Source organism: Podarcis tiliguerta (assembly GCF_965153285.1).
Source record: "Podarcis tiliguerta genome assembly, chromosome: 4".
Lineage (NCBI taxonomy): Eukaryota > Metazoa > Chordata > Lepidosauria > Squamata > Lacertidae > Podarcis > Podarcis tiliguerta.
Genome location: NC_139537.1, coordinates 70,602,208 through 70,890,565, shown reverse-complemented (window position 1 = coordinate 70,890,565; position 288,358 = coordinate 70,602,208). Strand labels below are relative to the sequence as shown.

Sequence of the window (288,358 nt, the reverse complement as noted above, 5' to 3'; positions counted from 1 at the left end):
CTTCTCAAAGCAAAACCTTTGTTTGCCTTTGCCTTGTCAGACAGGAGTTCAAATCCATAATGAAACAAAAGATTCTCTATCTCTTTCCTTTAAAGAAGCCCTCGGATGCCTCCTGGAAAACTTCGAAGGGAAGTCTGCAATGGGGCCACAGCTGATTCAGAACATGTGTCGGCGATGCAACATATTGCTTTCGGAAACATTATCCAGGGGATATTCCTGAAGGTGGTTTCCCCCCCCCCCATTCCAGGACTTCCAGATGTTTTGAGCCATTCCAGGACTTCCAGATGTTTTGAGCCACAGCTCCCATAAACCATAGCCAACATGACTAATCATAAAACTTGGTTGTGATGCCAATTTGCATGGTGTAAATCGCTCTTCCAATTCTACTCTTTGTTACAAAAAAATGTGATAACCCCAGTAATTTAGAGTTGCTGATGAATTTGAGTAGCATGCGCTAGGTTCTTCTGTCTATAAATATCCCACCATAGAAAATGGCAGGAGAGTGACATTGCGCCCTTAATATTTCCAACACAGCTGGGGTTCATTAAAAAAACCACAACACTTTAAAAGGCAGTAATAAACAATTTGCCTTGAAACAATTCAACAGGAACACATATTGCTCCGGCCTAGAACATAATGATTGGGCTGAAGCCCTACTGTTAGTTCCTCTAGTGCCTCAGGGGTGCCAGTTGTTAGACCATGGTCTCTGGTGTCGACGCTTCCTGAACTGTTTGCTGTCAACTCCTTGTTCAAAATTGAGTAGCCAATTTGGGGGGTGAGATGGCTAGGACTGAGAGCATAGACCGGAATGTGCGTCCCAGAAATCGTTCCCGGGGGTTCTTCTTCTGTTGAGGTGTCCTCTAGTGCCGGCATAACCAAGTCAGCATTTGCGAGGCAAGATGACGGTTGATGTACTAAGATATTAACTTCTTGCAGATGGGCTGTGAGGCGTACTGTTAGTTGCACTTAGCTCCCATTGAATCAATTCAAGTCAATGTTTATTTACGGCAAACAGCCAGCATATTAAACCAGAATTTCTGCATAATTTGTTGCACTTAGTTCCCATTTAATCAAGTCATCATTAACTTGTCCCCAGTGCTTTTTTTTTTTTTTTTTTAAGATGCCAGTACTCACCATGAAGGGGACACGGGTGGCGCTGTGGGTTAAACCACAGAGCCTAGGACTTGCCGATCAGAAGGTTGGCAGTTCGAATCCCTGCGACGGGGTGAGCTCCCATTGCTCAGTCCCTGCTCCTGCCAACCTAGCAGTTTGAAACCGGTGGGAAGGTAAATGGTGTTTCCGTGTGCTGCTCTGGTTCGCCAGAAGCGGCTTAGTCATGCTGGCCACATGACCCAGAAGCTGTACGCCGGCTTCCTCAGCCAATAAAGCGAGATGAGAGCCGCAACCCCAGAGTCAGCCACGACTGGACCTAATGGTCAGGGGTCCCTTTACCTTTACTCACCATGAAATTGTTATAGTAAGTGCCACACATTTAACGTTTGAGGGGGGAAAGGTGCCAGTACTGTGTACCCTTGAGTGCCCCCTCAAAAGCACTGCTTGTTCCATTGATTGCAGTGGGACTTAAGTTCAACTCTACTGATTTGAATACAAAAAAAACCAACCCCTGTCAAAGTTACGTATAGCCAGGGGAAGCCTGCCACCTGAGGCAAAACAGGAATGTGCTGCCCTCTGCCCCCAACTTCTGCCATCCCACTTCACCTCAGCCAATCCACTTCTGCCACTTCCAGAACTCCCCCTCTCTCCAAAATTGTTGAGAGAGGGGTGTTCCACAAGGCCTTGATGTTCATTTATCAGTCCCAGAGGTGGGGAAGGTGAGTGGCAATGCCGTCCTCTGGAACATTCTTGGTGAGAGGGGTTGTTCTGGCAGTGTTGGCAGTGTTGGGGCAGGCAGGATGCCTCTCGCTCTTTTGTCACCTGAGGCAGCCACTTAACCCCACCTCTCATGGGCAGGCTGGCTCTGCATGTAGTCAATCTACATAGAGAATTAAATTGTGAACTATTAAATAATAATATAAAGGTAAAGGTAAAGGGGACCCCTGACCATTAGGTCCAGTTGTGACTGACTCTGGGGTTGTGGTGCTCATCTCGCTTTATTGGCCGAGGGAGCCGGCGTACAGCTTCCGGGTCATGTGGCCAGCATGACTAAGCTGTTTCTGGCGAACCAGAGGAGTGCACGGAAACGCTGTTTACCTTCCTGCCGGAGCGGTACCTATTTATCTAGTTGCACTTTGACGTGCTTTCGAACTGCTAGGTTGGCAGGAGCAGGGACCGAGCAATGGGAGCTCACCCCATCGCAGGGATTTGAACCGCCGACCTTCTGATCGGCAAGTCCTAGGCTCTGTGGTTTAACCCACAGCGCCACCCGCGTCCCAAATAATAATATATCATGGTGTAATCAGGAATTTTGGGAAATATAGATGGGGAATATGAGTTCATCCTGCATCTTCATTTGATCAGAAATCAAGAGAGGCAGGGACGTAGTAACCACATGGGCAGGTGATCCCTCTCTCTCTCTCTCTCTCTCTCTCTCTCTCTCTCTCTCTCACACACACACACACACACACATTTTCAAAGATCATGTTGACTGAGTAATAGGTAGCTGTGGCTCTCCAGATGTTGCTGGTCTACAACTCCCATCATCTCTGGTCATTCTGACAGGGGCTGCTGGGAGTTGAAATTCAGCAACCTCTGCAAGGCCACAGGTTCTCTGTCTCTGTGTCAAAGCTTTAGACAGATAGCAATTTTCTGTAGCCATCCACTGACATCTGCATTCTCTGTTTGAGCCAGTACACTCACCCTAATGAAAAACATTCACACTTAATCGATTCCATTTTCCTCAGGCCAGACATAGGAACTAGTTAGACATGGAATGGAAATGTGTTTGTTTAAATGATGCACATGTCAGGAAGAGATTCATTTATCTACCTCAACGGTAGGCAAATATTCTTCATCATTTGCAGAGTATCGTTCATTTGGCAAAGACGAAAACATTCCCTGTTCATTCATGCATCAGTATCACAGGAGACATTTTCCTTTACACTTTTGATGTTCATCCATACATTTGAATTTTATCATGGCCTTTTCTTTTGTGCAGTCTGACACAAAGCAATATAAAAAAAATAATTTAAATAACACCGGATAGGTTGTCATCAGCAAGTACTCTTGGAGAAGAGCTATTCTTAAGCGGAACTGAGCACATTCAACAACAGTGGCTCCACCCATTGATGTGGTCCCACTTGAGAAGGACTCATTGGAGTCCGTAGCGGGAGGGAAAGAAGGGCAGCCTCCCCCCAAATGGCCCATAATCTCAAAATTCCCAGCTTTTGTTGTCAAAAAAGAGATTTTGTTTCTAGCATTTGTGGAACCTGAAACAGGAGGCATTGTTTTGTTATTGTTGTTTTTGTTGTTGGCATTTGTCTGTCTCGGGAGATAATGAAGTTGTGCACCTTTGGGGTTCAAGTCAAACCATTGGGGAGTTACAGCGCCTGCTGTAGAGATCGATATGGGAGAGACATTTTTTGTTGCAGATGCGGCAGATGAAGGTGTCCAGTTGTGCTGTTGCAGATGCACTATGGCGTTTCTTCTCTGCACTCATCTCAGCAGTCATTCTTCCTCGGACCACTGCTGTGGATACATGACCTGACTGTCTACAGACACTATTAGTCACTTTTTTTCGTGTGAGAGACTTGCTTGCTACTCCATTCCATGTTGTACTTTGCTTCCCAGGCAGAGGGCCTTCTCGGTGGTGGCACCCGCCCTGTGGAACGCCCTCCCATCTGATGTCAAGGAAACAAAAAACTATCTGACTTTTCGAATACATCTGAATGCAGCCCTGTTTAGGGAAGTTTTAAATGTTTGATGTTTTATTCTGTTTTTAATCTGTTAGGAGCCACCCAGAGTGGCTGAGGAAACCCAGCCAGATGGGCGCGGTATAAATAATAAATTATTATTCTTGTTGTTATTCCCCTGGAAAAAATCCCACAGAACCCCATGACTGGACTCTGGAAACGGCTCTTCCTTCCTCCTCTTCCTTCCTCTTCCATCCCACCCCTCTGTGACGAGCTAAAGGCCACATGTATACGATACACTGAAAGTACAATTCACCACTTTAAACAGTCATGGTTTCCCTAGAATTCTGGGAACTGTAGTTTGTTAAGAGCACTGGGAGTTGTTGGAAGAGCCCTATTCCCCTCATAGAGCTACAAGTTCCAGAGGTCCCTGTGAAGAGGGGTTGATTGTTAAATCACTCCTCACCCAGGTAAACCCAGCATTTAAAACCAAAGCCGCCTTTTCTATTTAACCGGTGCACTTCCAAATCCTCAGGCAGCAAACTTCCATGAAACCACTTCACCCTGCAAAAAGGTACCTCGTGATACATTTCCATCTTAAACTGGTCCTGTGGTTCTTATCTACAGGTTATTTTCAAAAAGTGGAATAACTCTGTATAGTATATAAAAAGGGAATCAATTGCCCAGACAAGAACTTCTCGCCTGGCTTCTGTGTATTTAATGTGGGGATCTTCAAAGAGCCCTAGCAGGCAGCTTTAGTCATACCTCCTCAGATCTCTTTTGTCATGGATCTCATTGTGAAGATCATTACCATATCAAAAAATAAAATAAAAATCCCACTCAGCTCTGCTTTGAAAATCACTGGAGTGCTGCAGAAGGTTAATAAGCACCAACATCATAAATCTTCTGAATACTGTGAACATGCCTAGTCTTCTCCCCAAGCACAAAGTCTGATGGTATCCATCATTAAAAGATACCGAGGAATATAAATTCAAAAGTAATTGGATTAAAATAGCTCCCACCAATTAAGCCACCAACATTTTAGTTGATTAACCTGCTGTTGACCAAAGTTTGCAGTGTGATCAACAGCAGTCAACTCGCTACACCTCAAAGCGAATATTTATGTGCACTGTGAATTTTTCTCATTAGCGATCAGCAGACATCCCCCATCCTGTTCAATGTGACGGCATGTCAAAAAACCCCAAAATTAGCAGCCGGAGGGAGATTCAGTCATTTCCTTCTCTCCTGAATATACAATATACTTTGGCTACAGATTAAAAAGATGAAGACTTCATTGCAAAAAGAATTCCAGGCTACCTCAGGTAAAATCCAAGAAAATAGAAGTTGACACTTGCAAGAGAAGTAGCCTCACATAACCTTTATAGGCAGCACAATAGGAAATGGAAACCTGCTCCTATTGCTCCCTTGTGGGCTGCTTGGGCTGCCCCAGCCATCACAGATTGCTGATTGATGTCGAATGCATGGGATTTAGAGGGTTTCTTTTTGAAGTGCCTACTAACCAAACTAGCTTTGCAACAGATGCAAATGAATGGCTTGATGATGGCCACGATGCTCAAAAGAGGACAGGGCTTCAGCATCCTTAACAGCTGTGCGGATTAAGGGATTTCAGCATGTGCAGCTTGGTCTGCTTTGGCAGCAGGTTGGGGACCAGTATGACCTCAGCCCAACCTGATTGCTGACGGGGATGGCGCACCAGATCTCTGACACAAATCCCTATGTGAATACACTCTGAAGGACCTGTGTGCTCTTTTTCCATATGCATACCCCCCATGCAGAAAGGTTACAACATTTGGGACTTTTTCGTTCAGCAGAAAGGCACGTAAGAGGTGACATGATTGAGTGCATAAAATTATTTATGGTAAGGAGAGAGTTGTCAGGGACCATGCTGTGGAGGGCTGCACTGAGGAGGAATGGTGAGAGCGCCCCCCCCCCCCCCGTTGCCACTCCTGATCAGGATCCTGAATCTTCCCAGGAGCAGGAGGACAGTATAGATTTGGAACAGTGGTTTGCAGAGGGACATAGTTCAGAAGGCAGAAGCTGGGAAGTACTGGGTGGGGAGCAGCTAGGGGGAGGAGAACTAGGAGAGAGAGAGAGAGAGAGAGAGAGAGAGAGAGAGAGAGAATAGACTCGTTGTTGCTGGAAAGTATTCACCCGCTCAGCCCAAGAACAGCAGATAAGGTGGCAGCACAGAGAGCACAGTGGTTGCGAGATCAGGTTGCAAGACGCGGTAGTGACATGGATGACAAGGGAGGAAGTGGGTGGAGCCCTTAATTGGGAGCACCTTCATTTCTAGGAATGGATTCTTTGTTTTCTCGCTGTGATCTCTCGCTCTCAACTGGTAACAGACTCCTTTCTCTTTGTTCTGCTTATCTACTGCTAAAGGGGTGGGAAGAGGAAGCTGAGTCCCTGAAGTCTGACAAGAGTGAATACAGAAAAGCTTTTCCCCCTCTCTTGTAACACTGGAATTATTTCATATTTTGTAAGGGGCTGATCCTGTGCTGGACATGCACAAGATATCGTATGCAAGTATTTTGGATGTAGCACCAAAGATATTTTGGATGTCTTTGTTCGGTTTTGAAGAAAGTTCTGCAAGTAAAGTTTTAAATGACACTTACGGGCCCGGAAAACGTTTTATTCCAAAAGGCATCCGTTTTTATGCACCCAGTTGTTTTGTGCTGCACAATATTAATATCTGCAATAATCCCATGACGTGGAATGCTGGAACGTTCAGGATTGACCAAAAAAGGTCTTATTCACAGAGGATAAATTATGGTATTCTCTCTCGTAAGAGGCAGTGGTGCCCACTATTGGTAAAACCTAGTGGAGTTTTGCAACTTTCTGACAAGTTGCAGGACCTTAGCCAGACCTAGCAGAGTACAAGCAGAATCCACGGAAGCAATTGGTGACTTGGCTGCAGACAGGATAGACGAAGCAGGAACCAGGAACTTGTAGTTAGGTGTTTATTATATACAGTGGACTATTTACAGGAACAGAACATGGATCTTTTGCTAGCTCTCTCTTGACACGACTCACAACTCCTACACTGACACAGAACTACGAACTTACATTAAGTAGGCCATTAATTATCACTCCCTTGAGAGAGCTTGACCAATCAGGGAGTGGTCTCCATGTCTCTGTTATCTCCAGGCAGACTTACTCCTTCAGATTGCCTTCTGGCTGTCTGCCAAACCTTAATTGACTCTGTGTGAGTAGCTGCACGTACACAGTTTCCCAACACCCACTAACCCAGGATGGTGCGAAAAGAGGATTAAACAAATTCATGGAGGATGAGCTATCAAAGGCCACTAACCCTGATGGAACCAGTATGCTTCTGAATGCCAATTGCTGGAGACCCCGGGAATGCGGAGTGCTGCGGGGTGAAGACCTTCCCATAGGGATCTGGTTGACCACAGTGAGACTAGGATGCTGGACTAGATGGGTCACTGGGCTGACCTATCAGTCCCTTCTTAAGTTATTATGCTCTAAATGAAACAGAGCATGTGCATTTATGTTCCATCCCCATACAGGGTATCTGTTCATTTCCTTACGTTTTTTAATTCATATTTTCTTGAGACATTACACAGTGGTCCTCTCTAGTGCTAAAATGGACATCGCTCTTTCTCTCCCTCTTACTTTTAGAAAGGTCTGGGATAGGCTTTCCTCTCCTACAGCAAAGCCCCCACTTCCCTCAGTGAAGCCAGGCTCTTCTTCAGCCTTATAACTGCACAGTTATCAATCAAATCTGAACGCTTATCAATCTAGTAGGTTCAGGCCTGGATCTACGGCGTCAGTAAGGGGGAAGTCATTCCCATTCATCCATAGAAGTAAGCATTTGTTCATAGCCCATGGCAGCGCTTGACATGTGCAAAGCGAAAGGAACTCTGTGGCTTCATTTTTCTTCAGTAAGCAGAATGCAGCTTCAGTAGTTGCCGCATCAGCACAATACTTCAAATCAAACATGGGGAACCTGTGACTCTCCAGATCTTGTTGGACTAGAAGTTTCACCATTCCTGACCACGGGCCATACTGGGGGGAGGGGGGGGCAAACAGAAATTGGTGTCCAACATCATCTGAAGGGCCACAGGCTCCCCGACCTTGATTTAAATGAAAGTGCCAGCTTAAAGGCTTTCTCATTATGGTACCCCCCTTTCTTCATTTAAAAGAAGCATTGCCATCTTATTTTTTTTGCAAATCAAATTTTGCTTTGGTTATGTGAATAACCTCCCCACGCTTTGCATCTATGTGATAAATGCACATCTTTTGTCCCTGCTCATTTGTATCTTGCTGTTTTTATTGAAATAAAACCTCTCCATCCTGCTGAAAGGATAGGATTTATTCTGCAGCAGATCTGAGTGTGTCCCCAGCATCCTTTAGATCCAATGTGGTCTCTCGTTACAAACAAATGCTTAGCTGATGTCACTTGCGTAAATTAATTTGCAGGATATGGAGGAAATTAGGCCCCCCCCCCAATATTTTTTTTTATGGAGTGGTGGAGGTTTTTCACAATACAGTTAAAAGAACAAACTAATCTACAAGAAATAAAGAAAAGCATTTTCTACAAGAAATAAAGAAAACAAAGAAGAAACAGAAAAAGAAACTACAAAATGCTCTCTCACTGTGGTCTAAACCACTGAGCCGCTTGGACTTGCCATTCAGAAGGTCGGCAGTTCAAATCCCCACGATGAAGTGAGCTCCCATTGCTCTGTGCCAGCTCCTGCCACCCTAGCAGTTCAGAAGCATACAATGCAAGTAGATAAATAGGTACCGCTGTGGTGGGAAGGTAAATGGCATTTCCATGCACTCTAGCTTCTGTCAGGTGTTCTGTTGCTGGCCTCATGACCTGGAAAGCTGTCTGTGGACAAACGCTGGCTCCCTCAGCCTGAAAGCAAGATAAGCACCACACCCCATAGTTGCCTTTGACTGGACTTAACCATCCAGGGGTTCGTTACCTTTACCTTAACTTGCATCCCCTACATAGGAAGGTGTGCCCTCTCAGCTCTCACCTGGACTTATTCCTCCCCTGTGAGATCTCCCCTTAACTGCCTCTCACACGAGGTCCTCAAACTATCCTTCCCTTTCATCTGTATACAATTCTTACCAAAACACGAGAGAGAATATAAGGATAATAATAAACTACCAAAGAAGAAAGAAAGAGAAAGAGAGGGAGAGGGAGAGAGAGAACGGTCTCTTACCAATATGCACCTCAGTTTGAAGATACCAGCTTCAGCTTCGTAGCTCAAATTGGTTGCAAGATGAATAATGCTAAGAGTCTTATAGTACCAGTAAGTGTAGAAGAGAAGCCTCTCCCACCATCCCTCACCATTGGTTGAGATGCATGGAGCTGATGAGAGTTGGAGTCCACTAACATCTGTATTGGTACATAATCACAATCCTCTCTTTACTCAAAAGTAAGCCTGGTCGGTTATTGTGTGATCCTGAAGGGTACTGACTGACATGGCCCTTGGGATCCCTTCCAACTCTGCAATTCCATGATTCTGTGAGATACATCTCATCATCCCTCCAGAATGATACTCTTGCACTGAATGATAATAAAGGTTCACAAGGTCTGAGGCACTACCCACTGGGCAATTCTCCTCCATAAGCTCCAGCGAAATGGATAGGAGCACTCTCTGCGCAGTTCAATGGGATTTTTCATAGACAACTTCCTGGTTGCTAAATATCCAATTGTGTCTTTCCTCTCTCTCTCTTTAATTTTTTAAAAACCATAAAGCTCAGAATCTTTTGTTCTCTCAATTATAGCTTGCATAGCAGATACCAAGAATATCTTCATCTTTCCAAATAATCATCTGCTTTATATTATGCAGATATTATGTACATACCCATTTCCCCCCTCCACCCCAATCCTAGCTTTAAATTGTTGGGCAAATGGTGACTCATGAGCAATGCCTCATCGCCATCATCGCCACGTTCCTTTTCAAGGCACATAACATCAACCCCAGGCTCCTTCGGGATGCACCAGAGATGCAAGAATGTTACATCCTCTCACGGCGCATCATTTAATAACCAAGAAAATAACTGCCTGGTGTTGTCATGAATGTTCACAAATGGAGGAAAAGGGATGAGAAGTCATGTCACGTGACCACAAAAATGCTGGCATTTCATCCTTGCCTCTCTGAATAAACAAAAGACAAAAGACAGCAACAGTCCTGTACAAAGGTAAGTTCCATGGAGTTCAGCAGTCCATATTCCCAGTTAAGAAAGCATTGAATTACAGTCTAAGTGAATACAGTGGTACCTCAGGTTAAGTACTTAATTCGTTCCGGAGGTCTGTCTTAACCTGAAACTGTTCTTAACCTGAAGCACCACTTTAGCTAATGGGGCCTCCTGCTGCCGCTGCGCCGCCGGAGCACGATTTCTGTTCTCATCCTGAAGCAAAGTTCTTAACCTGAAGCACTATTTCTGGGTTAGCGGAGTCTGTAACCTGAAGCGTATGTAACCCGAGGTACCACTGTATGTAATCAAAGGGAGGAAATGGGCCTTGCTAACTCTGAAGATTTCCTTCCAGCATGAAAAGCATTTCCAGCTTATGCAAAAACTAAGGAAGTGTTTGCAAGCAAATCCCACACATTTTAGTTCCATATTTGTCTACTGAACTCTGAGTATTGTTCAGCAATAGAGACACCTGCCACATCAGACAGATGTAAGCTGAATGAAATTTCTTGCCATCCCTACGTCTCCTCCATATGATCCTAAAACAATATGGAATTGCCCCACATGTTTACATCCATCCATATGTAGCATACGGTTCCTTCACAATGATGCCAAAAGAAACGCCATAGGATTTTCCAGCAGGGACTCCTTGCTGTGGCTATTGTGCTGTTGGCATCTTTGGAATGGGATATTGTTCTTCCCTGCTGCTCTGTTTGTTGGTTTCTAAAGTATGTCCATGTCTGGGTTTGTGTGTGAGACAGCCACAACCATCTTCATCAATCAGCCACAGGTAGTGTAGACAATAGCTGGAGATGATGGGAGTTGTAGTCCAAGACATCTTTACTAGTTTGAGGAAGGCTATCAGTGCAACTTGGGGTCTAGCAACATCTGCACCTAACGCATGCATTAAACATTTTTCAGGTGGTGACCTAAAAACGGGCATTTTCTGCTGGTGCCTCTGTGCTATGGAGTGCCCTTCCCTGTGTCATATGTGAAGCAGCAGCTATCAAGGTATTTCAGATGTCTTTTAAAGACTTATCATTTTGCCCTGGCTTTCCCTTATCCATAAGACCATGGGTAGACAAACTAAGGCCCAGGGGCAGGATCTGGCCCAATCGCCTTCCCGACGGTCCGGGAATCAGAGTGTTTTTAAATAAGTAGGATGTGTCCTTTTATTTAAAGGGCATCTCTGGGTTATTTGTGGGGCCTGCCTGGTGTTTTTACATGAGCAGAATGTGTGCTTTTATTTAAAATGCATCTCTGGGTTATTTGTGAGGCATAGGAATTCGTTCATTTTCCCCCTTCAAAATATTGTCCGCCCCCCCCCCACAAGGTATGAGGGACAGTGGACCGGCCCCCTGCTAAAAAACTTTGCTGACCCCTGCATAAGACCAAGCCCTGTTTTATGTGTTTGAATGCCATGATTTCCCTGTTTTTACATGCTTTTATACTACTGTTTTACTTGTTGCATGCCATATTTCTGTTCCAGGGATACTGTTTATTGTTTGTATGTAGTACACAGTGCTATTTTTCTAGAAAAAGAGGTGCCGGAACTCACCGTGAATGTCTCCCTTTTTCTCTTATAATGGCAATGGTACCCACCTGAGAGGTGTTGAACTGAGTTCTGGCTGAAAAAAAAGCCCTGGTTGTACAGCATTTAAAGGGTTTTTTTGGGAGGAAATATATATTAAGAAGTCTAAAAGGAACAACCACACTTTGTGTCAGCATCAACTCAGGCCCTGCAACTGCCTTGCTGGATAAGGCTGACTGTGTTTCAGCAGCGATTTGATAACATCTTGCCCATCTGCGATGCCTTGCACAGCAAGAAGTTCCTTTTCATCATGCAAACTTTGCACCTTTAAGAAGGATGGGAAGCTTATTAGCAGAGATTAGAACGTCAAAAGTTGAAAGAAAAATATATAACCCCAGCAATTAGACACCTCTGGTATTAGATTTTGTCTAGCGAGAGAAAAATTAAATGATTTAGTGGTCTGCTTGGGGGGAAATGGATTTCAATAACCTCCATTTGTATTGCTGTCAGTTCGGGTTTGACAAATTTATACACAAAGAGCAGGGAATTGTATAAGTCTTTATGAGTTAATGTTGGTGTCATTATACCTTTTAAATCTCGGCTGCGAGAATCTCTCACTCATAGGAACAAGGCTTGAAATGCGGCGCCGTAATTATGTTCAGGTTTGCAAGTCATGTTGCAGCGTTGCATACCAGGAACATTCTGGCACATTCTGGAAGTAGCTTGGTCCAGTGGAAATGATGCATGGTCCACCAAAAATGAGGAAGCGGGGAGCATATATTCACTTGAAAGTATTCAGGAGGACATAGGGACACGGGTGGCGCTGTGGGTTAAACCAAAGTGCAAGTAGATAAATAGGTATCGCTCCAGCGGGAAGGTAATTGGCGTTTCCGTGCACTGCTCTGGTTCGCCAGAAGCGGCTTAGTCATGCTGGCCACATGACTTGGAACCTGGACGCCAGCTCCCTCGGTCAATAAAGCAAGATGAGCGCCGCAACCCCAGAGTCGGCCACGACTGGACCTAATGGTCAGGGGTCCCTTTGCCTTTACCTCACAATGAGAATCCACCTCCTCCGGCTGTAGTCAGTTAAGGAAACACAAGTTACTGAGCTGCCTGCTATGAATCTGAGTGTGGCCCTCAGAAATATCCATGCGCTTGAGATGCAGAATGCTGCCTGCCTGCTTGTCCTTATATTACTACATGTAAAAAAAAAAGGGGGGGGGATAGAAATTACAGATGCGAGAGAAATCTGGTTTTGTTTGCCTTGTAATGAGAAACTGCATAATTCACACTTCTCCAACCAGTAAACAACCAAAACACAGTGGTCCGCCAGACCTTGAATTTTGCAATAGAGTTCGCCAATGTAACAATGTTTGCACAAATTAGGTTGAAGTTTGCGTTAAAATGCACATATTAGTGAACAGGTACCCAAATACATTAGGGGAAAGTGCTCACAGATATATTTTTTGAAACTGCATATAAAAAATGTGCTCGTTAAGAAAAAGGCACATTAAAATGCTGACAAATTTTTGTTAGGAGTCCACCCCCCCCTTTTTAATGCATATTGCTGTAGAAATGTGAAAAACGAAACTTACGCTTGCAAAAAAAAAAAAAAAAAAAAAAAAAGGAGACGCTGAGAAGGATCAAAATGGACAGATTCATCCTTCCGTTCTAGAGACCTACTTTTAAAAATGAAATGTGGGTGAAAATTCTCAAAAGGGAAAAGAAGGGCCTGGGATGTTTGCTGAAGGGGCCCGGCTAAAGCAGCAACACACTCACTCACTCACTGTGACTATAGCCATGACATTAACTGGCTTGACTTTCCTGGTTCAGCTAAAGGCTGCATGAAAAGCGAGAGCCTCTATTTACAGGAGCAGGCAAAAGGAGCTCAAACGGGAGGATTTAACTCTGAGCTGCTGTTGGATCCGTTGCAAGAAAGCACCAGCAAACAGCAGAGAGGTCTCAGCCCTTTCATAATCCTCACAGCTGCTGCGAAACCTCCTCACAATGGAGCGATGTGCTGCACGGGGGAAACCAGCTCTTCTTATTAAAGGAATTTGTCAGTGGAGTGACAGGAAGTGTAGACGATGTCAAAAATCAGCTGTTAGTCACTTGTACAAAAAAAATATCAGAATAATTAGCCGGGATGGGAAGTAGATGCTGTGGCGCTCTCATTTCTAAAGAGCTGCCGTTGCTCCCAGGCAAGCAGAAACAGAGAGAGGGAGAGAGGGAGAGAAGCTTTTATGCTACATGGGCAACTTGGACCCAAATGAGCCTTGAGCCACACTAGCTAGCACAGAAGAAGCATTCCTGCCACAGCTCCAGCCATTGCTCCAGCAATTCAGTCCCCACCTCCCACCCACCCACCATTTTGAGGGAAGACGATGCCTCCATGGGAGGCGAGAGTCATCACCGAGTTCAAAGGTCAATTCTTGGAGATATTCAAAATTAAATGGCAAAATTAAAAACAACAACAATGAATGTTAAGAGCAAAGTGTACAGCTTGTGTTCATTTTTTTGGGGGGGGGGTGTTTCTTGAGGTTTGGAATAATCACATGTGGTCTCAAACATAGGGGAAGGGTAGGGAGGAGTGACCCCCCCATCCCTCTTAATGGTACTCCTGTACCCAACCATGTGCCCTGTGGGTGCTTAATTTCCACAACATGGATGCAAGCTTGTTGTGGCACCCACAACTCAAGTGCAAAGACTCCTATGAGTCCTTCTTTTGCCATTTCTGTCCCCCTCCACCTTTGCTCATGATATTTTGCTAGTTCTCTGATGACACCATTGTATGAAAACCTGATTCCATTGGTCAGTGCACCCCAGGCATGGGGGACCTGTGGCCTTGGGATGTTGCTGGACTACAACTCCCATAATCCTTGACCTTTGGCCATGATGGCTGGGGCTGGCAGGAGTGCAACAACATCTAAAGGACCTCATGTTCCCTATCTCTGGCAGAGCATCAAGTTCAGTTCATTCCTGCCTCTTGTACAGGGAATAAGGAATTGTGATCGGAAACTTTGGATTTTTCCTGCACTGTATATTGTCTCTCCTAGTAAATCCACTTTACCCAAATTCTGTGCTTTGGGCTTTGCTTTGAATAAGGTATGAATGAAATTAGTTTTACAGCCCTGGCCTCAATGATTCAAGGGGTTAAGTCAAAAGACCCAGGTTTGTAGTGGCACACAGTTTTGCAGAGAGAGTGCATTTCGTATCGCAAGTCAAACACCTGTGTGGTTTTATTTTGTTTTATTTTGTCTTTAATTTTTATTAAGTTTTCTATTTTACAATTTAAAATATTCATTAAACAACCTTAAAATGTCAACGACTTCCCTTCTTCTCTTTCCATGGTTCAATTTGCATATCATAAATCCCTGCATATTTTACATAAACTACACCATTGAGTATTCCATTAATACATCCATCAAAACTTGTTTACACTGTTGAATTTATCTTAATGCTGCCAACGTTTTCAAGTGTACAGCTTTCCCCCATATATTCATAAACATTTTCCAATCATCTTTAAACGGTTGCTCTTCTTGTTCTCTTATTCTATAAGTTAGGTCTGCAAGCCGCGCATATTTCATCAGTTTAAGTTGCCATTCTTCTTTAGTTGGGACCTCGCTCGCTTTCCATTTAATACCTGTGTGATTTTATAATCCATATATTGCTAATATGGAATTCGAAACACAGGTGGCTGCTGAGACAATTCACTAAACCACAGGGTGCCACAGGTTGGTGATTGGAGATGGGGCTATGCATTGTGGGTGATGATGGAGGCATAGGGAGTTAGAGCTGGCACACTGCAAGTCATCCTGTTGTGGACACAGGCTACTGATGTCATTGGGACAACCATCCAATCTGGCAACATGCTGGCTGCAATATCCCACACCTCTGCCTACGGGCATCTAAAGGTAATTACAGAAAGGCCCCTCCAACCTCTATAGTCATTCTGCAGCCGCCAGCAATTTCACCTAGCAAACTGCCTCACTGGCTACAGCTTACTCCGAGCCTCGCCAGCTCACATGACCCAAAGGGGCCGCTTTGTCATCTGCAGCTGAAAAAAAATAAATAGTGTTATGTTCAAGTGTCTAGTTGAAAGCCATTAGCTCATGTGATGAAAACCACTTGGAGTGAAGCTGTTAGATAATAGAGTTAACCCTGACAGATGGTCTACTCTTGCACTCCTGTGGGTATAATTTTAGGAGCAAGGAGGGCAATTATATCCCCAGTGGTCCACCAATGGGAAACATGGCATTTTGCCTCACTCCAGAGAGCCTCTTTTTGATTCAACGCAGATGCTGATGCTGTGTCACTCTTGACATGCAATGTGCCACTTCAAATAAATGTCCTTCTCAAGAGCTTCTCAGGTTCATGGAATACTGTGGAAAACATCAAATTAAGCTCTTTTCTAACATTAGCGTTGTAATTCTTAGCCACCTACCCTTCATGATTTCAGATCACGGGGATCATGGAGAGATGTAAGCAGGAAGGGGCTGTGGGTGCCATGCAGGTACTGAATTTTGTGGGTGCTCGGGCACCCAGGGCCCCAGGGACTTGGCACCTATGCTACTTGTGTAATAAGAGCAGAGAGGGCAAGAACCCTGGAGGCAGACACATTTTGGGGGCAAAGTCCTCTGCAGTGCACCAAGAAGCAGCATGAGGCTCCCATGATAGTCTTGCTCCACCATCCCTCTGTGCTGCTAGACCGGCCATCTAGTCAGGCAGTGTAGTGGTTAAGAGTGGTGGACTCGTAATCTGGTGAACCGGGTTCAATTCCCCGCTCCTCCACATGCAGCTGCTGGGTGACCTTGGGCCAGTCACACTTCTCTGAAGTCTCTCAGCCTCACTTACCTCACAGAGTGTTTGTTGTGAGGGAGGAAGGGAAAGGAGATTGTTAGTCGCTTTGAGACTCCTTAGGGTAGTGATAAAGCGGGATAGCAAATCCAAACTCTTCTTCTTCTTCTTTTGGAAACTATAACTCTGCAGAGCATGCAAGAATCTGCTGTAAGATTGAGAATTTAATTAATACATAGCCTTTGGAAACTGGTCCTTGGTCTCTGTGCACTCATGCACTGATTCCAGGTTGCATTCATGGAGCTGGTGACACTATGGTCTAAACCACTGAGCCTTTTGGGTTTGTTGGTTGGAAGGTTGGCGGTTTGAATCCCCATGACAATGTGAGCGCCCATTGCTCTGACCCAGTTCCTGCCAACCTAGCAGTTCAGAAGCATACCGGTGAAAGTAGATAAATAGGTACCGCTGTGGAGGGAAGGTAAACAGTGTTTCCATGCACTCTGGTTTCCGTCATGGTGTTCCATTGTGCCAGAAGCAGTTAAGTCATGCTGGTCACATAACCTGGAAAGCTGTCTGTGGATGAACACCGGCTCCCTCGGCCTGAAGTGAGATGAGCACCGCAACCCCGTTGACCGGACTTAACCATTCAGGGGTCCTTCACCTTTTTACCTACCTCTCCCCCTGTATTGCCCACCCCTTAATAAACCTGTGATTGCCAAAATCAAGGCAGCAGCAGGAGTTACTGCATATTTGCAAGGGACCCTTGGCACAAGTCTTAGAAATGACTACGGTGGTGCCTCGGGTTACATATGCTTCAGGTTACAGACTCCGCTAACCCAGAAATATTACCTCGGGTTAAGAACTTTGCTTCTGGATGGCAAAAGAAATTGTGCAGCGGCGGTGCAGCGGCAGCAGGAGGCCCCATTAGCTAAAATGGTGCTTCAGGTTAAGAACAGTTTCAGGTTAAGAACGGACCTCCAGAATGAATTAAGTTCTTAACCCAAGGTGTGTGTGTGTGTGTGTGTTTGTGTGTGTGTGTATATAATCAGCTCATAAGTCAGGGTGATTAGTGTGATTTGACACTTAACTCTTCATTCCTTGTTGATAGAATTAAAGTTTAGCTTCTACTGGCATTCTGGACAGGGTAATAAGCATCACAACGGAGGACTCTAATGCGCCGTAGGAGTCTGAAGCTTCAACTTCTGTGTCCATTCAATGCCTACATCTGAGCTCCATAGCTTTCTAAGTTACAGCCCTTCTGCTACCAGGCTCACAAGACCCCACCCCACCATGTTTGGCAATAATGAAAAGAGATTTACTTTTATTGAAAAAAATATTAATGGTATTTAGAGATCCCATTGGAGCAGTCATGCACTGTTTCTGGCAGAGTTCCCTCATCATCTAGTTAATCGCTTTAGTTTCATAAATTGTTGACCTGGAGATATCTTCAAGGGGAGGTAGATGGAATTAATTTCCCTTCTAATCTTTGATTAAACAGGCCAATAATTTACTTGGGTTGCCTCGTGATTTATAAGGGTTGTATCAGGGAAGCAGAAAGGGATAAAGATAGGTAATGAAACTGTTTTAGTGAAATTGTTTTATATATATATATATATCCAGATTATGATTGCTCGCCACCAAAATCATATTTGCAGTGCTGAGAATTTTGCAGCGTCGTGAGCCAATGATAGATAAATAGGCACATGCTTCTTAATCAGACATTAAGCCTAATGGTACACAATTTAGTTCGTCTGTGATGATGAAAGGTATAGTTTATCCCATTAACTAGGTTTTCGGAAATGCACAGAGATAAATGTTAATCCAGTTATTGGAATGCCATGACTTTTCCTCAAGACTGTCAATCTCTCTGTGTGCGTATACATGCACATACTGCATGTATCTGTGATTTTAAAGCAGTTTCCCCCCCTATAGAGCAGTCCAAAGAAACTAGTGAATCTAATAAATTCTGCTCCACTTTGAATGAAATAGTATAAACAGAGGTCCTAACAGCCTCATCTTAGAAATAAACAATGCAATATACTGGTTCTAGGAAAGAAACTGGTAGCTACAGAGAGTGTTTCTTCTTTACTCATGTGAAATATTTAGAGTCTAAGCTTTTACACCTCTGAATTCAATGGGACTTACTCTTTAAAAAACGTATATAGAACCCAAGACTTTACTGCTTAAATTCACTTACCGCCACATATGCTCAGGTCTGCAAGGTGACTGAAGGTGACGTCCGAATCAAATGGCTACATTAGCATTATTAAAAGCTTAAGGTAGCCATCATGTCCCCAAAGAAAAAAATCCCAAATCCAAATTAGGGCAATACCTTTATTAGGCCGACTAAAATAACACACAATAGCATGCAAGCTTTTGAGTTTGGTCAAGCATAAGTAATCCAGATTTTAGAATTTTCATTCTTGTATTTCTGAGAGTTGTAAAAAAAACACAATTGACTTAATAGAGTATTTAGTCACTCACACCCCCACTTTCCAGCAGCATTGGGCTTCTTGCAACAGAGAAAAACAGAACCCTGATTGAGAGTGTGCCGGTGAAGGGAGCTATACTTTGGTGACTGTAGTAGCTGTCAGAACAGAGAGCTGCCACAGTCATCTGGAGGCTTCTGGCTTTGAGAAGATTCATTCACAAGATCTCTTTCCCCTGTTTCCTTTTGTATATGCTAAATTTCATTTCCTCATCCAACTTTCAATCTCTTTTCTTTCTTTACATAATCACTAGTTAAGAGAATTTGGGAGAAAGCTTAAATGCGGCTTTGAAAAATCTCAATGTTTGTTTTAATTCTGGAGATAATTTGAGCAGTATTTGCAATATAGCATCAATTATTTAAGAAAGGGGCTTTGAAGATGTTTTGATCTTCAGTGCGTTGCACTTCAGCAGGGGAAAATTTACAGATTTCTTAAAAGTTTAAAAGAAAATGACCAAAAAAAACCCCCAAACCCAAACCCAAACAGAGGAGTTGCTTCCACTGTGGTATTTAAAACTCTGCTCTGGGCAGAACTAGCAACAGTACAGTAAAAAAAAGAAGAACACATTTTGTTCCTGTGAAGAAACTCACACAGAGAACACCTTTAGTTCTTGTGAAGGTGTTAAATGTTGTGTTTGCATGCACACACACTTGAAAACAAATGTGCTTTGCTAACCCTAACTAAATTTCACCAAACGTTTTCATGCTGAAATGCTTGCAATCAAACCTTCGTGAGTAACTGCAGGTCTCCCACTCTGACAGGGAGGAAAAATGTTGCCAGCCTCAAAGCAACACACACACTCTCTCTCTTATGTATTCTTGCAGTGGGTGTTTCTTAAATTGCCAATGCCGTTAGTTTTGAAGTCTCCTTTGCACATTGCACCAAGCTGAGCTTGGGAGGGATGCTTCCAGTAACTAAACGGCTCCTTGTCATCAATTAACTGCATGCATTCTGTCAGTTAATGGTCTTGTAGCACCATCATTTACTTTAGAATACTTCCCCCAGAGTCCCTCAGGGATGCATTCTGGTTTTGCCAGACAGGCAGCAAATGCACATAATTATTGATCGCTGCTGTGCTGATTGCTTAACTGAGAAATCTACGAAAAGCTACGTCAGTTTGAAGTGAGAAGTCTGACTGGAATTATTGAGAGGAATCAGTTTCGGCTAAGGGTGGTGTTGCCTGATCCCAGGTCTTTGCTATGGGTCTCTCATGAGCTAGTAAGATATGAATATGGGCACCTGCTGAGCATCTGTTTCTAGGAATGATGGGAGATCCAGTCTTTGTGTAAAAGACACCCAGAATCTGCAGTCATCATGACTTACAAGGCTTCTATTAACCCTGACCACTAGAGGTGATGATCATTTCCCCAATCCATGCACTTTTTCTTATTTAAGACAGAACTGACATTATCTGCTGGGAAGGCTTTTGGTTGACCTGGTATAGGACTGGGATACACAATGCTGGCCACTTACTTTCTTGTGAATGAAAGCTAGTTTTTAAAGAATGGAGGATGAGGGGCTCTTAACCTGACCTATCTATCTATCTATCTATCTATCTATCTATCTATCTATCTATCATCTATCTATCTTCTATCTATCATCTATCTATCTATCTATCTATCTATCTATCTATCATCTATCTATCTATCTATCTATCTATCTATCTATATCTATCATCTATCATCTATCTACACACACGCACGCACACATTTTATTGCAACATTTCAACAATCTCTGGAGAAAAAAACCCGATAACAGTTTGGGGCCTCAAGAATTTCTTGCAAAATTCCTCAGGCATATTTGAAGGTCAAATGCTGCATGTGGCTTGTTGCTTATAAGGCAATAGAGGCAATAGAGATGCTGAAATATGGCTGTGATGCTTCAGACTGCTGGCAGCTTCCCATGCCTTTCATGACCCTACCACAGACTTTGGTGTCCCTTGGAGGCGACCAGATGAAAACTGCATAGTCTGTACAATACATCCATCACATCAGGTATTTGTCATGCTGCAAAAGCTGCCATTTGGAGCAATGGTAGGTGCTACTGTACAGCTTAGTAAACAGGACAGATATCTGGCAAAGAAGAAGAGGGGGAAGAGTGAGATATGTCAAGACAACGAAACCACCTAAAGCCAACACCTAAAGCCAACAAACAATAGTAGGCACATATGACAGTATTATTTGTTGGATGCTTAGAGTTCACTCACTTGGGTATTGTGTAATACAGTGGTACCTCGGGTTACAGATACTTCAGGTTACAGACTCTGCTAACCCAGAAATAGTACTTTGGGTTAAGAACTTTGCTTCAGGATGAGAACAGAAAACATGCGACAGCAGCGGGAGGCCCCATTAGCTAAAGTGGTACCTCAGGTTAAGAACAGTTTCAGGTTAAGAATGGACCTCCAGAACAAATTAAATTCTTAACCCGAGGTACCACTGTAATGGTGCACCTAGATATACATACCCTCCAACACCTTGAAAGCAAAAACTGGGGTGCTAGCTTCCTGGATGCCATATTTCCATTTTCTCTTGTGAGAGATCGGTGGCCATTTTGGACACTGTGATGTCCCACAATTTTGTGCAGCAATTCCCTCCCCCAAGTGATTTTGGGGGTCATGGTGCCCCAAAATGTGTGTTTTGGAGCACAGTGCTTTTTGGGGGGGTGGGGAGGAATTGTGGTGCGGAGTCACGTGAGATCATGTCACACAAAATGGCTGCCATTCTCTCATGAGGTAAAACGGGATGTCCTGTTTCTTCCAGGTCACCTGTGGGGCCACTTGAATCCCCATTTGAGAGAAAGGTTGTGGGTTAAAAAAAATAAAATGTCAGGTTGTGGCGCACAGGTAATAGTCAGAAATGGAGAGAATCGATTTTCTCCTCAGCCACCATCTTGCTGCAATATCAGTTAGGAAAAACTCATTTGCATTGTGGGAATCAGTTTTGTTGACTTTCAAAAGGAAAGGAGATAGCATTTTATGGGAATGGTTGTTCCTTATTGGGATGGCGAGGTCAACAGGGAACAGGGATTCCTCACCACCTTGTTTGCTAGGTCCATCCTAATAAACCTGAGTGTGCAAACTTCTTAGCATAAATGGCACTAAATGTCTTCAGAAATGAAACGAATGACACGGCGAGGGCCCCAGCTGAAGCCTATTATGGGTTAAATTGTGATTTATGGTGCCCATGCGCCATCATTTTCTGCCCAGTGACAGCTTCCACATTTCAGTCATGGCACCTTAATGAAGGGCCCTGATAGTATCTCAGAGTCTGCAGCTCTGTAATAGGCCAATTTATACAGCAAATGACACTGGGAGAGTCAGAAGAATGTTTTGTGTAATATTTGATAATGTAATTGATATTCACTCAGGTTTATGAATGTAAATGTTGGGCCATTTGGTCTTCATCGGGGGTCATTTTTCTTCCAATTATCGGGTACCCATAAAAATGAAGGAGCTGAACTTTATCCATACCACAGCAGAGGTATTCCGAAGCATATTCTCCTAGGGAGGAAAACATTGCAAACCTTTACAGAGCTATTCTTCATTTTCTTCAAGATGTCATATTTTCACACTCACTCACTGGAAGGCTGCGAGTACCAAGTAACATAGGCAGCACCTCTGGAAGTTGGCAGGGAAATGGGCTTAAAGGTACCCCGTGTTGTAAATGGAAATATTGGCTTTGCCATTTTCTGATGAGTTGACTGGCTGTTTGGGGCAGAAAGAGTGTGACTGCACTGTTAATGCAACCTGCAGAGGTAGCTGTGGCCATGCAAGGGGCAGTGGTATTTAAAGCTGGGTTTCCCAAGCCTTTTCAGGCTTCCATAGTCAACTGAAGCCAGTGCTGGATTTATGTATAGGCTAAGTAGGCTGAAGCCTAGGGCCTCTAAATCTAGGGGGCCTCGCCAGCCCGCCCACTCCCCAGCGGGCAGTCTCCCCTCTCCCTGTGTGTGAAACAAACAAACAGAAGGTTCATGATGTTTGGGTTATTCCTTCCGAGAAGCTGAATACAGCTGGCTTAAACTGGTTCTCTTATCTTTTTCTGTCAAGGTCTTGCTGATTATAAATATAGGCCAGAAGGGGCCTGGGTTTCACTTTCTCTTTCTATCTCTTTTCCTTCTGGTGTGGTGTTCTGTACATAGTATGCTTAGTGTTTAAGTTTAGACTTATTATAAGTTATTGTAAGTTTAAGTTCAGTCTGCTGCAACTGGATTTCTTATGGACAGCGCCAATCCTGAATGTATTGGATTTGTGACCATTATACTCATTTGCCTTCAGTAGCAGTAAAGCTCTGCTGGATGAAATATTAATTGCCTCTGGTCTGTTCATTGGGAATCCTGCAATGTGATTTTACTCTGCTAGCTATATATTGGAGTTCTGCTCCGGGTCAACGTTGAGTAGAATTCCATGACATCCTATCACCCCTTATCCCTTAACTCATGGGACAAAGCCACTGTGTGGGTCAGGCTGGCAGCCGTGCCTCACGGTGGAAGGCTCTGAGAAGTGTGAACTTTGAAGGATAACGGTGCTTCAATTCTTGTATTGTTTCAGAAAGTAGGATTGCCTTTAAGTTAGAACGGAGCCCAATTTCTCCCCCATCTGTCTGGAAATAGCTTCCACTGAAATGCAACATAAGCACTGCAACTGACAATAAACCAATAAGCAGAGTGCTTATTGGTTCAAGCTCCCTTCTGTGCTTTTGACAATGAATGCTAACATAAGACTATTCAGGCAAATTCTCCCTATGGGTTCCCTAAATGTGACATTCCCCTCTTTTCCTTTTCAAATACCTGCAGATCATCCAGTAAGGGTTTTTTTTTTTCTGATGAGCTGCTCTGTCTTAAATGAAGGCACTAATGTGCATGTCACATGGTTTTTATTTACCAGAAGTCACTTTCTATGATTTACAAGTGATGGAAACACAGTGCCTAAAGACGGGAAGCAAATGAATACAAATTTTGCCCCAAAGCATCACTTGTTAAAAGTGTTTTCCTCTACCAGCCCTCCTAAAATGTACAGATGAGGAAGAGAAATGAAGTTAAAAAGGCAAGGTAACTAAAGAGAATTCTAAAGCACGAATTAAAGCAAAGGGAAACTTATTTTGAGTTTAATTCCCCCCCCCCTAGCTTTTCAAATGCACTCAAGAGACAGGGGGGAAAAAGGAGAAGTAACAGGAAAGGAGTGAATTAGGCCACAAAGTAAAGCATATTTTCAGTTTAAGTGCTCCCCCCATCTTTGGGGGTTTGGAAATAAATGCGGACTGGGCCTCCGAGCAAGATTTTAGGAGTGGGGAGGGGTACAAATACCTAAAGAAGGAGGAGGAGGAAGAGAGAATCCTGCTGTCCTGGCCAAATGGTTACATATTCACAACATCATATTATTATTATTATTATTATTATTATTATTATTATTATTATTATTTAAACCCTGCCCATCTGGCTGGGCTTCCCCAGCCACTCTGGGCGGCTCCCCCCCCCCCAATTAAAATACTGTAATACATCAAACATTAAAAGCTTCCCTAAACTGGGCTGCCTTCAGATGTCTTCTAAAAGTCTGGTAGTTGTTGTTCTCTTTGACATCTGGTGGGAGGGCATTCCACAGGGAGGGCGCCACTACTGAGAAGGTCCTCTGCCTGGTTCCCTGTAACTTGGCTTCTCACAGTGAGGGAACCACCAGAAGGCCCTTGGTGCTGGACTTCAGTGTCCGGGTAGAACGATGGGGGTGGAGATGCTCCTTCAGGTATACTGGACTGAGGCCATTTAGGGCTTTAAAGGTCAGCACCAACACTTTGAATTGTGCTCGGAAACGTACTGGGAGCCAATGTAGGTCTTTCAAGACCGGTGTTATGTGGTCTCGGCGGCCGCTCCCAGTCACCAGACTAGCTGGAACACCCAAACATTAGGGTTTGGGTGCGAAGCTGGTGCCAAATATATTGCTCTGCTTTCCTTTGGACCACATCAGGAAGGCAAAGAAAGAGGGTGTTTGAAGGGTAATGGCCTGGGCAACCCTGGACCTACATGCACACAGCCCAGGCTTGCACCCAGTGGTGGAGGAAGGGGGGACGGTGGGGCAGTCTGACCCGGGTGCCATCTCTGATGGGGGGTGATAAGTAGGCACCCTGCGGGGGGCTCACTCCACTGCCATCGGCCTGCCACAGCCGCTTGCGGAGGATCCTCTGCCCGTGGTTGCACCCTCTGCCATCATCTGTATGGTGCTTGAGCGGCGCCACTGGCAAACCGCCAGGTGGCACATGCGCAGCAGCACTACATACATTATACACACATGCGCCGTACATAGCGGCACGCATGCATGCTCTCTACATAGCGGTGCCATGCATGCGCAGTATGTACGGTGCACGCACATGCGCCACCGGCGGTTTGCCCCGTCCCCTCGCATCAGGTGCTGGTTCTCCTTTCTTCGCCCCTGTTTTCTCCCCAGGGAAGTCACTTCCATGCTGCAAACCCAGTGATTTGACTTCACGCCCAGAGGCATACTCCATTGTCTCTTGAGATACCAGACAGATACCAAGAGCAAGGTTTGAGTTCTTTGTTTTGTTCCAGGTTGAGAAATCATAGATATCAGAGTTGAAAAGGACCTCCGTGATCATCTAGGGCAAGAAATCTGGAGTGAGCTGTCACTTCCTCACAATTACATTTAAAGGACATTTGTGTCACTTTAACAGCCACACTTTCCCCCCAAATTATGCTGAGAGCTGCTGTTCCCAGAACCCTTAACAGTCTCTAGTTCTCAGGGTTCTTTGTGAGTTGGAATGCCATGGCTGCTGTTACGGAAATTACGGGGGGTGGGCACATCTTTAAAGTTAAATGTCACAGATATTATGCCGGAATGTATCCTTTCAACTTGACAGCTCAGGGAAGTTACCTAGCTTTAAAAATAATATAAAACCATCTCCTTTGCCAGATTCCTCCATTCCAAAGCTATTTTCCCCTTGAAAAGGGACTCCAGGAAGTTCCCAGAGGTGACAATTGCTGGGCTCATTGTTAGCCAAGGGAAGCCAAATCTCATCACCTGGTTTGCCTCAGGCTCCAGACATGCAAAAGAAGTTCTATTGTACCTTTGGGTGGTGGGTACTTAAGACATATTTGTCTATGCTAATCTTATACCTGAGTCTTCCCCTGCCATGTCTGCTTATGCTAATCTTGTACCAAGGACTTGTCTGGACATGTTTACCAAGGTTAACCCCTCCCCTTTTGTGACATGTCAGTGATGTAGCAATGATGCTGTACGAACTGTATTCTGGGATATGGTGGGAAAGTTTTAAAAGTCTTTGTCACCCCATCCTCGGGGTTCAAATTTCCTCTTTGAACCTATTGCGCAATAAACTTTGGTCTACAGCTATTTCTGTATTTCTGGTGGCTGGAATCCTTCCTTTATTCTGCAGGGAGCCGTGGGCTCTGCCCAAAGAGTTGGGTGACTGAGCAGCCTCACACCTAGATTTTTCCGTAACACTGCTGAAGTCTGAAGGAGCGTCTCCACCCCCATCGTTCTACCCGGACACTGAGGTTCAGCACTGAGAGCCTTCTGGCGGTTCCCTCACTGCGAGAAGCCAAGTTAAAGGGAACCAGGCAGAGGGCCTTCTCAGTAGTGGCACCCTCCCTGTGGAACGCCCTCCCACCAGATGTCAAAGAGAACAACTACTACCAGACTTTTAGAAGACATCTGAAGGCAGCCCTGTTTAGGGAAGCTTTTAATGTTTGATGTATTACAGTATTTTAATTTTTGGGGGGGGAAGCGGCCCAGAGTGGCTGGGGAAGCCCAGCCAGATGGGTGGGGTATAAATAAATCATCATCATCATCATTATTATTAGTGCTTTAAATTCATGTTGTAGATGTGGCCAGTATCCCTGAGAAGCGACTGAAAAACAAGTCCCTCATAATCTGAGGCAGTTTGTACCACTGTAAACAGCTCATAGTCAGTGCTGGATTTAGGCAGTTCCCCCGCACAGGGCACCAAGCTGAGTGGGGGCAAAATAATAATATTAAAAAAAAATGAATTATTGTGAAAATAAGAAATGAGGGAGACAAAAAAAATTGTCCTCACTCAGAGCACCATATTACCCAATCTGCCCTTGCTCATATCCCCAGCAAGTTCTTCCTAATGCTGTTCAGCCACAGAACAGATTGCCTCATAAGGGAGTTTGGGGATCAAATGCATAATGCTCTCATTATGAATGGATGGATAAACCTATTGATTCACTATCAAACAGCTCTCTGCCTGCTGCTCAGTACAACTAGAATCGTAGAATGGTAGAGTTGGAAAGGATCCCACGAGTCATCTAGTCCACCCCCCTGCAACACAGGAATCTCAACATGAAGTCCCCCATCCAATTTGAAACCAGGCTGGGCCCTGCTTAGCTTCGCAAATGTGCTGGCAGTTTTATCGCTGCACCACTAGGATGTTCTTGCAGCTGCCACTTTAAAGGGAGATTTGCACCATTGGGCAGATGAATAGCTTTGCCCTCCCATTTCTGCATAAGGAATCACTGTAAGAAGGATAGGAGCAGGTCAATTTATCTTTTTTTTGGAGGAGGTGGTCAGTTGGCAACTCTATCTTTCACATCCAACCAGATTTATAAATAAAAGCTGACATAATCACATTCCTTGAAACGTTAGATAAGAACAAGCACAGAGGAAAGTCAGCGTAAAAGGGATCATTGTGAAAAGGCCAAACTAGTAATTAAGATATGCCAATGAAACGGAAAAGGTTTTCTTAAAATAAACAAGTCCTCGGCTGCAATCCTATATTCATTTCCCTGGGGGGAAGTCCTGTCGAACTCAAGATATTTCTTATTCAATATATATAGGATTGCATTGTTAGCCTCCCTGTGAAAAACAGCGAGCGAGGGGACTCTGAGACTTTCTTACTCTGCTTTTCACTCTTCGCTCATTCCAAATTAATTTACAAGTGCAACTCAGGAGAATAAATGAGCTTGGAAATTGTGTTTATATACACACACACACACACACACACACACACACAAACGGAGCTGTTACTGGTTTGTTGAATTCTTATTGTGCCAGAATCAATTGTGTTAATTTTGAGAAACGGCAGCGACAACCAACATTTTGACAGAATCAAGGCTATCCCTTATCACCAATTTTGTTTGACAAGCTCACCGAAAGCTGGGCAGTAAGGAGGAGGTCAGATAGACAGATTAAAGCACCCAGGGTTTCTCAAACTAGGGTCACAGACCCATCATCCCTAGCTAGCAGGACCAGTGGTCAAGGATGATGGGAATTGTGGTCCAAAAACAGCAGGAGACCCAAGTTTGGGAAACACTGTAAGACAGTGCTGAACTAGATGGATCAATGATGGTTTGAGGCATCTTCCTATATACTCTGTTTCCCCCCATTCTCTGAAAAATCATGAAAAATGCCCCCGCCCCTGATTTTCAGCCTGAAAACAGGCTTCCAAAAGTGACAGAGGAGTTGTTGCAGCATCAGTGTCCTATTACATCTCCATTTTGTTTCTCCTGTCCACACTCCTTCCAATCAATAGGAAAAGCATTTTTCTTTTCTCAAACGCAACAATTGAATTTGCTGGGCCAGCTCATTCTGAATCTGTTTAAGCCTGTTTGTAAACTTCCCCAGTTGTGTAAGGAAAAATGCCCTTTAATAGACTCTTAGGTGTCGGCTCCAAGTGCACATGGTGTGTGTGTGTGTGTGTGTGTGTGGTGGGGGGAAAACACAAGCATTTAAAAAGCTGTCACTCAGTAAATTGAGCTTTGAGAAGATGTATGATTTTCCGGTTCCTCATCATTGCTTTTTAGCATCTGTGGAAGATTTAACTCGACATCTATCATCTTGTTATAGACAGACAATGCTGCACTTGACAACTAGTGGTTTCACTGAAATGTGCATGGCATTGCCTTTATCCAAGATGCCTTAATACGTTAATCCTCAAAGCCTCCTTTTGGATGGATGGGCCCTCAAACAACATTAGAAGGTGCTAAACTCCGGTCTGTTGAGTGTGTGGGGAGCAGTGCTGAGAAACTCCAGCACTTAATTTAAGCCTAACAGGTTCTTCTATAGGTAGATAATTGTAACCTGCCCTTTGACCTTAAGGTAAAAAATGAATGAGTAAGGAATCTAAATGTCATCACCACCATTTTAATGTCTTCTCTGCTCTTCTTGCTGGATTTGGACTGGGAAGGTGTGGGCAGGGACAACCAGATTGCATTGACCTTTTCTGCAGACTGAACCATACATAGGCGTACAGAGCAGGAGTCAGCAAACTTTTTCAGCAGGGGGCCGGTCCACTGTCCCTCAGACCTTGTGGGGGGGCGGACTATATATATATATATTTTTTGGGGGGGGGGAGAGAATGAATTCCTATGCCCCACAAATAACCCAGAGATGCATTTTAAATAAAAGCACATATTCTATTCATGTAAAAACACCAGGCAGGCCCCACAAATAACCCAGAGATGCATTTCAAATAAAAGGACACGTTCTACTCATGTAAAAACACGCTGATTCCCGGACCATCTGTGGGCCGGATTTAGAAGGCGATTGGCCTGGATCCGGCCCCTGGGTCTTAGTTTGCCTACCCATGGTACAGAGGCTCCCTTGCACCCTTGGCAAGAAGCTGTATTGCCCGCCCCCCAATTCCTTATGCCCTTGGGAAGGACCTGTGTCAGCGGCTCTGAAGCCAGGAGAGAACATGGACCAGAAACTCAAAATGTTTGCTTTTCGTCACCTTTCATGCTCCTGCAATGACTTATTCCACAGCCATCGGAGGCAGGTCAGCTCTGCTCAGCCTCTCTTTCTTCCTCCTCCTCCTTTGTTGGTTTATTTGCCTCCCTCCATCCATCCCTGCCACTCTCTCCATCTTTCTTTCCCCCAGCCCCGCTGGTCACTCAGCTCACACTTCTAATAGCACCTATGGATGACTGGGGAGGGGCTCCCAAAGGGCTGCTGTGATGGCCCACATCAGTCTTACACTCAGGATTGATGGAAAAACCCAGCCAGGGAGAGTAAGAAGCTTTGGTTAGCAGGGAAAGTTGAGTCAAACATGCCAGGTCTCTTAAGAGTAGTGGTTATGGCTGAACATATCTCCATCAGTTCTCCATCATATCTAGATCTGGTATATACAATTTTTGTGCATGAACAGCCGGTGTAGCTTGGGAATGTGTTATGCATAATGTGGCATTACGATATTATGATGTGTATTATGATGTTGCAGGCCACTGCCTTCTCTTCTCTGATAGGCTTTTTCACATGCCTTTGTCTGTTGCCATCAACACATGTTCAGGCATTTATGACCCTTTTAGACGACTGACTATAGCCAAGAAAATATTTCCAAGAAAAGAATAAGAATAAGAGTTTGGATTTGATATCCCGCCTTTCATTCCCCTTAAGGAGTCTCAAAGCAGCTAACAATCTCCTTTCCCTTCCTTCCCCACAATAAACACTCTGTGAGGTGAGTGGGGCTGAGAGACTTCAGAGAAGTGTGACTGGCCCAAGGTCACCCAGCAGCTGCATGTGGAGGCGCGGGGAAGCAAACCCAGTTCACCAGATTCTGAGTCCACCGCTCTTAACCACTACACCACACTGGCTGAAGTCTGAAGAGAAGACACATTTCAAACACACACCAAACATTAAAGGAAGAGTGATGCATGTATGTGCTGTGAGCTCAAAGCGAGTGGTTTTTACCACTATCCATTGCAGAGGATTCAATTGCAATTGAACAGTGAGTTCCGTGAACAAGCCTTCTCAACTAGAAATGCCTGAGGAATCTGATCTTTCTGAACTCCATAAAACTATATTTATCTGCACCTTCCAAATGTGCAGATTGGAACTTCACTATCTACCGTCTTTCATACTTGAAAATGTACTTGATTCAAAAGAAAATATCTCAATATACCGGTAAGTTCTTTAAGCACATGTTGAACGAAAATACATTAATAGATATGTATTCAAGACCAACAGAAGTGGAATAATACAGAAACTGGCAACCCAAACTGTGGGTGGACGCATCCAAGAGGCGACATGGAGCATAAAAGATTGATTTGCTCATTTCTGCTGTCAGTGTGTGATGGCACCATAGGATGATGAATGTACAGATTGTTTGGTTACCTGCTTGGTCCTCCATGCCCCTCCATGCAGAAGGTCTCAGGTTCAATCCCTGACATGTCCAGGTAGACCTGAGAGTCACTGCCTGCTAGCATAGACAATACTGAGCTAGGTAGACCCATGAGCTGGCTAAGGCAGAAGCTTACCTTCCTACAAGACTGATCTTTGTTTCAAGTCAGCCACTGTATCTTTTTGTGTCATGAAACTATGACCAAAGGACTCTTTGGATCATATTGCTGTGATTCAAGAGGAACAGAAAACCCAATAATTAGGGCTGGATCTACACTGACATGTTTAACGTTATTAGATCTATCATTCTAAAACAGCCTTTCTCAACCTGTGGGTCCCCAGATGTTGTTGAACTGCAACTCCCATCACCCCTAGCCAGCAAGGCCAGAGCTCAGGGATTATGGGAGTTGTAGTCCAACAACATCTGGAGACCCACAGGTTGAGAACCGCTGTTCTAAAACATCACAGGGCATATTTATAAATTAAACTGTATCTTACCTTTGTCCCCCCCCCCATCAAAACACTGTTGCTTGTTGCTCTGCAGCACCCCCTGGTGTCATATTTTAATAACACATTGTGAATGTTAAAAGTAGGGTGTCATGTGTCCAAATACACTATGAAAACCATTTCTTAACCATTCCTTAACGTTAAAAACCCCAAGTGTAGATTTGCCCTAGGAGAAGTAGATTTATAGAATTAGAGACAGAATTACAAGGCAGTCTGGTGATGGTGGTAAGGGGGAGGAGGCCAAATTCAAAATCTGGAAATGCATGTCTAACCCTGTGCGAAACCTCACAAACAGAATAGTGGCCTCTTGTGTTTAAAACCCTGTGCAAATCTGTTACATCAATGGGAGGCAGAGCTGGGTAAGGAAGACTTCCACCAGAAATTTGATCATACATGCTGACTGTCATGCACAACTTCATGTGGAAGAGTTTTGAACAAGCATGGACACTAGCCATGCATGCATGCAGTTATGTGGTACTCCCATGGGTTTATAGTTCCTGTCCCAATGTATTTCCTGTAATCGTGATGGGATTCCTTCCATGCAAATCTGCAAAATCTTATTCAGCTGCTATTCATTTTGGTCCCCATTTTTCTTCCCAAATAGTGATATTATAGAAGTGTTAGTGCCGGTGGTAGATGTTGTGAAAGCACTCAAAATCCTTGCCAGATAGAGCGTTGCAGCGTTACCTCATTTGTTTTGTTTTCATTACAGCAGAGTGTGATAAATGCCACTTGCCTTGTGGTCTTTAGTTCAGCAAATGCCATTGGAAACGAGCACAATTATTGAGGCCATATTGAGAAATTCTTCCTTGCCCCCCAAAACAAAACAGCATACATTGCTGTAGAACTATGCCTCGTGCAGCTACTGCAATGAAATTTGTATCTATAGCAAAGGGGAAACTGCAAAAGTGCTAATTAAATGGGTTCTGCCGGGTCTTGACTTTGTAGATTAGTGCAGATCACACAGGAAAAAGCAGACAGAGGCATCTGTCAGCTGGTGTAGTTATCTCAATCTGCAAAGATCGCTATTACATTTTGCAACACTTTTCATAGCACAACCTACTACCCACCCAAGGGAGGAATCATAAAATCATAGAATTGTAGAGTTGGAATTGTAGAGTTCTATGCTTCTATTGCACTAGTTGGAGCCTTTGCACTGGCTTCCTTTAGCATGCCGGGTTAGTTCAATTCGTCTCCAGGTTTTGAACCTTTGTCATAACCAAACAAATTCACATGCTGGATCTGTTGCTTGCCATCAGAAAACAAAGGTATACTGTCTTGCAGTATGGAGGTTTCACTTTACTAATGCTATTTTGGCTGATGGGTTAAAAAAGGCTGATCGCCGAAGAATTGATGCTTTTGAATTATGGTGCTGGAGGAGACTCTTGAGAGTCCCATGGACTGCAAGAAGATCAAACCTATTCATTCTAAAGGAAATCAGCCCTGAGTGCTCACTGGAAGGACAGATCCTGAAGCTGAGGCTCCAATACTTTGGCCACCTCATGAGAAGAGAAGACTCCCTGGAAAAGACCCTGATGTTGGGAAAGATGGAGGGCACAAGGAGAAGGGGACGATAGAGGACGAGATGGTTGGACAGTGTTCTCGAAGCTACCAACATGAGTTTGACCAAACTGCGGGAGGCAGTGGAAGACAGGAGTGCCTGGTGTGCTCTGGTCCATGGGGTCACGAAGAGTCAGACATGACTAAACGACTAAACAACAACAACTTAAAAAAGGAAAGACTGGACAATGCCATGGATTGCTACCACCCCTTTATGTGGCAGCAAATACCCTAGCGGCACAGCCCTATACACAGAATGTCTACCCAGAAGTCCCCTTGAGTTCAGCAGGACTTACAGCCCAGGATTGCTGTCATTGTGAATTCAATGCTGTAGAAAGGAAAGTTCTCTTTACTCAGTCCAGAGCAAGCATAGGCAAACTCGGCCCTCCAGATGTTTTGGGACTACAACTCCCATCATCCCTGACCACTGGTCCTGTTAGCTAGGCATGATGGGAGTTGTAGTCCCAAAACATCTGGAGGGCCGAGTTTGCCTATGCATGGTCCAGAGCCTATTGCCAGTGCCCTCTAGTTGCCTGGCATGACCCTGATTTTTAATGAGCATTTCAAAGACAGAGAGAGAAATTCCATTCACTTCACATTATTCATAATTTCATAAGCTTCCAAACTGTGTTGCTGTGTCAATTTCTTTCCATCTGTCATTTTTTTTTCTAAACAAAAAGGTCCAAATGTCTTTTCCACACTTTTGTCAAAACGCTCTCCTCGCTGAGGAGATGAGAATTCTTTCCTCAATGGGGAACATATTTATAGAGCAGCCTCAGCCCCGCCAAGGGAGCGAACAGCAGAACCCTCTTCTCTTTCTCTGTTCTTTTAAAAACTAAATTATTTTTCGGATGACTGTGGATCATGCGGCAAGTCTGTCTAATCTGATCTGATCCTTCTCTCCCTGATCCCATAAAGAAAATACTCTACTTGCAGCAGATCCATTCCCTCTCCCATATGGAGAATAGACGGGATGCAGACTGTAGCTTATTGCATGACTATTGCTTCAGAGCATCAATGGGGCATAAATTGCTTGATGAAAAGCGGTAAGCAGCTGAGTTACCCTTTCCTGCTCTTCTGTTTTGCTTTTGGATTTTAAGCACAAAAATGGGGAACTTGCAGCTGTTGGACATTGTTGAACTACAACTTCTGTCACCCCTAATTATTGACCTTGCTTGCTGGGACTGATGGGAGTTGAGTCCAGCAACATCTGGCAGGCCATTGGTTCACCTCTGTTTGAGCAGAACCTGCTGTGGTTTTCCTCCTCAGACATGTACACTAGAAACATGGATGCTTTAGCTGAGATTTCTGCATTGCAGGGGGTTGGACTAGATGACCCTCGAGACCCCTTCCAACTCTATGATTCTATCTGTTTTTAAAATGATGGCCAGGATTGATTTAAAAAAAAAAGGAATGCCAAAGTTTTATCATAATGCTTATCTCACCTATTTTGCAAGTTCAGAATAATGTCAAGCAAAATTATTGCCAAACTTTATTGTTGGAACTCATGTTTATTTATTCATTGGAAACATTTATACAATGTCCACTGGTTTATAAAACCACTCAAGAACCATAAAAACAATATCCACTGCAAAATATTGGGGGGGTTGATATCAGCAGTAAAGAAGCAAAAGGAAAACCAAGGGATAAAAATAGCAGATCAATTAAAACCTGTTTAGACGACTTGTTGGGAAGCTTAAGCAACAAAAAAGGGTCTTCCCTGAGACTGAAAAGTTATCAGGTTTGATGCCAGACTTATCTCTCTATTCCACAGAAAGGTGCCATGGCTGAAAAGGACCTCTTCTGGTGGGGTTGCCATACATCTGGATTTCCCCCAGACATAACCGGGACTTCAATGGTGGTCACCCCCCACTCATTGACACCCACATATGATATTTTTGTAATTTTTGTAAACACTTACATACTGCAGAGGTCGGTCATATCCAGGGATCAAATGTGGCCCCCAAGACTTCTCTCTTTGGCCCTTGAGACACTCTCAGGCTAAACAGGCTTCCTCAAGCCATACCCACTTTGAGTGCTTCTACTTAACTAGAATGTCTCATTGGAAGGATGGAAAGATGTGTTGGTAGAAACCTCTGACTTTTGCCTGGCTGGGATGTAACCAACTATACAAAATTAAGAGTTGCATCCATTGCCATACTCACTTTGGCCTGCTGGTCCTGCTGGTCCACCGGCATGTGGACCTCAAAAGGTTTCATTAAAAAGGGGAATATGGCTCTTTCCCCACTCCTGGCCTACCAGGCAAATATGAGACACACCTGTTGCTCTGCTTTGCTAACTGAGCAACAAAGTCTCACCAATTAGCCATTGATTAGCTATGGAGAGAACATGCAAACATCCACCGAGCCAATAACATAGTGACTGTTTTTCTGCTTTATGAAGCCATAAATGTGATGCTTTACTTGCTATTAGGTCTCCTGCTGTCTCTGTGACTTGTTAGGAAACTCGGGGTCCATTTATTTTCATTAGAGGTCCAACCTTAATTTATTGCTGAGGAAGTCAAGCAAAGAGGAAATTCGCCCTGCCAAGCCATAGTTAGGTTGCGGGGTGGTTTTGAATATCTCAGGGATGATGCTATTCCAACTGACACAGATGTGCAATGTTTTCCTGGCCTATGATGGATCACTAAGGTAAAAACAACAACTACACTTTAACAAGTGTTAAAATGGTTTTTTAGTGTTTTTTTTAATGCATTTTGAAAAGTATACTCTTGCCCCAGTGCTTTGATCTGCTGCATCACTATTTGTTTCACAGCCTTTGGTTTCTAGCTGCTAAATGATGACTGCACCAGCCATTTCCATGCCATTTTATCCATACATGACAGTTTGCCACTGATGCTTCAATGGTTCCTGATTAGGGTCGCCAGCCTTTAGTCTGGGCAAATGATGCATAGCCAGGGTTCTGCAAGAATTTTGGACCTGGGAGTCATTCAGAAATCCAATAAACCGTTGTGGGGCATGGCAGGAGAACACAATGGCAAGAACTCCATCCCCTCCCATGGCTAACCACCATAGTGCTGAGCAAACCATTTGATGCCCACCGCTGTCAGTGCAGGCACAACCCACTGCTGTGTGCAAGTACGCTTGGCTCGTGGCCAGTGACTAAAGGCATTCTGATGAGTCTACATTGTATACTCTGCATCACCCTACAGCAAGCAGTTCACTTACTGGTAAGCCTTTATGAACCGCCTGCATTTCAAAGAAGTCTCTGGTTTGTGTGATTCCAGGAGATTGCTCTATTTCCTGAAAGAGAACGCTCTCCGTACCAGCGCCTCTGTGTTCTAGAAAACCCTCTACCCTTGATCTTGAGCTGTTGTGACATCCTGCAAGGAACCAGGAGCTTGTATGGATCTATAAACATGCTCAGAGGGAGCAATTACTTCTAGAGTGTGAATGATGGAATCGATACATACACATTCTGAAAAGCCCTGGTTTGGCAGGCCGGCTGGGTAGAGGGGGAGAGATTCTCTTGAGAGAGACTGGTTGTCTGTCAAGGTGGATTTTTCCGACTCAACCACAGCTGGGAGAGCTGGCATGGAGGCAGGGGAAGGGGCAGGGGAGGGGCGGGCGCAGGAGGGCGAGGTCTTGCCTGGGGATAAAGCTCCTTGCTTCAAAGGGGGGAGGAAGACCGCGCATCGAGCCAGCAAGCCGAGGGATAGGTTAATTAAAATACTTCTTCCTGCCATTCTGATGTTCATGAAAGCAAAACAATGTACTTAAAAGGTGCCCCATAGGGTCAGCGCCTCTGCTTCTCCCAGCTGTCCTGATGCTCAGAACCCTGCTCACGGGAACACCCAAATTATCCCTAATGGCCTGGACCTTGACGTCACTATTATTTCCCTGAAGCGCCTTCTCCTTTAGTGGCTGGGTCATTCTTGGGCAGGCAACCATCGGTAACAGCAGCTGGCAAGAAAGAAATGAAAGGAAGACATTTCACTGTAAGGGACTAGGAAGCACCTCAGGGTTCCTGGGACTTCTGTTCAATCTCGGCAACGAAGCCCAGTTTGCCGTACCTGAAGCTTTTCCCTGCATACACTTCTTCTGCTTACTAGCTGCTTAAAGGCATGATCGGAACAGATCCTGCAGATTTCCTGTAGGCTACTTATTTCATTGCCCAACTACCCTTAGCATTAGGAGAATTTATTCTAATATTGAACTTTCCCCTCCTGCAATTTAAAAGCTCCTTCTTGCCTCTGGCGGTGCAAGACATTCTTAGCAGCTGATTACATGCAGCTGAGGAGGCCGCAGCTGGAGAAATCTGATTTTTTGGTGGCCGCACAGCTGTTTTGTCTATCACTGTTTGGCAAGCAAAATAATGTTTTAAAGAGGTGATGTGTCTTACGGAATCCCCTCGAGCTTTAACACCCTCTGTTTCTTTCCACTTTCCTTGTGGATTGGATAGGTGTCCCCTTGACTCTATGGTGTGTTCTAAATGGACACAAAGTCAAGACATAGAAGGGAGGAAGTTGCCTTAGACCAGGTCAGACCGTGGTTCCATCTAGCTCAGGGACTGGCAGTGATTGCTCAGGGTTGGTGGCAGGGATCATTCCCAGCCTTACCTGGAGATGTGAAGGATGGATCCTGGACTGCTTCCAGGTTGTCACTATTTTTGGGTGGGTGGCAAGGATTCCATCTCATGTTGTCAAATCCAATTATAGTGGATTGGGAGGTCTTGCGCAACAACCCCCATGCCTTTTTGCAATAAGGAAAATGATGAGAAGATGCACTGGAAAGTGAGGGATACTGCTTGTTTTGATGCTGCCCAGTGGCTGGGGCAACCCAGTCAGATGGGTGGTATACAACTAGATAATGATGATGCAACATCATCTAATCTCCCTGCAAATAAATCAGAATGATCAATAAACTGGTTGCCTGGAAGTTTTTGGGTACACAGCATGAACACTACCACTCAAGTATGGCCTCCAGCCAAAGATAATACCATCAGACTCATATTTGGCTTCACTTGACTGCGTGCTCTTTGCATGGGACATTTCTAATCCAATTAAGTTATTGGCACATATTTAGATGCATTTATAGCACCATCCTGAAAGTTTGGGTGGGTGGAGAACTCCACTGCAAAATTCAGAAAAGTGTGCATTTCAAATGATGGTTGTGTTCCAGTTCATGTGTTGCTTCGGAAAGTACAAATGAGGTAGGTCTGTCTTAAAATGTGAAATGAACCGATTATCTGCCTGGTTCCTGTCCTCTGGTTTGTCCCTCAGCCAACAGGAGCTGTTGGGGCAATGCATAGAAAACAAGTTGCCTATGGAAAAGACAAAGGTGTGTGCATTCTGACCCAAACCATGATTTCCTTCTTTGGGGTTCAGAACTGCTTCCTCGAGCCAGAATGTAGCCAACTTTTCCTTAAGCATATGGATTTGGGTGGTTTTTTCCTGGAGGTGAAACATGGTGACAGGTTGCACTCTGCAGGGGCTCAGCACTGGGGGGGAAAATCAATTAACTCCTGACTTTGTGCTGTTGTTTCTTATACACCTTCGGCTTGCAAGCTGTGCTGCCTCCATGAAATCTTGGCCTGTCTCCACTTTAGAATAGCAGGTTGGATACATTGACCCACCAGAAACTTATCCTTCCCCATGAATGGTAGTACTTGAATGGTGGTCATGTCAACAGGACTTTTGTTGGCATTTTGCTGCTGAGTAAAACTACTGTGTTTTTCGCTCCATAAGGCGCACCTACTTTTTTTTTGGGGGGGGGGGATTCAAGAAAAAAATATTATTTAAAGGGAGCGCTGAGCAGAGCCTGTATGCATCCCAGGCTCTGCTCAGCGCTCCCTTTCATGAGCTGCGTGTGTGCGGTGCTTGCAGGCTTTTCCCTGAGGAGGGAGAAGGGCAGTCTGTCACTGACGGGCTGCCCTTCTCCCTCCTCAGGGAAAGCCCCCAAGAGCCACACACACGCTCCACGCAGCTCTTTAAAGGGAGCGTGGCTCTTGGGGGCTTTTGTGGGAGGTGGGGGAAGTGAGAAAGCCTCGCTCTGTCCCTTCCCCCACCTCCTGCAAAAGTCAGGGATAGCCGCGCGAAGCCTACCCAGGGCAGTGGGATGAAGGCTCCCCGCTGCCCTGGGGAGGCTTCATGGGCTACCCCAGGGCTGCTCAGGAGCTTGTCGGGGCTGGCGGGGGAAGACCGGGTTTCCCCCTCCCCAGCCCCAAAAAGCAGCTTATGGGGCTGGCGGTGGGAGAAGCCCGGCTTTCTCCCAGCCCCAGAAAGCAGCTCAGGGAACAGCGGAAAGGCTACACGCAGCCTTCCCGCTGCTCCTCAAGCTTGTGAGGCTGGCGATGGGGAAAGCCCGGGTCCCCCCCCCCCAGCCCCACACATTCACTCCATAAGATGCACAGACACCCTTAGATTTTAAGAGGAAAAAAGTGTGTCTTATGGAGCAAAAAAATGGTATTTTGCAACATGCTTATCCAAATAGGAAACTGTAACATCAAGGCTACAGTCCTATACTATAGTGAACACACCAACCTATCATAGAATAATCATGTTGGAAGGTACACCAAGGGTCATCCAGTCCAACTTCCTCCAATGAAGGAATCATAACTAAAGAATCCCTGACAGATTACTATCCAACCTTTTTTTTTGAAAACCTCCAAGGAAGGAGAGTCCACCATCTTCTGAGATGGTCCATTCCACTGTCAAACAACTCTCACTGTTCATCCTAACCTTGACTTCTTCTAAGCCAAACCCATTGGATCAGGTCCTATCCTCTGGGGCTTGCTCCATCTTCCACGTGACAGCCCTTTAGATTTTTGAAGATGGCTATCCTATCACGTCTCAGTCTTGTGCTCTCCAGGCTAAATATACCTAATGCCGTCAACCATTCCTCAATAAAGCTTGGTTTCCAGGTCTATTGTTATCTTAATCACTCTCCTCCATACATATTCCTGGGAGTAAGTTCTACTCTAAGCAGTGGAGCTTACTTCTGATGATTATTTATCCATTTATATCCAGCCCTCCCTCCCAAAACAGCCCGGGGCAGCATCAACATAGGAATATAGACATAAGAACATTGGAAGCTACTTTATATAGAGTCAGTCCATTGGTCGATCAAGCTCACTGACTGGCGGTGGCTGTTCAGGATTCCAGAGTGGGGTCTCTGCCAGCCCTACCTGGAGATGCAGAGGAACGAACCTGGGACCTTCTGCATGCCAATCAAGTGCTCTAACACTGAACTATGGCCTTTCTGCTCGTAGAAGATAGCGGTGTTAGCAGTTCTCCTGTGCCACCAATGGTTCAAATGTTTCATTCTCAAACAAGTTTGTCTTTTAGAAGGGGAAAAAACCCCACTTTTATCTATGAATGAGAACCCAGCAATATATCATTAATGAAAAGAAACCTCAAAGGGATGGGTGAAGACTCATTTGACTTTAAAAATATATACATCACAGCAATCTTTTGCTCTATCCCTGCTCTCAGACAGCTCACTGCACGCTAGAATTTGCTGAGAAACGACTTGAGCATCCTATTGCCCTGACCATAAACTTCTCTGAATGTTTTGCTTAGCCCTGACTGGCCTCTGTCGGAGTACATAAAAGATAGTGTCTCTAAGGAAAATGAAGCACTTAAACTCAGTTACCTATAATTTAGCCCAACCCTCAAGGAATAGTGCTGTGTACGTGATTCTAAAATGTTTCGCTTTTCCCTCCATTAAATAAACAGCAAGACACGCACACTCACATTTGCACACAAATAGATACAGTATTATAGAGAGGTTTTTAATGCAACGAAGACTTATTTCAATTCCAGGGTATTTCTGGAGTCTATCTACATGGAAACAATATTGATAACAGTGTCACACAAAGTTAATAACAATCATCATCGTTTACATAGTTTTTTCCAGGCCTTCCAAAGCACATCACACACATGATTGAAGTAATCTTTACACGAACCCTGTCCTATCATCCTCATCCTGCAGATGTGATGTACCTATGACAACCTACCATGGAGTATGTCAGAGATGACATTTCAGTCTGGGAACCTTTTGTTTCATGGCACCACAGTGGTTAGTCATCCTTGAGACAGATGAAATAAGCAGTGAGATCAGGGGTGCCTGGTGCTTTGCTGAGTTGTGGCCATTGTATGCCGCACACTGCAATTAGGTCACCAGTGTTATTGTTTTACATAAAGGGAAGTGAAGATGAGAATTTGTGACTTGTCCTAGATCACAGTAAATAGGGGTACAGCTAGTTCATTTCCGACTCTGGACTTCGTGATCTTACACAAACACACTGCACCTACCTTTTTTTGATGTCAATGTATTGTTTAGGTTACAGGGGGTGTGAGGGTGTGTGTCTGTCTGGATAATGACCCGAGTCCCTCCCAATTATTGGAGCCCTATACCCAGTGAGGTTGGAATCTGGCAAGAGGAGGTTGCTGAACTAGTCAGACAGGTTTCAGTGTAAAACAATAGCTGGCCACTTACTTGTCCTCATCAGCATCCCAAAAGAACGAGTCGGATTGCAAGAGCTACCACCAAGTGATGGCATCATCTGAGGAAATGGGTGGGCCTTCTCCCACCTTCACCTAACTGGTAAGTAGAACATTGGGCAGTGTGAGAGCTGAGCAGAAAGCAAGCTGGAAGCTGGACACAGAGACATACTCTGTGCTGGATCCATACTGGTGATGAAGAAGCAAAACCTTTTGGAGTGTTGGTGCTGTGAGCACCTCCATCCTATACTCAGGTTGTATATATGTATATAAAACCATCTATTCTAAAGGAGTCCACAATCTCCAGTGACCTTCATTCTAAGGAAACGGAAGCACTTGGAACCTGTGGAGTCTCTCCCCATTTGGAGATTGGGGTGGTGTCTAACAGTACGCTACATTACTTATTTTGAATGGAGGGACCCCTCTTTAAATTGTAATGCACATTACTTTGCTTACTTCAAAATGTGTAAGACAGCTCTGTTGCATTTGGGACCCTATTGCTCCTTCTGCTGAGGCATCAATGGGTCAGTGTGTCTGGCTGTTAACCAGAAGGTTTGTGGTTTGAGCCTACCCAAGTATGGCTGTGGGCAGGATTCCTGCATTCCAGGGGGTTGGACTAGATGTCCCTCAGGTTCCCTTCCAGCCATGATTCTATGATGATGATGATGATGATAATAATAATAATAATAATAATAATAATAATAATAATAATAATAATAATTTATTATTTGTACGCCACCCATCTGGCTGGGTTTCCCCAGCCACTCTGGGCGGCTTCCAACAAAGATGAAAAATACACTAAAATGTCACATATTAAAAACTTCCCTGATATGATTTGATATGATCTGTGCCACTAACAACAAATGTTCAACAGCCTTGAACTTGCAGCAGGATCTCCTGGCTCTTTGCTGGGAGACTTCAAGGAGTCTGGCGAACTCTTCCAGCTTCCATTTTCTAGTTCTCCTCTTTCCTTCTACTTCCTTTTGGGACTCCCTGCTAGAAATGTTGCGTGGAGGCTCATGTATAATGAATCACAGCGCTATCATCGCAACTTAATGAGCAAGTCTTGTCCTCATCATTACAACACTTCAAGCATTTAACACCCCCCTGGAGATTTCTCCAGTTACCACATGTCGCTCATTAAAAATAACACGAGTTGTTCCAAGCAAACATTCTCAGGATAGATTAAGAAGTTCTCCTAACTGATTGTTATTTACACCTCTGGCTTATGCAGAAACGGACTGAGTCATTCCTTCATTAATAAAACAGCACAGCAGGTCCAGAAAAAGCAAACTGGGCAATGGCCACTTTTCTGAGAGCTGCCCTTCAGTTTTCCTGTAAAGGTATAAGATGGAAGAAAGGGGCAGGCGGGAGAATGCTTGCACCATCAGCGAACTTACAGGCTTGGACCAATAGGCTGATCACTCACTCTGACATACTGTTAATATTTCTTCTCTTTTGTAATCTGGTGTGTTCCTGATATGATGCCATGAAGAGTGCCACTCTGTAGAAGTTCCTGCCTGTGGAAAAAATCAAATTTCTAAAAATGCCGCATCGAAGAAAATGTGTGCCTATGGTCAGTGGATCTACTTTAGCATGGGCACAGAAATGAATAACTGGCTTTGATATGCCTCGTTTTTATTGTCACACTGCATACACTCTTCCAGTTAGGTGGACAGCAGAATTGGGCCTCTGCGCTACTAGTCATGATGACTGCATACTATTTCCACTCTTGGTTGCTGTACGTTTCTGAATGCCAGTTTCTGGGTATCACAATTGGGCTGAAGGCTGTTGCACTCAAATCCTGCTTGTAGGCTAGCCATAAGCATAAGTGGCTGGCCACTGTGAGAACAGAATGCTGGACTAGATCTTTCTAGCAGGACTCTTCTCATGTCCTTCTAATTCCTCCTACATGCTGCTACTGCTGTTCCCACCACAACTACTTGACTTCAGAACGTGTGAGCTGCCTCTACAGGCACACATGAAAATTAGTTCTTGCTTGGGTTGTGAGTGGGATCTGGGGAGATCATGCTGACATTCTCTTGTCTTCAAACCAATAGATCAGAGAACTCTCAGAGCAAGGAAAAGACGGATTTGTTCTTACTCAAAGTATGCTTGGACAAGCCATGTTCCCTTGCGCCAACTATGTTAAGATGTTTGTTTTGCCAATTTTTCTCAGAGGGCATGTAGTATAACAACAAGGCTTTGTCATAAACGTGGTAGAGCGCATTGCTCCCTTCCTCTTCTCACCTCCCTCTGGTAACAATAAACATAACATTTTATGAGCAATTTTCTTCTGTTTAGCTGAGCTGGTAAAACACAAAGTGCTAAAGGCAGCCACAAGGCAGATTACCACAAACGCTTGCGCTTGTTGAGCACTGGGGGTAGACAAAAAGGAAAATAAGAGTTTATAATTTGACAGCTTTCAGAAGTCATACAACTTTTATCCACCAACGGTTGGATTTACTGTATCCTAGCCATTATTTTCTTGGAGGGCCTAAAAGCAACCTGGGAGGAGGTCTCACACCAGTAACTCCTCACCCAGGGCTTCTCCGTCTCCTTTATTAAATTTCTAGAGCGCCCTTCATCCCTAGATCACAGGACAGTTTACAACATAAAAACACAAAAAACACACAACACAATAACAAACAAAATCAATACCCCTGCGAAGTTTAAAAGGCCATAAAGGTAAAGGTAAAGGGACCCCTGACCATTAGGTCCAGTCGCGGACGACTCTGGGGTTGCGGCGCTCATCTCGCTTTATTGGCCGAGGGAGCCGGCGTACAGCTTCCGGGTCATGTGGCCAGCATGACAAAGCCGCTTCTGGTGAACCAGAGCAGCGCACGGAAACGCCGCTTACCTTCCCACCGGAGTGGTACCTATTTATCTACTTGCACTTTGACGTGCTTTTGAACTGCTAGGTTGACAGGAGCAGAGACTGAGCAACAGGAGCTCACCCCGTTGCGGGGATTCGAACTGCCAACCTTCTGATCGGCAAGTCCTAGGCTCTGTGGTTTAACCCACAGCGCCACCCGCATCCCAAAAGGCCATAGATTGTCATTATTGTTAAGAGGACTTTAAAATGATGGTGTAGGTGCTGAAATATCTCCCACCTTCATTGAAGATGATCAGATCCTAGAAAGGTATGTTGTCAGAAACAGTGGCAATGCAGTCTCCAGCTGAGAAGCAAGAGTTTTCAAATGGTGCCGATCTGACTTTGGTGCTATGGCTGCTTCTGCATCCTGCCTTGTGCATGCATAACTGTAGTGATGGCAGGAGGGTAGCCGTTCATCTCACAGAGACTGCAACATTTTGGGCAGGGGGATCCCATCATTGATCCCTGCCCTATTTGTGAGCCCAAAGTGCATTGTCCTCGCACAGCCTTAGTTTGCACTGCTTGCAAATATACTTTAAAGTGCTTCCTGCAATAGATGTTGCCCTAATTGCATAATACGAATTGTTTTTACTTCATTACCTGTACGAATGAGTGGCAGCTTCCTCCTGTGTGTGTGCAGTTTGCTCCTGCTTAATCCTCCTGTTGAATACTCTGTGACTTCTGTGCGTAAGGAAATCTGTCACCGGGCATGAGGATTCGGTCCAATACATTTCTACTGGGCAATTCTCTCAGAAAACAATTTGAAAGATGACAGTAACGAAGAATTAAATTCAGCATAATGGGCTGGAAGAATTGGCATGTTAAGTCATCTAATAATTTATCATTTCTGGCCAAAAGAGAAACAGCATAAAGGATCAAGACCTTCCGGTTGTTCAATAAAGTTACTCCTTCTTTAAGTTGATTTTTTCAGTAAGCAATTTCCAAATCTGCATATAAAAGTCAAATATTTGGATGTTTAAGTCACCAAGCTGCCATTGTTCAGACATTGTAACAGCTGGGCCTGCATTCAGATTTTACTTCATCCAAGCCATTTCCCGCCCCCACGATGTCATGTACATTAGCCTCTATCAAACTTTGACGGCCAGCTTTGCACATGTAAAAGCAGATGGTTGGATGATGATCATCCTGACAGAATAATCATCATCTTCTGCTGCTGTATTATACCAACCAACATTAAATATGTGGACATCCATGCAAATGGGACTTACTACTACTACTAATAATAATAATTTATTATTTATACCCCGCCCATCTGGCTGACTTTCCCCGGCCACTCTGGGTGGCTTCCAATCAAGTGTTAAAAACAATACAGCATTAAATATTAAAAACGTCCCTAAACAGGGCTGTCTTCAGATGCCTTTTAAAGAGAAGATAGCTGCTTATTTCCTTCACATCTGAAGGGAGGGTGTTCCACAGGGTGGGCGCCACTACCGAGAAGGCCCTCTGTCTGGTTCCCTGTAACCTCACTTCTTGCAATGAGGGAACCGCCAGAAGGCCCTCGGCGCTGGATCTCAGTGTCCGGGCTGAACGATGTGGGTGAAGATGCTCCTTTAGGTATACAGGACCGAGGCCGTTTAGGGCTTTAAAGGTCAGCACCAACATGAGTAGACATGTTGCTGCAAATGAACAAAGTTCCCTCTTTGGCCCACAACTATATTATTATTATTATTATTATTATTATTATTACTATTATTATTATTATTATTATTATTATTATTATTAATTCAATTTATATACAACCCTTTAACAGAAGATCCCAGGGTGGTGTACAACACTAAAAATGCATCACAGAACATCAATGGTAAAAACATAATTAAAAAAAACATAATGACAGACAGCCTAATAGTAAAATAATCATCATGGTAACAGTCCACTCCCCCCACACTTTCACAGGCTGTAGATTATTTAATAGTCATAGGCCTGGGTAAAGAGGAATGTTTTTGCGTGGTGCCTAAAGACTTGTAGTGATGGCACCAAGCGGGCCTCTCTGAGGAGAACATTCCACAATTGGGGAGCCACCACAGAAAGGGCCTGTTGTCTTGTTACCACTGTCCAAACCTCTCTGGGATGTAGAGAAGGGCCTCAGATGACAAGCACACATACCCACACATACATAAGGTGTGGCGATGGCCACTAACCTGGATGCCTTTGAAACAGGATTAGAGAAATTCATGGAAGATAAGACTATTAATGGCTAGTAGTCATTTGCCTCCACCATCAGAAACAGTGTGTCTCTGAGGGATCATCCACACTTTTTCTCACCCTGCTGCTTTCACCAACAGAAAACCGCTCTTTAGTGTTCAATCAGATCAAACAGCAATTCTGGTTTTCTCCTAATTGGCATTTGCTCCTAAAGAGCAGGTTTTCCTTGGGAATGGGGTGGGGCGAGGAGGAAACCACTTGGACCCAGTGGAAAACCTACATTTTGAGGTCCTGAAGTGCAAACTGTTATGGGGCCCCATTCTCGTCCAGCAACAATATCTGGGTAACCACTGTTGTCTACTCAGTAAGGCTGTTCCATGACAGATCACCAAACCTTCACAACGGAAGAGATAGGACTAGCTTCCGTTTCCCACACTTTCCAAGCATGGAATGTAAACATAGACATGTGATGTAACAATCACACATCCAGCAACGGGAGAGAATGAAAATACTGACAGATCTGTGCTACTGACTCTCAAACTTTGGGGTTTGTTGAACTGTAAAAGGTAAAGGTAAAGGGACCCCTGACCATTAGGTCCAGTCGTGGCCGACTCTGGGGTTGCGGCGCTCATCTCGCTTTATTGGCCAAGGGAGCCAGCGTACAGCTTCTGGGTCATGTGGCCAGCATGACTAAGCCACTTCTGGTGAACCAAAGCAGCGCACGGAAATGCCATTTACCTTCCCATTGGAGCGGTACCTATCTATCTACTTGCGCTTTGATGTGCTTTCGAACTGCTAGGTTGGCAGGAGCAGGGACCAAGCAACGGGAGCTCACCCCATCGCAGGGATTCGAACCGCCAACCTTCTGCTCAGCAAGTCCTAGGCTCTGTGGTTTAACCCACAGTGCCACCCGCTGTGGGTTAAACCACGCCCCTTGAACTGTAGGCAACAACAAAAACTATTCAATTGGAGTCGTGCAACTCAAATTCGGTCTTCTAAACCCAAAGTTCACTTCTGGGGCCCCTGCAGGATGAGGGGCCTGAAGCTTAAGCTGCATTAGTTTCATAATAGATCCATCTGTGCTTGGACCAATGTCTAAAAAGCATGGGAAAACCACTCAGAGCCATGCTTTCTGGGCGCTGAACAAGTGGGAATGTGGACAAGTCCTGAATGCCAGTTTCTGTGATCTGCATGTGGGGAGAATGCTGCTGGGCTCAGCGTCTGCCAGGAGACTTCCCATGGGCATCTGACTGGCCTCTTGGAAAACAGGATGTTGAGCTACATGGGCCTTTGGTCTGATCAAGCTGGGATCTTTTTAGGTCCTTATGTTCATAGTAGGCCCCTTGGATTTTAGTCAAGCTACTCTCTTCCTTAAGTGCTGTGCAGGGTTAGAGGGCAGAAAGAAGCAGCATCAAATTGAGAAGAAAAACAAGTAACACACAACCCTCTTTATTTTGCTATGTGAAATAAAGTTACATTCATTTTTTTATATATATGAAAGGCCTTGGGGGGGGGGAATCATGTTAAAGCAAACAACATTTTATTTACTGAGTTTTGCTTGATGCCCGAAGGCAACAGTCTTTTTGAGTCTCCTGTTGTTTTCCTTTAATTCTCTTGATGGCATTGGTTATTCTTCTTCAGGCAATATGGAATTTGTTTTGAATACCTAACAAAAAGAATATTGCATCTGTAGGTTGAAATTCATATCCTCTACTTTTGCTTAACATTAGGAATGACTTGGAGAAAAAAGCTGTTGATTAAGCGACTGGTGAAAGCAGATTAGTCAGTCATTTAAAACAAGGTTTTACTTGCATGATGCTAATGCCTTTTTTTCCTTTTAAAAAAGAAACAATATATCCAATGCTATGCAAATCCATAATACTCTCTTTCCTTCTTAAAATATATTTTATTGTAATTTTTTCAAAACAATAAGCTCATTCCATACCATCATTTCCTCCTCCTCCTCCTCTCTGCCCCTTTACAGTTATTTCTAGAAAAAAAGAAAGAATGAAAATTCACAGTGATGTTTTTCCACCACTTTGTTTCATGCATGTTGTTAAATATTTGTCTTTTCGTTATTTGTGAAGGGTCCCAATTTGTTCATGTGTTGGTTGGGTAATATTCCACTGCACTCCTGAAAATGCCGAATGATAGTGTGTACACACACACACACACACACACACACACACAGTGGTACCTCGGGTTACATACGCTTCAGGTTACAGACTCCGCTTACCCAGAAATAGTGCTTCAGATTAAGAACTTTGCTTCAGGATGAGAACAGAAATAGTGCTCTATTGGCGTGGCAGCAGCAGGAGGCCCCATTAGCTAAAGTGGTGCTTCAGGTTAAGAACAGTTTCAGGTTAAGAATGGACCTCCGGAACGAATTGAGTACTTAGTCCGAGGTACCACTGTATATGAGAGAAACATGACAATTCCAATTACATGAATCATAGTTGCCTATCTACAGGTGCTCCTTTAACCACTATAAGTAAAGGTAAAGGTACCCCTGCCCATACAGGCCAGCCTAGACAGACTCTAGGGTTGTGCGCCCATCTCACTCAAAGAGGCCAAGGGCCAGCGCTGTCCGAAGACACTTCCGGGTCACGTGGCCAGCGTGACATTGCTGCTCTGGCGAGCCAGAGCCGCACATGGAAACGCTGTTTACCTTCCCGCTAGTAAGCGGTCCCTATTTATCTACTTTATCTAAATCTACTATTTATCTACCCAGGGGTGCTTTCGAACTGCTAGGTTGGCAGGCGCTGGGACCGAACAGCGGGAGCGCACCCCGCCGCGGGGATTCGAACCACCGACCTTTCGATCGGCAAGCCCTAGGCGCTGAGGCTTTTACCCACAGCGCCACCCGCGTCCTTAACCACTATAGGAAGGAAGAAATTCAGTAAACATGCCTTCTCCTGATACTGATGTAATAATGGAAGAAATGGCATCAGGGCCTTATCACATTTCTCTCTATCATACGGCAGTTATAACTAAGGGTAATGCTAACAATCCCTATGGAGCAGTATACACACACACACACGGCTTCTGCATGAAGTGGAGAGCAACAGCAGGGTACTTATTCAGAGCATCCAATCTTTGCAAATCACATGTGTCTTAAACTGAGCACACACTCATTTCCTGACCTGTCTGCGTACACTGTAAATAGGGTGGCACAGAGAGATGGTGTAGGACAACTGCTAAGAGAGGAAGCTGTGGGCCAGGGAGCCCAGATTCAAAACTCCAATTGGATCAAGGATGGGGAACCTCCAGCACTTCATATAATGCTGGACCAAAACTCCCATCATGCTTAACAATTGTCCATGCTGGTGGGGGCTGATGGGAGTTGGAGTCCAAGAATGTCTGAAGGACCCCAGGCTCCCCATCCCTGCATTAGGCCATGAACGTTCTTCCTGGCTTGAAGCAAGCCCTTAGCTTTCAGCCTCAGCCACCACACGGTTATGAAATCCTAAGTATCACACGAGGCCTAGTACTGTCCACACAATGGCTGCAGAGTGCCGTCAGCTTCTTTTACAAGGAGCATTGTGGGGATGTCAAAACGATAGGTGGTCTGAGAGCTGGGTCATGGACATGCTAGTGTGGTGGAGCCCACTGGGTGCACTTTGCCTGTGGGTTGCCCCTTATGCATTGCACCAACCTTGGGCAAAAAGCAGGCAGTTCATGGTAGGTGGAGCCAGGGGTGCCCAGAGCCTATCAGCGGAGGAAGAAAATAAGTACAAGGCTGCAAGTCCATGCATGGGAAGAAGGCCCACTGAACTGGTCTACATAGGATTGCTCTGCAGATCACACTGCTTTCTCTGGTGGTCACAGGCAAAAGATGGCAGAGATCCTGTACCTTAGTAACATAGAAGAGGACATTTCAGTAGACACAGCTGGTAGGACTCCTGTCCTTATTTGCACCCGACGGGCCTCCTCCCCGCTCTCATTCACATACCAATTCCTGCTTTGATCCATCACAACTCCCTTCCTAAGACTGCTATCCTATAAATCAGCGTTTCCCAAACTCGGGTCTCCAGCTGTTTTTGGACTACAGCTCCCATCACCCCTAGCTAGCAGGACCAGTGATCTGGCATGATGGGAACTTCTGGAGGCCCAAGTTTGGGAAACCCTTCTACAGTTGCTTACATGCAGGTATTATCTAATAAGTTTCCGAAAAGCAGCATCTTTGTAATTATTCAGTTCTTCAATGTCATTTTTTTTAAAAAAATAAATAAATAAGTTTATTCATAACAAAAACAGTCCCAGTCCGTATTGTTTGCTCAGGCAGCCTTGCCGTGTTGAGGATTTTTCAAAGACAAGTAACGTAATACTGCAATTTGCCTTAATATAGATCTTTTCCTAAGAAGACATGCCAAAGTTCACAAGTGCTAAAGTACTTCCCAGCATCTGCTGTGCTATCACCAAAGCCATTGCAAGGAGAAGCAGGGGATTGGAGTATTGTTGCGACTCTCAGTCCTGCTAGGCAATTTTCAGTGGGAATTGGTAAAAGATTTCTCTACGAGGAAAGGAACTGAATTGTTATATACTGAAGTTCTCACCCTGGGCCAGCAGGGGGGATACTGTAGATAGTTTTCACTCAGGTCCGCATATGCAAATAAGGGATTGAAAGTGACGTTCAGTGATTGGATAGTTACAGAAAGTGGTTACTGTTGCGTTGTAGTGGAGCTCTATATAAGCAGGTTGGCTGAACCCTTTAGTTCAGTTCTGTTCTGGCCTGTGAATAAACAAGAGCTGTTTGAAGAATTGCTGTGTTGTCTGATATGTTCACCCACAACTTAACATGAATGGAAAATGGGGGGGGGGGGCTTCTGTCTACAGACAGGGATGATACCAAGCAGGGGTGTCAACTTGAATAAAATATTGTTGGGGGGGGGTGCAAGTAAGCTCTGTCCCACATAATCAATCACAAGGCAGTGCATGCACACAATTTGAATGACAATGCCCATCAATGTCTGGCTCCCCTCAAATATTTTATTGGGAGGGCTGGAGGGATCTCAGCCCCTAGGAGATGGCTCCGACCGTAGTGAGCAACATAGAATGGTTGCTGATTTAAATGCATGTAAGTTTACACTTGATTGGCCAAGCTAGACAAAGATTGAAGATGAACCCTGGAAAAGGTGAGCGAGTGATCTGATTGTTATGACTAGTGGGCGTTCTTTTTTGGGGGGGGAGGCTCTGGTTCTGCAGTTTGGGAGGGACAGGGTGCTGCAGCCCCACCTGTCCAAGCTGAAAATGTACCTCTATTTCTATTGGCTTCATTTAACCAATTCCCAAATTGCCCATAAGAGCAACTCCTCCATTACAGTATCTTTCCAAGAAAATAAAAACTATCGATTCAAATCTGTTGCTCCAGCCTCCATCCAATCTTCTGCTTAATCTGGGGACGGGCAGGGGTTGGAAAATATTCATAACGTTTCCACTCCTCCTGCAAAGCACGACCTATTTGCTGAGTTTTCAACTCCCCTTAGTAAAAAGGAGGGAAGGACCAAAAGGGGTGTCAAGGAGAATTGGGGACAAGGCAACAAAGTTTTACGTACTTCACCCACCTTCAGTTCAGTCATGCACAGCTGACTAGCTGGAGCAGCATATGAATTAAAATACATGTGCATCCTGATACATTAAAAGTAGTGGAGTACATATGGAGGACACATTTATCTGTATGCACAGCTGAGTAAGAAAATGGCCCACTCGCACTGCCTTACTTTGTTTGTAAATCCTAAACTGCCTCTCCACCTACATCCTGGCCCAGACAGCCACACACAACTCGAACTGAAGAGGGATTTACCATGCAGTAGTGGCAGGAAGTGAAGTGGGAATATGATGTAGCAAGACCGGAAGTGTGTCCCCATTATCCTGGGCAATGGAGGCACATTCCATTCCCTGCTTCTCCTGTTCAGAGCACAGGCAACAGAAGGGCTTCGTTTGATGCCCTCAATGGCATCAATTTAATCTGATTAGTTATGTGTCACTGTCATGTTAACAGATTCACTGTGTAATCCCCAATTGGTTGAGATCACGGTGTAAAGGGGAAAGACAAAAACGACACTGAAGCTGCAGAGCTCAGTGGCTGCAAATAGGTATAGAATAATTAAGCAGCTGGAGGAATTCCCCTAGGAGGAAAGGTTACAATATTTTAGTCTTTTTTTTAAAAAAAGGCAAGTAAGTGGGAACATGATAGAGTATATAAAATTATGCATGGTGTGTAAGAAGTGCATAGAAATAAGATTTTCTCCTCATCTCATAATAGTTAGGCTGTCCAATGAAGCTGTATGCTGGAAGAGTCACGGGAGAGAATTCCCTGCCAGATCTGGTGTGTGCCAGATCTGGATGAACCCCAAACGGAGGTGTGATGCTTTGAATGGATTCGGTCTCAACCAATCTGAGGCAAAGTAAGATCTGTTCAAGACTGGACAGAAGAATTTTGTGGTGCTGCAGTGACTCAGACATTAAATAAATGGTGCAGGCCAGCTTCCACAAAATGCGAAGTTATGTCTCTAAGCTTCCTGAAGAAGGAAAATGCAAGGCGGAAGAGGGAGCAGCTTTGCCAAATCAAAACTTATGACTAGCTAAAAGCAAAGACCAGGATCAGGAGAGGGCAGGAAAGCTTTTTACTGACACTTCTAGCTTGTAATCAGAGAAATGGTTTTACCAGTGCTCCCCAATCCCAGTTTTCAGGGCCAGCCCAAGACATTTTGGCACCTGAGCTGAACCATAAAATGGCACCTCACTCCCCACCAGAAAGGAAGGGGAGAGAAAGAGCTAGACCAGGAACAAGAGGGGGATAAAGATCTGCATCAGGATCTGTTGACCCTGTGTATCTGCTGCCTGAGGTGGTTGCCTCATGTTGCCTCATGGGTGGGCTGGCCCAGCCAGGTTTTTTGGGAGAAAGGATCAGCTTTGCAAGCGCAACTTGTGTCTTGAAGTTTAAGGAATACCGTATTTTTTGCTCTATAAGACTCACTTTTTCCCTCCTAAAAAGTAAGGGGAAATGTGTGTGCGTCTTATGGAGTGAATGCAGGCTGCGCAGCTATCCCAGAAGCCAGAACAGCAAGAGGGATTGCTGCTTTCACTGCGCAGCGATCCCTCTTGCTGTTCTGGCTTCTGAGATTCAGAATATTTTTTTTCTTGTTTTCCTCCTCCAAAAACTAGGTGCGTCTTTTGGTCTGGTGCGTCTTATAGAGCGAAAAATACGGTAAATCAGGATATGAAGGAGAGGGGGCAGAGAGCTCCACTGTGACTGGCTGGTCAAGCTTGTAATCAGAGGGAATTATTTTATTTAGAAAGTGAATGCCATTTAGCTCTTTGTACTCCAAAACAACTTCAGTTGTGCCTAGCACAAGAGTCCCTTGAACTCTTTCTTAACCTGGGGCACCACTTTCATTTCTCCAATTTTCAGATCAGTTGACTAGAAATCAGCAGGGGAGATTAAGTTATTAAGTAGCAGTTGCCTTTACAAGAAGACCACTGCTGTTATCATTCTGAAATGTGTCAGGAATCAGGCCTTCAGAATGGTTTATTCTGCCTGCAAATTTCATCCAATTCTGTCCCCTAATAAAAAAAGTTCCTCTTCCTTTTTTAAACAAAACAAAACAAAAATCCAATGTGAAAAGTATATTGGACAGAGATGAGCTGTTACTCAAAAGTACTGAACCAGGGTCTGACCCAAATCTTCTGGTTGGTGAAGGACCTATTTAGATAGCTTTAAAGGATACTGCTATCAGTGACTAATTTCCAATATCAATGCGAATTGTTGGGATTCACAAGCAGGAGAGTACCATTGAGCTAGGCTTCCCATAGGCATATGGTTGGTCACTGTGGAAACACCATGCTATACAGTGGTACCTCAGGTTACATACGCTTCAGGTTACAGACGCTTCAGGTTACAGACGCTTCAGGTTACAGACTCCGCTAACCCAGAAATAGTACCTCGGGTAAAGAACTTTGCTTCAGGATGAGGACAGAAATCGTGCGGCGGCGGCATGGCAGCAGCGGGAGGCCCCATTAGCTAAAGTGGTGCTTCAGGTTAAGAACAGTTTCAGGTTAAGAACAGACCTCTGGAATGAATTAAGTACGTAACCAGAGGTACCACTGTACTAGATAGGCTTTTGGGTGATCCAACATTGCTCTTATACCAAATATGTGATAGATCAGTACTGCATGGATTTTTATTTTTAAAGACTGCTTATATCCCTTGAAAGACCACTTATGACATTGAAAATTGAACTAGGTGATCATTCAGCACAGCACTAAAAATGTAATCTGTAATCCTGGCCTTTATTACAAAGTGACATTAGAAAAATTAGTGGGGTGATGCATAGCTTTGAGCATTTAGAGAAAGTGCTAAATGCTGATGATACCCATCAATTTTCTGACCAGACCGTTCCGTTGTTTTTAAGAGTTTGCACTGTTTTGTTGTTTTAGGGTTTGTTGATTTGATGCTATTGTTCCTAGAGCTAGTGTCCCTGTGTTTGATTTTGGGTTTTTTGTTTTTTGTTTTTACTATGCACACTGTTTCAATGGCAATGATAAGGACCAACTTGAATGGCTCTGAAAGAGGATTAGAGAAATTTGTGGAGAATAAGGCTATCAATGGCTACCAGTCATCACGGCTACAATCCCTCTCCACTATTGGAGGAAGTAATGCTTTGAATACCAGCTGCTGGGAATCACAAATGGTAAGAGCCCTGTTCCTACTTTAGGGCTTTTCAGAGGCATGTGGTTGGCCAACATGAGAGCAAAATGATGGACTAGATGGGTGTTTGGCCGGATCCAGCATGATGTTTATTATGTTCTTTCCAGTGCCTTTCATAACAAACATGTTTTGTTGGCCTGCAAATAATGTACAACAATTTTATGTAAAAAGCTATAAAAGACATGGCTAAATTTGCTTGAGTAGCAGCCTGAGTTCAGGAACGGGAAAACCTTTCAAGAAATTTCACTAGTCCCATCCAAATTCTCCGCTGGGCTTCCCTAGAAAACCCTCAAATGTTTTGCTACATGTGAAGCTCTGTAGCATTGTATGAGCCTTGGGATTGCACTCTTGCTTCCTCGGCAGGCTTACTCTGGTAGCAGTTCCTCACCCACCAAAGCTGTTGCAGCTGTATTCCAATTTCCTTGATCTCACCAGAGTCGCTAAGGCTGCTAATTCCAGGCATAGCTAGGTGGAGACACCACAGCACATACAGCCCATAATGGCTAGGGTAGAAGAGCAAGAGAGGCATGTAGCTGCACCAACCTGGAGCTGGCATAACAATCAGGTCCAATTTGGGCCCATGGGATAGCAGTAGGATTTTCTTAGGATCCAGCAGATCCCAGGCTGGTTCTGCCTCCCCTGTCTACGGAACTCCCCATTTTGAGGGTTCCTACTTACTGTCTAGCTGGTGGAAGTAGAGCTCCACACTAGTGGAGGAAGGTGGTAGTCACTCTGCAGGCAGAGGCCACCAGGGTTGAGCAGTGGCGTAACTCCATCTAATATAAGTGCCCCTGCCCCTGCATGGTGCAAAGGGAGGGTTGGATTGCTTAGTAAGGCTGTACAGTGGTACCTCAGGTTACAAACGCTTTGGGTTACAAACGCTTCAGGTTACAGACTCCGCTAACCCGGAAGCAGTACCTTGGGTTAAGAACTTTACCTCAGGATGAGAACAGAAATTGCACGCCGGTGGCGCAGTGGCAGCGGGAGGCCCCATTAGCTAAAGTGGTACCTCAGGTTAAGGACAGTTTCAGGTTAAGAACGGACCTCCGGAACGAATTAAGTTCTTAACTCAAGGTACCACTGTAATCCTAACACACACAAACAATGTACCGTATTTTTCCGTGTATCACATGCCCCCATGTATAAGACGACCCCTACTTTTTGGGACCCCAAATTAAGGAAATAGGGGGAGATTGCCCAGCCTTCCCGCAGCCACCAATCACCTGCCCAATTGCTGCTGCAGCAGCCAATCGCCAGCAGACCTTGCCGCAGCCACCAATCACCCACCCAATTGCCACTGACAATCTCCTGCTCACGGATACCACCAATTGCCCATCCCCCCTCAGCACTATCCTTGTATAAGAGGACCCCCAAATTTTAACATTTTTAAATACTACAAAAACATCTTATACATGGAAAAATACGGTAGGTTCTACAGATCTGTTTCAGCTTAATATGTTTAGGATTCGAATTAAATGTTACAGATATATAGTTCATCTCAATTAGTTTGTGAATCACATTGTCTAAATTGTTGTTGAAGCCTGAAGTCATTACGGGTTGCTGTCATTCCTTGCTCGTTACTTTTGATCTCAGTGTTATAGACCAATCGAGATACCCTCACACAAAATTATCTTTATTTACATTCATAGCAAAAAACGAAAAAGACAACCCTTCCCATCTTTCATAAGTTTGTGAACTTCAATATAAGCCTCCATATTCTATTGTTATTATTATCATTATAATTATTTTAACACTACGGCTGTACTGAAATTTCGATTCCTATTTTGATTTAAAGGCTCATATTATAATTTCAATGGCAGCTTCCGTTAGGCAATAAAATGAACCAGTCCACTAAGAATAATTTTGGCATGATTTTAGTTAATACGTATTCTTCCAAGAAAGCCATGGTCTCTAGCAAGCTGCCCTGGATTCCTGGCATATATCCAGGGCTTTTTTCTAGCCAGAACTCACCGGAAGTCAATTCCGGCACCTCTCAGGTGGGCGCCATTGCCATTCTAAGAGAACAAGGTAGACATTCGCGGTGAGGTCCGGCACCTCTTTTTCTAGAAAAATAGCACTGCATGTTGTCTCAATAGCAGGTGTGGTATCAGCTGAGACTAAATATAATTCTGCAGGTTTCTGTTTTCAGAAAAACTTTCAGTAAAACTTTTTTTTCCCAAATCACTAAGCCAGTTATATGAAATACCATTGCTCCCCTCCCATATACGGTCTTCTCCAACATGTGAAAATGAAACCAGGTATGACTGGTTTTAGCTCAGTCTCAACATAAAACCCTTTTCTATAGTATATTATTTTATGTGGGAGTGACATGCAAAAAGCATTCCTGTAACATGGAAAGTGGCCCTTTAATGATATGGCAGGTGAATCAGAGGTTGCTTCCATATAATGAAAGCTACAAAATGTTTCCAGTGCAACCCAACTAGTGGAAGTTGCCATAATGAAATGAATGGGGAATACAACTGGCGATTTGCACCTACAACTTTACCTTCCAAATTCCTGCTCATCCAGTTTGTCTCTAAACTCCTTTTGATATTCATTCATCTCATGTATGCTAAGTTAACAGCACTGATATGAATGCATTCTAACTACAGGAAAACAAAAGTGGAACATTTTGCATAAGGAAAATGACTGAATGCATTTAATGCTGAAGCAAGACATTTGTTCTCCATTATTTATGGTTTGTGAATGTAGCATATCAGCTATACTAGCAGTTTTAGTGTGTATATACATATATATGTACAAAATAGATGTGAAAATGTTCTGTTATTGAATTTATACATTAGAAGTGCTATATTGGTTTAGTTCTAGAGAAGAGAAAGCTGTAACATCACAGAAACAAAAGTATGATATAGCATGCAGTCACAGTAGCAAGCACTAGAAAGAAAATTGGGTAAATTATTCATATATATATGCATATTATGCAAATATATCTTACATTAATCATGTTCTAAAAATGTTTGGTAATGTCAATGCATGGTTTTCCCTTTTTGTTTTTAACCTGAGGTGTCTTCTAGTTTACCATTGGAATACTTATAATTAAAGAAACAATGGGCTAAGATTATCATATCCTCCATTGCCTGGCATTCTGGAAATTTGAAAAGCTCTGTGGCACAGAGAAGCTTTTATATATATATATAAAAACCTTATCTATTCTTTTGTGGAACTGATTTGTTCTGCCTGGCTGCTCCACTGTAACATGGAGAAGATTTGCAAAGGGGAAGCAGGTACAGCAGAACATGGAGCAATGTATGTGCTAAAATTTTCCTCAGAAAGAATCTCCTCAGATTATAGTACCCCTGCAAAGGAGAAGATTTGATAACCCTGTATAGATCAGAATAGATCCTAAGTATGTTAGCAGCAGTTGCATTTCAAACAATGTTCCAGTAACAATATGCTGTAGGGATTCTCTCCTCAAAATAATCCTATATTGTAATCGGAATATTAAATTAAAACATTATATAATGCACTGTATCACATAAGAAGAGGCTGCTTTGCATCGTTCAATAGCTTCTTAAGGATTGTAAATCCTATGAACGCGAAGCAAACTGATCTCTTGATCGAGATTTAACTTGCTACATGAGAATAAACAAGTGATCGCTAAAAGGATGATGCCCATTTTTGAAAGGGAAACTGATGTTTGCTAGAATATAAAACACAAACCATTAGCAAAAACAAAAAATAAATAAAAATTGATTAGGTTCATTGGTTCAATGATTAGGAAATATAACTTAGAAAAAGCGTACCAGTGTTAATTCTACCAGTTAATGAGCAGTCAAGTTTCCACCAACAATATCACATAATTCTGATAAATATGGAATTGCAGAGGTCTGAAAAATATTTGGGTGGTCTTAAATGACTTTTAGATTTATCAAAACCTACAGTTTTCAGAGCACTTGCCTCTCCATACTTTTTATTTTATTTTTTAAAAATCACTTAATGCGCATTCTGCTAAACTGTCCGTTATCTTCCGAAAGTACAGAGTGTGTGTGTATATATATAGTACATATGTGTATGCACAATGGGTATAATACACATTCTTTCACAATATATGTACACACATAAACAGGATTTTAAATATATTTATATATATTTTATATTTATATATATATATAGTGTAAAAGTTCTTATGTACACATACAAAATAACAGGCAAATTAATATTTAACTTGTTGAAGTCTTTTTTTAAAAAAAGAAGAAGAAGTAAAGTCAATTTAGTTGACATAGTATAGCCAGTAGATTAAGTTGAAAAGAGAAAATGTGAAAGGAAACACCATTCTTGACCATCTGTCTATGGCGTTCACATCCGTTAGGTCAGGAATTTTTATCTTTAGCTGTGAAGACCTTCTCCGTAAATGACTCTTCTTTGTGTGTGCGCCAGTTCTGTCCAATGTACGCCTTCCAAGGTTTTCTCGATGCGAACTCTGTTTTCTGTACTGGATACCTGAGCTGTCAAAGGATATTGTTGAATTCTGAGGATCGGTGACGCTTGTGGTGACCTCATTGCTTGCAACTTCGTTGTGAATTTCGAGGGATGTTAGCAGAATATTCCCATGCATGTCCACCTAGTTGGAAACAAATTCATAATGATGGAGGTTCATAATTGTTTCCAGTAAATAAAAATATTTAATTCTATTTCAGAACAGAGGGCACCTTCTGTTCCAAGTTTTAAATGCCTGCTGAAAACTCTTCTGTTCCATCAGGCCTATGCAGGAGATTAACAATACATCTTTCCATAATAGTTAACTGATGTCTGATTTAAACTTTTTAATTTTTTTTATTGTATGGGTTTTTTTGTTCTATTGTTATAAACCACTTTGGGTTTTTTTCAATGAATAGCAGTATACAACTGCTTTTAAAACAAACACACAAACAAATAAATAAAATAATTAGCAAGGAAGGCTTAACTATTCCCCATGAAAATGGACATAATTACCATATTAAGTGGTAAGGATTAGGAATTGTGCCAATAACATAAATATAAAAAAAGTAGGGCCTGAAACAAAATGTTGCAATGCAGACTCATTCTGTAACTGGAGTGCTGTTTTCAGAGCTTTAGCCAGTCAGCCAGGTAGTCACACCTCAGGACCTCAGATGATGCAGATCAGAGAAGGTTCTCTCAAGAGGGTTCTCTCCTGAGGGCGTTTAACACAGATGGGTCTCTGCTGGTGGGATGAGGAATCCCCCTAGACCTTTGCACGCTCCTGTGAGCACAACAGTATATAAAAAGGCTAAAGAGCAAATCCACTTTCACTACTGAATTGTATTGTAAGTTCTGATCAATATTCAAAATTGCATTTGATATAGAAGCAGGCTACTCATCTGCTGTAGAACTCACAAAGTCGCTTTACCTACATAATGATCCTTCAGAAAAGCCATTAACACTATGGGCAAATTCCGGTCCCAAGTGAGTATTGCTGCTCATGCAAGGAATGACTGGTACAACACTCAAAGTATCACTTTCTCCTCTCCCTGGCACACATATGGGGGCAATCGCAGTGAACCACAATACACTGACCCATTGCTAGAAACAGGAGGTTCATTCCACCTTTTATCTCCCAATGCAGCTCTGTCTTGGGTAAAAGTTACTCAAGCACCGGACATGTAAATATGAAACATTTGGCCTACTTAAACAGGGTCAAATGTATAGTTCACAATCCTGCGATGGTGGTGAGATTACATAGCAGACGTACCACTACTTCCCAAGGGCTTCCTAAGTCCCCAGGGTAGGGAGGTCTTCTTCTTTGGCAGTTTTTATTCTATTATTAACCCCCCCCCCCAATTGTGGTAAATGGAAAGAAATTGGCTATTTCATTTGCAGCATAGCTGAAGGCATGTGAGGGGAACGAGGAGACTTAGGATCCTGCTAGTGCTTGGCTGCCCCCAACATTCCTCTGGAAAACCCCATTTCCCATACCCATTGGCAGAAGAACATGGTTGTACGTGTTTGTGTGAGTGTGTATAAAAGTCCTAGTAGCAGGCCTCTTTGGTGACTGTTATGTATTGAGTTGAATAGGATCCAAACTGAAGCTGTCTGATTGGTCCTAGAACAATAGGTTCCAAATTGCAGCAGTCTGATTGGTCCTAGAACAATAGGATTCAGAATGCAGCAGTCTGATTGGTCCTAGAACAATGCAGCAGTATGATTGGTTGGCAGGAACCACCCAATCATGCTCCAGATATAAGTGAATCCACAACCTGATTGGCTTACAGTAGAATTGCAGAATTAGCCAATCATGTGCAGCCCATTGTGTAAATAATGTATATAAAGCAGATACTTTGAGGGGACTTTCATTCATTCCTCCTCACCACTATGAGCTGAATAAAGAGCATGAAATCACTTTGCGACTCTGAGTATATTTCAGTGACAGAGCATACCACGCCTAAGAGCCCCTCAGATCACATTTGCCTGGCTTTAGGATTACTGAGTGTGCAAGTTCAACTAGGGAGAACAATCTACTTGCCCTTTTTTATTCCTAAAACGTAATGATAACCAGAGGTTCCTGAAGATACTAGTCACTCTGGTGCAACATATTTACTAGAAATTTATCTCGTTCTGCTTTGGAAAGCAAGTGTGTCACTGTACTGTCTGGGAAGTGTCATTTCATGGCAAAACTCCCATTTGTTTTATGGGTCTAGATCAATTAAAAAAAATGATTTAGCAAACTTGTATCAAAATGAGCAGGCTTCTCATTTCATTCTTAATGCCAATTTCAACATATTTTTATTGTGCAGAATTTTTGAAAGTGAATTTAATGGCAGGCAATTCATGGTCCCTGAATCATTTCAATCCAATTTAATTGTTTAATATTATATTAATTTTAAGGGTCCCGGAATTGAAGTGTATTTGATACCGTTCACAATTGCACAGTGTTATTTACTTTACATTTTACCATTCTCCCCTTTTTCCCCTCTTGAAGTGGCACAGGAACTTAAAACAAGGGCTCTGTGGTAGCAAAATGAGAATGTGTAGCACCCTTTATCTGATCTAGCTTTACTATCAGAAGATGTTATAATATAGTGATCCAAAAAAAGGTCAGATCCCAGAAATTAGCTATGGGATCCTTCTGCTTGGATTGAGAGCAATATAGAAGAAACTGACTGATTTCCTGGCCAGGGAATAAGACAAACATACAAGTCACTAGCAGACATAATATTCCATTTGCAGGTTCTCTTGTCTTTGCACGTTAGCTTTTTCATGCAGATATAACATCCCCACAAGGCTTGGGATAATATGAGTTTTGACACTGTACTTATACAACAGTCAATATACCTTCTCTAAATGCTTGCTTATGGAAGCAGGCGGTTTTAGAATCAGATCAAAACATTGTATATTAAGACAATGTTAGCCCATGGCAGCTGGGATTTTTCAACCAGACTATTTTAACCTTGTGCTATGTTGTTATGCTCTGGGCTCTGTGTGTTTTGAACTCCATATAGATTGGCCTTAGACATTCAGTTGTATCACCCCTTGAAACAGGATTGTGCTCCAAAAGTCAACCTATGCCAGTTCCAGTGTGTGCTAATATTGTGGACTCACTGTCACTTGGCCACTTTTAATATTGTCTTGAATGGATTCCCCTCCTTTTTTGGTTATATTAGTGAGAACATTTGAAAACTGCTTTGCAATCCACATACACTGTCTATGTTTTCTTTTCAGTGAAGGATAACCAGACCCCCTGAATGCTAAAAAGAGGGAAACTAGAATTTACACGGAAGCCGTTTTTAAATGTCTAGTTACTTAATTTTCTTGATTAGCCATTCTTGCCTTTCAAATAATTGTTTCTTTTATTGTAAATTGCTTTGTGACTTTCGTTGTTGGAAGCAATTCATAAATTCAATAAACCTAACTTAAAGGTAAAGGCACCCCAGACCATTAGGTCCAGTCGCGGACAACTCTGGGGTTACGGCGTTCATCTCGCTCTATAGGCCAGGGGAGCCGGCGTTTGTCCACAGACAGCTTCCGGGTCATGTGGCCAGCATGACTTAGCCGCTTCTGGCGAAACCAGAGCAGCGCACGGAAATGCCGTTTACCTCCCTGCCAGAGCGGTACCTATTTATCTACTTGCACTTTGACGTGCTTTCAAACTGCTAGGTGGGCAGGAGCAGGGACTGAGCAACGGGAGCTCACCCCATCACGGGGATTCAAACCGCCGACCTTCTGATCAGCAAGCCCTAGGCTCTGTGGTTTAGACCACAGCTCCACCCGCGTCCCAAATCTAACTTAACCTAACTTTAATGGACATCTTTAGCTCTAGCACATATTTTTAAAAACACTAAAGTCCAAATAAACATCCTGGAAACAGTGTAACAAATACTGCTAAAGATCTTAGTGAAGTGTATCAGAAAATTAAAAGGGGAAAGTTTTGTATTTCATTTCCACATACTACAGAAATTGCACTATTAAGTTCGTCCTTGCCACTGTGAATATTAAGAATTCTACTTGTAAAATTTTAGATGGGCTCATTGCCAATTTAAAAAGGTGCAAGCTGAATTATTAAAACTGGTGACATGTTTTCAGTAAATGGCTCTTATTAAGGGGCCGGTACGAAACATGTGCAGGTTTTCCTTTACCACTCAATTTTAGAGCTCACTAACATTGTTCTGTAGTATATATTCTCAGTCCAGAAGAAAGCCTGTAATTATTTAAATATATTTAATATTTTCCCAAGTACAAGAATGGCTGATGGTCATTCAACAGGCCAAATTCAAACTAACTTGAGGACCTAGTATCACACAGCCTGCACCATCGTATCTCCCTAACTCCCAAGATCCGAGGCTGGAGAAAGTGAGCAATGCTTTTTAATAATAATTGGTACAATGAATGTTCCTGGTTGGAACACTCTGTTTCCAGGGACAGGATTTTCAGCTAACCATGCAGGACGTACTTAACAGAGAAAGACTGGAAACCACATTTCTCTTTCAATTCTTTAATAACTGGGAGACAGGTATCTTCTAAGCATTGCTCATCCAACACCTCACTCTATAGTGATGCTTGCATGGGAATAACATAAGCAGACCAGCAATGAGGGTATAGATTTACACCCTGATAGTTACTGAGTGGAGAGTTATTACATCACCAAAATAGTGGAATGTGCAAACCAGCCTTCATGTTGATAAAGAGCAGGTGCAAAGCTTCAATAAAACACTTCCCTGAATTACTGCTGTAAAGTTTTGCATACGTTTCTAAATACAACTCTAGCAACAAAGCATGCACACATTTGGGTGGAAGTGCACAGGGGTGGGGTGGGGTACGGCAGCACACAGTTTCGGAGAAGTTTTTTGGTGAATTATTATAGGTTCCAGCAGAATTTCAGGGGCTTCATATGAAGAAACAATCTATAAATATCCCTGGTTATATCACAATTTAAGTGTTGTGCTTCTCAGCCAAGGAACCTTGTGAGTTGTAAAGGGCGATACAGATATAATGGGGCGGGGGGCGGAGGAGATAATGAACCTCACAATAGAAGTACAGTCCTATGAGGGCCTTTACACTTGCAAGGTGTGCTGTCTCTCCATTTGTGGTTTTAAATGGGGGGCTACAGAAAAATCCCCTTTGTCAAAAGGCTCTGCCCTTGTAATGGTGGAGAGAGAGTCCATAGACCATGTGCTTTTACATTGCCCCTATTATCTAGATGCTCATACAAATATTGTTGCCCCATTGCTTAGAAGAATGCCCAGAAGTCCTAGTTTGGATTTGCCCAGTTCACTTCTAGAAGACGGAAAACCAGAGATTGCAGAATTTGTCACAAAATTATTTGTGTGACAGCCTACAAAATAAGTCAGTTGTTCTTACCTGCTGGGTTTACATAGACCATTTACCGAAAAATATGGTATCTCTCCTTTTATTTTGCTTGATTTAATCCATACTAGTATTTGTTGTATTAGAGCACATTGGTATTTAACCCCCCCCCCCCCAACTTACAAAAACAAAACAATTCCCAGAAGCCATTGGGACAGTTAAACTAGTTTCAGATTGGGTCAAAAAAATTTACGTAGGGAGAAGAAATTATGTAAGCCTGGATGTGCTCCCCTGATCGCATGATAGATAACACATTTAGCCATTTAAGAAAAGTGGGTGACAAGAATACCACTTTCCTCCCTGGACATAGCAACAAAATATGCTGGGACACCATTTATAATATTGGCTTGAGAGGACCTATACAACTGTATAATGTTGCATGCGCCTTGAGGCACATGTCTCCTCTCTCTCACACACACTGCCCTTAGATAAACATCAATTAAAAATTCTCAATGTGGTGACTTGTAACAATAGAACTAGTAAAAAAACAAATCAGTACACTGAGGATAACAAACACCACACTTAAAGCCTTTCTTAAATGTCTAAACATTTATCTCATATTTAGCTTTCTCTCCTGCACAACACAAAAGGAGGCACTGCTCTAGCTATGCGCTTGCAGTTTCACATCCAAATATGTGGTTCTCGATCTCTTACTACGCCAGTTGCCATGATCTGCATCAACCAAATATAACTCCATTAATATCACATTGTAAAGGGCCCTTTGAATTCAGAGGAAAACCTCGTGAAGAAAAGCTGTCTTCTTGCACTCCTTTAACCATTTCCTGTACAAATGCATACAGCAGGAAATGAGCGGAGGTTTTGCTACTGAATAAATGCGCATATTGTTTTTTATATACTTAAAAACAACTGCCAAACAAACAAAAAAACTCTGCATCTTCCCTAGTCTGAAAAAAAGAATAGCTGACAGCATTTTAAGTCTGGACTCCATGACTTATTTCTCATTCTGTATAAGAACTAAAAGGAAATAATAAGCAGTGGTGGAAGCAGTAGTTTTTGTATGTAACAAAACACATTCAGTTGGCCAGTTCCCTTATCCTGGAGGCACGGCAAGGGTAATTGGGGCAAAATACATTGCATTAAGTGTTAGTGATGGGAAGAGAAGTTCCCAGGCCTGTGAATCCTGAACTAGCAATTTCGCTTATGGTAATAAACTATGTGAACCTGTAGCCTACCAGAACCATGTTTTGCTCACTCTTTCCCTTTCTGCACTCTCTGTGTACTGGGAGTGTTTTATGTGACTAGGGATCTATTCATACTGAGGGAGGGAGGGAGGTGGCTGCGGTTTCTACAGATGCCAATGATACAGTTTAGCATGGAGGGTAAGTACACTTAATCCTACTGATCCATGGTGGTGTTTTGGAACTGAAAACAACACAGGCTAGTAGATGATGTGAATAATCCTACCCGGTTGCTTTCGAACTTAGAGCGATCGTTGTTTGCTTTGGCCGTCTTTTCTGCAAGTTTCTTCTGCCTTTGAGGGCCTTTTCCAAAGAAGATGTAGTTGACGAAAGCATATTCAAGTAAGGCCAAGAAGACAAATACAAAGCAGCCCATGAGATACATGTCAATGGCTTTGACATAGGGAATCTTAGGCAAAGTCTCTCTGAGATGAGTGTTGATCGTTGTCATAGTCAGCACAGTTGTAATACCTAAAAACGGGAAGAAAGGCAAGTATATTAAGATCTTTCATGCATTTCCCCCTAAAACCCATTTCCAGGAGCTTGTTAATGTTGTGGAAGAGTCAGCAAAATAAAGAGAGGGAACGCTGTTGTTTTATTTGTTTGTTTATTACATTTATATTCTGCCTTTCCCTTCAAGGACCTCGTATTTTGTTTCATAGCTCTGTGAATTCCACAAAGAGATCTTATCCCACATTTATTGGTTGCCTGACCTATTACAATCATAGTGATTTGGAGTAAGACAGTTTCTTTACTGAAGAGTTTGCTTCTGAAATACCTATAAATGATTTGTTATATAACTACTTTCTCCGGACCTAAAAGAAAATTGTGATATGTGAAATTCCTTAAAAAGGATGAAAGGAGATATAAAGGAGAGCTGGAAAGGGGATATTCACTGAAATCAATTGAGCTTAGAGAACTGATGTAACCCAGTGCTTTTCAAAGGGTGGATCATGGGTTTCTCTATACAAAGGGTGGTAATGGCGAAAGTTGGCTGGCCCACCAATTCTATCTGAAATGTGTACCCTAACAAGAGTGCTCTGGGATGCACTTAGAGCAATGGTGAAACTCAAAAGCTCTAGCAAGAGTCCTGTGTGAATGGAATGTGTGCTTTAGAACCAGATGGACAGGGAATAAATAATAAAATTGTTGTTGTTAATAACCCACTTAAAAGCACAGGTGTTCTGTGGCAAGTGATATGGAAACAGTTCCTTGAACAGATAATAGCTGGAAAACTATTGATGTTTCAACAGCAGGCGTTTTGCACTTGAGAGTGGACAATGGGACTGCATGTAATTCAGTGCGGATCTTATTCTGGGTTACCCCATGTCTGTAAACATATGTAACAAGGGAGAATCCATGAGGAACTGGGAGGAAGAAGAGGAAGCAAAGCGGCCTATATATTCCTTTGCCCTCCTCATCCTGCCCCACAAAGCCAGCTTGATAATCAGAGACGGGCTTGGACTTCAGAAACCTTTTCTCAGCTCGGTCCCCCTTGCATCACCCAACTGCTTCGACAGCAAAGGGAATAGAGCCGCTACTGCTTACCAGGACGAGTGAAGCAGTGGCAGGATTGAGGCTGCGTACATACAGTGGTGTGAGCAGTGGATTGGCTCTGTTGGTTAGGCATCCCCAACTTTGTCACTGTCTTTTACCTCCTGCTACCAGTAATCAGCATTGCTTTGCTGCTGGGAGGCTACTGCTGTGGCTCCAACCCCACTGGACAAACCACTTCTGATCTGAGGCAAGCTCTAACACAGGATTGCAAAAAAGCCCAACCTGTGAAAAGTCTTTATTCGCCTGCTGGGGACTGTAGCTGTAGCAACTTACTGCATTTCTCTGCTGTTTGTCGAAATGGGGACTTCCCTCATCTGACAGCCTGTTTATTTTCTGGGAAGTGCTCCAACCCTCCTGCGCCAGTCCACTCACCCATCTGCATGCAATCCTTTGTCACCTGTGCTTAAATATGTGGCTGTTGTAACAACCTCCTACAAGGATATGACAGGGTAATGCCCCATTCATCCTCATTCCATACCGAGAGCAACTCTTGCTGCAGATGCATCATAATTGATCCAGAAGGACACCCACGATAAAATGGTAATCAGTATCGAGGGCATGTAGGTCTGAAGAATAAAGTATCCAATATTCCTCTTCAACTTAAAGCTCAGTGACAGTCTTGGATAGGCACCTATTAGAAAACAAGGGAAATAACAGTTAGTTATATATATTCTCCAATGTAACTATTGATGACGTTAGTAAAGGCAGAATATGCTCCTCCTCTACAGAAGCAAAAACACATTTGATGGGCTGTTTTGTTACCTATAAAACCTCAAATAAAAATCACTTTGTGAGTTCACATTGAAGCTAATGCATATTAGATAAAGTATGTCGTGATTCTTGAACCTTTTGAAATTTTGTGAAGAACAGAGATATAGTTAATTAACATTTACAAAGTAATTTTCACATATTACTGTAAATGTGTGTGTGATGTCATCTCCACAAGATGGTGGAATAGCCTTCCTCCCCTTGATCCCAGCTCATGGATGTTTAAATTAGATAACCCTAAATCTTAAAAATAATGATCAAAATAGTGAATTCTGTCAGGACTTGTTACAGTGCTCATAATTAGAACAAAAACCTGACATAAAAACCTAATAATTTTTAAAAAAGAAAGAAATATTTTTTATGGGGGGGTGGGATCAATACTTATTTCTCCATTACTATGTTTATCCATTAGCTTGGCTATACAATTGCCTATATAGGCAATTCTCCTAAAACAATTTAATCAGGAAAATTCAGACAGGTGGCTTGGTTCATGAAGCTGTTTCTGAGTGAATTATTTTTGCTGTACCATTTCAGTCAGTTTCTGACCTTTAAGTGTTGCCCCTGCTTTTGTTTACAGCCCCTTATTATTCTCAATTTTAATACAACTGTCTGTTCTGTATGGTTCATATTTTGCAGCATTAATGGTAGGTAGGATGCTGCAAAATGTTTTCATATCAAATCCCTAAAATCACCAGGTAAAAGGACTTTGCCTCTAAAGTGCTTGGTTGGCAGTCTTGCTTTGCCAAAGCATCCCACCCCCACCCCCGCAAGCCCTACAGTAGTTTGGGATGTTCATACTTATATCCTTTATTCTAGACCATCACAAAAACATGGAATGTCGCGGTTGTCTTTTATTCCAGTCCTTTATTTTCGACACTATGACCTGGCCACCCAGTTTTTGTCACCTCTATGGCCATATAGAGACATGGGCATGTGCAAGAGAGCTAATGATGCTGAGCATTCAAAGCATGAGAAATACTTGCCTGTGGCAAAGACAACATTCCTGGACACAAGTTTGTGTTCCACAATAGAGAACTGAGGAAGTTCAATTCTTTCCACTCCAGAGACTGCATTATTCCCACCTCGCCAGTAAAATTCTATGTCATCTGTTGTGTATCCATCTGTCAACAAAGCACAAATGCTTTAGAATCATGGGTGCTTAAATGTAAAACTGACCATTGTTAGAGGACAACAATACAGAACCACAAGATAACAACCATAAACAACAATTTCAAAAAATAAAGCAGCATTCCTCCAAGGCACAATTTTGTTTGAGTCTTCCTTGCCCCAGAAGAGCAACAAATTCACTCCCTCTCAAGAAGTAGAGCAGGGACAGCCAAGTGTCTATTTCTTACCAAGTTTTGTTGACTAATAAATGTGATGCAACTATCTGGCTACTACAGACGTCAATCCCTCAGAAACCAATAAGCTGGCCATGGGCCTATTAGACACTACTTCTGTCTCTTTTCGTTAGATCCAATTGAAACATCTGTCAGCTGCCAGGATGAGAACAACTGCCCATCAGATGTGTCATCTATCCTTATTTTCTTGTTTATATTTAAAGGGACAAAAATAAATAAATCCCATTCTTGGCTTCATGCTAAGAACTGATGCCATAGTAATACATGTTTATTATACGGTAGCTCCTGCACAACCTGAAGAACTGACCTCCAAAAATAATATGTCTTATGTAATAAGTTTAAAGTTACAGATAGTGAAAAAAAATAAGACTTAAAACTGGAGGTTCTTTTTAGGAACACTTCAGAGTAAGAACAGAAACCATTGTCCTAACTCTGAATTAGCCATGTGATGTTGTCATATATATGGTCAATCTTATTGGTTAAATACGGTCATTACGTCATCATGCAATCCTTGACTGGCTGGGATCATGTGGTCTGTGACCACATATACACCATACATTTAAAGCACATTTAAATCACCCCCCCCAATAATCATGGGAACTGTTCCTCACCTGTCACTGAACTACAATTTGCAGAAAATTAATATTCCCAGGATTCTTTTTGGAGGGCTGGCAAATGTGATTTAAATAAATGGCATATATGCTGCCTATGTGAAGAAGACACTATAAAAATGGGACCCACAGGACTAAAGACCGAACAATGAAGAAGCCACGAACAAGAGCGGATGACAACAGATGTTTATGGTTTGAGGGACTACTTTTGCAGCTCCCCCCCCCCCCCCGTAAATATTGAGCACAACCCTAGATATAGAGATGTTATTTCTATCAAGACCAATCTCCTTCGAACGGTGAGCCCAGGGAGTCTGTGCTTCAGATTTTTGTACTTGTGGTTCTATGTTGAAGCACAATTAGGAGCACTGGAAATGGACCATTAAAAAGCAGGGTTTTCCCCCTTCATTAGCACAATCTGCACTGAAAGCAAGATGAAAATAACCCAATCTTCATGCCAGCCTTACAATGTCAGCAATGTAACCACTGCCAGGGCCAGGGAAGGTAGAAGCAAGCTGGCATGCATGTTCTGAAGTGATTGGATGCACTAAAAAAGAATATTCAATCCTTTAAATAACAATGACATAGATGTATCCTGAAACACTACTATTTGAAGAACTAAAATTTTGTTTTTTGAAAAAAATGCTAGAGTTGTACTGTACTGAAAAATGTTGAGAAAGAGACTTTAGAAGTGCTGTGAGACAAATTTGAGGCAGATGGCCTAATTCTTCCTTTGAAATCCATGGCAAAACTCCCATAACTTCAACAGGAAAGTGGTAGCAGGCCAAGCGTAATTTACACAAAAGTGTTCATTAGCATGTATTGATATTTTAGGCGTGTAGAAATTCCCTATACCCTTTGCATTGTAGAAGAAAGCGATGGCTCTTGAAATACAAATTTAAATGATATGAGCACTCCAATTACGGAAAACAACTGGATGGGGGAGAGAGAGGTTCTACTTCTTACATGAAGTTGAACTTCTAATCATAAGTAGGTCTATCTGACAGCCCAAGAGGGGGGAGGGGGGCATAGCAAGATCACTCATCCATAATAAAGCACACTGAAAGCAAATTGAATCTCGGTGCTTGCTTTCCTCAAACTGAATCTGATTAAAACATGAACACTAGTTCTCTTGTGTTGTAGATAAGCATCCAGTCATTGCTCTTGCCTAATCAGAACGGCATTATATTTTCCATGCCTTTGGGGTTGGGTTTTGTTTTTTTATGCCCACAAATAATAGCAACTTAGCTACTGTATTTATGTACTTATTTATTTTTCTACATACGAAAATGAAAAAGATCCCTGCAAAAAAAAAAAAAAAACAACAACAAGGGAATACAGTGGCCATGATCCAAACAAAAACCAAACACTTTTAAGTTGCAGTGATTTCAATAGGGCGAACTTAAACACTTGCTTAACCTTCCGATTTGCATAAATAGAAGCTGAAAGGACATAGTTTTGCCTGCATCATATGCAACAGATTTAATATTAAGAAACTCATATTTTGTCCTAGGTTGTCCTATCCAGTGTCAGTTTCCGTGTGTGTGTGTGTTCAGGGGGCCTCCCTTTCACAGGAACTGTTCCTCTTCATCTCTGATGCTGTTGCCCTTTCATTTGCCTTGCCCTTCTGGGCCCAATCCATACCACCAACCAGAGAGAGAGAGGTCAGGTGACTGCCCCGTCACTGTTCACTTGCTTGGAGAGGGCAGCTGATGAGGCAGTGACATAGAAAAGGGCATAGGGATCTGAATTTTGCCAGCGGACCCCTGCTAAGGTGCAGCCTTCAATAAATGCCTAACAATGTCAGCCCTTTATGCCAGCCCTAGTACCATCCTGAGACTTCAGTATGTGGCATGAATGTGAATGGGAAACCAAACAAATAACTGAGCAGCAACATTAAAATTATTATAATTTGTGCTAAAATACTCAACACAACTGAATCTAGTAAAGCAAGTACTTTTATGTGTACGTACAGCTTTCTATTTCCAGTGTACAATTCTGCTCATCTAATGGGTATCTTCGCAAGTCCATCATGCAAGCTGCAGTGGTTGTAATTCTGAAACAAAATGCAACAATAGGAACTTTATAAGAGCAATAAATCAACAGTCCCTTAAATAAATATAACATTAAAAAGAAAAGAAAAACAGGAACTGATAAGTAATGTGAGAGAGGTACTGAATCGTTTGCTATTCCTTCACTAGGACTAAGCTCATGGGCGGGCAGCCTGTGGCCCACTGGGCTCCCCATTTGTCTCATCAGGCCATTTGGGCAAGGCCATGCTCACCTGTCCTGCACCTTTCATCCTATGTGGGGCGGGTAGATGTGGCTGGGACAAAAAGGAGTTTGTGGGCACCTATCAGCCAGTTCTTGTGACTTCCAAGCACAGAGCAGGGCTCCTTGAAAGCACCAACAGCGAATTGCTTATCTTTGCTTGAAGAGGACCCTGCACAGCTGAAGCCCCGATAATCAGCAAGTTATCAGTTACACAAGAGAGCTCCCCTTCAGAAACTCCTTGGTGCAGTTGAGGGGACCGGAAGCAGCAGCTAGGATTCAAAGCACTTCCTCCAGGACTTTGAATCCCATTTCCTTCTATTGAAAAGTGTTTTTCGTTTCTTTTCACAGAAAGCCACCCATATTCAAAGAACTGGAGGATGCACTTTGAACACAAGCTACTTTCTCTGCAGAGGAGCACCCCACCCCATTTAATTTTTAACAAGTGTCAATCTTCTGACATCACTGTGACTTCAGGAGCTTGATAAGGGGTGGTTGCACCCACCCGTCACAGTTGGACCATGAGGAGTGGAGAAGATAAGGATCTGGCTCACTGGTCGGATCCAGTACTGTACCCCAGTCTAATGCCTCTATTTTTGAACAGCCAAATGCAACACAGACAGATACATGGCAACTCTGTTTTTACTTATTCATTAAATATTTCTTTATTCTGCCATATCCAAAATGTTAACGGTAATTTTCAAAGGACAAGGTTCAATGCTAATAAAAGACTATCCTTGTTAGTTTAGGAACCTCGCCCCTCAAAACGTTGAGGTAAGCTCAAAACGATACACCCACTGAAATTCTATAATGTGGGGCAGAAAAATGGAAACCTCTTTTTCAGGGGAAGAACAGTTTTGAAAAATTGGAACACAGATTTGAACAAAGTACTAGGCCTGAAATTTTCTGCAAACCTTGATGTCAAGCTTATCTTACAACCATTTTCCTTTTCTAATCCCTTACTCCTTAATTTCAATGAGAAGCAAATTATTTTTTTACCAGTTCCACTAAAAACATGATTCCCCGCCCCCTTTTTGCATATCACATATATATCACACACATATATGCTCCAGGTTTCCTAAAGTAAATAAACAGATACATAAACAGATACATGCAACAATGTATATAACTCTATACAAATTACTTCTGTGTTGTTATTTATAAAATGATGATGAAGGAATAGAGTACCATATGGGGCATGACACTTATACCTACTATATATGGTGGGGTTGTGTATAATTTTGCATATAATTGAGCTTTTAAAATAATACGCAGATGGCTGAGATATAGAAGAAGAAGAAGAATTTGGATTTGATATCCTACTGTATCACTACCCGAAGGAGTCTCAAAGCGACTAACATTCTCCTTTCCCTTCCTCCCCCACAACAAACACTCTGTGAGATGAGTGGGGCTGAGAGACTTCAGAAGTGTGAGTAGCCCAAGGTCACCCAGCAGCTGCATGTGGAGGAGTGGAGACGAGAACCCAGTTCACCAGATTACGAGTCTATCGCTCTTAACCACTACACCACACAGGCTGACACTTGCTGCAAGAGGTGGTCCAATGTGGGCAAAGCTTGGTTGGATTAGAAAACTGCTACATTCCATGCTATCTCTATCACAACACAGTGCTACTTAGAACCAAAGACATTATTTGTTAATCTAACACATGCAGGTTGAGGATCAAACTGATTTGACACAGAAGACTATAACCAACAATCATGTGGAAGTTCAGCTAGCATGTCTACTCAGAGGCAAATCCCACTGAATTCAATGGCGCATCCTCCCAGGTAAGTGGGTGCACAGTTGCAACCTTAACGTGTGGTTTTTAAACAAGTGCTTCAACATAATGCTTTATGCATTGAGAGTGCTACTCTGTGGCTTGATCATGTGAGCTTGCTATGGAGTTTGTCAGCAAACTTGTCCAATGAAGTTCAAAGCAAACAGTTTCATTGAATGAGGGAAAACAGACTGATCAGCACTGGTGCGGCCAAATGGAAGATGAATTGGGGTGATGGAGGAAAAGCTGCAAAATATTTCTCAAGGGTTCACATTATAGCATGCAGGATAAAAAAAATTAACAAAACTCTTAAGGACTGAAACAGCTTCTGAAGAGTGCCTTTGCAGCTGGTCTGTGGCTTCAGGGATGAATTCCTTTTTACCAAACATCTGCTAGCACCCAGCTAATTCCCCAGGCAAGGTGCTCAAGACTATTTACTACAGGGAGACTGTATTTCTCCAGTATGACAGCAGCAGCTGTGACTTAACATGTACACCAAATGATCCCCCTTTTGAAAAGCATGCTACCTTAAGCTAAGGGGCAATCAAGCTTGTTTTAAAAAGCACCATTCTGGTAATTATATAATCCTATTTATTTGTTAAAGAAGTGGAATCGTTTTGCAAGCAGTTCCAGTTTAGTGCATCGGACAAATAAAAGACCTGAGCTTTTCTGCTTGCATCAAGTTCTTTAAGCAAACAAATATAAAATGATTTGCTTCAATAAATCAAGGGAGCTCCTAGCCTTTATCGTGCATTTGCATGCATTTTAAAATGAATATATGTGGCCAAACACACTTTAAATACTTATGGTACAATGCTTTTCTCTGTGGTTTTGAGTTATATGCCTGTATTCCTTATACTCCTATATTGTTGATATAAAATGTTGCACAGCTTGCACACTTGGAATAAGCAGCATATTCAAGGATTTTTTTTAAAAAAAATAGATAAGTATAACAAAATTTATCCCCAAGTTACACTTACATGACCACTGTAAACTTTATAATGCATTCCTGTTCTTGCGTACAGTGATACCTTGGTTTATGAACTTAATCTGTTCTGGAAGTCGGTTCTTAAACCAAAGTGTTCTTAAACCAAGGTGTGCTTTCCCATAGCAGCGCAGGACTCAATTTACAAATGTAACACACTCAACAGGAAGCAGAACATGTTCTGCGTCCAAGGCAAAGTTCACAAACCAAAACACCTACTTCTGGGTTTGCAGCGTTCTTAATCCAAGTTGTTCATAAACTAAGCTGTTCTTAAACCAAGGTACTCAGAACTAATTATAAGAAAGTTCAATGGGATTTACTTCCTGCTAAGTGAGTTTAGGGATTTCATCTTTACACATAAATCTTCACAAAGGAATGTTCTACCACTTGTTGATGGCACATTCAAGGACCTTTAAACGTTCCTTTCCCCTTGTTTACAGGAAGCTTGTGTTGATAAGGGCTACCTCAAGCATCTTTGCAATAAGCTAAACCAAGCAGCTCAAAACCTAGGCCAGTGTTTATGGAAGTTATGTATCAAAGAAAGGAAGGAGCAGTTATTCTTCTTTCTTTCAATGCATAACTATGTAGCAATACCTGACTACAATACAAGACCGATTCTTTATTGCAATATAACTAAAGTAGAAACCTTATCAAACAGTGGCTAATTATTGTTTTCAAATGTTGTAGACATTGCCTGCCTAAATGCATTTGGAAATATTGGGTTGGTTTTGATACTTATCTCTTCATAAATGTTATAAATAAACAAGTAAATACATTTAGCAGTCACTTTGTGTTTATCTCACATTTTGGCCACTTTGACCTTTCTCTTTGAAAATGTGCAAGCTGACTATACTTCGGGAAATCTAAGTGTTCTGTGGCTTGACATATTATTCACAATGCTCATGACCATGGTAACTACCTTAAAATGGGGTGAAGGGGAAGGTGGGAAAGAATAGGATTGTATAGACAATTATAGTTTTCAGAAAGCTATTTTTGTTATCTACACAAAGTTATTTTTGTTATCTACACTCCATATTTTTAAATATGTGTGTGGCTCCTACAATTATGTCTGAATTTGTCTTTCTGAGTTCTTTCTGTATGAACATAAAATCTGCAGTACAGTGGTACCTCTGTTTACAAACTTAATCTGTTCTGGAAGTCAGTTCTTAAACCGAAACCATTCTTAAACCAAGGTGCGCTTTCCCTAATGAGGCCTCCCGCTGCTGGTGCCCTTCCACTATTCGGATTCTGTTCTTAGACCAAGTTAAATGTCTCTAACCAAGACACTATTTCTGGTTTTGCAGAGTTTGTGCTCTGGTCCATGGGGTCACGAAGAGTCGGACACGACTAAACGACTAAACAACAACAAATCTCTTGCCCTGCATGCACCTAGAAGTAGGTAATCTCCATTAATTGCAATTGTTGAGACTGTCTTCAGAAATTGCTAAAGAAGTTCAGGCATCTGAATGCATTGTTATTTCACAATGTAGACTGCACTGCCAGTCGAGGAGGCAGGCCCCTTTAAATCCCAAAGAAGTGGACGCAAGCAGAAACAACACCAAGTTTCCACTTGGCTCTGCCCGCTCCCCCTGCTGATGCCTCCTAAAGCCTGCCCACAATTGGGCTGACATAGTGAGAGGGGTAAAATTTGATTTCCCCATGGCTGAGGGGAATGTATTCCATTGGCCGTTGGGAGGCTCTGAATCAGTGTGGCACCAGCAGCAAGCTGTGAAGTTCCACAACTGTCTTACACCAGCACAATGAGTGGAATATCCACACTCAAGTAACAAGACTTGCCATGTTTGAAGAACAACATGCATACAAGTAGTGTACTGGATGAATTTGTAGATAGCAGCAATGCTCAAAGCTGCTGCTGGTAAGGTTTTTATTATTATTTTAAACTCTGTACAACATGTCACAGTTTCATATCATTTAGATTAATATTATTAGTTATATAATTAGACATATACAACAAACTAGTGCTTGAAAATAGTTTGAAGTAAATACCCTTGAGCTGATTTAATTTCCACAGAAGTCTTTGTAATTTACATCTACTCGACATGTTTAATAAAATTCCAAGACTAAATTGCGGATAGAATGGAATTAGCTCTTACAATCTGAAGAGATAATGTAAGCATTTGTTTTCTTTAAGAGATTTGCTGCTTTCAGCAATTTGTCTTCAGATCTTGTGTTTATTTGTTGAACTGAATTAAAGGTTGGCATGACATGAGCAACTTAACATTGAGTCATTATTTACTGCTGCTGTTGGGCTTTGGTCTATATACAAAATGTTGCTATTGTATGGCATTGTTAAACTGGGTGCCAGAGCCCTCTTCTCCTTGGATCTAACAAATGTTAGAATTTAATCCAGGCTTCAGATTCTTGGAATAGCCAGGCTACCCTCCTGGTGAGGTGATAAACCTGGGTGATGAGACATTAAGGGGAATTTAGGGTGTTAAGGGAGATTAAGGGGCTTGGTAAAGGTAAAGGGATCCCTGACCATTAGGTCCAGTCATGACCGACTCTGGGGTTGCGGCGCTCATCTCGCTTTATTGGCCGAGGGTCATGTGGCCAGCATGACTAAGCCGCTTCTGGCAAACCAGAGCAGCGCACGGAAACGCCGTTTACCTTCCCGCCGGAGCGGTACCTATCTACTTGCACTTTGACGTGCTTTTGAACTGCTAGGTTGGCAGGAGCTGGGACCAAACAACAGGAGCTCACCCCATCGCGGGTATTCGAACCGCCAACCTTCTGATCGGCAAGTCCTAGGCTCTGTGGTTTAACCCACAGCGCCAGATGGCAGGGGCCCCTTCTCTCAATGGATAAAGCCATAATTGAAAGTAGAGTGTTTGGGGAGCAGTGATGTGACCTAGAAGTAAAGCAGCAAGCTGGAGAGAGAACCAGAGCAACATTTGAGAGCAATATTTGCTTTCTGTTTGAATTTAAGGCTGTAGCTATGGGAGTAACAAGACCCATTCTGGTGTGTTCATGCTGTGAACCCCTCCAGCATAAGCTCTTAAAGAGACCACAGTTTCTGCTGTGCCTCATTGCCAAAAGGAAACACTAATCCTGCGTAAGAACCCGGAACCCTTGGAATCTTGCAGCGCTTGGATATTGGGGTGGCATGCAACACTGTGGTATTATAGTACTGGCTACTGAGGCAGTAGTAGAGAGGCTCTGGGTTGCTCATATTTTTCTGGGAAATGAGCAGGATTGAAAACATAACGAATCCTGCTTTTGCTAAAACGGAATGTGTTTTCCATATATCTTGCTCCTTTCACAAACAAGACCATAGCAAGCAACACAGCTTCTTATTTCTGAGACTGGGTAGTTTCTCAGGCTTGATGCTTTTGGATTAATTCAGGGTTTGCATAGTTCTATCTTTTTTTGGGGGGGGGGAGCTCAGGAATTGTACAGATTCCTCTTTCAATGTTAGGGAAGTGGTGGATTTTATTGCTTCAAGGCTAGGAAGCTGTTAGGCCTCATAATCTCAAATAAAGGTGTGCATACCCCACCCCTTGCATCAGTATCTGTGACTTTAAAAACAAATTCCAATCTTTTTTCTGAGTCGCTCTGTCCACTTGGATCTGTGTTTTGAATTCTGAGCCACTCTGTACACAATGAAGCTCTGTGTTTCCCTGTGTAATTTCCATCCTCTTTGGCCAAAGTGAGCGAAGTTTACAGAGGAGACCCTCCAGCATGGATTCAATCTGTCCAGGGGTTTCTGGGAGAGTGTGGAGTGTAAAAATGTTTTGAAAATGAAGCATTTGATGTGAACTGAATCAATGAACACTTAGTACAAACAACTCTGATCTGACTTGGGAGGTGAATAAGGGCAGATTCTGACATGCTGCTTAGTCAATAAATTTGTGCCCTGATTTCACCCAGTTCGAGTTATTTCCACCATACTCACAAGTCACAGGCATGTGCTTTCCTGGGCACTGCTGCTTATCATATGAATCAGTTTGATCAACTGAAAGCTTCCCTGCTGGCACTGATATGGAGACTCTCTATATGACTGAACTGATTCATGAGATAGCAGCCCTAACTAGCAGCCTCCCACATGGTGACTTCAATAGGAGTTTCACTTTACCTTGTGATTCATTATCAGTGCTTTGGATATTCCACATTAAATATATTACACACTTTTCATTGTCCCACTAACACAATGGCATTAAGGTACCAGAAAGGCATGTTTGTCTGAGGGAACTGCCATGTAGAACCCCAGAGATAGGAGGGAATGTATGCTCTGTTGGGGTGGGAGGTAAAAGAGCAGGAAGGATGAGGAGTTAAGTTTCACACACGACTAGACCTTGGAGTGCAAGTCTCAACAGACCACATGCTTTTAAATGAATGTTTGATAGATACTTGGATATGAGTTGATAGCTTAAATTTTGAAGCAAAGAAAACCTGGCAAAATTAGGAAATACAGTGGTACCTTGGTTCTCGAACTTAATCTGTTCTGGGAGTCCGTTCGACTCCTGAAACTGTTTGAAAACCAAGGCGCAGCTTCTGATTGGCTGAAGGAGCTTCCTGCACTCAATTGGAAGCCGTGTCGGGAGCCGCGTTGAGAGCCAGTGTCTTATAGTGGTTAAGAGCGGTAGACTTGTAATATGGAGAACCGGGTTCGCATCTCCGCTCCTCCACATGCAGCTGCTGGGTGACCTTGGGCCAGTCACACTTCTCTGAAATCTCGCAGCCTCACTCACTTCACAGAGTGTTTGTTGTGGGGGAGGAAGGGAAAGGAGAATGCTAGCCACTTTGAGACTCCTTCGGGTAGTGATAAAGCGGGATATCAAATCCAAACTTTTCTTCTTCTTCTATTCTTCAATTTGTTCAGGAGCCAAGCCGTTCGAGTGACAAGGTACCACTGTATTAGCAATGTCATTTATTCTCTGGGGGAATCTTTTAGAGAAACGCTAGAGGATGCACAATAGGTGGCACAGGGTCTATGATAACTTAACACCAAGGGAACAAAGGTCAACAGCACAAAACCCATACTGGAAAAATCTTGATCACGCTGCTACATACCTGAGGCCATACAACACCGTACCATCTGGATGAAGGCGAATCATTCGATTCTTAACAGTAACACCGTGCACGAATGATTTCTTGTCGTTTAGGAAGTAAGTATCAGGCACCCATAGTTGATCCGCTACTCGGTTATCAAGCGTAAGGTTGAGAGGAATCCCAGCATAGGCTAGTCTTTTATCTCTCCAGTATTGTTGAAAATACATTGTCAGTGTGTAGTCCTGGTGGAGAGAAGAGAAGAAACTTAAGTCATATATACCGCACTTCTGAAATCAATTTTGTACATTTTCTTTGTCTGATACACTTCATTCTAAGCCTAGCTTGTGTTCAACATTTGAGTTCTGTGGCATATCACCGTGCGATTCTGTGTAATTAAAATGTCACTGGGTTGTTGCTTTTTTAAAAAGAAAATGTGTAGGGAAAGATTCAACTTTTTATTTTCTTCCTCAAATGTGCACCGATAAATTACTAATATTTTTTTGTGAGGGCTGCTGCCTTGTGTGGTGTAACATTTGCCTCTATGGGAACACTTTTGGAATTACTTGCATGGAAGGAAGCATGGGAGAGAAGCTACACTAGAATTGGGCATCCATCTGGATTTTTCAGAATCCCAAATCAGACATGAATTTCTCAGGGGATACGATACAATACTGCAAGATGAAAAACTGTCTTTGGTGGAGAATGATTGTCACTACTGTTCAGAGAAATAGCAGTTATATTCCGCTCTCAGTGCTCATGAACAATTTCTATTAGTGCATCGTCAGAAGGACAATATACCCCCTGGTGTTTTCTGCAATTTCTGATGTAGAGGATAGGAACAAATGCATTCTCTACCAGTTATAGCTTAATTAAAGCTTGGTTTTAGTAGTAATAAAATTGCAAAGTATTTTTATTGGCCTCTAATAAGTAATTTGGAACCAAAAACTAGATTACTAAAACCCACAGGTATATGTGTAGCACCAAAACCACATTATAGTGCAATATTAGTAATTTGATTAAACTAGAAGCCGTCTAAAAGAACTCTGTGTTGCTGGGGAAAAGAATAAATAGCAGGAAAGGCACGCCACAGCTATCTTGTACTCTCCCAAAAGTTCCATCATATTCCCATTTTTGAGAAAGAGGAGAGAAGAGCTTCCTGCTCAGTAATGGAAGATGAAGCTGCTTTCATGCTGGCTTCATAAACCAGCATAAACGAGTGGAAACAAGGTTTGTTCTCTTTGGAATAAGGATATTTCATTTCAACTTTCTTGAACTGAATACACCTTTTTAAAGAGGAAATGTTCCCATCAGCTTTTTTATCCCAAGACTTTGAAAGTCTCTGTGTTGCAGGACATGACCATCAAAGTTTCCCAGATTATTGCCTTGCTACCTATATAGTACGGGACACGGGTGGCGCTGTGGGTAAAAGCCTCAGCGCCTAGGGCTTGCTGATCAAAAGGTCGGCGGTTCGAATCCTCGCGGCGGGGTGCGCTCCTGTTGCTCGGTCCCAGCGCCTGCCAACCTAGCAGTTCGAAAGCACCCCCGGGGGCAAGTAGATAAATAGGGACCGCTTACTAGCGGGAAGGTAAACGGAGTTCCGTGTGCGGCTCTGGCTCGCCAGAGCAGTGATGTCATGCTGGCCACGTGACCCGGAAGTGTCTCTGGACAGCGCTGGCCCCCGGCCTCTTGAGTGAGATGGGCGCACAACCCTAGAGTCTGTCAAGACTGGCCCGTACGGGCAGGGGTACCTTTACCTTTTTTACCTATATAGTGGGCAGGAGGCTCTCTCTCTCTCTCTCTGTGTTTGCAGGTCCTTTAAGAACAGAAAGTTTATAACAGTTAAGGGCTTCTTATGAATAGTAATGTGGGTGGCGCTGTGGGTTAAACCACAGAGCCTAGGACTTGCCGATCAGAAGGTTGGCGGTTTGAATCCCCGCGACGGGGTGAGCTCCCGTTGTTTGGTCCCTGCTCCTGCCAACCTAGCAGTTTGAAAGCACGTCAAAGTGCAAGTAGATAAATAGGTACCGCTCCAGCGGAAAGGTAAACGGTATTTCCGTGTGCAGCTCTGGTTTGCCAGAAGCGGCTTAGTCATGCTGGCCACGTGACCTGGAAGCTGTATGCCGGCTCCCTCGGCCAGTAAAGCGAGATGAGCACTACAACCCCACAGTCAGCCACGGCTGGACCTAATGGTCAGGAGTCCCTTTACCTTTATGAATAGTAACAGGTCAGTGCCAAATCAATTACTTATCTCTGTTGTGCTTCTTTAAGTAAAGGAGCAGGACAGTTAATTTTGACTTCTTTTACCTACCTCAGAGCATATTTTTAGCTAGTGTTGGAAAATGTGTTGGCTCCAAATGAAGGCCAAGTGGCACGCCAACATTTTTGCAGGTCTCTAGCACAATGAAAGCTGCCTCCCAAAGAGCATGCCTTTTGGTGTGAATAAGTATGCCAACAACCTCTTTGGTGAGTATAAGTGTAATGAGAAAGGTTGCCATATCAACCAGTGTTAAGAGATACTGTACGCAATAGAAAGTTGGTTGGCATAGCAACAAAAGGCACAATATCTTCATTTTGGCATGGGGAAAAAAAACTAACCACAAAGTACTAGGCTTTCAGGCATGGAAAGAGAAGGCACAGAGCAATACCATGAGATTGTTTTTGTTGTGCCACAGTCTCTGGTTGCCCAAATGATATAAAAGCTTGTCCACTGAAGGAGCTATTCCTGCAGTTATAAATTGCATTCTGGAATATTGCTTTAGTGAGAAAATGTAAAATTGGTCATTAAAAAAAATGCTTACTATTTCTAATCAATAATTTGGCTTATTGGGGTTTCTGCACAGTTCTAATGACTGAATAATCTAAAAATAATCCTTTCAATTTCAGCAGGCATTCTAAATAAGTTGTTCTTTATGCTTATTGATTGCTGTGTAAAATGTTTTGTGAAAAGCTATTGGAAACAAATACAAAAAAAAAAAATCCATGTTCAAAGGAATGTTCTTGAGGTGGGCTTATAAGTAAGGAATTTTAGAAATTTATTTACTTATAATATGGTTTTATTATTTTAAAAGTAGTTTCTTTATATAATTTACAAAATTGTAATTTGATGTGAAAATTCCTGAGCGATGGATTTATTTATGGAATAAATACATAGATTGCCCTTCCTTAGTTGATGCCATGCAACGTCAGTGGCCTTCAACTTAGGAAATTAAGGTCATACACCTGGAGCTCAGAAGATATACAGAAGACAATACACAGAGATCTCATGATCTGAACACATTGTGTACTCAGGAAATCATCTGTTAGGCAAGCAGTCACATAACAAGTAAATGATTTCCATTGATTCCTATGGGGAAATTTCTTAGGTCTTACGCAGTTCAGATTCTCTCCCCCCACCAAATCATTGCAGCTTTTATTGTTGTAAGTTGTTTTGGATGGCCATTGCCTGGGGAAGTAGTATAAATATTTTAAAATAAACAAGAAATGAAAAAAGAAGACTCTTCATTCTCACAGCACAATGCTTTACATGTCTACTCAGAAGTCAGTCCCAATGAGTTCAATGGGGCTTCCTCCTAATTGATGCAAGATTGCAGTCCTAGTCTGAGTCCAGCACCCTAGCCACTACCTCTATGAACATAGCGATAGGACACCAACATTCCCTTCCTCATTAAAATGGTCCAAATGAATTTCAAAAGATTCATAGTGCATTTGTATACATAGAATCATAGAATCATAGAGTTGGAAGAGACCACAAGGGCCATCGAGTCCAACCCCCTGCCAAGCAGGAAACACCATCAGAGCACTCCTGACATATGGTTGTCAAGCCTCTGCTTAAAGACCTCCAAAGAAGGAGACTCCACCACACTCCTTGGCAGCAAATTCCACTGTCCACATGTTTACTCAGATGAAAGATCTACTACGGTTGATGGAGCTTACTTCCAGATAATTGTGCACATGACCGCAAACTCAGTGACTGAAGGGATATGCCCATTTCCTTTCCTCTTTCTTTCTCTTACACACCAAAGTGTGCAGTGAAAGGGGGCGTGATACTGTACTGGAAGTGGCAAGCAAAGGATAGCCAATGAAGAGTAGACTGGCCTACTCTCAACTAATCACAGAGCATTTAAAGATGCACCTCTGTCATTTATCCTTTACATGTTTGCTGCAGGAAGCTTTGCACAAGCAAGATTCCCACAGAAAACAGATACACAAAGATATCCCAAAGGTACTTGGATATTGCATTTAAAGACTCTGCATTGCAATGCAACCTAAAGGAGTTGAGATGTGTAGGTGGCATTTTTCAGGATCCAGCCATTCCAGGTTGGAAACATCAGGAGAAAGACACAACTAGTAGATTGAGACTGTTGACGACAGCTCTTTTTCAAAAAGGACCAGAAAGCTAAATACCCAAGAAAACTACCATTCAAAAGACAAATATCCTTAGGCTCAGCAAAGCACTGAAATTGCTTTATGCAGCACAAAGTTTATTTCCTTTTTAAGCTAACACTCTCGAGGGGATAGATTATTTAGAATCATTGTAACCACTTTAAAGAAAGGAACAAAATGTTCAAAGACGGTTGTGACTGAACCTGAAGTAGCAGTGGCCAGATGAGGGCCTTGCTTTGCTTTAGCAAGAGGAGGCAGGGGGGAAGGATTCCTTGAAGCTGTCATCTCATCTTTGAAGTAAACTCAAACCATATTTTTTTCAAGCTTTCCAGTGCCATCCAAATAAACTTCAAAAGAAGACAGGCATTTCTCAGCCAATCTTTGAATGCTGCAGTTTCAGGGAAAGAATCCTGTATCAAAATGGTCAAATGGGGACGCCCTCGCAGTCGACTTAGAAACTGCAAACTGCAGTGGCCAGAACGCTAGCCAGCAGTCCATTTAGATTCATATAACCTCTGTTTTAAAACAGCTGCATTGGTTGCCAGTTCATCTCCAGGGCCTTTCAAGGTGCTCACATTACTGTTTGAAGTCCTAAATGACTTAGGCCCCAAAGAGACTGTCTCCTTCCCTACAAGACCCTGATGGGTGTTTAGATTAGCAAAGAAGGTCCTCTCGGCTGTTTCACCACCCTCAGAAGTTTGGGCATTGGCAGTTGAAGAGAGTGCCTTGGGACCTCATGGCAAAGAGTGGTTAATAAGTATTAATAATAATAATCCTGCTGCAATCCTATGTGAAGAGTTTCAGGTTGCAGAGTGCCCCCCATAGGAGCCAAGTGGTACCATCTCCACCTCTACATACCACCACTGCACAGAATGAACCATTGCAACAAATTTCCCACAAGCAGGGGTGCTTTTCACACCACACATAGGACAACTGACCAGCCTGGTCAACCTCAATTCCCTGCTGTGAAGTCTGGGATCTGGGCTGTACCTGGGGTCTTGGGAGAGGTAGACTGCTAAATCATCTCTCTGTCTCTCTATGAACTCATGATTGCAGTCTAGGAGCATAATCCAAGTTTGCACCTAATTTTTAATTATAGAAGGCTCAAGAATGTGGAAATTTCAGCTGAAACTCTTGATGTTTTCATTTTTATCATAACAGCATATTAAATGTTTTGTAAGTAATTATATACATCTTTAAAAAAAGAAAGAGTACAACTGTACTAGTGAATAGCATGTAATTCATTGAACACCGAGGAATACTTATATGCCTTATTCCGAATTGATGCTGTAATTTGTTTAACATCTGCTTGTGGTAAATGTTAACAGATGTTCCTAATTATTATCTTTCGGTGCCTATGTATGCAGAATATGAACACACATATGATAAATTAGACTTGCATGAAACGAATGCGAAATGAGTTAACACACAAACAGTATACAGCTAATTAAAATGCCCATGCTTACATTTGAAAGCTAGATTAACAAACCATAACAAATGCCGCTATTTTAATCATACAAACAAGGCAGATGCTTTCATTTGCTGGGGAATTAGACCACCCAAAACACAATCTGATATATTTGTTGTATTTTAAAACCTTGCCCTCTTCTCCATCCATCGCAATGTAGTGTTGCCAATCCACTTCAATGGTGGCTTTTGTGACATGGTGGCTTTTCGTCCAAAAGAATGTTAGATGACAAATTACATGTAGTTACTATAGATGTACTATAGATAGGGACGCGGGTGGCGCTGTGGGTTAAAGCCTCAGCGCCTAGGGCTTGCCGATCAAAAGGTTGGTGGTTCGAATCCCCGTGGCGGGGTGCGCTCCCGTTGTTCGGTCCCAGCGCCTGCCAACCTAGCAGTTCGAAAGCACTCTCGGGTGCAAGTACATAAATAGGGACCGCTTATTAGCGGGAAGGTAAACGGCGTTTCCGTGTGCGGCTCTGGCTCGCCAGAGCAGCGATGTCATGCTGGCCACGTGACCCGGAAGTGTCTGCGGACAGCGCTGGCCCTTGGCCTCTTTGAGTGAGATGGGCGCACAACCCTAGAGTCTGTCAAGACTGGCCCGTACGGGCAGGGGTACCTTTACCTTTACCCTTACTATAGATTTAGTGTGTGCTATAACTACAATACACATGTTGATAGGTGGATACACATGAAAAGGGATTGAGATTGAGCTCAATTTCAGTTCCTTCCATTTGTACCACCACACTTCTCTCCTTCTTCCTCTTTAGCCATGCCCAAATCCCAGCACAACAGACTGAATACAGAATGGAAGGCTGGGCAATTCCTCTTGTACTGGTATCTTCCCATTTATCTACTCCCTATAGTTTGTCCTTTTAGTTATTATTGTTCTGGGCAGCTGTGCCTGGAGTCAAATTGACTATGCCAGTATTAGGTTTTAATTTACATTTCATGAAGCATTCCCCGCCCCCCTACTCCCGGGCCGCAAGAAGTGGGGAAAGAGACGCTGTTTTGATCCACATAAATACATTTAGGATCAAGGCTTAAATGCCGAAGTTTTGTGTGAGTCAGTCAAGCCTTTACATTATTTGAAGGCTTTACTCTCATAAGCACTTTATTCCTATGCTGCGAGATTTTTAGACTCTAATAGTTCACACTGTGTGCCAAGCAACTTTTAAGGTTTTTTCCTCCCCCTTTGAAAGAAAAAATGGTGAGACATCTCGTTTAAGATTCTGGTGTGGGGAGGAAGGTTTCTATCGCATTTCGAGCTCCGTTTGCTATGCTGTTCACATTTAAAAATATAGCCCGAGCATCGTATCTTTTTATGACTAAGACTCCAGTTGTCAAGCCACTTCCTTTGGTCCCCTGTCAGTGAAGCACTGAAACTGACAGCAGTGCTCCAGAACCATTCTGGCCTTAGTTGCTACAGCTTCAACATAAACAATGTCGTGCAATCTGGCTCCACAGCACAAGCTGCCTACTTTGGACTCATCCAAGCAACTGACATGAATCTGATTTAAGCATCTGCTTGTAGAATACTATATGGGGGAATGGACATCACCCTTAAGAACTATCTCATCTCACCTTCAAGAAGCTTATCTGAAGGTCATTCTTAGGTGGTATTGGACTCTGGTGATCTAGCCCAAATCAATAAATCCCTACACATACACACCCTTTGTTGGAGAGGCTATGGGAACCTTCGAACGTATTTTCATGCTTAGTGGGAATGCAAAATTATTTACGGTATATATTTTGGACCAGGGTCTTTGATATTATCTCAAAGATGCCAAACCCAGCCTTAGCCCTGCTTTAACTAAACCCAGATTCCAACCCTACTACCCAGCATAAAGATTTAATTATTTTTCCACTGGTAGCTTCACGTGTAGTGATGATAGTGTATCACTGGAAATCCTAGGTTCAGAATGACTAACTGGCCTTAGGAGAGTTTCAAGTGGGGTTATAAAGGAAAATACATTTCCTGAAACCTGCTGTCCCTTCTTTTCATATGTAAAGGAAAAAGAAAGTAAAGCTCTTCCAACAACGTCACAAACCTGTTTGTGGAGGACCTATACAGACTGCCAATGTTTTAAGACCATGCAGAATGACACCATAATCTTAATGCTATGTTCTTTTCTTTGTTGCGACTGTATTGTATAATATTAAAATCTATGTTTAATATATTTAGAAAGAAAGAAAAATAAGAATCTGGATTTGCATGAGGCTCCCACATGTCATGTTATTTTTTCTAGAAGAGCAAAATTCCAAACATTATACAACCAAGAAGAAACATGGAGGTCAGAAAATGTTTTCTATTTTTGTACAACTGAGAGGCATGTGACCAATAATTTTAAAAAATTAGTAAAGGAGACCTAGTTGTGGTGTGAATTGAATTGGTTCCTTATTAATCTTAAGATAAAGGTAAAGGTACCCCTGCCCGTACGGGCCAGTCTTGACAGACTCTAGGGTTGTGCGCCCATCTCACTCAAGAGGCCGGGGGCCAGCGCTGTCCGAAGACACTTCCGGGTCACGTGGCCAGTGTGACATCGCTGCTATGGCGAGCCAGAGCCGCACACGGAAACGCCGTTTACCTTCCCGCTAGTAAGCGGTCCCTATTTATCTACTTGCACCCGGGAGTGCTTTCAAACTGCTAGGTTGGCAGGCGCTGGGACCGAACAACGGGAGCGCACCCCACCGTGGGGATTCGAACTGCCGACCTTTCGATCGGCAAGCCCTAGGCGCTGAGGCTTTTACCCACAGCGCCACCCGCGTCCCACTAATCTTAAGATACTTCTTCAAAAAAAAAATCTGACTACCACGACAACATCATTTCTTTTGAATGTTTCCTTGATTTCATTCATCATCTCACGATCTCCCTGAACATTTTGATCAGGGGGACAATAGGACATCCCTAGGACAAAATAACACCAGGAGGCCAATATCATCACCCACAATGATTCTGTGGGGAAGTCTGCCATTTTGGGATTTCTAGCTTGTTGGACTCAGTGCTCTCTTTGACGTGCAGAGTGACACTGTTAAAGCTAAAAGTTTAATGTGCATAAAATGTTTGTACATGCTGAGGTTAAAACATCTGTAGAGGTTAGCATTTGGAAAACAGAGGTTTACATTCAGTGAGAGGTTCTACTCTAGGTGAAAGCAAAAGGCTGGCATTTTTCCATTTCCCAGGCTTAGGCTACCTGATGACTCATCTCCAGAAACCCAGCTGCACATCTTTCAAAGCAGAAGAGGAAACTTGAAAAGTCAGTGATGGCCAGCAGCAGCAGTGGCAGATGAAGCTAAGCTCTGCAATGATGAACAAGCTTAGGATCTCTCTCTGGGACCAGAGAGAGGAAAGTTTACTGCACTGCATAAAGGACTGAACAGCACTGCCTGCGACTTGAGAGCAATATGTTAACTTTGTTTCTTTGTAACACTTATCCTTTGTAGATAGTATATAAGACTGTTTGGCAGTAAAGCTTTGAAACTCCTTCTTGGGGATGGAAAGCTTATTTATTTCTACACAAGGTCCAGATTAGGGATTCCGCTGAACAACTCTCAACAGACACCACTTCTGCCCTTCCTATAGAGCTTTTATCCAGGGAAAATTGTGTCCCATTGGGTATCTCCATCCCACCAGATTTTCTTTGTGCCCGCTATAGGACAATGCCATCCTCTAAGACCCAAGTGCTCCAATTCACCCATTTGGCTCAAAGGTTTCTACCATTATATAAACACCTGCCTACAGTCTCTCTCCTCCAATGATCCTTGTGTTTTTTGGTAGTTGTATAACTGTATAGCATTGCAGCAGTAGGATAATTGCTTAGGGTGCTTTTCTAAAGTTGAGCTGTGTGCTTGAGATACGGGGAAGCAGGCAGCCGCCAACTAACTGAACAGGAAAAATTAAATTAAAAAGGTTCATGAATTGGCTATACAATCCTGCATGTGGTGATGGTGGAAGCTGGAGTGATGTCACTTATTACTTGTTATGGTAGTAGGCAAGAGTACCTGGATGGGTGTGGAATAGGCTGCTGCCTGAGTGCTGGAAAAATGTCATTGCCCTGAAGCTGATGTACTAGCAGGCGGAGAGATGGTTAGAACGCCCACAGTAATTGAGTAGGAATGACTCAATTACTGCACAATAAAAACAATAACATAGACAGACTCTTATAGCCAAAGCCTTTTCAGTGTCAGCTCCAGTTAACTGCGGGGTTTACTATGCATTATGCATGTCTGCACAGTTTTTATTCCATTCATTTTAAAAGGACATTTAATAACACAGAAAATGAACCAGCCAAGTTTCTGAAACTTTTGTTTATTCCATAGGCTTGTGCTTAAGCCTTTTAAATAGAATTTAAGAAATGACCAATTTTAGTCAGATTGTTCCCACATTATTATTTTTTATAGGAAGACAAAATCTGCTAAGAAGCAAGTGTGTTCTTGCTGGAGAATACAATTAAAATCAAGAGGGCTTGCAAACAGTATGTTTATGCTGCTGTTTTGTTGCACTTGTCACGTTCTCCAGCAGCTGGCATTCACTTATATTAATATCATGTTTTAGACTTTCTGATTCACATCTTGTATACCATACACAAAACATTCATTTCTTCTTTGCTGAAGTCTTGTTTAAATTACTGTTACTTAAGCATCAACAGTAATAATCTCTTTTGAATAGGAGGTATTCAGCAAAGTTTTACATGGCGTATGCCAATTAAAATTAATGAATATGACTAAGTTAAGTCCATTAATTTCAATGGATCTATTCTGAGTTAAAGTTAGCTGAACACAATCCAAAATATTCTGATTCTGAACCCACTCCAACTTTAAAATTCAGAGCAGCTAACCCTGAAAAAAATATTAAACTAGCAGGATAAAGTTACATAACTGACAGTATTATGGCAAGGTATTATCTTAACTTTCCTAGTAAGCACCAAATCAATCCCATTTATGGAAAAATTCTAATTAAACTGGAATAAGATATTAAATGAGACTTAGCCAGTAGAAGCTAATTAGAAGTACAAAAAATTATTAGGAGTATGTCTGCTAATTAAGTGAGATCTAATTAACTGGTTGCCTAATGTGATTATTTCTTTTTTAAGACTAAGGACTCTGGGCTTGATTTTTCAAGGTCACTAAAATATTCAGTATGTCCCAGAATGAGAGCCATAAATGGGATGGTACCTACTGACTGTTAAATGCCTTAATTACTGAACTTGGCATGCTTTCCAATCTTGTAGTCCCTACATAAGATTAGAAAATATGCTCTAAGAAGTCAAGGAAAGTGGTTGGGAGAGATATGGTCATTATGAAGAAGATAGGAGCATGTTCCAAACTTCTGAAGATGGATGTGGGCTGGATTTTTAAAAAGTTGTTCCCAATCTTATCTGCAGAGATGGCTAACTTTTTGCAGGAGGTCCACCGTTCAAGGAAAAGCATCAAGACATCCCAGCTCAGTGTTCCTCTGTTGACTTAATGGGCTAAATCCAGAGGATGAATACATCTACAGTCATCTTGGTTTCCAGTCTCGCTGCCTACTGCTGATGGAGTCCCATCCCAGTGTTTTTTATAGGAGTGGACTCCGTCAGCCTACCTCTTGGTATTGACTCACATGACAAAAGGAGTTAGCAGGTTGATTTACACTGGCTTAAATCATCACCATCTTAAAGTTATGGGGATGGTTTATGAAGTTAGCAGTGCCACCCAATTAAAATCCAACACATATTTGTGGTGTTGTACACATCCATTCATTTTGCAGCCAATCTAGACCTCCAATACCCAGGAGCTGTGTACCAGCTTACTAGTAGTCCATTGATGATCCAAGCAACACAAGCTTGATTCAAGGCCTTTTAAATCAGGCATAGGCAAACTCAGCCCTCCAGATGTTTTGTGACTACAACTCCCATCATCCCTAGTTAACAGGACCAGTGGTCAGGGATGATGGGAATTGTAGTCCCAAAACATCTGGAGGGCCAAGTTTGCCTATGCCTGTTTTAAATCTTGGGTCATTTTCAGGTCTTTGTTTCTTTCATTGAAATAGTAAACCATCACCTAATAGAAATAAACATTCAGCTTTCTTCTCTCTTCATATGAGCATGTGAACAAATCTTAGAATGCCCTGAGCTCAGGAGTTACTGTCTCAGGATAATGATAGTGCAAATAGGACTTCATGCTGTGAAATATACATGAAACTGATTAGTCTCACAAGGATAATGATGACTTCTTTCTAAATGCTAACATGAAATGCTTCAGCAGTTGTTTGAACAGAAACGAGAACATTCCCCAGCCCTGATAGTATTTGCTGTAGGTTGTAGATGACAACACCTATTTCTTAAGGCATCAGAAACAACCATCTCAAGCTGAAGATGAGGAGATTTCACCCCTCCCATATCCAAGAATCTGCTGATGAGTCTGGTGATTTTCCAGAGAGGAGGGGTGGTGTTCTGCTCTCTACTTATTCCGCTCCAGCCTAACATCAGTCAGTCAGTCAGTGTCGGAGAGAGAGAGAGAGACTGAGTGTTAGAGATGTATAGATAAGGTTGCTGCTAAGAGCAGCTATAGACACTCAGTGCAGTGCAGCATTCATTTATGCTTAGACCTATTTAGCTCTGTATATAGTTGTGTATTATAGTTGTAGTTATAGAATAAAGAAGATATTCTACAGAGCTGCTCTCCGAGTCGTTTATATGCTCTGCTAGACTCTGCTATACTAGACTCTGCTGTGCAACGACTGTCTTCTTGTGGGAGTGAATCTGGTCTCACAACACTAAGCTGTGAGTCCACAGCACTTTGACCTGTTCCTGTGCAGAAGGTGGTCTCTGGAAGTGCTATCCAGCTCGCCTAGCCCAGTCGGGGCTGAAGTGGATGAGTCCAGTTAGTGGCACTGGCTCAAGGGCGATGCTGACAGAAGAAAGCAATCAATGTCACATGACACAATTCACTCCTGTCTAGTTGCAATGATACAACTTGGTTAGAGCAGGGAAGGTGTATGTGAAACAACCAAAGGCATTAGTTTTGTAATACTGTTGTTCATGTATTTATTTCATTTATATTTTAAAATTAGTTTTTAATGTATATTGTACATCTTCAAGAACTTGCAGTCTTCTCTTCTGCATTTCTGCATTGCCGCTGCTAATTAATACTGATGAATAATCCATGCTAATATAACAGGTTGGGTGTTAGTTACCTCCTTTATGTGCTAAAATGTTATACCTGTTTCTTAAAGCAGAGGATAACTAGATCTTGTGCTTCCATGTTCTGCTATGGCATAGGTAGGCAAACTAAGGCCCGGGGGCCGGATCCAGCCCAATCACTTTCTAAATCCAGCCCACAGACAGTCCAGGAATCAGCATGTTTTTACATGAGTAAAATGTGTGCTTTTATTTAAAATGCACCTCTGGGTTATTTGTGGGGCATAGGAATTCATCCATCCCCCCCCCCCAATATTTTCCCCCAGAAACCTATTTGACACAAGAAAGAGGTCCTAAGATTTCTTGCTCCTGTACATTTGTACTCAAAATAGTCTTGCCAGCAACTGCAAGGTCATGGCACTATTGTCACAGTAAAATAGCTCATCATGTGGCTATTTTGAGTTGAGTATTTGCCATTACTGATATCAGCGGGAGTTTGGTGCAGAATTCCTACTGGCCGCTGTTGTTTTGGTAGTGGGATCATTTCCCAAGTCATGGCAGTGTCCTCCTGCCACTGATGCATATCAGATTGCCAGAGAAAGGAAGTCTCTTCCCCTCACACCAAAAAGGCACTTTTTGAGAACTTACAGAGCCAAAATCTGTACCTCACAGCCTATCTCACGGGCAGGCTGAAGCTGCTGTTTCAGTCTTTTATTTCTTTCCACAACCAAACCTAGATTAAATTATCTTTAGCTAGGAGTGGTGGAGAACAGCATATCCTCCTTGCAGACCTTACAGTTATTCATTTCACATCTAAAGAGAAACACATTTTAGGCTTCTTCTTCTTCTTTTACCTGTTTGGCAGATTTACATGTTATGGCTATTCTGGTGGTGACTGCAAATGAAATGGAAACTCTTCATGCAATGGGGGCAATCTACTGTTCCATAATTTTACTGGCCAGAACACAGAGCAGCTGTAAAGTGTACATTGGCCCCTAAGTCCTACACATGTAGGATGATGTGTATAGTATCAAGGAAAATCAGGTTGTATGTTTATAAGATTGTAACACCCATACAATGGGCATAAGAGTACAAGCTCTAAAAGAAAACGTTACATAGGTCACTTTAAATAAATGTTATACATTTAAATACAGGCTTTGCCTGGTGCTAATAAAATGATAGCAGCATTACTACAGCACAGACCAACCTTCCACAGCAAAATACGGATCTCCTAAACAGAAACACCTGCCATATTCTGTTTCTGTGGTATGTGGACAGAGCATACCATTCATTCATTCAATCAATCAATCACTACGGGTGGCAAATTCTATCACCCTCCCGCAGCACACAAGAGGGAAGTCTCTGTAGACTCCAATTAATCTCAATGTATGAAGATGCACAAAAGATTGTGGTGAGGACAACCCCCCCCCCCAAAAAAAAAACAAGGTAAATTTCCCAAAGAAAGGTAAAACATGGTTTTTACTTCACTTGTTAAGGGCACAAAATGTTGGACATTTTCAGAAGGAACAGGTTAGGAAAGATTTTGCATGCCTTCCCTTATCTGGATATTAAATGCCATGTTGGGGGGGGGGGGAAGCATTCTCAGTACACCATCTTTAGACGCATCCTTTGGACAATCTATGTACGCAACTTAGTTACTAGGTTTACAGTATCCTTCAGTGGTTGGCGTTTCCCATTCCCCATTTCTACTGGCCTGTATCACCAAAATGGAGGGTGCAAAACTGTTGTGTTGCAAGTTGCATGGGAAGCTGCCCTCCAGATGTTTTATACGAAGGCCAGACTAGCTGGGATTGATGGGAGCTGCAGCCTAAAACACCTGGAGGGCACCAGGTTGGAGGCGGCTGGCTTTGGCAACTGGATGGCTTTCTTTAATTAACTTGTATTGTTCTGAAGTTTTTCCATGATTCTACAAGATCAGAGACACCAAAAGGCCAGTAAAACAAGCAAGGGAAGTAAAATTAGTAATTTATTATGTGAAGATGCCAAATATGTTTCGTCCAAAGAGGCAAACCTTGTGTGTATTTTATTCAGGGAAAAACATTATGTGTATTTTATTCAAATACAAATGTAAACAATTCACTCCTTAATGTATGGCCTTTTGGGTAAACAAGGTGGGTAAATATTACCCATCTTCATGCCCCTCCCACCCCCAGGATCAACAAAAGCAGAGATTCAACCTTGCAACCTGTGAACGTTAAGCCTTATGTTTTATCTCAGGGCTTGTCCACATTTCCGCTTTTGTGCTTTCTGGGCATGGGTTCAAGTGGCTTTGCTTTTGCCCTCCCACTTTCCCTTGGAAAACCTGCTCTCTAGTGCTGAATCGGAACAAACGGCAATCCACAGGAAATCCAATTGCCTTTGTTCTGATTCAGCACTAAAGATCGGGGAAAGCGGCAGGGCAAACAGAGGTGGGGATAAGTCCTCTGTCCTATTCATGATGAAACAAATAAACCAACATGTCACCCTCCATTACTATGGTGGCAGATGAACATCCATCACCATGACCGATATCGAACAACTTTTATTAGAATCATTTTCTTAAAGCTTACAAATTTGAAAGCTCACATTTGAAAGCTGCAAGCAAGAAAGCAGTTCACATGTCACTGGCTCTAGCCCACTGATAAATAATGGCAATACCCTGCACCAAGAGGAAGACACCCTCGCTTTATATGTATGAAGCAAACACTCTATTATTACTGATGGCTTTGTGATCAATTACTTTTGCAAGAAATGCCAAGAAAAATTTGAATGTGAACAACGCTTAGTTTGGATGAGAGGCTAATAAACATGTTTGGGAACACCTTTTTTTTGGAACATACAAGTATGTAACAGTCCATATCGAGAAAGCAGATATTAGCTAATACATTGATGGAAGCATTAATAGATAATTTACTGTCATCTCTCTCTTCCTTGGCAGCAAATCATTGTATGTGTGTAAGCATGCATGTCACAAATTCAAAATAAAGCACTAGACTGAGGATTACTGTAGAGAGAAACCATGATACTTCAAAAAGCCCTTATTCACATGTTGCTAATACAGCAATAATCCTAAAAAGCTGCTTTAGCTGCCCCAGTGCAAACACAAGCTTGATTAAAAACTAAGGAGTTGGAGGCCACTTTTTAGCTCACATTGTAGGATAGACTTCCTTCCCTTCTACAACAGAGAACCTAAGAACCAGATTGAGCTATTAACAAGGAAGTATTAGGTAAAGGTACCCCTGCCCGTACGGGCCAGTCTTGACAGACTCTAGGGTTGTGTGCCCATCTCACTCAAGAGGCTGGGGGCCAGCGCTCTCCGGAGACACTTCCGGGTCACGTGGCCAGTGTGACAAAGCCGCATCTGGCGAGCCAGCGCAGCACACGGAAACGCCGTTTACCTTCCCGCCAGTAAGTGGTCCCTATTTATCTACTTGCACCCGGGGTGCTTTCGAACTGCTAGGTTGGCAGGCGCTGGGACCGAGCAACGGGAGCGCACCCCGCTGCGGGGATTCGAACCGCCGACCTTTCGATCGGCAAGCCCTAGGCGCTGAGGCTTTTACCCACAGCGCCACCCGCGTCCCAAGGAAGTATTAGAGTGAGCAAAAAAGAAACCGAGTTATTTATCCTTTTGTGTTAATATTTTTGTGTGTATGGAAATGCAGGGCTTCTGCAGTCCATGCTATGTATATTTACAGAAAAAGAGTGACACCAGTTTTTGACAACTATGTTATACAGATACTGCCTATCTAAATCACCAAAGCCTTAAGGCTGTACAGTATGTCAAACATAGTTGAATTCTAAGGCTTAATGACCCTAAAATGTGTATTCTATTTTTGTGAACATTATGTAAGTACTGTATCCATTTAATGTAAAGTGGATCTAGCACTATAGAGTGCAATATTTTGATTAAATGAGAAGCCCGTTTTTGCACGTGGCCAAATAATACAATGGGTCCTTGAAGGCTTCAGACACATGTTTGCTCAAGAAGCAAAGGAACAGAAAAGTGAAACTATATATATGCCAGGAGCACAGGCCTAGAATTCCACTTGCATTTCTCACTTATTCTTCAGCACATACCCATTTGAAACAGGTCATAACCTTTATTTGTATCATCACAGACACTACTCATGGGGGTTTTTTTGGGGGTGGGGGTGGAATCTAGATCAGTCCATAAATAAATTAGATTTAGTGTTTTCAAGCAACTATTATGTGCAAAGGCACAGGCTGTACCAATTTTTTCATACGATTCATGACCATGAATCCTATTCTCGAAATGTATCTGTAGTAAACATTTCACATGATCTTTTGACCTGATGAAGCAGACACTTGTCCCTGACACTGAAACCAATATTGCTGCATTTTTTAAAATGACAATCGTCCTATCAGTCTTACCAGCACATCATCAGCAGTAATATACTTTACAAAACAGGTAGTTTAAAATCACCATGCTCTTCATATAAGTTTAAGTGTCCCTTAAAATTTCAGCTTAAAATTTCAATAATGTTGTGAAGTTATATTCTTTTACTTAGTCTATATGTGGGGGTTTTATGTCAACGTCCCTTGAGTAGGTTCTCTTTCTGTTTGTCTATTATATTTCCTTGGTAGTGAGAGAGGTCTCTCCCCCTTTTTCTTCTTCCCCAACCTTATTCTGTATACAACACTAACGTCTCACATCAAATGTAACTGATCTGTAGAAAACACTCTACAACCTGAAAAGAGAGACGATGCATGTACTTTTGTAAACCAAGGAAATCTTTAATTAAAATTATTTAAAATAATAATAATGTTGTGAACTGCTCTGTGATCTTCAGATGAAGAGTGGTATACAAATTTAATTTAATAAAATAATGTTAATAATAATAACAACAAAACAAAACAAAATTGGCTGAAGACTCGCTTCAAAGCCTGAAATGCCGAATATCATCAGTGTTTCAGGAGTAATGTCTCTTTGATCATGTGCTGACAGCCTGTGTGGTCAAAACAAGTGCAAGAAGGCTGCTTGAGCAACTAACAGATTCTCTGAAAGTTGGGGAGGGGAGTATTGGAGCCTCGGCAAAAGTTATATTTGAGCAAAATGAAGAGAAAGAACTCTTCATGGTGCAACCCAACCTCATTCTCTTCCTTAGTCAATTCTGATGACTGAGAGTTACCCAACGTCCTTCTATGGAAATCAAATTATTTTCCCCTCCCTGCCATACAGAATAGAGGAAAGATGAGTTGTTTTCAGGGCTCCTATTCGAGTTTGATGTCTTGCACTTCATTAGATATTTCATAATGCTACTAGGATTACAGTGGCACCTGAAGACAGTGCAAATGCTTCATGTGTATCAATAAAGGTTGCTCTGTATACCACAAATTGCTATATACTGTGAAAAACAAATGGGCACTGAGAAGAACCAGGAAGTGCTCACCTGTTGTTTGGAGAGGATTGCTCATTTATAATGAAGGCTATATCCTAACCCAGGCAACTGGAGGAAAGAAATATCCCCATCTTTCCACTTATATACAGCACATCTGTACAGCTAGTATGCTTGGTAAATGAACAAGAGCAGTTGATAAAACCCCAATCTCAGTTCACACAGATACATACATACACACATATATACATACCGGTACATACATACATGCATACAATATAGGTAAATCGATCGATCAATGATAGATAAAGAACTGAAGACAAGCCTGATCCACATGGGCCTTATTATTACAGTAAAATAATAAAATTGTAACTCTTGGCTAAATGCAGACTCAAATGTAGCTCAGATTCACGTTTTCAAGATTCAGCTTGCCCAAAGGATGCCAAAAACCCAGGTTGTTTTCATTCGTATATATATGTGTGTGTGTGAGTGTGAGAGAGAGAGAACGTTGAACCTAGTTCAGTCTGGGAACCATGCAAAATAAGATTTGGAGGCCAGAATGCTTATCAATATTGGCTACAATTAATGGCAGTGGACTGGGAAAGAGCCAGTAAACTAAAGATGAATGGATGAATAAGATGGAGGCACTGTGGGTAGACAGCTTGCTGGTTTGGCGAAATGATATTGACTCAAATTGCTTGTTTCAGCACAAAATGCCTAGAAAAATAAGACCTTTGTTCAGGAGTTCAGGAGTTGTAGGCAGGGAAACACACCTCATTAGCAAATGAGGATGGGATGAGAGGCAAGTTCTGCTGTCCTTTGTTCCTATGCTGCCTGAGTTTGATTTACTAAAGAAGCACGCATGATGCTTCCAAGGGAATCTGGCTCATCAAAACCTGCTTGCCTTTATCAACAGTACTGATGCTCAAAATTATGCTGTGCCTGTTTATGATATTGCAGGAGGCGCAGTTTGGGAGTTTCATCAGCACTGTAAGTTTGATGTATTAAAAGGCTGATAAACAATGCACAGACTCTGAAGTAGCTCCATCAATGTATAAGAGTAAACTGATACCATATATATAGCAAAAATTACAGAGGTATACCATTAATCGTAATGGACAACAGCCTATTTGCCACTAATAAATTCAGCTTCGCCCTTAGCAATCTTCAGTACGGGGGCGGGTGGGGAACGTGCTCTACATCAACCCACACTTTACTAAAAGTAACATGGGGGGTTATTGGACTCAATGTAGAAGTCAAAGGGCGTACCTGATGCCCCAAAGAATGGACAGAATAATGCTGTGAAAACAGAGCACAGTTTTGGAATCCATTGCAAAGGTAGACAGTCTTAAAGTCATAGGAAATGAGCAAAAGAAGGCTTTTATACAATTATACTTATTTATACATTGAATCCTAAAACACATACATTTCCGTACACCATTGTTTTAGCTAAGAGAAGGAGACAACCATTGCAACTTTCAGGGCACAACCCTATACTAAAAAAAAGGGGGAAATACAGTTAAAGGAGATGTGGGGGGAACACTGTCATGTTAGTGGACTACCATTAAAAATACATTGGTGGAGCACTCCAGATCCCTCCACAGATATTTTTATGCTAGTTCAATGCCTAAAACTGGGTAGAGATCTCGGTGGGACATGAGTGACACAGAGCAACAGCACACTTATGCCATATCCATGCCAGGGGCAATCCAAGTCATGCCCCCATGCTATACCAATGCTATAACAGCTCCAGGCAGAAGAGGACTTTCCCTCCTACTTGGGGAACTCTGAAGGGTCAAAGGTTCTGCCCCCTGAACCATCAGGTTGATGTCCATGAGTTCTGTCCTGACTACCCCACAAAGGCAGATAAGAAGAGAAGCCCTGGGCCCCAGAGAGCTGTCTTTGGGGAGCGGAGGGGGGAGGGGGAGACTTGTTTTGCACCTCTTCTAGTCCTCCTTATTGGCTGAAGGCAGTCTTTCTTTTGTCTATGGATTCAGTGAGATGGTCCTCTAACTACTCACCAAAGATCTTGGTGCCAGAAAAAGGGGAGGCAGGTGAAGCACATCTGAGAAGTTGTATCCAACTCCCACTGGGCTTATGAAGGTTGGCCCATATGGCTTTCCAGATGGAGTGAAAAATGTCTGGGGGAAAGGCACAGTGAAAGCAGAAGGGAAAAACTTTTTTGGCCCCCACAGCCAGCGGCTAAGAGGTGTAGAGCTGCACAGAAGGGGGTTTTTATGTGCTCATGATGTTTTTGTTTTTAATTTTGTTCTAAAAGCTTTGGATTTTTGAGAAAGAAAAATGGGATATAAATAACTCAAACAAAATGAATGATAAAACAAATGCTAGAAATTTGATTTGTCCTTTTTTTTTTTTTTTGTACGAAGATGCAACAAGGTAAGATGTAGGTATCAGACCAATCAGAATGCCTTCAGTACAATTTGAGCATATTGCTCCACAGCAACTGTCGGTGAATAGGCAAGCACAGCGTACGGCAGGATAGCATGACCAAACAATGGGAGCTGCCTTTAGTACTGAGGATTGCTAGGCTGTGTTTGGGACCAAAATATCATTCCAAGAAAAATAGCAGATAGAATATAATATAAAAACAGGAGAGGAACACGAGGAAGAAACGTGTTGCTCCGATACTTCAGGCATCTTACTGTACAGGGAACTGAACTTAACTGCAGAAATAAGCTAGATCTACTTCTAAATAACTAGCTGCACACAACCTAAGGTTTCACAGATGTTGCATCCACATTAGAAAGCGGATGGTTCTATATTTAGCCACGAACATTTTGCCATTATAAAAGGCAAAGTAAAGCCATTGTAATTAAGTCTAATAGTTATATACAGCAATATTGTCATGCAGCCTCTCAATAGGTGAACAGAAAATGCTGTGGCACAGAAAATCTTGTTGCTTAAAGCTATAGCACCACAGAGCTGTATGCCAGTTTGATATCATTAATCAGATATATTTAGAGGCCAAACCTGCCTTCCATTTGAGATTCTTTTTTCTGTCAGTTAGATAAAAATCATTTCAACATAAACATTCTGGACTTCATACAGTAGCTGGTGACTTTTATAAGGGCAGATATTTTTGCAAAGTAGAAAAACCACACACGAATGTGTCAAAATTATGATTTGAATTTTTTTAAAAAGTTTATATAAATACAGTTGTAGAATCAGTTCTCATTATACCGGATACCACCTATTTTAAGAAATTAAAATATTTTCTTAATACCCTGGAATGCATACATATACTCATATACCGTATTTTTCGCCCCATTAGACGCACTGCCCCATAGGACGCACCTAGTTTTTATGGGGGGGGGGGAATAAAGAAAAAAAAAATATTTCCCTCCCCAGGCGCGGGGCTGGTGCAGGGGAAGCCCGAGCTTCCCCCGACCCCAGCCCCCAGAACAGCCTGCTATCCGCAAGCCTAGGGAGACGCGCCCCAGGCTTCCGAATGCAGGCAGCTCTGCACCTGGGAGCGCAGGCAGCTCTGCACGACCCTTCGGAGACCGGCGTGGCTTTGCTACAGGCTCCGTAGGGTCATGCAGAGCTGAGCAATGCCCGGGAGCGCAGGCAGCTCTGTGCAAGCCTTTGGAGCCCGCGCGTCTTCGAGCCGGTCTCCCAAGGGTTGTGCAGAGCTTCCTGAAGCCTGGAGAGCGAGAGGGGTCAGTGCGTACCGACCCCTCTCGCTCTCCAGGCTTCAGCGAAAGCCTGCACTCGCCCCATAGGACGCACACACATTTCCCCTTCATTTTTGGAGGGGAAAAAGTGTGTCCTATAGGACGAAAAATACGGTATGTATGCATATATAAAAGAAAACTGTCAGTGTGACCACAAAAAGAAATCCTTGCCTTCTTACCAAGCCTGTTTCATATTATGTAGGCATTTGAGAGTCCTCTGTTGTAAATGAAAATGTTTTATGTGAACTTGCTCTAAGATTGTACATGCATGAACATGATTCTATAGTAAAATGAATTATAGTGAAATAGGTATATTGTTGTAAATTGTCCTGTCACCATTTTTGGCAAAGAGCAGTACAAAAATATCTTAATAAGTAAATCACATACTATTGTGCAGGCTTCCTAATCTTTCCACAAAGACACAGGCATTTTCCATTAAATGCTTCCTCATTACAGAAGTCAATATAGGCCTCTGCCTATATGCGACTCCTTTCATACATTTAGAACTTCTAGGTCACCATCACAGACATCGGCTGCATTTGCACAATCAAACCTTGGCTTGATAAGCAAATATATGCATGAGTTTTTCGGGCAACCACATACAGCCTCTCTGCTCCTCCTTGCACGCAAGCAATGGAATAGCCAGGAAACAGAAGTTACATCTGAACCAGGAAACTATGGCTAATGCCTTCTGCTCAAGCCAGGATACTAAGCCATGCTTTAAAATTGGCTTCCAGATCCTGGCTTGTTTGGAAGCCATTAACTACAGTTTCCTGGTTTGGACATGAGATGATGTATGGTTAACTTGCAGTTTTTGCAAAGGAAGAAGCAAAGTGGGGGTAAAGGAATTGTGTCCAGGCGCCTGAACCTTGTGGATATGCCAGTTTACTAGGCTATCTAATTGTGCAAACATGGACGTTAAATTGACCTGTCTAAAGAGTGAACCAGAGCTGGGGCATCCTTGCCTTCTTTAGCCTGAAAGTAGGGTTTAGAAAGTTACAGAAGTACAATAGGTGAGCCAAATTGTTTCCTTGACACGGTCCTCAATAATCGAGCTGAATAGGAAGGTTATTTTTAGGGGGAGGTTCTAAAAGGAAAAGTTAATTGTTTCAAAGAAAGCATCAGTTTTCACTTTACTCAGGCATTACTGATGGTTGAACAACTTAATACAACATGAACGGCTTGCTTACAGGAGGTGCATATGTTTCGATATTTACCTGACTTTTTAAAAAAAAGAAATTAAAATTTCTATTCCTAGTAAAATATATGTCCCAGCTCCAGAGCTTGTTTTATTTTATTTCTGTATCACTTTACTGTAATTTAAAAGAAATTGTCTTATTACTGAAAACCTTTAGGTTGATATGGAGCGTGAATGCAAATAAGCGATTAAAAGAAGCATCATATTAAACTGATGTTCAAAGTGAAATTACAGCAATTTCTTCTGAGAGTGGAAGAAACTGTGTAGTGTTCTAATAGAATTCAGGAAATGCTGTTCGCATAGCCTGAAGAGGTAGTTTTAATGTTTGAGTTTGCTCCCCGTGCAATTATCACAGCAGAATTCATGTAATTAAAGTCATTTTGGGCTATTTTATTAAGCACGTTAGGCTATTTTATTAAGCACTTAATATCATCCAGACTATACATTTCAGTATTTGACTGAGAGAATGTGAAGTTTTGATTGGATCCAAGCAACGTCTCACGTTAAAAACAAACCACAGTAGTCAAAGAGTAAATTAAGGTGATGGCAGGGTCACATAATTGGCTTAGCCTGAAAGCCTAGCTGGCTTAGTACTTAGTACACACCTAGGCAGTTTTCTAGAACAACACTTGAAAGAGATCTAATGGAAATGGGATGGAAAGAATCTGAATCTGGGTCAGAAGAGCCAGAAAATTCCACTTTATGAAGCTGAGGTGCATGATTTTATTTATTTATTTAACAAGCTTTACAGGCAAGCTTTTTTCTTTTAAAAACGCTTTCTAACTGGTTGACATAAAATAATAATATAAAAGACGTGGGAGAGGGCCTTCTCGGTGGCTGCTCCCAGATTCTGGAACTCCCTCCCTAAAGAAGCTAAACTGGCTCCCTCCTTGCCACCTTTCCGCCAACAAGTGAAGGCTTTTTTGTTCCAATAGGCTTTTGGAAACTGGCTGCTTAAGAGCTGGTGCCATGCTGTTTTTATTGTAACTATTTGTACGGTTTTAATAGAAAAAAATCAATAAAAAATTAAACATTGTTAGAAGTAAAACTATATACATATATAAAAATCTATTAAAATCCATACAAATAATTACAATAAAAACAGCATGGCACCAGCCCTTTCATTAAAAGCACATGCAATGCTCCTCTGAGCTGGTTACTCTTCCTCTCCAGAAAACATTTCACAACAAAAGTCAAAGGCTGACAGGCTTCTTTTGCATGTGTGAGATTGCTTTATTACTGCAGGGCTTATTTACTCTTACTTTTTACCCTATTGGAACAAACAGGGAGAACAAGGTTATCCCTGCTCGCTTGTGACTCACACAACGGTAGCTGTCTTTGGCAAGCAAATTCACCCACTCAAAGTTTCTGTTGTGTACTGAGAAGTAGTGTACCTTTTGGCAGTTGTTTGTAAGGACTTCAGCAGGTTTCCCTAGCCTTGTGCTTGCTTGATTTATTATCCGTACATTGTTTTTATCTCGGCTTCCTTGCATCACGAAACGCGTTAGTGAACAAGATGTTAGGTAAGTGCCTGACAGTGGTAACAGTCAGGTTAAGAGCCAATAAACTGAGTCTAAATCCAGACAAGGCAGAAGTGCCGTTTGTGGATGCTATTTGCTCACTCTGGATGATTGGTGTTCATCCCATTCTGAAGCGGTTGCACTTCACTGGAAGGGAAAGGTCCAGAGCTTGGAATTACTCCTAGAGCCATTGTTGTAACTGGAAGCAAAGGTGGCCTCCGTGGTATAAAGAGTGCTTCAGCATCTCACACTGCTGTCTCAGCTGCTGCCCTCGCATCAGTGATCTACGCTCTGTTAACATCCCATCTAGGCTACTGCACTCCATTACACACTGGGCTGCCCTTGAAGATGGTGCAAAATCAGCAACGTTACTAATAGGGGGTCAGGCATTCTTAACATATTATGCTGGCCCTTGCTTGCCTGCAAGTCTAACCCCCATTTCCAGGTTCTGGTAAAAAGGTAAAGGTAAAGGGACCCCTGACCATTAGGTCCAGTCATGGCTGACTCTGGGGTTGCGGCGCTCATCTCGCTTTATTGGCCGAGGGAGCCGGCGTACAGCTTCCGGGTCATATGGCCAGCATGACTAAGCCGCTTCTGGTGAACCAGAGCAATGCACGGAAACACCATTTACCTTCCTGCCGGAGCAGTACCTATTTATCTACCTATTTATCTACTTGCACTTTGCTTTCTAACTGCTAGGTTGGCAGGAGCAGGGACCGAGCAACGGGAGCTCACCCTGTCACGGGGATTCGAACCGCCGACCTTCTGATCGGCAAGTCCTAGGCTCTGTGGTTTAACCCACAGCACCACCCGCGTCCCTCAGGCTCTGGTATTAACCTATAAAATGGCTTTGGGGCCCCAACACCTGAAGGAATGCCTCTACCATGTGAGTTGACCTGGACCTTAAGATAAATTGTGGATAACTTCTTCAGGGTACCCCTCCATCACAAGTACAGAGGAGGGCAACAAGAAAGCACACCTAATAATATATCCTCACCCAAGAAAGTTTGCCTAGCACATTCTGTGAAACCTTTTTAATGCCAAACACAGTAATTCCGCCCCCCCACCCCAGCTTGTTAGATAGTTAATACATTAAATCTTACCAACAAGCATGCATGCACAATAGCCCTAGAGAAAGGGACTTACATCATCTAGAATTCAGACTCTGTGGATTTCTTCAAAGCCGCAAATCCCTGCCCACTGACCTCTCCATTGCAATAACACTGATCATGCAAGCAGACCAATGCAAGAGAGTTAAACATCTGAACCGGTTCACAGTTGGAAACAGTCGCAGCCAGTACTGAGAGTTCCCAGGGTAGTGCTTTCCAAGCTGGAAGCTAAGGCCATGCTACCTTCTCTTACAGCCAAATGATACACTATGTTAATCGCTTCGATTCTGTGGTTTGCTCTTGAGTACAAGATTTCCGTTTCACAAATTACCAGTGCAGGGGGCCTGTCAGGGAATGGTCTGAATCTGATTGGGGAATGCATTCTCAGGCAGATCAGCTCCTCTTTGAAGAGGAAGAGGAGGGGGAAGATTCGTGCCCCCCCCCCCCGTTTCCAGCAGTTTCAGGAGCAGAGAGAGACACAGACACTGAACAGCTTAGACAGGAGTTACCTAGTTACGAGATAATGGAAAGAGAAACAGAAGGGAAGGAACAGCCAGCAGAGACGTCATTAGTTTAGGGGACCCTCCCTCCCCAAGAACTAGGAGGTCCATCTGTATTAGAAAACAAAGAATGCAGAGAGAAGGAGTAACTTCCTGTTGGCACTCAGGACGTTGCTGGAGACAGAAGGGGGAGGATTTAGAGTAGCCGACTGCTCTCCTTGTGGAGAGATGTGAATTTTTGCATGTAACCTGATGACTGAATACCTGACTGTTCGTTAATTCTTGTCTGTGAAGTTACCCAAGGAAGGGAAGGACTCTCCATGCCTGACCGTGACTGATACCCTGGCTTGGAGAGCAAGGGCTTTAACTCGTTGGCCCCTGCTGTCGTAAGAACAGCAGCTTGCACTAAAAGGAACATAATTTTCCTCCAGAGCTACAGAATTTTAGATTAGTAAAAGCAGAGTGTTGGTTTTTTTTTAAAAAAAGAAGTCTCATAAACCCTCATAAAATAATTGCATGGAAATTACAAATGGGTACGTAGGTTTGACTGAGAAAAATACAAAATGTTTTTCAGCTGTCGTGCAGATGCACCTAATTCCAACTCCCCCACCCCAAAACGTTTTTTTCTTTAAAAAAATGCCATCATCAGCCTTTCACTTTAGCTGAAAATATCACTATTTCTTCTTAAGCTTTCTTTTGATCTAAAACTTCCTTCTCCAGCCTCCAGGCCATGTTCTTGAATCTGTTACTACACCATGTTGCCAGAGTACCTTCAATGAAGTCAGCAGAGCATAGTCTAGTTCTCCCGAGGCTAGTCTACCACTCTGCTTTTAGACCAGTGGGTAACTCATCTGATAGTCACGTCAGTCTGTTGCAGAATATAACACAGAAACAAAATCAATCGGTGTAGGGAGCTAGATTTGGGCAAAAAAATTATTGAGCTGGAACTCGCCAGAACTCAGTTTTGGCACCTCTCAGGTGGGTGTCACTGGCATTCTAAGAAAACATGGGAAATGTTCATTGTGAGTTCTATCACCTCTTTTTCTAGAAAAACAGCACTGGTTCTAGGGATAGTGCCTGCAATTAATATTTGGAAGAAGGTACCAGGTTCAGTCCCTGCTATTTCCACAGAGCCTGGAAAAGACTCCTGGGAAAGACTGCTGAGCACAAAGCACTGGGGGTCACCAACCTGGTGCCTGCTGGCCTTCACTGGTACCTCCAGACAGCAGCTCCAGACCGAGCTTTCATTTTATTAAAGGAATCTCTAGCCCTCCTAGAAATAAAGCTGTGAAACAAAATGTATATATACCCTTCTAAACAGTTTCTATGAAATGAGCCAGCCTCGCTGATTCCACCTGTCCATGCTTTTAGCCAATGAGTGCAGTCAAAGCTGGGATTGATAAATGAGTTGTCTGGACACCAGGCAATAGGAATGCCTGGAGTCTTAAAGAGCTGCTCTCTATTTGGTGTACTTTACCTGCTTCTGTCTTATTTTCTAATAGACCACGGAATCTCCCTTCCCTTCTCCCTAGCAACCAGGATGCAGCTTTCCTGTGCTGGGTTCGCCTGAGATCAGGTAATCCTCAGAAACTATTTTCTGAAAAGACTGTTACACAGTTAAGTGTGGGTGGATGTTAAAGAATCACCCCTCTCTCCCAAAGACAAATGAGAAAACTTTGCAAAGAGGCTTCCGTATGTCTCATGCTGTCCAGGAGCTGAAGACCAAGTACTCATTAAGAATTCATTGCATAGATAACTTATACAATGGCATATATTTCCACTCAGAAGTAAGTATCTTCCTGTTTTATGGGGCAGTCTAGGCTTTGGTTTTGAGTTGGCACTGTGGAAAAACAAACTTCTTGTGCCTTCAACAGCTATATGACAGGCAGGAATTCAACAGCACAAGCCTTCTCTAGCATAGAAATACAAGGTGGCATTCAAGTAATTTTTGCTCAGAGTAAACCAGTTTAAATTAATGACTAAAGACTCAGCTATACAGCCGCAAATAAAACGTTTTAAATGTGTTGTAAAGTGCAATATACAAATGTGACACTAGATGGCAAAACTGATCTATGTGATATTCAATGTATTTTTCGAAACTTTTTTTTTTAAAGCATTTTCACAGCATTTTTTAATATGTGTGTAGATTCCACCTAAGTTAGGTCTATTAATTTCAATAGGTCTACTCTGTGTAAAGCGTCACTGAATACCACCCAATATTATGGGGACAGCTTAACCATAGCTGTATTGTCTAATTTGGTGTCATGTAATGCTTCCACAGCAGCCATTAGAGCTTATGCCACATGTACGCGGCTGCCATTTGGTGACTGGCACCCACAAGTACTCTCTCGAAATTCAAATCGGAAAGTCATAGATGTCAGCAAAATGTGCCCATGAGCATGAGTCCAAAAACATTGGCGAACCCTGGTGCAGACAGTACTGAGGTAGATGGACTTGGCATAGGACAGGAACAAAAGCAGAGTACAGAGCAACCTTAGACTGAAAACCTGCTAATTTAGGAAGAGTGTTAGTTCCATTATGAACTGGCAGTCCCACTCACCATCAAGTCACAACAAGGATCACCAACAATTTGTTACCTCTTTCTTCTCTGTACCCCACACAATCTGAGGTTTTGCAACTTGCAAATGTTTGCCTTCAAATTCCATTCCTGATTATGATTATTTTAAGATTGAAGCGGAAATGAATTCTGGCTTAAAACATTTGGTGAACAACTGTAAGAATCCTGCAATTCTTTGGTACATTTCTGCACCAGCGAATTGTAAAAGTTTGCAAACAAGAAAAGAAAAAGATTGAAGAGAAGGAAGCCAAATTTTCCAGAAATATAGAATTTTTCAAGCTTAGCAATTGACTCTGGGAAAACAGGGAGAATTAGCATGGTCAATAGGTTATGCAAATGAGCTAAAATAAATGGCAATAGTGTTAATGTATATGATATCCTCTTCAGGCTGCATATTCCAGGAAAGTTGCTGTGCCAACAGAATGGCTAAAAATATTATTCCACTAACACATTTATAGTACGGGGCTGGGCAAGCTGTTTTCCTTTCCATTAATAGCTTTTGCCAGTCAGAGTAAAACGGCAACATGCATAACAATATCATGATATAGAAACAAGACCCCCAATTAATTCATGCTAAAATTGCTATGAAGTCAGTCAGCAAAGCTATATGAAGGATGACTTTGGGCCAATGCATTTAATTAAACAGTATCTAGTATGTTGTTTATCCTCTAAAACGTCAATTCATATTTTAAATAGAAGCTTTACTCTGAGAAGTGTTGAGGCAGCACAAAATAAGCAAAAATTTCTTGCATAGTAAAACAGCAATTACATGCAACGCTTGTTGAAGCTACATAACCATTTTCTTTAGTTGCGCTGCAGAGATTACCACAGAGAACCCTCAAGGTTTCTGGTATTTTAATCTCTGATTAAGCTGAAGGCACTGTGCTGTGTTTTTGTTTTTAGGAAGAATTATCACATGACCTATCCTATTAGCATTCTGCTGCTCTGTTTACCATGATGCTTCTTCCCTCGCTGTGTTTAATTTCCCACTTCTGACTGAAAGCAAGTTATTCTTAGCAGAGCTGTTCTAGGACTGGCATGAGCATTTAGGCAATGCCCGGGGCCAGAAACAATGATTAAACTGAATCACCTATAGCAATAGTCCTAGCAGGCAAGGCTTGTTAACAGACAATTTTCTCCATACTTCCCTGAGGAGAGGTAGGACTTCGCTATAAATTAACACACTCCCTCTTCCACCTCGTGCATGCCAATCTTGCTATAAAAAATGCACCAGGAAATACTACACCAAACCATATTAGGCCAACGAAAACAGTAATATGCTTTTTGAGTTCTCCAGAACGCTCCACCAGGCTAGATGGTAAACAGAGAATGGGAGGGCAACAAGGAAAAGGGATCTCAGTCTCAGTATGGAATTGGCGGGGTGGGGTATGTAGCAGACATTGAAATGAGGCTTTGTTAGGTGCTCTGCAGGTTTCACAGCTACCACCAGAGGCTGCTGGGCAGATTCAGCAAAGAATAAAAAGGTAAAGAGATCCCTGACCATTAGGTCCAGTCGTGACCGACTCTGGGGTTGCGGCGCTCATTTCGCTTTATTGGCTGAGGGAGCGGCGTACAGCTTCCGGGTCATGTGGCCAGCATAACTAAGCCACTACTGGCAACCCAGAGCAGTGCAAGGAAACGCCGTTTACCTTCCCACCGGAGCGGTACCTATTTATCTACTTGCACTTTGATGTGCTTTCAAACTGCTAGGTTGGCAGGAGAAGGGACCGAGCAACGGAAGCTCACCCCGTCACAGGGATTTGAACCGCCGACCTTCTGATCGGCAAGTCCTAGGCTCTGTGGTTTAACCCACAGTGCCACCCTCAAATCCTTGGGAACATATAAGCCAGCTGTTCCCTTCTCCCCTGTTTCGATTGCTATCTAACATAATGAAAACTCAAAAACTTGCACTGTATTTTGACTTGCCAAAGAAAGGTATCGTCAGGTCTGGAGTTTCTAGAATGCTTACCTCAGTGGCACTTTTAAACAATATTATTGAATTCATAGTAATATGCAGGCAGGATTACCAGAACTGAAGGCAGCACACGTTGTTTAAATAAAAAATACTAAAGACATGATTTCTGACCCTTTTGGAGTGATCTGTTCAGTTGAGCAGAAGGTACATTAGATAAGGAACTAAGGTATGAGCAATACTTTTAAACAGGAAAACGTAAAACACAGAGTTCAGGAAGATTTCAGCATATCCAAGACAAGGACATGCAGGAAAGGGGTTTGACAGCTTAATTTGGGTACTTAAAACTGTAATATTCTAGAAAACTTTATTTTCCCAACAATGAAACCTACAGAAAAAAACTAAATGTGTATGAGAGGAAGTGGGGTGAGTACAAAAATATACTTGTGCATCACTAAAACATCTCTAGGGATGGTAATGTCAAGGAAAAGTGTTTATGACAATTATTCTTTTTAGCAGTTGTAGCAGCAGCTCCACTAAGAGCTGAGGGGGGTGTTGGTGGTTCATTCACAGGAGCAGATTCCTAGCGACTGAGGTCCCTTCGGCTCCCCCAATAAAATATTTGAGGGGGCTGGGACCCCCAAAGTTCATGGGCATTGCCATTCAAATGGTGCACGTGCACCGTGTCATGTGTTCAATTATGTGGGGGTGGGGCTTACCTGCCCCCTCAATATTTTATTCAAGTTGGCACCCCTGGGTTCACCAATATTTAATCGTCACAACAACCTATGTGGGGCAGATTAGACTGAAAGACTGCAACTGTTCCACAACGCTATCAGTGAGTTTCACAATCACCCAAGGATTTGAACCATGGTCTCGCTGGGCCAAGGTCAGTGCTAGTCTATCCACTATACCACAATGACAATTCAATACTTGTCTTGAGCGAATTGCAATATTACCTCAAATACCAGTATTTCAAAAATTGAAATTAGAGGTGGAAACAACGGGTATTAATATTCCACTGTCCCACTACTATATTTGTCATTTTTATGCACAAATAATAATAATTTTCCACTTTCCCAATTTATATGGAAATTTGTATTTATATCCGTTATATCTATTATCTACTTTTCTGGTTGTTAACTACTTACTTAACCTCACCAGTTTGATAGGTCACGGATGATCATATATGCCACATGCTATTTTTTGTGCTCTGATTGTTCTCTTGCAGTGAATAACGTGTGAGTAAATATTCCACTAAAGTGATTAATGTTAAGGGAAAGCAACAGTTTGAGCAGAAAATTAATAGAGTATTCTGAGGACAGTGAATATTTATATTAGGTGAATATGATTTAGAGAGCTGCAAACTGCAAGCCACAAATTCCAGAATTGTACTAACAGAGTCACTTTGGAATCTATGAGGTATCAAAAGTATTATTGCCTGACAAATTACGGTCAGGAATAACTCTATTTGAGTGAACTATCTCGTGTTTTTTTTTTCATGTAGTGCTCCACATAAAATACCTGGCACTGAGCTGTTGTAATCCAATAATGTTTTTTTCTTTCTCTATTTTAGTGGGCTTTGCTACTCTAATCCTACGTAGATCTATCATCTGGAAGGCTACTGCAGCATTTGTTAATAAATCTTTAGATGCTTTGCTCTAAAGATATCTTGACCATCCCAGGGTTGGGCAGGCTTTATGCTTCTGGATTCTGGTTTGCTTTTCCACTAGGACCACTGAGGTCCGCCAGCTGCCAGCAGATGCAAAACTGTTAGGGTGCTGGGAATTGTTGCTATGTAAAGGGCAAGCTGCAGTTCCCAGGATTTGGTAGGGGTGGGAACCATGTGTTTTAAATATATGGTGTAGGCTCTGAGCTCATGAGTATTTTCACACAAAAATCCACTCCTGGCTTCCCCACACATTTCAGCGACCTACTTTGAGATGCGGGGGAAAGCCTTGCTTTTGTTCCTTTTTTCAGACGACTAGGAGTCAGAAACCCCTGCAACTAATCTATCTTCCAACCACCCCTGGTCTGTACTATATTCCTACTGTGTGCCATCCTTTTGAAATAAATAAAATTATCTAACTAACAACAATATGATTTTATCAACTTCTTGTGTAAGAAATCTTTCCTAATATTTGAATTTGAAACTCAAATACTGACTCCATTAAAAAACACACACCCTGATTTCTCCCTTTTCACTTTACAAACATCAGCAAAAAGAGAGGTGGTATTATTTTAAATATTTGCTTCTTTCCATTTTGGCTATATTTCATATGGATTAAGTTACAATGAGTGGGATTCACCTAATGCAACCTATTAGCGGAAGCCCTGCGGGAGGACTTCCATTTGCACAATGAGAATGTCCCCTTTTTCCGCTGCACACCCCCTGCATCGGCTTGCAGGGAATCCTGAGAACCCCCCAGAACTGTGTGCAGAAGGAGGAGGAGAGGGAGATTGTTCCATTGGGCAAGAAATGGGGCCAATTAATACATCAGTCATATAAACATACTGGACATGTACCGAGAGAAGCAGCAGGTCCAGGCATGCATGTTATCCCACTTTATCTGTGATGTCGTGCAACCAACTATATCTCAAAAAGAATTTGTTATGGGAACCTTGATCATGTGGCAAAGAAACATACATTGACTTCTCATGGGTGAGTACATAGGCTCGATGTTGCAGAATATACAGACCTCCTGTATTCAAATTTGTAAGCCAAACTTAAGAACCAGTTGGAGGCGTACCTTGGCAAGGAGCTGTATCAGCAACCCCCTTCCCCTCCCAAAAAATCACTTTACCACAATAGTCACCAGATGAGTGAGTCCTGCACAAGAGTAGCAAGCAGGGAAAGAGGCAGGCAGGGCATAGTTGGATCCCCAGGGAAGCAGGGGTTTAACACACACACACACACACAGAGAGAGAGAGAGAGAGAGAGAGAGAGGAGTTGGAAGAAGTTAACATCCCCTGCTGGCAATGAGTGTGAAGAAGATGGCGGTTGTTACCCCAGCTGTCCATTCAGTCCACCCACTCCACAATCTCAGTTGCCATCCAGTCAATCTGCGTCTCACCCTACACAACTAACTCGTTCTCCTTGGTTGAAGCAATCTGGGGGTGATTTTTGCACCCATCCTGTGTCTGCGCCCCCGGCGGTGGCCTGTTTCGCTAACCCACTAGGTACACCCCTGGAACCAATTCATATTGTGGCCAATCTAAAACTACTGTACATGTAGGTAAGACAGGGAGACTTGGGCATACCTTCCAGAATGTGTACGATTTAACATCTGATTACAACCTTATGTACAATAAACGTGCTCACTATGCATTAAGCCTGCAACTTACGTGGAGGTTACATTCCAAATACAGAGGGGCACAATTTGATTAAAATTTTGAGGAGGTAGTCGTGTTGTGGATTTAATTTAGGGACTTTCTGCTTGCATAGGAGTGAATCAGTGGACAGGGTAAACACTGCTAGTCGTTCAGCACTTGTTCAATTCAGCAATCAGTCGCTGACCAAGGTCTAAACACATTTTATCTGGAGTGGTAGAATTTTAAACATAGGCATCGGCTCTCTTGGCACAAACGCCATCAAGTCTGCAGCCAGACCCACAAATCCAGCCTGAGAGGAGCAGATCGAAATCTTATTTCCGACTTTAGGTATGCACTTAGATATCACTGACTTTGACTTTAATGAGACTAGAGCACAAATATATATTGCATTACCGATGCAGGCCAACAGTATAATTGCTTCTTTGGCATAATTTGGAGTCTTAACCTGTGTGCTTTACTCTGCTCTGAAGGCATCGTGACTACATATTAGGCAGATGTAGTCTCTTAGCATTCTTCTTTAACAGAGAGCCTGCCAGCAGTAAAGAAGTCAAGGCAGGATTCGATAGAACACTGCTGTATTTTCACTATTCTCAGGCCAATGAGTTTCAATTTGAGGCAGCCAAAACATAATTGCCCTGAAAAGTATGTCATGGGCTGGCAGATTCACAGCACATTGTGGACACAGCATTTGAAAGGATCTTACAGTATGCATTGGCTCAAAAACACAGACCGTGCTTGCATGCAAATATAGCTGCTGCCAGACATATGCTGTGCTATCACACAGATAACACTTATAAGGTCCTGCAGATAACTGTGTAAGGCAGCAATTCTCAGGCAGTGCTCTAGAGTGAGGTGAGTCCTTTCAAGAGCAGAAGGCAGTTTTAAAATTTGTGGGGAGTCCTTTCAAGAGCAAAACCTATTACATTGATGCATTTCAACAACAAAAAATCCACACACTTGTTTTTCAACTTTGTGTTGCTAATAGATGCAAAGCACTTACAAAAATCCCTGTGCTTCAGCTAATTCTGTTCATTTCGAGTTATGATCTATTATAATGGTGAAATAATATCAAGCTTGAGCCCTAAAGGGCTGAGGTGAAAGAAGAAGTTTAATTCTTTGCAAAAATATAGTTTGACCAGATTAAAAGCTCAAAAGTAAACACTGCTGGTGGTGGGAGGAAGCAGACAAGTAAACGACAGGCTGCTTCACTTACACTAGAGACTTTTCAATATGAACTTTCACTTCAGCCTATTAAAATTTAATTGTGTGTCAGCACAAACATACAAATTATTCAGCCAAGTATATAAATAGTGCTGTAGAGCTACCTTAGCTATCATTACTGTGCTCATGTAAAGTTAGAAACTTAATGGCAGCCTTGCTCTTTCAAACTGTTAATTGGATCTCCATGAGAGCAGTTATTGTACTCTGGAGGTGGAAAAAAAAATAGTCACACATCAAGTAGATGCAATCTTAAAAAAAAAAAAGAATGAGTTGTCATATTAAAAGATTCAGACACAGTAATATTTTCAGCAGATGAGAAATGTATTTACATTTTTCCTAATGTATTCCACAAGCATATTAAAACCCACATTTTCAGGTAATTCTTTTCTACTGTCTAATCTTGTGGATTATTTCCTCTCCCTCCCTCATGTTTTGTTTATTTATATTTAGTGTAGTCTAGTTCCATGGAACTGTAGGGATTTGCCCCACTGCTTCATAGATAATGAAAAAGTATCTACTGGGACCTTTGCATTGCTTGCTCAATGGCCTTCTTTATTCTACAGGGGCTAATGTTGTTTTCTGTCCTTAAGTGATGCCATAATATTGTTGTTCGTCATATATATCCTGAAGCAGAACTGCACTGTAGCTGCACCAGAGCAACACTTAGCAATAGAAAAACATTACAGCAACAACAAGAGGATATCCCAAACATACATCTGAGAAGTCTTGAAAACCAAAAGCCAAAAATGTCTTTCTGAAACGCAGATCACGAACCACAGAAATATAATCATGTGGTGATCAAGCATGAGCATTTATTTTATTTTATTTTCAAAATGAAGAAAAAGCAGACAGAGAGCCAACAATAAAAGGATTAGGATACGCTTTCAGGTTAAGCTGGCACAGATTTCTTCCAGTTGGATGAAAAGAAGGGAGCAAACTAGGAAATAGACACATATGCCATTCTAATGAGATATTATTCTATTTGTAAACTTCAACGAAAAGTATTACTTGTGCCTAGAACCCTTCTGTATTTCACACAGGATATAACCATGAAAGTAGGGTTTCTTGACAATAAGGGGAAAGCACTACATATTTTTCATGAGAGTCATTGGGCTCAGGTGACTCCCATTCTGAGGCCCAAGTGGCTTTCAATCTGTTTCTCCAGAAGTGCATGGCAATCCTTTCCCATTTTGCAGATTATTTCCACTGTGGTAGATTATGACTGCCATTGCCAAAACAGACTCGGCCCTCTACTTTATCAGAGAGATATTGGAAGGTAGCGGAACAAAATCTTAGCTTAGGGGAAAGTGAAGACATTTTTTAATTTTATTTTTTACAGTCATTCAGTTAAATCACTTATTTTGCAAGCATACATGCAAAGATTTGCTAGATTTAGGCTGGGGGGGGGGGAATGCGATGGAATGTTTGGAACTTTAATTACATTTGGGGGGGAAATGTCTTGAGCTTAAATTTCAGGCACAGAATGGGAAGTCATTTTTCAGAAGGTGATGGGACAGGAGTTCAAACAAAGGCCCATGGATTTACCCATTTTGCAGGGGTGTGTAGGAAGGGAATATGCCCCTGCGTTGCTAAAGCACCTAGAAAATGTTCTGTTTCTTCCCATGATGCACTACAGTAGTTTAATTGCCCAGATTTGAAGTGTAGTGCGAGAAAAGCTTGGAAATGTGTCCTCGTTTCCAAGCCAACTTATTGATGCTCCTGCCTTGCCACATTCTTCTTTGAGGAAGGCAATGAAAGCACCAGAGCACAGCACACAAAAAAACACAAGGAACATTATCACCGCCTTTGCAATGCAGAGATGTGTTTCTGCCTTCCTGAATAAGAAGGGAAACTGTTTCATTTGCTATCAGGGACTGTGCTAGGTAGCCAGATCTGAGTGGCTATATAGCATTATGTTGCCATGCCCCTCTGTACATGGTTCCTGATTGGTGGTGATCATGCAGTAAAAGAAAAAGGGTTTAAGGCGAGCAGCAGGGAAAATGAACACATACTAATTACAAACAACGATAGAAAAATGAATTGGGGGCGGTGGCGGTCAGGAGACATTGTATGGCACCAAATCTCCTTTCTTGTCCCCAAAATGCTCATATGCACAGCTGGATTCAAAGCTATCAAGGACTACAAACCAATCATTTCTGTTTGTAGTAATTAGGATGTCCTTCATAATTTCAGGAGATTCAAGTGGTATGGCTTTTTCCTGACATTTGAATGGCACTCCAGCTGAAGGTTGTATTTCTAAATTCTCTTCCACACAAAAAAAAGTTTAAGCAGAAGCACTATTTATGTGTGTCCGTGAGGCAATAAAAAGCAACCACACAAATCCTCTTAAAACCCCCACTATTTTGTAACCTAATTTTGAAAATGTTCAATAATTGGCTTTCAATCCTGGTTTACGAATCATGCCCTCTTCAATTCCTCTTTCAACCCCAGGTGCACATATTCCAGATTTATAATGGTTATGAAGCCATGTATGTTTCCTCAATTTATAAAAGAGTGCCAGCGGAAGAAAGAACTGGGGGTGGGTGGGGGGGAGAGCCTTACCTATCTATAACCCAAGGTATCCTAATGTCTACTATTCCTCTTTTGTTAAAATACAGCACTGCACTGCAGATTAAATGTGGTATTAAATCACCTCTTCTGATAAATCCGTGTTGCTGCATATTTTACAAGCCCATATTTTGTCACAGTTAGTGTTTATTGGAGCATTTTCCAGCTCTTCTCCCGCAGGCATAGTAAAAGTTACTTAGTGGGACAAGCAACAAAGTCAACTGTAGGAATTGCATGCTGCAGCTGTTTGAACCTGGCTGCATTGTAGTCCTACCACAAGTTTCAGAGAAGAAGTCTAAAGAAATGTAAATCAGTCTCCCTGCTGGAAAATAAAGTTGCATCAAGAAAATGCATCATAATTTTATGTGGCTTGATTTTCAAAGAGCTTGAGTACAGCATGGCATGGCACTTGCTTATCTTTTCAAAAGAGCTCTGCACATTTCATCCAGAAGAACTGAGAACACTGGACAATGCAGCCTTACCTTAACATCTTCTAACCAATGTTAGAATGTACTTTTTGATGCTAACACAGTGGGTCCACTGGCAGACACAGATGCACAAGTAGGATGTTAGAGAATCCTGATGAAAATGGAAACGGGAGGGAAAACTGCCAATGTTTGGCTCTTCAAACCAGTGTGGTGTAGTGGTTAAGAGCGGTAGTCACGTAATCTGGGTAACCGGGTTCGCGTCTCCGCTCCTCCACATGCAGTTGCTGGGTGACCTTGGGCCAGTCACAGTCTCTCAGCCCCACTCACCTCACAGAGTGTTTGTTGTGGGGGAGGAAGGGAAAGGAGAATGTTAGCCGCTTTGAGACTCCTTAAAGGGAGTGAAAGGCGGGATATCAAATCCAAACTCTTCTTCTTCTTCTTCATTCCATGGAAATCAGTTTAGTGGAAAGGATTGGTATTTGCTGTTCTTGTTGTTTTCCACGCACAAACAATACATAATTGATTGAATTTCCTCCTATTTGCATAGTGCTTCCTGTGCATTAAAATGAAGAGAGTTGAATTTTCCAGGGATAAGAAGCAAGCAACAGGCTCTTGTTTTGACAATTAAGGACAGAGTTGGTTCTTCCTTATTTTCAGTTCCTTTATTATTAAATATATCTATAATTTCATCCCTTAATAAGAAAGAATGGATCAGAAAACTCAAAGCGAGCCCTCATATTTGTTTTTTTCTATTTATATTTGTCAATTGTAAGTGTCTTAGTCAAATCCTACAAGTGAGTTCATTTCAGTACATTGTTTCTGTATATACATCATGAAAGGTTCCCAATCTTTCTTAAAGCCATTATTGTCCTTATCTTTCTCCCAGTTAACTTCGCCATTTCAGCATATTCCATCAACTTGCCATTGTTCTTTCATTGGTATTTCTTCACTTTTCCGCTTTGAGCTAATAAGATTGTGGCCACTGTTGTTACATACATAAATAAATAAATAAATTCTTCTTGTCTTTTGGTAGATCTTGACCTAAAATACCTAATAAAAAAGGCTTCTGGTCTTTTAATAAAATAAAATAAAAAAATGAACGGGGTGGAATAACATAATCACAACTTAATTGCATAAGTTTGCCACAGCGGACAGCAAGATGAATAACATAGTTTTTGATGGAAGATGAACTGTAGTGGAACGGAAACATGCAGTTAAAACAGGGTGGAATGGAAAACTATGCCTTCTTCTAAACAGAAGCCAGAAACAGAAAGCCTCTATGTAAAGCACAGTGACCACCTCCCATTTCTCTCACATGGCTCATGTTGCTTACATCTCAACATTTCTCAGCTTCACATCTAACACCACACAATCCAATCCACCCACTGAACGCCATACCTGTACCATAAGTCTCCAAGTCTAAACTAAGTTCACCGAGGAGACCAGAGGCAGTTAAGAGTTCTGTTATCGACAATAAGCTACCTCCCACCTCAAGAGACAAGCCTTAGCCAGCTGATGAAGCTCTGTGTTGAGGAAAACATAGGACGTACTTTCCAGTAGACACCATTCTTTTTCTTGTGGCTGGACTCAAGTGACAAGAAGTGTGAGGTAACTAACCTTCATTGTGTAAAGTCAATTGAGGTGGACCAAGGATAGTGGGTGAAAGAACAGCTTTTGGGGGACAGACATTTTTCTAAACCAGTGATGGAGAATGGCCCTGCATACATTGTTAGACTTCAGCTCCAATCATGGATAATGGAAGTAGCAGTCTAGCAACATGGCGGGGGGGGGGGAGGAGAGTCCACAGGCTCCCCACCCCAGGGTTAAACAGTGCCCAAGTGATTGTGTGTGTATGTGAAATGATTCTATCCTTTGAAACAACAGTGAAATGATTCTATCTTTTGAAATTGCTCACAGCCTGGGACCTGCCCCTGGTTTTATTTCTAGAGACCCAGTTAGCAGCTGCGGCCAGATGTTTAGTTCTGCCCGATATGCTGACTGTGCTCCTACCAGGAGACGTAAAACAACCTTGACAAAATAATGCATGCCTTGGTACAGCCAGATTGAATTTCTGTGTAACATACAATATGTGCACCTGTACTGACAGTAGTTAGAAAACTGTCACTCATGAAACACATAGCAGCTCACCTGTAGATATAATTATGACTCGTAACAGCTATTATTGCATTAAAACTGAAAATTTGACAATATAAAACCTCTCCCCATATAAACTGACCCAGACTTTGCGATCCTCATCTGAGGTCCTTCTTCATATGCCTACTACATGAGAGGTCCGCAGGGTAGCAACACGAGAACAGGCCTTTTCTGCAGTGGCGTAGCGTGGGTTGTCAGCACCTGGGGCAAGGCAAGTAATTTGCGCCCCCTAACCCGTGGATTTGCGCCCCCTAACCCGTGGATTTGCGCCCCCAACCCTAACCCCCAGATGTTGCGCCCGGTGCGGCCGGCCCCCCCTGCACACCCCACGCTACGCCACTGCTTTTCTGTATCAGCTCCCCATTTGTGGAATGCTCTCCCCAGGGAGGCCCACCTGGCGCCTTCATTATACATCGTAAGGTGCCAGGCAAAAACGTTCTTCTTCCACCAAGCCTTCGGCTGATTTAGATTCTACAGCCTTATAAATGTGTTTGTGGGATGGGGAGTTATTTTGTTATGTTTTGGTTTTAATTGGTTTATTTTTGCTTTTGTATTTTTATCTTGTGAATCCCCCTGACCTCTTTAGATGAAGGGTGGTATATAAATTTAATAAATAAAAATTTAAATGGTTTTCAGTGTGCTGCTTTTCGGTGGGGAGCATTTTTAACATGCTGAATACCTTAGGGTCAGCATTCAATTGTAAAATTCAATCCAATGAGCCTTACAGGCTGGTTTGTTGTTTTTTTCAGCTATAGACTGCAATGTTTGGTGGTTCACTTTTCCATAATAATGGTGCTGTGTTCATTTTTATTTATGCTATATTGGATTATTATATTTGTATCACCTTGGCTTTTGGGGATATTTTAAAGTAGTTGTTTTAAATACAGTTTTAATTTATATTTGATTCACAATGCTTGAGATATATTTTGTAAACCACTTTGGAAAGAATGTTTCTTGAAAAGAGGGTTATACATCTGTTAATGAATAAATAATACTTCAAGCAGCATTTTCTTCCCCAAGAGCTTCCCTGCACATCAAATAATTCTATTGTGGTAATAAAACTGGAACAGGCTTCACTTTCGTGGCTGACAACTTTGCTTCGTGCCTCCTAGTGCCAAGTCAAAAATTTTCATATTTCTCTAGGCATTTTAACAATTGTTTAAATTTTAATGACAAGAAAGTTTGGGGAAAGGAACAGAAGAACCTTGGGAGATCTGCTTTCCATAAAGTCAAACTGATCTGCTGGTTTTGAAGTTGCAAACATAAAGCTACAAATCCATCTGTATCAGAAAGTATTTAATCCTCAAGCTTCAGCACATGCAACTATTAAGAGAGAGTGACAAGAAATGACTCTGAGCAGTAACATCTACTTGGTGAAGAATATGTAATCTTACCATTCATTTGAAATCTTTATATAAGCACCAGGGGTCAAAACAAGTGACTAGACACTCCTTTTGGCAGAATAATTTTTTAATTGGGGAGGGGGAATTGAAGCTAATATAGTAATCGGGGGGGGGGGGGGAATGAATGGAAGCCAAAGGCTGAGAGGAAGAATAATTAGTGGAAGTAAAAATAAAAGGGGATGGTAGTAGACCTGAGCACTGACTTGCTTGTGGTAGGTCTCAAGAACACAGTAGTGATAAAATATAAATGAAGGTAAGGTACAAGGAAGACCCATTATATATAAAATGTTGCCTCAGTGAACAAGGGAAAGTATAATCCGAAGTCATTTGTACAGTGCCTTCTCCTCACAACTGAGGAATAATGCAGATTATTATTTTTACCACTCAACACTGCAAAGTCTATAGGCTGTGGAGCAAGTGGCTGGTTCTTGCTGTTGTTTCTACAAACATAGCAGGTTCTGAAAATCCTTATTTACTCAAACCAAATGTTTAACGCATTTTATTATAAGTAGTGTATCAGTGAGAGCTATTTTAGTTGTCATTTGCCAAAAGCTAATGCTGGGGAAAAACAACCCAGAAATCGGCATCATTTTGCCCATGCAACACCCCTTAAGGAGTTTGTAACTTAATTCAATAAATACTGTTCACAAGTTTAGTATTACTCAGTGGACAAAAGAACGTGGGGAGAGGGATGAAGACAGCACTTGCTAGTTCTTCTGCACCGACCTGCTTGAGTACAAGCTATACTCAAATATACCCAACACATATCCATCCCAGTATGTATATGTCAGAGGCAGCAAATGTGTTGCCTTCCAGATGTTGTTGACCCCAACTCCCATCTGCCCTAGCCATGATGGGATGATCCTGACATCAGCTCTCTGATTGCATAAAGTGCGCTCAGGCCACAGGCACAAAACTTACACAGGTCTGGATATCCACATGTAAGGTCTTCTGCAAACAGGACCTCAGACATATGGAGGTTAGAGGTAGGGCCACAGCAGGCACAATCCCAATCTCTCTCCCTCCGTGTGTACATCTGAACATAGATTAAGCATCTGCACAGGGATAAATCACAAGCATTCATATACAACAAGGGGAAAGCATACATAATTGAGCAGCCTTCCCCATCCAGGTGTTTGGGGCTATAACTCTCATCATCCCTGGCCACCGACCATGTTGTCTGGGGCTCATGGCTAATGGAATTCCATCAGCATCTAAAGGTAAAGGTACCCCTGCCCGTACGGGCCAGTCTTGACAGACTCTAGGGTTGTGCGCCCATCTCACTCAAAGAGGCCGGGGGCCAGCGCTGTCCGAAGACTCTTCCGGGTCACGTGGCCAGCGTGACATTGCTGCTCTGGTGAGCCAGAGCTGCACACAGAAACACTGTTTACCTTCCCGCTAGTAAGCGGTCCCTATTTATCTACTTGCACCCAAGAGTGCTTTCGAACTGCTAGGTTGGCAGGCGCTGGGACCAAACAACGGGAGCGCACCCCGCTGCGGGGATTTGAACCGCCGACCTTTCGATTGGCAAGCCCTAGGCGCTGAGGCTTTAACCCACAGCGCCACCCGCATCCCCATCAGCATCTGGAGAGTATCAAATTAAGGGAAAGATCTAATAGTGATATAAAAGGAGAGGATGGGAAGCAATGAATCAAAGTTCTATTTATACCTTATGGGTTCGAAATAAAGCTCGGCTTGGATAGTAAGGTGTTAATGCGGGTAAGCAGCCCTATTAGGCTCTAAGCCTCCCTACAGATTTATTTATTTATATTTCGTATAGAGTTGGATATATTCAGTTGTTCTGGTATAGGAGGTTCTAGGACTGTTGCCAAACAGAGGAGCTAGGAAATGCAACGTGATACATAACATGCACATAAACAAAACCATAGTAGTTGCAGAACTGTAATATGATGATCGACATGCCTCCTTAAAGCCACAAGAAATGTAGTATTTTCTGTAGGAATTGGCCCTTGTTTCCATTAGCAGTAGCATCTTACATCTGAATAATGTACTTCACTGCCTCAGCTTTGTTCACAGCAATTCCTGATGCGTGTAGAACCTACACATCTGGCTGCTGTGCGCACACATGCTCACATATGAATTCCAAATATACTAAAGGCTACATTGACTGAATTAAGGAGGTGTGAACTGAAATGGCATGTTGAAGATGAAAACAAAACTAAAAAAATAAGTTCACACTGCAAGCAGCAGTATCGTTTTTATTTTATTTTTAACATAAAGGATTACTAAATAAAGAGGAAGAACATAAAAGATGTAATCCTTGTGAAAACATGGTCAAAAATGTAATTATACATGATAAAAAAACGTTTTTATACATTTTTATCATTATTTGCTGGGCTAGCTTTTCTGTACTTTGATTGCCTTCATCAACATCACATCCAATTATTTATCATCTCAACGATTTGTCTTTTGTGAAAGATAAACCATTTTTCAGTTGGCATGTACCAGTAATATTAATTGATAACATCCATCTTGCAAATTCTCAGTACAGGAACCATAATGTCTCTGAGCATTAACTGTAGTCCTCAGAAGTGGTCTGTCACAAGCTACATACTTCATCATAATATTCTATTTTTGGTTCCGCTATTTATCTTACGCTGGAGGAGATAACTCATTGCTATGTGTGTGCTGAGGGTGCCCACAATTCAGTGGCAACAGTGGACAAAGTACGCTACAACAAATCTTCAAGCGTGGCTTCTTATGCTATACAGTGGTACCTCGGGTTAAGAACTTTATTCGTTCTGGAGGTGTTCTTAACCTGAAACTGTTCTTAACCACTTTAGCTAATGAGGCCTCCTGCTGCTGCCGTGCCACCACCGCACACTTTCTGTTCTCATCCTGAAGCAAAGTTCTTAACCCAAGGTACTATTTCTGGGTTAACAGAGTCTGTAACCTGAAGCGTCTGTAACCCGAGGTACCACTGTACTTTGTATTTCATTGTAGATACCCAAGAACAAACTGCATGCATACTGTGCTACTATGAAGTGCACACATGTGTGATCTGCCACGTTCCTTTGAAATGCACTTCTGTGTACTCTAAAGGGAAATGCAGCAATCTAAAAACACACACACACACACACACACACACACACACACTTACAACCTTCTCAGCTGACACAGTATGATATCTATATATAAGAAGCTCTCATAGGCAGAGAGCTCCACTTCTCTGGGTTCTGTATAGTGTCCAAGATGATGAATGACTAAATACAGGTTATGTAGCAAAAGTGGAAGGGTTTTAAACACACTCTTTTCAGTGCTTGACATTAAAATGCAATTTCTATCAAAGATCAGAATAGTTCAAAGTGGATGTATCAGACAGAACTGTGCCTGTGGCAAAAATCAACCATTTTCTACTTTTATATCTGGCAAGGAGAAATAGGTTTCTTTAACCACATTGTTCTGCAGACAATGACTAAAATGAATATATTGACAAGCCAAAGGCCTATTTACATTTTTTGCTGAACAATGTATACTGAGTGTGTAAATGGGCAGTGAAATCATGTGTCCCCACTGCATATATGCATAACATGTTACAGTAGTACCTCGGGTTAAGTACTTTATTCGTTCCGGAGGTCCGTTCTTAACCTGAAACTGTTCTTAACCTGAAGCACCACTTTAGCTAATGGGGGCCTCCTGCTGCCGCCGCGCTGCCAGAGCTCGATTTCTGTTCTCATCCTGAAGCAAAGTTCTTAACCTGAAGCACTATTACTGGGTTAGCGGAGTCTGTAACCTGAAGCGTATGTAACCCGAGGTCCCACTGTAATTTGGCCTATGCACACACATTCCTTTACACACTGCTCCAATATGCATGATATGGACACACCTTTTCTTAAGTAGAAGGTGTGTAGCCGATGTATATGCATAAGCCCATTTTACAATTCATGGCATATGTGTAATGGGAGGCCGCACAACACTCAGCATATACCCTCTCACACACCAGACACCAGTAATCTCTTATGAGCACAGGAGCTCCACTGAGTGACCCAAGCTCTCCCAGCTACAGTGACCTCTCTGTTCACTTCAGCGATTTCTCCATCTGGAACTGCCCAGTCTGCTAAATAAAAAGAGAAATCCTAGTCAGACAAAAGGTCTGCATGCATCAGAATGCACACAGGGCTCTAAATTGTTTCTCCAGCATCATGCTGTAAAGGAAAAAAAATTTTCGGAATGGATTGTCAACAGAAAAAAATTAATTGCATTTGTCAAATTCAGTTGAAATAAAATATCCAAGTGCTTCCTTAAGCTCTTAAAAAGTCCATTTCAGCATTGTGAAGAAGGCACTAGTAAGCAGTTATGCATCTGAATTATTACTAGATGTGCTCAGCTAACAAGGGTCAAATTAAGATTAATAGTAGCCATCCTGAACTGCATTTTTTTCCTTTGCAGTTAACAAAAAAACAAAACCAGGCATCTATATATAAGCCCATTACTAAAGCGACTTCAAACTTTAAGAGTAAGTAAGCTGAGGTGAGATAAGACAAAATATTTTAACTGGCAAAAAGGACAATATGATCCGAGTCTGTTGCTAGCTTCAAAATCAATTGTGTCCCTTTTCAGAAAATGGGAGTCTATTGTAGTAGCTGGATGATAAATGAACAACTGTTAGTTGCAGTGGGGAATCCTGGTATCTTTCCCTGAGAATATGGTTTTAATGCGACAATATCACATTATCTCAGAAATCAAAATGCATTATTTTGTCAGTGGAAAAATGTGATTTCCTCCCTCCAGCAAGCAATTCCATTTTACTACATATTACTATCTAGCACTATATAACTGACAATGAATATGCATTACTGGGCAATCGTATTAGATATATTACTAAGCAATGTTTTGTGTATTACTAGTCATCGACCAGAGAAATTTCGCACTTGGCATAATTTTGGGAGAGAGGGGGGAGATGGAAAACTCCAACTCTTGCTGTTTCTCCCATGTAGTATACCCAGCCTCTCCCCACTCATAATCCTCATACTCATTTCTCCTCCTGATCCACTCACCACCACTCTTTTCCAATCTACTTTTGCCCAGTTGTTCCGCTTCGTTCCCCTCACATCTCCCGAGGTGGTGTTGGGCAGTGCTGATGGTACTGAATATCCTTGAGTAACCCCAGAAAGAAAAGCACTGGTGTTGCAAGATGGGTGGGTTCCAGTCCATAGTTTGCTCCATACCTTTCCTCTGCAGACCTCTTGGGTTCCAGTTCTTTCTCCTTAAGATTCCATCTTGCCTCTACTCCATCCCATTTTGTTCCCTTCTCCCCACTGCTGTCCCAGCCATACTGCTAAAGTTGTCAGCATAATATGGATGCATAGGAAGCCTGTTTCATTTCATCTTCTGGAAGCTCACCATATCTGGAAGTATCTCCATTATGGTATTTACCAGTAATTGCAAGATCCTTGCAATTCTGGGATCCTGGTCCTTGTTGCTGTGGGGATTTAGTGTGATGTAGTATGGGAGAGGGCAGGGAGTGGGAAGCGCAAGACCTCCCTTCAATAATAATAATAATAATAATAATAATAATAATAATAATAATAATTTTTATTTATATCCCGCCCTCCCCAGCTGAAGCCGGGCTCAGGGCGGCTAACATCAATCAAATAATCCAACATTCTAAAAACATTTCATTATAAAAATTAATTAAAATCAAATTAATGGCAACCATTAAGCAAAATTCTGTGCAGATTGCCAGAGGAGGGAGTCAGACTGTGCCCTGACCAAAGGCCTGGTGGAACAGCTCTGTCTTGAAGGCCCTGCGGAAAGATGTCAGGTCCCGCAGGGCCCTAGTCTCTTGTGACAGAGCATTCCACCAGATTGGAGCCGCAGTCGAGAAAGCCCTGGCTCTAGTTCAAGACAATACAGGCTTGCGGCACACTTCCTGGAGGGAGGCAGGCTCCCCAGGCCAGCCAATCAGGTGAGCACTGGTGGTCCAGGTGAAGACGGAGGCCAGGCAGCAGACAGGACCGCCTTTCCCCATTAAAGGGGAGCGGCATCTGGTGTCCGGCCTCTTGCCCATGTGGAGCCAGTTGTCGTTGGATCACCCACCCTTCTGCCCATTTCTGTATGTGTGGTTCAGCCCAGTTGTGACCCAGCTGAGCAGCTTGAGGACAATGCTATAGAAAACTCAGCCACTGCTTTCTAGGGGCCAGGGAAGGATTCCCCACCCCCCGGTCTGCAGAATTTTGCCTGTCTCATAGCAAATGTCATGATTTTGGCAGATAGCGCATTGGATGGTATCCTTTATCATTAAGGTACCCCATTAAAAGGGTTCGGGGAGGGGCACTGATGTTGAACGATCTATGTGGAGCTGATGGGCCATGACACCCCTTCCAAGAGGTGGCACTGACAGGAACGTCACACTTGATCCATGCCAAGGGGTACCAGCGCTGGCCCATCACCAGGTTCAAACAGCAAGTGGGTTGACTGAGGGCATATACTTACCCAATGCCTTTGCCAAACCACTTTACATCAGTAATCAAAAAAGTTCTGGCCTATTTCACCCCATTAATATCTTTCCTGTGTTTTATTCATCACTGTGTGTCTCCATCACCTTATGCGCCTAGGAACTTTCACATTCAGGCACTGACCAAACCAAGGCTTACTTAGCTTTAAAAATATAATAGCATCATCTGTTCTCGGACAAGTCCTTGCTAATGAAATGCTGTTGCATTGGTGATGAGCAATACCAACTGGTTCTCCCTAACATAGGGAGTGTGACTCCAGCAGTGCCTAGAGCTCCATTGTACTTAGGCAACGGGGAGTCTGTGATTTCCACCAACTTCCCCTCTGCCTTCAGTCCCCGCCCCCAAACCATACCCCACATCATATCCCAAGGTTCCTAAACCCTTGGTATATTTGGAAGTGGGGGGTGGGTGATGCAGCAGGAAAGAGAGAGGCAGGTAAATCTCATTCCATGGGCAGCATTTTGCTCATCATCATTTCAGTCCAACCCACATCATTTTTTGAGTTGCTAAAGCAGTAATTGTCCATTAATGCTTTATGCCCTAAACAGTTCCATATCCCACAGCAAAGGCATGGAAGCCCTTGTGTAGGCTCAAGGAGAGAAGAGAACAGCATTGGAAAGGGTCCACCATTCTTCCACAAGGTACATTATTTTTCTCTCTCCTTTCTAAAGAAAACTAGCTTGTTCCTGCGTGATTCTCACTTTCCCATGAATTAATGCATTTTATCTCGCCTTTTTTATTCTGAAATGTGGGGGGAAAGGACAGCACCTATCCACCCTACAGAAAAACCCTCTCTCCTTCTGTGATGGATAGGAGGGCAAGATCATCGAGTGACTGCAAATGGGTCTTCTAGTTTCAAGATGAAGCACTATAGCTTGTCTAAATGCAAAGATAAAGAACACATCTCTTGTTAATGGATAAGAACATTATTTATGCAAGCTCTTGATTTCTATTTTGAAGCATAAGCTCCTTTATGTAATTTTAAAAGCAATTTACAATGCTACATGGGCAGACATGCCGGGGGGGGGGGAATGGATTTTGAAGGAGCCACTTTACAATAACATCAAAGGACCTGGTGCCTGTTTTCTAGAAATTCCATTCCAAAACTCAGAGCTTGCCCCCCCCCCCAAGTAAAGATCAGCTGATCAAACTTCAATGCACTTTCTAATTACTGAGCATTATTTTGCTTTTTTATACAAAAGAAGTTATTTTTGACTTTTGGCCTATGACCTCTGCAAACGATGTTGTTGGAAACTGACTGGGACAATCCTATACACAGCTGGAGTATTCATTGTTACTCATTGTTTTTCATAGTTGGGACACAAGAATGTTAAATCATCGTCCTTCACTATGCAGGACTCACTTCACCCAAACAAACTATCATCACTGCTGGAGATTTAAGCATAATGGGTCACCTCACCATCTTAACTTTAAGATGATTTGCATGAGTGCTAGTGCTGCTGTTTGTTGCCCTCTTCATTTTTTGTTTTTAAATGTTTTTAAACATCTTCAACAGCAGTGTTGCCAACTGGCCTCATTGCAGGGAATGCTGTTAACTCGACTCTTGGCTTCTCCACGTAACGTCTCCACATGGTTCTGAGGAAAGGATGCTGTGAGCAAGTCCCATCAGTAGGCAAAGTTTCTCTTGCAGACAGGCAGCTAGGCAGGGAGCTAGAAAGCGAGGATGGAGGAATGCTATCGAAGCCAGCAACTACATGATGCTAAATATTTTTAATTCTTCATCCTGTTCCCCTGCTCCTCCTTGTTCCTCAGTTGCTGATGACCCTCCATCTCAAAGTTCGGTCCCCTAATTTCTATTTCTATTGCAGGCAACACAGACACTTCCCCGGTGATGGTTCTCTTCTGGACCATCATCTCTTCAAAGGAAAATTTGTTCAGCATGTGATGAGGCACACGAGATGCAGATTACAACGGACAAGTTATTTCTCCAGTGCGTGGTTATGCATGGTGTGCTGATTCTAATCCACTGCTAAATGAGAATTATGGACAGAGGGAAAGGAATGAGAAGCAGGAGAGATAGTTACACACCGCCAGTTTTCTTTTCCCCATAAATTCTTACTGTTTATTTATCTCTGGAATTTTCAGTCTTTTACACGGGTCAGGGTTCTTTAAATCCCGATTTCACTTTATACTGTTTGGTCTCCATTTTCAGAACTCCCACTATTACTTGGTTTCATAGCAGGCTCTTTTTTTTTTTACCTTGTCTTTCTCAGTCAGAATTTTTCCCCATGCAGCTTGTTTAGACCAATTCTGGAGTGGACTCCCTTTTTTAACTCCAAAGGGTTTTTTTCTTTCTCCAATATTCTCAAATTTGTTCTTTCTGATTTTGGCTTTTTTTGGTGGGGGGAACCTGCAACTTAGCCAATGAGGGATTCTGGAGCAACTTGTTGTTGGGACGATTGTTCCTTGTGCTGAGGCTCTACCCACCAAGACAACACTGTCTCTTCCGAGACCGTATCGCTGGGGGAGGTGGGGGGCTCTTTTCAGGCACCATAGACCTTCTGGATCTCCAGGTTCACCCTGGAATCTTTGGGGAGCACATTGCTCACATGCATGCCCCTTAAGCCCCCAAAATCGGCATTCAGTGCGCTCCTCAAAGTCACCGGCTCCCTCCATTGCTAGTGGCAAACCAGAAGTCCTTATGTATTCCATTTACATTAAGTCCATTTATAGATGGCTTAGTATCCACAGCCAAGTTTGGAAAGGAGCAATAATTTAAAAATCCTGTTGTTGGGCCAATGGGGCCTCGTATTTGGCTTACAGGATGCTGATATGAGGCGTGCCCATGTTGCATGATGAGCTTAAGTGACTCCTGGGCAAGAAAGGAGAAGAACTGAGACCGTCAGATATTCAAAGGAGGGAGGGTGCTGTTTGATTCTTCCCCTTGCAGTCAGATGCAAGTAACCCTAATATAAAACCTCTCATACCACCAGACAAGTAAAAGGTCCACATTACTGGGTGCATGAAGCCAGCAACAGAAATCTATTAATGTTGGAAATTCTGTAAAACTGTTTTCATAGGAAACCGAAGCAGGACTTGGGTTCTTAAATTACAATATTTTTCCGTGTATAAGACATCCCCATGTATAAGGCACCCCCAATTTGGGGGGACTCCAAATTAAGAAAACACCCCTCAGCACTACCCGTGTATAAGACGAGGCCCAATTTTAAACCTATTTTTTAGCAAAAAAAAAAAAGCAGCATAGTCTTATACATGGAAAAATACAGTAATCACAGAACTCCATTGCTCACAAAACAAAACTGAAGGGAGTATTTAAAAAACAAAAATTATTTCCAGCTCCTATGACTTGACTTGTAGCAACAAACAGAACTCATTTAAAATAAATAAACAACTACGCACACACAAAATTCTCCTGCCTGAATAACGGCATTTCAAACAGAAGATAGAACATGCTGGCTATAGCAGTTAGACCCTGTTCCACCATGTAACCAACATTTACTGCCCTGTCTTCCATTTTAAAAAGTCAAGTACAACATTTACAACAGAAAAGTAGTATGGGTGTGTTTTGTCACATACAGGAAAGGACCGTTTGAATCTTTGATCCTAACCAAGTCTTTCCAAGTTGTGGCCATATATTATCTCTCAGTTTGTTCCGTCCCACCCACCACCCACCCCTTAATTAAATACAAAACTGCCTTGTTACTCGATAGAAGTGAAGTTGTACAGGTTGGGCTGCACAGTGTCATCCATGCCTTAACCTGCTCCTATTCTCTTTTCACAAGGTCCGGAATCTTGCTGCCTTGTACTACAGCGCTGATTGGTTCATGTTCCAATGGACTCCCTTTGGCCAAGTGGTGGGATCCCTATTTCCTGGAAGATTCAGAATCCAGACTGAGATGGAGTTTCCTGCCGTGAAGTAATTTCTTGCTCTCTTTGGCTGCCACAGTCATAGGCCCCATGGAGATTCCTTGCTTCCCAGGCCTCTTTGGAAGAAATGGACTTCTAAGAATTGGTAACTATGCAAGTACAGGGTGAGTCTTTTAAAAGAGGCCCTGTGGAACATGTGTACTCTGTATCCATGGGGCCTCTTTTAAAGGACTGTATATGCCTTGTCTTTTCATACCTTCTTAGGATAAAGAAAGACAGCTCAGACAGTTTTAGAAATACATTATTATCTTTTACGTCTGGATGCCTAGTGATTCTAATATCCTAATGGATAAGTCTATTTTTATCTATTGCATAATGTGGCTAGGGATTTAAAACTCTTTATGCCTACCCATGCTTAAACACTGTGTGGTGCTACCTTTTTACGGATGAACAGACAGTTTGGGTTTATTTGAGGTATTCAAATACCAAGAGTGCTAGCAAAACCTTTCTGAGGTGGTAACTTTTTGAGTGATAACAACCATTTTAGGGAGCCCCACCCCCCTTGGTTCTGTTCTAAATATTACATTGGAACTGCCTGGTGTTGCAAATTCTATGAGTTTCAGAAAATCCTGTTTGATTCTAGTGTCTTCCGCAATCACTGCCACATCTGATACCTAAAGGCAAAAAAGCAACCAGCAACTTGCAATAATCTGTACAGTCTCTTCTTATATGGATACCTAACTCATCTCTCTCTCTTTTCCTTTCTGCATAATTCTGGCAAATGACAGGCAGGCTGACAGCCAGACTACATGGCAGTGAAACAGAGATGGCATACTTTGTTAGTGTTCCTTCACCCTTACAAGATCTGATCATTTTCTGTAATAGTTCAGATCACAGAGCGGCAAATTAATAATGTGCCATTCTCTATACACAGCCCTCATTTGCAACAAAGTGGCTGCTGTATTCACTGAATAGTGAATGTGAAATACATCTGGAAGAACTTTCTGGCAGTAAGAGCTGTTCAACAGTGGAATAGACTCCCATGAGAGGCGGTGGACTCTCCTTCCTTGGAGATCCTTGGAGATTTTTAAGCATAGCTTGGATGACCATGAATGATCTAGTTGAGATTCCTGTACTGCAGAGGTTTGCACTAGATGACCCACAGAGTCCCTTCTAACTCTACAATTCTATGATTCTACATAAAATATACCCTATACAAAAGCTGCAGCAAAAGAAATCTTCTTTACTAAATCAGAATTTGCAGCATTAAGTGGTTCCTAATATCATTACGTTTTCAAAGGCTAAAAGATTCCTCCAAAAACACACACCAAAAACCCCTACAGGGAAACACTAAAATCAGCAATCAGACATAAACATCAATATAGAGCCCTCCAAAAATGCACTGCCCTCAAATTATCACAAGCTATATCTGTATGTGCAATGGCTATATAGCTTAGGTATTCTTGAAAGAGTAAGAAATATATGCCCAAATTCACTTAATGTACAGGAGTACATTCTACACAGAGGATTGTGTCTGAGATCATATCCAGAGTTATCCAAATTTATCCAGAGTTCTCTGTTGCTCTCTCATTCAGTTGTAGAAAGAAAACTGCTCAGGTAATGCTCAAATATCTCAAGAGCAAGAATGCACTTTCAAGAGTCCATTCTTTTGTTGCCACCTCACTGAAACTCCTGTTGTTGTTGTTTAGTCGTTTAGTCGTGTCCGACTCTTCGTGACCCCATGGGACCAGAGCACGCCAGGCACTCCTGTCTTCCACTGCCTCCCGCAGTTTGGTCAAACTCATGCTGGTAGCTTCAAGAACACTGTCCAACCATCTCGTCCTCTATCGTCCCTTTCTCCTTGTGCCCTCCATCTTTCCCAACATCAGGGTCTTTTCCAGGGAGTCTTCTCTTCTCATGAGGTGGTTGGAAACTCCTGTTACAACTCTCAAATCAGCATGGCTAAGTCATGCAGGTGAGAATTAGTACTAAGGAATTTGGTGCTGAAGGTAAACAAACAAGGAACCTTATCCATGGAGAATGTTTTAAATTGCTACTTCTGGTGGCTATTATCACGTTCCCTGGGCCAACATTTTAAAATGTAGTAACCCTGGGGCAGCAACATTTAAAAGATTTGCAGCCCAATATAAAATCCCTTTGCACTGGACTGGAAAGGAGAGATGGATTTAGCAGAGATGGAAAGGGGCAATGGTTGGCGTAGACCATTCCAATCCATTCGCCAAATATTCAAGCAGGCTGAACTACCGTTGGTGGGATTTCCAACAAGCCCAAGGCCCAAAGTGGAGCACTCTTATGAGAGCACTGGAAAAATTGTTCATGTACAGAAACACATAGATGTTCTGGTAGGCTACTGAAGGAAAAATGCCACAAGACTGTTTTCCTCCTCTCATGTAGGCTACTGTGGTGTTGTGTAATAAGTGATACAAAATACAGTTAAAGCAAAAAAAACAAAACAAAAAAACCCATAACAGAAGGAGAAGTGACATGTAAGCTTGCTCCAGTGTGAAAAACTAACTAGCCTCCTATTAATTCCCATATGTAACTCCCAATTCCCTCCAATATTCAGGGTAAACTATCAGTGTGATGTGATTAACTCTCAACTTTCTTAAAGTTGTATCACCACACTATACCTAATATACTAATTATTAAGCTATGTTATTAGATCTTCTATATTTGGCTCAACCTTAATGACTTTACTATTTCTGAAAATGCAGGAATGTAGGCGTTTAATTAAATGAACCCATAATTATCGGTAAACATAAACTGTTAGCAGACTATCCTCTGGAATCAGTATCCAGCACCAACCCTTTGCAGGAACAACAAAATTAAAAAGGGAGATGCAAAACATTTTCTCACCATCACACATTTAAGCTGGCACCGAGCTTGAGCAGAGATCTCAGCAGCTGTACCAACAGGGAGACAGACTCCTAAAATATTGCTAAGGTTGCTGTCAAGGTTGAGTGTTAACATATCAATTAGATGATGATGTACATACAGTACCAAATCTAGCAGACTGTTGGCACTAAAATATTAAAACAATAATAGCTGGTGATCTGTTGATTTATGAATATACCAGCTTAGGGTGACAATAAATGCTGTTGAAGATGCTTTATGGACATGATGTAACTAACATAATCACAAATGGGCTGCACTCATGGCAAACAAGTTTCAGTTCACACACTCCTACATTGGGGCCAGGGTTAGGAACAGCACTGGGAAACGTTGCTAGATTTATACAAACTCCTTTTGCCTTCCCTCAAAGTTCCTCAGATATTTTCCTTGAGGAGGAATCCTCAGATTTGCTTTACATTTACCATACTCTTCTGTCTATAAGACGCCCCTGTGGATAAGACGCCCCCTAATTTTGGGGACTCAATATTAAGAAAATCGGGGGAGATTGACCAGAATGGGAGGAATGCAAAAACAAAAGCTCCCCCCAATTCCAAATGCTTGCGATCGGACGCAATGCAGAAGCCTCCTATCCTATTTCCAATCGACACCAGCAGCCACCAATCATACGCCCAATTGCCTCAGCAGAGCCCAATCACCAGCAGCCATTGCTGCAGCAGTGACCAATCGCCAGCGGACATTCTCACAGCAGTGACCAATCGCAAGCAGACATTGCCACAGCAACGCCCAATCGCAAGCAGACATTGCCGCAGCAACCTATCACCTGCAATAATGCCAGTGACAATCTACTACTCAAGACAGAAATCATTTCCACCATCCCCTGTCTGCACTACCCATGTATAAATCGAACCCAATTTTAAAGCGTTGTTTTAAGGTAAAAAAACCATCATCTTATACATGGAAAAGTACGGTATGTAATGGGACCATGCTTGCCTTCCCCTTTCCATGCTTCTGAGGACTGAGATCAACTGGTTAGAGCGTGGTGCTGATAACGTCAAGACTACAAGTTCAATCGCCGTATGGGACAGCTGCCTATTCCTGCACTGCAGGGGGTTGGACTAGATGATCCTCAAGTTCCCTTCCAACTCCACAATTCTATGATTCTATGAGTAGTGGATCTGGCAATCTTTTCATCCATCCCTTTTGAAGCCAACCACACACTTCACAAACGTGAACTTTTCTTTATTAAGACCATATTTAACTTCTTTGGTTAAGTCTGTTTCTAACATTCCAAATAAAACTGGGTAGGAAACATACAAATGTAGAAATATGGAAAAATATACAGTATCAGAACCAAAGTGATCACATTACGAGTGTTACAGCATTTGGAATTGGAATTACACATCCAGGGCTTGGCAAACTTGGAACTTTATTTTTACTGTACACCATCTTGATATTTTTTCTTGAATTTGCGATTTATAACTACTCTTATATATAAAGTAAATAAATAAACTGGAAGGTGGAATTTGGATTTAAAGTATTCAGATTCCCAAAAAACCCAACACTATCTCCCCCCCCCCCATTAATTTAACTACCTTATATGTGCAGCTCTGGAACACAAACACTCTGTTAAGAATACACTGGTGCTCTGTCAAATTGTACCATCTTGGACTTAATGATAATGATGCCTGTGTGTGCCTAGGAACTTTCTGCCAATTTAGTTCACATGTTTTGGAGATGCCTTAAAGCTGAAACATTTGGAAAGGATGTGAGAGCGAGAATTAGTCCTACGTTTTCTTCTCTTACTTTAATCCTGGGAATGAGCTGCGTTTAGGCTGGGGCAATAATTCTTAGGCACCTTGAAGTTTTTTGGGGGAAATGAAGGTGGATAATTTTTTTCTTAAGGTTCTAGCCAAATGCCAGAGAGGTGAATTCGCACCAGGATCCGTGTAACCAAATGAAGCCATTCCTTAACTCAGACATGGGCAATCTGTGGCCCGCCAAATGCTTGTTTTCTCCAGAGGCTAGGGCCCAAAGCAATGGATTCAAGAAAGGCGATTCCAGCTGGGAAGAACTTTCTGACAATAAGAGATGTTTGATAGTGGAACAGACTCCCATGAGAGGCTATAGACTCTCCTTCCTTGGAGGTTTTTAAGCAGAGGCTGGATGGCCATCTGTATATATATAATCTAGTTGAGATTCCTGCATTTCAGGAGGTTGGACTAGATGACCCTCTGGGTCCCTTCCAACTTTACAATTCTATGATTCTACCGAAGAGGAAGGGGAAGTCAATCTGGCTGATCCTTTGTAAGGAGAACATTCATATCACATGGCTGAACTTGGAAACAAGTTGAATCAACATGGAGAGAAATAGAAGTTTGCGTGTCATCTAATCTTCCATCCTTCACCAATCTATGCTTTTTAGTTTGTTTGTTTTTAATTTGAGGGCAAAACTGTTCTGGGTCAGAAACTCAATGGAATTTTCCCCTTAAATGATGGAAATGTTCAGGTCACTCTACAAACAGTTGCCTTATGAACTATTTTTCCAGGAACGAATTAGGTTTGTATAGTGGGACCTGCATGTTTCATTTTAAAGACGTGGATTTTATTATGTTGTGGCCTGCTCTGTGACTTCTAGGTGAAGGGCAGTACTATATAAATTCTGAAAACAAATATATAAATAACATGGGTCACAGCTTATGCTACTTCACTCTTCCTGATTTTAATACAAGCACAGTATGGGGGAGGTATAAGCAAGCTGCTCATACGGTATATGTTTCTCAGAAACACATAGCTACACCAGTTTCGAAACAGTCTGGTTGATCTAGATTTGCCAGATTTTGTTTCTGCAGCAAAGCACACTTAACCTCACCATCTTCAATAACTTTATAGCAAAAATGTACTCGGATAGCTGCGAACAGCTCCCCTGAGTCTTCACTGTCAGACTTTGTAACAAGTTGACCTGACCTGGGAGAAGCTAGCAAATGTTGGAAAACCCATAGTGCCTCCCCCCAAATTAAGACTCTTTTTGCTGAAGATAAACTTCCATATAAATTATCTTAAATTTTCACCATTGCCTAGATTAGTAGCACCACCTTATTATTGCATTTTAGTGTGCTGAGAGATGCTTGTATAAAATGTGTGTCCTATATGCTCGCTCTGGTATAGATCAGGAAACACATTCATCTTCTAGACTAAGTGCAGTCTCCAAAGGATTCTAAGCAATGTTGAACAGACATTCTAAGACAAATTAAGCCAGCTACTAGGAATTGATTCTCAACTGCAAATCAACCTTACTTTTGCAAACCCTAATTACTTTCAATTTTACATTGGTTATTGAATGTACGAATCAGACTGCATTTACTCAGAAATAGATACATTATTAGCATGCTCAACGCCATCCTTTAATGCCTCAAATCTGAAAAAAAGGAAGGAGACATCTAAAAAACACAGTCTAATCTCTGAACATCATTTTGGTTCAGTGGGGAGGTTAAAACAGGGCACAGAACTGCAAGTAATAAGGTGCTATTCTGTTCTTTTTTGATGATGGAGCTAGATATGTAACAAAAGCTCTGCCAAGTCTGCTGGACCCCCCTAACCATCAGCTGATTGACATATACCATATTTACTCGAATCTAATACTCACCTTTTTTGGGCCAAATTACATTGCAAAAATTAAGGTGCACATTAGACTTGATGGTGCATTTACATTCACCAGCAAATACTTTTCGGGGTTCTAAGGTTCTGAAAACTGAGGTGCGCATTAGATTCAATGGCACATTAGACTTGAGTAAATACGGTAGTTAGAGCATTACTAAGATGTATAGAAACTTGAGATACGTTGTAGAGGATCTTGGAAGACTATTTAAAGCTACCTTTTGATCCCTAGCAGATGTTCAACATAACTCTGGACATCTTTTTGGGGAAAAGAAACCTCAAGTGAAGACACTTAGTACAGGCCCACTCAAAACACTCTTCTCTTACTCCATAAATCATATCTAGCAGCAGACAATTCCTTAGAGAAAATGTCCTATTTTTATCCATTTCAACATAAGGAGGCAAAATTCTAAAATGTAAATAAACTCCTGTTGAGCATCTAGAACTCCATAAGCTAGCATTTTACTTAACTGAAGTTTACATTTGCAGCTTTATAATAGGCTGTGATATATATATATATATATGCTAAGAATTGGATTTGATTATATATGCTGTGCTACAATACTTGTAACAAAGCCTATAATATAATTGACAGTCAAATTGTGTGCTGCCTTTAATGTACTATGGTAAAAACAGTTCTAGTAATTTGATTTATTTGAATACATTAATCCTCTATCTTTAAGGTAGAGTTCAGGTTTTAATAGACCAATTATGCAAAAAGCTGATTCCAATGTCTAGGTTTAAATCAAATAAATTAGTATCATTACCACTACCAGGTTTAAAGAGTGTGCCTGAAATGTTTTAATAATTACTGAGGTTAAAAATTTAAAAACCACAGTATCATCTTGGTATTACATGCATCTGATTAATAATTCTAATGTGGACAACCAATATGATGGTTGATCTACCGCTTATATATTCATTTCAGAATTGTGTTATGTAAAAAAAAAAAAAGATGTTGTTTTAAATCAAGCACTAATCTTTACATTCTGGCGTATCCTGAAGCTTAATTATATGAAAATATAGTCTGACAAGCAGAGAGTCCCAACAGGATGATGAAACACACTTTAGTTATGAAAACAGCTTCATCTAGACACATTAAAACCAACGAATTTAAGTTAGTCATGTTTAAGATGAATGATTTCAAAGGGTCCAACATGAGCACGATTTCATCAAATACAAGCCACAGTAAATATTAGTGGTGCACATTTTAACGAGGTTTCTGGTAAAATCAAATTGCCTGTAATTAATAAATTTTATTTACCAGAGATACCACAGAACGGTGGTTCAAAAACTCTTCCCGCCACAGATCACCTGAAAATTGCTGATCATCTTGTTGGACCTCTTAATGGTTTTTCTGCCTGTGGTAGAATTTGTAATGTGTTGTGCTAGATGCTGCATGATTTTAATAGCTTATTTTATTTCTTATACAGTGTATTTTATTGCAGGGCAATTTGAATTCCATGGAATTTGAATTGCAATACAATAAAATACAATATAAGTAATGAAAAAAGCAATCAAATTAGAAAAAAAATTCTCTATGAATATTTAATGCAATGGCTGTGCTGTCTCCCATCTTCAACCACGAATACACAGATATGCTGCAGACCAGAGGAATGAAGCTTGCAGACCATTGGTGGTCCAGAAACCAAAGTTTGGGAACCCCTGCCATAGAAAAGGGCAGCTCCCAGAGTTCCATCACACTTAAGTAAATGCAAGTGGCTTATGCATTATACAAAGAGGCAGAGGGCATGCAGAAAGGAGCAGATCCGTTTCCCAGTAGTTTCCATCAAGTTCCATGCCGCAAAGGAAATGGGCTACCATCTGTACTGTTTCTTTTCTCCCATATAGGCAAATGGGGAAGTAGTTCTGCTAGCACACAGAGTTTCAGCTGTGCAGTGGAACTTCCCCTCCCTGTGCTTCCCCTGAATCTATTCTGGAAGTTTCCCCAACCCATTGGAACATATTTATAGGGGGCACAGGGGGCACACAGGGAGAGGAGAGTGCGAGGAAATTCCATTGCACAGCTGAAACTTATTGCACTGTTGGATTTCACCCCTAGTTACCATTTACTCCAGTGTAGAGAAGTACTACACTTGCGAAGGGAGCACAATTGTGGTTGGAACGAAAACGGTAACAGGAATCACACAAAGATGTACAGTACTGTACATCTCATTGCTGGGGTCCTTGTGTTATGCCCCCCTTTTTCACATTCATCCCATCTATCACAAAAGTCAGTTTCTGGCTCCCTTCTTTGCACCCTCTAGCTGTAAGTTAAGATTTCCACATGGTTTAATTCTCTGTATGAAGCCCTGGCCCCAAACACCTTTAACAGGAGATAGACTGGGGAACTCTCGCTATACCCCCTTTCCACAACCTAATACGGTGGTTTTCACAGCAGAATGGGTTTGAAGACCCCAACACCCTGTATCGCATTGCTCAGATTCACTTCTCACCCAGCAACAGCAGCTTAGACTACACAATAAACCACCTCCCAACCATGACTGGCATTTTCCCATTTTCTAAACAAATTACTAACCTCACTTGTATGTAGAACAGAGTGCACAACTGCAGAAATTAAATGTCACCAATTGCTTCTTTGGGGACATAAGCCCTGCTCTGAAGTGAGTCCCTGAGCTCAAATCTGTGTCTCAAGAATCAGGACATATAACATGAAGTAGATAGCCATTTGCGCGAGACGTTTCAACCTACATCTGTAGCTGTCAAGGGATTCTTAGGATAATCAATTAACTGGGTACCAGACTAGATGGAATATATGTTCTGTCCCTGTCATGCTTGTATTCATTACTTAAGCTGTTTATTTTAAACATCCCATTCATCATGTGACGTGGCCTAATAAATCAGAACCCTGCAATGTTTCAGGACCCACTGATGAATAAATGTGATTAAGTACTGGGCATATGGAGGTACAGATTTAAAACTAAATATATTCTTCCAATTATAGGCACTTTGTGGCAGACTATATAAAACAGCAATAGATTCCAGAGTTGTTTACCAATTACTATGGGGAAGGGCCATAATTGAGCAATGAGGTCTTTTCTTCCATGCACTCTCTGCAAATACTGGAGGCAGGGAATGCAGTATAGACATTTTATTATAACTAGTTGCAGCAGCAAAGTTCAGGCAACTTAAAGCCAATTCAACTTATGGCTATACCAATTTGCCAACCTGTAAAAAATCTCCAGTCCCGACTATTTTTATTGGAGATCTAATTGAGCTGAGGATATACAATATATGTTTTCATCACATCCTGCTTACAAATTTAGCAGGAGCAGCTAGTGTCTTCTCTGAAAATCCCACCCTGGCCCTAACAGCTTTCCATTATTTCCCCAGTTGTGAGGGTGAGGGGAGGACAATGGACAAGGCACCTGCAGCTATGAATTGGTGTACTTAGGAGGGTGTTGCTCCAAGTGGCTTCTTGTTCCAGAAACAACAAAGAGACTTGCAGCACCAAAAAACCTTAAGAATTAAGGAAATGAACTGCAGAACTTCCCTGAATTTAATTTCCTTCTGACCTCACTGTTTACAATCCTCTTCCTTGCCACTATGTATACCTGGATAACATACTGTAACTCTGGATAATATACTGTAGTCCACAAAAGCTTATGCCATCATCAAATTGTTAGTCTTCAAGGCGCTGTAGGACAAACCTGGCTAACCTGCTGGATGATCTTCCTCCAGAATCCTCATTACCTCAAAACACAGAGTTGGGACCACATCTCTGCCCTGAGTTGACAGTAACTGAGGGTACAGAACACGTGTGTTAAGTTTGCCATTGTATCACAAAACAATTACTCTTGTGTGTTCTGTTCCTTCTAATTTCAATTGAGGCTTCCTCAGCTATTTTTGGCCAACGTGCTTTGAAGAAAATACTCTGAAAATATCCACCAGCATTTCCTGAAGTTGAAAAACAGTAAACACCTACTCAAAAAGAAGTGTGGATAATAGGTTAAGCTGTCAAAGCATTAGGATACAGTCCCACACAGAAGTACTTAGAAACAAGGCCCATTAAAATCAATGGGTGATAGCCAAATAAGTCATACTCACAGTAGATAGAGATTTCACTAGGTCTTATCTAAGCATGATTAATACTGGAAAGCACCCATTGGAATGGGAAGCTGTTTCTAATTTGATGATATACAGAAAGACAGGAAGTACACTTAATTTGTGTTTCCTGTTCACTGCACTTCTCTACCACATCCAAAAGTAACCTTATTCCCCAGAAAATTTGGTTAGGATTGGAGTACTAAATATAAAACAGCATAAGAGAAAAAAATGAGAAACCACAATTGATATTTTCCAGGGCAGATAAGTAAAGTGTTCAATATTGTGTTAAGAACCAGTTTCCCATCTGAGAGCAGCAAACCTGCCTCTTGGATTATCTGAGACCATCATGAATCACCAAAGAACTATAAAAACACAAATAACTTCTAAACTTAATAAAGTCAAAATCATTTAGTGACTGTAAAGGTATTGGGTTCAATAGTAAATAACTGTGATGTTTTTAACTTATAAGTAACAAGTAATATGTCAACATATTTTAATCAACATATTTTAATCAAGTTGTTTCTTCTGCAGAAGCCACACCTTTTAAGATTTTCCAAACAACCAAACACAAAAAAGTAATTTATTCTGCTCATAATTGTATTAAGAATACAGTAATCTATTGGGTCAAATAAATTCAATCTAAACAACACATTCTAAACATACAAAGAAGCACAACAAAAGGGATTTTTAAAAACTACTTTATCCAGTTTAGTAGAGGATTAGAAAGCATCTTAAAATAGTTTCTCTCTAATATTTCCTCTATTCTGTTTATTCTTTAAAACACTGTTGATACATTCTGTTTTATTTATTTTCAAACAGCATAGCACCCAACATGTTTATTATTAAAGAACATATAAATAAAAGTAAAAACCCCAATTAGTATAATATATTTATACTAACTTGAGACTTTTAGATATGTTTGATATTTATGCCATAGTTTTTACAAGAAGTCTTCTAGAGATCTCTTTTTGCAAATGAAGCATTTCAACAAGGTATATTTAGGACCGCAAAATAAGTGCTTGCACATATATCCCGTTTAATATTGGGGGGGAAATTTCCCTAAGCAGCTCATTAGTGAGATCCCAGCTTTATTGTGATATATCTTTTACTTTTAACAGTGCAAACGTACACATAGAAGTAAGCCTCATTAACGTCATTGGGTTTTACTCCCAGGAAAGTGAGAATAGGATGCAGCATAAGTTCTCATGTGCCAAAAACATTTGCCGCATGGCAAAGCCACACATTTGTTACTTGGTTCGAAGTTATTTGCACTTATTATTTGAAATGTTCCATGCTCTACAGCGGTGACAAGCAGCATGGGTTTTTTAAGTGGAACCAGGTCATGATTTAGACAGTGCAATGCCTCCTTCACACACAATACAAGCAGTGCAGTTTTAAAACTCTGATTAGGGTGACATCTGCAATCCCAGCAAGCAGCAGGAACAACAGATGCATCTGGGCAACAGAAGTTCCCTTTCAGCACCTGAGACAGCACTCTGAAATCCTGCTTTATCCCCTTCAGCATGCAGTCTACTCTGCTGCCATCAACTGAACACCCCCACATGCAAGTACTAACTGCGTATGACACACCCAAGCCAGCCATTAGACCGGCTTTTGCTGCATTACAACTTCTCAAATCAACAAGCGGTCCTCGCCAAGCAGCAAAGAGTAGCATCACAAACCTCAATGTATATATAACAGGGGCCAGGGTCACCTCCGACAGAAAATGCCGAAGATTAGCAACTGCTTGTTTCCGGCACTTGTCAAAACTTTCAGCCCAGGTGCTCTCTGGCTGAAAGGGCCTCTTATTCAACACCCTTCCACCTACTGCCCCTCCTAAGCACACTCCAGCTTCCTGGAGGGGGACGCAGACTAGATAAGGTGGTCCTGGGGTCCCATCCAACTCTACAGTTCCATGATTCCTCTGCCTCTGAGCGTGACCACCAAAACTGAGATTCAGGACCATTGAAAAAGCTTTACATCCAACACAGTAAGTTCCCAGCCATGTCCATGCCGAAGTCACCAGAGACCTACTCACCATGTTGACTTCTGACACCATGTCGATGCTGGCAATGTCTATGTTCATCCCGACGTTCACTGGGGGGCCTAATGGAGAACAGGAGACAGTGTCACTTGGCCCCACAATTGGTAGAAACATGGTTTTTTTTCCCCTCCTCTCTCTCAAGAATATTCCTCCTCCCCCTCCCCAAGGGGGAAAAAAAACCCGAACAGAATCCGAGACAGACAAGAACAAGAGACACCAAACCAGAGACTCACCTCCAAAATCCGGTCTGAGGCGAATGTCGTAGCCTTTCAGCAATTTATCCACCGTTTCTTTCACGAAGGACATGTTCCCATGATCGCTCACACTGTGGGGGAAAGGAGGAGTTTGAGGAGAAATTTGAAAAGGGGGGGGGGTGAGAGATTGAAAAGGGTGAGAGGGATAAGAAAAGTCCGAAAAGATGCGAAGGGTTTTTTAAAATAAATAAATAAAAATAAATAAAAAGGTGGGGGGGGTGAGGAAAAGTGAAGCGATAAAGGGGAGGAGATGGAAATCCGCGACAAGGAGGGGTGAGGGGGAAAGAAAGGCGAAGGAGCGAGGCAGGGACAGAGGAGGAGAGAGAGGTCGGCAAGGGGGGCAGAAAAAGAAGCTCTGGTCAGTTCGGGTGGCTGGTCGAGCCGCAGCCCTCCCCCCCCCGCGGCGTCCCCTCCCTCCCCTCCCCGCCAGGCGCCGCTCCTACCTCTGGGCGCAGCAGACCACGGCCACCAGGACCGGAGCGGAGAAGACGCCGAAGATCCTGCCTCGTCCCAAGCCCCACATCCCTCCGCTCCGGGCTCCCTTCCCGCCGCAGCAGCAGCAGCTGCCGCCGCGGCCGCGTGCGGTTCCGGCTGCCCGAGAGCCGCCGAGGAAGAGGCGGAGGCGACAGTCCCCTCGCCTGCCTCTCTCTCTCTCTCCTCCGACGCTCCCCCCGCCCACCCCTCCCGCCCAGCGCAGGAGGCTGAGGCGAAGCTCTGGAGGAGAGCGAGAGAGAGGCAGCTGAGGAGAACTGCCCCCCCAACACCCCCACCCCGCGCCGCCCGGTCCTCCCCCCCCCCCTCACTCCCCACACGCCTCGCCCAGGGAGGGAGCGCCGCGGCTCGGACTTGGCGCTCAGGGCACCGGCGAGCTGCGGGCGCCGAGCTGGGACGGGCGCCGCCGCCGCCTTCTCCCGCGAGGAGACTCTGCTCGGCTCCTCTGGGCGCCGTCCATGCCACGCAGGCACCCTCGGAGAGCCCTTGTGGCCGGGCGCCTCGGGCCAAGCTGAGGCCACCTCAGTAGGAACCAGCAGCAGCAGCCGCCGCCTTCCCGCCCTCCTCCGCTTAGTGCTGCCTCCACTCAGGCGGCGGCTGGCGACAGCGCCAATGCCGGGCGCGCATTCAGGCGCGAGCCGGGTGGAGCCTCGCGCGCCAAAACAGGCGTGGGACAGGCGGCGGAAGCCACAGGTGCAGCTTCTCCTCAGAGGCGCGAGGCGCAGCGCGGGGCCACCTAGAGGGGCGTGTGCGGACGGAGAGAGGGCATGGCGGGGAGCCGAGGGTCTAGGCCCTCGGAGGAGAGCCGCCCTCAGCGCGGAAGACTCGCCCCCTCTTGGCCTTGCTGGCGGCTAGTGGGCCTCGAAGCGCCTAGGAAAGCAGCCCAAGTTTGGGCCGCTTCCTCAGGGACTGGGCTACGGAAGTTTCCCCTCATAAACTGCTCCTCCTATGCATCTGCTGGCAGGTTGGGGACTTTTCTTGCTTGGAGGTTGGATGGCTGTCTGTCATGGATGCTACAGTTTTTCTTTCTTTCCCCTGACCGGGAATCAAACTCGGGCCGCAACAGTGAGAGTGCCGAATCCTAACCACTAGACCACCAGGGAATGGATGCTATAGTAAAGGGTCCTGCATTGCAGGGGGTTTGACTAGATGACCGACTTTGCCATTCTGTAATTATGTGCTGAGATTTCTTTCTGCTCTATTCTTTTATACCCTGCTTTCCCCACAGGCTCACAATAAATAAACCCGCAAGGTGAAAGAGCAAAGACTTCATGCGCCATCCATCAGTCCTGGTGCCCTTCATTTCCTTCCTTCCTGAGGCCAGGAAGACTGCAGAGGTGTCCTTTCTTGGCGCAGGTTTCCCCACATGAAAGGTTAGTTCACATGCCCCACAGAACACTAGGTGATGGCAGCCATGGGAGGGCAACCCAAAGGTGAGTCCAGTAGCAACCCTTCTTGCAGCAGCCCTCTTCCTGTATGCAGTGCAAGCTTCTTCACTCATAGGTGCCAACTCCCTGGATGCCTGAGCTCTTACAAAATTCCCCATGAAGGGCCTGGGCACCCACAGATTTCGGTGCCAGGGCCATGCACCCACGGTCAGAGGGCCAAGTTGGCACTTCTGCCTTCACTTTACCTTCAACCCCCTCCCATGACTTTGCCCTGCAGGGCTTTCTGATCTTGTAGCCTGTTACATCCCTTTTTATGGTATTTTTGCTTCTCTAGCTCCACCACCCTGGGCATTCCAAAGGTTGTCTGCTCTGTCCTTTCTGCATTCTTGCCCCATAGGCTTGGCACTTCCTTCTATGGATGGTGCCACCTCTCAAAACCCTCTCCGCCGCAAGTAGCCCTTGGCACAACTCCCTAGTTCCCAGCCTTGAGAGCAAAGCAATTTGTCACTGTAGCCCTCTTTGGGTGTGTGTGGTTTTTTTTACTGTAGCCAGTTTAATTTATTTTAAAGCATTTATAAGCTGCTTAATATTTTTTGAAATCTCTGTATACAATACAAAGCAAACAATGTCATTAAAACAAAACTGCAACATAAAGCCGATGAAACGATAGCATGAAAACATATAAAAGTATATAAAACCAAATAAAACAGGGATTCAGGGGATTCAAACATATAAAACAGGGTACAGTCAGGGAAAGGCTGGGCCAAAGACCTGTCTTTACAAGACATCTCTAGCAACCAATGGTTCCTGCTTTTATGCTCCTCTCCAGGCCTAGACTTGGCTTTGGTTCTATTTGGAGCTCTCCAAGGTTCTGCTACAAGCCTGAATCTCTGCTCTGCTCTGCTCTGACTTACATGGAACCCCTTCACATGTTTAACATGTAAATACAGCTTTGAAATTGCCTTTCTTTTTTTCTTTCTTTTTGTCAATAGCAACTCTTGTGGCCTCAGGCAGGATTAGGATCGTACCACATGGGGAGGTGGGTTTAATTCTTTTCTCCTGCACCATAGTCCCCTCGAAGCCCTCCCTCCAAGTTGCTATTTGGGCAAGGCAGGGAAGCTTCCATTGGCACCACTGAGCTTTGGCCACAAAGAGTGGAAGAATACTTAACAGGCTGGATAGTTCTCCTTGTGGTCGCTATAATCTGTGATACTGTCAAGTTTTGTGCCATAGCTCCTCTGGCAACCCATAAGGGACCTGGGGCCTCAGCTCTCTGAGATATAACAATAACATTAAATAATCACGCATTTGCCTGACTTCAGGGATCTTATGCCTACTAATGCAGCTGTTCTGCCCTATCTTGCTGACCTAGAATAAGGCTAAACTGAGACGTGACTATCTTGGCTCCACTTACCCAGCCTTCTACATAGTTTCCAACTCATACATATTCAGCTTTCTCTTTGAAATCTATAACGCATTGGAAGATATATTTTTTCTTGTTTAAAAAAAGAACGAGGTTTCTTATTAAGGGAATATACATCATCATCGGACATTGTGTTTCTGAGTAATGCCCTATATAGGCAAATTGGAAGGAAATGTGAGGTGTGAACAAATCAACACTTGTGTAAGATGTGTAAAATCTGTTATAATTATAAGGTTATTTCTCCCATTTAGCTTTGCTGTGAAATTTCTGTTTGCTTGCTGATAGTCTGTTAGTGGGGAGAGGTTTATTTTATTATGGATGTAGAGCATTTGTTTGCTTCTCTGGGTTCTTACTTCCATGTGATCCTTTACAAATTTGAAACCATCATAATGTGTTATTTGATATTATTTAAACATAAGATGGCATGTGTTTTTTTAGACGGCATTTTTAAAAGAGGTGGAATAATACCAGAAGCCACCCAGTGACTTGGGAGTTTTCCTCTGGTAGAAGCTGAATCTTGTTACTCTTATCAATTCAGCTGGCTAATTCTCATTTCCAGGTCTTTGCCTATCCACTTTTGGCAAACTGGCATGCTTGTGTGCTTTTCTCCTCAAGGAAACAATGTAAAACAATTTGAGAAAGAGGAGGTACACATTGTGTGTGCCATTACAGATTTCACTAGTGAAGAGAAAAGAGGTATCAGGTTCTGATTGGTTGGTGGGAGAAGACTGGATTATCAGAAACAACAAAAAGCTTACTAAGCATTAAATTGCAGGGGAGAAGGCAATGTGCTTTATAAACACATACAGCTGTACCTTGGAAGTCAAATGGAATCCGTTCCAGAAGTACGTTTGACTTCCAAAATGTTTTGAAACCAAAGCGCAGCTTCTGATTGGCTGCAGGAAGCTTTTGAAGCTGATTGGAAGCCATGGAAGCCACACCAGATGTTTGGCTTCCAAAAATTGTTCAAGAACCAGAACACTCACTTCCAGTTTTCAATTGTTCCAGAGCCGAAATGTACAAGTCCCAAGGCATTTGGCAACCAAGGTACGACTGTAGGTTGCGGTCCTATAAGGATTTGAGAGTAAGTCCTGCTGACATCAGTGAAATTTGCTCCTGAGTAAATGTGCCTAGGACTGCACGGTTTTCATGCATCATAACAATAGTAACTGAGTGCATGAAAACAGTGAGTTTTCCAGGAAAAAAAGAGATGCTTCTGTGGAATATTCACATTTCATTCAAAATGTACAGGGGTGTGTGCCCTTCCTAAATGGCACTGCTGGTACACATCTGTTGTGGGGAGGGGATGTTCATGGGCAAAAATGGTGAGCTTGCCATACTGTAAACCAATGTATTCTGGTTCATCAGGATTTGAAAGAGGCATATGTTACTCTCAAGAAGAGCATCCATGATAGGTGAATACTCTTGGGCAAGGAATGAACTTTTGGCTTTGCAATCAGACTTACAAAGACATTGGCAAATTGAACACACTGGATCAGTAAGAGTGCAATCGTACCTTGGTTCTATTCAGAAGAAATGGTCAGTATAGTCCTAGCATGGCACTTTGTTGTTGTTTAGTTGTTTAGTCGTGTCCGACTCTTCGTGACCCCATGGACCAGAACAAGCCAGGCACTGCTGTCTTCCACTGCCTCCTGCATGGCACTAGCCATACTAGATAACCATAATTGCATGTCTTCCTCCAGTGTGGCCTGAAGCATGCAAAATCTTTCCATCCCCCAGAGCATGATCTCAAGGCAAGGGTTTCGAGGTGAGCAATGTCACGACCAGACTGCTTCTGCTCCACTTAAAATCAGTGGAGACTGGTAACTATTGGTATTGGTATGATGGAAAGGAGGGAGCTGAACAGTAGGTAGAGCCACAGCCAATAACAGGCACAATCAACTAATTATAGTTTTGTTCCCATTCTGCTCCTAGGTGAGTTTTATAAGGGAAACACTGAATCTAAGGAGGAGCAAGCTGACAGGCTGTGCCCCCCCCCCCCCAGGCTGCTTGTCAGTAAAAAGGCAGGCAGGTGGAAACTGAATAACATTGATAGGACCTTGGCCAATTTCCCCAAATGGACTCACCTCATTGCTTAAAATGTAATATCTGTGTTCACACTTTCTTTATATAGGGCATAATTCAACGAAAGCAATCATAGTTAAATATGATTTCAATGTGTGGGAGCTAAGCACGTGTTTCAAAGGGTGAGTTAAAGAGCTTAACTTCGGCTGGATTGTTCCTCTGATGTGCTCCAGACTTAATAGCAATACTATCTTGTAAGATACATACAGGTTATTAATAAGGGAATTCTGTTAATCGTTTTAAGACCACCTGTGCTCATCAAAGCTGGACTAATATAGTGAAAAGAGTGGACAACACTTGTTTAATCTGCTCTAGGGCTTCTTCCAGTTATGTGCATAATTGCAAAATCTGGTACTACTTTAGCTGCATTGGGATTAAAATAAAAAATAATAAAAATTGCTGCATTACAATATTACTGTAGTGAATAAATGCAACTGCTGTGAAGAAAGTATTGAAAAAAGGAATCTTGACTTCTTTGGCATCTGTCCCTTAAGGTATCACAATTCAAGGACATAGTCCAACCAGCTAGAAACATTCATAGAGTTGGAAGGGATCCTTTGGATCATCTAGTCCAGCCCTTTGCAATGCAGGAATATGCAGGTGTCCCATATGGGGATTGAACCTGCAACCTTGGCATTATCAGCACCATGCTCTAATGAACTGAGTTGTGCTAATGCATGGGCCAAGGATAGTGCAGAATGGGGCAAGTGAAGGGTGTGGCCTGGGAAGAGGAAATGGCCTAGTGCAGGAATAGGCAAACTCTGGCCCTCCAAATGTTTGGGACTACAATTATCATCACCCCTAGCTAACAGGGCCAGTGATCAGGTATGATGGGAATTGTAGTCCCAAACATCTGGAGGACCAGAGTTTGCCTATGCCTGGCCTCGTGAGAGTTCTGAAGGCCAGATGGAAAGACTTGGAGGGCCACATTTTGACAATAGGCCTGCGGCTTTCCACCTCTGCTTTAAAAGATGCTAGCAGAGATGTTGCCTCACCAGTTACTCCTACCTCAAACTCACCCCCCAAGAAAACCAGTTGCTGACCAGGGTTTTTTTGTTTGTATTAAGTTTGCTGGGTTTGATTCCCCCTACCCACCAACCCTACACTCTGTTACATTATGGTAATTTCATGGCTGTTGATGAAGACTGCATTTGCTTTTCAGGCCTGGGAAATTAATCAGTGCAGTTGTACACTCAGATCATAAATGGAATTTTCCACTGCAGTCTTAATATTCTCTAGAGCATATGGTATGACAGGTGTCAGTGTCATAACTTTATTACGTAGAATATTACTGTGCCTGTAGAACTGAACTATGCCTAGGTGTGCACTTTATGGTCAAATAAAGAACGTATTTCATCAGAACACGTGTGGTACTCCTGCAACAATACCCACCCTCTCCTTCTTTTAGGCTTAAGACATTGCTATGTCTGATAAGCCAGTATGTTATAAACCCCATTTTGGTAAGTTGCCCAAAACCTATCAGTCACAGATACAAGTTCTCAGGAAAGCAAATGTCAGCTTCTATGAATAGCCATGTGCTCTGATTAAAAAACAAAAACCATACATCATTTTCAAGATTTCCCTCCCTCTCTCTCTGGGGCCAAACTAGACATGATATACAGTAGTGCATTTCTTTTCCCCAGTTTTGTTTTTAATCAAAAGCTGCCTTGGGAGTCTGAAAGTTTGGGCAGAGGAAAAGCGGCAGGAGAAAGTGGGTGGGTTTTATTGTTATTTGGCACTACAAAACAATAAACCAGTTCAAACTTAGAAAGAAGTTTCAGAGTTTGTGAGCTGAAGAAGAGGAAGAGGGAATAACTTGAGTAATTCAAAATACAGTCTGTGTATGAACTGAACAGTGCTTAGATTGGTTTTTTTTAGCTGCTATTTTGTTAATATTAATATTGTTTGATAGATTATAAATGCTGCATTGATTTTTTAATCAGAGTTGCTACGATTGTGATGTTCAGATTATTTTTAATTGCAGTGTTGTTAATAGTGTTTAATAGATGGTGATTGTTTTATTGATGGTTTGTTAGTTATTTCATATGATTTATCTGTATTTGTTCTATTGGGTTCATTCTGTTATTGTTATTCAGTGTTTGTAAGCCACTTTGAGATTCATTTGAATGAAAAGTAACTGAGAAATACAGTAAATCAAATAAAATCAAAGTGGACAGGATTTATTTAATCCTATTCTCTGAGTTTTCTGCTCAATTTTCTTTCCTTCATCAACTTTTCCACCCATAATTTCACCTGTGTGTGGGGTGGGGGAGAGTAGCTCAGAATAAAATACTTTAAGTTCCTTGGTAGAGTAAATCAGCTCCTTCTTCCATGCTTTATTTAGTCAGACATGCAGATTTCCAAGGCAATATTTAGTTTTATATCTATATATATTTGATGAAAAGATGCACACAGTTCTTCTAGACCTCAGAATATCTGTTTATTATATTTTGAAAAAAGAGAAGCATTAAATGCCTTCCAAATCGGAGCCCAAAAATTTGAAAATAGTTGGAACCATTGGCATTATTAAATGATTGAATTGATTTTTCTCAAGTGACTAAAGAATCTCAAACTTTTACATCTCAGTTTTGTTTTTTGCACTTTTTTTGTTTTTGCACAGTTTTATGACTTACCTTGTGTCATAAATTGCATAGAGTTTTTTGTTTTCTTCCACAGCATTCCTAAAAAATAAGAAAGAAATGATTCATTAAGTCTATGTTTCCATTTTTTCCCTGTTGCCTTTTCTTTGCCCCATTTTCCTACTAACATCCCACACAGATCTCATTTCAAGACCTGGAGTCACTCACTGAGCAAAGGTTTCTGCCTTTCATTCGCCAAAGCCTTTTCTAGAACCACAAAACAGAAACATTCACGAGCAAGTCAGTTTATTCAGTAGTATTTCACTGGCCATGATTCAAAGTTGGCTTTGTTCAAGAAACCATTTTTAACACTAACCACAGTTTGTCTAGGTTTGGATGCAACAACAAACCTTGGTTAGTTGAAACGGGAAGCAAATGCCTTTTATCTCACAGCTGTGCCAAAAGAGGGGAGTACACGAGAAAGCGCAGGCATAAATAGTTAAAATATGGCCTAGCTTGCCTGTGGGTACATAGGCGTGCTGTTGAAGTACACAGTTCCTTGCTTGCCAGGACAGTCAATACATTTAGGTAATGCAGGCTTGTATTAAGACAAGATGAACTAGAAGAAGAAGAGTTTGGATTTGATATCCCGCCTTTCACTCCCCTTCAGGAGTCTCAAAGCGGCTAACATTCTCCTTTCCCTTCCTCCCCCACAACAAACACTCTGTGAGGTGAGTGGGGCTGAGAGACTTCAAACAAGTGTGACTGGCCCAAGGTCACCCAGCAGCTGCATGTGGAGGAGCGGAGACGTGAACCCGGTTCCCCAGATTACGAGACTACCGCTCTTAACCACTACACCACACTGGAGAAGAGTACGCAAAAAGATGGGAAAGTAGTCAGAAGACTGGCCTCTAATAGCAGTAAGACAAGCATAAAGTAACTGATGGTAAAATCTAAGGCATAGATGACACATTCATTTTGACCACAGTGCAACACAGATGAAGTGGATAAATTACAGCTGAAGTTTTTATTGATGTAGCAGCATCAAAAAAATAATAATCCAGAGAAGCAGCTTAGGAAAGTCTATCACTGATCACTGCACAAAAATCAAAGAGTGTGTGCATGCAGTTAGATGCTCTGTTTCATCCCCCCCACCCTCAAGCTTGCTCAGTAATTGACATCACTTGAAGTCAAAGCTATTCTGTTTTGACACACTGGGGGAAATTCTTTTAGTTTTCCAACAGTGCAGCACTGGAGGAAGAGATTTATAGAAGCGCAAAACCAGAGGCATCATGATTCCTATTAAAAATTCTTCACATGCTAGTTAATAGCAGATATTCACTTATTATGAGCCAATATTATTAAGCAGAGAATAACTGTGGGCAGCCAGGCAGTTGCTGCTGATGGTAAATCAAATGGAGAACATATGGTTTTGCTGTTGCTGCCATCAGTGTTGCTGAGAAAGCTAATGGGTTATATTTGTGCTTATGACTCAGGATACAGATTCAACTTTAGAGAATAAAATGAAACACTACTAATGTGATACAGGGGACTCTGCTGTGTTTAACCTGTACTGAGCACCCAGGAGGCTGGGACCGGTATCAAAACATGCTTTCAGGTTGCCTTCCAGAAAATACAAGATGTGATTATTTATTTTTTTCGGCTATATCAGGGCTGATCCTCAGGCAAACCATTAATTACAGTGCAGCTTTTTCAGCTGCAGAAAAGTCAGCTTTAATTCAGAGCTGAATTAAAGGATATCAGTGGCCTCATGTTAGTGTAGTATCTCTCCATTATGAAGAGACAAATATCCGCAATTCGGTCTTGTTAGAAAGGACATTGATAATCACTCTGGAGGGGTAGCTTTCCAAGGTACCTCTTTATCTGCCAATCAATTTTCATGGTATCCTTGTAGAGGAGGGGGCCAACACTAAATGGGTTATTTTTTTTCTCTTTTCTACAGTTACTCTTTCCCATTCCCCTTCCAACTCTGCTCTGCAGTCAGCTTTACAAGCACACAGAGCTATGTCATTTTGGGGGGTCAGCCGCCACTGCTCATGTCTGGGACACAGAAGCGCTGTCTCCTACCACACATTCCTGCCCAAACCTCATGGTCATCAGCAGAGGTTTTACTGAGTTCTCCTGGCACAAGAAGTCAGTTGGCAGGGATTTCTCACTTGTGGTAACTTGTATCTGGAATGCCCTACCCAGAGAAGCTCACTTGGCTCCAACCCTGATGTCATATTGGTGCCAACTGAGCAATGCTTTACTTGCCCATACATTCCAGCATGCCAGCCTGCTGTCTTCTGATTATGGCCTGTAAATTAACAGTTTTTAAGTGTGCTCTGCCCTAGCAGCCTTGTGCCGCAGAACAACTTAAACATTTATTTCCTCAATTAATAAATAAAATTGTAGATTAACCCATTTGTCATTTATTTTCTTAGACATTTCTAAGAGGGGTAGTTCATCAGAACACAGGAAAGCTGTCTGCCCTTGTCTTTTCCTTAACCAAGCCCAGTATAGCATTCACCCCAATTAATCTGCATTTGTAAGACCTAAAATTGTTAGTTACCTTTACCTTTTACCCAGGTGCTTAGCAAGTTGAGGTCATTTAAATCTGTTTTAGTATTTCAACTTCTGTATGTTTTAAAGTACTGTTGTACTTTTTTCTTGATTTTTAAATTTCTTTTCTTTTTTATAAACTGCTTTGAGGTTTCTTTTCAATCAAGTGCTGTATACGTTTTATGAAATAAATAGATAAATAAATGTGGCCCTAATATTCCAATCCGTGAAATGAACACAGTCAATAAATTAAGCTGAAACCATCTTGGCACTTTCAATGGCTCGATATTGCTGCACAGTATCCTAAAGTCTGTAGAGTATGGCTGAAATCCAGTGGAGGCTTAAATGCATCTCATTTTGCTTTCACAATGGAAGAGACTGGTAATTCTTTGGACTGAGAGTCAAGTATGTACTAAATGCTGTTCGTGTCTACAGGTTCAATGCCAGCTATATAATTACAGCATTTCAGGCAAACGTTTCCTTTCTTCTACAAACAGATAGAAGCAGATTAGCCTTGAAGCCCAAAGACCCATTACAGAGAATCAGCTCCTCCAATACCCAAAGCAAAATATTCAAGTTACATTTAAGACTTTCGGGATATTAAAAACACTCTGGCACTGATTAAATTATCGCTGGAAGTTGCTGAAATCACATTGAAGAGGTTTTAAATTTAATACAAATTTACAGTTCTCTTTCTCTAAGGCATAAAGGATATATGTGTGTATCAGGTTTCCTGAAATGTTTATGTATGAGGAGCTTATGGTTCTGACTAAACATTTTTTAAAGCAAAAACAAAACAAAACCCTATTGGGTACACAAAAAGCATTCAGTATGCTTTTAAGTAATTTTGATGCTTAACTTATATGGGATTATAATATAATAATGTTCATGGGCCCTTTATTGCACTTCTAAAGAGCCTCTCCCACCCACATTCTCTAGCCCCATAAATACAGTGGTAAACATAATCTGACATTCTATCACAAAACCATCAATATGACATATTTGGGAGAAACATTACAATTTTTAATTTTATTTTTAAAAGGTTACCAGTTCCTATTGAATAAAGGCGCTCAACACCTCTTGCTTTACGGAAGAAGCTGCAAAGGTTTGTATCAGAACAACTGGACATTTCCAATTAGACAATTGATCATTTATGTCACGGAAACAGAGATTCTAGTTTGTGTGTATGTGTGTGCTGTTTTGCTGCAAGCTAGTTCTAATGTGATGATAGCTATGCATTGCAGGGGGTTGGACTAGATGTCCCTCAGGGGTCCCTTCCAACTCTACAATTATACGATTCAGTTTGACGATTCTATTCCAATCCAGCTGCCAGATAGGCAAGACCCTCTTCAACCTGCTGATCCCTGTCCTTCGGAAATAGAAGACAGATAAATTCTTTACAAAAAGTCCTTTTAAGATTGGTTGGTTGGTTATTTCAGCCTTCGCAGGGCGTGCAACTGCAACCACCACAGAAATATAGACCATAATGTCACTTTTTAATATATCTGGTCAATGTGCGATGCAGCCAAAAATATGCCTATGGAGGCTCCTGTTCATTCTATTTTTCAATATAATTCCTTTCTGGGGTGATCTAGCATTGCTCACAGTCACAGCCATGAAAATAAAGCTAGTTCTTTATTCCCCATCCTGTCTGAAGTCTATTCTCAATTTGTGACACCTCCCACTGCTGCGTTGACATTGAAAATGCCTTGTAAGGATAGTTCTGGCTGACTGGCATAATGTGAATGAGTCGCTCCCTCTGCTGCTTCTACTCTCATCCTCCTCTCTTATGCCAACTGTTCTTTTTTCAGCTGATGCCCTCCTGAGAGACCATTATTTTACTCTCCCTGGAAAACCTCGTCCAGGGACAGCAGGGCATTAGCTGAAGCCCAGCTGCATCTAAAAGCAGCTGGCCCTGTTGGAAGATTCCGACCAGCCATCTGGTTCCTCAGGGTTCAACCAGATAGGATAAAAGTTCATCCACCATATTCAACTTAAGCATGTGGATTTATCTGTGCATATTCTCTCAAGCATATACTCTCACATTTTCATGAATTTAGAAAAGCCCTCCAATGTATTTGGAGACGGAATAGGCTTTGTTAACTTCCACAGCAGTTACCAACAGCTTGGTATATTATTTAAAGCCTGTTCTGCAGCAAAAAAAAAAAGGCAAATAGTCGTGTCTTTCTTTACTGCCTCTAAAGGTTGGCCTTTTGCTTTTGGTTTATGCAGCTGTGGGGTTTGTTTGCCAGTGTGGTGTAGTGGTTAAGAGCGGTAGTCTCATAATCTGGGGAACCGGGTTCGCATTTCCGCTCCTCCACATGCAGCTGCTGGGTGACCTTGGACTATCACACTTCTTTGAAGTCTCTCAGCCCCACTCACCTCACAGAGTGTTTGTTGTGGGGGAGGAAGGGAAAGGAGAATGTTAGCCACTTTGAGACTCCTTAAAGGGAGTGAAAGGCAGGATATCAAATCCAAACTCCTTCTTCTTCTTCTTTTTGTTTTGTTTTTGATAAATTACAGATTTATATGCATCCATTCCAACTTGTATGTGATTATAACTAGTAAACACTTCACTTTTAAATTCAGTTCATCTGCTAACTCAACAGCCAGTTGACTCCCAACAAGGGATAAATTAAACAATATTCAGTTCTGCACATTTCCAGTTTGTAGTTTAAAAAAACCAAAACAGTCCTTGTGAAAAATTTGTCAGCATTTCACTGCACATTTCTCCTAATGTACACATTCTTTTGTACACAGTTTCTCCTAACAAACAGTTCAGCCACCATTCTCCATAATATTTTTGTATGTTATTTCCACAAATATATATGCATGCAGATATTTCTGTCCATGTCTTTGATCAGAGAATTGCATCACAATGTTAGGAGACATTCCATCTTCCTGCGATACTGGGGGGGGGGGGGCGAGGGGATGTGTGGCCAGGGAGAAAGCAAATTGGCCGTCTTGCAGGTTTTCACCTACCTCGTAGCAGCTGCCACAACTTTGGCAGGCATTGGACTGGATCCTTAGTCGCGGGGGTACCCTGTTAGAGGGGCCAGGAGGGGCGACACTGTCTGGGAGTCCCCATGGGGACTGATGGGCCAATACACCTCTCCCAATGGCCTGTCTGGTGTAGTGGCACCCAATCCATGTCAGGGATGACTCCCCAGTACAGGGTCTACCTCACTTGGTTCCTATTAGCAGGCACAGGCAAACTCCGGTTCTCCAGATGTTTGGGACTACAATTCCTACCCTCCTTACCTAACAGGACCAGTGGTCAGGGATGATGGGAATTGTAGTCCCAAACATCTGGAGGGCCGGAGTTTGCCTATGCCTGCTATTAGGCAGCTTGATGCAGGATACATGCCCAATGTCTTAGCCAAACCTACTCTATCCTGTAATCGATAAAGTTGTGGTCTAATTCAACCCAATACCAGCATCCTGTGTCCATTCTGTCGGTCCTCACGCACCTGTGGCATCAACTGCCTTTAAAGGTCATTACTGGGTTGTACAAGGGCTAACAGACGTGTAGTTAGATGTGCCTTTTCTCAACATGTTTCACCATAGCTTGGGTTTAGTATCCATGTGTCCAATGGAGCAAGGGAACCTGGCATGTGGAGTGGTCCCCTCTCACAATTAGTTTGCATCCACATTAGCTCTGCACTGCACTCAAAGAGCATCATTTACATGACCATAGCGACATGCTCTTTTTCATAGTCAAGTGCAGTTCAGCTATTTAGAATTTGTTTCCTCTGGGAACTCTTAAAAGCTTCAGATCTTAGCCGCAGGGGGTGTGCTTCTGTGTCTGTAACACTTATTTAAACATCAGAAAAGTTCAGATCTAAAGATCCTCTAGCTCAGCACTGTGTCAATAACAGCATTATTTATCTCCTCCTCCCCTCTACTTAACATCAAGTGTTGGAGTACAGAGAAATTGCAGAGTGAACCTTTGGCAATGTGAGGAAACACTTCGTTGGATAAGTGATGCAGAAGAACTAACACCATTTATATTTTACATATATATAAATACACATGCATATATAATTGAGTGAGGAGCATTTAAATGGGCCTGAATATAATGGAATATATTTAACTCCATGGGCAGAGTGGAGATGTTCCACTTTTATCTTTTTTTAAAATGCTGAAAAACATGTTCAGGTAGATGGATGATGACTTTTTTTGGTCTGAATCATTATAAGATATATGGTACATAAAGAAATAATGGGCTGCATAGGAGCTAACTCTTAAGGGCCAAGGTGTCTTCGCCTCCCCCCTAAAATATTTGAGGGCTCCCCCAATGGCATTGCCATTCAAATAGTGTGTGTTGTGTCATGTGATTAATTATGTGAGTTGGTGCTTATCTGCCCCCCCCATATTTTATTCAAGTTGGCACCCCTGATGGGCTGGATCCAGTGTAAGTTAGTTATTGGATCACATGTTCTTCTGATTGATTTCAATAGGAACTAATTCCTATTGAACATGTTCTTCTGATTGATTTCAATAGGAACAGAGTTGTAATCCAACCCAATATCAGTTCCCTCCTTTCTCAAGTAGAATGGATTTCTATCAGCCTTTGTGGGGTCTGCTTGCTTAGGAGAAGAGAAAACCGACTGAAGATTTAGGCTGCATCTACACAGCTATAAAAAAAGCTTTGGGGAAAAAAACGTTTTAAAGCTCACAATGGAAAATTTCATGGAGTTCCAATTTCAGCTCTACAGCACCATCTGGCTTCACAGTGTTATAACATATTTATAACATTTTATTTTTTACTAATGTAGCCGAGTCCTTAGAGTGTCTTTGTGGAAATCTATCACCTGACTATTTACATGTCATGGAAACAGCAACCAACATTGTGCAGTGTTGGTCACAAAATGGACTTTCCTGCTGGTTTCCAGGACCTCCAAGTCTAGCAAGTTGTGAGCAATGCACATTGACTGCTTCTGGGCAATCTCATGCTTGTGGCATCTTAGATCTGATCTACACATTCTCAAGAACTTGCCTTATGTCAAGTGAAACCGTTGTGCTATCTGGCGTAGTATTGCTTACACTATTTGGATTTTCTATCAGTCTCGCATAGAGGGACTTCTGCATGCAAAGTATGAGTTCTACCAATGAGCTATGGCCCTTCAGAATAACCACACAGTAGAGCTCTGTTGTGATAGAGCCTCTTTTAGTCATGCTAATGTGGGAGATTTTATCATCACCATAATTTATTATTTGTACCACATCCATCTGACTGGGCTTTCCCAACCACTCTGGGCAGCTTCCAACATATATAAAAACACAATATAACATTAAAAAACCTTCCCTATTATACTTTGGGACGCGGGTGGCGCTGTGGGTAAAAGCCTCAGCGCCTAGGGCTTGCCGATCGAAAGGTCGGCGGTTCGAATCCCCGCGGCGGGGTGCACTCCCGTTGCTTGGTCCCAGCGCCTGCCAACCTAGCAGTTCGAAAGCACGTCAAAGTGCAAGTAGATAAATAGGTACCGCTTACTGGCGGGAAGGTAAATGGCGTTTCCGTGTGCTGCACTGGCTCGCCAGATGCAGCTTTGTCACGCTGGCCACATGACCCGGAAGTGTCTCCGGACAGCGCTGGCCCTCGGCCTCTTGAGTGAGATGGGCGCACAACCCTAGAGTCTGTCAAGACTGGCCCGTACGGGCAGGGGTACCTTTACCTTTACCTTTATCATACTTTGAACATGTCATTTCCTCTCCTAGAATCATAGAATTGGATAGTTGGGAGGGACCCTAAGGGTCATCTAGTCCAACCCTCTGCAATGCAGGAATCTCAACTAAAGCATCCATGACAGATGGCCACCCAACCTCTGCTTAAAAACCTCCTAGGAAGGAGAGACCACAACCTCTCGTAGGAGTCTGTTCCACATCTAATTGCTGAACTTAATGCTGCAGTACGTCTTCCAGTGTAAGCATCTCTTTATGTACAAACAGTTTTGTAGAGGGGGAAAAAATAAAAATCTGACACACCATTTTGGGATAAGAGGCCGTCTTTCATAAATGACTTGCTATCCGTCCAGTATAATTAATCCTGCATGCAAGGAATAAGCAAGACTTGACAGTGTGTCTGTTTTGCTGCAAACGATACTCGAGTCTTTCAAGTCCTTCCTTTGAAAGCTTATGTTTTTGACATTTGCTGCACATAACCTTTCATGTTTTAATTTTTAAAGGTTGTTTCTAATCTGATTGTTTTATTGAATTGTCATATATTGCCTTGATCTTTCGGGAAAGCTGTCTAATCAATCTTGTAAATAATAAATACAACTTCCAACTACATGCTCTGCTTCTCTTCCTCAGCTTCCAAGAAGCCCTGTGTGTATAATCCATTTATTAACATGAAACATTTATACAGCACTTCTAACACTTGGGCGGGGCAAATCTTGATTTTGAATGACAGGTGCACAAAGAAATGCTGGTGGTGATCAATATAAATTGATGAGGAAACCCACTTCCATTTAGTCTTAGAGAGATCCTTTGACTGACAGCAAAAATAGATAGTGGTCTGTCATAAAATCACACTGCATAGCTAATTTGGCAAACTATAGTTTCTTCCTGTTTTAGCACATAGGTCAAATCCCTGGTTCTGCATAGTTTCCATGCACACTGTCCTTGCCATGAATACAACCAAATCACCGAACTGCAATGTTGTTCATTTGGCACTGTATACAGTGCGGGTGGCGCTGTGGTCTAAACCACTGAGCCGCTTGGGCTTGCCGATCAGAAGGTCGGTGGTTCAAATCCCCATGATGGGGTGAGCTCCCATTGCTCTGTCCCAGCTCCTGCCAACCTAGCAGTTTGAAAGCACACCAGTGATAGTAGATAAATAGGTACCACTGTGGTGGGAAGGTAAATGGTGTTTCTGTGCACTCTGGTTTCCAAAACGGTGTCCTGTTGTGCCAGAAGCAGTTTAGTCATGCTGGTCACATGACCCAGAAAGCTGTCTGTGGACAAACACCGGCTCCCTTGGCCTGAAAGCGAGATGAGCACTGCAACCCCATAGTCACCTTTGACTGGACTTAACCATCCAGGGGTTCTTTACCTTTACTTTACCTACAGTAAGGTTTGTCCTCAGATTCCCTCCCTCCTGCTGCACAAGCAGCTATCTCCTAGTCCAGACTGCAAATGTATAGTAACAGAGCAAGGAAACCGAACAGGCATTTTCTGCTGTCATCCCTGTTCAGTGGAACTCCCCTTTCCCCACTAAAATGTGAAGTGGCAACCATCAGTTGCTTCAGAAGTTTTATAAAGACTTATCTTTTTGCCTGGACTTTCCCTGACCCATGAAAGGAATTTTAAAAGTATTTATGCAGTTTATAAATAAGAAAAAAATTTTTTTTAATGTAGACAGGGCCTTCTCAGTTGCAGCTCCCAGCTTGTGGAACTGCCTGCCACAAGAGGCTCAGAGGACTTTCCCTCATCTTGAGGTTACCTGGCTGGGGTTACAGCTGAAGAGGTGGCTGTGGAACAGTAACATCATTAACATTTAGATGACTTCGAGAAAGCAAACCATATTGCATTTTTCAACAGAAGGCAGAAGTAAAAAAAAGCTGTTGCTGTAGGGAGAGCAAGAAAAGTCATTGAAACTGCCTTTAAACTTGGAAATTCGCAAAGCATGCAATAGTGATTAGCAATGACACCCACATTACCTATGGAGCTGGATTTTTTTTTTGTTTTGTTAGTGATAGTGATTTAATATGTTTAATACGTTCATATGTTGACAGTCATGAAACATCCCAGCTAAAAGTGACAAGTGATCTTAAGATAGATTACTTAGTCAGAACCCTTGAGACTCTGAAAATCTGACAGTGTACTATTTTAATTGGGGGCATGTTAGGCCATTCCCCTTTCTTCCTCCTCCTCCTCCTCCTCCTCCTCCTCCTCCTCCTCCTCCTCCTCCTCCTCCTCTTCTTCATACCATTATGTTGCTTTTAGATATAACTTTATGGCAAAACCAAAAAAGAGGTTCAATTTACTTCTCCTAGACCCAAAAAATCTTAGCTGCACAGAGATGCATTTAGCACCTTTTCAAATAGTACCCGAGTCCTTCGGAGAAATTAACCAAATGAGAATTTGCTTTACCTTCAAAGGTGGAAAACAGGGCAAAAAGATTTTCTACCTGGAGCAGAGCTTTTTTGCCTGTATTGAAAAAAGGGAGATGCATTTTTCTACTTCAAAAAATAATATTGCAATGTGTTCCTGTGTAACTCTGGTGGCAGTGCTCATATTCACTATATGACTTGGGAAACCACAATATTCTGGGCATGGATTGGGGATTTGGTGCCCCCATGTTGTTGGACTCAGCATGGCCAGTGGTCAGGGAAGATGTGAGTTTTAGCCCGGCAACATCTAGAATGCCACAGGTTCCCTGTACCAGTTGTGTTAGAACAAGTGCAAACTAGGAGTGTACCTTTCAGTGTGAAAACTTTTAATTTGGGACTTCTAAATTAATTTGAGACTTCACTAAATGACTGCTGTGTGGAAATCTGTTTGGGACCCCAGCCAGTATACTAGAAACTCAGATTCTAGGGTAAGTGAAAAGCAGGTCATATTTCAGTATTAAGTCCAGCACAGTTCAACATCCATCACCACCTCTTGCATTCATAATTCTGCTGGATGAAAACTCAGATTCAGCAACCATAGTACTCCACTAAGTCACAACCAGGCTGCTGCTGTTACTGTTCTCCCAATGCTGAGAGAAAACCTGTGGTTGGAGTATGCTAGACTGGCTAGCAACTTTTTGTCTCTTTCTAGAGAAAAGTGTGACATTCTGATGCGGCAGCCATTCCACCCCACTCCCAGAAACCTGGTGCAATTTCCATATTCTGCTAAGAAGACTGGCATACACAAGGCCTTTATGTGGTGCTGCTGACCTCAGCTATGGCTTAGCCTACTTCTTTTATTTCATCCTATCATGTACAAGCCCCCAAAGAGACATCGTCTGTTGGCTAACGGTATCATCAGCTCAGCGCTTAGGAAAGTTTGGTTCACTTCCTTCAACCTTCTCATCGAAGCTTCAGACTATGACTCACTTTCTCTAGCTGTGAAATGAGCTTGTGGTGCTTTGTAGCCCATGGCATGAGGTGAACTCATTCGTAGTTGTGATGTGTTCAGCTGGGCTACTGCCGAGAAGCGGGCTCATAAATAAAATCTTTCCTGGATGCTATTTCCTATTTCCTGGGCAAACTTTGTCTTCCAATCACTGCACTGATGCACAGACCCTTGCTGCTTCAGAAGGATGGATGAAAGATGCTGAAGAATGAACAGAGGGTCTGGTGATTTAGGTAGACAAAAATCAGCCCCAGGAAGTATCCTGTCCACACCACAAGGGATTCCCAAGGCGTCTAACGGGCTTGGAGCTGGATGCAAATTGTGCTGTCTGCTCTTCCTGATTGAACCAAAGATTTATGTCATCCTCCATTTTGTTTCCTCTAAGCAGAGGCTTCTGGGAAATTTTCAAATGGGGTTTAAGGGCAGTAGTATTTATTACTAAATATTATTTATTATTATTTTATTCCCTCCCAAAGGAGCTCAAGAATCAGGAAGAGACATCCTAAATGTGTGAGAGTTTTCACAGCTGGTAACATCAGTACAGTGGTACCTCGGGTTACATACGCTTCAGGTTACATATGCTTCAGGTTACAGACTCCGCTAACACAGAAATAGTTCCTCGGGTTAAGAACTTTGCTTCAGGATGAGAACAGAAATCATGCTCCGGTGGTGCGGCGGCAGCGGGAGGCCCCATTAGCTAAAGTGGTGCTTCAGGTTAAGAACAGTTTCAGGTTAAGAACAGACCTCCGGAACGAATTAAGTACTTAACTCGAGATACCACTGTATATTGATCAGCAAAAGTGGTAGGGGAAAAAACCCAAATTAGGTAGGTTTTGCCTCCCTCTCCTGTGTGCTTTCACCATTTAATGGAGTCACTCCAACGGTCTGCCTATAAGATGCTTTTTCAGCATTCATTCTGATTTACTTTCACAAACCTTTAGACTATATCCAGTCTTCACTGAGCATTCATTCTGCTTTGTTTACAGGTTATATGACAACGGGCATCCATCAGGCATACATCCTGATTTGTTTATGGGGCGTTTACAACTCTTCCCATAAGTCTTTCATGCATTGCACACTTTCCAATACATTTCTCCATCACTTTACAATCTGCAAAAAGTCTGTTTCAAGTGCTACTCCCCTCCTTTCTTTGTTGTGCGGCGATGGCAGAATGCTTTAATCCACCTTACAGTAAATGGACTGGCACTCCAGATGGACTTTGCAACCACCTCAGAAGAGGGCAGGCGAGATAGTTAGAGTGTCACACAGGGACCTATGAGACCAGGGTTCAAATTCCCACTCAGCCATGAAGTTCACTGGGAGATCTAGGGACACTCTCTCAGCCTAACTTACCTCAAAGGCTTACTGTGGAGATAAGATGGGGAAGAGGGGATTAAATGTATGCTGCCTTGAGCTCCTTAGAGAAAAGGATTGCATATACAATGGTACCTCGGGTTACATATGCTTCAGGTTACAGACGTGTAATGGTTCTAGGGGTTGCTCGTGCATAAATTGCCTTTACTCCTGGCTAGGTTGCATGGTTGAACCCTTTCTGTCAGGACAGCCTCAAGATCCGTGGCTGCCTCAGTCGCTGGCAGAATCCGTCAGTGGGCATTTCTTAAACCGCTTCCAGCATAGAAGCTGTTTGACGCCCAGTCTCCTCCCCCGTTGCCTGCGCGAAAGTTTTCTGCGCAAGGTGGGTGTGGGCAACGGAGTGCTAACGCCCTCCGCTGGTCTCCTGTGAAGAGTCCGGGAGCCACCTCTCCGATTCCTCTATCTCCTCCCCTTCTCCACTGGTGTTGTGCTGATTACCTTCCCCAGTGGATGGGCTATCCCTCCTCCTACTAGGACCTTCTCCACCATCGTCCGGGAGCCTCCTCTCCGCCTCCCGCTCCGATGGCAGTTCCCTGACAAGACGCTTCAGGTTACAGACTCCGCTAACCCAGAAATATTACCTCGGGTTAAGAACTTTGCTTCAGGATGAGAACAGAAATCGTGCAGCAGCAGCAGGAGACCCCATTAGCTAAAGTGGTGCTTCAGGTTAAGAACAGTTTCAGGTTAAGAATAGACCTTCAGAATGAATTAAGTTCTTAACCTGAGGTACCACTGTAAATGCAGTCAAACAAACCAACAAACTACACATGGAATCCCAACTCAAAACCAAAAGAGCCTGATATGAATCTTTAGTGAATCATGCAGCTACTGGCTTTGTCTTGGGGCACATAGAAAACATCTCCTTACCAACTTCAGAGGAAACTCTTTCCCTCCATTGAAATGAATGGGGAAAGCCTTGCATGGATGAGATGCATGTGAATTCCAGAACTCCTGTGTGCGCAATGGGCTGCTGGATTCAGTTGACTAGGGTGCATTCAGAAGGGTGACGTTGTCATGCCTTCCTGTACTATTTCAGCACCAAGGACAGTGACTCACACCCATAACTCTCCCAGCACTCTAAACATGGCTGTAAAATGTTTTGTTTTGATTTTTAAAATCACTGTTGCCATTTCATTTGTATGGAATTTATGTTGGCCTGGTTTGATATTATCGTTTGACTTTAGTTTTAATTTTATATATTTCTCCCCTTGGAATTTTGGGGTTGATGATCAGGCTATGAATTTGATATATATAAAAAACTAAATAAAGGTAAAAGGTTTGACTGATGATGCTCTATAAATGCTCCGTACCTGTGAATGCCCCCCCCCCTGCCCATTTTTCACCACCACATTGGGGAGAAATATTCAGCTTCTCCTGCTTGGGCCACTACGAAGCGGGCATCTTCAAAGTGGAATGAGACAAATTCATGGGGGGGGGGGCATCTCTCAATGGCTGATGATCATAATGGCTCTCTTTCGCTTCCATTATTAGAAACAGTCTTCTTATGAATGGCACTATCCAGACCAGTCTGGATAGTTAGCCTTGGTGAAGACTTGACGTTTTCATACCCCAAAACGTTTTTGATTTGAGTTTCCATTGAAATGAGGCTGCATTTTAATGTTTTAATGTTGTATTTTAATCTTGTTTTTAAGTTGTATTTCCATCAGTTTGTTTTTATATCGGTTGTTTGCCACCCTGAGCCCGGTCTTGGCTGGGGAGGGTGGGGTATAATTAAATATTATTATTATTATTATTATTATTATTATTATTATTACTTGTTGGAGGCAACAAGCCTTGGTGAAGACTTGACGTTTTCATACCCAAAAACGTTTTTGATTTGAGTTTCCATTGAAATGAGGCTGCATTTTAATGTTGTTGTTATTATTATTATTATTATTATTATTATTATTATTATTATTATTTGCTGGAGGCAACAAGCATGACAACACTATTGCCTTCATGTACTACTTGGAGCTTCCTGGAGACATCAGGTTGACCAGTATGGGAACCGAATGCTGGACCAGATATGCCTTTGGTCTGATCTAGCAGGCCTCCTCTTAAGGTTTTATATAAATGTCCTTTCTTTCTCTTCAGTGAGCCTGTGACCTTTTTGTACGTTAAGAAACAGGACAGAAGCAGGAAAAGGGTGGACTGGTGTGTGTTAAAGCAAAGGACAAAGTGCTTCATTCATGAAGGTGCCCTCAGCAATATGAGAGTTGATATTTTCGCTTGTATAGAATTTTATAAGGTCACTCATCACAGCAGTACCTGACTCCCTAACGCAAACACAGCAACAACCCTCTTTTACAGCTCTAACTCTCCTGTCCATAAAACCACCGCTGCCATGATCACAACATGATTTCCTGGAATGGAGGAGCACGTGAAAGAATGGAAGCCAACACAATGGGGATAGTTCAGAAGCTACAGGCCAGTAGAAGGCATCTCATATCTGACTTTTAAATCCTGTTAAAGTCATGTAAAATTAAACAGAAGCAGCAGCAACGATGCAGCCACTGTTTGTTAACACTCTTTTGGTTCTCGGCGTGCTGGTGGCCTTGGAAATGTCACTTTCTTATAAAGCATTCTTACCCATGCTATTTTGAATGAGAAAAAAGGCCGCCAGTTCTGTTTTCCTCCAAAGCACTCATCTACATCAGACTTACAATGTGGTGTAAGAGTAACAAGAGGTTAACTTTAACTCAGTAACCCAAATGCAATGAAGCTGATGAGCAAAATTTTATCTGTTGCTTTTCACCAACAGCCTGTGTGACTGCAGACTAGGGGCTCATCCACATTTTTGCTTGACCCATATCTTGATTGTAAGGTAAGGTAAAGGTAAAGGTACCCCACCCGTATAGGCCAGTCTTGACAGACTCTAGGGTTGTGCGCTCATCTCACTCTAGAGGCCGGGAGCCAGCGCTGTCCGCAGACACTTCCGGGTCACGTGGCCAGCGTGACAAAGTGCTCCGGCGAACCGGCACCAGAGCAGCACACGGAAACGCCGTTTACCTTCCCGCTAGTAAGTGGTCCCTATTTATCTACTTGTACCCAGGGGTGCTTTCGAACTGTTAGGTTGGCAGTTCTTGATTGTATTAATTCTCTCAGGTCTGAGAGGTTTTCTCCTTGTTCTGTGGCTGGGCCTTGTGAAAATCCGATCTCACGTTCTGAATTAGACATTCAGTTAAGCAAAATCTCACTTCTGCTTTTCCACACATCTGATTGATTTCTCTCAGGGAATTGCAGCTCTGTGAGTCTCCTTGTGGATCTCAACACCCTTAACAAACTACATCTCCCAGAATTTTTTGAGGGGGAAGCCATTGCTGTTAAAATAATCTATGACAACAACAGTCAAATAATAATAATAATAATAATGATAGGTTCTATTCTGTCATTTTGAATCTGCAAGAAAATTTAGGATGAGACTATTGCAAGGGTTTCAGTCTTGGTGGTGTGAGCTTCCTGAAATAAAATTATTCCTAAGGAGGCAAAATAACTCTAGAATGCAACAATATGCTCATCTATTACTGATAATGTCTGATTGGAGCGTCAGGGCAGTGCTGTGGTCTTCTCCACTTTTGTTGTTCTGAGTGCCTCAGGTTGCTTATGTCTCTTTGACAGCTAAACTGATCTATTAATATAGCTTCCAAATGAAGTGCAGCTTTGAAGCAAGCATTAATGTTAAAGCCACTGTGCTCCAAAAAGATGTTATGGGGAATGGGGAGAGGAAGATAAGCATATTTGTGCACCCTGATAAGGCTGCTGTGTGGTGATGAGAGCATACAAGTCAGCTGCCCTGGGTACAAACAGGAGTGCGAAATGAGGACAGGGAATGATGGCGTTGCCAACACAAACAAAAATAGCAGGGTTTTTTATTTCTTTTCTCAGTTTGAGACAGATAAAATATGACACATACACATGCTCGGAAGTGCCATTCTGGACAATCCGAGGATTTGTGGCAAGGATGAAATTACAGAGACTTTGTTCTGTAGAAAAGAGCAAGGGCCTGAAGGCCTCCTTATATCACACAAGAATAAGTAGCAGCGCAGAATCCTTTGACCTTGGCAAGAGTCCATCCCTGTTTATTACCGGTCAGTTTCAAGACAATACATTTTATTAATAGTTAAGTAAGTTAGAGCAGCCTGCCTGCCTATCGCCTACAAGCTCCCCCATCCAAAGCTATTGGCTGGGCTGCTGTGATGTCATGGAATGTTACATGTTCCATTTGATGGCGGGGAAATGGAACATGGACTTGATACAGGTGCTCTGAGGGAGGCGGGAAGTTAAACTGGAGGCAAGATTTCACATGGGGCTTACAGACAGAAGGACTTGATTGTGAGAAACAAACAGAAGAAGTGAAGGGGCTAAGGAGCCAGGATATCTGGGGAAATTGCATGCAAGATTTATAGATGTTGTTGTGGTCGTAGGGAGAACCAAGATCCACAGAGATGAGAGGCAGTGGGTTGAAAATAAGGAAGGGATGCCTTAAAAATAAGTAGGGAAGTCTTTGACTGCAGACCCCATGTATACTTTAGAGGAGTCTTAACAGTGTATAGCCCATCAGTACTACCCCCAGTAATATTTTTGCATCCACATATCAAATGCATTTTGTATTGTTAACAATAGCATTGTCTTGCAGAACAAGCATGCCTGTACTCATATTTCAGCCTGTATTTTGAGGAGTGTGCATTTTACACATCTGGCAAGATTGGACAGGCAAAATCTGGCTCACTGTGACCTCCTGTTGACCTCTTAGTAGCCAAGCATGAAAAAGAGGGACCCCTGCTAGAGATGGGATACTCTACTTTAGCTTCCCAAGCCTGACTTCAAGAATGAGCTGGTCCTCTGGTGAGTAGAACAACTGACCAGGATTTGAGGCTTTCACAGGATTTAAAATCCGAAACCACTTTATTAAAAATAAAAGTAGACCACAACTGATGCTGGCTAGGCTAGCACAGTCTGATTTCCTTCATCTACAGAGGTATCAGAGCAAGGTTCCATTATTAATCATTTTGTGTGTGTGTGTGTGGTTGTGTATGGATTAACACAGACATATTTCCATTCTGTTGATATTTAGTCCACAGCAGTTTCTTCTGCTGAAGAAATAACTAGTCCAAAATGTCACACTGCCTTAAGCTACAACCTAGCTAGTCAAGTTTTTCCTTTTCTTTTCTGAAGGGCTGGTGAGTGGGAAGATAGCCAGTTTCAATACAAGTAATTATAGATTGATCTGTCGGAAAACTCTTTCCCCCTTAAAACCACATTAATTGTAGCAGCCCGATTTGCGAAGCCTTGGTAGAATTTAGAATTGCAGAGTGCCTTTATTTCATCTTAAGACATAACACGTGCCTATAAATGCAGAAGGGAAGCTCTGTCTCAGAGACTTTAGAATAATTACCTCTGCAGTTTTCTGAAGGCTTATTTTTCCCAGTTGAAGCCAAAGACAGCATGGCAGGTCAGCACTAAAGCTTATGCCGAACATCTCATCTGTACAAATAATTTTGGTCACCAATCATTATTAGCTCGCAGCGCTGATCAGAAGCAGAAAATAAGAAACCCTTACATTGTAGCCTGCGTGAGGTTTTAGCGAGCGGCACAGAGCAATGCAATAAACAAAAGTATAGCATCAAAAACAACACAACCAAGATTAATGGAGGCCCCTTGGCTGTCGAAACATTGAGGCAACAGAACTTATCAAACTGAAGGCTCCAGGAATCAAAAAGTATGTTTAGTGGACTTTGCTATTACAGATGTGCAGAAACAGAAATGCGATGAAAAGTGGGCTAATATTATCAAGAAGTCTGTTTGCTTCCTCAGAATCCATGGTTTGGGTGAAGCAGGACTCTCCAAATCCAACACAAATTTTGTGATAGATAAAATTCAACAGCAACAATTATTTCTTGTGATGAACCAACCTTTTGCAAAAGGAAATGCCCGAACTCCCACCTGCTGAATACATTTTTAATATAGCAGACCCCCATTTCATTTTTCTCAGTTTCAGATTTAGCCAATCTTAAATTCAGTCCACATCAGTTTGCATTAAAACAAGTCATTCAGAAAATTCACCAGCACTTTAGGATGAATTTACCCTAATATGCACATTTTTGCACAGCAATTTCCCCTAATCCAATGCAGTTTTGTGTGCTATTTACACGAATATATGCATTTTTATGCAACTGTTACTTAAGTATATGTGTCTTTCATATGGCTGAAGAACTGCATTGCGAAATTTGAACAGGTGCAAATTTTGAAGGACGGCTGCGTGTTCGTGTTGGAAAATGCAAAATAAGTGAGCTTGACATTTAAATGTGAACTCAGCTGCATTTCTCCCCCATCCGTCGTGATCATTATTCTCATCTGGTTTTCTGTATAGTGTATAGCTCGCTCTCTTCCTCTGCCCCCCCCCGCCCCATTACCAGCATTGCTCTTGAAGCTATAAAACCAGTTCCCTCATTTAGCTTCTGTCTATTGTATGAAAGGTTCCCCTACTGATTTCTACAGATCAAGCTAGCATTTTAAGATACATGAGGAGGCCAGGTGTGTTTTTTTCTAGTTAAGCTGGCAGCATCGCACCTCCCAAAACACAAGGAACACATTTTCCCCACGAGCAAGTGGTTGCTGAAGTGGACTAGGATTTGGAGGTGTGAACCTTGCTCCCCACCATCCTAGCTCCCCCCCCCCCAATACCTTTGTGAAAACTGACAGCCTGTATTTAGCAGGGAGAAAGGCGAGGCAGAAACGTCCCCTCTAGCTGACAAGTTTAGGCAACAGAATTTCTGGGTGCAACCACTGAGTTCTTCTGCTATTTCCTTTGGAAGCAAAATCTAATCTCCCTTAACGATTTGGCTTGGGGAAGTGGCTTGATCTTCTCCACCGCTGAAATTACGGGGGCTGAGAAGACAGATAAAAGTAGGCATTCGTACCAACCTAGTACGGTGTGCCTGCCTTGCAAGGCAGAAAATGTGTCGCTATTTGTGTCTCAATTAGAAAAAAGCACAAGTAAAGCAATCAGAAGATGTCAGCATCTCCAGGTTGGAGCTTTTGACATGTTAGGAACTGAACCTGGTTGCTTAAAGATTAATTGGCTCCAGCCAGCCACCGGTTTGTCTCCATTCCCAAGTGGTGGGGTCTATTCAGCTCACTTACTAGCTCTTCTTAGGTAAAGGTAAAGGGACTCCTGACCATTAGGTCCAGTCGTGGCCGACTCTGGGTTGCGGTGCTCATCTCGCTTTACTGACCGAGGGAGCCGGCGTACAGCTTCCGGGTCCTGTGGCCAGCATGGCTAAGCCGCTTCTGGCAAACCAGAGCAGCACATGGAAACTCTGTTTACCTTCCCACCAGAGTGGTACCTATTTATCTACTTGCCCTTTGACGTGCTTTCGAACTACTAGGTTGGCAGGAGCAGGGACCGAGCAACGGGAGCTCATGCTGTCACGGGGATTCAAACTGCCGACCTTCTGATCGGCAAGTCCTAGGCTCTGTGGTTTAACCCACAGCTCCACCTTATTCAGCTCTTCTTAGTTAGAGAACATAATAACATAGGAAGGGCCTTCTGAATCAGACTAAGGGCCCATCCCATCTAGCATTGTGTTCTCACAGTGGCTGACCAGATGTCTGTGGGAAACCAGCAAGCAGGATTCGACCGTCAGAGCTTTTCTGTGGTTTCCAGCAAGTGGCAGAGTTGCACCAGGTTAGGGAAAGATGGTGGTGGACCAGTCTTTGAGTTAACATGTTATTAGGCTGCATACACACTATGTGTTTAAAGCACATTCCCACTTTCCAAAAATCCTGGGAGTTGTAGCTGGTTAAGGGTTAGACTCCTCCACCTGAGCTGCACTCCATTGTCTCTCGAGACAGACAGATGCCAACAACCAATTCCAGGTTATAAAATTCTTGATGAGGATTTAAGGTGCTATTAATCAGCACTATTTTTCTAGAAAAAGAGGTGCTGGAACTCACAATTGAACACCTCCCTTGTTCTCTTAGAATGGCAATGAGGCCCACCTGGGATGTGCTGGACCTGAGTTCCAGTGAGTTCCTGTTGAAAAAAAGCCATGGCCAGAGCCATTAAGGTATGGTAATCTCTCATTTCAATGTACAGTGGTACCTCGGGTTAAGTACTTAATTCGTTCCGGAGGTCCGTTCTTAACCTGAAACTGTTCTTGACCTGAAGCACCACTTTAGCTAATGGGGCCTCCAGCTGCCGCTGTGCCACCGGAGCACGATTTATGTTCTCATCCTGAAGCAAAGTTCTTAACCTGAAGCACTATTTCTGGGTTAGCGGAATCTGTAACCTGAAGCATATGTAACCTGAAGTGTATGTAACCTGAGGTACCACTGTATGTGTGTTTCTGATGCAGTAGTGTTTCTGATTTAAGCCATATATGTACGTGTGTGTTTTGTTGTTTGTTTCGGTGTGTGTGTGCATATATACTCCTGAGCAATAACTAACAAGCCATAAATGCCCAAATAAAAAAAAAACCACACACCAGAATATTTATTTTATCTCCAGTGTTGGGAACAATAATTGGATGAAATCCAATGAAATCTATGTCATGTTTTTGTCATTGATAAATTGCTTTTTGTCTTTTGCTGGTTTATTGTCACAATTAGAGAGGGGGGGGGGAGAGATGCATGCAAAGGCTCAAATTAGCCTCTGCATAGAAAGTCTGCCATCGCTACAGGCAGAGCAAGTGCTCCACCATCAGTTCAAATGGCCTTACTGGTAGCCAGCCTCAGGCCTGCTGATCAGAGCTGCTTAGCACAGGTTTCTATGGAACGATGGTACCCTCTAATGGCCCAGTGGCCAACTGCACCTATTTATGCATCATGCTTCCTCTTAAAGAACAGGAGGAAAATGCTGACTGAACAGATGGAGTTTAGCAACGTGTGCCTGTAAGCTGGTATTTCTCGTGGCAAGCACAATCTCCTAAAATTAAATTGATATTTATCAAATGTTCCCTTTTGCAGCGGGATGCACTTTTCCATTTTCTTCTGAGAAGTTTACCAAAAAAAAAGAAAGAAAGAATAAAAATCGACAGCCGCCTTGCCGTTAGACTGCTATCCAATTTCCAGAACCTTTCTCATTAGGACTTCTCTCTTGATTTTCTTGAATGAATATTCATCTCTAAGCCACGCCGCTCTGAGGGAAAGATCTGACACATTCAAAGAAGTGAATGTGAGATTAGATCAAAGTTGAAAGTGGAGCAGGGAACTATACAATGGCCCTCCGTTACAGTTGAAAAACAAAAATTCTAGGCCAGCGTCCTTATTTGCAATTTTTATTTAATGATGAGGGTTTTTCTTTCCTTTTCCTTTTTTTTTTTTTTTTGTTTTTGCTATCTCATCTCTATGCTTAGTTAACCTACATTAAAAATCTAGGGTAAAATAAACACTCTGATTTAAATCTCTGAAAGGAAAGAAATTTCAAAGGCCAGAACGAGATTCTTATCTCAGTTTGTTTTGGGCAGGTGCTGTAGAACATAAAACAAGTGTTTTCCAAAGAGGATTGAATCCATGGTGATCATAGCTGTCAACCTTCTCCTTTTCTTGCGAGGAATCCTATTCGGAAAAAGGGAATTTCCCTTAAAAAATGGGAAACGTTGACAGCTATGATGGTGATGCCTTCCTTTTCTTCCTGTGCCATGCCTGAAGAGTTGTTCCCAGTAACTCCAGATATCTGCCACCTTATCGACATAGCTTGCTCAATAAAAGTACGGATGCCAAAGCCATAATCCTGTCAAGATTATAGTTCAGTTGGTAGGGCATGAAATTCTCAATTTCAGGGTTGTTGGTTTGAGCCCCATGTTGGGCTAAAGATTCCTGCATTGCAGTCTCCCCTTCCAACTCTACAATTCTATTACAGTGGTACCTCGGGTTACATACGCTTCAGGTTACAGACTCCACTAACCCAGAAATAGTACCTCGGGTTAAGAACTTTGCTTCAGGTTGAGAACAGAAATCGTGCTCTGGTGGCGCGGCAGCAGCAGAAGGCCCCATTAGATAAAGTAGTGCTTCAGGTTAAGAACAGTTTCAGGTTAAGAACGGACCTCCGGAACGAATTAAGTACTTAACCCGAGGTACCACTGTATTCTAAGACATCCACGCATAGCCTATGCTTGCATAGCCTGAAATCTGATACAGGCATGGTACATTCACATATCGGCTGGAATCCAGCTCAGTTAGATGAGCTTAATCAATGGATATTAAGGGGTTCAAGCCTGCCCAGCTCTGGGCTAGACTATAATGATTAGCTGGATAGCTCAGTCATTAGAGCATGGGACTCTTAATCTCAGGGTTGCAGGTTCGAGCCCCACGTTGGGTGAAAGATTCCTGCATTGCAGGGGGTTAGACTAGATGAGCCCCTGTGTCCCCTTCCAACTTTACAATTCTATGATTCTGTGAAATTGGAGCTATCACTTGCTTGCATCCATGTGCAAGTGAAACTGCCCTATCACCTTGGGACACATCAAGAGGTTGTGTCACAATGGAATGGAGAAGGAAGGATAGCTGGGATACTTAAACTGACTGTTACTCATCATTTTAACTCTAGCTGTCATCCTACCTATGTGAGCTTTACCTGAATGCTATGGAATTGGGCCACAAACTGTGCTTGCTTTGTGGTTTTTCATTCACAGTTATACCTGACCTAGTTCCTGGATCCTATAAAGTTTCTGACGTTACCTTTAACGCATCACTTTCTTTATAAATACATTATTTCTTCATTGTCCTATTCTCCGGGTATGGTGTCTAACAGTCGTCTTTGCAGTTTGGCATCTGAAATCAACTCAGCACCTTAAAAGAAATGTCAATATATAAATCTGCCTCTTTCCCTCGTTTTAGTTCCAGTTTGCATAGTTCCACTTTATATTAAGAATGTGAACTTACAAAGTGAGGTGCTTTGTAATATCTTCCCTGCCAATGTCTTCTGCATGTGTAGCACAAACTTGCTGTTTAGAAAGTGGTTTGCTTTCTTATATGGGCTGCTGCATAATATCTTCATCCATACAGAAGACTATGCAGAGTTTTATTGCATTATTATTATTTTTTTAGGAGCTCAATAGAGAATTTAGCAGGTTATAGGTAGACATGCTCTCTCATGGCATTAACCTGGCAAAATTCATTGGTTTTCCTTCTGAATCTGTGAGCAGCAGAAGGCACCAAAGCAAAGCCCATTTACTCCCAAGAGAAAATTGGCATGGCCTGAATCCTGTGGCTAGTGCAGAAAGGATAATATTCATCAGTCAACTCTCCTTGGAGCGAACGGACAGGCTGTCAGAGAGAGATGACCTTGGCTGTCTTATCATTATGAAGAAGTGGCCGGAGTGTGTCTACTGTGGAAAAAGTAACAATTTCCAGAGGACTAGCCATGTTAGTCCTGTGACACTTTAAAGAGCAACAAATTACAGGGTGTTTTTAATACTCCTGCTAGTAGTAATAATTCATATTATTGTTGTTTCCGTTTTCATTGATTATAGAGCCATTATTAGCAAATGGACAGTGGAGGCCTCCTGTACTTTTAAACAATTGTATAGAATTGGGGTTTTCTTTTAGGAGGTGGAATTTGTCGTGTAGGAGCTGACAAAGAAATCAGCTGCAGAAATTCCCCTTCCCACTCCTGCAGTGAAACACTACATGTTTCTGCAGATGCCCCATTGAGTTCGACAGAACTTGCTTTCAAGTAGCTCTACATAAGACTGCCAAATAGGAGATCTGGCTTTTTGTGTGTGTGTGTGCTTCCAGGCATCCTTCCACAATACAGTGATACCTCGGGTTAAGAACTTAATTTGTTCTGGAGGTCTGTTCTTAACCTGAAACTGTTCTTAACCTGAAGCACCACTTTAGCTAATGGGGCCTCCAGCTGCTGCTGCCGTGCCACGATTTCTGTTCTCATCCTGAAGCAAAGTTCTTAACCCGAAGTACTATTTATGGGTTAGCAGAGTCTGTAACCTGAAGCATCTTTAAACTGAAGTGTCTGTAACCCGAGGTACCACTGTACAGCGTAGTCCTATGCATGTTTACTTAAAGGTAATTCCCCCTGTGCTCAGTGAGCTTGCTCCTTAGTAAGAGCTCTTGGGAGTGAAATATTAACACTCCTATGAGGCTTGCACCACCACCACCATCAATCAATCAATCAATCAATCAATCGATTAATTAAATTTGTATACAGCCCTATACCTGCAGGTCCCTGGGTGGTTCACAACATAAAATCACAATATAAAAACACAAAATGCATCATAAATATAAAAACGAGACTATCAGAAAGCTTTGCATGCCGTCCACACTGTCAACCTAAGCTGGGGTTTCCAGGATTTCAGGAAGACACATTATCTCCTGGTGCTGTGAGGTTGCTAAGCGTTTGAAATGTACACCATCAGACAAGAGGCTACTTTTGACATAGGGCATGATTCCCAGTGCATGGAGAGTTTTGTCGAACAAGCAGCTCCCTCCACAAAAACAAGAACAGATTTCTGAAAGGCCTTTACTATCTCACTCTCAGAATATTTGGCCCACTTCCTATTCTCCATTAACAGCTCTCCACATGGAAGGTCTTCCAAGAAGCAACCTTATATCGAGTCAGACCATTGGTTCATCAAGCTGACTATTGTCCACACGGATTGGCTGTGGCTCTTCAGAGTTTCCGACAGGGCAATTTCCTATTGCTAGGAGGTGAGGCCAGTAATTGAAGTGGAGAACTTCTACCAGTAGAGTCAGTGTGGTGTAGTGGTTAGAGTGTTGGATCTGGAAGACTAGGGTTCAAGTCCCCATTCAGCCATGAAGCTCACCGGGTGACTGGGCCAGTCACCATCTCTCTGCCCAGCCTAACTCACAGGTTTGTTCTGAGTTAAAATGGGAAGGGAGAACCATATATGCCACCTTGAGCTCTTTAGAAGAAAGGTGGGATAGATCATCATCATCATCATGTGCTATTTTCCTAGAAAAAGAGGTGCCAAAACTCACCATGAATGCCTCCCTTGTTCTCTTAGAATGGCAATGGCGCCCACCTGAGAGATGCTGGAACTGAGTTCCGGTGAGTTCCAGCTAAACAAAAGCCCTGATTCTTCTTCTTCTTCTTCTTTAAGCATCTACCCAACTACTGAGCTACAGCACTTCCCCAGCATGGATGAGCTTTTCCTGCTTTCTTCCATCACTAGGAACAATGGAGGCTGCCTCATACTGAATTATACCATTAGGGCATTTCACTCAGTACTGTCTGCCAGTGCAGCAGCTCTCCAGAATCTCAAACAGGAAACAGTCTAAGTCCAACCTGGAGATGTCAGGGATTGAACCTTGGACCTTCTCCATGCAAAGCAGATGCTGTGACATGGCAGTATGGTCCTGGCCACTAGCACAGAGGCCTTCTACACAATGAGGCCAGTTCATAGCTTACATATCTGGAGAGAGTGCAATATGGAAAGAGCTGAAGGCAGCACTCATGCTGCCTCCATAACATATGAAGAAGCCCCAGAGATGCCAACAAGGTAGCCAAATCTGGGGAGCATTCAGCATTCGCTGTGGCAGGAGCTCCATTTGAAGGACCTCTGGATACTGTAGGTCAGGTCTAGGGATGCAGTGAAGGAACCAGGTACCAGCAGAGGACCAGAAGGGAGGAAGCAACAAGGGATGGAAGAGTTGACAAGAGCCAAAAGCAGCAGTGATGGGGAGGAGAAGCAGCTAGAAAGTGTTGTGTTAGGACTGCTGAGAGAGGAAACAGAGGCCAGGACTGTGGGGACAGTGGGAAATGCAAAACCAGGCTAGCTTGTATTCTAATTCCACATGTGTGATGGTTGAAGGCAGGTTGTGGTTGAAGCAAGGGAATATGCTCTGTACACGTACAGAGGAACTCCTTTTGCTGCTGCTGCTGCTGCTGCTGCTGCTGCTGCTGCTGTTGTTTTACAAAGTCCAAAGGCCTCAGCAACAGGGCCAGGCATTTTTCTCCACTGTGCTGAAACCAGGCCATACAGCTGCAAGGATGAAGCCCAGAGGAGGGCAAGGGCAACCTCGACAAAGCTATTGCTTTGTGTATCATGCAGCTGAACTGCAAAATGTGATGCCCAATACTGGACACAGACTTTTGCATTCTGAGAATCTCAACTGTATTCTTGTCAAAAGCAACCATCTGGCTCAATTAACTGCAAAACAACAACAACAACAACAACAACAACAACAACAACAACAACAACAACAACAACATAATTCCAAACTGGGAAACATGAACCTAATGTAAGGTGGAATCTCAGAAACACAATTTGTGTGTGTGTTTACTCGTGTGCATGCATTCAGGGAACAGAGCTCAGTCTTTGCCATATCTTTCTGCTCCTTCTTACAGTTGGCAGAAACAGTGTAAACATTGCAACCTAAGGAAAAAATAAGTGCAAATTTGCTTAGATCTAGATGTGTACTGGCATGCTCTGGTCCATGGGGTCATGAAGAGTTGGACACAACTAAATGACTAAACAACAACAGATGTGTACAAATGCAGACGTTTGTGAGAGATAATTCTGATTTCTTTTTCAGAAAGTGCATGTGTAATTTATAGCCTAAGCCTATCAATGTTTACCCATGAACATGCTCACTAGGTTGAATGAGACTTGGTTAAGGGTGGTTGGGCTTACATCTTTAGGGTTAAGACCCCTTGTAATGAAGCATGATGTGGTTTCTACTTGTGTTATTGGACATACAAAGTTTGAGTTCCCTTGGTGAAATTCCTTCCTGCATTCTGTGCCATTTTCTTCTTCTCTCAGCCTTCATCATGTCCCTTCCTCATGATGGTGTCCAGATATTTGCTTCTGTAAAATGCTTGCAGGGGAGGAATTACGTAAAGAAGTTGTAGGAAGAATGGTGTGTAAAACGCAGGAACTCACCCAAGGCAACTTGATGGTAGCAACAACTTTAATGTATTTTTAATCTTCGTTGGAAGCCGCCCAGAGTGGCTGGGGAAACCCAGTCAGATGGGCGGGGTACAAAAAATAAATTATTATTATTATTATTATTATTATTATTATTAGGTGAGGTGGTGAGAATCAGCTGTCTGACCTACAGCTCAATCCACCGAAGCGAAGGACATTCTCCCCTCTTACAGGGTTTCTGAAAACACCATCCTTTTGCTATTAGTAAATATTAGGTTGGCTCCCAACTTAATCCTGCTTAGAGTAGGCTCATTGAAATGAATGGTTCTTACGTTAGCCATGACTGACACAAAACCCATTGATTTCAGTGGGCCTACTCTAAGCATGACTAAGTATGGATCTAAACCAGTATCTGTTTAAATCACCTTTATCGTCTTGTGTTTGCATCTCAAGGTTGTTCCACCCATTGCATTGCTCGCATGACATTTATGTTCACATGTAAACATATGTATTATAAAGGCCCGTTGCCAAGAAACTATGGGATTAACTATGGTGGAATTGCATATGCATTTGGAGCCTCATCCTAATCATGTTTACTCAGAAGTAAATTGAGCAGGGTTGCCATCCTAGCAGCGGCAACACATATCTACCACTACAAAACAGATCAAATATGTCATCAGTCTTAAGCAAACTCTTTTTAGAACAAATAAGGGCTGCAAATCATTTTGCGCATTGAAAATGCCCTCTCTCTCTCTCTCTCTCTCTCTCTCGTGTGTGTGTGTGTGTGTGTGTGTGTGTGTCTGTTTGTGCACATGGACAAAATGAAAGATCTCTCCCTCTCTACGCTGCATTCAAGTTTCCCCAAACCGAAAAGCCCCAGTTCAGCACGCAAGAAGCCATCCCTTGCCTTCGGAATCCCCTTCCTTCGAAACAGCACAATTTAGGAAGCGCTTGCCTTAGCAGTCTCGAGTTCTCCTGTGTAAGGAAAGGGGCTCGGTGATTAATCTGGGCTATTTCTGCCATGCGTGCAGCGGCCTCTGCTGGCGCGCGTCTGCTTGGCAGCCGTTCGACTACAAGCCGAGCGAGAAGCCATGTGGATTTTACGAGGGGAAGACTAGGGGTGACGGAGAGGACCAGGGGAGATCGAGGGGGAGCAAAGAGACACCCCCTAGCCGGCCAAGCAGTCTTGAAAACGGGGGTTGTAACTTGGATCTTTACCTTTGACTCCCCTCTAGACTCCCCCCGCCGCTACCACCACCACGCTTTTTTAGCGCCGAGGTGGAAGATGCTCTGTTAAGAGAGAAGCCTGGATCACCGCGGCAACCCCAGCTCAAAAGCAGATCGGCGAGGGAGGCGAAATCCACGCGGTGGACCAGCGCTGGTAAGCTTTTCTTGGCTGCGCGGCGAACTCGCGGTTGGGTGAGCGCAGCTCCACGGAGCAGGCGAGATCCGCAGGAAAGCGGGGATGGTGGGCGAGGAGAACCGAGGGAAGGGAGCAAGGGAGGGTGGATCTCCTCGGGGGAGGCGACGCAGAGGGCGACCCCCACTTCCTCAAGCCCGCCAGCAGGTCGGGAAGGGAGGCAAACTTTGCTGGCTGGCCTGGCGCAGCTGCGCTCCATCCGTCCGCTTGGATCGCTCAGCGGACGTCGGTTGAAGGTGGGGGGGTCGGGACGGGGAGGGTTTCCCCCGCCTCTGTCCCGGCTGGCCAGAGCGATGGAGCCGGAGGGAGAGCCGCACTTGTGCTCTTTCGCCGGAGTTTGCGGGAGTTGGAGAGCGCGGCGAGGCGCGAGAGGAGAACCGGGCGCTCCATCGGCTTCATTGCAGCAGCAGCGGCAGAGGCAGTAGCAGCAGCAGCAGCGGGAGCGGGAGCAGCAACAAGGGCTGCAAGGCACCCCGTCCTGCGTGGATCCGGCCACGGGTACACAGCCATTTCCTTGGGTCAGAAGATGGAGGGGGTGCATGCACACTTGGCAGGGAGATCTAGGCAGAGAGGGATCCAGAGATCTGGGGTGGGGATGGTGGTGGCCGTGATGGTGGTGGGGGGAAAGTGGGGTGAGGCTGTTTGCGCGGGTCTGCGTGTGAATCCCCGGGCAAGAGATCAGTGGCAGAGAGGCTTTGCTGAGAGGTAAGGGGCACTGCTGCGGCTCTGCAGTGCCCTCTTTCTCTGGCCAAGCGAGGGAGGTGAAGCGGGAGAGACATCCGCTGGTCCAGATCTGGACCAGTTCGTAGGAGGAGGCAAGGAACCCTCTTTTCCACCAGGAGGTGGAATAAAAATTTTAAAAAATCATCTGCACTTAGGGCCAGGTCGTATCTCCACTCCTGGTGTCTTTCGCTGGTCACCTGAATTCTGCTTAGGGCTCGGTGGTCGCCACAGCACTTTGAAAAACGGAGGAGAACCTCCCTTCGCTGCTTCCATTGCATGGCTCGGTGGAGTGCAGGGTTATTTTAGTCTCAGGTGCGGGGGGTGGGGGGGGGGGAGAGGAAAGGAGCCCAGAGTTGAAAGGCTGCTTTGTTTTGTCACCTCTGCATCCCGATCAGACAGATCAGGAAGAGGAGGGAGAGATACTGCCCTCACATACAGTCATAAGGAGATTTTTTAATATTTGGGGGGACGGGGAGACAGGCAGGTATGCAGGCAGGCAAATAAAGGAATACCAGTCAATCCTGCAAGCAGGTATTTTGTTGCCATGCCAGCCCCCCTCCCCATTTCCCCAACTCCTTAGTGTGTCGTTAAGGGGCTTTCAAAGCAAATGAGGCCTTTGCTTTCTATATACCGTTCTTTATGTGTGTACTCTGACTTCCAGGATGTATCAGCTAGCTTCTTGCGGTTAAGAAAATAGCCAGGTGAGACAAAGGGCATCTGAGGGAAGTGTGTCTGTGTGTAGACACGCACACACACTAGCATATCATAATAATTAAAAAGAGGAAAGGTTAAGGTTATTTTGTAGTTTTTACACATTTGTTTTGCCATGGATGTTCCATTGTGGGCAAGTACTTCCTTGCCTGATTTGCGACTCGTGGATCAGATCTATCGCTATATCAATACATCTATGGAAAGGCACTTAATTATAGGAACTGGTTGCAACCTCAAAAGATCCCGAATACGCTGGGGTCCTCATTATCCAACCAGCTCAGGGTAACTGGATACGCTTGGACATCCTTCATGTAGAGAGAGATGCTCGCACAACCTTATGTAAATTCCACTTCTCAACGAATTTGGGGTCTTTGAGGAATGTTTCGAATATCTCCCCAATGGGTTAGACAAATGATGTGCGGTGTATTGCTTGATATCTGACCTAGTTACTGTCTTTAAGTTAACACTTATGTGCATCTCTGCCTCTCTTGTCCTCTGCAGTTTCAGAACAAAGGTGGCGAAAGGTATACCCCTGCAAAATCAGCTGCTTCTATTAATAATTTCACTGGGAATGGACAATGGGATGTTCTCTGGTTTTATCATGATCAAAAACTGCTTTCTGCTCAGCATTTCTATGAGTTTAGCCAGTCATTTTGGGTAAGTTACCATATGTAACATGCTTATTATTATTATTATTATTATTATTATTATTATTATTATTATTATTTAAATGAATGGAAACCATTAGTTCTAAGGAGTTAAGAGAAAGCATCCTAATGCATACTTGATACCAAGAAATGGATGTGGTACAATGAGAAAATGCTGGATTTGGAGTGATCAGGATTGTGGTTTTGCCAGCCTCAATTCCCCCATATGTAAAATAGCAACAATATGGACCTAATATATAAGGATATTTCTGAGCTCATGGAAAATACCAGACACACAACATGCAGAGTGTTTTACTGTCGCCATCGTCATTATTTTTTCTTCAATATATGTAGTTGTAAGGGACAGGGAGGTGAGCCAGTCAGTTCACTGTGTGCCTGAAAACACGATAAAGCAAGCAAAATAATTGCATGAGTAACTTGCTCATTAGCTTTCCCTGTTACTGCTTGTACCCTCCAGAAAGGGGAATTAAAGCATTAGTGAAATGCACATGCTCCATGTGTATTCAAAACTTGTGCATCACACCGAAAGGCAGCAAGGCAGATGCACACGTCCCTTCTTCATGCCTTGGCTCGAAGGGGGCGTCACTTACACACCTGCTTTCTGTCCCTTCTGGAAATGGGCAAATCAACCTTCAGTTCCCCAAGCTATTGACCCATTATGTCATGCCTAAGCGCATTGTTTTAACTCTTCTGAGCATGTTTCGTGGCCTGAGTTTACTGCTACAGTGATTGCTTTAGGAACTGGGATGTGGCAAGTAGACAATATGGGAGCCGGAAGCTCGAAAATGTCAGTCCTCCTTCTACTTGAATGGATCATCCTTTCTGGACTTTGGTCTAGTCCTCCTACACACAGGGCAAGACTCAAATGCCCTGGGCCCTCCTGCTTCCTCTGTTCCCTTCCCTTCCTACAAAAGATGGTGAATCGGAGAGCAAGTCCCCTCGTCACTGGCAAATGACACTCTCAGTGCATCATTTCCCATTGGGTTATGGGGCTTGTCTGCAAGAACCATTGGTCCCTGGTTTCCTGACCTATGCCAGAGAACACCTTCTCCACTTCCCCTTGAGGTTGGTGGCTGATGGAAAAAGTAAGATGCCTGGGAGGAGGTTAAACAACCATCAAGGGCAGCCCCGGACATTTTTTCCCCCTGAGCAGCAGCAAATGGTACTTTTCCAAGTCAAGGTCCACAGTACTCCTGGGCAGGGCTTTTTTCCAGCCACAACTCAATTCCAGCACCTCTCAGATGGGTGCCATTGCCATTATAAGAGAACAAGGTTCATGGTGGAGCTCCAGCACCTCTTTTTCTTAAAAAAATAGCACTGCTCCTGGACATATGCAGAATTTGCTTTAAAGGAATGTTTTATTCCAGATCAGTAAATGCAGCAAACAGCTAGTGCAACTCTGCTGCCTGCCCTTCCTGCAGGTACAGAAGTCTGCCTCCTCTGGGGGCAGGGATAAGCATTTTTTCATAAGTTGCAATATATCCCATGTTTATGAACAATTCTGCCCCTCCCCCATACTTTTGTTGTCTTTATCCATAGAGGATTACTAATGTGGCCTTCTCCTCTTCATGCTTTTATTATTTTTGGTGGGGTTGGTGGGGGAGAGAGAGAATGAAGATTAATTATTTGTGTAGGTGGTGGTGGGGAACTGCTGCTACTGCCCTCCCTCCCCCCCAGCAATTGCTGCCTGCGGTGGACACTTTCCTCTGCCTAATACTGAGGGCTGGCCCTGTTCAGGGTGAAAAAGAGAGAAACCCAAGCTTCGGGATTGTTTGATTCATATAGCCAAGCAGCCGATCTGATTTATGAGCTGAGCAGCCGGGGTCTTGCCCTCTCCTCCATAAGAAGAGCCAGGCTTGTGTTCCAGCACTTCAGCGCTCTGGGATCACAAAAGTCAGCACCGCTGTAAATCAACAGAAAGGGAGCGTGCCCATAGGTTGCAAGCTCCTGGTTAGCTGAAGGAAGTGGGAATACTGCTAGGGCAATGGCTTGCTTTCTACCTATATTTGCTTAACTCTTTCCTATGTACTTCTGGAAATACGAATTCGCTAGGGTGGCCTTAGGCAAGCCACTCTCTGCCAGACTCAGGGCCAAACTACCAATGGGTGGGTTGTTTTCCTAGGCAGTGAAGAGACCTGATCTCCGTTCAGTTCTTGGTGGGAGAGCGAGAGTTGTCTTCATATCTGGAATCAGACTCCTCTCCATCAATGATTAGTTAAGGAAAAGCAAGGTACACAGCTGCCTGCTACATCTATTTTGACCCCCCACTTCTCTGTTTGAAATATTTGAAATACACTGGCCCACCCTATAAAATGGTTGCAAAGATCAGAAAGAAAGAAAAACCACTCAAAAGTGCCATATAAATGCTGAACAATTACTACTGAATGAATCTGAAAGTTGCATTTGAGGAATTGGGTGGGTGGGTGGGGGGAATCAAATCAAACACTTTTGGTGAACCCGTTGGGGGAATGCTTTAGTAATGTGCTATACAAGCAAGCATTGAGGTTAAATCCAGAGTTGCTACATTCTTACTTGATTATTGTAGGGAAAGGAGAAAACTCCTGTGTTCTTGCAATTAACAATGCAACCCCGGTGGATTTCAGTGGAACATCAATTTTAACCAGAAATGTACTGAGATTTTTTTTTGCGGGGCGGGGGAGTTTTTTGTTTTGTTTTTTTTAATGCACCCTTGTCCTTTCCTCAGAGCTTTGTAGAAATCTTATTTTACAAAAACAATGTAATATAGGTTAGTCAAGTTTCATGTTTTAGATAACAAACCAAGCCAGATGTTGCAAATACTTGGACCTCAGGACCTTAACTAGAACAAGAACAACAAAAAGTTTTCCTTGTATTTGATTGTCTTCTCGGATTTTTGTTTGATGAAGTCATAAAAGAAACGGAAAGCAAAAGTAGACAAAACAAGCCAATTGCCCAGAATACAGTAGAAACTCATAGCAGGGTATATCCCAGTTGGGAGGGGTTGGGATGAGCTATGCTGGATCACTGGCTTCACTGGAAAGTGACATATTGTTCTGGTTGCCTGGGCAGTTGGGACACTGATCTCTGCTTACTTGGTAGTTTAAGAAGCAGGGTGATGAAGAATAAGGGTTGTCGGAGTAGAAGTGTGAAAGGAAGATAGGAGCTGTCCAAGGAAGCCCTCTCCAATAGCTCCCAAGATCACAGCAGACAAGAGTGAAAGGGAAAAGGAGTGAGGTTAAAACCAACCTCTAGCACTCTTGCTTGGGGTTGTTTGTATTGATACGCCATCAATAAAAAGGACAGAAATTTGTGCATAAAGTTTAAAAGCATTTGATTCCTATAGTTTAAAGAGAAATGCACATTGCCATTGTGAGGATGACTGGCAAAGTGACCCGGGTGCTGTCCAGGTGCTGATTGTGGACAGGCAATTTCAAGGTCCTTCTTCTCCCAGCTTATGGTTCTTGGACCCAGACAGGGCTTTAAAAAACTTGATGTCTTCAAATAGAGGTTTGTCCTCTGACAGCTCTTTAAAAGGAGACTGTCCTCTGTAAAGTATGGTGCATGAACACCCTAAGGCTAGGCCAAGTAAGCTTATCTGCCCAGGGCACTCATGGAATTGTAGTTCTGCGTGGAAGGTTAGGGATATCTAGCAGGGACTTCCATCTTAGCACCTTCATTACAGTCCTGCAAGCAGGACCTAAGAGCAACAACCCCTTCTCCACTTGTGATGCCCAATTGGTGGTCAGTCATACTGCCTCCAGCTGGGGAGGTAGAACATAGCAATGCAATCCCCAGGACTCCTGGTAGGAAGTCAGGCCAGACAAAACAGGCCTAAAACTGATTTGTGTGTGTCACATGAGTTGTAAATCAGCCCTCTGTCTTTGCTTTTATATAAGGTTCCAGAGACGTGAGGACACAGGTTCTGCTGCTTTGCAGTTCATGCGTCTGTCAGTATTTGCGTTGTTTAGCTTCATTATTATATTGAACAGAGTATTGAGCAAATGATTGCTAGGGGCTTATTTAGCCAAGAGTGCTGGGGAAAAAAGGAATGGAGGTTTGCCTGAATTTTCCAATTCTTAAAAAAGAACAGCAGAAAGTAGAGGGAATAATAGTTGTTTACCTTGGCCATTGACTTTGGACCAGACACATTTAGTGTTAAAGTGCTGGACTGAAAATATAATTAGAAATTAAGAAATAAAGTTGGTAGTGCCCTGTCTGTGGAAGTGCCCTTACAAGTATGACAAGCACTGACGCTGTTAGCATTTCTGGGCCAAGTTAAGATTTATTTGCCCAGGTATTTGAAGTTTTGCAAATTGATGAGTATTTCATCTGTTGTCTCTCTCTCTCGCTGTGTGTGTGTTTTTAAGATTCTTCCTTCATTGGATGTTGCATTTTAGTATCTGTTAACTGCTATTTTATGATTTAGGAGGTGGTTTTAATGGGTGTCCTGTATCCCACCATAGTATGTTGATGAAGGGAAGATTCATGATAAAAAAAATATTTTAAAAGAGAAGTAAATGAGATCTTACTAAGCCAAATAGCAGCTTTGGGGAGGGTGACGAAGAAGAAGAAGAAGAAGTGGAAAGGATGAATAAGAGGGATGAGAAAAAGTTAACATCTCTGCTTATTTGTTTCTCCATCCCACTTAGAATAGAAGGTCCACGTCTTGCCCATATAAGAGAAATGCAGGCTGCTGTGCATCTCTGCACTGGAGACCACAGAAAAGGTTGCTGCTGCAAGGCAGGGAAAGTGCAGAAAAGGGAAATGTGAAATATTCACACACACCCTGCTCTGCTTATATCACAGCCATGTGCAAATCAGTGGTCACTGGTGCCCATTTGGACTGGCAGGGCAGAAGGCAGAGAGACCAACAGTGGTAGAGCCAAGCCAATGACAGGCAAAGCCATGAAGATGGAGACTAGCTGAGGGAAGACGGAGGCTGGAAGTGCAGTGCCCCATTTGCCCCAATGGACCAAGCTCCGCTGATTCAAATCCCCTTTAAAGGCACTTCAGGAATAGAATCGGCTTTCTCGAGACAGGGAGCTTGCACCTCTCCATGTGCTTTGGAAGAATGAGCATCATTAGGCACTCAAGTTCTTAAGATCTGGCAAGGAACTGGGGTGGATTGGTGTGCTGCCCTCAGCAACAAGTTTCCCATAGAGAAGGAATGCAGCAGGTCTGGAGCTTTAGAACATGCAGTGGTAAATGATTGGCTTTCTGGGGTCACCTGAGACCAGGAGCATGCTCAGTAAGGGTGCTAGACTGTCCACCTTGAATTGCCTGTGGTTCCTGATTCTGGCTAGCAGCCAGAACTCCACTACCCAGAATCCTCAGGTGATCCCAGAGAGGCTGTCCCATTTGCAAAGCTCTTGGTGGCTCATCTGCAAAGCTCCCACTTGGAGCCTCCTCCTTCAGAATAGCTCATCCTATTTTAAAGCAGGAGAGTGGACTAAATTATCTATCTGCATCCTTTCAGCTATTATGAGTCTTAAATGCAAGCCAACATTTTCTAGATGAAATTTGGCCTTGTATCTTCTTTCATTCTCTGATTCTATTAAAAAAAACAAAACCACACACAATCAGATGCAGACGCCAGAACCAGGAAAATTAGCCCTCTTGTATGATTCAGGATAAAGCTTTCCCAATGAATGGTAACAAAATCAGACGTTTTAGTACAAGACCAACCCGGCAGGGATAGGCAGCCTTTCTGCATTCTGCCATTTATCCTTGCAGTAAAGCAGTTCTTAAAATTGGTAAAACTCGCCGAACAAATCCCTGTAACCAACTGCAGGGGTAAAGTTCCTAATTCACTGCAATGTTGGCTGTAGACTGTCCTGATGCTCAATTCTCTCAGCAATGCAGGGATGTGTGGAAAACGTGCATAATAAAGCACAGAAATTCTGTCCTCGTTTAGCTGCGGTTTTGTAACTAGCTTGTGAAATGTTTGGGGATTCCTCAGAAAGGCCCTATAGATCTTCATAAGGCTGGGTCCCATAATTTAAAGCAGCATTTTCAGCAAAGCCATTTGACACCTAGAGTTGTTGTTTGTCACAACCAGGCACTTCTGTAATTACTTTTTGTTTTACGGTGCATTTTGTAAAAGCAGTAAACTAAAATCCAATGTACTATAAGAGATTCAATATATGGCCTTCCTAGTCACTGTAGAATTCAGAGAGGCCTCTTTTATTCATAGGCTACTATGCAGCTAAAGTATTTGCCAGCCATTGGATAGCATTTTTTGGCCAAGAAGTACAATATGAATCCTGGGGGGAAATAAACGTTTAGGAAGTATAGCCAAAACAAAGTTCGTTGTAAATTTGCAGCATAGTGATGCTTCAAAAGGCTTTTTTTTTTTTTAATGCAACATCCATCCAAAGCTGTAACAATGGAGAAAGTTCCTCCCAAATTAGTTTCAGCTTTGGTTTTAATACTGTAGCAAAACATACACAATGTATCTTGTTATCAGGACAGAAGCTTTAAAATGCTGCTAAATATATATATTGAAAATTCTTAATTTTGAAGAAGATAAATTTGCTAGGTGACACACTGGCTATGCTTGAAACCCACACCTAACTATCCAAATTTAAGCAGGTGTGGTGGTCACTCCCCCTCCCCTTTTCTGTACACCCAAAGCTGCTCTCCCCTCAAACCCATGAACCTATACTGATAAAGGTAAAGGTAAAGGGACCCCTGACCATAAGGTCCAGTTGTGACCGACTCTGGGGTTGCGGCGCTCATCTCGCTTTACTGTCCGAGGGAGCCAGCATACAGCTTCTGGGTCATGCGGCCAGCATGACTAAGCTGCTTCTGGTGAACCAGAGCAGTGCATGGAAATGCCATTTACCTTCTCGCCGGAGTGGTACCTATTTATCTACTTGCGCTTTGACGTGCTTTCGAACTGCTAGGTTGGCAGGAGCTGGGACCAAGCAATGGGAGCTCACCCTGTTGCGGGGATTTGAACCGCCGACCTTCTGATTGGCAAATCCTAGACTGTGTGGTTTAACCCACAGTGCCACCCGCATTTCTAACCTATACTGATACATTTCAATAAATGTTTTAAGTGGTGAATATCCATACACACATGAAATTGTGGTGGCAACTGCACCTACATTGTTTGAGAATTCCACCATTCATCTCTGTTAGAAAAGTTCGATGAAACTCAATATCTGTTTTCCAAAATCAGAGAGCTCCAGATATGCTCCAGTAAGATACTTTGCATATTCCCTCACTCACTCCAAATATAGGAGACAGTTTTGCGAATGTATTATAATGTGTCAACTCAGATCACCGACTTTCCACCCTGACATGAGCTGGACATTGTATAGATGGGGACGCTCTTAAGTGTGTGTTCTGCATTGATACGCAACAAATATTATTCTGGCATTCTGAAGAGATTGATTGCGATGGATAGCTCAAAGTCTTCAACATGGGAGAGGCATCTGCCAGTCTTTAGCAAAGACAATATGCTGCAGCAGGACAATACTCTGCCATTTTCCTCCATCAGTGGATGAGGTGAACAGACTTCCCTAATCTGGTGCCTTCCAGCTGTTTTGGACTACAACTCCCATAAGCCCCAGGCAGCATGACCAGTGGTCAAGCATTATGGGAGCTGTAATCCAAACCAACTGGAAGGCACTAGCTGAGTGAGTCATTCAAAGAACTTCACATATAAGGGTCCCTCACTCCCTCCTTACTGTACTCGTACTTTTTCTTTGTCACTTTTGCAAACTGAAGACAGAGAACAGTTGCTGATGCTAATAGGGATATATATTATATGTTATTGTGTTCTTCCTTCAAGGGTTTGAAGGAAATATACACAGTTCTCCCCTGCCATTTTATATTTACAACAACCCTGTGAGGTAGCTTAAACTGAGAGGCAGTGACTGGCTTCATGGCTCAGGGAAGGATTTTATCTTGAGGGAAGGATTTTATCTTTATCACTGACTTCCCACAGTAATTTTCTTCAGAGGTTTTAAAAAAGTGATGCTTTGCTTGGTGTGCGCTGCAAATTCCTCTTTGGCCCCTGATTAAAAGTTTTGTATTGTTTAAAAACCTGCAAACACTATTTGACCTGAGGCAACGGGGGCAAATGGAAGAGATGTCTGTACACCATGACAGCTAATGGTTCTCTGTGAAAGCACTTTCAGCTTTCTTTAAAATGGTTCTCTGCCTCATGCCATACCCTTTCTTTATGAAGATATTGCAAAGTATTCTCTCTGCCTCCTTCTTCATTAGATTTGCTTCTTTTCCAAGACCGGGAAATAAATTTACAAAGGGACTGAATGATAAAAACTCAGTCTCCCTGTTGTGAAGAGACACTCTCAGAGATCTCCATTTCCACGGGTGAGATCCATGCATCCCAGAGCCATCAATGATAAGGAGAATTTGTATCAGGAGCTACATTTCACTTGATGTCAAAACTAATCCATCGGTTTTAATTACAGAAATGGAAGGAGCTCATTAAGGGCAAACCTCGTTGACGTAAGATTCTTTCCCACAGAACATTCACCAGTGTGTTGCTGTTTTTTAATATTTCAGATGAAAAGCTCTGCACTCTCCCAGTAGCTAATAACTCCCAATATTTTGTTTCTGATCAAGCCACATAAACCATGCCCACCGATAACTTTGGTGATCGCTTTCTATTTCAGTACTTCTGAAGTTGTGGAACAGAGAAGTATTAAAGGAAAGAAGGAACTAGGGCACATATTAGTTTGGTGCAGTACTTGGAGTATTTGATTTGGATGTGGGGAAGCTAGGTTTTAATACCCAATCAGCCCCGGAGGTCTCAACCCAACCTACCTTTTAGGGTCATAGTGCAGCAGAAATGCCCCTCTGAGCTTCTTGGAGGATACAGATATAATACATATCCTTTTCTGTAGTTTCACAAATCCAACATGCAAATATGCTGCCAGCATGAGTCAGACAAAGGCAAACACAAATTCTTGCTTGACTGAATACTCTCCCATATCTTTCGGTCAGATGGGGTGATGAAAAGCAGGATGCAAGCCCAATAACCCTCTCCTGCAGTTGTTGCTCACCATGTTCAGAATCATAGTGCCTTTGATCACAGAGGCATTCTATAGCCATCAAGACTGGGAGACATGGTAGGTTCGCTCTTCTTGTTTGGAACTATTGGCAGTGGGACCAAGGATGGTGAAGTACTGAGGAAGTGCTAAGCACTGAATCCTGAAGGTTCTTAGAAAGTCTTTAACCAGATCCTTGAGTTCTCAACTCTGGATGAGCCTTCCCTGCTCAGGGAGAGAGCTCTGGCATACAGTGTCGTCATAGTGCTCCCAAATTATGGAGACATCTGATTGCTTTGACAGTTTTGGAATCTGCTTTACCATATGTGCCTAATACTTTTGGGGGGAACAGTTGTATGCCCATTTTGCTAGAGATCAAACATCCATTACTAATCCATGAGTAATCTACTCTGGATTAAATGATTCACCTCTACCTTGGTTGATGTTTTAGTGTAGATATAGACACCCAATTGGGATGGTGACCAATGTGGTGAAGCTACCATAGTGTGACCTTTGAAGATAGTTGCCAGCTTTTGATACACCACAGATCATAACATGCTTGTGACACCAGAGTAACCTCCTGATCAATAACATGTCAAAACACGGCCTGTGATGGCTTCACTACAACAGTCACCATCTCAAGTGGCTTCCCAAATTCATGTTGTTGCTTTTCAATAACATGCATGCAAGCATTTCACTCCCTGTGCAAAAGGGGGTGTCATCCTTGGGGAAGCATAGCCAGTTGGGGGAAGGCACCAAGGTGAAAAAGACACCATTTTATGTAACGCTCTACATGTGAGTTACATCTTGTGTCTTACGCAATAAGGCTTTCTGTAAAAGAATTAGATAACAGTGAAAGTGGCCCAGAGTGGATTTTTCAAGTGGCACAATAAGAAAAATGTACTCTTTCATTTTATTGCCAACCAACATAACAAAGAGATGAGATTTCAGACTACCAATCAACACATTCCAGGGACTCACTCACAAATGGAGCTATGCTTTCCCCCAGAGAAAACCCATAATAGTTATGGAACACTGGAATCAGATTCTAGACAGAGCCAAGCTCTTTTCTTCTTCTGAGCTTGGAATTTTAAATAATAATAAAAAAATGCAAACAGCACATATTTCATGCAGGTAAACATATGCTGAATCAAGCAAATTGCATCTCTTGCCAAAACAATTTAATAGTCCAATCAGTTCAGCTTCACTGAGACCATCAAAAATGGCAGGTGAAATGCCCAGCAAAATAAAATCTGATGTCAGGGTGGGAGGGAGGCTCACATCACTCACATGGAAGGCTAAATCATTCACAATTTTTCAGCATCACCATCCCCATTACTATGAGATTACACAAACAGGTGTGAGAGAGACAGGGAGCGAGGGAGTGGGAGAGAAGACAATGATAGACTGCGGTTACTTGTTGTCAAGGCTTGCATATGATGTCCAGTTGGGCACTGGAAATCACTAGAAACCATTTTAGGCTTCCAGTTCTTCTCCCTATTCTGTTTCTCTCTCAAAGTTGTTTCCTTATAAGCAGCTTTAGGCAGAATTAAAATTGCACCAAAGCTTTGCAAACCACAAATAGTTTGTGTAATGAAAGAGAATTCACCGGCACACTTCCCAAGAAGTGTCAACTAGCCAGCTACCAAACAATGCAGACTTCCCTTTCTAAAAAGCTCATTGGATTCCTTCTTTTTAGATAGTTTTTCAATGTAGTCCTATATTATATTACATAACACAGGAGGTAATTGCTTCCAGGAAATACCGGGAGCAGGAGAGTGTTGGATTAGACAAGAATCATAGGCTTTTGCTAGTCTTAATGTCTCCTTGAAGACAAACACAATTTCAGTTTTTAAAAAATCCATTGGGGAAATGCTTTATGGTGTCCTTTTACTGCCCTTAGAGAAGAGAAATTGCACAAAGGATTTCAGCTTCCCCCGTGTTTCAGCCTGGCCAGTGGAACAGTAAGTACATTAGTTGCTTTTGTCACTGGTCTGCATTCACTCTTTCTAAATTTCTAAGCAAATCCCTAGCTTTTACCATGATGGCCAAAAGAAATCTTGCAGACTCTTCTGACAACAGTTAGAATTTAAGATGACCATACGATCCATCGTTCTTAGTATTCAATGAGACTGTGAATGTTACTTTCCAGGCATGTATAAAGTTCCTTAACTGAGCAGAGAAAACCCAATCAAATGGAGAAAAATGCTTATACACAGGTGTAAGATTGCCAGAGCCAGAAAGAACATAAGAAAAGCTCTGCTGGATCAAACCAAACACCCATCTAGTCCAGCATCCTATTCTCACAGTGGCCACGCATATGGCTTTGTGAAACCCGCAAGCAGAACCTGAGTGCAAGCAGGATTTGTGTTGTCTACTTGCAGTGCCAGTGGGTAGCTTTCTTTCTTGCACCTCTACCCAGCTTTGGGAATGAAGGAGGAGGGCTGCAGGATCTCTTAATCCAGAATGCGGCAGCAAGACTGGTGACTGGGGGCGGCGGTCGAGACCACATAACACCAGTCTTGAAAGATCTACATTGGCTCCCAGTACGTTTCCGAGCACAATTCAACGTGTTGCTGTTGACCTTTAAAGCCCTAAACAGCTTCGGCCCAGTATACCTGAAGGAGCGTCTCCACCCCCATTGTTCTGCCTGGACGCTGAGGTCCAGCTCCAAGGGCCTTCTGGTAGTTCCCTCATTGTGAGAAGCAAAGCTACAGGGAACCAGGCAGAGGGCCTTCTTGGTAGTGGCGCCCACCCTGTGGAACACCCTCCCACCAGATGTCAAAGAGATAAACAACTACCTGACATTTAGAAGACATCTGAAGGCAGCCCTGTTCAGGGAAGTTTTTAATGTGTGACATTTTAATGTATTTTTAATCTTTGATGGAAGCCGCCCAGAGTGGCTGGGGAAACCCAGCCAGATGGGTGGGGTACAAATAAATTTTATTATTATTATTATTATTATTATTATTATTATTATTATTATTATTATTTTTCCCCTCACAACTCCATCCCAAAGCCTGGGAAGCTTCTGTTCAGCTTAGGGAGGGAGGTGCAATGCTCTGGCAGGGGCTGAGAGGCCAGTTTCTCAAAACACACATAACCTCTTTCTCCTCCAGGTAGACAAGCAAGAGTAATGATCAGAGTTCAAGGACACATTCCAGCCTGGCAAAAATACTCCAGGAGGGTGTGAAGTGTGAGGGGTGTGGCCTGGGGGAGAGTAGGAGGTGTGGCTGGAGGGGGCATGTGGCTTTGGGAGAGTCCCAAGGGTCAGACAGGCCTGGAGGGTGGCATTTGGTCCTGGGCCTAAGCTTGCTCACCTCTAAGGTTCCTCTAAGGATTGCTGCAGGATATATTATGTGTAACACTAGAGTGTGACTGATAAGCTTCATATCCTGTTATTCCAAATCATTTGTAATTAAGAACCCTAATTATGACAGGATGGCAGTTCCATGCCTACAGGAGCTATGGGCAGTCCCTGTTCCGTTCTCAATCCCAGTGGCACTTATCGTCCATATTAAGTGAGAATGGCCATGGAACTGGATCCCCGAAGATCTAGCTTCCATTATGGTTTTCCTCGGCATTATACAACATTGTGGCCATCACTGCTTGCAATAACAATTTCATAGGATTAAAATGTTGCTAAAGACTCTGTGTAGCAGATGGCAGAATTTGATCTTCTGGCTGCAACTTAATTAAAGCGGCGCGTTGACGGTGACCATGATCAACTTAGGGAAGAAGGCCTTTGACCCATTGGCTACTTCTCTGCAAATATCTGCAAATGTTTTCCATTTACTCATCTCAGATTCTGGAGTCTGTCCAGCAGTAGCAGAAGAGGAAGGCAATGGGTGCAGCAGAATGTCTAGGAATTTGGTGGGAAATGTAATGCTAAAGCAGGGGGGGAAATGACGGTTTTTAAAGTTGTTCTGAGTAGGAGTGAGAAAGAGACTTGTCATCACCTTACAGAGATTACAGAAAGACTGTTCCTGCCCTCTGGCTTAGAATTTGAGGCCTGGTGCTTACAAATATCATTTGTGGGACTGTACTACAGTCCATCTCTGTGGACTGTACTATTTCAAACTATGTGTGTGGACTCATGTGAGTGAATGTATCTCTAATATTCCCTGCACATAGAAAACCCTCTTATCAGGGAGAAGGGTTGGTTTATTCCAGTAGTCCTCAACATTTTCAGGCCCAGGACATACTTCTAATCCTAACCAGCATTTGGGGACCCATTTTTTAATCTTTTATCATACATTTGCATGGTGGTAGTGCTCTTGTTGAGACCCACCTCAGATCAAGCTGTGTCCCACTAGTGGGTTCCAACCCACCAGCTTAAGACCAGCAGTTTATTTTATTTACTTATAAAAAAATATTTACATATCACTATTCATTAAAAAAAATCTCAGTGCAGTTTCCAACAGTCACACATAAAACCATACGATAAAACCCATGTAAATATACAGTCATACCTCAGGTTATGAATGCTGTGGGTTGCATGTTTTCAGGTTGCGGACTGTGCCGAACCCGCAAGTACCGGAATGGGTTACTTCCAGGTTTTGGCACTTGCGCATGCGCAGAAACACAAAATGACGTCACACGCGTGCACAGAAGCTCCTAGTCTGCATGCGCAGACGTGGCACATCAGGCTGCGAACGCTGCGGGTTTCGAATGTGCCTCCCACACGGATCACGTTCGCAACCAGAGGTATGACTGTATATATAATAAAATTAGAAACCAGCCTTAATGGAAAGATGTATTCTTAGTTGCCCGCAGAAGCCGGGAGGAATGGAAACACTTTCAGCTGGCATTTAATGGTCTAAACCAGGCATGGCCAAACTTGGCCCTCCAGCTGTTTTGGGACTACAACTCCCATCGTCCCTAGCTAACAGGACCAGTGGTCAGTGTTGATGGGAATTGTAGTCCCAAAACACCTGGAGGGCCAAGTTTGGCCATGCCTGGTCTAAACAGAAGGAACCTGCTGAATTGCTTTGGCATAACAATCCCACAGGACTGGGCTGATGACCCCAAAGGCTCCATTTCTTGTTTTTGTCAAATGAGCCTCTTCAGGTTGAGGAACAAGTTGTTAACCCAGCCTCTGAATGCTGAAGGTCCCAGGTTCAATCCCTAGTATCCCCAGAAAGGGCTGGAAAAGACTCCTTTCCTTTTATCCTGGAAAGTCACTACCAGTCAGTGCAGAATATTGAGTTAGATAGGTTAATGGTCTGACACAGCTTCCTATGTTCTCTCTCTCTCTCTACGTGTGAATGAAACATTCAGTCCTGTGCGCCCTGCCCCCAAAAAGCCCACCAACAGTCCACAAGCCAGTTTCCCACACCATATGCATTTATGCAGTGCTTTTTCTGGGGTTAAAGGTAAAGGGACCCCTGACCATTAGGTTCCGTCGTGGCCAACTCTGGGGTTGCGGCGCTCATCTCGCTTTACTGGCCGAGGGAACCAGCATACAGCTTCCGGGTCATGTGGCCAGCATGACTAAGCCGCTTCTGGCAAAACCAGAGCAGCGCACGGAAACGCCGTTTACCTTCCCGCTGGAGCAGTACCTATTTATCTACTTGCATGTGCTTTTGAACTGCTAGGTTGGGACCGAGCAACGGGAGCTCACCCCATCGCAGGGATTCGAACTGCCGACCTTCTGATCAGCAAGCCCTAGGCTCTGTGGTTTAACCCACAGCACCACCTGCGTCCCTTAACATTTTGTGAATTTGTGTTCTTTTGTCCATTTGCTGTATTTATTTCCCCCGATTTGAACTATAAAATGGTGGTTTTCTTGAGTCAAAATGAGAGTACCCCTAAACATATTTTAAGAAAAAAAGCACTGCATTTATGGAACTATTAGAGAAACAAAGAAAGGTGACAAAAAAGGAAAGGGATAAAGAAGGGTGAATAAATCTCAGATTCATGGTGTTTAGTTGTTGTTTTTTTGCTAGAACCCAAGATCTACTAAGCAGGTGGAAAAGAATGGCTGAGTGGGGCAAGACACTTTTAGAATTAAGGAGCAGGGAGCAGAGAGCCAGTGTGGTGTAGTGGTTGAGAGCGGTAGTCTTGTAATCTGAGGAACCGGGTTTGCGTCTCCGCTCCTCTACATGCAGCTGCTGGGTGACCTTGGGCCAGTCACACTTCCTTGAAGTCTCTCAGCCCCAATCACCTCACAGAGTGTTTGTTGTGGGGGAGGAAGGGAAAGGAGAATGTTAGCCGCTTTGAGACTCCTTAAAGGGAGTGAAATGTAGGATATCAAATCCAAACTCTTCTTCTTCTTCCTCTTCTTCTTCTTCTTCTTCTTCTTCTTCTTCTTCTTCTTAGCAAACTGAATTTGTTTTCAATACCAAAACTGAATGCACAGCCCTTTCACACAAAACCCCTCTTCAGTTTCCCCCCAAACTTCCATCCCTGATATCAGCAGCTTAATTTAGAAAAGGAGGGAGGTGAAGACGCTTTGTTGTCACTGTTGTTAAACAGTTGGGAGTCAGAAGCCTTGCTTATCTGCTGCAAATTACTTCTTGATCTATCCTGCAGAGGCTGGTCCATTTGAACAAAGGCGACACTGCCCCAGCAATCTCAGTGCATCCTCAGCTGGCCCCCACCTGCCTGCCTTTGAACTTACAACCAGTCAGGGCATGGCTCTGTCTGTAATTGGCTCTGGCTCCACCTACTGTTGGCCTCCCTGCCTTCCACCCTATCAGTTCCAATGGACACCAGGCACCACCGGACCTGCCAGTATATTCCGATTTACTCCTGGAAAAGAGGAAACAAATTGTACCTAGAAGCCCTGACAATAGGGTGAATTACGCTTTTTGCAATGCAGCATGCACATGTGTTATGCATGTTATGGGGCACCTGTGTGCGTGGCAAGCAAAGTCCAAGAGCAACCAAGCCATTGGATTTTTCTGCAGCCCTTGTTAAAGCTATCCATTCTCAGATGCTTATGAGATCGATGGCACAACCTTTAACTCTTTAGCTGTCTCTTCCAGTTTTTATTGATGTGTCTTCTCCACTCCCCCCCCCTTTTCGCAGCTTCTCACAGATGCCAACAGCTTCAGGGAAATATGATACCAATGATAACATCACCATCTTCACTAGGATTCTGGACGGCCTGCTGGATGGATATGATAACAGGCTTCGTCCAGGCCTGGGAGGTACAACAGATGTTCCTACAAGCATGCCATTGTAGGGGGAAATGCTTAAAACAGCATGCAGTCGTGTCCCAGTAAGAGATGACCAAAGATGTGTTTAGGGAGCAGTGGGAGATGGTTAAGAGACCTCCAGAAGGTGTGCTGAAAGCAGCAGAAGAGTGCCACAAAAATCCCCTGGTGCTTTTGTTTTCTCACTGGTTGTATGTTAAAGATTTCCCCATTTTCAAGTTAGAAAAAGCATCCCCGGCCCACAGAGTTTGTAATCCATTGCATCGTTCTCAGAGCAGACCCAGAGAAGTCAGATCACCTCCTCAGTGTGTACATCGGCCTTGCAACCAGACAAGGAAGTTGGGGAGGGTGGGAGGAGAACACTGATTTTAAGTTATAGTGGCTTTGCTGCAAGACTGTATGAAAGCCACTTGCTATGCTGTTTATTATTTAAATCCCACATTTTCAGAGATGCTTCAATATAGATTTAAAGCAATGCAACAACAAAAAATGAGAACTGAACAAGTAATAGAATGACTTGTCAAAGGTTGCAAAATGACCCAGTAAATGAATACTTTCAGTCACTTCCTAAAGGCCATTAGGCATTATTGGAACAGGAACAGGAAGTGGGTTCAGCTGTCAAGGTGCCACCACTGTCGAGGCCGTGCCCCTCACAACCATCCACAACCCCTTCAATAGTTTGAGTAGTCAGATACTCTGGACAGCTCCATACAGGCTCAGGCTGGAGACTCCAAAAAAGTTCAGAAGCAACCATAATCAGAATAAACCTTAAATAGGAAGCACTGACCTATCCTAATATCTAGCTCTGCCTTCAGTGAGAGATACCTTTTCATTTGAAGAGGATCCTCATCCACTGAAAAAGTGGATTTTGACCCCAGGGTCATCATACTTACCTACAGAGTAGGTTCTTCCTTTCAGTATCTGGATAGAAGTCATATAGAATATTCCCTTTACAGTGGTACCTCGGGTTAAGAACTTAATTCGTTCCGGAGGTCTGTTCTAACCTGAAACTGTTCTTAACCTGAGGTACCACTTTAACTAATGGGGCCTCCCACTGCTGCCACACCGCCGCCACATTATTTCTGTTCTCATCCTGAAGCAAAGTTCTTAACCCGAGGTACTATTTCTGGGTTAGCGGAGTCTGTAACCTGAGGTACCACTGTATCTGCTTTTGGTTAATTGCAAATCAGTTGCCTCTCAAATCTCAGAATGCTCTATCTTGTAAATCAATAACCTAAATATCTGATAGTGTTACTATAGCCACAGGCTGTGATGTATATCACATTACCAAGAAAACATCACCAAGATTTCTAGGATTTTCTGATATCTGAAAAGATTTGTCATGTAAAATCAATATACCATATCTAAATTACTAAGCTGAATAGTTGGCAAAACTTGCGTTTGCTTTAATGACCTAGGCTTTGTTATGACGTTATCATTCCACGAAGCAAGCAAGAATAGAATAGAATCCTTAAGGGGAGAGGGGAACCCCCCCCCCAATGAGGTTTAAGCAGTGTTGAAAAAGATCAGAGCTTCAGTTTTTAGTACAACCACGTGAATACTAACAAATGCAGCCACTTGTGAAATTTGACGTTGTTAAATGTTATCATTTAAATTTTACCAGTCCAGCTGTTTTTGAAGCTGGGCAGACATAACTAATGTCCTCTTTGTACCAGAGCTAAAGACCATTCATTTCATTCACTCTTCTGATGGTTGTGGGGACTGGGCTGCTAATGCAGGCATGCAGAAACTTGGCATGTACAGTGACCCATTTTCTTTCAATGGAAGGGCACCTCTGTGTCCGTACCCCTCTTTGCACATCTATTGAAGCAGCCCACACATTCAGGAGCTCCACATCGTGTGCCTAGTTACATGTACTTAAAAGTAAAGGGACCCCTGACCATTAGGTCCAGTCGTGACCGACTCTGGGGTTGCGGCGCTCATCTCGCTTTATTGGCCGAGGGAGCCGGCGTGCAGCTTCCAGGTCATGTGGCCAGCATGACTAACCCGCTTCTGGCAAACCAGAGCAGTGCACGGAAACGCCATTTACCTTCCCGCCAGAGCGGTACCTATTTATCTACTTGCACTTTGGCGTGCTTTCAAACTGCTAGGTTGGCAGGAGCTGGGACCAAGCAACAGGAGCTCACCCCATCGCGGGGATTCAAACTGCTGACCTTCTGATCGGCAAGTCCTAGGCTCTGTGGTTTAACCCACAGTGCCACCCGCATCCCCCTACATGTACTTAGGCCTGCTGAATTGCCAGACTTCCTTGCTTGCATTAGTCTTGTAGGCAGAGGTGATCTACTGCTGCTATAGTGGTACCTCAGGTTACATACGCTTCAGGTTACAGACTCCACTAACCCAGAAATATTACCTCGGATTAAGAACTTTGCTTCAGGATGAGAACAGAAATCGCACGCTGGCAGTGCAGCGGCAGCAGGAGGCCCCATTAGCTAAAATGGTGCTTCAGGTTAAGAACAGTTTCAGGTTAAGGACAGACCTCCAGAACGAATTAAGTTCTTAACCCGAGGTACCACTGTACGTACTTCTGCAATGTATGTTTAGCATCAACAAAGTGCTAAGTGCTGTCCTCAACACAGAAACAATATGGTAATTGCCCAAAAGCCGCATAGCATTAAATGGAAGAGTCAGGATGCCACTGAAGGGGCAAACCCTTCTTTGCTTTGCTATTGCTATAAGATTAGGGGCTCCTCGATGCAAATTGCCAGCTGATGGAGCAGTCTTAATTGTTTACATTTCTTTGTTGTAGAGAGAATAACAGAGGTGAAAACAGACATCTTTGTCACCAGTTTTGGCCCTGTGTCAGACACCGAAATGGTAGGTTGCAATGCTGTGATTCTAAATGTCCCCTGCTGCTATCGCTAGAATAATCTGGAGGACTGGTTCATTCTTATGAGCTACGGCACTTATACAATGGTCTCTGTTTTACGCCAGGAATATACTATTGATGTTTTCTTCCGGCAAAGTTGGAAAGACGAAAGGCTTCAATTTAAAGGTCCCATGCAACGCCTGCCTCTAAACAACCTCCTTGCCAGTAAGATCTGGACTCCGGACACCTTTTTCCACAATGGTAAAAAATCTATCGCCCACAACATGACCACTCCTAACAAGCTTTTGCGCCTTGAGGATGACGGGACCCTCCTCTACACGATGAGGTGAGGATGAATCTTGTGGGTTTCTTTTGACGCTTGTTCTGTGACAGGTCCCCAGTTGTGCTGCCCTGTGTTCTTCACAGGAGAGTCAAGGGAAAAAAAGTCTCTTGCATGAGAACATCAAAAGAAAGCAAAAGGCATAATCATGCCTTATAACTAGCAATTAACATACGGCTTCTGAACAATGCCGATCTTTTAAAAAAAAATTATCTGAAAAGTAGATGATGCAGACTTTTCTTTCTTTCTTTCTTTCTTTCTTTCTTTCTTTCTTTCTTTCTTTCTTTCTTTCCAAAAGACTAGTACTTTCCCATTGTATTTGTAGCTGTGATTTTGATCTAAGCCAGAAAGTTGAATCTGTCACTGGTTTGGTACTTATTGAACAATCAAAGACTAGGTTTTTCTTTTCTTCCTTGACTTTTACTAATCCTAATTAACAGACCATGATGTTAAAGCTTTGGCGAGCGCATGAGAGAGGCTTCATTTTAGCAGGTGCCCTTTTTCAGATCAAGCGAGTGCTTTTTAAAAGTCTTTGTAAGTTAGATCAATATCCATATCTTTCATAGCTCTGGTCCTTTCTGATCTAGTGATATTGGAAAGACATATTTTTGCACTGCAATTTGTAAAGGTGGTGGAATGGATTATAAGCCTCTCTGTGGCCTGATTATTATTATTTTTAATTCTCATTGCTAATAAATAGGATGGAATGTAAGCCCCTCTGTTGCCTGACTGTTGTTGTTACTGTTGTTCTAATTGCAAATAAGTGTTCTGTAATAGTTACTTAGGAGCAACAATTGCATCAGAAGTGTGGTCACACAGACAAAAATCTATAGGAAAATTAATGCATTGCATATCATGTACAGCTGCCTGTAAAATATGATTAATGACAAATGATAGTGGCAAACTCTGGAATTGGCTGGACTTGTAATAGTGAACTTATTATGAGTTCTTCTCCCATCTCCTGAACTCATTGGGAACTCAAGTAAAGTTTCATCCTGGCTTATTGTGACTTTGTTAGCACCATCACATTTCTACTGATGCAGACATCCTTTTGCAAAACTTATCTGGAAGTGGCTGCAGCAACAAAAAATAACCTTCCTGTGAGGTTTCTGTACCTATCAGAGTTTTCTCATTGCTAGTAACAGCATGGTGTAATAGTGGCTAAGAGACTGAGCCATGATTCAGGAAGTCCCCAGTTCACATCTAGCTTCCGCAGTGAACCTCCTAGGTGGCCTTAACCAAGCCGCTTTCTCAGTTCCCTCATCTGACAACTCACAACTCTGGACCAAGTAACCTGAAAGTCTATCTCTGTGTGTATAGATCTGTAAGAGCACTTAGATCACCTGATGCAACTCTAGCTGTGGCACTGCATCCTAGAGAGTATCATCGTGCAGTGACCTGAGAATGCTTGCCTCAGAGAGCAGAGCCCTAGAACCCTTTGAGTCCATTATAGTTTAAGAGCACCTCATCAATTCCTATCATGATTTGCAGCAGGGAAGGACTTTCCCCACTCTTTATGAGCCTGATCGCTACTTCACCAGAACCCTGGTTCCTAGTGAGGAAGCCAAAAGGTGTTGCTTCCTAGTAGAGCAGCGGTTCTCAACTAGTGAGTCCCCAGATGTTGTTGGACTACAACTCCCATCTTCCCTGAGCTCTGGCCTTGCTAGCTAGGGGTGATGGGAGTTGTAGGCCAACAACATCTGGGGACCCACAGGTTGAGAAAGGCTGTAGTAGAGGATTGACTCCACTTGGCTCCAGAAGCAGAGGGAACATATTTAATCAGAAGCATTCCTCTCAGGTTCTTTTCCCTGTGTTTGAATCTGTTCTTAGCCTCTAGGCCAGGGGTGGGACACCTTTTCTTTCAAATTATTTTTATTGGTTTTCCAGATTCTTACAAATCCAACCAAATTACTTTAATTTAATACAATTTCTTTTTTAAAAAATCAGGTTTCCCGCTCCTGTTGTAAACATATGTCCATCTTTTCCTCCTGTAGCCACATCATCTCTTCATTAATATCCATTTTATCCTTCACTTGTTGTCCATTCTTATAGCCGACCATCATTGTCTCCTTACAGACAGCACCTCGGTTATTTCTTAAAAATATAAAATGTGTTTCATGTGTGTAGTCAGGGCTGGATTTAGGTTTGATGAGGCCCTAAGCTACTGAAGGTAATAGGGCCCTTTATATGTCCAGCTGTCCTTTGTCAACAACAAATTGTCGCTGCTTTTTGTGTTGAATATATGCTATATGGTAATTTATGGACCTAATAGGTATCTAAAGCCATTTGCACATAACAAAATATGTATTTTATCAAAGTAATTGTTGAACTGAAATACAATTAAGAAGTATATTAATAGTCAAATACAATTAGGAAATCTATTAATAGTGAAATAATTATTAAGCTCTAACGTAAAATGATTTTGCTGTTGTTGTATGTACGTTTTATTTTATTTGTTTTTAATCTTATATTTTGGAAATGTATATCCAGTGTTTTTTTTTTCTTTAATTTTTTTGCCCCCCCCCCCAAAGAGTGGAGCCCTAAGCTATAGCTTGTTTAGCTTATACGTAAATCCGGCATAATCGGATAGATACATAATGTGTAGTCCTTCATAATCATTATTGTCTCAGACCCGGTGTGCTGGGAGAGTTAGTTCTTATCTTCCTTTGTTCAGTCTTTGCAGTGTTTACAAAGTCACATTCCAACTCCCGCTGTTCACCATTTGCATGCAGGTTGAGGCTATAAATAACTCACAGATTACACGTCCACTCTCCACCATTAAAAATCCACTCTGGAGTTCTTCCTTGGCATGCAGCTGAAGACAAAGTCTTTTCTCAAATACAGCCTCTTGCCAGATCAAGCAGCGGCCGAGGAGTGGGGCACCTTTTTGACTTGGCAAGCCAAATCTTTAACTCCCCTCACCTCACGGGCCAACTTTGACAGGTGGGTGTCGGGTCTGCCAGCCCTGCTCGCAGTGGTGGCAGTCCTCGCAGGGCCTCACCACAGTAGTGGAGGGCCTCGCTGGGCCCCCTGGCTTCCTCTCAACACACATGACTTCACCCGGGTGTGTCACATGTGTGGTGTCATGCGCATGCGATGAACCTTTTCCCCACCCCCCATGTCAGGCAGAACTCGGCGTCTCTGTTTGAATTCTTTTGATATTGTCTGCTGCCATAATGCAGCCTTGAAAGGCATCCCTCCTCAAAGCTGAAGCTCTGTAGCCATGAAACTTCAAGTGCTTCATTAAACTCTGGTTCTATGACAAAGTGTCATAGTTGCGAGGACTCAGTACAGGGCACAGAGCAACAACAGCAGCAGTCAGATGAAAAAGGGCCGCCACTTAGCAGCAAGATACAATGCCATGCGAACTGATTAGAAGGCAGTCATTTCTGTGCGTGTGCTGCTAAGTCACAGAGTGCAGGCCCAGAGCGGAGTTCTAGAGGGCCACTCTAGCCATTGCACTCTGTATCTGGTCCATGCTGCTGGCCATTCCTACAGATACTCTTTGACAGTGGCTGTAGGAAGAGGCTCCTTTTCAGCATCCTGCTGCTGTGGCACCTATAGTTGCTGGGTTTGTTGTGAGTCCTCCTGGGTAGCTTTGTGGGACATGGTGATTGAAGCTTTGTAGAGGAAGAGGCATCAGTGGTGGCAGCAGGCCACAGAGGGAAGATGCAGCCAGGGAATTGGGAAGCCATGGTTTCCCATCCATTACCTAAACCATTGCCCAAAGCTTGTCAAAAACCTCTGAAAATCCTTCAATGTAATGATAGATTTGTTGTAAATATTCGGTTTTGTAGTGCAGAAAATTGCCCTACTACAAAGGGCTCTGCCATTCACAGAACTTCTGTGAGAGTGAGAGTCTAGCCTACTCATTTCAGTCTTACTTTATCTTATCTGTATCCCCAGGCAATGGGGATCCAAAGAGCTCCCCCCCAGCTTCTAACTTATTTTCACAACAACTCTGTGAGGTAGGATAGCCTGAGAAAGCAGAAATGTTGGGAGTAGGTATCTTGGGTGCTGAAATGAATGTGGCAGATTTGGGTTTTGAGGACAACCCAATGTGTGTACACACTATGTGCTAGATGAGAATTAAACAGTTGTATCAGGCTGCCGTTTGTGTTATTGCTTCCATTTTTGGTTGGGAAATCCCTGAGTAATACATAATCATATCAAAATGCCACTGCAGAGCTGGGCTGCATTTAGAACATCACTTCTTTCATCATGAGTGTTCCTGTGATATTTTCCACTGGCAGAAAAAGTAATGATAACATGCACCGGTTTGTCCTTAGAGAAATCGCTGCTAGCTGTAAAATGTCAGGTTTCAAAGTGTGATGTCTCTCTCTCTGTGTATATTAGCAAGCTGCTTTCCCTCACATTTAGTAACCATGGTGCAAATTGAGGAAGCCCTTGTTATGCTTGAGAATTGTTCCATTGTTTTTAAATTCAGGCTGACTTTGTTCAATAATAAAGCTTAGTGTGACCCCCCCCCAAAACCTGTTTTGGGCTTGACTAACTACATGGTTTAGCAGCCCTGGAGGTTATTTTTATGAGATTCAGAATTGAAATTCCAGCTTCTGTGGATGCAAGTACGTATACTTTTCATTTAAAAATGTACATAAAAATTAAAATGCATATAGAAATATATGAGTGGGGGTATTAAAATCATTCAATAAATTTTAAAGCCTAGATAATGTTGGACGCCAGTCAGTAAGGAAACTGAAAATTTAGATTTGATGTAAGTGAACTGAACTGAGTTCATTCAATTAAATTCAGCACTCCTCTTCTAACATCTATTTCAGTAGCATATACAAGTATTGCAGACTTGTAACAAGGTCAGCACTTAAATTTTCCATTCCATAATGCACAATTGCTGTAATTTTCTGCATAACCATTATGGTCACTTTGAGAGAGAGAGAGAGAGAGAGAGAGAGAGAGAGAGAGAGAAAGAAAGAAAGAAAGAAAGAAAGAAAGAAAAGAAAAGAAAGCCACATCCACAAAGTTGGAGTTTTCATAGACTGTCAGTTTTGTGTGGTACCTTTCTTGATTGAATTTGAGCTGGACATACCCCTCCGCTGGGGATGTGAGCACTAAATTAGTGTGTCTGATCTCTTAATTGTGTGTCTGATCTCTTAAAAAATGAATGCGGGGTGGGGGGGCTAGATCAATACAGTGGTACCTTGGTTGTCGAATGGCTTGGCTCCCTAACAAATCGGCTTCCGAATGCTGCAAACCTGGAAGTAAGTGTTCTGGTCTGCGAACATTTTTCAGAAGCCAGGCATCCGATGCAGTTTCCACAGCTTCCGCTTGAGGGCAGGAAGCTCCTGCAGCCAATCGGAAGCCACACCTTCGTTTTCTAATGGTTCCGGAAGTCGAACGGAATGGATTAAGTTCGACAACCAAGGTACCACTGTATGGGTATCTGGATTAGGACCATGGTGGAGGTAAAGGCTTAAAGGGTATCGCTACAGAATACATTTTAAGCACATCCAGTGCACATTTAGAGCAATGGTTTCCCCAAAAGAATCCTGGGAACTGTGGTTTGCTAAGTGTACTGGGAATTATAGGAGGAAACTATACTTCCTAGGATCCTTTGAAGTCATGTGCTTTAAATGTGTGTGGTGGATCTCCTGGGCTGGCTTCAACCATCCCCAAGCTCAGAGGATGATTCAGGTGAGGTGGAAGTGCTGCTCAATGAGTCACTATCCACTTCTGTGGGATCTTCCAGGTCAGAAGACATTGCCTGCTGTAGTCCTTGGACTCAGAAGAGTGGCACCTCAGAAGTGGTACCTTCATTCTTGAATGCTTTAGTTGACGAACAAATCGGCTCCCAAATGCTGTAAACCCAGAAGTAAGCATTCTGGTTTTTGAACGTTTTTCAGAAGTCAAACATCCAACGTGGCTTTTGCTTGAGTGCAGGTAGCTCCTGCAGCCAATCGGAAGCTGTGCCTTGGTTTTTGAACACTTTCAGGAGTCGAACAGACTCTGGAACAGATTAGGTTCGAGAACCAAGGTACTACATTCCTCCCAATATGTTCCTCTTTAACCAGGCCTTGAGCTGATTAATATTATGCAGCCTTTTAGATGTATCTTGTGGGGGGGATGTTATTGTTTTGTTGCTCCTGGTTTATTTGTGCTTTTGTATTTTTATCCTTCGAAAGCACCCCCGGGGGCAAGTAGATAAATAGGGACCGCTTACTAGCGGGAAGGTAAACGGCGTTTCCGTGTGCGGCTCTGGCTCGCCAGAGCAGCGATGTCACGCTGGCCACGTGACCCGGAAGTGTCTTCGGACAGCGCTGGCCCCCGGCCTCTTTGAGTGAGATGGGCGCACAACCCTAGAGTCTGTCAAGACTGACCCGTACGGGCAGGGGTACCTTTACCTTTACCTTATTTTTATCCTGTGAACTGCCCTGAGATCTTTCAATGAAGGACTGTATATAAATCGAATGAATAATAATAATAACTAATAAAATAAAGGCTGTAGCTCAGTGATAAAACATCTGCTTTCCATGCAGAAGCTTCCAGGTTCAGTCCTGGCACCTTCAGGTAGCACTGGGAATGTCCCTAGTCTTAAAACGATCCACTACCAGACAGTGAAGACAGCACTGAGGAACATGGGCCAATGGTCTGCCTGATTGGATACAAGGCAGCTTCATATGTTTCTATACAAACACCACAGCATAGTTGCTAGTGGCTGCATAATAAGGCCCAGGCTGGGCTGGGAGGCTGGCAGCAGGACCAGGCTGGCCAGCCTTCTGGTCACCTCAGAAGGCTTCTGTGCCTTGCTGAGACAAGGAATTTTCTCTCTGGGGGAATCCTCTAGCTAGCAGGGTGCTGTCCAAGGTGCTGACAACAACAGCCTCGCCTGTTGTGACCCCACTCTGCTTTATGTAACATGGCTGTACCCAAAGACTGTACAGCAGGCTTCCATTGAGCTGAGACAGGACAGGACACCTCCCTGTTTGTGTGCCAATCTGGTGCCCCCACTTTTTAAAACACAACAAAACACATGCACACAAGAGCTAAAGGCACACATCTTGGTTGCTTTGGGATGACCTGCTGTGTTGAGCAGACAAAAGGGCAGGAAAAGACATGTGCCAACTCCGAATCGATATCAAGTTTCCTAATCCTTCCCGTCCCGAGTTCAGCATCAGACTGGGCTGCACTGCCTTTAGAGACACACAGTTGCCCATGATAGCTGGCTCCATGGGAAAATGTTGGGTGAGAGGTTAGGACAGTTCTGCCTATTATTATTATTATTATTATTATTATTAAAAATACACTTATTAAAAAGTTACACTTCAGCTTTGCCCACTGCCATAATACCACAGAATGATCACTCCTATCCTCAATCCCTCATCCTTGTCATGTTGGTTCATCAAATACTCTCAGTAGGAACCCAACTACCGATCTGGTTTACTAGACATTTACAATCAATATATCCCCTCCACAGATACCTCTGTGATGATTATGGTATTAAAATATCCTGTTCTTCAATAAAAGAGAAAAAAAGGAGACCAAATTGTGTTAAATGTATTTTTTTACATGCCTTTGATTATTTGCTGATGGTATGTGGGGCGTTCTGATAGAGCAATGCTCCAGATGTTATTAACCCAAGCATCTTTTAGTACATTGGAGGTTTTCTTCCTGCCTGTCTTTGAGCGATGATGCCTGGTTCATCCACCCAAGCAACTGCTTAAGATATGTTCTTAATGGGAAGGATTTGCTGAAATAGCTAATTGAACTAGAATACAAAAAAGGGAGGTGTGAGGAGGTCGATGAAATAAGTAAATGAAAAGTAAAGATATGGAAATATTAGATGTGTTTTTAAATGTTTTTGTTTTTCTTTTCTTTTTTGTTGTTTTGCTGTATTGTTTTTTGTTTTTCTTTTTACTTTTGATGTATTGTCTGTTAATTTTTTTTACTGTTTCTTTTTTCTTTTTTCTGTAACTATTAAACCTTTAATAAATATTATTATTATTTTTTAAAAAAATATATGTTCTTAATGGGCTTAAGATGCCCATTATTCGATTACTTCAGCATTTATGAACCAAGAGATAGATTGCATTTTTAAAATTTATTTTACTAAGTATTAGTTTAATTACTGGGAAATAAGTGAATATATTTAGAATTGAGACACACATCTGATTTAGCTGGACAAATGGACAGTAAAAATACTAAGCTGATTGTAAAACAATGTGACCAGCATGGTCACTTGCGGAGTAATTTGATTTCTAATAAGTGTTTGGAAACTGGCAACATGAATTTAAGATTGCATCTTTCTTTTCAGCCCCTAGAGGGGAGCATTGTCCGTTTCTAAATTTGGAAAAAGCGGCTTTCACAAAGAGGAAAATCTATACAAAATGCTAACAGAAACAGCTCTGGTTTTTGTGGCATCCAAAAGGTTTGCACATAGAGAAAGGAAGAGTACCAGCAATGAATTTTTATTAATATTTCTGTCTGAAAATGCTAATTTGCATAGCATATCAGAAATGAAACTGGAAAGTGAGGGGGGCATGGGAATATCGATACAAACATGACTTTCTATTGATATGTAAGTGGGGAGAAAATAAGCAGGATTCTTTTCTTTCAGAGAAAACCACTATGCTTGTTGAATTGCAGAACAAAGATGCAAACCTATGATCTGATGAGCTTTAAATGTTCATTTTACAAAACTACCTGGTTATTTATTTGCCATTGAATTTGGTTGTAGGGAAGCTGAATTTATGAACCATAACCAAGCAGTCGGTGCCATTTGCACATGGGAATATTCGACCTGCCTTAATTGTACATTCCAAAATAAAATAAAATGCGGACAACTGAAACTGAGTGTAATATGTATAATGGCCACTTGATGGCACCACAGGCATATCTTTGCTCACAAAGTCCTGGCCCAGTAGCTGTGCTTATTAATGGAGAAGAACATTTTCAAGGCTTGCGTCATGTGCATCATTCATGTATGTGCGTATGATGTTCAGAATCAGGTGCACTTCGGTTCTAGGCTCCCATAAATACATTTAACAGAAACTTTATAGACACCGTAATGTTTACTGGGTATTAGAACGAATTAGTGTGGAATTAAGGAGCTATTTTTAGTGCTGCTGCTGCTGCAGCACGACTGATTTTTCCCCCTTCCTTTAAAAAAAACAAAAACAAAACTTACCTTAATTTTTAAATCGGTTGGTTCTCTGCAGAGACAAACTAGCATGCCAGATGTTTTCCCAGCCCGGCTGTGTAATCCCTTGTAGGGTATAACAGCGGCTACCCCAGCTGCCCTTCAATAAGTACGGACATTATTCCCATCAATAGCTGCTTCTAGAGAAGCTTTTTCATTTTAATGCATGGGGAGTGAGTTAGCCTTTTCTTTTTCTCGTCTTTGTTATTAGTGTTTTTGGTACACCTGATGTAATTGCATAAACACAAGCATGAGAAGGCCCGCGAGGCAGTAAAAACCTAGCGTGAGATAAAGAGGTGTCCCATTAACGTGTTAGGTACTGAACTCTCACTCTCTGAGACAATATTCAGGGCTCGCGAGGTAAGGGAGATGGTCTTGAGCCTATCAGGAACTAAAAGCTGGGCTAGATAGAATCTGCCAATCTCCCTCACCCCAAAATATGACTTTTGACTCATGTGTTGCTTAATATTTTGTGTGGCAGCAAAGGATTAAGAGATTATGTGAAAATCGGCCAGTATTTTTTATTCTGCTGTCACACACACACAAACATAAACAAAACAACAAGCCAATGTGACTTGTTTTGTGTATCAGCTTGATTTCTTATAAGGATTTAAAAACTGGTAGCATGAATTTAAGATCATGAGTGTGTGGGGGGGGGGGAGAGAGAAAGGAGGGAAGGAAGGAAGGAAGGAAGGAAGGAAGGAAGGAAGGAAGGGTATTTTGCATGCAGGCTAATGATCCAGTGCCAACTGTTTCTGTATGGAATGAGGTACATTATGTTTCCCACTCAGCCTTTTCCATTAAATTTCCAAGGTCCTAAATTGTTTGATTGAATATATGTCAAATGTATGATTGACTTCTAGGTAGTAAAAACAAACAAACCTCAAAATGCACAACATAATAGATGCTTCTAAGGTTTTTACAGTAGCTAAAAGATGTGGCGGGAAAAACAGGTTTCAAATTATATTTGATTAGGTGGTAAAGGGAAAAATCAATCCCTTTATCTTGCCCTAGCAACCCAAAGCAACTTGCAACCAAACACAAAAAAGCAAACAACAACAACACCCCACATAGATACATTAAAACCAAGGGGGCGAGAAGGAGGAAATACACACATTAAAAACATCCCAACCACTTCTAAAAGGCCATAGACAGTTGATGGCCAAAGGCCTGGGTATAGAGGAAAGTTATTGTCCGGTGCCTAAAGATATATGAACCATTTAAGGCTTTATAGGTCAAAACCAGCACTTTGAATTGGGCCCGGAAAATAACTGGTAGCCAGTGCAGTTGGATCAGGATCGGTGTCATATTCTCAAACCGTCTTGCCCCGGTGAGCAACCTGGCCACTGAATTCTGTAGCTGAAGTTTCCGAACCATCTTCAGAGGCAGCCCCACATATGTGTTGCAGTAATCTACCCTAGAGGTTACCAGAGCATAGACACCAGAAGTTAGGCTATGCCTGTCCAGATGGGGTGCAGCTGGGCCCCCAGTCAAAGCTGATGGAAGGCACTCCATGCCACCTGGGCCACCTGAGCCTCAAGTGACAGCAATGTATCCAAGCTGTTACCTCCAAGTTACCTCCAGGTTACCTCCAAGCTGTGTACGTGCTCCTTCAGAGGGCATGTAACCCCATCAAGAGCAGGCAACCTCCCTCCCATCCATCCAGTCTAGGAAACCACCCACTAACAGTTCCTCAGTCTTATCTAGATTGATCTTCAGTTTATCAGCACCAATTCCTGGCCTTGTTATGAGAAATGGAGACAAGCTTCTCCCTATCCATTTTCTCCAAACTCTGCATAATTTTAAACACTTTGATCATGTTCCTTCTTACTTGCCTTTTCCCCAAACTAAAAAGCTCCATATTTCCTCATAAGGAAGTCACTCAAAGCCCAATAATTTTGGTTATCCTTTTCTGAACCTTTTCCAGATCAACAATATTATTTTCAACAGACCAGAAGTATACATAGTCTCCCAGTGTGGTCTCACCATGAATTTGTATACAGTGGTACCTCTGGTTAAGAACTTAATTTGTTCTGGAGGTCCGTTCTTAACCTGAAACTGTTCTTAACCAGAGGTACCACTTTAGCTAATGGGGCCTGCCGCTGCCGCCATGCGATTTCTGTTCTCATCCTGAAGCAAAGTTCTTAACCCAAGGTACTATTTCTGGGTTAGCGGAGTCTGTAACCTGAAGTGTCTGTAACCTGAAGCATCTGTAACCCGAGGTACCACTGTAACAGCATTTGGATATTGGCCATTTTATTTGTAACCCCTTTCCTAATGATCCCTAACATGGAATTCACATTTTTCACAGCTGCTGCACACTGGGTCGACATCTACAGTGAGCGATCCAGTATGATCTCTACATTTCTTTTCTTTCATTCAATTGTTGTTGTTGTTGTTGTTTAGATAAGGCCTGGAGGGGCCTCTGCTTCCCTTCTGCATTGATTAGGTAAAGCCAGTAATAAAGTTTCTCTGTAACGCCAAGGCTTAAATTACCCACTGTGCTGAAGAAGGCACCTGCCAGCAATAATAAGGACAAGACTTGTGCCCTTCCGCAGCCCTTGCCATTTGAAGTTTTGAAAGCACTTCACACAAAAAACATACAAATAGTAATTAAGCTTCATCACCGCTCTGCAACAGCAAAATAGTAACGATCGGGTTCCCCCCCCCCCCCCAAGCATGGAAATTGGCACAGATTGTGACCGCGAGTAGGAAATGAACAGGGGCTTTCTGAATCACAAATTCACTGGTGGGTGGCAATTGTGTCTGCCCACCAACAGAAGGCATAGATAGAGCTGCAGAGTATGAGAAACAGAAAGCTAGAAGACAGACAGGGTGGGTGGATAAATATAGTCCAGTGGGTGGCAGGCATTTCCTTATAGATGGCCTCTGCAAGGTTTGCACAGCTGAAGTCCCCTAAGGTTTAAGAAGGACTTAACACTGAGAGAGATCAAGCCAGGGGGATTTTTTAAAAAACAAGATTAGAAGAAAGTGAATCACTTCAGGTACACCCAAAATAACTGAACAGTGAACAAAAAGAAAAATAAATGACAATCAGTTTAGCTATATACTAATGGTTCAATCTTTCGTTTGCCTTTTAAAAAAAGTGCATGGTTTTCTCTTTATTTTTATTTATTTTTTAAAAGTTAAATGTTGCTGTTGTTGTTTTTAAAATATCCCAGCCTCATTTGTTTCTGAACTTCATTGTCTACAACTTTGTTGGCTAATTGCCAAATTTTGGGTTTTCTTCTCTTTGACATAGTTGTACGGCAGCCAAATCTTTAGTCACATCTTAAGACTTCTTTGTTGTACTAAATCATTTGCTGTCCTTTGCGTAGATAGATAAGGTGTGATGAAAATCCCTGACCTACAGAAAGGCAGCAAAAATTATGCAACAATCCCTTGCTTGCAGTATGGGGCACTATGGTTTGCATAACTTTCACAAGCTGTGTTAAGTCCTGGGCTCGCTTGCTTCCTCCCTCTAAACTTCTTGCCTGGTTGGGAAGAGGAGTTCAGAAACTTCTGCTTTCTCTTTAGCAACAGACATGTTGCCTGGCCCAACAAACTTTAGATAACATCAAACCATGGTTTCTGAAGCTGGGTTGAAATCAACTGTCGTTTGTGTTAACCATGGTTCACAGTTTTGATGACATGGGAAGCCATGGTAGACTAAAAACAGAAACGAACGCTTCCCAATTTCTTTATGCTGTGCAGAAGGAGGAAATGAGAGGCTTGTTGTAACATGCATGTTTCACTAAACGTGCTTTGCATATATGCAGAAGTGCTCTATCACGCTCCATGCTTGTGCAGAAGCACCGCTATAGTTGCAGACTTTTCAGGGTGCAAAAGGCACCCTGAACAGATCGTGTCCACAACTAGAGGTACCACTGTACAGTTTCTCTAGATTGTGCATAAATGAATAGGAAATAGATGAACGAGGCTTTAATGTATAACCTACTACATACCCTTACAAAAAAAAGGTACCACTAAACTTTGTCATGAAATTCTCCCAAAGGTTAGAAACACCTCATTCACTCACATGCTGTGGGTGTGTAACATCAGCTGAGACTCTGTGAAAAGGATGTGACTGGCACTTCTCCATGGCTGGTTCATATGCATCTCAAGCAATTTAGAAAACATCAAGCAGAAACAAATATCATCCATCACCATATACACAGATGAAAGCTCCCTTGTATAGTGGTTGCACCTTGATACTAAGTCATGATAATGACCGAGTGACATGAAGTTAAGGTGGCAGAAGTCCTATTTAGGTGTTCACAGAACAGGTGAGGGAATAAAGTGTGCAGGGAGTGCATTCACTACTCCATGTCCCCAAAGTCCCTGTTTCTGCTGCCCCTGTCCCCTACTTGAGCTTTGTGCAATGAGGTCAAAGACCCAACAATGGATTCTTTGCATGGTCATCTGAACACGCTGAGAATACTCTACAAGATCACCACACAATCGAGGTTTCTTCAGATCTGACAGCTCACCACAGGAAGGTCAGAGGTGAAGGCACCAGATACAGCTCCTCTACCAGGGATGCCAACTTGAATAAAATATTGGGGGGCAGGTAAGCCCCACCCAACATAATTGATCACAAGACTCGGCACATTTGAATGGCAAGGTCCATCAACTTGGGGCTGGTGGCCCCCTCAAATATTTGATTGGGGGGCGAAGGGACCCTGGCCTGCAGGAGTTGGCTCCTATGTCCTCTAAACTTTACTCTCCTGTGTATTCTTTAAATTCCTATTTAGGGTTGATGGGGAAAGAAGAATGCAGGTTTGTTAGTTGAGTGCTTTGGGAATATGATCATTGAACTCCTTTTTAACACATTCTTGGTTACTCTCTAGGTTATGTTTCTTTTTAACAGAGATATTTTACAGCCGTGCATCTTTTTAAGAGTACTATACACATTTGCAGAAAAGTGATTGGATTAGGGAATATAGAATTCTTCCATGGATTTATTTTTTATTCTTTTTTCTTTTAAAAAAAACAAACAGTTTTCATGCCGCATACAATGTTTTGTGTGAAAGCTCAGGGGACGACTGTTCCTTTCTGCAGATTAATGCTGTTTTACAAGGCTATGCTTTTATAACTTTTCAGAAATAGGCATTTCTGCCAATGGTATATTGATTAGTTGTGAGATAAAGCTACCAGTTCACCTAGAATAGATAATGTACCAGTATGCAGAGTGAGGGGGATGCATTAGGAAGCTGATTTTGGGCTCCATGAAAGAGCAGCAAATGGCTAGTTATCTAATCTATTACCAGTATATTTTTTACTGCCAGGGAGGAGGAGAGGGGCTTGGGTGTGGCCTTGGGTGCTATGTATGTTGACTTGAGGGCTGGGCGATTTGCTGCTATGCCTCAGGAAGCAACATGTCTTGGGCTGTCTCCGAATAGATGGATGGAGGGAATAGAGATGAGGACAACTGTATAGATGAATGGGCTACTGAATAAGAGGGAGGGGAGAGGGTGCAAGGAAATGGTTGTAGAATGGCAAGTGGGCTTCAGAAATGTTATTTCCACCCTTTACAGCAGGCATAGGCAAACTCCGGCCCTCCAGATGTTTCCCATCATCCCTGGCCACTGGTCATGTTAGCTAGGGATGATGGGAATTGTAGTCCCAAACATCTGGACAGCCAGAGTTTGCCTATGCCTGCTTTACAGACTCACAGTCAACTTGAAAACCGATTGATTGTTTTGGAACTACCATGAGATGATGGGACCTAATTAATATAGGCCCCACAAGAATGTGTTCTTTTGATTGTAGTGGATAGCTGTTAACCAGGCCTGGATCAGAAAGTCAATTCTTCAAATAATAGATTTTGGGGGAAATAACCCGAGACTATAGTTCAGATAAGGGACGTGGGTGGCACTGTGGGTAAAACCTCAGTGCCTAGGACTTGCCGATCGCATGGTCGGCGGTTCGAATCCCCGCGGCGGGGTGAGCTCCTGCCGTTCGGTCCCAGCTCCTGCCCACCTAGCAGTTCAAAAGCACCCTTAAGTGCAAGTAGATAAATAGGTACCGCTTTATAGTGGGAAGGTAAACGGCGTTTCCATGTGCGGCTCTGGCTCGCCAGAGCAGCGATGTCACGCTGGCCACGTGACCCGGAAGTGTCTGCAGACAGCGCTGGCTCCCGGCCTCTAGAGTGAGATGAGCGCACAACCCTAGAGTCTGCCAAGACTGGCCCATACGGGCAGGGGTACCTTTACCTTTACCTATAGTTCAGATGCTGTCATTATGGTGCAGTTTAGACCAGCACAGGGAACAACAGAGAGAATAGTTTTAGTGTTACAGTGAGACATTAAACTTGTTGGCTTTTTTGGTTTGCTCCCCATTAGTTAAAGTACCACCAGAGTTTCTGATCAACCAACACTGATTCGGCTTGAAATTTTATTGCAACACCCCACGCGGCACTAGGAAATCCTCCTTAGGGTATATTTCTCTAGTTATCATGGACTTCCACTAGCATGGCTGTCTCTCAGAGTCCCATTACCTGATAGCTTCCCAGCTATGATTTTGAAAGTCTCTTAGCAGCATTTGAATGGCATTCACAATTCCATACCTTCAAGTGTTCATTTGACGTTGTCATTATCAACATTACCTCTACTGTACTTGGAAATGGTGCAGCCACTATAAATATGGAGGGAGTCTTACGGATTAGCAGAACAGCTGCTTTGCCAAAAGAAAAGCCTTTAGCAAAAGTGTTGGGGGGTGGGGGAGAGAATGAGCTATCCACACTTTATTTCCCCAAGTTTTTAAGAAACTGGTTAAAATTTAAGGTGGTAAGGAAACAATTATTGCATCATCAATACATTATGAAAGCTTCTGTATGTGACTTAGAAATCATTTGATTCCCATGAGAAGGTGTGGAAAATATGGCTGTGCTTTCACCAGCTTTCACCACACACAACATTTGTAAGGGGTTCATACAACCCATGTGTCGAAAGAATGATTGGAGGCAGTCAAGGGGCCATGCGGTCTAGTGCTGCCCCATGCCAGCACATCATGCTCCCCTGACTTCTGCACATTGGAACGGTCACCAGATGGAGGTCTCCCCACATACAAATGAACGAATGGACATCGGAGGAGCATGGCAGTGATGGGTGGGACAGCCTACATGGCAGTGAGTGAGGTTGGGTGACATGGCCCTGGCGATCCTCCTGCATGATCTATTAAATGTGCAATGGTCCATGTGGATCCATGTTTATCTGGCATAATTATATTTCTCTGTGAATCAAACCAACAAACTCTTAATTGTCTCTCTTTCTCTCTCTCTGTCAGATTGACCATCTCTGCTGAATGCCCCATGCAGCTGGAAGACTTCCCCATGGATGCACATGCTTGCCCATTAAAATTTGGAAGTTGTAAGTGTTTAATAATAATAATAATTTATACCCCACCCATCTTGGGGCTGCTTCCAGAAAAATATATAAACAGGATAAAATGTCAAACGTTGAAAACTTCCTGATACAGGGCTGTCTTTAGATGTCTTCTAAAAGTTGGGTAGTTCTTTATCTCCTTGACATCTGATAGGAGGTTGTTCCACAAGGAGGGTGCCACTGCCAAGGAGGCCCTCTTCTTGGTTCCCTGTAACTTCATGCAGTGAGGGAACTGCCAGAAGGCCCCTGGAGGTGGACCTCAGGGTCCCTTGAGCGAGATCAAGGGAGCCTATTTTAATGGGGTTTTTGTGCACCATGAGGGTAACTTAGCTAAATGTGAAGGATCTGCCATTGTCTTTGGTTTCCTACATCTGTTCTTTACCATTGTACATTTGATCTAGTCAGTGCTGGGGTTTTTTTTTAAGAAAAAAGGGGGCTAGTACTCACCATGAAGTTATTCCACATTTTAAACACTTTTTTTAAAAAGGTGATGGTACTCTTGAGTACCCCGAGGGGGAAAAAAGCACTGGAACTAGCAAGGACTTTTTTCTGGCTCAGACCAGCTACCATAGTTAACTCCCGATAATCCCCAGAGGCAATCATTCCAATGGCAAACCACATTCGCTTTATAGACAGTGGTACCTCGGGTTAAGTACTTAATTCATTCCGGAAGTCCGTTCTTAACCTGAAACTGTTCTTAACCTGAAGCACCTCTTTAGCTAATGTGGCCTCCTGCTGCCGCTGTGCCACCGGAACCTAATTTCTGTTCTCATCCTGAAGCAAAGTTCTTAACCTGAAGCACTATTTCTGGGTTAGCGGAGTCTGTAACCTGAAGCGTATGTAACCCAAGGCACCACTGTACTGTGATAACTTTGGCATTTGCAATCGGGGGGGGGGGGGGCGAATTTATCTTACCGAAAGTGATCACAGTCAACAGTAGTTGTGCTGTGAGCCACAAGCAAAGTTGGCTGAGGGTCATAGCCACTAAAAGTGAATAAAAATAATTATTTAAAAAATAGCCACCATCATTTGGAAATTTTTGTAGGTGCTATAAAAATAGGTTAATATGCTTGCCTTTGGTAAGTGTGCCACACATTGCCACGATATCTGTGCTTCGGCTTGCGACTCACTGCATGTTACGACTGTGAGAAAGGGGACCTGGGATGCATTTTATTTCGTAAATGAGAGAACAGCCATGTGGCACAGTTATTCATTAGGAGCAGCAAGCAGAGCAGCTAGTCACTGTGCGGCAGGTGCCTGGGGATTTTATATTTATGTGGAAATGATCATTCCATTAAGTCTCAAATTGTGTTAGTATTTACATGTGCACTATTATGGAATGCTCTGTATAGTTTTTCCAGCAGAGACACAAAACATTCAAAGAATTATCTCTGCGGAGAACCATAATGCGCCTTTTCCATCCAATATGGTATGCACAGGTCCAGAAAGAGAGGACTGGGATTAAGGAGAATCTAAGCTGCATTATGTTCCAGAGCACAATATTTTGGGCATATGGTCTATACGTTCTCATTTGACAGCATCCAGAATGATACCACAGACAAATAAAATGAGAGAGAGAGAGAGAGAGAGAGGAGAGACAATGGGAAGAAAATGCATAGCCCTTGAGCAATTCCATAGCAGCAATAGAAGGTGTCATATCTGAAGATTATCCTGACCTGCTCCTCCGCTAGACTTTACACCAACCCTCACTTCCTGCCAGTTGAACAGTAAAACGAGAGGTTTGCTTGCTAAAGCAGGGAGAAAGAACAGTGAGAGAGAGCAAAATGGCCAGATAAGGATAAGAGCAGGAAAAACTAATGCCATAGCACCCCATATTCCCTGGGTCCTGTGCCATGATGCTTCCCAGGTCTTCCCCTTTAGAACTTCACTGCCACCAGGTAAAATACAAGGCTGCTTTTAACTGATCATTATTTGGCAAACTACCCAAGCACATACTGATTTTTGGCCATCACAAAGGGCTGCTTTTGATTATGCTTTCCACATTGCAGTATAAAGGCATGTCCTTCTCATCAATTGCAAATGGCAGCCCCCCATTCAGATTGGCAGCCAACTTGGCAAAGTACTTTGAGGCAACAGCGGCCACTGTCTGCTTGGCGTACTTTATGCAGAAAGGTGGCAGTGTGAACACAATCACAGCCCTTTTACGATACGATAGGATAATCTTTATTGTCATTGTCCCATACAGAACAACGAAATCGAAAAATCGACATAAAACATTCTAAACCCAACAAGCCTGCTATCCCAGCTACCCCAACCTGGTTAGCCCCTTAAAAACTCTGATACCCCATTTTTAAATACAATATACTCCCATAGAGACTCCTTACACTGCGTTTAAAACCAAAATTGCATTTGGATAGAAACTGTTTCTCAGGCGGCTAGTCCTAGTCTTTATAACCCTGTACCTTCTTCCAGAAGGCAGAAGCTGAAAGAGATCATTTCCGGGGTGCGTACTATCCTGTGCTATCTCTGCTGCTTTCTCATGGCACCTGGAAGCATAGATTTGATCCAAGGTAGCAACTGCGGCAAGGGCTCCTTCCTTTAAAAGCTAACTACAGAAAAGTCCACTGCACAAATATCACCTGTTTACGTTTAGATTTCAGCAGGCCACTAAATACTTCTAGAGGGCCCTGGGGCTCAAAAAGCAAGACTTGGGATCTATTGCCTCCCTTCTTCAGCAACCCTCTGTCTTGGTTGCAGGGGTGAAAACTTGAATAAAATATTGTGGGGGCTGGTAAGCCCTGCCCCATATAATCAATCACAAGGTGTGCCGTACGCACATCATTTGAATGGCAATCCCCATCAACTTGAAGGGATGCCCCCTCAAATATCTATTTTTTGGGGGTGAAGGGGCCTCGGCTCCTAGCTTGGCTGCCACAGAGAGAAATCAGAGGAACAGTTCAACGTGTACTTTTACAACAGTGGAGCAGCTGTGCATACACTCCAACACTCCTCAGAGGAAAATAGGAACATTTATCACTTTCCACTAACTGAAAGGACTTTCCACCAACTGAAGGGACGTGGGTGGCGCAGGGACGTGGGTGGCGCTGTGGGTAAAACCTCAGTGCCTAGGACTTGCCGATCGTATGGTCAGCAGTTCGAATCCCCATGGCGGGGTGAGCTCCCGTCTTTCGGTCCCAGCTCCTGCCCACCTAGCAGTTCGAAAGCACCTCTAAGAGCAAGTAGATAAATAGGTACCGCTTTATAGCGGGAAGGTAAACAGCATTTCCGTGTGCTGCGCTGGTCTGGCTCACCAGAGCAGCTTCGTCACGCTGACCACGTGACCCGGAAGTGTCTCCGGACAGTGCTGGCCCCCGGCCTCTTAAGTGAGATGGGCGCACAACCCTAGAGTCGGACACGACTGGCCCGTACGGGCAGGGGTACCTTTACCTTTACCTTTTTACCAACTGAAACCCCCATCCCCTCTCCCCACTTCACCAGTGGGACACAGCACAGCAAGCAGGCCAACTCATCCTCCTCCCCAAACTCGGTGGCAGTGGCCCTAGTGGGGAAATAGGGACATTCCGGGATCAACACAAAAGCTGGGATGGCTTTCATCATTCTGGGGATGTCTCTGGAATATGGGGACACTTGCAGGGTATGGCTATGCTTTTGAAAGCCAGAGGCTCCACTCCAGTGCAGCAGCCTTATTCTTTTGGTAGACTATCTCATACTTGGGGGTCCTCCAGATGTACTATTTATTGAACTTTCATCCTAATGTATTTGGACATAGCATACAGGAAGGTTTGATTATATCCAGCATTTATTGAGCATCTGTTTTGACTTATGTTCAGAGAGCTTATACAGTAGTGGACCTACATCAGACATCTATTCTGATTGGCTTGTGTAGTGTTTATACAGCTTTCGTTAGTCATTCATTCATGCCACACTTTCCAGTGTGTTTCACCATCTCTTTCTTTAACCCCCACAAGTCCTCTTTTTTTAATACATAGTGGGTTTGTTGCACTAGGGAGACACAGCACTTGGAGCCACCTTAATTGCATAAACCTAAATTTCCCAGCATGCACTTGAATCCCTTCCACAAAACACTAACAGTCTGGAGGTGCCCTTGGATAGCCCTGCAGTAAAGAGTTTTAGAAAGCCAATATAAACTCTAAGTGCTGTTTCTTAGAACCTATTCGGATGCAGGATGGTGTTTTGAAAGCATCAAATGGTGTGGGTTAGAGCTCATAAGGAGCTTTCAGTTTGTCAAACAAAATCAAAGGTGACAATAAAATTACTCATGTGCTCAGTGATCCTCCAAATCTGAGCTGCTGATGAATTCAGCCTTAGCTGTATAATTTGTTTCCTTTTCAACCAGTGCAGGCCATCTTTCAAAAAAGAAATTCAAAAAATTCAACACGTCTAGGCTCTGACTGAGCAACTTTGTATGTAGGACTGTTTTCCTTTGGGCGACCTTGGCTCTTAAAAATGCAGGTGACAGAAACTCCCACTGCCTTGCAGATTTCTGGGTTGATCAAATATAAAGTGCAACAGCAGAAATGGGATGTCTGCATGCTAACGTGAAGGGACCGGCAAATGTTTAACCTTTGCTTTGTTAATCAGGCAGCTTGAAAACAAAAACAACCACAGCATGATACACTTGGATTTAATTAGCCAATTCAAGAGTATCATGCTCTCATATAAAATATTTTATCTGAGCTTGCTAAAACAGAGGCTTTCAGGGCCCTTTTTCTCCCCCACCTTCATTTTCTTTACAATGACTTTCCTAGTGAAAGTCTTTTTACCATATGTGTGTGTGCACGCCAGAGGGACATGTTGTAGAAGTCAGGTTTACAGTTAAACAGCAGAGTAGTTTGTGGGGAGATGGAGTCTAGAAAGTCCATTGGCAGGCAAACAGCAGGAGGACAATGCAAGGTAATGGGTTGTATCTATCCCGATTTTACTCGGAGTAGACCTATTGAAATTAAGAACCCTAAATTATTTATATTCATCAGTTTCAATGGGTCTGCTCTGAAGAGGAACAACATTGCATATAACCCAAAGTATGTAAGGAAGACATTGGTGTACAGCATCAGACCAGTGGGTCACCATGAACATAGTATTCTTTAGAAAGTGTACTCTTGATAGCCACAAATGTTGCCTTTCATATTAGAATGTCTGGGGCAGGGATAGGGAAACAAACACTACCACCCGCCTCTTTTGAGGATACCTGTCCCTGAAGTCACACATCTGTCCTAGATAGCAGACAAGCAGTACAAGGACAAGCAGATACTACTAAGTTGATAGAACAGGATGCGGGTGGCACTGTGGTCTAAACCACTGAGCCTCTTGGGCTTGCTGATTAGAAGTCGGTGGTTTGAATCCCCGCGACCAAGTGAGCTCCTGTTTCTCTATCCCAGCTTCTGCCCACCTATCAGTTCAAAAGCATGCCAGTGCAAGGAGATATATTGGTACCACTGTGGCGGGAAGGTAAACAGCATTTCCGTGTGCTCTGGTTTCCGTCACTGTTTCCGTTCTGTTGAGCCAGAAGCGGTTTAGTCATGCTGGCCACATGACCCAGAAAGCTGTCTGTGGACAAACGCCGGCTCCCTCAGCCTGAAGCAAGATGAGCGCCACACTCCATAGTTGCCTTTGACTGGACTTAACCATCCAGGGGTCCTTTACCTTTACTTTTCTTTCTCTTTTCTTTTTTACTAAGTTGATGTTAGCAAGCAAGCAATGCAAAAAGAAAGAAGATGGTATCTCTTCATGGTTCATCTTCATCATCTTTGCACATTGCCTACCAAAGATTTTGAAGACTCATTCCAGATTTAGCTGTCTTCCTATTCATCCCCATGAGGAATTATACGCAACTTGCAAGTTTGTATACTCACTACAGCAGAAGTGGGGAACCTCTGCACCATGGGCCTAATTATGCCCATAAGTCATCCCCATTTGGCCTGCAAGACCCTTTTGGCCCAGCCATACCCACCTGCCCTACACATCCTGTCACATATGACATCAAATGTGGGACCAGCAGCATGGGCCTAAACTGGTGGTCTGATGTCATTGTGATGTCAAGTGACTGACAAGTGGTCAGCCATGCACACCTGTCTAACTTTGTCCACAAGAGTTGGGGTAGATTTAGGGCTGGGCAACATCTGGTTTTCAACATTGTGATAAATCATCTGCTAAACATTGCAATACACCGATGTATCAGGATGTCTGAAGTAAGGATGGAGCTACGTAGAGGCTGGCTTCACATTTGCCCCCACATTGTGATTTTTGCATAGATTGCCAAGTCAAAAATTATGAAACTGATTATCACAACATGGACTTCAAACCGGTTTTGGGCGATCTAGCAATATATTGCCCAGCCCTAATAAGGATCTAGTTTTCTATCCCTGCCATACACCAACAGAAGTTGGGCTGGTCTCCTCTACGTATAATATTTGGCCATACTTTTTTGCCAGTCTGGTGAAATTCCAACAAGATTATCTTTCAGTCTGCTGTAGCAATCTTCAGCTCCTTCACTGGCCCAATAGGTATTCTGCAGTTATTGAGTGAGGCTCTCCAGCAGCTCAATAGAAGCAGGTAAATATGATTATGATTTTGTACAAACAAGATATTTGGAGCAGAAAGAGGTTAATTGACTTTCCTTCAAGGTCATGCCAGCAAAGCAATGTCAGAATGAGAATTTCACTGCAGTTCTTTGGTCTACTGAGCAAATGTCTAATCCAGACAAAGGAGCCCCCCTGCCCAGACAATTGACTTAGCTCCTAAATCACATTTTGCACATAGTGTTAATGATATTGCATTCACCTCACTCAAAGATGAATTTGCTAATGTGTGCCGCTCTTTTGACAGTGTGATAATTCTACACTTGCTGTGGTAAAGTTGTTACTGTAAAGTTTTTCAGTTTTCTATACTCTTGATTGAGTACCGAAAATCTCTAGTAGGGCATTTTTTAAATAAATATTGTGCTATAAAATTCTCATTCGAAAGTGTACATAATCTGGATAAATTTTCTGGATGAAGAAACAATTTTGAAGCAGAAACACATGTTGCTACATCAGCCAGAAGGAATAAGTAGTGTTGAAATCTGGGTTTAAATTGTTTTCTTTAAAAAAGTTTGTAAGCCATCCAGAGGACGTTTTCCTATATGGAAATCTTTCAAATAAATAAATGTTAGATCTGCCATTGCTTATAAAGGCCTTCTAAATCGGACAACAGTATTTTGTGAATCAATTAAAAAATCTGTTGCTTTCTTAGTACACTAATCAGCCTTAAGTGTAGTGATACTAGGTGATTAACCTAACTTTTCAGTTGATATTGACCTACCTACAGGCAGGAGGCTTAGGACAAGGGTGTGTGTGCTAAGTCCTCTATTAGATCAGAGTTTGAAAGGTTAAGTAGGTCTTAATTAAGTTAGTGCACCAACTTTGGGTTGGTGTTCAGCTCAAGAATGAAATTCGCCCTTATATCTTTCTCTCTTTATTTCTAACATAGTTTTTACTCCTTTTCGTCTTTGAACTGTTCAACATGGTTGCCCTGAGAAATATTCAGAAAACATTTGAATTATTACCTTAAAAACCTTTAAAACATAGAGCATGGTGTGGGTCCTCTTTCAATGTTAGAGGGCTCTCTGTTGGAAAAACGCTCTTGGGGAGACGGCGACCCCCAGGACCTCTGAGCGTCTCCTGGTGGGCATGTCTCTGGAATGGCATGTCCCTTCATCTCCAGAGTGCCTTTCTGCAACACTTTTCATACAAAAAAGTGTACACAAGTCTTCTAGCATCATACAGCAAGAAGAAAGAAACATCCGTAGATCTAAACTACATTTTATTTACATTCTATACAGACAATCCATAATCACGTCTCTGTTCTCCAAGCTCTGGCAGAACAACTGTTGCGTCCTGCAAAAGTGAAAGTACAGTACAATAACATGCTCAGACGGAAGAGATAAGACAGTCTTCCGTTCCCACTCTCTTCTCAGACAGCAGGCAAGAATAGGGTTGGGTTTTTGAGGTATCAAGAACCAATTTGAGAATCAGCTCTTGTATACTATGTACTGAAATGTTTTTGAACCACAGCAGCCTAAGAATTCAAAATGTGACTGTATGCTTACGATAGGTTGAGCACATTAACACTGCCATGTCAGCATGGAAATTCTCGCACATCCCTTCATAGCATTTGTTTTGGATATAGAAGTGCAGTTTTACATAAAGGGCAGTATTTCCAACATATTACATCTAAGAACCCATGCCTGCTGTAGCCAGAAAGGAGAACTGGCTGTCCATATATGCACGGAAGTGCCTTCTGCATGCGTGTGGGCCTCTTTGAATCTTGGCCACTGTCTTTCAGTATTCAGTCAGAACATTCTGCCATCCGCCTATGGAATTCATAGGAACCTGGGTATCCTCCATGAACACATTGAGTCTTTTTTTGTTCTCTTCTCAGACATCTCATGTGATTTATACGAATCACACTAGCAGCATTGGCTGCATAAAATTCCCAACGTTCTCAAGTACCACTAAGGGTATAGAATAAACCACAAGCATAAAAAAACAAACATTTTAATCAGGTAAATGATAGGATGTTTTAAGCCTGCATTTTCTTTTAAATCTCATGTCCCAACACCCTGGTACTTTTAAGATGTTTATGTTTTCAGATCATTCCAATCTGATTGCTTTGCTTCTATAAAAACGTTTCCCCCTCATTGAAACTGCATTTTTGCCTTGCAATAGTTTTGCCTTATTTTCTAGACATTTGTAACCTTTCTGAAATATGTGCAGTGCCACCTCTTCCTTGTCCCGGTCTTCTCTTTGATGGTTTTTTGGCTTTGCTGCAGCTCTCCCACCCGGGCTCTTGAACGAGGTCATTTTTACGAATTGGTTCACTATCCTGCTACTGCAACAAATCAATAACCTCAAGTGGGAGAGTCCAGTTCTAGCGTTGTTAATAGCTCTGTGGCTTCCTTGTGGTTGGTGGTTGAGAGTTTGGTGTTTCATTTAGGGGCTAACAAAAGCGAAAAGCCCAATAGTATCTTATTCATGCATCTTGCAGTTATCGAGTGTTGTGGAGCGCAACTCTGTGCTTCGTTTTTTCAAAGTATCTGAGAATAAATCCTGCAGGATCATGACTGGATTATTGCTGTGTATTATTCCTTCAACATTTCTCAAAACTGTACAGATCTTGTCTTTCTTTTTAAAACTGTGGAAGCACATAACAATATTGTTTGTGGGGGGCCTGCTTCACATAGGTAAACTGACAGTGCTCTGTGTACTCTCTTCGTATCTTCTGGGGACAATTCCAGGGAAATTCTGTAATATTATCTCATTCTGCCCCTTCTTTAAACCTGCACACATGTAAATTAACATTTTGTTAAATGTTTTGAACTTCCTCAGGCTTAGACTTAATGCCTTTATTTTCCTGAAGCAGCCTTTTATTTTTTTGTTCTGGCCGCAAACCTAAATCCATGGTTACAGAAGCAGTTTCAGTGGCTCCATCCAGCTTTTCTGCTATTACACTTCCCTTTGCTTTCAGAGCTGCCATTCCTTCCCCCCAGGTTTCCATGATCATGGCTTATAAGGAGATGTGTTGTGCTTCAAACTCCTCCTGGGTATGCCATCCATTCTTTCCTCCCTTTTAAAGCTGCTATTTTAGAAGGGACAGCTGCCATTTTGTATCCTTCTCCAACTATCGTTTGAGCCTCACATGGAGGGAAACCAGCTGTAAAGAACAGTGGGAACAAAAGTGTTGGCAGGGAAGTGTTTGGAAGGAGGCAGATGTTTATTCTTAGAAGAGGGGTGCAGGTAGTGCTGTGGTCTAAAGCACTGAGCCTCTTAGGCTTGCCAATCAGAAGGTTGGTGGTTCAAATCCCCATGACAGGGTGAGCTCCTGTTGCTCTGGCCCAGCTCCTGCCCACCAAGCAGTTCAAAAGCACACCAGTGCAAGTAGATAAATAGGTACCACTGCAGCGGGAAGCTAAATGGTGTTTCCATGCGCTCTGGTTTCCGTCATGGTGTCCCGTTGCACCAGAAGCAGTTTAGTCATGCTAACCACATGACCTGGGAAGCTGTGGACAAATGCTGGCTCCCTCGGCCTGAAAGCGAGATGAGTGCCACAACCCCATAGTCGCCTTTGAGTGGACTTAACCATCCAGGGGTCCTTTACCTTTTTACCTCTACCTTTATTCTTAGAGAACTTTTGGAAGAAGCTTGAACTTTTCCTGATAACTTTTTGAAAATGCTTCAAGAATTGTGTGTGTGCGTGTGTAGAGTTCAACTATCTAGCCAGAAGAAAACAGGATTGTTGGCCTGGATTCTGCATTCCCTGTCCACCAATGCAAGGGGCTGTTGTGCTGGCATAAGGGTGAGATAAAGGTTGTGCAGTACAAAATCCAGTGCAAAAGTTGTGCTAGAAGAAGCTGGTTGTGCAACTGGAAGTGTTGGTGCTACAGCAATTTGTTGTGCAACCAGCTACGAGAACCATGCTGGCTTCTTGCACAAGTCACTCCACCAACACAACTGGTAAACTGCTGAAGAACTTAGTGCAACATTGAATTTCTCCCATTCTTTCCTATAGTTACTATATAAAGCTAAAAAAAACAGACAGAAGAGAAAGTAATTTTTTTAATGGAAATATGAAGAACTTGACAGGAAGAGCTAATAATGGTCATTATAATTTACTTGAAACCCTTTTCCAGACTGAACTGCAAATTCAATGTATTTTTCAAAAAGTTTTTTCTTAAGCATTTTCACAATGTTTTTCATATATGTGTAGATTTGACCTAAGACTAGTTAGAGGGAATGTTATATTTCTGGGCTGAAAGCCACAAATAAAATGCAGCAAGGAAGAAGCGGGAAGGACTTTCAAAGGGCATAAGGAACAATTACTGTTTTTCTTGTTGTTATATTTATTTCCTGTCTTTTATCCAAAAAGCTCAAGGTTGCTTCTATGGTTCTCCCCTTCCCTATTGGATCCTTGCAACAACTCTGTGAGGTAAATTAGGCTGAGAAATGGTGACTGGCCCAAGGTTCCCCTATGATATCATCAGTTAGATTCAGAACAAAATGACAAGAGCCCTCTTTTGGCATAAATATGTGGAGGACAAAAACTGGGGCAGGGGCACTTCCCCCCACCTCCCCACATGTACTGAGCATACACCCTCCTGCTTTAGTCTTCCAGCACTGAGAGGGAAGGTCAGAAAAGGGCTTGTGAGCATATTTAGCTGAACATATGTAAAAGCTTTCTTGGAATCAGGAAGCCTGATAGTGGCTGGGTTCCCAGTCATGAGGAAACTTCTGAGTGTATCCAGCCAAATGTGCTTAGAAGTTCCCTTCAAACCATCATGTGAAGCTGGCATAGCTGTTGGGGCAAGGCCTGCCTCTGTCCAAGGACCTTCTTCTACAATTTTTGCCTCTGCATCTTCAGACTGAACTCTTGAAGAGGACTTTTCTGTTTGTGTTGTTAGCGGATATCAGGTACCTGCTTGTTCTTGTACCTGTATTCTCTGAAATTCTAAACAATGAATCTGTTTTATCGTATTATCTCCCATCCTGTCTCTGTGGCTCCTCTCATCTGCTTGTTTGCTTGACTGAATAGCCGCAGATTCAAAAAATATACTTCTTTAATCTCATGCCAATGAAAAGCCAACAGAAATGTTTGTATTGGGTTCCAGTTTGAAGGCGCTCACATTGATGGCAGACTTCCCCTTTAATCAAAAGCCCATCATCTTAGTTGAGAGATGACTATTAGAGTTACAGCAATGACAGAAATTTCCGAGAAACAGACCTGTATGCCTTTGCTTTAGTAGGAGACACAATAGAAGACATGGCTTTATGTGCTGTTAGTATAAACTTGCAATTACACTTACTGAAGAAAAGAAGCAATACAGGGCACAGAAAGCTGTAAGCTGTTGTCAGGCTTCTGAAAACAAGTGCTGAGACAGGTCTAAAGCTTCCATCTGGAAGCCAGGCCTACATAAAGCACGCTATAATGATCCACTCCCAAAATGTGGAACACATAAACGTCTTGCCCACCCAAGCAAGAAACTGTCACAAAGCTCTCTTGTAAAGCTTTGTTTCCACGAGAATACATGATAGGCCTTGAGGGAAACGTCCTTGGACAGGAGTTTTGTCTCCTGCTTATGAATCTTTCTCGCAAAACCCTCATGGATATTTCATTCCACGTGAATATCTCCATGGGTGAAATAAAAAATGCACTGAAATTAGGATTTGAAATGCAAGTCTTTATTGTTGATGCTGCCGTAAGGATAGTAATGGGACATGTATTCAAATCATTGGTTTGGCCATAGTTCTGCGTGCCCAGGAGGGCCTGGCAGGGGGTGGGAAGAATCTGAAGCAGCTCCAAAGAAGTTAACGACAACATTCAGCAAGCCTTTTGCCTTCTTTTCTTTAATGTCTTATATGCAACTCTCCTAGGAAACTACCCTATCAAAACAAGGTTCTGTAGCTTGCATGCTTTGGTGTTAAAATGTGCACATCTATGTCACTTTGATTATATTCTATATCTCTGATTTGTATCTCATGTAGTCTTGCTTGCATGCTAAGAAATAACTGAAAACGGTGAGGGCTGTTTTAACGGAAAAATTATTTGTATCCTTTGCAGAATGATGTGTTTAGGACCACGGTAAACTCTTTTTAAAGAATACATAGTGTTGGTATTGTTCAGTAGTTGCTGTAATAAGGCTTGTTCAGCTTATTTACATGTATCTAGCAGAGAGCTTATTCGAACCGAATCATTTGCAAGATCAGAACTAGATTCGTCATATTTCACAAGAGAAAATTTGGACAAAAAGTCATAAAGCTTTTTTTTTACCAAAGTTGTTGAACTTTTCATAGAAAATTTGCCAAAAAATTCAACACTTCCAAAATGGGCTGCCATATGCCCGACTTTTCCCAGACATTTAAACTGAATTCTGAAAATTCCGCCCAGGTGCTATTTTTGTAGAATCCCAGCAATGTCTGGAAAATTCCAGATGTATGGCAGCCCTAGTGGATCTGTTGCAGCAAAGACAAAAAGTGTCTTGTGTCAGCTTAAAAACTATCTGTGTTATTAAGGCATAAAAGTCTGCGATCATCAGATGCATGAAGTGTTAATTCTGAGTTAAAGAGATAGGTGTGGCTTTGGAGTGACAGCTAACAGTGAGGTCAGAGGGATGCAGGAAGTAAAATGACGGTGATTATTACATAACTAACAGTGGGAAAAACTGCAAATCAAAACTTGAATATTTGACTTTGCGTATGTATATTGTTCTCAATTTAAAGTACAGTACACTGTATTGTTTTATACCAATTCCCATCTTTCACTCCTCTTAAAAAAGTATCATTTTGTTACATTGAAAATATTTCCATTATTAACGACAAAGTGTTTGGAATTTGCAAACTCCAAACATTACATTAACCCTCTGTCTGAAAAGCATTTTATAGTATCATGCATTCCAAGTCCTCCATGCTGAGATAACAGTGACCCCAGCATTTTGCCTGCAGACTCGAAACGATTTCCTTCTACTACTGCAGTATATGTTAAGAAGCTGTTGCTGCTGCATTACTGATTACTTAGCAGTCATCCACATTCTATAATGAGTAGCTTTTACTTCCACCCAGACGAGAATTTAGGCCATTAAAAACCTTGTCTTCTTGAATGCCTTAGTGCCTCTTTGGTATTGTGCAGGACCATAGTCAGAGAGAAGAAAGCTACTGACCCTCGGCCTTGGGGCAGAGATAAAGCTTTTAAATCAAATTAAGTAAGCTCTCAAGATGTGTTAGCGTGACAAGGCACAGCATCTGCCACTTCCAAAGCCCACAACGTTGAGCATCCTGCTGTGGAATTTCAGGAGTAGGGGCAGAAGTCAAACACTCTTGCAAGAACAACAGAACTGCTGTCAACTCTACCCAGAACATCTTTAGCATGGTTGATAAGAGATGTGCCATTTTTTGGCCACAAACATACAATGGGGAATGTGAGGCAATTGGGTCTGTAGAATGCTTCCCTCAAGCAGTACCTTTTCCCTCTGCTTTTCTGAGGTGCGCATTCATTGGTTTCCATTTCTGGTTTCTGCTTAGTGCTTTCCCCTTTCCTCTGGGGTCTCTTCTTCCCTGAGTGATCCTAGACAATCAGGGATCACACAGGGAATGTGATGGCATCATAACAACATTCAGATCTGGCTATGTGTTCACAACACTATGGACAATTGAAGCTGGCACTTTGCCCCTGGTATGAATCAGTGTGGGGAGGAAACGCACATATGCCAAGGGAGCTATGCTGCATTGGCAAGACAGAGAGCATGGGCCTTGACAACAGAAATGCACTTTGCAGATGTTTTCAGTCACTGTTGAGGGACCTGAATGATTGGGTAAAGGGGGAGGCACTTTTTCCATTGGATGAAAAAATAATGATGTGTCTCTCCCCTCCCAGTTTCAGCTCAGCTTTTAGGTACAACCGCTGCAGGTAAACCAGTGTTTCCCACAACAACAACAATATAAAGTATGCATTGCATACACACCTGTGTAGTGGGAACTTGACCTGAACTGGGTACACATACATGGGTGTTCAAAGATGCAGGTACATTGTTCACACTTGATGTATTTGATATGAGGAACACTGTTGCGCTAGCAGTGTGAAAGCTGCAGTAGCATAAACTGTGCTGCCCTTGAAAGAAACAGGGGGAGATGTGCCCATTGGGACTGCTAGGATAACAAACAAACAAACAAACAAAAAGTAAGTGGAGCCAGAGCCAATGATAGGCAGAAGCATCTCCCGAGTACAGTGGTGTTGTTGTTGTTGTTTAGTCGTTCAGTCGTGTCTGACTCTTCGTGACCCCATGGACCAGAGCACGCCAGGCACTCCTGTCTTCCACTGCCACCCACAGTTTGGTCAGATTCATGTTTGTAGCTTCGAGAACACTGTCTAACCATCTTGTCCTCTGTCGTCCCCTTCTCCTTGTGCCCTCCATCTTTCCCAACATCAGGGTCTTTTCCAGGGAGTCTTCTCTTCTCATGAGGTGGCCAAAGTATTGGAGCCTCAGCTTCACGATCTGTCCTTCCAGTGAGCACTCAGGGCTGATTTCTTTAAGAATGGATGTGTTTGATCTTCTTGCAGTCCATGGGACTCTCAAGAGTTTCCTCCAGCACCATAATTCAAAAGCGTCAATTCTTTGGCGATCAGCCTTCTTTATGGTCCAGCTCTCACTTCCATACATCACTACTGGGAAAACCATAGCTTTAACGATACAGACCTTTGTTGGCAAGGTGATGTCTCTACTTTTTAAAATGCTGTCTAGGTTTGTCATTGCTTTCCTCCCAAGAAGCAGGCGTCTCTTAATTTCGTGGCTGCTGTCACCATCTGCAGTGATCATGGAGCCCAAGAAAGTAAAATCTCTCACTGCCTCCATTTCCTCCCCTTCTATTTGCCAGGAGGTGATGGGACCAGTGGCCATGATCTTCGTTTTTATGATGTTGAGCTTCAGACCATATTTTGCGCTCTCCTCTTTCACCCTCAATAAAAGGTTTTTTAATTCCTCCTCACTTTCTGCCATCAAGGTTGTGTCATCTGTATATCTGAGGTTGTTGATATTTCTTCCAGCAATCTTAATTCCGGCTAGGGATTCATCCAGCCCAGCCTTTCGCATGATGAATTCTGCATATAAGTTAAATAAGTAGGGAGACAAAATACAGCCTTGTCGTACTCCTTTCCCAATTTTGAACCAATCAGTTGTTCCATATCCAGTTCTAACTGTAGCTTCTTGTCCCACATAGAGATTTCTCAGGAGACAGATGAGGTGGTCAGGCACTCCCATTTCTTTAAGAACTTACCATAGTTTGCTGTGGTCGACACAGTCAAAGGCTTTTGCATAATCAATGAAGCAGAAGTAGATGTCTTTCTGGAACTCTCTAGCTTTCTCCATAATCCAGCGCATGTTTGCAATTTGGTCTCTGGTTCCTCTGCCTCTTCTAAATCCAGTTTGCACTTCTGGGAGTTCTCGGTCCACATACTGCTTGAGCCTTCCTTGAAGAATTTTAAGCATAACCTTGCTAGCGTGTGAAATGAGTGCAATTGTGTGGTAGTTGGAGCATTCTTTAGCACTGCCCTTCTTTGGGATTGGGATGTAGACTGACCTTCTCCAATCCTCTGGCCACTGCTGAGTTTTCCAAACTTGCTGGCATATTGAGTGTAGCACCTTAACAGCATCATCTTTTAAAATTTTAAGTACAGTGGTACCTTGGGTTAAGTACTTAATTCGTTCCAGAGGTCCGTTCTTAACCTGAAACTGTTCTTAACCTGAAGCACCACTTTAGCTAATGGGGCTTCCTGCTGCTGCTGCGCCACCAGAGCACGATTTCTGTTCTCATCCTGAAGCAAAGTTCTTAACCTGAAGCACTATTTCTGGCTTAGTGGAGTCTGTAACCTGAAGAGTATGTAACCTGAAGTGTATATAACCTGAGGTACCACTGTAGCTGTAAGAAAGAAGGCAGCCAAGAGAGAGTTAGCTGAGGGCAGAAAGGGCAAGTAGATTGCTGCCCCACTAAACTCAACTGAATCAGCATCCACTAATCAATCATTTGTTTTCCAAACACCACTTTGTCCCTAGCAGAAGATATTGTCTTCTAGAAAGGGAAACTGAACCCCTTCATAGGTGACTAGCAAACCAATAATTTGTAAACAAAGAAAACAGTCAAGGACTATAGACGTTCTTTTACCATACGATGCCACCATCGTAAGCACATGTGAGAGCAATCTTCGTTTCTTATTTATTTATTTATTTGAGAATTATATTGTGCCTTTGAATGTAAAACCTCCTAAGGCACACAAGGGGGGGGGGGAGTGAAAAACATTGATCTACATCAGAATGGCTGGTGGGGTGGCTATCCCCTACATAACACAAATGAAATGCACTACTGGCAATGTTTGGAGATGGCTTTGATTTCACGGCTCCGACTGCATACAATAATTGTGTAACGACACCATTTTCCTTCAGCCAGCATTTGGCTGGAGATCATAAGATTGATTTGCTTATTTTGCCTTCTTCTTCTAGAAGCTGGAGCTTGGTCATGCATCTGAACTATCAGAAGCTGTCTGCTATGCTATGCTTTCTCTTGTTCATCACCAGTCACTGACTGTGCCACACTGGTTTACGGGGGTTTACTATCACCGCTGGAAACTCCAGCTATGATTAGGATTAATAGTGCGTGCCTGTCATATTTCAACATGGATGCTGTTCCACAAAAACAGGGGCAGCCATTATGCATAGTACTATACAAAATAACCTGATAACATTTATTTTTATAAATCTCTTATATTTTAATTTGATACTTAGATTTACATATTTGGTAGAAAGTGTATGCAAACTTTAGTTCCCTCCCTCCCCAGCCCTGATTTACAGCTTTTTTAAGAATGAGGGTTGACACCAGCCCCTAAGAAACGGGATTGCCCTGTTTTGAGACAAAAATGTCTCCTGTCCCCTTTGGACTTCAGACAGGACGCCTCCCCCCCCCCCCCGTATTTGAGTTCGGCCAGCCAAAAATGGTGGTTGCATCACTGTTGGTGCAGCTGACAAGGAGCCCAGCCTGGCGTGAGCGACAATAGAAAACAGGGAAAAGGAGAGACCTCCTCAGCTGCCAGCTACTGATTTAACACTGTGCAAGTCCGCTCTCACTTGACTCCCTCTGCCACTCTGATCTGACCTCTCCTCTTCCCTCCTTCATACTCGAGCCTCTGACACCAGCATGGGCAAGAGGCTAGAGGTGTAGCTCAAGTCTCCCATGGGACTTGGCCCCTGCCTGTCTATGTGAGTTAAGGGGAAGAGTGGGGCCAGGGTGGTGAGGGAGTTGGGAGCCAAATTTGGGAAACTCGTCTCTACAAAGGGGGCAGGATTTGGTGGGCCCCCCAATTCCTACCCCTGACCTGTCCCATATTTTGCCTGACCAAAGGTGGCAACTGCTGTGTACTGAAGTTCTCACCCTGTAGATAGATACTGTAGATAGTTTTCACTCAGGTCCACATATGCAAATAAGGAATTGAAAGTGACGTTCAGTGATTGGATAGTAACAGAAAGTTGTTACTGTTGCTTTGTAGTTGAGCTCTATATAAGCAGGCTGGCTGAACCCTTCAGTTCAGTTCTGTTCTGGCCTGTGAATAAACAAGAGCTGACTGAAGAATCGCTGTGTCGTCTGATATGTTCACCCACAAGTTAACAGCAACCTTATTTAGAACCAACACTTGTGGTTAAACCTGCAACAAAGTAACATGATTTTGGATGCTGGACTCTACCCAATTGAACTCCCATACTTTATTGTTCTTTGGAAGTCACTGCTCTGTTGTCATGCTTACAAGAGCTCCAGTCTATTTAAAACTGCCCTGTATAGTTTCAGTTTCTAAAGATGTGGCTTCAAAATCATCCTCTTTCAATGCTCAGCCATTAGGGCCCTTTTAAAAAGCGAGATTTATAGTGACAATAAGTCGGCAAGCGTAGCAGGAGAGCGCACAAAGGAAAAAACAATAGCAGCCGAAATAACCGATTCTGGCTGCTTCCCCTAGAGAGATAATTATGCAGCCACTGTCAACGCGCAGTTCAGAATCAATTTTCAGATTCATTCCAGATCAAATGTTGCATCCAAAAATAAATATTCCACTATAAATATTAACATCAATGAGCAAGAGGAAGGAAGGAAGGGGGACAGAAAGTACTGGGGATCCAGGGAAACTGAGGAGGGGGGCTACTCTTGCAAGCCAAGTCTGCATTGTAAAAGTCACATTGGATGTGCGAATCGCACCAGTAGTGGTACTCAGGCCAAAATATGTCAAATTGGAATACTGTTCCAATTTGGCAATGTTATTGCCATTTGAAATGCTTATTCCCCCACTCCCTGCAGGCAACTTCATATCCATCCAATAAGTGTTCCATGTTACAAGAGTAGGAATTATGTATTCTTCTTCCCCAATGTTTGTTTCCCTATACTGTAATGGTTTAAAACAGGAATCATTAATTTGTTAATAAATTAGACATTTGGGAACATTGTTATAGCCTTGTTTTGCCTCATAGCCATAATCCTTTCACCTTAAGGTGCTCACTTCACTTATTTATTATTGTGGGGTGGGGGAGGGGAAGAATACCATGAATGCAAAAACCAAGGGATCTGGCTGTTATATATTGTGGCTATTACATATTGCACCCCCTCTTTATGTCCCTTGAATATCCTTTAAAATAAAATAAAAATTGCAGCTGGTACGAATAACTCTTTCGAGAAATATCAAATTAGTACCAAAAACTTGTTTTCCTGAATTACAGTCATACTATTATTAGTTATGGGGACGCGGGTGGCGCTGTGGGTAAAAGCCATAGGGCTTGCCGATCGAAAGGTCGGCGGTTCGAATCCCCGCGGTGGGGTGCGCTCCCGTTGCTCGGTCCCAGCGCCTGCCAACCAAGCAGTTCGAAAGCACCCCCGGGTGCAAGTAGATAAATAGGGACCGCTTACTAGCGGGAAGGTAAACGGCGTTCCGTGTGCGGCTCTGGCTCGCCAGAGCAGCGATGTCACGCTGGCCACGTGACCCGGAAGTGTTTTCGGACAGCGCTGGCCCCCGGCCTCTTGAGTGAGATGGGCGCACAACCCTAGAGTCTGTCAAGACTGGCCCGTACGGGCAGGGGTACCTTTACCTTAACCTTTATTATTAGTTATATGGATGTAAAATCATAAGGAAGCTAAGAGAGTATGATGAAGTTTGAACATCCTCTCTTTTCCTTACATTGTGCAAGATAACACAGGCTGCATTGTTAAAATACTTCAAAATCACATAATGAAACACTAACTCCTAGGCTGAAAGCAGCACCATTTTTCCCCCTTAGAGATTCTGCGGTGCTTATTTAGGAGTGATGCAATTACCTTCCTACAGCTTGAAGTTTTATACAGCTCTTGTAGCAATTAATTCTCCTAATTTGCTCAATAAGGCTCTTCTTGATATATATCCTCCTTCCAGCATTTAAATCAGGCCTGTACAATGTTTGCTCCCACCCTGTCCTAAGCCAAATATAGCCCCCAGCCATATATTCTGACAATGCCTATGCCTTCGCAACCCCAGGCAGACAGAAAACCCAAGAGGCGTACCGGCTGTGGGTGGACTACTGAATATGACTGGTGGGTAGCAGCAGCTAGCCTGGCATCTTATCACCAGTGAGGTTGGCACAATAAGGCCACCATTGCTTGTAGGGAACTACTTGCCATCTTTGGTCTTTCTTGTGCACAGGCTCAAATAAAGCTATGAAAGTCATGCAGTCACTCTCAGGTGGGCACAGCAGTGGTGCCATGACCAGAGTGATGGAAGGAAGAGGAGGAGGAGGAGGGGGGGGAGGAAGAGGAGAAAATGAAGAAGAAGACGAAGATGAAGAAGAAGAAGAAAGAAGAAGAATCCCCAGGCCAACCAACCTGGCTGGATCTGAAGCAACAGTAGCCACCCATCAGCACCAGGCTCGAAGTCCTGCCCTCCACAGCTGCTCTCCCCCCACAGAAAGCTAGTTGCAGCTCATCTGCTGCTGATCTCAAGTTAGCATGTCAATAGCATACAGCGGGCAGGGCGAACATGATATCCCAGGCACCTGGTCCCTTTCTTCAGAGGCCACCCTGCTAATATGCTTGTGTTATTATATGGCAGAGTAGGAACCTACAGGAGATAGAACTCATTGAGCTACCTGATACTGAGTCAAACCATTGGTCCATCAAGGTCAGTATTGTGTACAGTAGAATCCAAACTTGTGGCCCTGCAGATATTGTTGGACTCCAACCCTCAGGAGAACCATCCTGGTCAATGGTCAGGGATAACAGTGCCTACTCCTTCTCAGCAGCTTCCCAAGATTGTAGACAGGAGTCTCTCCTAGTCCTACCTGGAGAGGCCTGAGACCTTCTGCATTCAAAGCAAATACTCTATGGCTGAGCTACTGCCTGGGACCTACAAAAAACGGAGCCAGCTCTGGTTACAATCCATGGAGGCTTGACATATATATTTCCCTATGCTATATTGAAAGCTACACGGATTTTAGAAACCCCCACTCCTGTTTAGTGAATCCTTATACTGATTGACTGTTTCAGAGCAAAAGAAAAATTACAATCAATTTTGTAACAGGCGTGCAAGTCTCATATAGGCAACCTCACATGACAACCGCATGCACCGCTGTTTTGTCATATAAATAGGGTGCACACAAGCTCAGAAGTCGCAGCCTGTTGTGCAATTTGGAGAAGACATGTGCTGATCTGCTCACCATTTGAATGTTAATGAAATTGCCTTCTGCGCAGGAATTTTGAAATGCTTGGAGGCTCATCACAGCCATTCGCTGATGAATGGCTCTGTGAAATTGACTGTTTCCCAGTCTCCGCTTCCCATCTATAAGATATAGTAGTCACTACCTTGCAGGCTAAATGAGTAATGAAATATGGAAACATTATGATAGTTCCCGAGGCCTAGGAATAAGAAAGGGTATACATTTGCAAGAGCATTTTCCATTACAGTTGAAAACTGGTGCTGAATTTCCATAAAGAGAGAGATTTGTGTCTAAACACTCTGCCCGAAAACCTTCTCTCTCTATCTGCCACTGTACAAGATCCCCTTTTGGTCACCTTGCATATCCTCAGTCTTTGGATGTATCACACTAACCCATTTGTAGCACAAATATGTAGTTTTCCTCAGCCTGGAATCTTCCATGTTTGTCTTTAATAAGCTGCTTTCATTTGATTGACTCTAAATTCTGCTGTCCGCAAAGGTGGGGGCAGTTACTTGGTATGCATTTAGAAACCCTCCCCAATTAGGATATCCACACATTTTCCTCCCTGCACATGTTTCAGGTGAATGGTGGTACTTGCAATCTGGGTATATATCCACCCACAGTGTCACTGGGCAGGTGCGGATACTGCCCCCATTGCTGAGACTGCCTACATCTGTTTTCACCCGTTTTCGAATGGACACACTATGGGACTGTCTAGAATAAACCTATAATGAGCTTTTATTTTCAGAAAGAAACCAGTTGCTCAAAAAGTGTTTTTTCAGAGCAAAAATATGCAACAGATCTAGAATGTGTGAGGACTAGGTGGGGAGGGGGGGGGGAACCAAGCTCTCAGTCTCCATTGATGTTAGAATAAAATGTGTGCAGGACTGAATCCTGACACTAGCAAGAGATTCTGGAGCTGAGCTTTGGAATTAAGCCCTGCTTATCGAGTAAGATTTCAAGTCTATGAATATTAATCTCCAGACTCAATTTCTCACATGCTCTTTTTGCCAGATGCTTATCCCAATTCCGAAGTGATCTATGTGTGGACTCACAGCCCAGCTGCATCCGTGGTAGTAGCAGAAGACGGTTCAAGGCTCAACCAGTATCACTTGATAGGGCAAACTGTCGATTCTGAGAACATCAGTACCAGTACAGGTGAGGAGGGAGAAGGGATGCTGTTTTTGGCAACTCATGTGTTTATTTTTGCAAATGGTTTAGATTCCTGAACATCAAAACATCTAAGTAACACATCACAGAAGCATTAGAATATCAGAATGAAACAAGAGTCAGGCAGATTCAAAATGCTGGTTGTGGACAAATTCAAAAACAATACCAAGCTAGAAAAAAAATCAGGTTTTTTTCCTATCTTGGTATTGCACCATTAAAAAAACACACGGTGCAACGACACTGAAAGCCAACTGACCCACATAGCCATGGGATACTGTCAGCAGTTGTGGACTGTTGTGGTCTAACAGTGGTGTGGAGTGAGAGCTGGTCTCTCAGGTTACCTGGTCTTGAGATGCAGAGGATGTTACTGCATGTACCAAAAATAAAACATTGAGCTTGGCCTGGTAGCATATTGGCAGCCACTGCAATTCCCTGAACAAAGGTGTTACATGATAATAGTAGTCTTTTCCACATAGCAATCTAGCAGCTGCATTCAGCACCAGCTGCAGCTTCAGGATCAACTCCAAGGGCAGACTGAAGTGCATTGAAATAATCAAGTATTGTGGATACCAAGGCATGAACCACTGTACCTAAATTATATGAATGGCTGTGGGTGGCACCTCAGCCCAAGCTGGTAGAAAGCACTCCTAGCACTGAAGCCACCTGGACCTCCGATGTTTTAGTCAATGTGGAAAATGAGAAGCTTACTTCTGGAAATTTCAGGCACATTTTTAAGGTCCCTCTTTTGTTCTCACAGTGAGTGTGGATTAAATAATTGGTGCTCCCTTGCCCATGATATTTATGTATCATTGCATCTGTATTCCAGCGTTGCTCCAAGGAGCTCAAGCATTCTCCCCCTCGCCATTAATTTTTCACAACAACCCTGGGAGGTGGGTTAGGCTGAGAGGATGTGATGGGCCCCCAAGGTCACTCAGCAAGCTTCATGGCTAACTGGGCATTAGAACCCAGCATTCTAACCACTGCACACTGCTGCCTTGTTCGGGTGTGGGTTGGAAAAGGAGGCAATACTTGCTCAAGCATGCATATATACCATTTGCTTGAGCAGAACCCACTGAGAAGCCTAGTGACAGGAATAGGGAACTGCAGCTCTTCCCATTTTGGTGGACAACAGCTTCCATCATCCCAGACTCCCAGCCCCATGTTGTCTGGGGCTGATGAGAGTCAAGAGTTCAACAGCCTCTAGAGAGAACTACATGCTCCCCATCCCTGCAGGAGGAGAAGCTGATACAGAAACGCTTGACCTGTGGTGCCTCGTTCCCCCATGCAAGTCACCACTGGATACTGCAGTGCTCAAGTGAGAACACTGCATGTGTGCGCCACCAATTCAGTGGCTTTAATGACTGTGAGCATGCAGTCAGGTTGTGGTATGCCCAATTCATGCTCGGACAGTGTCCAGGATCCAAAATGCCACATGCATTTTCAGCCTTTCTCTACCATATAGGTGTGACACAAGTGTGTCATGCAAAGACTCCCTGATTTTGCATGCTTTTTTCTTGTGTTCGATTTGGGCCATCACACATCTAGGGATGAATGTGCCGCTTAGCCTACACCACACACTCTTTTAGGTGTGTGGAGGAGGATTCCAATCTACCGTCCGTGCCTGGCTACCCATGTGCATGAGACCGTAGTGATTCTCATTTCATTAATACAGAGTGAAAAGGTATGAAAAGCTTGGGTCTGTACGCAAAGGCAGCTATAGGTATTGTGGTGATAAAGGAGCTTAGTCTATGGGACTATGTTCAGTGGGGGGAAACACAGAGATAGGGAACCTTTGGCCTGCCAGATACTGTTGAACTACAGTTCCCACGGGCCCTATCAGCTGAAGCTGATGAGAGTTGAGGTTCAGCAACATCCAAAGGGCCCCACAGTTCCCCACTCCTGCTCTAAAAGTGACAGCAACCTAGCAATCCAAAGGAAATGCTATTCTTTGTCCATGTCCTGAATACAGGACACACCTAGCAAGCAGCATAGATCAATCCTCGAATACCTCTTGAACTTGCCATATTTTCCACCCTGTCTCTAACAGCTGCATGAGCACAAATCCAAGAGGCACATCTCTACAACCAGGGGAAAGCTGCACCTGTTGGATGGCTGCCTTCGTGCAGCTGCTCCACCAAGGCCAAATCTTCTGCGGCAACAGCAGCAGCAGCAGCATAGTCCGACACTTGGGCGCTAAGGAAAGGAAGGCCCTCGAGGGGAACCGGGGACGAGGCGCCCGCAGCTTCCCCCGCGTTTTGCAGAGGCTGCTTTCGCTCGTGCCGGCTTATTCCCCTCCTGCAGGAGGCGAACAACCGCCTACGCGTTTTGATCTCTCCCTCTCTCTCTCTCGAGCTTTAAAATGATTTGTTTGATGAAACGCATTTGGAGGCGGGCGGGGTAGAGAGGGGGGGGGAGGAAGTGGCAGCTGTTGCCTGGCTTTGCAGCGTGTCCGAAGGACCACGTGGCTGCAAAGGAGGCGCTAACCCGAAGGATTCTCCCATTTCCTCCCTAACTGGAAGTGGAGGCGCCAGATGTGGCAGCATTAGGGAACTAAAGAAGCTTTAATCCCGCGCCCAGCCACCCACGTGAGACCCCCCCTCCCCCGCTCCCGGCCTGGCTCGGGGTTCTATGTCAGGGCAATCCTGGCCGGCGATTGGCTGCGGCGCGTTCGGAGGGGGCGGAGGAGGGAGGGCCGCGGCCCCGGACCGAGGTCCGGGAGTCACATGGGGGCGGCAGACAGAGGGGCTGCAACAGGTTACATAACGGCCTCGCCTTCGCTGCTGGGAACGGCGTTGTGCGGTAATTAGAAACTAAGCACCTCGCCCGGGGCGGAGGGAGCGAGGGGGCCGCACGCTGCGCCCATCGGGGGAGACGCCGCCGAAGGAAACGCGGGGCTCCTTTGTCCCCGGGGTGGTGGCGCAGACCTCCGGAGGAAAACCAGCAGGGTCCCCCGGGGCTGATCCGGGGTGGGGCGGAGGAGCTGCCTGTTCGATCAGGGGAAGGGCTATTTTTAAGGGATCCCTTCACGGAGACAAAGGCAGACACGGGGCTAATGGGAAGGAGAAGCGATGGCACAGCTCCAAGCTGCCTCGTTCGCATCAGCAAAGGCGCCCGCAGCTCTTCCCAAGCGGCGACCCGTCGAGAGCCCAGCGGGCTGCTTTTGAAATCCAAAGGGCGACAGTAAGGGGTGGGTGGGCGAGGAGGAAGGGGCGGCGGCGGAACGGAACTTCGCGCGGAGCGCCACAAACCTGGCAATTGTCTGATCAAAGCTAAGATCGCACCGATTCCCCCCAAACCTCACATCCACGGCTCCGCAAAACAAGCGCGCACCGATCCACAAGTCAAAAAGCTTTCGTTTTGTTTGGGGCAGGGGAGGAGGGATGGTGGAAGTTAGAGGAGCACCTGCACGATGAAACCAGGGCGGGCAGGTAGCAGCAGCAGCAGGCGGCCGAGTTTCTTACCAGTTCACCATCATCGCGGCATTGTTCTCTGCGATGAAAGGCAGCTCCCCTCTCGCCTTCAGAATCGCCAGGAGGAAGATCCAGAGCGCGTGCCGAGGCATCTCCTAGGGTCGTGCGCGGCTCCTCGGAGCAAAACCACAATCCCAAGCGAGCGGTGGGCGCTCCAGGGTGCCAGGGGACTCAACTCGGCCACTACTCTGCAGGGCACTTGCGAAGGGGGGCAAACAGCTTCAGCCTCAAGGAAGCAGCAAGATTCGTAGCAGAAATCAAAATGTTAGTGCCCGGGGGCACCGCCTCCCTTAAGGTTTGCAAAGGTTTAAGCAAATAAAATGTTGGTTTGCAACATCAATAGGTTTGCTTTTTCCCCTTTCTTTCTCCCCCTCCCCGTCTTCTGCTTTCTTTCCCCCCTTGCTAACGTCCCAGGTTACATCTGTGCGGGCTGGGTTGTGATTGCAGGGTGGATCACAAAGAGCAGGACACAGATTGTAACCAGGGATTAGCAAAATACAAAAATCCGATTTTACACAGGGGAAGCATCAGTCAGCTATGGATTTTCTGGGCTTCATCAAGCTCGCAGGAGGCCTGTAATCGGGGTTACTTGTGAACGGATTTCCAAGATGTTCTGTCCTTCCGCAGAGCTGTGGGATCTGAAAATAACAAGCATAGACCCGTGAAGAATTTCACAGTTTGCATATTTTGCTCCTGCCTCGTCCCCCCCTTTGCAATTACTTCTTAAAAAGAAAAAAACAACACCCCCCCCCACACACAGCACCACACAACCTATAAATAATATGCCATTTTTATTTTAAACCATGCAACAACTGGTGAGAAGGTGGAAGGTTCGGGATGATGTGAAGCTCACAGCGAGGGCTGCTTCTGCTCTTCACTGGGGACTGAAATCAAATTGGTCCAAAATCCAAAACCACATCATGCATGGATACTGCCTGCAATATGCTTGTTGGAAATCAAAGGAGCCAGTGTGGTGTGGTGGTCAGAGTGTTGGATTAAGACCTGGGAGACGGGAATTCGAATCCCCGCATAGCCGTGAAGTTCGTTGGGTGATCTTAAGCCGATTGCTCACTCTCCGTTTAACCTACATTGCAGGGTGGTTGTGAGGATAAAATGGGAGTGGGGAGAGCTATGCATGCCAACTTGGCCTCCTTGGAGGAAAGACAATAAAGAAATAATGTGTTGCTTTCAGTAGGGTGAGCATGATGCAGAGGACTGCTTCTGCATGTTGGTCACCTTACTTGGGATAGGGTGCCAGGCTCCATGGAACCAGCTTTTGGGACAGCCACTGCAGGTCTTTGCTAGGAAGCACCAATCTCAAGAAGAGATTCCCTAGTAGATCTCAGATGGAAAGACCTGGACTCAAAGGATGCAGAACTTTAAGGCCTTGCCAGTTTTGGGAAGCCAGATGTTGTTCTTTGAGGAAAAGAATGACGCTTTCATATATATTTCTTGCTCTCATTTGGTGCCTGCTTACCCCTAAATGAGACCCTAAGTTTTAGTGAGTGACTTGATTTATTTATTTTAAACCAGACTACAGCCAGCATATTCAGCTTTTAACCTAGGTTTTTCCTCACAGCAAAAATATACATCTCGCCTCGAGTAAATTCTGTTGCAAGATCCATACCACATATAATCTCTCTACAGTCTGGAGCTCCTTAAGTGTGCTTGGTAGAGTTGAACAACTCTTCATCTATTCAGCAGGTGCAAAAATTGGTAGTATATTAGTCCTTTATGCAAACTCATCTCCTTTCTACTGGTGCACATAGATCCACATATTTATGGATTTTTAGAATCAAAGGAAAATTCTGTGTTAAGGTGTGTAGTGGATTGCATAAAGTAAATTTGCATAGAGTTCAGCCCTGGTGATGTCGTCACTAAAGCTACAAGGAGACAGTAATTCAGGACACAGTAATTGCCTGCAGTCTGCAGATCCCCATGCTATTGGGGTAGGACCTCTCCATGGAAATGATACAGACCTTGAGACCAGGTCCTCCAGTGGAAGCCACAGAAATGATTCCATGTGACAATAACTATACTGTAGCCTTTGCCAACCTCGTGCCCTCCAGATGTTTCGGATCGCAATCATAGGAGCCAACTCCTAGGTCCCTTCAGCAGCCCCAATAAAATATTTGAGGGGGTCGAGCCCACCCCACCCCACAATTTGCCATTCAAATCACAAATATTGTGATTGGCACCTTCAATGGGCATTGTAATCCAAAACTTCTTGAGGGCACTAGATGGGCAAAGACTAATTGCTCCTCCACAACAATGGGAGAGAATCCTTGTCAGTGCTAATTGTCACTGAAAATGTGTGGCAGAGACATGAGGATTCCCCCATAAGTTGTGCAGTGCTCCAGAATAAATGCTCCACATAATAGGTGCTCCATAAATAAACTCTTATGGGGAAGCATTTTCCAGCAGCATCCACGTGGGGCCACAACATGGATTGAGCTGGACCATGGAAGGTCACTCTTCTTCACCAACAACTGGGTAGGTAGGCAGGGTACTAGCACAACTTGAAACATCATGAACAAAGTCTACGAAGCTTGGATACCAGAGAGCATCTCAGCTTAGAAATAAGCTTCAAGCGGATGGGTCTTGCTTGGCTCTAACTCTGTCCTCACCTTATTTTATAGCACAGCCTGCCTCCCCCCCCCCCCAAGACCTGGGAACTGTAGTTAAGGGTGCTGGGGATTGTAACTCTCCTGGGGGTAAACATTTCTGAGGATTCTTTGGAGTGGAGCATTTTAAAAGCATGGTGTGTATGCTTTTGTTCCCAGCCAGTGGCTTATGAGTACAAAAAAAAGTCCTCAGTTCATTTCTTTTGTTTGAACCATCCAATATTGTCATATGGAAGAACTGTTAGACAGAAGACAGCTGTTTACAAACCGGTGCTCTGGCTTTTGTTGATAACTTATGTGTGTTGTTTTCTCTTCTTCTGCCACCTTAGGTGAATATACTATAATGAGAGCACACTTTCACCTGAAAAGAAAGATTGGCTATTTCGTCATCCAGACGTACCTTCCTTGTATTATGACGGTCATCTTATCCCAAGTATCATTTTGGTTAAACAGAGAATCTGTCCCTGCTAGAACAGTCTTTGGCAAGTATTTCACTTCTCTCTGGTGGTTTTTTTTTTTTAAGTGACCTTTACTCTAAGGCGGAGGACGGAGAACCCTAACCAGGTATCCTGGTGACCTAACCATCATTGGGTAGGAGGCAATGCTTAACTCTTCCCTTGCCAACCAGTTTCCCCCTGTGCATGCCCCTGTCTCAGGCAGTTCCTTGCCTTTTCTCTCCACCCCCTCAGCCCCACCAGCAGGGTCTGAGGGAAGCGGGAGCCACAGCCCTACATGCAGCTTCAATCACAGAAGCAAGGAAATGTAACATTAGAGTCCGCCATCAGACAGGAAGCTGCATTCCTACATCTCAGCCAGCTTGCAGCCTGATTTGGACAGAGGGCACAGTTATTCCTGAAGCCAAAGACCATGTGTCCCATTTATCATAGCAGCCAGCTTGATTGAAGTAGTGGCCACTCACTTTGTATGGATTTTGACCATGCCAGGCGAACCTCACTGCCAGAACCACCCAGATCATGTAGGCCAATGATCACCAATGGCTTTGGACTTGTAGGCATATATGCAAAATGGAGAAACTCTTGTTAACACCACACCCACCCACCCACCCACCCTGCTGCCAAGCACACATCACAACCTGTTCTACAGGCTGCAATTGAATGCTTCCTTCAATCCTGCTTTCAGCATGGGGAGGGCACCCTGGGGATACCCTGGAAGGTCTCTGCAGGCATATGTCTGCCGCTGATCCACATGCTGTTAGTATCCAGTTTTAGGTCTTCATTCCACATTATGACTTCTATTTTCCTCCCTCAGTATTGCACGTTTCTAGATTTGATATATTGGGGCGCTCGCACTGCATCAGGCTTTGCAATTTCCAAGGAGCCGATCAATGCTTAATAGCAAGCGCCATCTTTAGAAGTATTAATTATTCATTTTATTTCTTCGCCCCCTAATTGCAAATGTGGCTCTAGGTGACACACAAAGTCAGGGTGTACATTTATCCATGTTTTTAGGCCTGTGCTAATAGGCATTTTACTGCATTTGCCATTGCCTGCGGCTACAAGCAATAAATATTTATTGGATTGGGCATACAAAGGAAGATAAAACAAAATCAAACTGCAATTCCTGCAATTCAACAATTTGCTTTTCAGCAGAACACCCCTCCAAGGCAAAAACTCATCAATTGCCATCAACCCACAGCAACTAAAACCAATGTAGTGTTTATATGAAATGCCGGTGAGGTTGGTAGATGCTAAAAGATGTTCAGTATTTAAGATGTTGAAAGGTTTGGGAGAAGATGGAAAGTCTAAAGTGTAGGTACCAGGCAAACCTCTTTACAGAGAGCATTCCACAGATGGGAAGCTACTGATGAGAAGGTCCTTTCCCTTGGACCCACTCTCCCTACTTCATGATGAGAGGACACTTGGAGAAGGACCTGCCAAGATGATCTGAAGGCATGTTTGGGAAATGCTGTTCCTCCTTGCTATCAGGGTCCCAGGGTCTATAGGTCAAAACCAGCACTGTTCATCTAATCGGACCTTCCTCAACCTGACTCCCTTGAGTAGGAGTGCCATTGGGGGGGGGGGCGAGGGGCCAAGTCCCAGAGTCCTCCTGCTACCTTCCCAAAGTGGGGCAAGCACTTTCCGGGCTTTGAGGAGGAGGAAGGAGGGCTCTAGGACCCTGCCAGAGCCCTTCTGCCTCCTTCCCCAAACTCAGTGCCTTTTACCCAGCTTTGGGAAAGTGGGGTGAGGGCTGGAGAGGGCATCAAATTTTGGCCTTGCACAGGGCGCCATATTACCAAGGTCCACCCCTGATTGCAGCTCCCATTGTTTCTGATTGTTGACCATGCTGGCTGGGGTTGATGGCAGTCTGAAACATATGGAAGGCACCCAGCTGGAGAAGGCTGACCTAAGACATGCAGGTAATTCTAAAAGTTCTAAAAGACATGCAGGTAATTCTAAAAGTTGCTCCTTCTTTTCTTTTCAAGGGGTCACTACGGTCCTTACCATGACAACTTTAAGCATCAGCGCCCGCAACTCTCTACCAAAAGTGGCCTACGCTACCGCGATGGACTGGTTCATAGCCGTGTGCTACGCCTTTGTGTTTTCTGCACTGATTGAATTCGCCACAGTCAACTATTTCACAAAAAGAAGCTGGGCCTGGGATGGCAAGAAGGCATTAGAGGCTGCAAAAAAGAAGGTAGCTTGGTTGGTTAGAGCATGGTGCTGACAACACCAAGGTTGCAGGTTTGATCCCCGTATGGGACAGTTGCATATTCCTGTATTGGAGGGCATTGGACCATATGATCCTCTGGGTCCTTCTAACAATATCAATGCTATGATATGCATCTCTCTGAAGAGATAGAATAGCTACCCTGAATAGGAAGGTGGGAGCTCTCTGACTTGGTTAAAAATCGAGTGAACATAATCTATAGGACGTGTCCTTGTTGCTGTGATCTTCCACAGTGCCATTCCACTGGATCGCCCTCCTAACATTTCACAATGATACTTAAGCAAAGGAACTATCCCTTTGTCTTCAGTGAGACAATGGATGTCATGGGGCCAGTTCTACCATTTGATAGAGTAAGCTAACTGCCCCAACCAGCTGATTCTGAGCATCAGTAAAGGGCAGCAAACGGCTACTGGTGTAATTTACTGTTATTATATGTTACAGCTAGAGAGGGAAAGGCACTCATGGGAATTTCTACCAAAATAGCATGACCTTCGTTGCATGCTTATACAGGCATGAGATGGCCAAGTGGATTGCGGGTGGGGGAGAGTTTTGCTGCTCTACCTCAGGTCCTAAATATCTGAGATCAAAACTGCTTTTTGCTATACTTTTTTTGGCCTGGACCAAAATATCAGGGTAGGGTCGGTCTCTCTCTCTCTTTCTCTCTCTCTTAAAAAAAGAGAGCAAAAGAGAGAGCACCAGTTCCAAGCCTAAGGGGTAGTAAAGGAGAAAACCCTATTTTATTTTCTCTGCATCCTCTTGCTAAGATAAATTCTGCACACACCCAACCAGAGGATGCATTCTCAAACTGAATTAAGATTAATCGGTTGGGTTTGCCATACAATCAGACTGATGTGGTGAAACACTACCCCCCACATGTTTTCAAATGTGTATTTGTGAAAGCATTCTTAGAATCTGGGTTTATTTTGCTTGGTTTATGAATCTGAAGTGCCCTTGCAGTTTTAGCGAGGATAAGAATCCACCAGAAGAATGCAAAACAGAAACCTGTTTAGTCCTCTTTAAATCACTTCAATTGCTTTTATCAGTGTTAAGGCATAAATAATCTCTGCATACAGCCCTCATCTTTCTTCATGTCCCAAGTGTACATTTCTGTTTTTTTCACCAGTGTTCTGGTTTTCTGTTGTTTTGCAGAAAAAAGAGCGTGAATTGTTGGCAAGCAGAGGCATGAACACTTACCCTGCCGGACGGATGACCCCCACCTTAAATTTACCAAAGGACTCTGCCCCTGCAGTAATCTCCAACGCTGCTCCCATTCCAGTCAAGCCCGCCGAAAAACCAGCCGAAAACAAAAAGACCTACAACAGCATCAGTAAGATTGACAAGATGTCCCGGATAGTATTTCCGGTCCTGTTTGGAACTTTTAACTTAGTCTATTGGGCTACGTATTTGAACAGGGAGCCTGTGATCAAAGATGCTTCTTCAAAATAAATGGAAGGACCTTTTCGATTCAAGTGTTAGCCATACTTGCAAAAACAAACTCTACCAAGGAGAATTCGAGGTTCCAAAAGACTTTCTACCTTTGGGCAATATTCTTCAGGAAGTTTTTGCATGTTTAACAATATGTACAAAAAGAAAAAAGAAAAAATATTATTGCCTCGATTGTTTCTACATGTAACCTCAGATATTTCCGGCAATTACATTAACGGCAGCAGACACAAATCTTTCTAGGACAACAGAAGACATGAGACATGGCTTCTACGCTGCTGAGTAACTTGCATTGATAGTTTACAAATGAAATAGGGTATATTTTTTAAACTGTTTGGGCATATTGCATACCTGCAGTTTTTTATACTTTGAATGTAAATATCGGTGGCAACTGTGGATTCTGCCGTTGCAGAAAAGTTCATACAAGTTATTTCGGAGTTTGTCAGTTCTGGAGTATTCTGACTAGGATCCAGAACCCTGCAAGGCCCATAGCTTGGCTGTGCACATGTAAGTGGATGTTCACCATCTCTTGTGTTGTGCTCCTCCTGGCAGGTTTTTGGATTAGTGGCGATCCACATATGTACACTTGGGTTGCGTGCGCATGGTTGAGTGGGACACCTATCACAGATCAGAGACCACAGGCTTCATCTTGCCTCACATCGCTTCATGGTAAGGCAGACCTTTTCAGCAAAAGCAGTTCACACGTTCAGCTGCAAACCAGAGAAATGGGCCGAGCATTTGATTATGAGTGCTGCGGCAACTGGCATCCCAGTGGCAAGCTTCTCCTCACCCCAGCCATAATAGGTAACACTCCTGACATACAGCACAGTACTTTTTGAGCGAAGCTCACGACATGATTGCTCTACCTACCTCAGGGATGGGGTACAACAGCAGAGCAGATGTTGTCGTCCTCCAACTCCCATCAGCCCCAGCCAGCATGACCAGTGGTCAAGTTGATGGGAGTTGGTGTCCACCAATAACATCTGAGGAACCACAGGTTCCCCATGCCTGGACCTCATGGTTAGCAGTGCCAAATATTATTGGTGCTTCTGGAAAACTAACTATGGGAATATTGATCCCTGCAGTGAGCACAATCCATAGCCCATTTCTAGATTATGTCATTAAATCAGTGTTTCTCATACTTGGGTCTCCAGTTGTCATTGGACTACAACTCCCATCATGACTAGGTAGCAGAAAAAGCGGTCAGGGATTATGGGAGTTGTAGTCCAGCAACAGCTGGAGACTCAAGTTTGAGAAACACTGTATGAAATGATTAGTTATTGAGAAGAGTGAATGCATCTTGGATCGGCCTTCGTTTTTCTCACATAGTGGAGCTGTGCAGGTTTTAGAGACCCAGGTCTAGATTCTTTTCATACATAGGTAATAGCCTCTTGATTATAGCCTATGACCATGACTTCAAACTATTTATCTGGAAGAATGAAACCAAACTAAATATCTAGTACAGAGGTCAGCAAACTTTTTCAGCAGGGGGTCGGTCCACTGTCCCTCAGACCTTGTGGGGGGCTGGACTATATTTTGAGGGGAGGGAATGAATGAATTCCTATGCCCCACAAATAACCCAGAGATGCATTTTAAATAAAAGCACATATTCTACTCATATAAAAACACACGGATTCCTGGACCGTCTGTGGGCCAGATTTAGAAGGCGATTGGGCCAGATCCAGCCCCCGGGCCTTAGCTTGCCTACCCATGATCCAGCGGCTGCCTCCTAGCTTCAGAAGACTTAGGCAGCTTCAAAGGCTGGGACTTAGAAGACTTGGCAGCCTTAATACACTTTTTCACTGAAAATAAGGCCACCACCTAATTCTTCATTGAAAGCAGGAAAGTTGTGCCCATCAGGAATGTGTCACCTAAAGCAGATGGCTTCCCATCACTTTCATGGTAAACAGGCGCCTGCAGGAGGGATGGGGAAGAATTTGATTCAGTTCATATTTAAAGGCAAATTTACCTAAGTCACACTTTCAGAAACACAATAAGAACACAGCCAGCTTTCAAATCCACACTTCTCTAAATTCTCCAATCAAGTAAAGTGTACCAAAATGCATATACAACAGTAAAATGTGCATATAACTGCACATATTAGTGAAAATGAGGGTTGTTCTGCTCAGAGTAGGCGTGGTGAAATTAAGGGACCTAAATTAATCATGTTTATACCCAGGTGGGGTATATAAAAAAAGTATTACTACTATTATTATTGTATTAGGAAAATTGCTTTGCAAAGGATGTATATGTTAGCCAAAATTGCATTCAAAAACGTGTATATTAAGAAAAATAAGCACTGAAACGCTGGTGATTTTGATTCAAACTGTCGTGAAAATGGGGGAGAATGGAACTTAAGGAGCCAATCTGGGGGGAAGCAAGAAACCGAAAAACTGGAACTGACAGATTCACCTATCACTACCTGGCAGAAAGAACTTTGAGTTATGGTTATTACCTTTTCCAAATGTCTAGTCCATGACCACAGGCCATGCTGGGAGTTGAAATCCAACAAGCCCTGGAGAAACATTGGTTTCCCATCTCTGGTCTAGTTTCTAATGTGGTTCCCCCACTTGCAAGATTCACCTTTTTTCACTCCTACAGTGTGTCCAGAACTGTCCTGCCACCATTCCAAGAAATTCCAGATTCTACAACAAGATCAAGCAGTGCCCTTATCAGGGAAGTAAACCCTAATCTAATTCAATTAGCTAGCTACCTTAATGTATATCTTGATCCCAGCACTATTGGGGACCACTATGTATTTATTGTGCTATTTATTTGTACTGTTTATAAATTTGTTTTCTCCTCCCCTTCCTTGCAAATGCTCAAACTGAAATGCCTCCCCACAACAACCCACAATCCATAACCAGTTCAACAACTTTGAAACTGGTATTATATTTAAAGACCGTTATAGTAGCACAGAACATAAGAACAGATGTAACTATAGTCAGCAACTGAATGAAACTCAAGACCCTGGGCGGATTTACACTCACATTTTTTAATGTTAAGATAACCATATGGACACATGGTGTCCAACTTTTAACATTCAAAATGCGTTATTACAACGTGACAAGAGAGCAACCAGCAGTGGAGGGGCAGCATTTTGGCAAAACAAAAAACAGGTAAGAAGTGCTTCATTTTACAAATATGCCCTGTGACATTTTAGAACAATATATCTAATATCGTTCTAATAACGTTATACTGGTCAGTGTAGATCCAGCCCATGTTTGTACTTAGTCTTAAGGCTTTGGGGCAGAAAAAAAGTATGGTTTACCAATATTCCAGCTTCCTAAAGGCTATTTAAAATTATAGATGAACCCTGGCTTTTATCATGCACACACACAAAAGCATACACCCTATAGGTAGACAGAAATGCTGAGCCCCCAAAATTCCACCCGTTTTCCAGTCTAGTAGCATGTTGACAACAAATCGGGCATTGAGCAATGATTTTGCCATATATACTCACACTGGTCACTCCAGGGACTTTTTCACATGGACCTGCAACTTGACAAACAGGAGTTGTGCAAGAGCCATTCCCATTATCCCATTCCAGTGGTACCTATGCAGGAGCAAGATCCTGGTGGAAGATCTCTCACTGCACAGATGATGCCACTGACCCAGATTCGCATAGGAATTTTGAAACCCACGGACCAGTTTTAATATGCGCTTGCTGAGAGTCTGGTTCACTGATTACTTGAACAATAAAGCCACTACCTACGTGCTCATTAGAAGTGACAGGAATTTTGCCTTTCAGGGAAGTAAATACTTTTGTTCGAATTCAAGCTACATTTCTCCCACCCCCACCACTTAATTATCATTGTTGAAGAATCGAAACATGTATTGCATGAGATTACTTTTTTTATTTTTAAAAGTAGAATAGAACCAACTACGCCAGATATAACGTACTGTTCATTCGCTTAGTATTCATTTCCATTAGGGTGATACGAACATATTTAGAATGTCTTCTCGAGAGAAAAAAGAATGCATTGTATAATGATGTCATGTTCTGGTAAATAAAAGACAGAGAGGGAGAGAGAAATTATGTTTGTTTTTTTTAAAAAGCCAGCTGTTTCCAATAGCTATATCAGTATTTTGTTGGGGATCATGCCCTTCAGAAACTTTTATTGCTTCCAGTATGTTTTGCTTCATTGGTGAATGATCAAGGCTGCAATCCTGTACACATTGATCTGGGAGAAAGTCCCACTGAAGTCCATGGGGCTTCCTTCCGAGTAGACATGTCTAGGATTTACACCATCAGGCTGCAGTCCTTTGCACACTTCCTTGGGAGTAGGCGCCATTGAATTTAAACAGGACCTACTCCTGTATTACCATGCCTAGGCTCAGGATTGCATGAGTAATTTGAGTTATTTTTACTTTCTTTTCCCTGCATAGATCCATTGCTTCAGTAGCTTTTGTAATTTTATCTTAATGTTTAAATAAAAGAATACATTTGATAGTCAGTTGCAAAATGTCATCTTTTCCAAACTGATTGTTAATAGAGAGAATTAATGTTCCAGTTTTTGGTTTTTTTAAAAAAAATCAGCCGAAAGCTTGAATTGTGATTGCCACCAGTAGGAACAGATGCTAGAAACATACAGGTTGGTGGAATTTAATTTGCCAAGGAAATAAGGCTCCATTTCCTGATGTGTATTTGAGGCTTGGCCACCAGGACACAGGTGGTGCTGTGGGTTAAACCACAGAGCCTACGGCTTGCCGATCAGAAGGTCGGCGGTTTGAATCCCCACGACGGGGTGAGTTCCCATCGCTCGGTCCCTGCTCCTGCCAACCTAGCAGTTCGAAAGCACATCAAACTGCAAGTAGATAAATAGGTAACACTCTGGCGGGAAGGTAAATGGTGTTTCTGTGCGCTGCTCTGGTTCGCCAGAAGTGGCTTCGTCATGCTGGCCACATGACCCGGAAGCTGTACGCTGGCTCCCTTGGCCAATAAAGCAAGATGAGCGCAGCAACTCCAGAGTCAGCCACAACTGGACCTAATGGTCAGGGGTCCCTTTACCTTTTACCAGTTGGCCACCTACCTGTGCCATTCAACGTTCATGACTCCTCAGAGCTCAGCTTTGTGTTCCATGACCGCTACTACCAGTGAAACTCACAAATACACAATGCTGACAGCAGTGGTTGGGAAGGATAAAAAGGGTGACTGATCATGCCCTTGGTACAAACTTTCATGACTGTAGGGTCACAGCATCCTCAGAAAGGCATTCTAATTGTAAAAACACTACATTTCTTGGGGCTTCTGTTTACCTTATTCAAAGCGGGAGAAAGTATGGCCCTCCTGATGTTCATGGAGTCGAATTCCCATTAGCCCCAGGCAGCATGGCCAATAGGGATGATGGGATTCGTAGTCCAACAACAGATTCACCAATGCTTCTGAATACCAGTTGCTGGAAACCACAGGAGAGTGCACTTGTGATCAAATCCTGCTTGCTGGTTTTCCACAGGCATCTGGTTGGCCAGTGTGAGAACAGCAGGCTGGACTAAATGGGCCATTGGCTTGATCCAGCAGGCTACTCCTGTGTTCTTGTAGAGAGCTAGTTTCCCCATCCTTTACATATTAATTCCATCTGACCATTAGAGTGGTCAGAAGTCTACCAATTGTGACTCACCATGGCTCAGTGGAATTCCATTCACAGCTGTGGGTTGCAGACCAAGCTTGCGTGTGAGCAACTTAATTGAAGGCCTTTGTTCTCCCAACTTGATGCCAATATATTCACAGGTTCCTGTCTAAAGAGAGCAATGTCTAAAACATGACTGGTGGAAGTTGGAGTCCACCAATATCTAGTGGACCACAGGTTCCCTATTCCTGGTATACTGCTTCAGCTCCTCTAGGGTCCCTGGCATACAGTCTCAGTTCACCCTCATTTTGACATTTAGATGTGAGTTTTCTAGAGCAAAAATGTCAGTTGGATTCCCCTCCCCCCCCAAAAAAAAAATCTTATGCAAAGTAAGGTGAAAGTTCCATTTGCACTGGATATTTTTTTTAATGTCCCAGAGAGTGATCTAATTTATCATCTTTAATTTACTTGTATTTAGTAAACAAAGCTTGAAAACTGCCAAGGTTGCCTAATAATTGATTTCGCACTTGGCATGCACTCATTGTTACCAAGGGGCATATGAAATGGAAAATGTTCTGCACAGAAACAGAGCACTGAGAACTTTCCCACTCTATCACTGCCACTTGCTGAGGAGCTACAGGATTTGGCAGGAGCCCAGGAGATGAGATGCACCACTGGCAAGAAAGAGACGTCATTGAAATTCCACTCCCACTGCCCCCACACAGCTGGAACAGCCAAACGTGTTGATTAATTGGTTGAGTTTCTTTGTATGTTCCATTTCCACTGTGAGCTGGACACCAAAGCAGCTTACAACACCCATCCACAAAACATTGAGAGGCGTGTGTGGAGGAAGAGGAGAGGAAAAGTGTTTGCAAAGCATGTCAACGAAGTGAGATAAGGGAAAAGGTCAACAACTTAGCAAATGAAATAAATTCAATATTGCAAAAGAAATAATCTAGACTTAGTCATAAGTACAGAGCAAAAAGGAGAAAAAGCTAACAGACAATTAAGTCCCAGCTGCTGCTGTTGGCCTTACTGCACACCAAGGAGCCCCTGTGTGGGATGTAATCCACCGAGAGCAGTCAAACCCAACATTCCTTGTTTTCCTAGAGTGGACATGCAAGGGGATGTTTGGTCCAGCTAGTCGAAACTTCCTGTTTCCTATTCGGCTGGAACATCCTTCCTTTTGCATGTGACTAGAGGTGGGTGTGACCTTACCTGTCCAGGTAACAAAAGAACAAGGCATGCTGCCACACTCTCTTTTTCGCTTCCTTCTTCGTCGGACCAGCTTCTAAGCTAGAAATGTTCTGCTAGCTTCCCACTAGCAGAACCGCTGGGATTATTCCCCCATATGGGGTAGATCTAAATGTACATATTTGTAACTATGCCTTCAGGAATCCAACTGTGAACTGAATGTAAGTAAACTTCTTTTTTTGACTTTAAATGTGTTTGTTGTGTCTTTATTCTTTTAAGAGGGATAAAAGGGAACTTACTAGGAACATACAATTCAACACTGAATTGTATGACAGTGAGAGGCTTACACAAGCCTGCAACCAGCTATCTGCTGTGCGTCAAAAGGGGAATGTATACTCTGCTAAGTAAAGGAACCTGCTAGCGCAAGTTAGGAAGGATATTAACAAACAACATTTCCTCTCCTGCCTCCCTCTTTCATCCAGGGGAGACTTAAGAACAGCAAGAGAGTCCCCCAGCCTCTTGGAAGTCCCAGCTGCTAGCCCTCGTTTTACGACTCTTCTCATTGATATCTGCAGGTGTGGTGGTGATGTCTTGGGCTGATGTCTTGCCTTGGTAATGGACTAGATGTGACTAAATAAAGTGACACTCAGTCCCAATAAGACTAAGGGAGTGTTAGGGAGGGTTGGTTACCTAGACTGGGTGGATGAGAGGTGGCTTACTCTTGGTGGAGTTACACTCCCTCTGAAGGAGCAGGTATGTTGCTTAGGGGTACTTTAGGGTCCTTCACTCTCACTTGAGGCTCAGGTGGCCTCGATGATGTAGAGTGTCTTCCACCAGTTTGGCTGGTGGCCCAGCTGTGCCGCTGTCTGGACAGGGATAGCCTAACTTCTGTTGTCTATGCTCTGGTAACCAACATCCCAGATTGGGCAACTATTAGACATGATAGCCATTCCACCATATCTAATGAGAGTTTGGGGTTTTGTGTGGCTGCAATTTTAAACCCTCTTATTGGGAATAAGTCCCACATTAAAACAGCAGCAGTAAAACAATGCAAGGGTGCTACATATTAAGAAATTGCGAGTGTAAAACGTTTTCAGGGTCTACTTGAAAGCCAGTTCTCTATAATTTCCCAAGGGAGAGAATTCAACAAGCATGGGGCCAGTACCAAAAAGGCCCTGCCCTCCTGTGCCTGTGAATTCTGATTTCCACTCAACACTTGGGGGTTGTTCCATAAATCACAACTACTAATCATCAATATCTTCCATTAAAAAAAATAATCTGGTGAAATAAGAAATTGCTGTCAAGGTTTGTGCCATTGAAGAGTAACTGTGCAGAGAGCATCCTAAGACATTTCAGACCCAAACTTCCTTGCTGCAAACACCTCTCCACAGTTCTGATTCAGTTTAGCTTGTCCCTTCCGCCATCAAAAGGGCAACATTGTAAAACTGAGTTTCCAGTGCTGCTTTTCTCCTTCCCTTCCTTCCTCTCTCGATGGTGTTGCTAAAATATTGCCATAATGGTCCATTTCCTATTACCTTCTATCTCATTTTGTGCCCTACAGGAGGAATTTAGGTTTTCTATGAAAGCGTTTGCTTCCTTACAAAAGTTGTTGCATGCAGCAGAATACCACGGACACAATTAATGGTTTCTATTTCAGGTTTAAGCCAAGAAAATGTATTGTACTGGAGCATAATGCTGCCGTACACAAACATGGCACAATGCACCATCAATAACAGTACTTGCATTCTTATGGATATTGGAGAGCAGATGATGGGAACAGCATTCGAAAAGGAAGGAGTGGGGGAAGGGATCTGTGCATCAAACTTATTAACCATTGAGGGGAGGCAGGGTATCTTGGTCAGTGGCGTAGCGTGGGTTGTCAGCACCCGGGGCAAGGCAAGTAATTTGCGCCCCCTAACTCGTGGATTTGCGCCCCCTAACCCTAACCCCCAGATGTTGCGCCCGGTGCAGCCGCCCCCCCCACGCTACGCCACTGATCTTGGTACAGTATGTTTGTGTGTGTATGTGTGTGATTGCAATTGCTATGCTTCTTGGATGTGTGAGGATGTAACTAATTAATCAAGAATGCAGCACCTAGACTGATGGCTGGGTGCAGCTGCTGGAACCATATAACACCAGTCCTAAAGGATCTACATTGGTTCCCAGTACATTTCTGAGCACAATTCAAAGTGTTGATGCTGACCTTTAAAGCTCTAAGCAGCCTCGGTCCTTGTATCTGAAGGAGCGTCTCCACCCCCATTGTTCTACCCGGACACTGAGGTCCAGATCCGATGGCCTTCTGGCAGTTCCCTCACTGCGAGAAGTGAGATTACAAGGAACCAGGCAGAGGGTCTTCTCAGTAGTGGCGCCCACCCTGTGGAACACCCTCCCATCAGATGTTGAGGTGATAAGAACTACGCAACTTCTAAAAGACATCTGAAGCCAGTCCTTTATCAGGAAATTTTTAATGTTTGATGTTATATTGGTTTTTTTATATTTTATTGAAGGTTCCCCAGATGGGTGGTGTATTATTGATTGGTTGGAATCACTGATCACACTTTTGCTATGGAACTTCCTAATTTTCCTGTACAACATTCTTGGGGAAAGGTGATGGTTAGTTGCTGCAGGGCCACTGCAAGCTGACATGAAGTCTGCTTTCTGGCTCACATTTACTCTGTAGTAGACCTCACTATGTACAATTGGGGCTCATTCTTAAGCAAATGTAGAGAGACTTTAGAGCACCTTATTCTTATACATATTTATTCAAGAGCAAATCCCTCTTTCTTCAATAGGACACGCTCTCCTGTATGTGTGTTTTGGGTCACAGCCTAGGTGCTATATACATAGCTACTTGGGAGTATTTTCTAGTGGGGTCAGTTGTGCATCTGAATTGGCATGCACTAGGTGCAAGGTGCCAGAATCATTGCAGTTTATTGCTCCATCCTTGAACAGAAAATCTGCTTCTAAAGGCTCCCTCAAACGTATGGCATACCTCAGGGCATCATTCATCATAACCTACTTGGGAAAATGGGAGTTGGCAAAGGAAACAGAAGGACTCAGCTGGCAAACCCCAGGGACATAGTACTTATTCTGTGAAGAGAAACTACCTAGGGGCTGAAGCAGTTAGGCTCCTTCTCAGGGACACTCATATTTACAGTGTCCAGAGGCAGAGAGCAACAGACACTGAGAGAATATTAATTCACACAAGAACAGAACAATTCTCCCTAAGCTTCCTGCAGTGTAACTGTATCTTAGAAGGACCATTTACCTTCAAACACCTTTTAAGGCAACTGTTGCAAGGAATTGCTGTAGCTGCAGGCTTCATTCTGCTTTGGCCCTTCCGTCCAAAACTTAAGAGTGACCTTAAGATGGTCAGGGAACCTTCCTTTGTTAGGTGTATCTCTTCTGAATAACCCAGTGACTGACTGATGGCTGGGGGTTATGTAGAGATCTCTCTTGAGTGTCAGCCATCAGAACTAGGAGTCTCCTCTAGTGCATTTGTTCAGATGGAATGTACCGTAATTTTTGCTCTATAAGACTCACTTTTTCCCTCCTAAAAAGTAAGGGGAAACGTGTGCGTCTTATGGAGCGAATGCAGGCTGCACAGCTATCACAGAAGCCAGAACAGCAAGAGGGATTGCTGCTTTCACTGCACAGCGATCCCCCTTGTTGTTCTGGCTTCTGAGATTCAGAATATTTTTTCCCCTTGTTTTCCTCCTCATGGCCGCCTCGTGAGAAGAGAAGACTCCCTGGAAAAGACCCTGATGTTGGGAAAGATGGAGGGCACAAGGAGAAGGGGACGACAGAGGACGAGATGGTTGGATAGTGTTCTCAAAGCTACCAGCATGAGTTTGACCAAACTGCGGGAGGCAGTGGAAGACAGAAGTGCCTGGCATGCTCTGGTCCATGGGGTCATGAAGAGTCAGACACGACTAAACGACTAAACAACAACAACAACAACAACAACAAGGTCGGCATTAATTGATGTACGGCATACATCAAATAGGCACCACCTCTCAGTGGAGTGCCATCTCAATGAGTGGTATGGCCCTAGCCTGGGCATCCAGACAGAAGCACCTCCTCATGGATCCCTTTAACGCAATACCTCTATTCCCATGGCTTGGTCAAAATGACTTCATGGGTCAAGTGGGGAGGCCTGATGGTCCAAATTTGGTATATGGATCTGTGTTTTCCCACTGCTGTAAAATGATCTCTTTACTGTCTATAAAATAGAAATGCACTTTCAGAAAGACATATTCCTGGGAAGTGAAATGGGCATCTGATCTATGCAATAATGACAGTTGCTTTTCAGCATGTGTTCTTCTGGAGTTCTGTCCAATGCATTGCATGAGAAACCAACCTCTCGCATATGTTCCAAAAACTGACTGCTTTAAGACCTTTGGCTTCCTGGCTGTGCAACCAAGTTGAATGGTTTGGCCCATGAGTTGTAACAAATGCCTTTTCTCTGGTCCCTGTTGAGATCTCTCCAACATCCTACTGAGCAATACTTGTGGTCCTATCTCCATCCATGCTGCATGGATTCCCACACTTTTTCTGCAGCCTCTTATGTTTCTGTCTAAGTCCACTCTTTGTCCTTAGACTGTGTCTCTCAATTGGAACCTGGATTTCAAATAGCTTGTCCTATCATTTCAGTCAAGCCTGGTCACTGGTACAAACCCTGACGTACCTTGCATTTGTTTTGACTGTGACTCATGATTTACTCTCTGCACAATAATAATAATAACCAGTGAAGTATATATTGCAGGATGTTATGCTTCCCAGGTCATCTGGACCTTGTTTTCTATCAATGGATTGTGCACAGTCTGTGATGTCCACATTGCTTTGCCAGATTTCTTACTTTGTTCAAGAAAGGTGCACTGTTTGCATTTGCCGTGACATTGACTAATCCCTGCTTTAGCTACAGTCATCCACTAGATGGTTTGCTTTTGTTTGTAATGGCATTTTCATAGTTCTTTCTGTGTCTGTATTTGCAGGCTTGATCTAAGATAAATGAAAAGCAACAGGGAGAATGTGAATAAATTTCAGTGACGTTTTCTACAAGTCTTTCTTATTTTATTTTATTTTGGTTTTTATTTTTTAAATCAGTAAATCATAATAGAATCTGATGAAATTGCAGTTAACTTTATGGCACTTTGTGTCATTTTACTGCTAAATGCAATAATTTGCTTGAAATACCACAGGAGGAGTCCATAAAAGCTAGATGGTTTAACAACTACCTTTTATAGCTCTACGGTAGTTGTTTAATACAGATAATCAAAATTCCCACTTAGTTTCTAGCTAATTATTGACTGCTGACAGAAGAATTTTCTTGTGCACTTACCGGTACTTAGCAAGGGAAGGTCACATTCTCCAAAGTTTTTGCTATTTACAGCTTACAGAGAGATTTAAGTTAGATAAAAAGACTTTCAGTATCAGAACAAAAAAAGATAGACTTTGAAATATAGTTGTGTACAGATGATGAACATGTCATTGTGAAAATGTACAAATTACTCTTTAAATTTGAAATACAAAAAAGAACAAGTTAAATAATGTTTAATTAAATTGGAAAAATAACTTTGGGTATAATATACAGATGGAACAATGGGAGCATATGGGATTATAGGGTTAAAATACACATTGCGTTATGATTGAAAGGACAATTTTAATAAAATGGTGTACCGTTGGTATTTAACCGCTCAGATGTTATTTAGAATGTATAAAAATATTCTAAATACTTGCTGGAAGTTTAAAGATGGAGGTTTAAAGGGTGGCACTGTGGTCTAAACCACTGAGCCTTGGGCTTGCAGATCAAAAGGTTGGCGGTTCGAATCCCCATGATGGGGTGAGCTCCGGTTGCTCGGTCCCAGCTCCTGCTCCTGCCAACCTAGCAGTTCGAAAGCATGCCAAAAAGTGCAAGTAGATTAATAGGTACCGCTCCAGCGGGAAGGTAAATGCCGTTTCCATGTGCTGCTCTGGTTTCAGTGTTCCATTGCGCCAGAAGCTGCTTAGTCATGCTGGCCACATGACCCAGAAAAACTGTCTGCAGAGCAGACAAACGCCGGCTCCCTTGACCTGAAAGCGAGATGAGCACTGCAACCCCAGAGTCGTTCGCAACTGGACTTAACTGTCAGGGGTCTTTTACCTTTACCTTTAAAGAACATGAAGGAACATTCTATCATGCTTGGGGGGGGGGTGGGAATGTAAAAAAGCTATTAAAAAATGGATACAAATTCAAACAATGATACGGAGAATTTTGAAGGTTAACTTCCAACTGAAACCAGAACTCTTCCTGCTGGAACTTATGGACAAACAATTAGAAAAAGGACTATGACATTTTATTCCAAGACATGATTCCAGTGGTGAGACTTTTATACACAAAAAGATGGAAAAACTCATGTTTCCTAACAATGGAAGAACGGTTGTTAAAATTATTGGACGTAGCTGAGATGGTGAAATTTACATGTTTAATCAGGGAAACATTGACTAAAGATTGGGAATCTCTTATAGACTCTGTGTGTGAAAAAGAAAATGAACTAATGACATTTGGGTTTGAAGACTGAAGATAATGTTGGTTTATAGAAAGTGGTTTTATTAGGTGTAATACTGGAATGGATGAGTTGAATAACATTTACAAATAGCTGATAGACGAGGAACAAGAAGTTCTTTCTTTCTTTTGCTTTTGTTGTGGTTTGTGCTTTTATCTAGATTAACTTTTTTCTTTGACAAAAAAGATATTTTATAATAATTTCTGTATACCTTTTTCTATATTCCAATAAAATCTATGGAGGGGGTGGGAAAGAGTTTCTTGTTCCTGCTCAGGAATGATCTGATAACTGAGTCAGGTGATCTGTTGACAAAAATAATTAAAATCCATATGTTCCCATACATATCCTAAGGAAGATTACTGAATAAACAGAAATGCTCAAAGGATGATTATTCTTTTCAAAGGTTTGCTTATAAGGATCTCCATCTGTTACTGCTACTTATGTGTTGTCTTGTGTTCTGCTCTCAAGTTAGTGCTGTCTTCTTACTCCAGTTATATTGAAAGGTCAGAGATGAAGGGGAAAGTTCCTCAGCATATCACTTTACCATCATTAATGTTACCATCTTCAACAAAGCAAGCAGGGAAAGAAACGACTCATGAGTTCTCTGTGACTTTCCACATCAATGGCCTGTAAGTTTTGGCTTTTCATTTCCGCACCTGCAATTAGCTTTGGTATTGAAATGAAATGTGACTTGAACTGAAGATCTTCTCTGTTGTGGTTGTTCTTAGGAATTGGTTTCAGAAATTCGCCCTAGTGAACCATTTTGCAAATCCTAGGTTTCTTGAACTATTCAAATCACACTTTTTTGCAACTTTGTTTTCCACTAAATTGTCATTACAGTTACAAACGCTTCAGGTTACAGACTCCACTAACCTGGAAGAGTTACCTCGAGCTGAGAACTTTGCCCCAGGATGAGAACGGAAATTGTGTGCCGGTGGCGCAACAGCAGCAAGAGGCCCCATTAGTGAAGGAACGCCTCTAGTTAAGAACAGTTTCAGGTTAAGAATTGACCTCCAGAACGAATTAAGTTCGTAACTAGAGGTATCACTGTAATTTGTATAAAGTCTTTTTGGTTGTTTGTTCTAATAGATTAAAAAATGTTAATCCTCTAAAGTACTTGTTGGCAAATCTGTATCTAACTAGAGTGGGCGGCTGCCTCTTGGGCTACACAATGGAGAATCAAGAATCTGTCGATATTTGGTTAAATAAAAACAGAATTTGATGAATGCCTACATTCAAACATGGGGCTAAGTAAGAGGGAAGCCCCTGCAGAGCTTTAAAGTCACAAAAGTAGTGTAGCCAGAGAATAATAGGTTGTTAGACTTTTAAAATAGCTCATTCTAGTTGCTATCAGAGCTTCCCCGTTTCTACCCATATCACAGTGAAAAGTTCATACAGTTTTATAAGTTTAAAACAACTTTACTTACAAAACTTCCAAAGGTCAGATTCATGCATTTATCCATGTAACAGCAAGTAAACACAAGAAGAATTCCTGGGACATAAAACATAGCAAAATAGGCGAATATAATTACGCAGTCTGAGCTTGTAGCAAGCAAGCTCAGGCACATCCTATCTCAGTGAGTTCATGGGGTGAAAGAAGAACAAACAAAGGAGGAATCTTAACTTTCCTCCTTCCAGCTGAGGAGTCTAGCTGAGTCTAGGAATACAGATCTGTGGTCTTAACCCCATCATGCATTAACTAGCCTTAGGCTTGCTAGTTATATCTGACTGCAATTTCCAATAGGATCACTATGCCATCAATGTATGCCTACATGGTTGGGGTGCCTACTGGCATCACAGAGGTTAAAATGTTGTATCCAGTAAAATCAAACATCTCTTTTCACTTTCCAATGCCCTTAACAACTCCCTGTTGAGCAAGCTGGAAAAAAATATCTGCATTGTTTGAGAGGAGCCACAATACAGTGGTACCACGGGTTACATACGCTTTAGGTTACATACGCTTCAGGTTACATACGCTTCAGGTTACACACTCTGCTAACCCAGAAATAGTCCTTCAGGTTAAGAACTTTGCTTCAGGATAAGAACAGAAATCGGGCTCCGGTGGTGCGGTGGCAGCAGGAGGCCCCATTAGCTAAAGTGGTGCTTCAGGTTAAGAACAGTTTCAGGTTAAGAATGGACCTCCAGAACGAATTAAGTACTTAACCCAAGGCACCACTGTACTAGCTCAATCGCTTTCTGAGGTAAACTATAAATTACTGCTGTTTCCTTCAATGGGTATTCTTTTGGTTTGTTGTGCATACTGACATAAAGACATCTCTCTCTCTTTTTCCTCTTTTTCCCAGGTAGGTGCAAGATGGAAAACTGATGGCTGTGGTACCACCAAGTTGCTGATCAATATAAAAGATGCTCAGATACTCTCTCCCACCCCCCTCAATTCTTCCTATGCAACTCTCTTTCAAATGCTCTCACCTATCTGAAAAGAACACAATCCTAACCTACGGCACTGGCTGGGTAACTACGAACTTTATTCCAAAATGTCAGGAAAGGTAGATGAAAGGTCATGCTTGGAAACTCAGATATTCTTTTTGAAAACTAGGGGAACAGAGCAGGGGAACTGAGGAAGCTGCAAGGAGGCCAAACCTTCAGTAAGGCTAGGAAAAAGCAAGCAAGGGGGCATTTGAGAAGAGGAGAGGAAGTTCTGTTGAGCAACCCAATGTTATTTTCTATATGAAAATTGGATTACTGAATTGTGTTTCAATTTGTTTCAGTAACAATCTGGAGTCTGTGGCCCTTATCTTTGGTTATGTTTTACTCCCTGGCAGAGCGTGGGGGGGGGGCATAGGGGCAGTTGCCACAGGCACAAAATTGTTAGGGGTGCAAAATTTCAACACCTGGTGCTGCCTCAAGACAGTTGTGTGCTTCTGTTGCTAGGCTCCATTGAAAATGGTTTCCCCATGCAAACCAGGAAGCGACCTCTCCAGACTATGGAATTATTCTTCTTTTCTTATCTCTGTGGCTGCAATCTCCTGGGTGATGTGGACTCCATTAGGCATATTGAATGTGTATGAGTACTCCATCTGTTTTCCTCCCACCCTTCCATACGGCCCCGGGCACTGGCAACCCATGCTACACCACTGCTCCTTGGGCCCATGGGTCGCTAAGGTGCTATTAGAGCACCAGATTAACATTGGGAGTGGCTATTGGGAGCAGCCACTAGGAGATTAGGTGCCATCTAGCAAAGAATGCAGTGGCTAGGTTACTTGTGGTGGCAAACTACCACCAGCAGAGAACACCTTGCTTGTGGGATTTGCACCAATTGCCAATTTGCTACCTGGACAAGTTTTGGTTCTAAAAATATTAAGACCTCTATGCAGCAGAGATCCTCCTTCAAGTCCCCCAAATATCAGGAGTCCATAGTAACTCAGAGCAGGGCTTTCAGTGGGGCTGCCCTGTTCTGTGGAACAGCCTTTCTTCTGAGATACAACAGGCACTCACTATCTTTTCCTTTCATAAACAACTGAAGACATTTCTGTTTTGACAACCTTTTCCAGATGGCTGAAAAGGTCTCTGCCTTGGGTGTTCATTGTCTTTAAACCTATCTTTTTTGTTCTATTTTTTAAAAGCTGCTTAAAACACTTTTCACAGTATGTTTGTTAATCCCTTTCAGACACACGTAAATGGCAATTCGATAATAATTAGAGTAATCATCATCATCATAATTTTAATACTCCAGTGAAGGAAGTTGCATGTTCAGACACAGTGATGGAGCACTGAGCAATCAAGTAGCGAGTGGTCTTCTTCTTTGGTGATCAGTCGTGGCCAAGTAAGATTGTCTTCCATGAACACAGTCTTAATGGTGTGTCTGTAAGTGACTATGGAGGCCAATTCTGGATCCACACGTCCTTACACAGTGGGGACATAGGTTTTTTGGTGGGAGCAGCGAGTGGTGTGCCTGCTTGCAGATAGCAGTACTCTGCCTGCCTCACTTAATGGGATAGGTTTCAAACTTCTCTCTGCAACAACATATTTAGAAGAAGCCGATCATTTCTAAACCTACCTGACAGGCATTTCGGAATTTCTATTAAAGCACAATGGTCCAAACAGCAGCCCAAAGCAATAGCTGCTGTCTTAAGATCAATGGCAATTCTCCCATAAATAGAACTTCCTGTGGCTTGCTCCTAGCTTAATCTATGGGTGGGGAGGAATGGGCTCAGCTGGAAACAGCACAGCAGCAACAAAAGGCTTTCTGAGCAGCATTTCTTGGATCAGCTGCAAGAAGAACCTGCAGCCAAAAAAAAAAAAAAAAGGACTGTTAAGGCAGCAGCTCCCTGTTGTCATTGGGCTGGAACACAGTAACTTGTGGCATAGTGGGCAACTGAAGGCAGGACAGCTTCCCCGCCTCACAGGGTAGTCTATAGAGGAAGGGGAGAAATGCCTCAACTACAAGGTTTCCCTGGCTGTTCATTCTGTGCTGGTTGTGGGTATTGTGCAAGCTCTAACTAACTAAAAAAAAGACAATTTTATACTGAAAAGTAAAGGTAAAGGTACCCCTGACCATTAGGTCCAGTTGTGGCCAACTCTGGAGTAGCTGGCGTACAGCTTCCGGGTCATGTGGCCAACATGACTAAGCCACTTCTGGCAAACCAGAGCAGCACACAGAAATGCCATTTACCTTCCCGCTGGAGCGGTACCTATTTATCTACTTGCACTTTGACATGCTTTCGAACTGCTAGGTTGGCAGGAGCAGGGACCGAACAACGGGAGCTCACCCCGTCGTGGGGAAACACTGGCATTCTGATTGGCAAATCCTAGGCTCTGTGGTTTTTACCCACAGCGCCACCCGCGCCCCTATTTTATACTGTACTGTACTGCTATACTGTTGTTGGCTCTTTGGAGCTGTCCGGAGTTCAAGTGCTGAAAGGTGATGGTTACTGGTTATGTAAGGGAAGAAAGCCCTTTCCCCCCTACCCCTTATCTAGCCAGTTCTTCTTCCTTATGCTTCCCACCTCATTTCTGATTTAGCAGCCCAGCACCCACCACAGAGGAAGCTCCCCTTTGAACACATCCTCCTGAAAAGCAACATATCATGCAAAGCGACCGAATGCCTTCCTTCTGCAACAGATCTGTGAATCACGCCATCTCCTCTGCTACCTCAGTCCTGCACCTCACAAATAGTTATTGATACAGAACAAGGCACTTACTGTCCAAGCAGCTTATCTGGCCAATGCAGAAGCCCACACTGCATTTAAACAAACATTCCAAGTAGCAAATTAGCATGAAGCATATTGGTCACAGCAATGAAAACAAGCAGGAATAAGAACCCTCCAATTGTAGGAACTTCTGTGTTTGAACTAGATTTGCCCTTCTGGCAACCGTCAAATGTAGCTTTTACAGCAGGTAATTATTAATTTGCATGAACTGTAATGAGGTAATGTAACCATGGGAATAGCCTCCTACGTGGAAGTAGAGGTTTAAAGACTCCATTTCCAAAGAGGCAGCAAGCTTTAGAAAATCCATGCGACCCAGGAGAACAGTTCATGGGCAGACAGAAAGATACTGCCAATGCGTTGGGATCAATGATGACATCAGACAATCTGAATTGTCCAAGGCTCGATGCAGGACAGCAGCTGGGAAAGGTGAATGTGGTGGGGTTTGCATTTGTTCCATGCTTTTTAATTTCTAGAGGCAGTGAAAATAGGTCTGCCAGCTCCTTCCAGTAATATGTCTTCCCCTATTTTGGAGACATGTCACTGGAGGGCAGGCTACGGAGTCATGTTTTCTCCTAATGCCCCGATCAACCACAGAAAACCTCCCCCCCCCTTTACCTATGGCATAGATTTTGCCTTTCCTGAAGTTGGCAAGGGCTACTCAGATTTCTGCTGCAGTAGGCTAGACTGCAGGGATGCGGGTGGCACTGTGGTCTAAACCACTGAGCCTCTTGCGCTTGCTGATCAGAAGGTCGGCGGTTCAAATCCCCATGACGGGGTGAGCTCCCGTTGCTTGGTCCCAGCTCCTGCCAACCTAGCAGTTCAAAATCACGCCAACAAGTGCAAGTAGATTAATAGGTACCGCTCCAGCGGGAAGGTAAACGGCACTTCTGTGTGCTGCTTTGGTTTCAGTGTTCCATTGTGCCAAAAGCGGCTTAGTCATGCTGGCCACATGATCCGGAAAAACTGTCTGTGGAGCAGACAAATGCCAGTTCCCTTGACCTGTAAAGCGAGATGAGCACTGCAACCCCAGAGTTGCCTGTGACTGGACATAACTGTCAGGGGTCCTTTACCTTTACCTTTAGGCTAGACTGCACATAGTTAGATCTCACTTCACAAGGGTGAACATCTCTCTCTCTCTCTCTCTCTCTCTCAGAAAGGGAGATCCAAAACATCCTATGAACCCGCCCAAACCCAGAAGCCCTCCCACCAACTGTAGGGTTGCAGCCTAAGATAAATGAATAAGCACAAATTATTTTGCATTTCATGCTACTTTTAGAATGACTGTCTACTTCAGGTGCTTAAAAAAATGCAGGTTGTGCTTAGTGAATGAGGCCTTTTCTCTCTGTCCTACCAATATCTGCAGCGCAGTTGGTGGGAACTCAAGTGAAGGACATCTTGGTGGCTGCTCCCAGTGACCTCTATGATAGTGTAGACCAAGCAGAGCTGCTTCTGTTGCTACATGGTGGTACAATTGGCTTTGATGCACTGCTGTATTTTGAAGGCTGAACACACGTGTGGCTTAACTGTATTTGTGAACTTGCTTGCTTGCTTGTGGTTTTATTATATAAACTGCTCTGGGATTCTCATGAAGAGCCGTGCAACAAATGAAATAAATCAATCAATATAAAAACAGAAAACTTTAATTAAGAAAAGCTGTTGTTAAAAAAGCAACTAATTTTCAAAGACATGCATTTGAGTTCCCTTACCTTTCACTTCTCAACTGATCTGGGGCTAGTTCTGTGGTTCTATATGGGAGAACAACCTACTGGCATCCAGTTAAAAGGGAGGAAGGCATAAACCATCAAATTTGAGCTCATATATTACTACTTAATTTTCCCCTATTAAAACCAACAGACTTTAGGGTGCAATCCTATTGATCTCAGTGGGACTTAGAGCTCACCGACATTTCTGCTTCTCCTGTGCCTGGAAGGCACGTGTCTGAGTGGTTATCCACTGGTCCCATACTTTCTAGGCATGAGTCAGAGTGGTTTTCTGTTCACTCCACTGCTTTCTTTTGGAAAACACACTCTTTACCACTGAATTGGAGCAAGCATCAATCTGAGGAAAACTTGATTGGTGTTGCTCCAATTCAGTGGGAAAGAGTGGGTTTCTTCAGGGGAAATTGGTGAGACAAGAGGAAGTGTGGAGGAGCCCTTACTCCTAAATAAGTAGAGATTAATTAACAGCAGCAACAAAAGTTTGATCTGTGGACATCAATGACAGATCTCCCATTCAGTAGTATGGGGATTTCCCCAGTTAATTATTTCTGATGCAAATAATAGTAATAATCAGGTAGCTGTGTTGGTACATGAGAGGGCGGCAGGACACCAGGGATCTTTATTGTATCTTTATTTTGTCGGAATGTTTAGGGTGGCAGGAGAGGATATATTGTTTATTAATATCCTTCCTAATTTGTGCTAGCAAGTTCCTTTACTTAGCAGAGTTCTATTCCCCTTTTTACATGCACAGCAGATAGCTGGTTGCAGGCTCGTGTGAGCCTCTCACTATTATACAATTCAGTCTGTCTCAGATTGAATTGTACATTCCTGGAAAGTTCCCTTGAATCCCTCTTAAAAGAATAAAGATACCACAATCTTATTCAAAGACAATAAAAGAAGTTTACTCACATCAGTTCACAGTTGGATTCCTAAAGGTAGACTTAGTTACAAATATATGCATGTGGATCTACCCCATATGGGGCAATAATCCCAGTGCTTCTGCTAGCTGAGAGCTAGCTGAGAGCTAGCAGAACAGTCCTAGCTAAAAGCTGGTCAAACGAAGAAGGAAGTCAAAAAGGAGGGGAGTGTGCTGCGTGACTTGTCCTTTTGTTACCTGGACAGGTTAGGTCACACCCACCTTCTATCACATGCAAAAGGAAGGATGCTCCAGCCAGGAGGAACAGGAAGTTTCCACTGGCTGGACTAAACATTCCCTCACATGTCTTCTCTAGCATTACAAGGAATGTTGTACTTGACTGCCTCTCATGGATCATATCCCACACATTCCAGGGATGGAGAAACATTTCCAACATACAGTGGAAGCGGTGCATGTAGCCGGAGCAACTAAGGTAAATTTTACATTTGTTCAGTAGGCTGGTTTGTGCACGCACCCTTCCATCCAGACAAGCAAGATGTAGTCATCAGAGTTCAAGTACACATTTTGTGCTGGTCCAGGGGGGAGGTTACCGTGGGGCGAGGTCCAGGACCTGAGTCGAGGGTCGGCAGACAGTCGTCCACAGGCGAAGTGGGGTCCACAGCGAGGAGCCGGGCAAGGACAGGAACTCTGGGGGAACAGGACTGGGTGCTGGCCGAAACAGCTCTTCAATGACGTTGCTCCTGCAACCTGGGCTGACTGGCCTTTATCTTCTCTGAGGCCAGGGGTGGTCCCGGCCCCCAGGAGACCCATCTCTCCTGGCCTTAAGGCGAGCACTCCTCCTGGGAGAAACCAGTTCCCTCCGCCTCTCTGCCCTGAGCCTCTGCAGTTCAGGAGAGGCTGAAGGGTTACTGGACCCAGGGGGAGACTCACCTGTAGGCACTGAGTCCTCAACCACCTCCGGAGCCAGAGTGGATTCCCCTGGTGCCTGCTCCTGAGGATCCAGCACAGGTGCAGGCGCTTCACAATCAACGCCCTGCCCCAGTTCAGCCGGCCCTGGAGGTGGGGACTCCTGTGCAGGCTGGGATTCCTCCAGTTCAGCCTCTGAATCGGATTCCCAGGCCATCACACCTTTAAGCCAGGCCAAAATAACAACAACAATAAAAAATGTGGGGGAGGGGATGAAGAAACATCAGAGGGGTGTGGCCCGGAAGAGAGTTCAGCGGGTCAGATAGAGAGGCCTAGAGGTCTATAATTTGCCCCTACCCTACCCTGGGGGGGGGGGGGCTGATGTTCCACACCTGAAAAGATGCTGTTAGAGGGCATAGAAGAAGCCATGGCTTCATTATTACAGAATAATGAGCTTGGTTTTATAGCCAGTGAAAAAGGTGGCACCAAAAGCAGAATGGAACAAAGAAGCAATGACTATTTCTTTGAGAAAGCTTTTATATCCCCTAAGAGAGGGGTGTGCGCAAGTGTGGCTTTATTGGTCTCTGTACAGCCTGGAGAACTCTGTGATCTTATGAGCATCCTGAACATTCCACCCCCAGCTCTGACACCACATATTTCTGTTGGGGGAATTGTTTTCTTTTTAAAAATGAAGCCTAATGAAGTGTTTTGCAGAACTCTAAAACTCTGATTTATGATTGTGAGTTGCTTCTAATAAACTTATGGTGTGTTGTGTTTTTATTCCATTATATCCTATTTAAGTTTGCATGTGCACATAACTTTTTATCTGTTTGTTAGTATTTAAATGATAGGGCTTTTTATCTCCTTAGTTTTAACACTGTACTGTACTTTCCCCCCTTGAAACTCCCATTTCTCTCGGATCTAGGACCTGCAATATGAATGAAATAGAATGATAAACACCTTATTTTCCCCAGGAATCCAACCATTTGGAGGGGGGAGCAAATACCCTTTTATAAAAATAGCATTTCCACCCTTTTCATATATTTGTGATGGTTTATGACAACAGCAGACAAAACCATTTTAAAATGAGGGTGCAGAGTACGTCTCAGTGATGTGAATCTTTAAAGTGCTTAGATTGTCTTGTCTCAAATGAATCAGGAAGAGGTGGAAGGCTGAGCCTCTGAAAATGTCCTCATATTTTGGAAAGCTTTCCCTACAAAAAAACCACCTCCTTCCAAGTAGAAACCCAGCACAGCAGGCAAAAACCTGAATCTTTGTCTCTAGTGTGGTAGATTTCTATTTGCGTGGGATTATAACACACGGGAGTGTTCCAAACAATATTCAGTCTGCAGACTCTGAAGTGACATTGTTTGCTCGACCACTTCTGCATGGTAGAACCTCATCACCATGTATGATCACTAGGCCCTACGAGTCTGGGTTAAATCCCATGGAAGTCACTGAGACAAGTTATCAACAGATAATTAAAGCCATTGTGGCCTAGTTGTTTGAGTGTCAGACCGGGACCTGCGAGACCAGGGTTCAGATCCCCGCTTGGCCAAGAAGCTCACTGGGTGACCTTGGGCCCGTCACTACCTCTCAGCCTAACATTCCTCACAGGGTTGTGGTGGGGATGAAATGTGGAGGGAGAAAACCATGTATGCAGCCTCAAACTCCTTGGAGAAAAGGATGGGATATGGATGCAATAAAAAAGGTAGGAGTATACGTTGATTTCCATGTGAGTTAACTGTAGGTTCCATTGATGTACAGTCCTTATAACTGAGTAGCTTTAAGGAGATCAGGGTCCTTTTCTTACTGATAGCAGGGTTCAGACGTTACAAGAGCAACACAGGCAAACAGGTTGGTGACGCTTTTAGAATCTCTTTGGAGTCGGTGGCTACCCATCTCTTTCAGCCAAAGGAACCTAAATGATTTCTCCAAAGCTACCCCAGGCTGTCGAGAATGGGGTTAGTCCTCTCAAAGTCCACCGCAACAGCAAGCTCAGCCCAGTTGCTCCAGAGAAGCGTTTCAGCTATTGGCGTTCTCTTTGTATTGTGACTTGGGAGCGCGGTGCCATTGTTTGTAGCCAAGGGGAATTGGATCAACTTTTCCTCTTCCCTTCCTCGGGGAGTAAAGAATACGTTATTGCTGCGGGTTTGTTGTTTTTTAAATGGGCGGGGGAGAGGGAAATGCCCGTTCCCTTTCGAAATCCCTGTTTTCACGCGGACTAGAAACCTGCGCAAACCTTCCTGAGCGCGAGCTACTAGCCCACCTCATTCCCTGCCTGGATATTCCTGCGCTCGCGAGTTCTATTTCGGATCAAGCAGTGGGCGGATGGCAGCAGCGGCGCTCGTGTTTACTCGTCTCCAGATCCAGAGAGGATCCTGCTTGGCCCACCAGATTCTGATTCAGGGTCCTCCTCCTCCTCCGCCTCCTCCTCCTCGTCGCCCATCCCTGGCTGCCAAGTCTTGCCAAAAGCTGCGGTGGGTTGGGGGGTGGGGTGGAGGGGATGTGACCGCCCTCTTTCGCGCTCGCCTGGCCATCCCTGCAGCTGGCAGGGACCTCCCCGCTCTCGCAAGGACATCCGAGGCAATGTTGACGAGGCTCAGCTCGGCTCGCTCCTCAATAACTGTCAGCGTGGGTCGCCTGGCGAGGAGTCAGCCAAACACAGCAGCCTCCTCGCGAGGCGCGGGCGGCGCCGGGAGGTGCTGCTGTTGCTGCCGCCGCTGCTGTTGCCGTCGCCTAGTCAAGCTGGGGAGAAACTAGACCCCCCACCCCGCTCCTCCAACTGCCCCCCCTCCATTTCTTCTGGAGCACCTTGACCCTCAAGGATGGAGAGGCACCGTCTAAGCTCCTAGTGGCTCCAGCTGCCCGGGAACAAGCCAGGGACCTCTTGGCCGTCCGGGGAGGGAGGGAGTGGGGGACCCCACGCAGCCTCGGTGATCCAGGTCCGGAGGAAGCGTCCCACGTCGGGGATCGGAGCTTTCCTCCTGCCCAACGCCTGATGTGCTTTCTGCAGGCGCTTCTTCTCCTCCTCCTCCTCGGACGTGTCTCCACCAGCCGAGGGGCATGGCTGGCTGACGCGACCCTCCCGTGGACCAGCAGCTTGCTTGACCAGCTTAGACAATTGGGGGGGAAGTGGGGGAGGGGAAGGGGGTAAGGAGGAGGGCTGTGGAGCACCTCGGACCACCTGTCAGACCCTCCTCGGATCCGGAGTCCCTCTGGGATCGAGGGAGAGCTCGCTTTGCACTTGGGGGGTCGTGGGGGTTGCCTTATGGGAGACGCGGAGGAAAAGCGGGATATGCCTTGCAGCGCGCGGAACTGGGAATAAGGAACAGCCAACAGAGGGGAAAAGAAGAGAATATCCGTGGTTTGCTCTCCCTCACCTCAGATACCTCCTCCTCCCCTTTGCCTGAACATCTCCTGCAACCTCTTCCTCCTCCTCCTCCTCTGGGTCTGCTGCAATTTCTCCCCTCGCTTGGCTGCGCTGCTCGGATCATGTCCGCTAAGCTTCTGGTGGGCTTCTTCCTCCTGTCCGTTTTCCAAGCCTGGTAAGTTTCACCTGGCGCGCTTCTCCTAGCCTAGTTTCATCTCCGCGCTTCTTTCTCTCTCTGTCTCTCCCCCTCCCTCTTTCTTGGAATGTCCGTGTCCGAAAAAACAACCATCTCCAGCTGCCCAAAATAACGTTATGATGACAACAATTTTTGGGGGGTGGGTGGGTCGCTCTCCTCCACAGCCGTGATTTTCTCCCCAGCTGGGAAGAGGAGCCGTGAAATAGACCAGCTGCGAGCAACTCATAGACACACACTGTCACTTTGTAAGCCCAGATGCTGCTCCTTCCATCCACGCATCCTCTTCCCCCTTTCCAAGGCTCCAGAAATCGCTGGTGGTCGCCCTCTGGAGTCTCTCTCAGTCCCGAGCCCCCTCTCAGTCCCAAGCCCCTTCGTTCGCCCCCACCCATTGCAAAAAAAAAAAAAAAAAAAGGGAAGAAGTTTGCTCTGCACTTTGTAGGGGAATCTAAAGCGAGCCTTCCTCGCAAAGCTAGGTTTCTGACAGCCCAAAGCAGGCTCTGTCTGCAGGGGACGAGATTCCCCAAGTGGTTTGTGTCTTAAGTGGCACCCTCGTATTTTAAAAGAAGATCCACTTGCGAGCGATTTGGGTGGCGCCGCGGTGAGATCCAAGGTTTGACGCTCACTCACCCGGGTCAAGATTTGGGGGCGAACGACGGCTGATCTTTAAACGTGCGAGTCGAGGACCAAGACAGGGAGAAATTGATCAAGGCAATTAGCCTGATTAGCCCGCTTTTGTTTCTCCGCAGCTGATCTGGGGAATGTCTTGCGAGGCTCATTTCGTTAGACGGATCAAAGCGATTGCCTAAATATCTTGTCCGGGATTATCCAGAGAGATGGTTCCCTTTGATAATCATATTATACCGGGTTACGATAATGCCTCGGTAATAATCGTGTCACAATCCGTTCTGGAAAATGCCGGCACGGTCATTCAGAGAGCGATCTGCTTGCCCTGCTAGGGGTGCTTTTATTGGGATCCCTTCTGCCGCTTCTTTGCCATCTCTCTCCTCGCAGAAATAATTCTGCTAAACTTCAGCTAACGGGCAGGATGTCAATCAAAGTTAACTCCTTTGCAGTCGCACCACGTTATTGGGGAAACCCACAACACACCTTCTGCTTTCCCTTACCAGTAACTTTACAGTATGAATCTATGGTTTCATCATTCCTGTGGTATCCACACACCTATAATGGTGGAGAAGTTCTGTTCCCCCTCTAAACTGTCCCCAAATAAGACACCCCAGGGATGCCTGCAACCTCTGAATACAAAATGAGGTGGAAAGCCTTTTCATTCATCTAGAAAGGCATCCCAGAATAACCCGACAACACTTTTTTAAAAAGTTTAATCTAGTGTTTACAGATACTGCAAATGGCAAGCCCCACCTTCCCCCTTCACTGCCACCCAGGAGGGGATGCCTCCTCCGAGAGAGCAACGTCAAAAGATGGAGGCCTCTTGATCCATTACAAGAAGAAGGACCAAGTCTCTTGAGGCACCTTAAAGGGGAGGGGGACCTGGGGACCTTCAGCTGGCGTTGCATTGCAGTTCCCATCATCCCTGACCATTGGCCATTGTGCCGGGGGCAGAGGAAACTTAAGAGCCCCAAAAGATATGGGGGGCCAGAGAGTCCCTACCCACTCGAAGACTAATGAGGAAGTGATTATGCTTGGCTCTAGTCAAGGAATGGTTATGGTGCAATTTGTTGTATTGAAGGTTCCACAAGACCCAGTTGCTCATCCAGTCTCTCTCTCTCTCTCTCTCTCTCTCTCTCACTCACACACACACACAATGCAGATTTATTTATTGCACATCGTTGACTAAAATTGTTTTAATCAGGTGACAACTGTACACATTTTATTCTGTCATTTCGCCCTTTCTAACCCTTCCCATCCTCTAATATGCAGTGATAAAATCACCCTGGCTTTATTGAATTGCTTTGGGGTTGGGGGAAATGCTGATGATGTTCCCTTTTAGGGGAGAAATTAGATGGTGGTGCATCTGAAAAAGCTTCAGCCAAGATCAGTGTCTGGAGCAGTTACTTAGTCCCAGATCCTTCCACAGTGTACAATGTCTCCTGGGATGCTTACAATGTTGATTGGCTCTCAGAGCTTCCTAGCTTTGATTTAGGAACCTCCGAAGCTGCCTTATACTGAGTCAGATCATCGGCCCCATCTTGACTCACTAGTGCCCTCACTGATAGGCAGTGACTCTGGGGGGTTTCAGGTAGGGACTTTCCCTATCCTACTTGACAATAGGACCTTCTACACGCACCATTGCCTACTGAGCTGGGGCTCTCCCCTTCTTAGCAAGACCCAAGAGCCACTGGTGAGATGGAAACCCTACTGTGTCCTGCAGCAGATGTGCTAGTTCGATGAGTGAATATTGCTCCACTTTAATTCAATATTATTGCATGGAAAGGAAACAACCCATCTGCAATGGTCGTACCATTCAAGTGACCATGGTGGATGTTCCCTGATCAGCCCTGTACAAATGGTTCTGTGCATTCCATACAGTTGCCAAAAGGGAATGCTTCTATATATCATCCTCAAGGAACACATGAAGCTCTCTTGATACAGACTGTTGGTCCATCTTATCACAGGACTATTTCAACTGGTTGCAGCTCTTCTAGAGCTTTGGGCAGAGATGGGCATTTCACTCATCCATTTAATTTGAGGATGGGGAACCCATGACCTTCATATGTTGCTAGACTCCAATTTCCATCACCCCTGACCTTTGGCCATGCTGGCTGCAGCTAATGGGACTTGAAGTCCAGCAGCCTCTGAAGGGCTACAGGGTCCCCCATCCCTACTAAACTGAAGCTCCCATGGATGGAACCATTTGCATGCAAAGTGTGTCTTCTCTGCCATTCTGTATTCTTTTTTTTTTAGCAATAAACTCCCTGACATAAGGAACTTGCCACCTAAATTAACTTGATCATAGTTGTGTATTGCTTCAGGCTCAACTAAATTAGACACATGCTTTTTGTTTTTCTTTTCTTTTCCTTCAAAGCAGCAGTCATGTGGGACTGTGACTGGGGAAATTCATCCTGAGGGAAGAGGTGTTCAGTCATACTCCCATCCCATTTGCCCATCAAGAGGAAATCATACAGTCACCATATTGCTACATTTGACTTGGCTGGGCAAATAGCAGCTTCAAAAGGGTGATTCAGATCAGCAGGTGGGAAAGGGTTAAACACCCCACCTCACAGCACCACTTTCTTAATCAGATTGGAAACCCCACGCAACTGGTTTAATTAAAGAAAACACACACATAAAATTCGGATTAAGGATATCCCAAGTCAGCTGCCGTATAGCACTTACCTTCTGCTACTTTGTAAACAAGAGGCTGAGACTGTTGCTAAGAATAATGATAGATATCTACAAGACACCCCACCCCACTTGATTTGGTACTCTAGCTCAGAAGTGGAAGCATGCAAACAATTCAGGATTCTTCCCCTCCAGTCTCTGTTCCATCTCCTCACTCCACCCTTAGTTGGATCCAGCAAAATCTTTCTGGGTCTAAATTCTACCAGATCACACACCCTGCGCAACTGATGTCAGCTTGGATTTAAAAAAATAAATAAAACCCCCAGGCCCCAACTCATTCATAACCTAAGTGCCCTGCTGAGTCCTGCTTCCTGGAAGCCCATATGAAGACAACTCTCCCCAGCAACTAAAATTCAGAGTTCTATTGCCTTTGAACATAGAGGTTCCATTGCTAATTTGACATCCTCATGAATTTGTCTACCTCCTAAGTAAGCAGACATCATCATTTTTAATTTTTTTTTGTACAAGTGAATTCTACAAATTCATTGTTCATTGCGTGGAAAAGACTCTCTTTGGTCTGCTCTCAACAGTGACTTTGGCCAGTCAACGGTATAGGTCAGTGGTTCTTAAACTTTTCCTCCCATGGACCACTTGCTGAGGGGCTCGGTGAATTTTTCTGCCAGGTGTAGCCATTGTACTGTGCTGTACAAGATGTCAGAATAATTATAATTGCATTTTATTGCTTCGTTTATTCCTTAGAATTCCACTGTACAGTGGTACCTCGGGTTAAGAACTTAATTCGTTCCAGAGGTCCATTCTTAACCTGAAACTGTTCTTAACCTGAAGCACCACTTTAGCTAATGGGGCCTCCTGCTGCCGCCGTGCCTGATTTCTGTTCTCATCCTGAAGCAAAGTTCTTAACCTGAGGTACTATTTCTGGGTTAGCGGAGTCTGTAACCTGAAGTGTATGTTACCTGAAGCGTATGTAACCTGAGGTACCACTGTATTTCTGTTTGAATGCTATAGACATACAATAAATAAAAGAAGCAACAAAATAAGTATGCAATGTACCATCTACTGTCTTCAACGGCAAATCCGTAGACACCTGAATGAAGCTCATGGGATCCTGGTGACACTCCTTATCCTTGATCCCATTTTGTCTGTCCATTTCCAGCTGTGATACTCTTTTTGAGATGGGATGGGCAGAACCATACACAATATTCCAAGCATGGCCACACCATTCATGTATACCAAGACACTATGGCACCAGCCTGTTTCTTTTATACTCCTTTCTCAATAATTGCCTTTTCACCACTGCGGCATACTGAGTCAATGATTTCATTTAACTCTGTACTCATCGCATTCCTGATATCTCTTAATTGGATTTTTAAAAATTTTTTTTTTGCTGCCATTTTAATGCATAGGCATGACTGATTTTCTTGCCTAAGCATGGCTCGCTTCCCACTTAACATTGGGAAGTTTTACACAGACAAGACCCATTGAAATGAATAGACTTAGCTTAGTCATGTTCATTCATTTTAGTGGGTATACTCTGAGTGAAATTTAGTTGCATACCACACATTGAATCTCATTTGCCATTTTGTTTTTCACTCACCCAGCCTGGGGTGGTATTTTAGAGTTATTCCCAGTCTGCCCGGAGGTTCAATATATTGAGTAATTTGGTATAATCCACAAATTCGTCACCTCTCACTGCTTTTATCTGACTCCAGATCATTTATGAATACAGTGGTACCTCAGTTTAAGAACAGCTCTGTTTACGATCTATTCAGTTTACGAACTTCGCAAAACCAGAAGTAGTGTCCCAGTTTGCAAACTGTACCTCAGTATAAGAACGGAAACCAAATGGTGGAAGGGCACTGGCGACAGGAGGCCTCATTAGGGAAAGCGTACCTCAGTTTAATAATGGTTTTGGTTTAAGAACAGACTTCCGGAATGGATTAAGTTTGTAAACCGAGGTACCACTGTACATTAAGCAAAACTGGCTCCTCCTCCCTACAGATTGGGGGGGGGGGAGAGATTCTATTGCTTACAATCAAAGTTATCCATTTACTCATACAATTCACCTCTTCTTCCTTATTTAGCTATTTACAATCCATAACATGATCCATTCTCTCACCCTGTTACTCAAGGATGTATGGTGAAGAACTTTGTTGGGGTAGTTACAAAGATAGCACCCTACCCAGCATTTTGGCTCAGCCCTAGTTGGTATAAAGAGCATATTGCTAGTAAGATAAATTGAGGGTGGCCCACATTCTCTGTAGCCTGCAATGTGGGCAGATGACCTGGGGATCAGATGAGCTGTGCAAGGTTTTTGTTCCTTGAAATAAGGACTCTGGCGAAGCTATGGAAGGAACACCATTCTCAGTACAGGGCCATCGTGCAGTCTGCATAACAAATGCTTTGAGATTTCAAATCAAACACCTGTCCTTACATTTCCCATTGGGCAATTTCTTTCAAGCCATTCAATTTGCTATGAAAATAACGCCAATACAATCAGACGCTTCTCCTTTTTACAGGAAAAAAAGTTACAAAATGAAATCTCCCCTTTCACCAATAACATATATGCATGCCAAGTTAATTCATATTCTAGTCTCACCCACCCACATGTAATCTGGTTACTGTACATAGCCATTTTAAAAAAGTTGAAATGTTTGACATGAATGTAGATATAGCAAAGCTTCACTTTCTCCCCCCCTCAACGTATTATTTGGCAGCAAACATATTCATTGTTAGTTTGCGATCAGTTCCTCAGGGGCACCAGTAGGAACATAAAAGATATGAGGCTTGGTCCCATAGAAACCAATTTTCATATGAAGGCGTATGTGTATAGATGCAGATTTTTATAATTTAAATGCCACAGAAGGCAGGGCAACCATTTCCTTATCCAAATCACTGCAAATACATTCTTTGATTAATTTGCACCCCACAACAAGTCACCCCAGATCAGTTCTTCATTCATTCATTTACCCTCTATTAATTTTTTCCATCAGCTCCTGCTCCAAATCAAGTTAATTCCTCTTCAACAACCCCTCTCATTGCTCTTTAAATTCACCATGTCATAGCTGTGACACCCCACAGCACCCCCTAGGCTCGGCGCCCAGTGTGGTGGAACTAGTCACACTGCCCTAAATCCACTTCTAGGAGCAGAATGGGACTCAGGTTGGGTTGTGATTTCACTGTGGAGAAACCTGTCCCCAAAAAAACAGGAATCCAGCAGTTGATATGTACTCAAGGTGCAACTCAACCCAGAACTACTCTGCATGCAATGCAGTTGCACTGGCTGCAGCTGAATACAGATGGAATTTGCCTTGTAGCCTTTAATAACTCACCTCCGAAAGAAAATAATTCATTTAATGTACCTTGACAAATCATGAGTGTCATCACCGGAGAGAGAGAGGGAGGGAGGGAGGGAGGGAGGGAGGGAGGGAGGGAGAAACTACAATAAGGCTTAGAAATAAGTGCCATGAGCAATGAAACACAGCTTCCTTCCACATTTTTGGTTTTTTTGTATAAAAAAAAAATAGTTCATATATCCCAGACGTATTAAACTGTAATTTAACTTAGGCTGTACTCATATCCAATTGCTTGCTGGTGCATCGTATAAATGAAAGGATGCTGCAGCAAACTCCCTGACATAATGAGCAGGTTAACAAATATGGAAATCTACCATAACCCAACATCCCAGGAGAGTTACAAAGAGAGGGAGAGGTGAACAAGCTGGAAGGAAAGGAAATGAGCAAGATCAAAATTTTGTAACATTGTGCATGTAAAGAAAGAGGAGGGCTAGGAAAGCCTGCTTCTCCCACAACTGCCTTGAGAAATAAGCCAATCACGACCCAAACTATCTGGTAATTGCTGCAACCAACCTCCTCCTCTTAACTCCTCTAGCCCCCAGTCAGGAGGGAGTTCTGGGACTTTCAAGCAAACACCTAAACAGGGACTCAGAAATGGCATCCACTTTACTGGACCCACCACAGGTTTATCCACCAAGATCCATCTCAGTTTACACTGTGAGCAGAGCAAGCTTCTAGCACCCAGATCTGGCTTGGCTTCCTGTGGGCCTCCACATCTTCTACCCTACCAGACCTAACGGCCACCAGCCATCACTGGCTGCCCTATCATGCAAAGTGACATGGTAGACAGAGGAGAGAAACCACACACGCAAAGCATGGCTTTCCATCCCCTCACTGTGAGGTTACAGGGAACCAGGCAGAGGGCCTTCTCAGTGGTGGCACCCACCCTGTGGAATGGCCCTCCCATCAGATGCCAATGAGATAAGTAACAATACAACCTTTAGAAGACATCTAAAGGCAACCCCGTATAGGGAAGTTTTTAATGTTTAATGATGCTTCTGTATATTCTTGAAGCCGTCAAGAGTGGCTGGGGGGGACCCAGTCAGATGGGTGGGGTACAATTATTATTATTATTATTATTATTATTATTATTATTATTATTATTACTAGCACTACTATTGTGAGGGGTATACACTATACATTTAAGTTGGTCCCTGGGAATACGTTCATCTATTTCTACTTTGAAATGTATACTTTTAATATGCCTCAAATGGAAACAAGATTCACCATGCTTTTAGCAAAGAACACAAGAAGTTGTGTTATATGTAGTCAGACTACAGAACTTAATTCATTCTGGAGGTCCATTCTTAACCTGAAACTGTTTTTAACCTGAGGTACCACTTTAGCTAATGGGGCCTCCCGCTGCCGCCGCCCCGCCATTTCTGTTCTCATCCTGAAGCAAAGTTCTTAACCTGAGGTACTATTTCTGGGTTAGCATAGTCTGTAACCTGAAGCATCTGTAACCTGAAGTGTCTGTAACCCGAGGTATCACTGTATTTGTTCACCTAGTGCTGATTCTGACCCCAAAAAAACCCTCTTTGGAGTACTGGGGGGCAGTGGCAGAGGGAAAACTCCAGAATAATGTGGGATGTGGGATGAGGGGCTGCTGGAGCAGCAGGGGAAAGCATTCCAGTTCAGATGTGGATCCTAATAGGAGTTAACTGAATGAGGTTCATGGTGGGGAAGTTCATGCCCTCTGCCCCATTCCATGTTGCCCAGGAGGACTCCCACCCAAGAATCCAGAGAGGGCCTGTGTGGCTGCAAGAAGACTTGGGTGACTGGAAACATTCCTTCCATGAGGCTCCTTCAGTTAATTTATCTTTGGATTGAAGCCAAAGTGTCCAGGATACTTTTATCTTATTTTCAAGCATGCTACATTAAATACCTGAACTCCGAAATGCTGAGGATATATAATGACTTTTTAACAGGGTGGCATGATCAGGAAATATTAAAATAATGAATCCTCCCTCCTTCACTTTCTTCCTGGGCAAGAGATGAGGAAGCATGTGTTAAAGAAGCTAGATTTGAAGTTCTGCAGGGTGTTCTTCCACCACCTCAGGCTGCTACTGCAAGTTAAAAACCACACAAAATAGCTCATCACACTGATATAGAAGAAAAGTGGCATTTGTCCCTAGATTCACCATCTAGTGAGAAGTAATGATAGAAGACTATTCAATTATTTTCCATTAGAGTGTCCTACTTAGACTTTCATCTGTGGCAGTTAGCACATCCTTTGATTCCCCCCCCCTTCTTTTAATGGGAAAAACAAATAACTCTGAATGCTCCCCCATGAAATGACTGAATTATGGAGGAAATAGAGGCATTGCACTGCCCTTCCTCATGTGACACTGTCCTATGGTTTATGTTTTGAATTGCAGCTCAAGAAAGGTTGAAGAGGATGACTTTGAAGATTTCACGACAAACCAAAAATGGGTAATGTCTCCAAAAACGCATGACACTGACGTGACACTGTTGTTAAACAAGTTGCTGAGAGAATATGATAAAAAGCTGCGGCCAGACATTGGAAGTGAGTGCTTTCTTTCCCTTTAATTTTCTGTAATGGATATATCCTATTGCAGATGGCTGTGTCCGTATTTTCTTTTTG

General features: G+C 43.2%; 3 protein-coding genes and 2 long non-coding RNA genes across 9 annotated transcripts in view; 3 read left to right on the top strand and 2 right to left on the bottom strand.

Moving 5' to 3' along the window:
- Positions 1–20,503: 20,503 nt before the first annotated feature.
- LOC310676091 lies at positions 20,504–22,319 on the bottom strand. Its single transcript, XR_014510402.1, has 2 exons — positions 22,288–22,319; positions 20,504–20,890 (listed from the first exon to the last, which is right to left on the bottom strand). It is a non-coding gene; the product is annotated as an uncharacterized lncRNA (long non-coding RNA).
- A 25,634-nt stretch (positions 22,320–47,953) lies between these two features.
- LOC310677134 lies at positions 47,954–51,281 on the top strand. Its single transcript, XR_014510951.1, has 3 exons — positions 47,954–48,978; positions 49,372–50,808; positions 50,849–51,281. It is a non-coding gene; the product is annotated as an uncharacterized lncRNA (long non-coding RNA).
- An 8,096-nt stretch (positions 51,282–59,377) lies between these two features.
- On the bottom strand, positions 59,378–247,140 carry GABRB3 (gamma-aminobutyric acid type A receptor subunit beta3). Of its 3 annotated transcripts, XM_083437921.1 has the most exons (10): positions 246,808–247,140; positions 153,740–153,787; positions 145,698–145,789; positions 145,459–145,526; positions 80,574–80,794; positions 72,483–72,565; positions 69,524–69,661; positions 68,251–68,403; positions 66,442–66,686; positions 59,378–59,779 (listed from the first exon to the last, which is right to left on the bottom strand). In XM_083437921.1, exons 1-10 carry the CDS (start codon positions 246,906–246,908, stop codon positions 59,429–59,431), a joined length of 1,500 nt encoding a protein of 499 aa, XP_083294047.1. In that variant the 5' UTR covers positions 246,909–247,140; the 3' UTR covers positions 59,378–59,428. The 3 variants fall into 3 exon arrangements, with proteins under 3 accessions (XP_083294047.1, XP_083294048.1, XP_083294049.1); XM_083437922.1 differs by lacking the exons at positions 153,740–153,787; positions 246,808–247,140 and adding an exon at positions 146,162–146,422; XM_083437923.1 differs by lacking the exons at positions 145,459–145,526; positions 145,698–145,789; positions 153,740–153,787; positions 246,808–247,140 and adding an exon at positions 82,861–83,032.
- Positions 182,464–253,592, top strand: GABRA5 (gamma-aminobutyric acid type A receptor subunit alpha5). 2 transcript variants are annotated; one of them, XM_083437955.1, is made up of 10 exons: positions 182,464–182,911; positions 184,886–185,041; positions 201,087–201,208; positions 203,985–204,052; positions 204,170–204,390; positions 220,844–220,926; positions 243,191–243,334; positions 249,770–249,922; positions 251,884–252,095; positions 253,278–253,592. In XM_083437955.1, exons 2-10 carry the CDS (start codon positions 184,956–184,958, stop codon positions 253,572–253,574), a joined length of 1,386 nt encoding a protein of 461 aa, XP_083294081.1. In that variant the 5' UTR covers positions 182,464–182,911; positions 184,886–184,955; the 3' UTR covers positions 253,575–253,592. The 2 variants fall into 2 exon arrangements, with proteins under 2 accessions (XP_083294081.1, XP_083294082.1); XM_083437956.1 differs by lacking the exon at positions 182,464–182,911 and adding an exon at positions 183,084–183,448.
- A 24,879-nt stretch (positions 253,593–278,471) lies between these two features.
- GABRG3 (gamma-aminobutyric acid type A receptor subunit gamma3) overlaps positions 278,472–288,358 on the top strand; it is a 286,521-nt gene continuing 276,634 nt past the window's right edge. For both annotated transcript variants that reach the window (XM_083437966.1, XM_083437965.1), the window contains exons 1-2: positions 278,472–279,100; positions 288,132–288,280. In XM_083437966.1, coding sequence (XP_083294092.1) covers positions 279,048–279,100; positions 288,132–288,280 — 202 coding nt within the window. In that variant the 5' untranslated portion in view covers positions 278,472–279,047. The remainder of the gene's footprint in view (positions 279,101–288,131; positions 288,281–288,358) is intronic.

Coding starts and splice junctions, on each gene's coding strand:
- GABRA5 (XM_083437955.1), top strand. CDS start 184,956: ATGGACAATGGGATGTTCTCTGGTTTTATCATGATCAAAAACTGCTTT. Junction 220,927..243,190: donor CCCATTAAAATTTGGAAGTT/GTAAGTGTTTAA, acceptor TCTTTTTGCCAG/ATGCTTATCCCAATTCCGAA. Junction 243,335..249,769: donor GAACATCAGTACCAGTACAG/GTGAGGAGGGAG, acceptor CTGCCACCTTAG/GTGAATATACTATAATGAGA.
- GABRB3 (XM_083437921.1), bottom strand. CDS start 246,908: ATGCCTCGGCACGCGCTCTGGATCTTCCTCCTGGCGATTCTGAAGGCG. Junction 145,527..145,697: donor CCTCAGACCGGATTTTGGAG/GTGAGTCTCTGG, acceptor GTTCTCCATTAG/GCCCCCCAGTGAACGTCGGG. Junction 68,404..69,523: donor GAATGTTGTCTTTGCCACAG/GCAAGTATTTCT, acceptor GTTTTCTAATAG/GTGCCTATCCAAGACTGTCA.